A 272,943-nucleotide genomic window follows, 5' to 3' on the forward strand; every position below is an offset into this window, starting at 1 on the left:
GGATCCTTGGCTCCCACAGTCTCTGTGAAGACGGCACCAAGGCCACTGCCAAGCTACTGGGTATGACTGTTACGTAACAGGCATTGATGGTGGCATGGAAAGGTCTTGAGTGAAGTGAGCCACATATGTAATTTTGAGTCTTATTAAAAGGCAGTTGCACTTATGATCCAAGAAGTCTCTGCCTCAGGAATTCATCTGTGGGATCTTATCCTACAAAAATCCCTGACAAACAAGAAAGGTGTTTGCACATAGGTTTATGTGCCACACCTATGCTGGAGGTCTGCCTTTCACCCCCCACCCACAGATCTACGCTCCATCCTTCAGCCTGCATTTACCTTGTGAGACCAGTACTGTAGACTGCACCCACAGGTGGCCGCCCCCCCTCAAACCACTGGGTTTTTGCCCAAAGAAACACCCCAAGCGAGGACAGGGATGGGTCCTGCCTTCCATGAGCTGACCCAGTGGCCTTGCTCTCAAGGTCCAGCCTTTTGCTGATTGGATTTTCGGGTTTGACTTCCCTTCTGCTTCCCTCCAGGCCTGTGGTGGAAATGGTCTCCGGATGTTGGCCTCAGAGTCCTGCACTCTCCTTGTGGTGAGTGTCCCTTCTATACATGGCCCACACTTTGTAAACTACCCTCCCGGAATTTCCCTAATTTGCAGAAGCCATCTGTTTCCCCACAGGACCTTGCCTGACACAAGGACTTGACAGCATCAGGAATAATGTTGAAAACTGGAAGTGCCTGAGTCAGAGGGCTGGGTGCCAGCGGGGTGGGGGGCGTTCTGCCCTGCCGCCAGGTGGGGGGTGAGAACGTTAGGAAAAACCCGAATAACAGCGGGAGTGGGGCGGGATGGTCGGATGCTTGGTGAAAAACCAAAGAGGGGAGACCAAACTGTGTGCACGACACATCAGAAGAAAGCTCCGTGTGTGCAGGAACTGAGACTAACGTCCTTGGGCCGCACGGAGGACACAGAGAGGTCAGGAATGAATGAATGGATGGCGTGCCCTGGCCCAGCACAGAACTCCTTCCTCCCCACAGCTCCAGACAGATCCCGGAGAAGGGAAGAATGCGGTTTAGATCCCAGAGGCCCTGGGCCGGGTGCGCGCACGAGGCACCCAAGGAACCCTCTCGAGAAGGGAGCCCCCCAGGGAGCCCCTCACCCCGCCCAAGCCCGCCGGGAGGAGCCTGCGGAGCGGGCAGTCCCTGGAGGCGGCGCGGGGCCGCCAGGCGGAGGCCGCGGGTCCGCGCGCCAGCAGGTCTCCGCCCGGTGGCTCTGGGACAGTGGAGAAACCTCTCCGGGCGTCAGAGAACACCAGCCTCCCAGAGTCCTTGCAGGGATGAGATGAGGCTCCGGCGGGCAAGGGGATCCCCTCCTGGTCCGGGCACCCCGCGACCGCCACAGAGGCCTGTTGTAGGAATGAGACCCCACCCCACCACGAGGCCTAAGACTCCTGGTGGGTGAACTGACGGGATCGCCCTACTCCGCGGCCCGGCGGGTTGCAGCTGGGTCTCCTTTGGGGGAGGCAGCAGCGCAGTGCGCCCTTCACATTGATGAGGCGCCTCTCTGCGCTGGGCGCCGGGGATCCCGAGGGGGATACACCAGCACAGCCCGCGAGCCGCGCACGACCTGCCCTGGAGGCGAGGAGAGCAGGTCGCCGAGCGCCGGTGCCGAGGGCTGCTCTAACCCAGATAACAGTAAAACAGTAAATTAATGCCCCAGAGGAGCGAGAGGAACCACGACTGGAACCACGACTGGTTCGGGGCCAACAGCTATCGGGCCACCCTAGCCTGCGTCCCCACTGTCCCACCGTGCCCGCAGTGAGGGCTGCCAGTGGCTGAGTGGGCGCATGGGGCCGTCAGCAGAGCGGTGGGCGTGAGCTGGAGAGCAGGAGACCTCGCTCACCACCCCTGGGGGCTCAGGAAGGCTCTTTGGGGTCCAGCGGAGAGCGCCAGCTCTGACGTCTGCTCTGACGTCCTCTCCGGCTGGGAGGAGAGTTGAGAGTGGCTCATAGGGGCCGACCAGAGACAGTAAGGGGTGACGACCTGATAACCTGGGGCCTCCCTACCGGACTCCTGCCAAGGCCAGCCAGCCTCCCCCTTCATGCTGGTCACTGGACATTGAGCTTGCAAACTCGCAAGAACACAAACCAGACTCTCCTTGTCCACCAACCCATGCCTGACCTCCGGCCCCGCTGCTCCTGCCCCAGAGCTGAGCCCAGAACAGCACCTTGTGCTCACCCTCACCTAGGGCACTTCCCCTCCCCCCATACTGCCTGCTCCATATTCAGGTCCCAGCTCAAATGTCACATTTTCCTGGCAAAAGCAGCTGTCTCTAACCCATTACCTGTCTTTATAACATTTTTTAATGCACCCCCCCAGGGCCTCTCCTGACCAGAATACAATCTCTGTAAGAGTAGGGACCTCTTCTGTTTTGCTGGAGGATATGACATCAGGGCCTGCACTTGGGAAAAACCTGTTATCCAAGCCAACTTGCTGGCCTCTGGGGGAGACAGGTACACCACAGTTCTAAGGTGGCAGATTGTGACCAGTGACTGGGCGGTTAGCAATCTGGGAGAAGGTGGTAAGATGAACAGGAACAGGTCACATTTCTTGGGGTACACAGCACAGGGCTTTCTCTTCCTTGGGGAGGTGGCTGAACAAGGACATGGAGGAAGGGTGGGCCGAGGTTCAGAGTGACTAGGGAACAGGGGAGACAAACTTGAAAAGGTAGAATGGAGCCATGCTATGAATATAAATTGTCCCCCCCACATTTGTATGTTGCAATCCTAACCCCAGTACACCGCAGAATGCAACTGTATTTGGAGATAGGGTCTTTAGAGAAGTAATTGGGTTTAAATGACATCCTATGGCCACGTGTGGTGCCTCACGCCTGTAATCCTAGCACTTGGGAGGCTGAGGTGGGTAGAATACCTGAGCTCAGAGGTTCGAGACCAGCCTGAGCAAGAGCAAGACCCTATCTCCAAAAAAAAAAAAAAAAAGCTGGGTATTGTGGCAGGTGCCTATAGTACTACCCAGCTATTGCAGAGGCTGAGGCAAGAGAATCCCCTGAGCCCAAGAGTTTGAGGTTGCTGTGAGCTATGACATGACAGTACTCTACCAAAGGCGACAAAGTGAGACTCTGTTTAAATAAATTTTTTTGTTTATTTTTTTAAATAAATAAATAAATAAACAACATCGTAAGATTGAGCCCTAATCCAATAGGACTGTGCCCTATAGAAAGAAAGCGCCCCCAGGGATCTGTGTATACACAGAAAAAAAGACCAGGCGAAGAGCCAGCTAGGGGGCAGTCACCAGCAAGCCAAGGAGAGAGGCTTCAGAAGAACCCAGTCCCACCAGCACCTTCATCTTGGACTTCCAGCCTCCAGATCTGTGAGAAAATAAGTTTCTGTTGTTTAAGCCACCCAGGCTCAATGCCTGTAGCTCAGTGCCTCGGGGGCCAGGGCTGGAGGTTTCAAACCCAGCCCAGGACTGTCAAACAACGACAACTGCAATAAAAAAAATAACCAGGCATTGTGGCAGTTGCCTGTAGTCCCAGCTATCTGGGAAGCTGAGGTGAGAGAACGCTTAAGCCCAAAGAGTTTGAGGTTGCTGTGAGCTGTGACGCCACAGCACTCTACTGAGGATGACATAGTGAGACTGTCTCAGGAAAAAAAAAAAAAGCCACACAGTCTGTGGTATTTTGTTATGGCAGGCCTAGCTAACTAATAAGAGACCTTACCTTTTTAAAAAAAAAATTAATTTAGGGCAGCCCCTGTGGCTCAGTGGGTAGGGCACCAGCCCCATACACCAAGGGTAGCGGGTTGCAGCCTGGCCCCGGCCAAACTGCAACAAAAAAAAATAGCCAGGCATTGTGGCGCCTATAGTTCCAGCTGCTTGGGAGGCTGAGGCAAGAGAATGGCCTAAGCCCAGGAGTTGAAAGTTGCTATGAACTGTGATGCCACAGCACTTTACTGATGCAATAAAGTGAGACTCCGTCTCTAATAAATAAATAAATTAATTAATTAAATAAAAACTTTAATTTAGTAATAAAATATATTCTGATTAAAATATCAAACATGAAATGTAATAGTGGCCAGATGATAAAGATCAACATTAACAGCGACATGGTGTTGATCATACATACCCTTGATATGATGTGATGAGAACGGTGCTTCACCACTGCGGTCTCCCTCCCTCAAAACCTACCACTTTAGTCTCCTCATGAGAAAACATCACATACGTTTCAACTGAGAAGCATTCTACCAAATATCTGACCAACCAGTACTCCTCAAAGCCATGAAAAACAAGGAAAGTGACTGGGCTCCCGTAGCTCAGTGGTTAGGGCGCCGGTCATATGCTCCAGTGCTGGGGGTTTCAAACCTGGCCCGGGCCTGCTAAACAAACAAAAACAAGGAAAGTCTGACAAACTATCACAGCTCCAACAGGAGCCCAAGGAGATGGGAAGCTAAATGTAATGTGTCCTACAGTGAAGGACAATAGGTAAAAACTAAGGAAATCTGAAAAAAAAGCATGGACTTCAGTTAATAATAACATATTGATACTGGTTCACTAGTTGTAACAGATGTAAAGGCAACTGAAGGTGTTGGGGGTGGGAGTCATAACAGATATGCTATGCAAACGTAAGGGAGACCTGGCCAGGCACTGTGGCAGGTGCTTATAGTCCTCGCTATTTGGGAGACTCAGGTGGAAGGGTTGCTTGAGCCTAGGAATCTGAAGCCATGTAGTAGAGTGTGTCTGTAAATAGGCAGTGCACTCCAGCTTAAGCAACACAGAAAGATCTTGCCCCTAAAATAAATAAAATATATAAGTAATAAAAAAAATGGGGGGAGAACTAGATGGGGGAAGGAGAATCTGGGAACACTGTATTTCAAACTCTATGATTTTCTGTAAACTGTTCTGAAATTGAAGTTTATTTTTTACACAAGTAATGTTGAAAAGTCTCACTCTGAGTTTTGTTTCTTATCTACCTAGTTCCCATTCCACCTGCAGTCATTTGCTTTCATAGTGTTTGGTGGATCCTTCCAGAATTTCTTTATGCAAATATGAATATATACTGATTTTCTCCAAAGGGCTTTCTTATTTGCTTTAGGCAGTATTTTATCATTCTTTTTTTTGAGACAGAGTCTCACTTTGTTGCCCTCAGTAGAGTGCTGTGGCATCACAGCTCACAGCAACCTTCAACTCTTGGGCTTAAGCGAATGTCTTGCCTCAGCCTCCCAAGTAGCTGGGACTACAGACGCCTGCCACAATGCCTGGCTATTTTTTGTTGCTGCTGTTTTAGCTGGCTGGGGTGGGTTTGAAGCCGCCACCCTTGGTATATGAGGCCAGCCACCTACCCACTGAGCCACAGGCACCGCCCTCTTTTTTTTTTGAGACAGACTTACTCTCTCACCCAAGCTAGAGTGCCATGTGTCAACCTAGTTAACAGCAACCTCAATCTCTTGGGCTCAAGCGATCCTCCTGCCTCAACCTCCTAAGTAGCTAGGACTACAGGTGCCTGCCACAACACCTGGCTAGTTTTTCTATTTTTAGTAGAGACAGGGACTCAATCATACTCAAGCTGGTCTCAAACTCCTGAGCTCAAGGGATCTTCCTGACTCGGTTTCCTAGACTGCTGGGATTACAGGTGTGAGCCACCACATCAGGCCCAATCATTCTTAATATAAACTGTTTCAAACATATAAAGAGAAAAGTACACCCCCATATGTCTACCTCCCAGACTCAACCATTATCTATTTTTTTGTTTGTTTGTTTTTTGAGATAGAGCCTCAAGCTGTCACCCTGGGTAGAGTGCCATGGCATCACAGCTCACAACCTTCAACTCCTGGGCTCAAGCGATTCTCCAGCCTCTGCCTCCCAAGTAGCTGGGACTACTGGTGCCCGCCATAATGCCCGGCTATTTATTTTTTGGTTGCAGCCATCATTGTTGTTTGGCGGGCTGGGCTGGATTCGAACCCGCCAGCTCAGGTATATGTGGCTGGCGCTTTAGCTGCTTGAGCCACAGGTGCCGAGCTGACTCAACCATTATCAAGAATTTTCCATGTATGCATCAGCTGTTCCTAACTCTCTCACTCTCTTTTCCTCTTACCGAATTGTTTGTAAGCACAACTCAAACCTCTTCTGTATGCTAGGACACTTCCTGAGCAACATGGTCATCTTCTTACACAACTCAGCATTAGCTTGTCTCTCCCTCCTGTGGACTTTCGTCTGGATGATGGGGAGACACAGGGGACTTTACAGGGAGGGTGTGTGCCAGAATTGTGTCTGTTCTCTGAGAAGTCAGAAGGCAGATGACTGGGTGTGGAGGTTAAAGCGGGGAGCTAATTATAAATACCTTTAGTCAAGTTGTGAGGTGATGGGGACTGATGCCTGATGGTAGCAGGCAGGGTGGAGAGGAGGAGGAGGACCAGCTGAAGAGCCCCTGGCATGGGGGGCACTGACCAGCCTGCCTCAAAGGGATGCCTCCCTAAAGGACACAGGAGGCCTTGGTGTGACAGCAGAGTAGCTGTCACTGTCTATGCCCACAGATCTTACAGACAAGAGTGGAGTCCTTCTGGACAAGGTTCCCTTTCTGGGGGCAGTGGGCTCATTTTGATCACCTTATTCCAGATGGCACCTTTCTGCAGGGCTCTAGCAAGGTCTGTCGTTGGTCCGGCTTTCTAGGCCTGCACCTACTCCTGCACGACTCATGGACATTAGGATGTCAGAACTGGGGGGGAACATCGGAGATTACAAAATCTAACCTAAACTGAGGCCCAGAGAAGGAGTGCACGTTGCTAAAGCCCCAGAGGAAATCAGAGCAGAGACAAAATTAGAACTCAAGAAGGACCACAACTATGGAGCACATTGCAAGTACAAGTTGGATCATGTGTAGAACACAAATGTCCTAATGTTATAATTGGGTAAATGAGGTGAAAGCTATATTGATTAGTATGATGTAAGCACTCCAATTTGTACAAATAATCAACACACTGAAATTGGCATAAATGTATTTATGATCTATGTACAAAAGACTTAATAAAAAAAAAAAAAAGAACTCAAGTAGGTCTGACTTCCAACCTAGGATCACCCACTGAAATTCCTCTTTTCTCAAAACCCTGCTCCCCAAAAGAAGTGTCATTAGCCATTTATGCCCCAGTGAGAATAAGTTTAAAAGTCTCAGGGACATTTGTACACTAAGCTTCCTTACTAATGATGACATAACTGCAGGATAGTATTTACAGAGTAATGAAGCAGCGACTATTTGCATGGATGGTGCTAGGTGTTTTTCATACATGTCTGACCTTCCCCCACCTACCACCATCCAGGCAGGAGGCCAGCCTTATCCCTACAACCTCCCATTACAGAGAAGAGCACACTGAAAGGCAGAGAGATGTGGCTTGTCCAAGATCACACAGCAAGGGCGTGACAGAAGTGCTGATACAAGTCTGTCTAACTGGAAAGTCCACACTCTCAAACACTAACCCCTGTGGCCTCTGAAGGACAGGGGTGGCTCTCAGGAATGGGGCTGGTGGCGACTCCCTGCTCTCCTCCCCCTTTCTGCCCCCACTTGGCAGTACCCTGGAGCCTCTCAGGGGATCAGACAGGCTACCCACCCACCTGACCAACACTTGCTGCCTTCTCCAAGGAGCTGGGTACTTCCCACGGTGGTTTAGGCCTTGGATGTTTGGGACCCACAGACCTTCATGTTCTGGACGCTCGAGTAAATTTAAGTGCTGCCAAGGGGAGCAAGTCAGTCACTCAGTCTCATCACTGTCAGGGTTCCAGCGAATGGCACGATGTGGAGGGCACAGAAAGGGTGCCTGCCTGCGTGGCAGCCTTTACTGAGGTTCTGTCCCAGGCCCTGCTCTGGTCGCTGTCACTCAGGCACTCAGGCTGGAGGGGTATATGCCACCGGAGTCAGGGCTGTAAGGACAGAGCCTAGAGATGGGGACTGGACCTTGCCCTGGGACGCTGGAGCTGAACCTCGAAGGATGCTGGCACAGGTGGGCACAGGCCTTCTAGGCGGGAGGTTCGTCGTGTTGAGAGCCGGTGTGCAGCAGGAAGGCCAGGGAGGGACAAGGCCCAAGGGACACGGCAGGGCAGCGGGGAGCTGCGGAAGACGCAGCGCGGGGAACCAGGTGTCAGCGGCCGAGGGCGCCAGTCCGGTTGGTGCGTTCATCCCGGCGACGAGGCCAGGCTACCTGGACGCTCTGCGGGTGTACCCCGAGTCCGGCCCCACCAGGCCTCTAGCCTGCAGCGCGGCGCAGCGCCGGCGACCCTGGGGTCAGACTGCGGTCGCGCGCCGTCCCTGCGAGGATGCGCACCTCCCACCCGCCGGCCTCAGACGCCCTGGGTTCGAGTCTTCGCTCTGACATGACTCCCTGCGTGACCCGGGCTTTCCCTTCCCTCTTTGGGACTCCGTTCTCCCATCCAAGGTCTCTGGGAGCTGGGGCTCAAGGTCCCCGCGTGGCCCCAATCCTATAGGGCCGCGGCGCGCGGGAGCGGGTAGCGGCCCACCCATTCCCCGCCGCCCGGAGCGCGGACGCGCACGGGCGCGCTCGCACCTGGCTGCTGCCGAGAGCGAGGTTGGGAGGGCGGCTGCAGGAGGTCCCGCCCATTCCCCGCCCCCTCTCTGCCAAGCCAATCGGAGGGGGCGACAGGCTAAGTGTAGGGCGTCGCGCTGGGGGCGTGGCCTGCGGGGGCAGAGGAGCGAGCCTGGCGGGCGGGCGGGAGGCGGTCGGGCTTCGACGGAGGCGGTGGCGGCTGGGTCTCCCGGACAGCGACGCAGCGTGCGGGCGGCCGCGACAGAACCGGCGAAAGCTCCGCAGCCCGCTCGCAGCCGCCGCCTGGCCGCAGCCAGGCCGAAGAGCGCCGCGGCGGGCGCGCGGCCTGTGAGGGCGGCCGGAGCGGCGGGCGCGGCGCGGCACCGAGCGTCCTGTCAGGCGGTCGAGGGCGCCGCGGACCTGCGCCGCGATGATGCCGGTGGGTGCAGGCGGGCGGCGGTGGGCGGCGGCGGCGGCGGCTTCCTCAACGGGCCGCGGGCCAAGCCTCCTTCCTCCCGCGCTCCCCGCCCCCGCGGGCCCGTGAGAGCCGAGCGGGCGGGCGGGGAAGGAAGTGGCTGGGCGGGCGCGCCGGGCCGGCGCCCCCAGGGCGGGCAGGTGGGGGCGGCGCCGCTGTCAGCGCGGGCCGGGCATGGGGCTGCGGAGGCTGCGGGGCTGCAGGTGAGAGCGCGCAGGTTGACGTGGAGCCGTCGCCCTTCCCCTGCGTCCGGCGGTGGTCAGCTAGGGGCTGGTCCGCGACGCAGCGGAGACCCGCGCCTGAAATTTCCCGGGGTCGTGTCGGGAGCCGGCAGTGCTGGCGCCTCGCGTGCGTCCTCGCGCCCGCAGCCCGCCGCCCGGGGCTCTGGGCCGGCGTTGCGGGCGGGTTCGGCGCTCCGAGAGCCATCTTAGGCGGTTTCGGGCCGGTGCGCACCGGGGTCCGGTTCGCGCCCACCAGGTTCGGAAGGTTGACCAGGGCTCGTGGGTCCGAGCGGTGCCTTTGTCCTGCCCGTAGGATGCTTTTGGCTGGAAGGACACTGGGCGTGCGATTTGCTGTCCTCCCACCGACCTTTGATTTATAATCTAAATGGCAGTGGGTGCCGAATGCTGATACATAAATATATATATATATATTTTTTTTTAATCGGGTTTTGTGGGGTAAACGTCATGATTTATGAAAAATTGTGGGACTGGCCGTACCCGGTTGAGTGCGTTGGTGTGGAGTGCTCGTACACTAAGTAAAATTCTCGAACACGTTTGTAGTAAAGTCACAGTTATTTTTTTAACCTACAATTACTACATTGAAAATCACGTTTCTCAGAGACAGTGGAGTCTGCATTTTCTGCTTGAATGCCGTTATTCTGCTATCCTGAACCCAAGGACATTTAGATTAGGTTTTTCCCCCTTGATCTTTCAAGTCATTTCCTGTCTCTTCATAATCTCTTCTCCTCTTTTGAACTGATTCCAACACGTCTTGTTTTCAGACTCTTCTAAGGTTTGACCTAGTTGATCCTTAGATCTTTCTTTAGCTTTAGGCTTGTTGGGTTTCCAAACATTGGGTTTTAAATAAGTGATTGTGTCACAATGGAAAGAGAATTGGATGGGCATCAGAAGATCTGGGATCAAATATTGGTTCTGCCACGTTTTAGCTATGTGACCTTGAACAAGTCAAGGTCTTTGAACCTAGAATTACCTTCTAAAGTGGGGATAAAAACATACCAGTATCTGGCTTTCCTGAGGATCAAATGATGTGTCCAAAAGAGTGTGTCAAATAGAATGCCATGCAAACATTCATTATTGTTAACGTGCCTTTGAATTTTCAATTTCTGATTTTAACCTCTGTAAGATAAAACATTTGAAAACATTCCTTCCTTCATTCTCACTGGCTAAATTTTGAAAGGCATTATGGCGTTGAGGAATTTTGAAAGCAGTTTTTTTAATCCTGTAAAGATGATTAATGCATTCATACCATAGTAACATTGAAAGATATCTGTACAGATTTTGACTGGTTTCATCATTGTATGTTTAATTATAAATACCTTGCCAACAATCCTTGGATTAAAATTTACATATGGTTCACTCAGACATTTTACCTCCATTCCACGTTATTACATGTTATTAGAGTTTGGAGTCTCTACCTTAACAGGTGTCCTTTTCAAGAAGTGTGTTTAGCTGGCAGTTGAGAAATTACTCAGAAAATTCCCAAATCTTTAAATTACTCAAAACAATGAAATACTGTTTTTAAGAAACAAGTCTGTTAACTATTTAAAACACACTACTTTTGTTTTAAAATGGCTTTTGGAAACATGATATTCTTAGTCCCTCTTTTGTGACTTTTTACTTTCCTATTTCCTTCTTGATCCCTAAAACTACTATTTGTGGGATTGAGTCCTTTATTAACACAGTTGAAATTGGATGTAAAATTTAATAGAAATTTTAAGAACATGCTATTCTTACTTGATAGGATCTTAAATGTAAATAAAGATCTAAATAAAGGCATCTAAAATGTAAATAAGAGGCTGGCTGCGTGTCTTAACTTCTGTAATCCTAGCACTCTGGGAGGCCAGAGTGGGTGGATTGCCTGAGTTCACAGGTTTGAGACCAGCCTGAGCAAGAGCTAGACTCTGCCTCTTAAAAATAACTGGGCTTTGTGGCAGGCATCTGTTGCCCCAGCAACTGGGGAGGCTGAGGCAGTAGAATCGCTTGAGCCCAAGAGTTTACAGTTGCTGTGAGCTATGATTTCATGGTACTCTACTGAGGGTTACAAAGTGAGACTGTCTCAAAAAATAAATAAAAATAAAAAATAAATGTAAATAAGATTTTTCTTGGTTTATTGTATATTTGCTGTTTATCATCATGATGAATCATCAAAGGAAGATTGGTTATATTTTGCTTAGTTTAGCATAGCACTGTCCAATAGAAGTGTAATGTGAGCCACAAATACGATTTTAAATTTTCTACATGAAACTACATAAAAAAGCAAAAAGTATTAATTTTAGTAATATATTTTTAACTGAGTATATCTAAAATATAGTAAACGTCTGTAAGTGGTCACCCATGGGACTGGTCAACATTCAGAAGTGGTCAACATAGGAACTAGGCCTATTGTACTTACTTATACATGTCGTTCGTGTGTGTGTGTGTGTGTGTGTGTGTGTGTGTGTGTCCGGTCTATGGAAAATTAGGTCAACTAAAGGAGGTGGTCAATCTAGGGAGGTAGTCAACTATGAAGATTGTACTGTATTATTATTTTAACATGTAATGTGGAAAAAATCACATATTTACTTTTTTTTGGTACTAAATCTTTGAAATTCTGAGCGAATCCAGTGAAATTCACATTTATAGCAAACCTAGGTTCAGACTAGCACATTGCAAGTGCTCAATAGGTACATATGATTAGTGGCTGCCATTCTGGGCAACACAGCTGTAGAGTATATTTTATTTATTTAAAAATTGGCAAACAGGGCGCCAGCCCCATATACCGAGGGTGGCGGGTTCAAATCTGGCTCTGGCCAAACTGCAACAAAAAAAAATAACCGGGCATTGTGGTGGGCACCTGTAGTCCCAGCTACTTGGGAGGCTGAGGCAAGAGAATCGCCTAAGCCCAGGAGTTGGAGGTTGCTGTGAGCTGTGATGACACAGGTCTCTACTGAGGGTGATAAAGTGAGACGCTGTCTCTAAAAAAAAGAAAAATTGGCAATTAGTGTGTAGTGTTTTGTGGTAACTTTTAATTGATCACATGGTTTAGTACAGCAATCTCTCAGGTATTGGGAATAAATGAGAATATCTGGCCAAATTCTAATCTGAGATAAAGTCATCGTAGAAGTCTTGTATTAGCTTTTTATACAAAGCTCCATGATTTTCTAATTTTAAACAAAGTTATATTTTGGAATTTTCCCTTAAGAAAATAATACTGCTTTGTGGTATTTCTAGTCACTCATCTTTTTGTTGATGATTGATTTTTTTTTTTTTTTTTTTTTTTTGTAGAGACAGAGTCTCACTTTATGGCCCTTGGTAGAGTGCCGTGGCCTCACACAGCTCACAGCAATCTCCAACTCCTGGGCCTAAGCGATTCTCTTGCCTCAGCCTCCCGAGCAGCTGGGACCACAGGCGCCCGCCACAAGGCCCGGCCACTTTTTGGTTGCAGTTTGGCCGGGGCCGGGTTCGAACCCGTCACCCTCGGCATATGGGGCCGGCGCCCTACCTACTGAGCCACAGGCGCCGCCCTGTTGATGGTTGATTTTTAAAAAAATATTTTCCCACAAAAAAGGGGACCATTTAAAGAATACTCTTTGGTTATTCAGTCCCTAAGATCTGGGCCTGAAAGTATTTAGGCCATGCCCATACAACTTCGATAGAAATAAGAATTTTAATTAAAATGGAAAGCCTAATTCAGAATATAAAAAGGGTGAAAACCACCTTGATTCAGCATCCTTGTTTTTTTTTGGGGGGGGCGGTCTTCTAGCACTTACTATGTAAGCATCATTCTTTTTTTTTTTTTGAGACTGAGTTTTCCTATGTCACCCTCGGTAGAGTGCTATGGCATCATGGCTCACAGCAACCTCAAACTCTTTGGGCTTAAGTGATTCTCTTGCCTCAGCCTCCCAAGCAGCTGGGACTACAGGCGCCCGCCACAACGCCCGGCTATTTTTTTTTTAGAGACAGGGTCTCACTCTCACTCAGGCTGGTCTCAAATTTGTAAGCTTTGGCAATCTATCTGCCACAGCCTCCCAAGTGCTGGTATTACAGGTGTGCGCCACTGCTCCCAGCTTTAGCTAGTAAAACTCTGTACATAGATGAGACATTCACAAGTGTGGGGAATAGGGCTAAGGATACATTTTTTTCTCTTGCAGAAGAATGTCAACAAGTGCTGCTTGAGTCAAGTACTCTGTAGCTATGAAGTATGTTTTATTCATCAGGAAGGCACTCTGGTGGTAGTGTTTTGGTGTTAGCAGTGTGACACCTCCATTAGGTACTATGAGGTGTGAGGAGCTGATTCTGTTCATTTCTATCCTAGGAACTCTTTCAGCATATTCATTGCAGTGTATGAGTTATATTTTTTGCTTATTATTTAGCTTTCATTAAACAAATATTCACTTATTTTTAGGTATTCCTTTTCTTACCACTATGTAGAAACATTTTGAGGTACTTTCTTTCTTTTTTAACCATCAGGTGTCAGTTAATTGACAAAACATTGAACTGAAATAGGGACCTGTTAGTAACTCTGTGACCTTTGGAATTAATTACTTTGGGTCTCAGTTTTTATTTATTTATTTATTTATTTATTTTTTTGGGTAGAGACAGAGTCTCACTTTATGGCCCTAGGTAGAGTGCCATGGCCTCACACAGCTCACAGCAACCTCCAACTCCTGGGCTTAAGCGATTCTCTTGCCTCAGCCTCCCGAGTAGCTGGGACTACAGGCGCCCACCACAACGCCCGGCTATTTTTTGGTTGCAGTTTGGCCGGGGCCGGCATGCTCGGTATATGGGGCCGGCGCCTTACCGACTGAGCCACAGGCACCGCCCTGGGTCTCAGTTTTTCATTTGTAAAAGGGGTTGGATGTGATGATTTTCAAGTGTTGTAGTTGGTCTGGTAATTTATAGCAGATACTTTCATGAAGGCCTGTAGTACTCATATATCAAAGGTTGAGGCAACTTGACACTTGTTTTGGCAGCTTTTTAATTAAACTCTTTCATTGCCCAAGTATCTTTGTATGATAGGGTAGATAATAAGAGCTCAGTAAATGTTTGCTAGTACTGTTAATAATTAAATTACTTGATAAGCTTGAATTTACGGCCAAATTCAGTAAATAAAACACCAAAAACTGGGCAAGATTTTTTACAATTTTTAATTGTTACATATTTGTACATATTTATGGGGTATGTGCGATATTTTGTTACGTTCATAGAGGGGTATTGAGGATAACCATCACCTCCAGCATTTAACATTTTTACATGTTAGGAATATTTTAAAACCTCTCTTCCAGCTATTTTGAAATACACAATGCATTGTTGTAACTGCTATACCTTTGAACATTAGAATTTATTCCTATGGAATAAGATTTTTTTAAAAACTTATTTCTTTAAAAGAAAAATTAAATATATAGTAATGCCACTTAAGGTTTCCTGTAGTGTTTTGGAACTACCCAAAATTAAAAGGAAAAGCAAAACCTTGATGATACAAAGATGTGGATATAAAAGCTGTTATTATTTTGTCGAACTTAAAAATAGTCCAAATGGGAAAAAAATTAAAATGGTCTAGATGGATAACTCGGCTAAAGGCTACAATACGTCAATAAGGTTTTGCAGCTATTTAACGTCCTACAATTCAATCTGGTAATAGTGAGCACTCAACAAATGGTATTTGTTATTGCTAAGGCACTGATCATAGGCTTTGTCTCATTTTATGGAGATGAGGTTTAAAGAAACTTGACCAAGGTCTCCCAAGTAGTAAGTGGTAAAACAAATGGACTCAAAAGCCTTTCTCCCAGCCTTCATGCCAGTCAGTCACTTAGTGGAGTTTTCTGTAGTCAAGGCATTTTGCTAGAAATGCTAGTAAATTAGATTTGACTAAAAATGTTTCCCTTTCTAAGCTTGTCTCAAGTGGACCTTAATATCTAAAAGAATCCCAGGGTGAACATAAATTTTTTTTTTTTTTTTTTGAGACAGAGCCTCAAGCTGTCCCCTGGATAGAGTGCTGTGGCATCACAGCTCACAGCAACCTCCAACTCCTGTATTCAAGCGATTCTCCTGCCTCTGCCTCCCAAGTAGCTGGGACTACAGGCGCCCGCCACAATGCCCAGCTATTTTTTGGTTGCAGCTGTCGTTGTTTGGCGGACCCAGGCTGGACTCGATCCCACCAGCTCAGGTGTATGTGGCTGGTGCCTTAGCCGCTTGAGCCACAGGCACCGAGCCTGAACATAAATCTTTTTGATAAATAGTGATAGTTTTTTCCACCTTGAGTTTGGGAACAACTTGGTTTTAAATGTAAAGGTGTTAAATGTATCTTCTTCATTCCTTTCTCTCTGTACTACTTTGAACATTCTATGCCAGTGTATATGCTTAATAGTTACTTAAGATTTTTAGCAAGATAGGAACTTAAAATATCACTGACTTATTGTATTGAAGTTATATAACTGTTGTCAGCATGCATTTGTGTGTCTATTTGCACAGATGGAGAATAATTTCTTAGCAAAAGTATGGTGGGATTTTGGTGCCTTAAAAGTACTGTTGTCATAGTTATTTCACAAAGTATGGTTCTAGGGCTAAATGGAGAAAGGGTGGTAATCAAGTTCTATTGTGACGCTTTCTTGGCTTGATTACTTTGCTTTATTTCACTACAAAGATAGCTGTATGACTGTTGTTCATACTGATTGGTAAGTAAAAGCTATTACTGGCTTTTGTGAAATACAAGTCTTTGGTGACTTCATCTAGAACAATAAAAGACTGGAAAAATGAAGTCGTTTTCATTTAAATTAATAAATGGCATTGAAATATTAGTGTACAGTCCAGTACAGGATCTTGTTAGTGGCATTGTTGGTGTGTTTAGTGAAAATGTTAACTACAGTTTTGACAGAATCATGATTTATGCCACCATATGTGGTGATTATTGTTATCATAATGCAAGCCCATGCAAAGGCCCTGTGGCAGGAGGGTATCCAGTGTGCTGGGAAAACAAAAGAAGACCTGTGTGGCTGGAGCAGAAATGAGGGGTAAGATTAGAGAAGATGAAATTAGAACGGGGGTAGGGTAGAGGGATGGTGTAGGATTAACCTCATAGGACCTTATAGGCTATTATAAAGACAAAGGAGATGGAAGGAGATCTCTTATCAGAAATGAGGCACAGTGGCCTATTTATTCCATCCTTAAGTAGTTCTGAGTAACAGGCATTGCCTAGATGACTTTACTGTAGCAGATTAGAGTGTGGATCCTGGCATCACCATTTTTGGCTCTCTGACCTTAGTTAATGTTACTTGACCTTTCGCTTCCTTTTCTCTAAAGGAGTAATAATATAATACTAGTATAATATTATTATAGTAGGAATATAATAATAATAATACTAGTAACTTACTTTCTTTTTTTTTTTTTTGAGACAGAGTCTCACTTTATCACCCTCGGCAGAGTGCCGTGGTGTCACAACTCACAGCAACCTCCAACTCCTGGGCTTAAGGCGATTCTCTTGCCTCAGCCTCCCGAGTAGCTGGGAATACAGGCGCCCGCCACAACACCCGGCTTTTTTTTGTTGTTGTTGTTGTTGCAGTTTGGTGGGGGCTGGATTTGAACCCACCACCCTTGGTATATGGGGCCGACTCCCTACTCACTGAGCTACAGGCGCCGCCCTAGTAACTTTCTTTTTTTTTTTTTTTTTTTTTTTTTTTTGTAACTTTCTTTATAAGGTTGGTGGGATGATCAGATGGAATATTACAGTGAAAGATGCATGCGGTAAATGTACTGGCATATAGTAAATGCTTGTTATTTGTAATAAATATTTATAAAGCTTTCCTCTGGAAAGCTTTTACCATCTCTGTCTTGACCAAAATATACCATTAGAGATGCTTAGCCTGCTGTATCTTTTTTGAGGGATTTGTAATTCATATATCACAAAATTAACCTCTTAATGTATATATTTCAGTGTTTTTTTAGTGTATACAGAAGTTGAGCAACCATTGCCACTATCTAATTTCAGAATATTTTACTCGTTGTATCTTTGCAGTACTTATCCTAGCTTCAGTCTTTTCTTTTTTTTTTTGAGACAGTGTCTCACTCTGTTGCCTGTGTAGAGTGCTATGGTGTCATAGCTCATAGCAACCTCAAACTCTTGGGCTCAAGCAGTCCTCTTGCCTCAGCCTCCCAAGTAGCTGAGTCTACAGGTGCCTGCCACAATGCCTGGCTATTTTTTTAGAGACAAGGTCTCACTCTTGCTCAGGCTGGTCTCGAACTTGTGAATGCAAGTGATCCACTCATCTTGGCCTCCTAGAGTACTGTGTGTTAATAGTTACTTAAGATTTTTAGCAAGATAGGAACTTAAAATATCAACTGGATCTTTCTCTTAAGCATTTGTTTATACGTCTGGTTAATTTCCTTTTTTTAGAGATGGAGTTTCACTTTGTCGCCCTCGGTAGAGTGCCGTGGCACAGCTCACAGCAACTTCCAGCTCTTGGGCTTAGGTGATTCTCTTGCCTCAGCCTCCCAAGTGACTGGGACTATAGGCTCCCTGCACAACGCCTGGCTATTTTTTTGAGACAGAGTCTCACTTTGTTGCCCTCGGTAGAGTGCTGTGGCATCACAGCTCACAGCAACCTCCAGCTCTTGGGCTTAGGTGATTCTCTTACCTTAGCCTCCCGAGTAGCTGGGATTACAGATTCCCTCCACAACACCCGGCTATTTTTTTGTGGTTGTTGCAGTTTGGCTGGGGCCGGGTTTGAACCTGCTACCCTCGGTATATGGGGCCAGCGCCCTACTCACTGAGCCACAGGCGCCGCCCATACCTGGCTATTTTTTTGTTGCAGTTTGGCCGTGGCCGGATTTGAACCTGCCATCTTTGGTATATGGTGCTGGTGCCCTACTCACTGAGCCACAGGCACTACCCCCGACTGTTTAATTTCTAATTCTTATCCCATCCCTCTTATCCTTTGTAAGTTTCACAAGAATGGAAGCTTTCTCTATTCATTAGTCATTATTACACTGCCACCTTGCTCAATGAGTAGCACGTAGTTAGTGCTTAGTATTTGTTGAATGAAAGAAGGTGTGATTTAGAAAATAGTATTGGACCCCATCATGAAGAGTTGTGTATGTGTGAGCTGTAACGGGGTTTGAACTTGATCCTGTGGGTGATCAGAAACCAAATGTTTTTTAAAATATGGAGCAATAGGGTCAGATTTATGATAGATAACTCTGGAGCCAGTGAGGGATAGGTGGTAAGGGAGATTAAAAGAAAATAGGAAGAGCAGTAAGAGGCTAGTTGGTGTAGGCCTGCTTTGAGGACCTGAAGGAGGAGAAGAGAAAGATCCAGTTGATAGATGGTAAAATAGAACTGATGGAGTCTATGTACACATGTGTATGCACGAGAGAGCGAGAGAGAGAAGGTAGGTCAGTTGGTAGGAAGGAAGGTAGGACTGCCCAGCTGTGCTGGAGTTGAACAGATTTATTGTTTCAGTGGCTGGGCTTGTCTTTAACTAAAATAGAGGATACTGCTTGAGAAAGAGTAGGTTTAGAGTGCTGTGAGGAAAATAATGAAGCTTTTTTTGGGTCAGTGGAGGCTGTGTTGACCTTGGGATGCCTGCTTTATCCGGAAAGATGTTACTCTTAAATCTTAAACATATCAAGTAAAAAAAATATTTTGCTATGTTTGATGGTACTTAGTGTTGTGTTTTTGGCATCTGCAGCATATCACACACATCATCCGTTGTACTTGCCAATTTGCCTGATCTTCCTCTCCCTGAGCCCACTGGACCAAGCTTCCCAGGGTGGTGACTGGACTGGGCCTCCTCCATCTTTGTGCTCCAAGCAACTGGAGAGTTTATATGTATGTTTTTTTGGGGATAGTTTGCATTCTGCTTTTTACCCAATTGCTTATTTATATTTCTATCTAATGACATTCTGGTCAAAATATAAAGAACGATGAAGTAAAATTTGACACCTTTAGGATTAGAGGAAAAAATAACAATATTAGGAACCAAAGAGTATTTTGTGATGAGAAATGTAAATGTGAAACTGTATAACATAGTGGTTATCAGCACAGATCATGGCGCCAAGATTGTCTGGTCACTTACTAGCTCTGTGACATTGGAAAAATTGTTTAACTTCTTTGTGCCTTATTTTCCTTTTCATTAGAATGGACTTAATAGCAGCATATTTCATAAGGTTGTGAGGACTGTCAAGTGTTTAGAGCACTGTCCGTTAATATACATGGTAAATAGACTCAGGCCCCGTGTGCAGCTTCGAGCTGCCCATGCCTCCAGAGGGAGAGGGTGTACCTGAGGTGCACCGGTGGCGAAGTGGGTGCCACATCTGCCCTGACCCCCAAGATCGGCCCCCTGGGTTTGTCTCCAAAAAAGGTTGGTGATGACATCGCCAAGGCAACTGGTGAGTGGAAGGGTCTGAGGATTACAGTGAAACTGACTATCCAGAACGGACAGGCCCAGATGGAAGTGGTACCTTCTGCCTCTGCCCTCATCATCAAAGCCCTCAAGGAACCACCGAGAGACAGAAAGAAACAGAAAAACATGAAACACAACGGAAATATCACTTTCGATGAGATTGTCAACATTGCCAGACAGATGCGGCACCGATCTTTAGCCAGAGAACTCTCTGGCACCATTAAAGAGATCCTGGGGACGGCCCAGTCTGTGGGCTGCAATGTTGATGGCCGCCACCCTCATTACATCATAGATGACATCAATAGTGGTGCTGTGGAATGCCCAGCGAGTTAAAAAGTACAAAGGAAAATGTTTTAATAAAGGATCATTTGCTACCCAAAAAAAAAAATATATATATATACATGGTAAATATTCTGTAAACATTTCCTCTTTTCTCCAGCAATCAGAAGCCTCATAGCAGACAGGGTATCGTTAGTATAGGATTGTAGGTGTGCTTTGTTAAACTGAGGCAGCATGCTTATGTTCTTCAGGCTGAAAGAAGTTAGGTAGTAATCGCAAAATCTGTCAAACTGATAGGACAGAAAGGGAATGGTTTGCTTAAAGAGACAGGGTCTCGCTCTCTTGCCCAAACTGGAGTATGGTGGCTTGATCATAGATCACTTTAACCTTGAACTTCTGGGCTCAAGCAATCCTTCTGCCTCAGCCTCCCAAATAGCTGGGACACACATAGGTGCCACCATGCCTGGCTTCTTTTAAATGTTTTGTGTTGAGACAAGGTCTTTTTATGTTGCCCAGGCTGGTTATGAACTCCTGGCCTTAAGCATTCTTCATGCCTTAGCCTCCAAAAATGCTGGAATTACATGGGTTGGTTTTGTTTTTGTTGATTGTTTTTAGAAATTATAGCATACATTTTCTGTCTAGTACTTTATATTATCTAGACCCAGCTCAGAACAAGAATAAGAATTACTTTATCAGTGAACTGGAAAACTCACTCTGTTTTTTAGCTCTCTACCTAGATGTACCTTCCAGGTTACCTTGTATGAAATGACCTCCTCTTCCTGTGCTTTATTGCTCTTTGTAGTACTAATGTCCACTTGGCACTTATTTGTGGAAGCTTCATGAAGCAAGGTTTTGTTTTCTTTTTCAACTGCAGCATCCTCAGTGCTTGGGGCATTGCATGCCTCCAGTAGGCATTTAATAAGTATATATTTACTGAATGGCCTCAATAAGCATTTAGGATGCATCAGTTACATGCTGGGTCTGTCTCTACTTTCAGTGAGCTCAGTGTCAGGAACAATTATGTTTAAAAAAAAAAAAAGCCACTCCGGTGGCACCTGTGGCTCAAAGGAGTAGGGCACTGGACCCATATGCCAGAGGTGGTGTGTTCAAGCCCAGCTCTGACCAAAAACTGCAAAAAAAGAAAGAAAGCCATTCCAAACAATAGTGGCAGGGGAAGGACAAGATACAGTAGATCACAGGAGCAAGGAGGGTCTTCTGAATCTCGGATATAGGGGAAGCTTCACAGAGAAGGTAACAATTGAATGGTTTTTGTTTTGTTTTTGAGACTCAGTCTCACAGTATCTCCCTGGCTAGAGTGCTGTGGCATCATAGCTCACAGCAACCTCAAACTCTTGGGCTAAAGAGATCCTTTGGCCTCATCCTCCCAAGTAGCTTGGGACTCCCATCACAATGCTCGGCTAGTTTTTCTGTTTTTAGTAGAGATGGGGTCTTGCCCTTGCTCAGGGCTGGTCTCAAACTCCTGAGCTCAGGCAGTCCATCTGCCTCAGCCTCTCAGAGTACTAGGATTACAGGTGTGAGCCACTGCCCCTGGCCTTGAGTGGGGTTTGGAAAGATGGAGAAAGAGGGCATGGAGGTGATGAGGAAGGGCTTGTAGGTAGAAAGGGTTAACTTGTGCACAACTTTGAGGTCTGAATCAGCGTGGTATGTTTTAAGTTAGTACTTAGTTGTCTGGAATTGAGAGAGGTTCCTTATAATAGTTGAGGCATGGAAGAATCTCTGAGCAATCAAAATAGTTGTCAGAGAACCTGGAAATTGAAGTCAAAGTCAACTTGTAGGAGGTCCTCTAAAGCTCTAACATCTTTATTCTTATGCGTGTCACATAATTCTAATTTATCCTGCTTCTGAATCATTAGAAGCTTCGTCTGAGGTTGCTGGGGGGATATAGGAGGCAGACAGACTGGCTGGAGAGTGTGGTGGAAGGCTGGAAATCATACAAGCATACAGTTTCCAGTACCAGTTGAAGCTACCATCTGAGGGTTGGCAGCCTGACCTCAGTCGGCACCAAAGATATCAAAATTACAGGTTACAGATTGCACACAGAGTGGTAGTTAAAGTTCCTCATAGTGACTGAGTCATCAAGAAAAGAGTAAAAAGTATCAGTGATGTAGACAGATGCTGGATACATTTTAGAGGATCTGTGTGCAATAGAAACATAACTTTAACCACAATGCAATTTTTTTTTTTTTTTTTGTAGAGACAGAGTCTCACTTTATCACCCTTGGTAGGGTGCTGTGGCGTCACACAGCTCACAGCAACCTCCAACTCCTGGGCTTAGGCGATTCTCTTGCCTCCGCTTCTCGAGTAGCTAGGACTACAGGTGCCTGCCACAACACCCAGCTATTTTTTTGTTGCAGTTTGGCCATGGCCAGGTTTGAACCTGCCACCTTCGGTATTTGGGGCCAGTGCCCTACCCACTGAGCCACAGGTGCCGCCCAAATTTTTTTTTTTTTTTGCAGAGACAGAGTTTTATTTTATTGCCCTCGGTAGAGTGCCATGGCGTCACACAGCTCACAGCAACCTCCAACTCCTGGGCTTACGGGATTCTCTTGCCTCAGCCTCCCAAGCAGCTGGGACTACAGGCGCCCGCCACAATGCCCAGCTATTTTTTTGTTGCAGTTTGGCCGGGGCTGGGTTTGAACCCGCCACCCTCGCCATATGGGGCCGGCACCCTGCTCACTGAGCCACAGGCGCCGCCCTTTTTTTTTTTTTTTTTTTTTTTTGAGACAGAATTTCACTCTGTTGCCTAGGCTAAGATGCCATGGGCTCAGCCTAGTTCACAGCAACCTCAAATTCTTGGGTTCAAGCAGTCTTCCTGCTTCAGCCTTCTCAGTAGCTGGTACTACAAGTGCGGAGTCTCACTCTTGTTCAGTCTGGTTTCAAAGTCCTATGCTCAAGGAATCTGCCTGCCTTGGCCTCCCAGAGTGCTGGGATTAAGATGTGAGCCACGTAAATGTAAAAAGATACAGGTAAAATTAATTTTAATGTATTTTATTTAACCCATTATACCCAAGTTATTATTTAATAGTTAATATTAAAAGATTATCAGTGAAGTATTTTCCATTTCTTTTTTCATACTAAGTCTCTCAAATTCCAGAACATAATTTACAATACAATACATCTCAGTTTGTATTAACCACACTTCAAGTTATCAACAGCCATGTGTGCCATTGGCGATAATGTGGACAGTGCAGTTTCAGATTTTGCCTCTGACAAAAGGGTTAAACCCCCAGCTATTCAGAGAATGCTGTCATTTATGAGAATTAAGTCCTGAAGGATTATGGTTGACTGGGGTTTTGTTATAGTAATTTTAAGTTACTGATATTTGTTTGAAAAACTATGGAGAGGTAGTGTAGTGCAGTAGTAAAAGAGCATGTATTTGGAGGCAGACTATCTGGGTTGATCCTAACTCTTTCATTTCTTACCTCTGTAATCTGGGGTGAGTTGTTTAATTTCCCTGTGTCTCATGTTCCTCATCTGTAAAATCTAGATCATAGTAGTACCTTTCTCATTGGGTTTTGTGAGGATTAAATGTTGTTAATAGGTAAAGAACTGGGGCTGGGTGTGGTGGTAATCCTAACGATCTGGGAGGCTGAGGTGGGTGGATTGCCTGAGTTTACAGGTTCAAGACCAGCCTGAGCAAGTGCGAGACCCCATCTCTAAAAATAGCCAGGCGTTGTGGTGGGCACCTATAGTCCCAGCTACTTGGGAGGCTGAGGCAAGAGAATCTCTTAAGCCCAAGAGTTTGAGGTTGCTGCGAGCTGTGACGCCACGGTACTCTACTGAGGGCTACATAGTGAGACTGTCTCAAAAAAAAAAAAAATAGCTAGGCATTGTGGTGGGCACCTGTAGTCTCAGCTACTGGGGAGGCTGAGGCAAGAGAAGAGCTTGAGCCCAAGAATTTGAGGTTGCTGTGAGCTATGACACCACCGCGCTCTACCGAGGGCAAAAAAGTGAGACTCTGTCTCAAAAAAATATATATATGTAAAGAACCTATAATAGTGTCTGATGTTTAGTAAGCACTATAGATGGATGCTATTATCCTCAAAATTTATTATCTCCAAAATGTTAAATGATTTTAATTCAGTGTATTTCAAAGACGTTCTTGCTTTAAAGATTGCTAACTTTCAGATAGACTTTTAACAAGTTTTCACAGGTAAAAAACATGTTAAATTGTCATTTTGTGAGGATTCTTTCTAATTGGTATTTTGGGGTAACTAATTTTCTTGTTTGCTGCAACATTTAACAGCCACAGAAATAGTGTGATTAATGATTAAAAGATTCAGTGTTGTAATTAAAATTCAAAAAATTGTGACAGGATGATCAGGATTTAATTGCTAATACTGTTATAATTAAACTACTCTTTCTCTCTAAAATACTTTACGGTACTGGGTTATGAATGAAATAGTTTCATTTTTTTCTTAAGTTGAATTTATATGTAAGTGGGACCTATAATACCCTCCATTTGTTAACTCCAAGTTGTATGTCAGTCAGATGTTTGTAACCCATGGACTTACTATAATAGCCTCTGTTCATTAGCACAAATTGTGTATAAGTTGGATGTTTTTAACTCAGGGACTGCCTCTATTAGTCCTACTATGTCTGGGGAAAATTCTTAGTACTAACTTTTTTTTTTTTTTTTTGCAATTAACATATTTTAACACACTGGGTTATTTTGAGGGTTTTAGCTTCTATTCTTTGCAAGTAGAGTAGAAATATGAGTAGCAAAAGTAAAATATAAAAGGATTATTATTTAGCACCTGGAAGACAGTTGTGAGGAGAGTCACCTTATAGAATGAAGCATAACCAAACATACTGGAAATATAACCAAATCATGGTATAGTTATTAAAATGTCAAAGTTTTGGCACAGAAGAAAGCAGCTCCTAATGGGGGGTTAGTTAATCCCCACTGTTTTCATCTGTCATTGATTAGCATCTCAGCCCTGCTGTCTTTTCTGTCTACTTAGAACATAATCTCCCCACTCTCATCCCTATCTAGGGCTAACTCTTCTCCATGTCAGCCTGTTTGTTGCTTCCTTTGGGAAGTCTTTTCATGAGTCTCAATCAGGCACCTCTTCTGTGGGATCTCATGGCACTCTGCAGTTCTACACCGTAGTATGCCTGCCTGCCTGCCTGTCTTCCCTCCCTCCTTTCTTTCCTTCTTTCTTTCAACAGAGTCTCCCTCTGTCACCCTGGTAGAGTGCTGTGGCATCATAGCTCATAGCAACCTCAAACTCCTGGGCTCAAGCAATCCTCTTGCCTCAGCCTCCCGGGTAGCTGGAACTACAGGCACCTGGCACAATGCCCAGCCATTTTTTTTTTTTTTTGTAGAGACAGAGTCTCACTTTATGGCCCTCGGTAGAGTGCTGTGGCCTCACACAGCTCACAGCAACCTCCAACTCCTGGGCTTAAGCGATTCTCTTGCCTCAGCCTCCCGAGTAGCTGGGACTACAGGCACCCCCCACAACACCCGGCTATTTTTTGGTTGCAGTTTGGCCGGGGCCGGGTTTGAACCCACTACCCTCGGTATATGGGGCCGGCGCCTTACCGACTGAGCCACAGGTGCCGCCCAATGCCCAGCCATTTTTAGAGACGGGGTCTCGCTCTGGCTCAGACTGGTCTCAAACCTGGGAGCTCCGGTGGTCCACCCACCTAGGCCTCCCGGAGTGCTAGGATTATAGGCATGTGCCATACACTATAGTTTTCTGATGTCTCTTCTTTGTGTCTGCTACAATTTTAGTGAAAGCAGAGGTTGGGCCAGTCTTGTTGACTTGTGTGTACCCAGGGCCAGGTTGGGCTCAGTAAATTTTCCTAAATGAATGAATGAATGAGTGAGCCTGCAGAAGTATCCAGTCATCATATAAGGCAACACTTTACTTTACACTATGGGTTTTGGCTTCTTGTGTTTACTATCCTGCAGTAATATTGGATAAGTTACATAGTTTGCCTGTGTCCCTAGCCATACCAAAAACAACAACAAAACTTATATATAAGAAATACCCCTAGAGGGTGGCACCTGTGGCTCAAAGAAGTAGGGCACTGGCCCCATATACCGGAGGTGGTGGGTTCAAGCCTGGCCCCGGCCAAAAAAAAAAAAAAGAAAAACTGAAAAAGAAAGAAATACCCCTAGAGCCTAATTTTAATCTATGTGATTATTTCCCTCTAGAATTGAATATACGCTTAAATATTACTGTTAATAGAGAATATTTTGTGGTGAAATTTGTTTCTTGTCCTTTTTGAAAGTTGCTAGTAATTAGATACCAAGGCTTATGTGGGGTAACTACGAGGGGGAAATGGGATATTCATTTCTTTTTGTTTGTTTTTTGAGACAGAGTCTCACTATGTTGCCCTGGACAGGGTGCCATGGCGTCGCACTTATAGCAACCTCAAACTCTTGGGCTTAAGCGATTCTCTTGCCTCAGCCTCCCAAGTAGCTGGGACTACAGGTGCCCACCACAATGCCTAGCTATTTTTTGGTTGTTGTCGTTGTTTGGCAGATCCAGGCTGGATCAAACCTGCCAGCTCCGATGTATGTGGCTGGTGCCCTAGCCACTGAGCGGGGATATTCTTATAATAGCAATGGTAGCTGCTCATGCCTTTAGTAGTAAAGTTTCATGACTAAACTTAATGGAAAAATGGACTTTTGTGTTATGCCAGCTTTTTGTATGACAGGACAAGTAATTGATATTTTTTGTTTGTTTGTTTTGAGACAGAGTCTCAAGTCTTTTGCCCTGGGTAAAGTGCTGTGGTATCATAGCTTATAGCAACTTCAAACTCCTGGATTCCAGCGATCCTCTTGCCTCAGCCTCCTGAGGAGCTTAGACTACTCACTGGTACCTGCAACAGGCCCGGATAATTTTTCTTTTTCTTCTCTTTTTTTGAGACAGACTCTCAAGCTGTCGCCCTTGGGCAGAGTGCCTTGGTGTCATAGCTCACAGCAACATCCAACTCTTGGGCTCAAGTGATCCTCTTGCCTCAGTTTTTCTATTTTTAGTAGAGACAGGGTCTTACTCTTGCTCAGGCTGGTCTCAACCTGTGAGCTCAAGCAATCCACCTGCCTCAGTCTCCTGAAGTACTAGGATTATAGGCGTGAGTCACCAGCCCAGCCTAGTTTTTCTATTTTTTTTTTTTTTTTGTGTGTGTGTGTGTTTTTGGCTGGGGCTGGGTTTGAACCCACCACCTCCGGCATATGGGACCGGCGCTCTACTCCTTGAGCCACAGGCGCCACCCTTAGTTTTTCTATTTTTAGTAGGGTCTCACTCTTGCTCAGGCTGGTCTTGAACTCCTGAGCTTGATCCACCTGCCTCAGCCTCCCAAAGTGCTAGGATTACAGGTTTGAGCCACCACGCCCAGCCCATGACAGGCAGTTGTTACTGAAGTCTCTTAATTTGAAGCTTTGTGGTTAATTATACTATATAAGAACCTGTTTTTAGCAATCTATGTGGTATTGGCTAATATTCAGAGATGAACTAGAAATTACCAAAACCAAAATTCTGCACTACCACAGAGCCAGGCAGGACAGGAATACAGACCAAAGGCTCTTAGTTTTTAGAGGCTTTAATAGACGTTTTAGATCTTTGCGAAATCTTGCTACCTTCATATTCTTCTCCCACCTCACGTGGTACCTAGCATAATCTAAATTTATGTGCTTTATGTTTTGCCTTGCAATTTTCAATGTATTGTGTTTTGAAATTAGTTTATCATGAAACCATAATTTGTGGTCTCTCTTACTACAAAGTGAAAGAATATCCAAACTAATAGCTGCTAAGATCTTTCATCATGGTAGCTTCTTACGCTACATAAGAGCTGGAGTACAGGTCTCCCCATTCAAAAGCCTTCTGTTAGGGAAGCTTCTGTTGAAACAGGTGAGTTCTGAGTTTGAGTTCAATATAGATCCAAAGATCCAGGAAAGCCTGGCATAGGTTGAGTAGGGGGCAGTTGTATGTTGGATGTTATGTCTGTGCAGGGCTAGACATACTGCAAATTCAATTCCAGACCACTGCAATAAAAGTGAGTCACCCAAGTTTTTTGGTTTCCAACTGCATATAAAAGGTATGTTTATACTGTTCTGTGGTGTATTAAGAGTGCAGTAACAGGGCGGCACCTGTGGCTCAGTGAGTAGGGCACCGGCCCCATATGCCAAGGGTGGCGGGTTCAAACCCAGCCCCGGCCAAACTGCAACAAAAAAAAAATAGCCGGGTGTTGTGGCTGACGCCTGTAGTCCCAGCTGCTCGGGAGGCTGAGGCAAGAGAATCACGTAAGCCCAAGAGTTAGAGGTTGCTGTGAGCCGTGTGACGCCAAAGCACTCTACTCGAGGGCGGTACAGTGAGACCCTGTCTCTACAAAAAAAAAAGAGTGCAATAACATTATGTCTAAAAAATGTACATACCTTAAGGAAAGAATACTTTATTACTAGATAGTGCTGAAGGTCATATGAGCCTTCAGTGGAAGGCCTTGTCTCAATGTTGATGGCTTTTGACTGACTAGGTTGGTAGTTGCTGATGGTGGGATTGACTGTGGCAATTTCTTAAAATAAAAAAAATGAAGTTTGCCATATCAATTGACTCTTCCTCTCATGAAAAGTTTCTTTATGTGCATGTGATGCTGTTTGATAGCATTTTATTCATAGTGGAACTTCTTTCAAAATAGGACTCAATCAAGTCATCAACTTCTTCCACACTCCTGTTCATGTTGGTATTTTAACCTCTTCCCATGAACTGCAAATGTTCTTAATGGCATCTAGAATGGTGAATCCTTGCCAGAAGGTTTTCAGTTGACTGCCCAGATCCATCAGCATAATCACTGTCTATGGTAGCTAGAGCCTTTGTAAATAGTAAGACTTGAAAGTTGAACTTGCTCTTTAATCTGTGCTCTGTAGAATGGATGCTGCATCAGCAGGCGTGAAAACAGCATTCCCCTCCTTGTGCCTCTCCACCAGGTGACCAGGGGCATTGTCAGTGAGCAGCAAGATTTTGAAAGGAATCCTTTTTTCTGAGCAGTGGGTCTCAACAGTGGGCTTAGAATACTCAGTAAACTATGCAATAAACAGATGTGCTGACATCCAGGCTTTGTGCTCCATTCACAGAGCAGAGGCAGAGTAGATCGGTATAACTCTTCAGGGCTTTAAGGCTCTAAGATTTTCAGAATGGCTGAAAACTTAAAAGGTTTAATTGGGGGCGGCGTCTGTGGCTCAGTGAGTAGGGAGCTGGCCCCATATGCCGAGGGTGGCGGGTTCCCAGCCCTGGCCAAACTGCAACAAAAAAATAGCTGGGCATTGTGGCGGGCGCCTGTAGTCCCAGCTGCTCGGGAGGCTGAGGCAGGAGAATCGCGTAAGCCCAAGAGTTAGAGGTTGCTGTGAGCCCTGTGACGCCACGGCAGTCTACCCGAGAGCGGTACAGTGAGACTCTGTCTCTACAAAAAAAAAAAAAAAAAAAAGGCTTAATTGGCTTCAGCTTAAAAGTCACCATCTGCATTAGCTCCTGCCAAAAGAGCCAGCCTTTCCACTGAGGCTCTGAAGCTGGGCACTGACTTCTCTGTAGCTATGAAAGTCCCAGATGGCATCTTCTTCCAATACAAAGCTGTCCCATCCACACTGAAAGTCTGCTGTCTGCAGCCCCCTTCATCACTGATCTCAAATCCAGGACCTCCTGGATCACTCGCTGCAGCTGCTCCATCAGCACCTGCTGCCTCACTCTGCACTTTGATGTTACACAAACATCAGTGATCTCAGATCCAGGACCTCCTGGATCACTCGCTGCAGCTGCTCCATCAGCACCTGCTGCCTTACTCTGCACTTTGATGTTACAGAGATGGCTTCTCCTTAAACCTCATTAACCAACCTCTGCTGGCTTCCAACGTTTCTCTGCAGCTTCCTCCCCCATCTCAGCCTTCACAGGATTGAAGGGAGTCAGGGTCTTGCTCTGGATCAGGCTTTGGCTTTAAGGGAATGTTGTGGCTGGTCTGATCTTCTATCCAGACAGCTCAACTTTCTTCCTATCAGCAGTAAAGGAGGTTTTGCTTTCTTATCATCTGTGTGCTCACTGGAGTGGCACTTATAATTCGTCTCAGGAGCTTTTTCTTTGCATTCACAGCTTAGCTACCTGTTTGGTCCAGACATCTGTGTCTCAGCCTGTCGTGGCTTTCACACGTCTTCCGCACGAAGCCTCATCATTTCTAGCTTTTGGGTTAAGTGAGAGACAAGTGACTCTTCCTTCCTTTTTTTTTTTTTTTTTTTTTTTGTAGAGACAGAGTCTTACTGTACCGCCCTTGGTAGAGTGCCCTGGCGTCACACGGCTCACAGCAACCTCTAAGTCTTGGGCTTACGCGATTCTCTTGCCTCAGCTTCCCGAGCAGCTGGGACTACAGGCGCCCGCCACAACGCCCGGCTATTTTTTTGTTGCAGTTTGGCCGGGGCTGGGTTTGAACCCGCCACCCTCGGTATATGGGGCTGGCGCCCTACTCACTGAGCCGCAGGCGCCGCCATGACTCTTCCTTTCACTCGAACACTTAGAGGCCATTGGAAGGTTATTAATTGGCCTGATTTCAATATTGCTGTGTCTCAGGGAATGGGGGGCTCAAGGAGAGGTAGACAGGCAGTGAAGTGGTCACAACACAAACATTTATGAATTAAATTTGCTGTTTGTCAGTTACACCTCAAAACAATTACAATAGTAGCATCACAGATCATCATAATAGATATAGTAATAGTGAAGAAGGCTGAAATTACTGTGAGAATTACTAAAATGTGACACAGAGATGTGAAGTGAACACATGCCATTGGGAAATGGTCCTGTTAGGCATGCTAATGCAGGGTTGCAAAAACTTTCAATTTGTAAAAAATGGAATGTCTGAGAAGCTTAGTAAACTGAAGCACAATAAATGAAGGTGTGCCTGTACTTTCAACAAATATGTTTGTGCCCTGACTATATGCCAGGACATCTTAAGAGATATAAATGGCCCCATAGGGAAGATAAATGTAATACCAAAAAAGGGACATGCAAAAAATACTTATTAACTTTTATTTATTTTTTTTATTAAATAGCTGCTGTGTACATTAATGTGATCATGGGGCTTTATTACCTTTTATTATATGCCCACACAAATATTGTCTTCAAGGGTTTATAGTCTGGTTCACAGAAACTTGTGAAACAACAGGTACCCTGTTGGGTGGGATGTGGGAATGCAGACTTCAGAATCAGTCTGGTTGTAGGCCTGGCTCTGCTACTTCATAGCTGTGTGACCTTAGGAAGTTATAATATATGATTTTTTGGAACTTACTTCCTTATTTGTAAAATGAAAGTAATAATGCCTGCCTCTAAATAAATTATGGTATAGTCATAATAGGTAATAAAATGTAGCATTAAAAAAAAAGTAGTAGAACTGTGTGTATGCTCGTGATAAAATGCCCAAAATACATTATTGGGTGAAAAACTAATGTTCTACCAAGTGTGAACTCCCATAAAACGAACAGAAGTATTCTGTGGTATAGAAAATGTCTGAAAGGATTTGTATCAGCTATTTAAAGTGAATGTCATTAGAAGAGTACTTTTTATTTCCTCTATTGTTTGGCTTTTTAACAATCAAATGTGTTAGTTTGTCACGTAAAAATAGCTTCCCAGATTTCTGACAGGTTTGAAAGATGCAGTGCATGGAGAGCGCTCAGGCACTGGGCCTGGCACATAGTGTCAGTAAATGGCTATGTGACTGTTATTACTGGGGGTAGCAGCTAAAGAGAAGAACACAGCTGCTAGACTGCACAGTTCTTGAATGGTTGAAATTGGGGTCTGGGGTTTTGAATCTCCAAGAATAGTTGATTCCCTAGGTGTAGGATCTTGATTGTCAAGTGAGCTACAGGTGCTGCTGCCACACCTAGCTAATTTTCAAAATTTTTTTTGTGGAGATGGGAGTCTCCAGATACTGCCCAGTCTGATCTCAAACTCTTGGCCTCAAGCAATCTTTTTACCTCAGCCTCCAAAGCTCTGGGTTTATAGGTGTGAGGTGCTGCATGCAGCCCAACTGATGTTTTTGATAATTTAAATTTTTAATTCTCAGCATTGAATTCAAGTCTTTCAATTCTCTTAATTGAATATCTTTTTTTTTTTTTTTTGGCCGGGGCTGGGCTTGAACCCGCCACCTCCAGCATATGGGACTGGCGCTATACTCACTGAGCCACAAGCGCCACCCTTAATTGAATATCTTTGAAAAGATTAAGAAACAAGTGGTCGGGCAGCACCTGTGGCTCAAAGGAGTAGGGCGCTGGCCCCATATGCCAGAGGTGGCAGGTTCAAACCCAGCCCCAGCCAAAAACTGCAAAAAAAAAAAAGTGGTCACTTGCTTGCTAACCCATATTTGTGTATTTTTTTTTTTTTTTTTTTTGAGACAGAGTCTGACTATGTTGCCCTTGGTAGAGTGCCGTGGCATCACAGCTCACAGTAACCTCTAACTCTTGGGCTTAAGCGATTCTCTTGCCTCAGCTTCCCAAGTAGCTGGGACTACAGGCGCCTGCTACAGCACCTGGCTATTTCTTTGTTGTAGCTGTCATTGTTGTTTAGCAGGCCTGGGCCAGTTTCAAACCCGCATGCATCAGTGTATGTGGCCCGCACCCTAACCACTGAGATACAGGTGCCGAGCTACTAATCCATATTATTGATACAAAAAGATTTCTTTTTTTCCCCCAAACAACTTTAGTGGCTATTAAAAAAAAATTGAGGTATGTGTATAAGGTAGTCTCAAACATTCAGTTGAAAATGTATGTTTTCTTTGTGTGTGTGTGTGTGTGTGTTTTCTTTTAATAGGACTAATGTGACTGTTACCTTAGAGTACAAAATATTTTATTTTTGTATCAAAATATGGATCCTTGTGGGAACATCCTGAGTACTGAACCGATAATAACACATTAACTATTTTTTTGAGACCAAAGAGAGAGAAACTATTTTGTGGCAGTGTAGCAAGATGATAAGACAAAAGGAAAGATGATCAGATAACCTCAGCCCCATTTTCTCTTTTCTTCTCTGTGGAAACAGCAAGAGCTTTCAGCTGGTTGGAGCTGTGACTTCCCTGTTTGCTGAACAGAGGAGCTGAGGCTCTTGACCTGATTGTGGGCAGGGGTGGTGGTGGGGGTGTGTGTGGGACATGGTTCCTTCTTCTCATGCCTACCTCCTGAAATTGCTGGGAACAAAGCCATGATTCTTGCTGGCCTTTTCTCACTGCCTCTACCCACTTATTTTGTTTTAAGCTCTCTGTACCTGTTGGCAGGTAGAGGACTACTGAGGCAGCATGAATTAATGGAACAAGGGCAGGCTTAGGAGCCACTCAGACTTGTGTTCATCTCAGAATTCTGCTACATCTATAACTGATGCCTGGGATGAGTGCTGAGCCTTTTGAACACCTCAATTTCTCTTTGCGAAATGATAGTGCTTGTAGTCATTAAGTTCATTCTGGTTGCAAGTAGCAGAAACCAACTTTTGTTTTCTAACCTCTTAAAAAAGGGGATTTATTGTATGGACACTGGAGGGACAGCTAAACAACTTTATCTCTAGTTGAGGAAAGAACAGGGCCACATACTCCGGGGACCTTGACACAGGCATGGTAGTCCTCCTCCCTAGGGCATGACCTCATTCTCTTACAGACTATATCTCTTTCTACTCCATCAGCAGGTCTTTTCAGAGCTACCTTCATGGTAGACTCTGCTTTTATTTATTTCATTTCATATATATATATATATTTATTTATTTATTTATTTTTAGAGACAGAGTCTCACTTTATCACCCTCAGTAGAATGCCGTGGAGTCACAGCTCGCAGCAACCTCCAACTCCTGGGCTTAGCCAGCGGTTCTTCTGTCACGACCCACAGGACCTGTATTTAAGGGTAGCAGCATTAGGAAGGTTGAGAACCATTGGCTTACGTGATTCTCTTGCCTCAGCTTCCCAAGTGTCTGGGACTACAGGTACCCGCCACAATGCCCGGCTTTTTTTTTTTGTTGTTGTTGCAGTTTAGCCAGGGCCAGGTTCAAACCTGCCACCCTTGGTATATGGGGCTGGCGCCCTACCCACTGAGCCACAGGCGCCACCTGTTTTTCATATATATTTTTTTGAGACAGAGTCTCTGTTGCCCCAAGTTAAAATGCATTGGAATCAGCCTAGCTCACAGCAACCTCAAACTCCTGGGTTTAAATGACCCTCCTGTCTCAGCCTCCTGAATTGCTACAGGCACCTGCCACTGCACCCAGCTAATTTCTACATTTACTAGAGACATGATCACTCTTGTTCAGACGGGTCTTAAGCTCCTGAGCTCAAGGGATCACTTGCCTTGGCCTCCCTGAGCACTAGGATTACAGGTGTTAGCCACTGTGCCTAGCCTATCCAGCTTTTATTTTGTGTTCTCTGTAGGATTCTCACTCTGTCCTGGATTTGTTAGCTTATTGAGAGGTCTTCTTATTTCTGTGTTTGTTCCCCCTCAGTCTGTCTCTCTGCTCCCCTGCCCACACAGTAGCAGACTAGATAGTCTGTTCTTTACAATAGTCTGTTCTTTACAAAGCAGCCAGAATGAGCCTGTAAATTGTTATGGCAAATATGCCTCTTCTTAGCTTAAAATCCTTTAAGAGCTTCCAATATCCCACTGAGAAAAAGCCTTATCACTCATTTCCTATTCTTCTCCCCTTGTTTTCTCTGCTCAGTTCAACTGGACTCCTTATTGATTCTCAGCCTTGCCAGGCATTCAGTCTGCCTCAGGACCTTTGCACTTGTTCCCTTTGTCTGAGTGTTCTTCCTTCAAGCCATCCTCCCAGCTCACTCTTTCTCCTTCAGTGAGGCTCTTTCTAATCACCTTTTTAAAAACTAAAATTGTGGGGCGGTGCCTGTGGCTCATATGCCAGAGGTGGCAGGTTCAAACCCAACCCCAGCCAAATAATAAAATAAAATAAATAAAAATTTAAAAAAAAACTAAAATTGTATTGTCCCCAGTCTCTTTGCTTGTTTTATTTTTTTCTGTAGTATATGTCACCATCCGATGTACTATATGTTTTACCTATTTATTTCGTCTCTTTCCCAAACTAGAATAAAAACTCCACAAGAGCAGGAAACCTGTCAGTTTTGTCGACATTGAACCTCCAGTGCCTGGCTCTTATTAGGCACTCAATGAATACTTGTGGAGTGAAGAACAACATTCTTCATCAAGTATCTTCTTTAGTTGAGTTAGCAGTGTTGAGTTGAGTTAGCCATGTTATTATGAATAAGCATAAACCTTGGAAACTTGCCCAAGCACGCATTGTAAGCAAATTCAGATAGGAGGGGAAAGAATTGTCATTTGAAGGCTATCCCAGTTGATGTCTCTGAGGTTGCCATTCAGACTAAGTCAATAGATACAAGATTATTGGGTGGCGCCTGTGGCTCAGTGGGTAGAGCTCCGGCCCCATATACCAAGGGTGGCAGGTTCAAACCCGGCCCTGGCCAAACTGCAACAAAAAATAGCCAGGCGTGGTGGTGGGTGCCTGTAGTCCCAGCTACTCAGGAGGCTGAGGCAGGAGAATCACCTAAGCCCAGGAGTTGGAGGTTGCTGTGAGCTGTGACACCACAGCACTCTATTGAGTCAATACTGTCTCTCTAAAAAAAAAAAGAAAGAAAGAAAGATAGATATATGATTATCTAGTGGAAAATCATATACCTGTTTATTTCTAAAAGTAGAAAATGTTCATTTTCTCCTTTTGTGAAAGCACCTAGTCAATACTAGAAATGTAAGCAAATTCAGATAGGAGGGGAAAGAATTGTCAATACTAGACAACACTAGAAATTCAGTCATTCTCTATAATATAAAATTATTGTTTGGAAGTGTAGAAATTATGGTCATACAGTAATACGAAGACTCATGCAGCCTAATGTTGTTTTTTTTTTTGTAGAGACAGAGTTTCACTTTATTGCCCTTGGTAGAGTGCCGTGGTGTCACACAGCTCACAGCAACCTCCAACTCCTGGGCTTAGGCGATTTTCCTGCCTCAGCCTCCCGAGTAGCTGGGACTACAGGCGCCTGCCACAACGCTTGGCTACTTTTTTGTTGCAGTTTGGCCGGGGCTGGGTTTGAACCCGCCACCCTCGATATATGGGGCCGGCACCCTGCTCACTGAGCCACAGGCGCCGCCCTGAATAGTTGGGTTTTTTTTAAGTATCTGTAAATCTTAGCACTGTTCCTGAACAATTCAAGCAGAAACTTAATCTTTGAAGTCTCAGACTTTTCTTAGAGTCTCATGTATGGCACTTTGTAGTCATGTGACCTTGGATAGTCCTATCTGTCTGCAACAAGAGAATCATCCTGGCACCTAGCTCCCTCCATAGGCCTTTCAGAAGTAAAAAAAGGGGAGGTTGGGGGGAAAGGTTCCTCTCCGTAAATCAATAGCTATTTTATTATTAATAAATGGTAAACATCTTTTGATGTTAAGTATCTTGTTATAATTTTCATTCTGATTTTAAGTAGCTAAAATATGCAATACTAGCAGAATTTAAAAAAAATTGGTACCTAGGTATGTATCCTACTTTGAATAAGTACATTTTATAAACATAAAATATGAATATGAATAAGGCATTTGTTAAAACTTATTTTAAAGCTTTTAGGTTTCACTTTTTTAAGTTGCTAATCAAACTTAAGTTTTTTTTTTTTTAATAAGCTTTATGTGGAGCTTAGTAAATTTATGTTTAGTCTTCATTTTGGGGGAGGGGGGTTTGAGACAGTCTCACTTTAATGCCTTCCATAGAGTGTAGTGGTGTCATAGCACACAGCAACCTCAAATTCTTGGGCTCAAAGGATTCTTTTGCCTCAGCCTCCCCAGTAGCTGGGACGACAGGCGCCTGTCACAGTGCCCAACTATTTTTAGAGATGAAGTCTCCTTCTGGCTCTGACTGGTCTCAGGCCTGTGGACTCAGGCAATCCACCCACTTTGGCCTCCCAGATGCTAGGATTACAGGCATGAGCCACCGAGCCTGGCCTTTAGTTTTCATTTTGATAGTGACTTCTAGATCCCAGTTACTATTGAGCAGTGCTAACACTGAACTTTTTCTTCCATGGAACTCACCTAATCAAGTGAAATTTCATCCACCATATCACTCTGCTGTAACAACGGTGGTCTGTCTTATTTCCTTAGGACCTCTTATCATAGGTTCATGTCATTAGTGCCTGGATTTAGATGCCACAAAGCCTAAGGGACTTCTATTTAAGTATTTGCCTTTTGTAAATGACATAGATAATCTCCAGGCACTGGCACTTTTGTTTTCCACACTTCACTTTTGCTTAATTTTCTAAAGATGAATAATATGTTGAGAACAATAACTTAGAGCATTATAAGCAAATTCAGAGTAGTAGTATGGGTTTCTCATGGCTCAAATCTGAAATAGAAAATGGACAGAATTATTTATAAAAAAAAGGTGCAATTGGATTTACTTTTCTTTTGTAAATAATATTTTAATTTTTTATCAGATGAATAGTATTTACTATGGTGTATTATATACATGATTATATAAAGTATTCTTAGGAACACTGTTTTGCTAATTATCATTGCATTTTTTTTTTTAAGAGACAGAGTCTCACTTTGTGTTGCCCCCTCTATAAAGTGCAGTAATGTCACAGCTCACAGCAACCTCTGGCTCTTGGGCTTAGGCAGTTCTCCTGAGTAGCTGGGACTACAGGCACCCACCACAACGCCCAGCTATTTTTTTGTTGCAGTTTGGCCGGGGCTCAGTATATGGGGCTGGCGCCCTATTCACTGAGCCACAGGCACCACCCCAGCATTACATTCTTAAGCCCCAGTTGCTCCTGGCACAAGGATTAATACTGAATATTTGATATTTACAAACATGAAAAATAGGAATTGTACAACTGTGTTTATTGCCCAAAGAAAAAAAATGTATGTACAAGGAAATAATGTTTTATTTGAAGTTGTTTCCATTGAGAAAAATATTTTGCTCTTTACATAGGTTGAATAATTATCATAGCTAGATATATTTTAAAAAATAACAGCCTGTTGGTACATAATTCATAAACCATAAAATTCACCCTTTCAGAGTTTCCAATTCAGTGGTTTTTAATGTATTCACAGAGTTTTAGAATTACCACCACTAATTTTAGAATATTTTCATCACCCCAGAAATAAACCCTGTAACCACTTTCATTCACTCCCTCTCTCTCTTTCCCTCCAACAACTGGCAATCACTTACTGTTTCTGTGCATTTGCCTAGAAAGACAAATCCATAGACATTTTATACAGATGGAATCATATAAAAGGTCACCTTTCATTTGGCGTAATATTTCCAGAGTTCATCCACCTAGCTTTTGCTTTGTTCTTTTTTATGGTCAAGTAATATTTCCTTGCATGGATATAGTTGTTCGTCAATTTGGGTTGTTCCCACTTTTTGGCTATTACAAATGATGTTTCTATAAACATTTGTGTATATGTTTTGTGTAAACATGTTTTTAATTCTTTTGGGTATATAACTAGTAGTGGATAGGCATATTTTAAAAAATAGGAAAATATTTTCTTAAATTTTGCAATGCATTATGTAGAAAGAGGAACTGTTATTCTTTTTTGTTTGTTTGTTTGGGTTTTTTTGCAGTTTTTTTTTTTTTGGCTGGGGCTGGGTTTGAACCCACCACCTCTGGCATATGGGGCCAGCGCCCTACTCCTTTGAGCCACAGGCACCGCCCAGGAGCTGTTATTCTTAGAATTGTTGGTATACCTAATTTAAATTTTTGGAAGGTCAAGAAAAATTGCTTAGATCATTTATGGTCAAATAATCTTTATAGTTGATTAATTAGGAAGAAAATGCCATGATTCTTTGTTCAGATTCCCCTGTATAATGATTAGTAAAAGGTCAAAGAGTTTTTCTTTTTTTTTTTTGTGGAGACAGAGTCTCACTTTATGGTCCTCGGTAGAGTGCCGTGGCCTTACAGCAACCTCCAACTCCTGGGCCTAAGCGATTCTCTTGCCTCAGCCTCCCGAGTAGCTGGGACTACAGGCGCCCGCCACAACGCCTGGCCATTTTTTGGTTGCAGTTTGGCCGGGGCCGGGTTTGAACCCACCACCCTCGGTATATGGGGCCGGCGCCCCACCAACTGAGCCACAGGCGCCGCCCGGTGAAAGAGTTTTTCATTCTCAACAGAATAGAGCAATCCTGTACAATGCTTAGAAGAAAAAGTTCTCCCTTGTCATTTTATAGATTTTTTTTTTTGAGATAAAGTCTTACTTTGTCACCTCTGATAGACTGCTCTGGCGTCACAGCTGATGGCAACCTGAGACTCTTGGGCTTAAGTGATCCTCTTGCCTCGGCCTCTCTAGTAGCTGGGACTAAAGGCTCCCACCATGATGCCCAGCTACTTTTTCTATTTTTAGTAGAGAGGGGAGTGGGGGGATCTCACTCTTGCTCAGGCTGGTCTCCAATTCCTGAGCTCAGGCAACCCATCCACCTTGGCCTCCCAGAGTGCTAGGATTATGTGTGTGAGCCACCTTGCCCTGCTTTGTAGTTTTAAATATTAACACCGGATAAAACTTGGTAATTGGAAAAAGTTATATAATATACATGAGACAGTATATTATAATTAGAGAGGTATATATTAAAACTTGCTGCTTATTTTATTTTATTTTGAGACAGTCTCAAGCTGTTGCCCTGGGTAGAGTGCCGTGGTGTCACGGCTCACAGCAACCTCAGACTCTTGGGCTTAAGCAATTCTCTTGCATCAGCCTCCCAAGTAGCTGGGACTACAGGCGTTTGCCACATCTGACTATTTTGTTGTTGTTGCTGCCGTTGTCATTGTTGTTTTTGCAGGCCCAGGCTGGGTTCAAACCCACCAGCCTTGGTGTATTGGCTGGCACCCAAACCACTGAGCTACGGGCACCACCCTTTTGCTGCCTTTTTTATTTTGAAGTAGTTTAGAGTAGTGGTTCTGAGCATAAGCTTTGGGTTCAGACAAGGGTTAAATCCTGGGTGTAGTATTTATTAGCTCAATGACCTTGGACAAGTTGTTAAATTCTCTGACCCTTTTTTCCCTAATCTGTAAATGAAGAGTGGTACCTATCTGGGAAAGATGGCCTGACAATCAGAGATGTGTGGAGTGCATACCCGGGACCTAAGAATCTGCACTGACAAATGGTGGTGGGGATGGGTTTTCTTTGGTGATGACTATGTTTTTTGTCTTTTATTTATTTTTTTGAGATAGTCTCACTTTGTCGCCCTCGGTAGAGTGCCATGGCATCACAGCTCACAGCAACCTCAATCTCTTGGGCTTAAGGGATTCTCTTGCCTCTGCCTCCCAAATAGCTGGGACTATAGGCATTTGCCACAACACCTAGCTATTTTTGGTTGTAGTTGTCGTTGTTGTTTGGCAGGCCCGGGCTGGATTAGAACCTGCCAGCTCATGTGTATGTGGCTGGCATGTTAGCCACAGGTGCCGAGCCTTATTATTGAGTTTTAAGAGTTCTTAGTATCTATGTTAACCAGTGTGATGAAAATGTGTCAAATGGTCTATAAAACCAGTGTATTGTGCCCCATGATCGCATTAATGTACACAGCTATGATTTAATAATTAAAGAAAAAAAGAGTTCTTAGTATATTTAGGATATAAATCCTTTATCAAATATATATTTTAGAAATATTTTCTTCCTGACTTTGGCTTATGCCATTCTCTAATACCATTTTATATTGTTCTGTTCTGTTTAATTAAAAAACAAAATTGGTCGTGAGGCACTAATTGATTTTACAGCCCAATAGTAGGTCATAGCCTGTGTTTTGAAATTCAGTGATTGTTCTACTTCATTAATATTCATATTCATAGGTGGTGCCTGTGGCTAAAGGAGCAGGGCACTGGCCCCATATATTGGAGGTGGGGGGTTCAAACCCACCCCCCGGCCAAAAACTACAAAAGAAAAAAAATTCATATTCACAATATCAGGAAAGCAGCCATCATTTCAGGCAGTGATTCCCGACATTCATGGATGGTGGTGTCTTGTTGATACAGCCTTTTTATATATTCTAGAGCATTCTTTAAGTTTCAGTAGCAAGATTAAATTTGGGCAGCTTTATCACCTCCATTTCCTATAGACACTTCTAGGCATTATGAAAAGCTTCATGAGTTTTGTGTTTCTTTCTTTCTTTTTCTTTTCTTCTCTCTTTTTTTTTTTGAGACAGAGTCCCAATCTGTTAACCCAGGCTAGAGTGCTGTGGCATCACAGCAAGCCCCTGCTCCAGGGCTCAAGTAATAATACTCATGCTTTAGCCTCCCAAGTTGCTGGGACTACAGGTGCCTGCCACAAGACCTGCCTAATTTTTCTATTTTTAGTAGAGATGGGGTCTCACTCTTGCTCAGATTGGATGAATTTAGCACTTCTATAGGTTCTCTCAAAATGCATTCTGAATTCATTTCTTGTATGAGAAACTAGAGAGATGTGATTTCTCCCAAATATCCCAAAATAGGTTAGGCTGAGCCTTGGGAATAATTTGGCAAGTTTAACATGCGCAGGCTAGCTTGACATGGTGGAGAAAAGCAGACGGAATGAGACACATTTGTTTGTTTGTTTTAGAGACATTAGAGTCTCACTTTATCGCCCTCGGCAGAGTGCCATGGTGTCACAGCTCATAACAACCTCCAAATCCTGAGCCTAGGCAGTTCTCTTACCTTGGCCTCTCAAGTAGCTAGGACTACAGGCGCCTGCCACAACGCTCAGCTATTTTTCGTTGCAGTTTGGCCGAGACCAGGTTCAAACCCCGCCACCCTCGGTATATGGGGCTGGTGCCCTACCCACTGAGCACAGGCACCGCCCACAAATGCATGTGCTTTTAAATACTGAAAATACCGAAGGGTCTAAGTAAATAAAGTGAAGTTGAGGTATATGTTTTATATTCCCAGGAATAATGCATAACCAGATTCTGCCAATTCAAACAGCTGAGAAGGATTTTTATATGATAGAATTTATTTATTTATTTTCTAGGATCTTAGAATCAGAATCAATTATATATATATATATATATATGTATGTATGTATATATTTAACTCTATTTACAGGTCAGTACATAGAAATTGAGAGGCTAAATGACTTGACCAAGCTTATATATCAGTTCTGCTGAGACTGAGTGGAACTTGAACCAAATGCCTTGATTCCTAAACTAGTGCTCTTTCCACCATCCCATGAAACTTTCAAAAGCAACATGCTAAAAGAGAGAAGGTGCTCATTTTCTATGAATAATTTTTATCAATCCTTACATCATTTGAGAGCCAGGGCAAACTGTAAGAAATACTAAGTAAAGAAAGTTAAGTGGGCATTGTAATTTTAGAGAAGCTTTCTTTTTGAGGATTCTCCAAACCTGCCATAATGGAAACCTGAAGCAATAGCAGCCCAGGGACAAAACACTTAGCACAGAAAATGTGTCTCATTCGGTCTGCTTTTCCCCACTATGTCAGGTTAGCCTGCGCATGTTAAACTTGCCAAATTATTCCCTAACCAATTTGGGGACATTTGGGAGAAATCACATCTCTCTAGTTTCTCACACAAGAAAATGAGTTTGTAGCTAATTTATCCAATCCTAGTCTTTCCTATTCTGGGCCCCTCCCTGGACTACAGTAAGGGTGCAGAAGTCTAAATTTAGCCGAAGAAATGAATTCAGAGCCCCTTTTCAATCTGCATTACCTTCTCAGCAATCCCCAGAAAAATCACTACCCCTTCTGGCTGACAAGTTGAGAAGGTCTGACTAGGTGCTCGTTCCCTCCCTGCCTATGATACATGAAAGTCTAGTGGATAAGGAAGTGGGGGGAGGCAAGGTTACCCCATGAGCTTGCTGGTGATGAGCGAGGACTTTCTCTGGGGCAGATCCTGTGGGGTGAGGATGTGGGCACCAGTCATGAGGTTCTTGTCTGGTCCTGCACTTGGCAGCTGCTTATTCTTCATCTTGGCATTGGCCATGTTGTAGTCTCCCGAGTCAAGTATTTTTGCCCTTTCTGGAGTCTCTTCATGAGCAAGTTCGACCCTCTAGGCTTTTGTCCTGGGCTTGGATGTTTGGCCTTTAGCTTTGCCTCTTCAGCTCTTTAGGGAGAACACCTCTTTTTTCTCCTGTATGTCCTGCTTCTCCTCAACAGTTTCCTCTACATGGCTCTCTTCTTCTTCTTGTTGCTGAGACGTGGTGGGACCAGGACTGTGGACGTGAGAAATCAACTAGAGAAGGGAAGGGAGAGGGGAAAATGGGGACAACCTGTGCTGCTGCTTTGGCTTCTGTCACTAGGGTCACTCAGTCAAAATGGCCAATAGAATTTATCTTTTAAAAATGTTAAATTATTAAAGCAGGTAAAACAGTGATTTAAGCTAAACCAAGTTGATCTGGTTATTGAGAATCAAATCCAATGGCTATTTAATAACTTTGAGTAGATGCTACTCAAATATTTACATGTATCTGTCTACTCGAATATTAATTAATGTATCTCTACAGTCTTAAACTTCTCATTTTTTTTTAGAAAAAAATTTTTCATCGCTCTTCTAAGATCAATTCTATACCTTTTCCAAAATGATACAAATTCCAGTTTGAATTGTGTTTGAACTTTATATGATCTAACTTTATATGATCTAACTAAAGTATACATTTATTTTCTTTGTAATTCTTTTTCCTCAAAATTTGCACCCTAGGTCGGGGTGGGCCTTACCCCCTTACACTGTAGTGATACCATATGGAAACAGGGAAGATTTTAGTAAAGACATCTGTTGCTAAATTATGCATGATCAAGGGTCCTGATTTTCACACTAACAATTCTTCAAGATTATTTTTCTAGGTGGTGCCCATAGCTCAGTGAGTAGAGCGCTGGCCACATACACTGAGGCTGGCAGGTCAATTTCAGCCCAGGCCAGGCCTGCTAAACAACAATGCAACTGCAACCAAAAAATAGCCAGGGGTTGTGGTGGGCTCCTGTAGTCCCAGCTACTTGGAAGGCTGAGACAAGAGAATTGGTAAGCCCAAGAGTTTGAGGTTGCTGTGAGCTGTGACGCCACAGCACTCTATTGAGAGCGACATAGTGAGAGTCTGTCTCAAAAAAAAAAAAAAATTATTTTTCTTCTCTCTGATGTGGACTTCCTCAGTGATTAGAGGGGTAATAAAGTGTTGGCTGTCTTTCTCTCTAGACAGCTTGAAAATGAAAAGACAGGCAAGCACCTACCCATCATGACTCAAAAAAACCCACTATAAAAAGACATTTTGTGTATAATTGGGGGAGTAGTACATATAATTTTGAGTGTCTCCTATTTGCTGGGAATTTCAGATGTTACTGATAATGCAGTGAACTAACAAAAACTATTCTCAGGGAACTTACGTTCTAGTGGTAACAGACAGAGGATAAGCAAGTAAGTGTGTAACATAGATCAGATGGTGGTGAGTGGGTGTTAAACAGAAACAGAATAGGAGGGAAGACAGTGATAGAACAGTGCTATTTTAGATAGCTTGCTTAGGGAAAGCGTCCCTGATAGTTGCCATTTGAGCAGAGGTCTGAAAGAAGAGGGCAATACAGTCATGTTAGCAGTCAAGTGGGGTGTTCTAGGCAGGGATAACAAGTGCATAAGTCCCTGAAGCAGGAATTGGCTTGCTCTGTTGGAGGAGGAGTGAAAAGGCCATTGTGCCTGGAACAGGGGCCTGAGGAGTGCAGTAAGGAGTAAGATGAGACGGTGTCAGGGGTCCTCAAACTACGGCCCGCGGACCACATGAGGTGGTGTGATTGTATTTGTTCCCGTTTTGTTTTTTTTACTTCAAAATAAGATATGTGCAGTGCGCATAGGAATTTGTTCATAGTTTCTTTTTTTAACTATAGTCCGGCCCTGCAATGGTCTGAGGGACAGTGAACTGGCCCCCTGTTTAAAAAGTTTGAGGACTCCTGGCTAGGGCTTATAGATAGCTGTCGGGCTTTGAAATTTATTCTTAGAGAAAGAGAAAACCACCAAAGAGTTTTTTTGTTTGTTTGTTTTTTAGATAAGGGGTCTTGCTATGTTGCCCTGGTTGGATTAATCCTTCTACTGCATCCTTCCAAGTAGCTGGGACCGTAGGTACATGCACACTACTACATTTGGCTAGGGGTTGCTGAAACGAAACATGTATATCTGAAAGGCAAAAATGGAAACAGACTAATTAGTTTCTCTGCAGACATCCCATCTGAGAGTTGGTGGCTTGAGCTAGGGTAGTAGCAGTGGAGACAAGTCACTAGCTTCTTGCTTGGGCTGGTCTTTAGCTCAAGTGTTCCACCCGCCTCCACCTCCCAGAGTGCTAGGATTAAAGGCATGAGCCATCGTGCCTGGCCAGCTCTAACATTTCTGGGATTTTCAGTTGATGAACAGAGTTGCAGCATGTCAGGCCCAGAAGGGACTTAGCTTTGATTCTCCCATTGGGGTGTGTAGCACACTGAGAAGCTAAAGGAGTCTTCCTAGTGTCCTCCATCCCTACCCCAGCAAGTCCTTTGTGTGGATTTTATGAAAGTATTTACCTAACAAGAGTTATTACATGTTTCTCAAATTTGGTACACTTTTATTATCTTACTTCTCTTCAACTATTTTTTGTTACGTCTGAGTTTCTTTCCTACTGGAAAGTAGATGGTATAAGTCAGCTGGGGGATCTGAGAGCCAGTGTCCTAAAAAATGTCATTTGTGAGTGCGATGGCTCATGACTGTTACCCCAGCACTCTGGGAGGCAGAGGCAGGTGGATTGCTTGAGCTTAGGAGTTTAAGACTAGCCTGAGCAAGAATGAGACCCCAGGGCGGCGCCTGTGGCTCAAGGAGTAGGGCGCTGGCCCCACATACCAGAGGTTGTGGGTTTAAACCCGGCCCCAGCCAAAAAAAAAAACTGCAAAAAAAAAAGAATGAGACCCCCATCTCTAAAAATAGCCAGGAGTTGTGGCAGGAGCCTGTAGTTCTAGCTACTCAGGAAACTGAGACAAGAGGATGGCTTGATCCCAAAAGTTTGAGGTTGCTGTGAGCTATGCTGCCACAGTACTCTACCCAGGGCAATAAAGTGAGACTGTCTCAAAAGAAAAAACAAAAAAATGTCATTCATATTACCTACTGAGCTCCTTTTGAGGCACCAAGACCCAGAGATTAATAGGGAGCAGCCAGTTGAGGTAAAATCAGTGGCATAGTTAAGGATAGAACTTAAATTTCTTATTCCAGAGTTAGTTGTACCACATTAAATAGAGTTATTTCCTTTTCTAGAAGTTTTACAGATCTTTTAAAAAACAGCTTCACTGAGGTATAATTTAAATGTTATAAGATTTACCTGTTTTAAGTGAGCAATTCAGTGCTCTTTAGTAAATTTATAGAGCAATGCTGCCATCACCACAATCTAATTTTAGAACATTTCTGTCCTCCCTTCTATTCCCTCACAAAATAGGGAATTTTGTGCCTGTTTGCAGTCACTCCCCATTCCCATCCCTACATCCAGGCAACCACTAACATTTCCATCTCTACGGATTTGACTGTTATGGACATTTTGTATACATGGAATCCTTGTCAGGACTTGTTATTGTTTTGTTTTTTTGATTATAGGATAGTTCCTATTTTTTAATGGCTTATACATCCTTTTTTTTTTTTTTTTTTAATTTTTTTATGTAGAGACAGAGTCTCACTTTATGGCCCTCGGTAGAGTGCCATGGCATCACACAGCTCACAGCAACCTCCAACTCCTGGGCTTAAGCGATTCTCTTGCCTCAGCCTCCCGAGTAGCTGGGACTACAGGCGCCCGCCACAATGCCCGGCTATTTTTTGGTTGCAGTTCAGCCGGGATCGGGTTTGAACCCGCAGCCCTCGGTATATGGGGCCGGCGCCTTACCGACTGAGCCATAGGCGCCGCCCATGGCTTATACATCCTTAATCAGTGTTTTGCTATGATTTCCTTGGATCAAGAAAATCATTTAAATACCAAGTTTGTAAAAAATTTTAAAAGGTCTCAGGATCACTTAAATTAGTGATTATTTGATTCCAACTGATTTTCTTTACGTAGCTCAAATGTTTCTGAAAGCAAGAATAAGATAAATTTCTGTTAGTCATTATGGCTAATAGTCCACCTGCCTGCCTCCTTCCTTCATTTCTTGAGCACCACTGTGTATCCAGCATGGCCCAGGCACTGAGTTAGAGAACACACATCTTGCCCTTGGTGGTCTTGTGGTCTGTCTCTAGGTTTTTTGTTTTTTTTTTGTAGAGACAGAGTCTCACGGTACCACCCTTGGGTAGAGTTCCATGGTGTCACATGGTTCACAGCAACCTCTAACTCTTGGGCTTACGCGATTCTCTTGCCTCAGCCTCCCGAGCAGCTGGGACTACAGGCGCCCGCCACAACATCCGGCTATTTTTTTTTTTTGTTGCAGTTTGGCGGGGGCTGGGTTTGAACCCGCCACCCTCGGCACATGGGGCCGGCGCCCTACTCACTGAGCCACAGGCGCCGCCCTGTCTCTAGGTTTTTTAATATTTTTTTTTTCCTTCGGAAACAGGGTCTTACTCTTGCTCTTGCTCAGGGTGGTCTCCAACTCCTGAGCTCAAGCAATCCATTTGCCTCAGCCTCCCAAAGTGCTAGGATTATAAGTGTGAACCATTGCTCCTGGGCCTTAAATTTTTTTGAATTAAGAAAAAGAAAGGTTGGGCGGGGTGGCTCACGCCTATAATCCTAGAACTCTTGAGAGGCTGAGGTGGGTGGATCACCTGAGCTCAGGAGTTCAAGACCAGCCTGAGCAAGAGACAGACCTTGTCTCTGCCAAAAATAGAAAAAAACAAGTCAGGCACAGTAGCTAATGCCTGTAGTCCCAGCTGCTAAGGTGGTTGAGGCAAGAGATTGCTCAAGCCTAAGAGTTTGAGGTTGTATGAGCTATGATGCCACGCCATTCTACCCAGGGTGACAGAGTGAGACTCTGTCTCCAAAAAAAAAAAAAAAAAAAAATGTACTAGTTGAGATATACTTAGATGATTTTAGGACCAGGTAATTGGTCACAACCTTTCTTGTGAGTCTCAGGTACTGTTTGAGTAGAGGAGGTAGTCAAGAAAACTATTGATAATTTAATGTAAAAAAGTTATGCTACAAATAGCCACAGTCTGTTACAGGAGGGAAGGGGAGGAGGCCTGTCTGAGTTTGGGTCAGCATGGATGGATAGTGGTGTCAGTGAGGCAGGGGCCACCAGGATTTGTTAGTGTGATTTTCCCGACAGAGAAGCAGTTTGAGGAAAGGCATAAACAGAGCATCTTGTCATCGCATGCTGGATTTGTTACAGCACGTTGTACAAATCTTTGTTTTCCTAACTATGGCTAACCACATCTTTTATTTTCAGTATATTAATCATTTAGGAAGGATAAATTTGACTAATTTCTTTTTTTACTTTAGGTCTCTTAATCCTATTCAGTTTCATCTGCTTTATACATACCATTAAAAAATAACACTACCCATTAAATTGTGACATGCCATCAATTGTGATATATATATTTTTTTTTTTTTTTTGAGACAGTCTCACTATGTCGCCCTCAGTAGAGTGTCATGGCGTCACAGCTCACAGCAACCTCAAACTCTTGGGCTTAAGCGATTCTCTTGTCTCAGCCTCCCAAGTAGCTGGGACTACAGGAACCCGCCACAATGCCCAGCTATTTTTTTTGTTGCAGTTGTCATTGTTAGCCGGCCTGGGCTGGATTCGAACCAGCTAGCCTCAGTGTATGTGGCTGGCACCCTACCCACTGAGCTACGGGCACCACCATCTATGTGTGTATATATATATATATATATGTATATATATATGTATATTTCTTTTTTTGAGACAGAGTCTCATACGTCTCCCTTGGTAGAGTGCTGTGGCATCACAACTGACAGCAACCTCAAACTGTTGGGCTTAACAGTTCTCTTGTCTCAGTCCCTTCCAAGTAGCTGGGACTACAGGCACCCACCACAATGCCTATTTTTTTTATTGCAGTTGTTGTTTACAATGCTTGAGACAGGTTCAAACCCGCCAGCCCCAGTGTATGTGGCTGGCGCCCTAACCGCTGAGCTATGGGTGCCGAGCCCAATTGTGAGATATATTTTTATTTTAAATGTTAAAATATAAACAAAAAGTACATCTAGAATTAGTAAAACATGATACTTGTGCTGCCGCTTTAGGTTTTTTTTTTGTTTGTTTTGTTTTTAATTGTTGCAGTTTGGCTGGGGCCAGGTTTGAACTCAGTACCCTCAGTATATGGGGCCGGCACCCTACTCACTGAGCCACAGGCACCACCCTAGGTTGTTTTTTTTTTTAAGCTAAAGTATTGCTAGAATCATAGCAGTCATGTGCTTTCTCGCCTTTTATTTTAGGTGATGCTTTGGGAAAGTGGTTGCCATGGAGGTAAATACCAGCTTAATTTATCTAGAAAGCTTTCAAATCTGTCATGACTATAATGAAATTAGCTTTGAATAATAGCAAGTAGGAGAAATGAATTTTGCTAAAATTAGGAAATATGGGTATTAAGGACCATAGAATGGAATGTAAAACCTTGAAGTAATGTTTAGTGACTTTTGGATAAGTTATATGGGAGTTCATAGCTTTTGAAAATAAATGTTCAGACTTAACAACCCTGTCATTCTGCACCCTCCCCTTCCTTCTTCCTACTGAACTTATTCATGAGCTGAAGGGTAGTAGTAATTCAAAAAGTGTCCCCAAATAGTGTCAAAGCCCATCCTTTATTTTGCTCGTAAGAGCTCTGCTTTTCTTTCTTTTGAGATAGAGTCTCACTTTGTTACCCTCGGTAGAGTGCTGTGATGTCACAGCTCACAGCAACCTCCAGCTCTTGGGCTTAGGCAATTCTTTTGCTTCAGCCTCCCGAGTAGCTGGGACTACAGGCACCCGCCACAGCGCCTGGCTAGAGCTCTGCTTTTAAGAGCAAGTGAGCACAAGCTGTGCCCATAGTGTAAAAGGCCTGCCTGTGCCATGCTGTGCTTGGGAGCCCCTGTCTTCCAGAGGCAGATGGCTGTGTGAACATGTCACTCGCATACAGCATGGGGAACACGTGAGGTGCCTTAGTAGGCACAGGAGTAAGGGATAAGGAACAAAAGACTTTTGAAGAACCGAGGGGAACAGGGCACTCTAACCGTTATTAGTGAACTGTAGAAATAGCACGTAAGAGGAGGTAGTAAAAAATAAAAATTTGTTTTACTAGTTTGAAACTTTGATTTAGAAAGCATGATTTGGGAAAATATATTATGAGTTCTTGGAAAGCATAGGCTATGAAATCATACTGGAAAATATTTAACATTACAACTATAAAACAAATCCATAAATAATAAAAATATATTCCAGTTATTTCTGGTGAAACTGTTGTAGCATTAGTTTTGGACTTATTTGAACTGTATCCAGGAATTAATTATTTTAGTACAAATTTTATACATTCCAGGCTATTTTAATATACAAAAGCTCCCAGTTTTTTATAAATCCTTTTTATGGCAGAGATGACTATTTAAATTCTTTGAAAAAAATTTCTTACAGATATTTAAGGAAGAGGCTTATTTTATTTGTATTTTTTAGAAATGGAGTTCTGCAGCAGTGCCCATAGCTTGGTGGGTAGGGCATCAGCCACATACACTGAGGCTGGTAGGTTCAAACCCAGCCCTGGCCAGCTAAAACAACAATGATAACTGCAAAAAAAAAAAGATACTTAACATTACAACTATAAATAGGTGTCATTGTGGCAGGCACCTATAGCTAGTTGGGAGGCTGAGGCAGGATAATAGCTTAAGCCTAAGAGTTAGATTACTGTGAGCTGTGACGCCACGGCACTCTACCCAGGGCAACAGCTACTCTGTCTCAAAATAAAATAAAAAAAAAAAGAAAGAAAGAAATTGGGGTTTTGCTATGTTGCCCAGGCTGGTTTGAAATTCCTGGCCTCAGGCAGTCCTCCTGCCTGTTTCCCAGGTGGTTGGGACTACAGGTGTGTATCTTACTTAGATTATGTGTGTGTGTTTCTCAATTTTAGGATGTGATAGGGGTTCTATATTTTGTGTATCATTCCTGGAGTCAACCAGTTTTTAGTGTGCTGGTCATGTGTCAGGTACTACTAGGCAATGGAAAGTTAAAGATTCAACACTGAATTACTTGGAGGATCATAGAGTCTAGTGAGAGAGAGAGATGTGGTAATGCTCATTGAAGTGATGTAATAAAGATATGTGTGAGGAGTTCCTGGATCACAAAGGAAGGAGCATGTACCCTCCCTGGTAAGAGGATATGACAAAGGGTGGTTTGCAGAGGTGGTAGTTATAAGCTAAGCTCTGAAGGGTGAATAGGAGTTCTCAGACAAACTGTGAAGGGTACTTGGGGAGAAAGACAGCTGCCAGAGAGAATACCATTGGAGCTCAGGGAGTGAAGGGACTATGAACTGGAAGGCTAGAAGTTTGTAGTTTATACTGTTTCTTACAGTGAATTAATTCTGTGGTGGTCTAAGTCCCGTAAGATTCTCTGGGGGAAAAAAGGAAGTAGAGATTTTACATGGACATTATGACAATAGATTCTAAGAAGTGTTTGGTAAAGAATCCTGTTTCCTGTTTATCTATCAAGGAAAATGTTCTGGGAAGGGCCTCTGTTAGGCAGCGGGGAGCTTCTGAATATTTTAAGCTAGGGAAGGACGTCCCTTGATTTATGGGTTTTGTTTTTAGAATCTTACTCTGTCTCCTTCAGTAGAGTGTCATGGCATTATAGCTCACAGCAACCTCAAACTCTTGCACTCAAGCAATCCTCTTGCCTCAGCCTCCTGAGTAGCTGGGACTACAGACACTAGCCACAGCACACAGCTATTTTTAGAGATAGAGTCTCACTCTATCTCAGGCTGTTCTCAAATTCTTAAACTCAGGCAATCCACCTGCCTTTTGGCCTCCCAGAGTGCTAGGATTACAGGCGTGAGGCACTCATTGCTGCATGTCCTTTTGATTTATTTTTAGAAAATAAAATGACAGCAGTGGAAGAGCAGGTTGGAGGGAGGAAGAAATTAGTGGCAACGGAGACAGTTAAAAACTGTTATCACTTTTGGTTACATATAATACAACCATTAATATAATAATGTTTAACCTCAAAATGTAGGAATTTAGGGCACTTCTAAGAAAACAAATTTTTTTAACAATAAACTAAAATTAGAAGGCCAGGCATGTTAATCCTAGCGCTCTGGGAGGCTGAGGTGGATGGATTGCTTGAGCTTGGGAGTTGGAGACCAGCCTGAACAAGAGGTAGCTATCCACCTCTAAAAAACAGGCAGATGTGCTGGGCATCTTTAAGCAGATGTACTGAGGCAGGAGAATAGCTTTAGCCCAAGAGTTTGAGGTTGCTGTGAGCTATGATGCCACAGCACTCTACCCAGGGCAACAGGGTAAGACTCTGCCTCAAAAAATAAATGAATAAATAAAACAGTAAAATATATAGTTGACAGGAAAGATTTTAAGTGAGAGGAGAGTTTTGGGAAAAATTCAGGTTTTGTTTCTGACCTTTAATAAAGGTTAAACATTTTATAATACTTTGTGATTAGGGAAAACCTTTGAAGTTGTACTTCAGGGGTATTTTCAAAAAATCCTTTCAAATATAATGTTTTAAGATCTTAAAGTGGTGGGTTTTTTTGGGTTGTTTGTTTTGAGACAGAGTCTCACTTTGTCACCCTCAGTAGAGTGCCATGGCGTCACAGGTCATAGCAACCTTAGACTCTTGGGCTCAAGTGATTCTCTTGCCTCAGCCTCATGAGTAGCTGGAACTACAGATGCCCCCCACAGTGCCCGACTATTTTGAGAGAGGGGTCTGGCTCTGACTCATGCTGGTCTTAAACTCCTGAGCTCAAGCGGTCCACCTGCCTCAGCCTCCCAGATTGCTTGGATTACAGACGTGAGCCACTCTGTCAGCCTTGATTTTTTTTTTTTTTTCTTTTTTTAATTTGGCAGGGGCTGGGTTTGAACCCGCCACCTCCGGCATATGGGACCGGCGCCCTACCCGCTGAGCCACAGGCGCCGCCCTGATTTTTTTTTTTTTTTAATTTTTTTTTTTTTAGAAAATAAATCCAAATAATTTTAACTTTTACCTTTTTAACACCCTATAATTTATTTTCATATTTAAGGGCCATTTGTTCTTCTTATATTGTAATATATTAATTCATTTTCTTTTTTTGCAGTTTTTTTTTTTTTTTTTTTGCCCAGGGCTGAGTTTGAACCCACCACCTTTGGTATATGGGGCCGGTGCCCTACTCCTTGAGCCACAGACGCCGCCCCATTTTCTTGACCAATTTCTTTTTCTTTTCTTTTCTTTCTTTCTTTTTTTTTTTTTGTAGAGACAGAGTCTCACTGTACCGCCCTCTGGTAGAGTGCCAGACGTCACACAGCTCACACCTCTTGGGCTTACACGATTCTCTTGCCTCAGCCTCTGGAGCAGCTGGGACTACAGTCGCCCGCCACAATGCCCGGCTATTTTTTGGTTGTAGTTTGGCCAGGGCTGGGTTTGAACCCGCCACACTCGGCATATGGGGCTGGCGCCCTACTCACTGAGCCACAGGCGCCGCCGCCTTTTCTTATTTTTTTTAAAGACAGAGCCTTGGGGCGGCGCCTGTGGCTCAAAGGAGTAGGGCACTGGCCCCATATGGTGGAGGTGGCGGGTTCAAACCCAGCCCTGGCCAAAAACTGCAAAAAAAAAAAAAAAGACAGAGCCTCAAGCTGTTGCCGTGGGTAGTAGAGTGCTGTGCCATCACAGCTTACAGTAACCTCCAACTCCTGGGCCCAAGCAATTCTCTTGCCAGCCTCCCTAGTAACTAGGACTACAGGCACCTGCCACAACGCCCGGCCATTTTTTGGTTGTAGTTGTCAGTGCTGTTTGGCAGGCCTGGGCTGGACTCAAACCTGCAAAGTCTGGTATATGTGGCTGGTGCTTTAGCCGCTTGAGCTACAGATGCCAAACCTTGACCAATTTCTTTTAATGAATTGTCTTTTTTTAGACAGAGTCTCACTATGTCACCCTTGGTAGAGTGCTATGGCATCACAGCTCACAGCAACCTCAAACTCTTGGGCTTACATGATTCTCTTGCCTCAGCCTCCCAAGTAGTTAGGACTCCAGGTGCCTACCACAACACCCGGCTATTTTTTGGTTGCAGTTGTCATTGTTATTTAGCAGGACTGGGCAGGGCTCGAAACCGCCAGGTTCGATGTATGTGGCTGGCACTCTACTCACTGAGCTATGGGCGCTGAGCCTAATGAATTAGATTTTTGTTCTCTTTGTTAGTATTTTTTAGTAGCTTTTTCTATAGTATATTGATGAGCTTAGTCATTTATTCATATCGAAAATATTTTCCTCCAGTCTATCTTTTTTGTTTAGCAAGATATGTAATGTCTTTAAATATATCAGTTTTGTGTGTGTGTATATATATAGTGTCTGGTTTAGTTAGAAAGGGCTTTCGTACTCCAAGGTTATAAAAAGGAATTTATTCAGGTTTTATTTTAGAATTTTCATAGTTTTTATGACATATCTAAATATTGATCTATTAGGAACTTACGCTGTGTGAGTATGACTGTACAGTATGACTCCAGGTTTTTTGCAGATGGATAATTGCTCAAATGTCATTCATTGTGTATAGTCTTTCTCTCTTTGATTTTGAGATATTTCCTTCATAACGTGTCATTTTTCTATATGTAATGGAGTCTGTTTCTGGGACAGGAATTTGTCCCATTGGTCTATATATATTCTATATTGTTTTGGGACTTCGTAATTATCTGGTAGTGCTAGCTCTTTTCTAATACTCTCCTCATTTGGAATTTCTTGGCTTGCCTTTTTTATTTTTCTACCAGAACTTTAAAATCCGTTCATCTATTTCCCGAAACTAATCCTGTAGGCATCTCAGGGTGAGGGGGGTTGGAAAGATCACTTTAAATTTATAGATTAGTCTCTTTATGAAAAGGAATCTAACATGTAGCTTTAATCTGTTCTCTTACAGATGATATTAACCGTTTTCTTGAGCAACAATGAACAGATTTTAACAGAAGTTCCTGTAACACCCGAAACAACCTGTCGAGATGTTGTAGAATTTTGCAAGGAACCTGGAGAAGGAAGTTGCCATTTAGCTGAAGTGTGGAGGGGAAATGGTATGTATTAGGTTCTGTAAGATTTCAAAGTACATGCAATTTAGTATTTATCAAATGGGAAGTATGGTTTTGGGGTCTTAGTTATCTGTGGTAGTATGGAATTGATTAATTAAAATAAAAGCAATTATAGTACATGGGGATAGGATTTTACAAAGTGCTATTTGCAAAACAGTCTTATGGGATTTGACTCTTTTGAGATAAGCAGTAAGGTAGATCCAGCTTTTCTCTAAGAGGCTTTCTTCCTGTGGTTCCTAACCAATTGTGTAGAGTATTGGTCCTTTGTCCTGTGAGACCTTACAATATTTAGTCTAAGACATGTTGACGTCGTTGTCTACTCTTCTGTTCCCTTCTGATAACTTCATGAAGGGAAAACATTATTGTGTTCCCCTGTGTATTAAGTCCTATAAGTGGTAGGTCTATCATTAAATTGAGAAGAGTAAAATGCATTTGAAAGAATTTGTCACCTAGCTGAACAGAGATCAGTAGAGGTAATATTGAATACAGAAAATTCTGCAAAATAATTTGGATTTTAAGTAAGAGGTTGAATTTTGACGGGACGGGTTTCCTAAATGAAGGAAAATAGAAGATAAAAAACATGGTATATTACTAAGACTGCATACTGTGAGAGAAAGTAGAGAGCAAGCAGAGCCTAGACCAGCCCACACATGGCCTTCAGCACTGGTAGAGGGTGTAGCCTTTACTTGACATGCAGAAAGAAGGAGTTTGTATAGATTTTTAAATATGGAATAGGATTCTGAAAATAATGCTTAGCGGAAATCCATCTAGTAACTGTGTGGTATCTGTGGGTCATAGAATAAAAGAAGTATGTCGAGTTTGAGGGAAAATGAGTATCCAAAGGGAAGTGCGTAAAGGCCCCTAGGTATGATCGAGTACTAGAGGTTTTTTTAACAGCCTTATTGAGATATAATTCACATACCATACAATTCATACATTGAAAGTGTGCAATTCAGTGGTTTTAGTGTACTCAAGAAAGTTGTGCCACCATCACTACAAGCCATTCTAAGACATTTTTGTCACCCCCAAAAGAAACTCTGTATCCATTAGTAGTGACTCTTCATTTCCCTTTGCTGCCTCCTGTCATCCCTAGGTAATTACTAATTTACTTTCTGTCTCTATAGATTTGCCTATTCTGGACATTTTGTGTAAATGGATTCATGCAATATGTAGCTTTTTTTTTTTTTTTTTTGAGACAGAGTCTCATTATGTTGCCCTCAGTAGAGTGCTGTGGCATCACAGCTGACAGCAACCTCCAACTCCTGGGCTTAAGCAATTCTCTTGCCTCAGCCTCCCGAGTAGCTGGGACTACAGGCGCCTGCCACAACGCCTGGCTATTTTTTTGTTGCAGTTTGGCCAGGGCCAGGTTTGAACCCGCCACCCTCGGTATATGGGGCCAGTGCCCTACCCACTGAGCCACAGGTGCCACCCTATTTTCGTTGTTGTTGTTGTTTGGCAGGCCTGGGCTGGTTCTATCTCTTTGTTATAAACCTAAGAATTTCTGGGTAATATGGTTATTCTAAGTTTAACCTTTTTTTTTTAGATAGAGTCTCCTTTTGTCGCCCTGAATAGAGTGCCATGGCATCAAAGCTCACAGCAATCTCAAACTCTAGGGCTCAAGTGACTCTCTTGCCTCAGCCTCCCTAGTAGCTGGAACTATAGGTGCCTGCCACAATGCCTGGCTATTTTTAGAGATGGGGTCCTGCCCTTGCTCAGGCTGGTCTCAAACCCATGAACTCAGGCCATCCACCTGCTTTGCCCTCCCAGAATGTTAAGATTATAGGCTTGAGCCACCACCCCCAAACCTCTAAGTTTAACCTTTTGAAGAACTACCGAACTGCTTTTAAAGCAGTTGCTCCATTTTATATTCCTAGCAACAGTATAGGAGGGTTTTAGTATCTCTACATTCTCATCGACACTTAATACTGTTTGATTTTAGCCATCATAGTGGATATAAAGAGATATATCATATGGTCTTAATTTATATTTCCCTGATGACTAATAATGTTGAGCATCTTTTCACGTGCCATTTGTATATCTTCTTACTGAAATATTTATTCAGATCCTTTGATCATTTTCTTTTCTTTCCTTTCTTTTTTTTTTTGAGACAGAGTCTCACTACGTTGTCCTTGGTAAAGTGCTGTGGCATCACAGCTCACAGCAACCTCAAACTCTTGGGCTTAAGTGATTCTCTTGCCTCAGCTTCCCAAGTAGCTGGACTACAGGCACCCACCACAAAGCCTGGCTATTTACTATAGCTCTAGGCTGGGCACCATGACTCTTGCCTTTAATCCCAGCACTCTGGTAGATTGGGAGGATCACTTGATATCAGGAGTTGGAGACCAGCCGGAGTATAGCAAGACCCCATCTCTACTAAAAAACTTAGCCAGGAGCAGAGGCCAGTGCCTGTATTCCCAGCTACTTGGGAGCCTGAGGCAGGAAGACCTCTTCAGCCCAGGTCTTTGAGGTTACTGTGAGCTAGATTAAGGCCATAGCACTCTAGCCCAGGTGACAGAGTGAGACTTTGTCTCAAGAAAAAAAAAAAAAAATGAAGTTTAGCTTACTTATCCTGAAATTAACCTTTCCTTCTCTAACAAATTCACAAAGAGAAATAATAAATTTCTTTTAAATGATTAGCTTAAGACAAAATAAGATTTAATTTTATTATTATGTTCAGACCTGGTAGATTTAAATGAAGTTTGCAAATAGATTTTTGATTAATGTAAAAAATTTGTAGATTGATTTTAATTAATGTAAAAAACCTGAAAATTTATTGACAACGTTGATCAGTAAAGCAACTAAAAATAAAGCTACCAAAACCATAAGCCAAAGCAATATGCTAAAAACTGTGGCTTAATACACAATTTAATGCAAAACTGAGGGACACAATACAAGGTCTCCATAAAGTTAATGTATAATTTAAGTTGTATTAAATATACAACTATTTTAGTTGTATATTTGATAGTTGGATATTATAAATTGCATGTGAATGTTATGGACACCCTTATAAACTAAATATAATCCTTGCTGTTAAAAAAGGCCAATACAGGCTGGGCACCATTGTTCACGCCTATAATCCTAGCACTTTGGGAGGCCAAGGCAGGTGGATTGCTTGAGCTCACGAGTTCAAGACCAGCCTGAGCCAAAGTGAGACCCCAGTCTCTACTCAAAATAGAAAAATTGAAGCGGGGCGGCGCCTGTGGCTCAAGGAGTAGGGCGCCGGTCCCATATGCCGGAGGTGGTGGGTTCAAACCCAGCTCTGGCCCAAAAAAAAAAAAGAAAAATTGAAGCAAGAGGATCTCTTGAGCTCAAGAGTTGGAGGTTGCTGTGAGCTACAACACCATAGCACTCTACCCAGGGCGACACGTTGAGACTCTGTCTCAAAAAAAAAAAAAAAAGGGCCAATACATATTTTTATTTTTATTTATTTATTTTTTTTGAGACAGAGTCTACTTTGTCTCCATGGGTAGAGTGTCATGGCATCGTAGCTTACAGCAACCTCAAACTCCTGGGCTCAAGTGATTGATCCTCTTGTCTCAGCCTCCCAAATAGCTGGAACTACAGGCACCTGCCACAACGCTTGGCTTTCTTTTAGAGATGAGGTCTCACTTTTGCTCAGGCTGGTCTTGAACTCCTGAGCTCAAGCAATCCACCTGCCTTGGCCTTCCAGAGTGCTAGGATTATAGGTGTGAGCCTCTGAACCCGGCCTCAATACAGATTTTTAAAAATCTTTCTATACGCCTACATATATTAAAAAAGTGTTACTTTTGAAACCTGAAGTAGGGAATTAAATTTATTTCTTTAATGTTCAAATTGTGCTTGATTTTTGCTCCATAGATACTTAGTTCTGAGTTGAACATGAGCAAAGCACACACAGATTTCAATTTAAACTAAGATGAGATCATTTCTGTCCTTGCCCTTGATGTGTATTAAATGAGACACAGCTTGCCTGTGCTTATAAGAAGGTAAAAAAGCAGCACAGTGTGCATTGCATTTCTATAAATGGTGGGATTTTCTTTATGGAAATGGAGGCTTACCTAGGAGCACTTTGAATGTGTGATCAGATTGCAACTCACAGAGTTTGTTCTCTTACACAATATCAAATTCTCAGAGCAGAAGATTTAGAGAAATCTCACCCAGCCATAAACTTGGCATGAAAGGAGAGAAGAATTGCTCTGGTTTGATCTGGGGTGTTCCTTTCCAGAAGACTTGTCCTTCTTTACTTTGAAGTGTAACCAGCAGCAGTGGGAACATTTCAAGAATTCTCTTTTATTTCTTTAAATTGAGAGAGAATTCATTTAACATAAAAATCACCACTTTAAAGTATACAATTTAGCGATTTTAGTGTATCCACAATGTTGTACAACCATGACCAAAGTCTGTACCTCCCCAGTCTCTGCATCCAGCCCTAGCTCCCATCAGCCACTGTACTACTTTCTGGTTCTATTCTAGGTACCTCATATAAGTGGGATCACACAGTATGTGGCCTTTTTTTGGTCTTGCTGTTTTCAAGGCTCATATTGTAACATGTATCATTGCTTCATTCTTTTTTATGGCTGAATAATGTTCCATTGTATGATAATTATATTGTGTTTATTCATTAGTTGCTGGAAATTTGGGTTGTATCTTAGTCCATTCAGGTTGCTATCACAAAATACAATAGATGAGTAATTTATAAACAACAGAAATTTATTGCAAACAGTTCTGGAGGCTGAGAAGTCCAAGATCAAGGTGGCAGCTGATTCATTTTCTGCCTTTGTCCTCACATGGCAGAAGGGATGAACGAGCTCTCTCAGCCTCTTTTATAAGAGTCCTAGTCCCTTCGTGAGAGCAAAGACCTTGTGCCCTAATCACTCTTCGAAACCTCACTCCTGGTACTATCTATCACTTTGGGGATTAGGTTTCAACACAAGTGGAGGGGAAGGGCAGAAACTTTTAGACCATAGCAAGTTGTTTCCCATTTGGCTCTTACTATTACTGGTGTTATAAACTTCCATGTACAAGGGTGTTTGTGCATATATATTTTCATTTCTCTTGCGTGTGGGATAGGTCTAGAATTCTTTTTTTTTTTTTTTTAGACAGAGCCTCAAGCAATCGCCCTGGGTAGAGTGCCATGGCATCACGACTCAGCAACCTCCAACTCCTGGGCTTAAGCGATTCTCTTGCCTCAGCCTCCTAAGTAACTGGGACTACAGGCATCTGCCACAGTGCCCGGCTAATTTTTGGTTGTAGTTGTCATTGTTTGGTGGGCCTGGGCCGGTTTCGAACCCGCCAGCTCTGGTGTATGTGTGGCACCTTAGCCTCTTGCGCTACAGGCACTGAGCCTAGAATTCTTATACTTTATCTTCAAAAATTGCCACATTGGATTGCCAGACATGTTTATAAAATACAAACAGTAAAGAAAGGCATAATTAATAACAAAGAGTTAAGAAAATATGAAAATTTTTGTAGTACAGTTCACTTTTAACTTACACAGGCCACATTTGTTAATATTAACAATAGCAAAGAGCCAGGGAGTCAGTTCAGGAAGTATAAATATTCTTTCATTAGAATGAAAAATTCCGGCTCAGCCTGTAGCTCAAGCGGCTAAGGTGCCAGCCACATACACCTGAGCTGGTGGTTTTGAATCCAGCCCCAGCCCACCAAACAACAATGATGGTTGCAACCAAAAAATAGCCAGGCGTTGTGGCAGGTGCCTGTAGTCCCAGCTACTTGGGAGGCAGAGGCAGGAGAATTGCTTGAGTCCGAAGTTGGAGGTTGTTGTGAGCTGTGAAGCCACGGCGCTCTACCCAGGGCGACAGCTTGAGGCTCTGTCTCAAAGAAAAAAAGAATGAAAACTTCCTTCCAGTTTTCTGTTGTAGGGATAGAGCTTGTTTGCTCCTGTAAAGTCAGTCACCAACACATAAGGAGGTTTTGGGGAATGTTTCTGGAGGGAGGAGCTAGTGTGTGTCATCAGTCCACTATCCTCTCCTCCAGGTAAGACTGCTCTTATCGATTGACTCTTTTTCTCAGAAAGAATAATGACACCACAAGAAAGCAGTAAATGTACTGATTTTGTGTGGTACTGAATGTGTTATTATTTTACTGTTTTGATTATATATGATTTTATATGATATTCTCTAATAAAGCCACATGGCCTAGTTCCTTATATTAAAAAAAAAAAAGACTGCCCTTATCAACGTTATGAGCTAGCTGGCTCATAGAGAAGGGACTTGTGCACTGCCATACAGCTCTGAGAGACTGCTGTGACAGTGCTAGCGGGGCTGCTTGGCCATTGTCACTGAAAGTGCTAGTGATGCACATTGCATACCATGTGAAGTTCAAATGCTAATTTTTTTCAATTATACCTCTTGGAACCCTTATTGACATCTGATAGAACTCTAAGGTTTTATAGAATCCCAGTGGGAAAACTGTTTTGTAGAATAGGAACATGATAAATTTCTAATTAAATATGACAGATAAAATGTATGTGTGTACATATCAATCTTTATCCCCTCCTGAAATTACACTGGAATGACGATAAAGGGGTAAAACAGTTTGAAGCTACAGGGTTAGTATGATAGCATATAATGATTGGGAATATTCTACACATAAATTTAAGTGATTAGTGACTTAGCAGACCCTCAAAAGCTAAAATACCAGTAAGAGGTTTATGGCAAAGAAGCTAGGAAAGTTTGGAAGCTAGGAAATTGCAGGTTTTACTGCCTTTGAAACCAGTCAGGCTAAAAACAGAATTGGTTGAAATCTGTTAACCAGTTTATCCCCCAAATCATGCCAGAATTTTTTATATGCCTCCTTTATAAACTATTTCTTCATTGTTTCTTTTCTTTTCTTTTTTTTTTTTTTTTTTTTTGACATAGTCTCACTATGTTGCCCTTGGTAGAGTGCTGTAACGTTATAGCTCACAGCAACCTCAGACTCCTGGGATCAAGTGATTCTCTTGCCTCAGGCTCCTGAGTAGCTGGGATGACAGGTGCCCATCACAGGCCTGGCTATTTTTAGAGACAAGGTCTTGCTCTTGCTTAGGCTGGTCTTGAACCCGGGAGCTCAGGCCATCCACCCACCTCAGCCTCCCAAGTGCTGGGATTATAGGCGTGAGCCACTGCACCCAGCCTTCTTCATTGTTTCTTGATAAAACATGTAAGCTGATATAAACACCTTGATTATCTAAAAAATTAGTTACAATTTAAGCTGGGAAAAAATTAAAGCAGTCCTGTTTCATATAATACATTCAACTGTATCTGGATTGGTTGATCTGCCTGCTTTTGGTAATAGTTCTTTGGATTTAGTGGGAAAGTCTCTGTCTTTGCAGGATTTATGAGCTAAAAAGAGCACCACCAAAATGCCCCTATAAGTGAGGATGCAAGAAGAAGTTATGATACCGGTTTGTAGGCCAGGTGTTATAGCTCACACCTATAGTCCTAACAATCTGGGAGACTGAGGTGGGTGGATTGTCTGAGCTCAGGAGTTTGAGACCAGCCTCAGCAAGAGTGAGACCCCATCTCTACTAAAAATAGAGAAACTAGCCAGGCATTAGGGGGGTGCCTGTAGTCCCAGCTGCTTGGGAGGCTGAGGCAAGAGGATCACTGGAGCCCAAGACTTTAAGGTTGCTGCGAGTTATGATGCCACAGTACTCTATTAAGTGTGACAAAATGAGACTCTGTCTCTAAAAAAAAAATAAATAAATAAAAGAAAAAATAAATTGATAGATGAAGCAGATAAAAATAAGAATTTGGAAGATTTTGAACGCTGTTAACAAGTTTCATATATTCAGAACCGTTGAACCTTGAACAATGCAGGTTTAGGGGCCCTGACACCCTGAACAGTTGAAAATTCATGTGTCACTTTTGGCTCCCCTGAAACTTAACTACTAATAGGCTACCGTTGACCAGAAGCTACTATAAGATGAGCAATCAAGTAACACATCTTGTATGTGTTACATGTATTATATACGTATTCTTAACAATAAAATAAGCTAGACAAAAGAATATTCTTAAGAAAATGAGAAAATGTGTGTGAGTGGTGCAGTGCAAGTACATCACAATAAAGGCCTTCATCCTTGTCATCCTTTCTTCTCCTCAGCCTATTCCCATTAAATAGGCTAAGGAGGAGAAGAAAGCGCAGTGGTTGGTCTTGTTGTCTTGGGTGACAGAGTGGAAGGAAATCTGTATAAGTTGACCCATGTAGTTGAAACCCCATTTGAGATCATGTATATTCAGGACACCAGCCATAGTTACATAACATGGTAACATTAGGGAAGTGTGGGTGAAGTTTTTATAGGAACTCTTTGTACTGTCTTGGCAACTTGTATAAATTTAAAAGTATTCCAAAATAAAACACCTTTTTTATTTTTTATGGTAAGACACAGTCTCAATTCGTCACCCTCAGTAGAGTGCTATGGCATCATAGCTCACAGCAACCTCAAACTCTTGGGCTCACAGGATTCTTTTACCTCAGCCTTCCAAAGCTGGAACAACAGGTGCCTACCACAATGCCCCGCTATTTTTTTTTTTTTTTTTTTTTTTGGTTTTTGGCCGGGGCTGGGTTTGAACCCACCACCTCCAGCATATGGGACCAGCGCCCTACTCTTTGAGCCACAGGCACCGCCCAATGCCCCGCTATTTTTAGAGACAGATTCTCGCTCTGGCTCAGGCTGGTCTCAAACCCGTGAACCCAGACAGTCCACCCGCCTCAGCCTCCCAGAGTGCTAGGATTACAGGCATGAGTCACACTGCACCTGGCCCTAAAATACTTATTTCTTAAAAGATAATGTGCACATGTAAAACAAAAAATCAGTTCAGAGAAATAAAATATGCAAGACCTACATAGTGAGACTTTATAAAACATTGAAGAACACAGGGTACACAAAATGAAGACACATAATCATGTTTGTGGACTGGGAAACTCAGTATCACAAAGATAATGGTCTCCCCAAATTTATTAATAAATAAATTACTGTGATTTCAGTCAAAATTCTGCATTTAAAAAAAGATAAACCTTGACACACTGTTTTTAAAATATTAAACATATGTGAACCCAAAGAGCCAAGAAATAATAAGACAATTTTGAAACTAAAGCAGTAAAGGAAATTGGGTTACCAGGTAGCAAGACTTATTATAAAATCATAGTAATTAAGACTGTGGTATACAGCTTGGCACCGTAGCACAGTGGCTACAGCACCAGCCACATACACCAAGGCTGGAGGGTTCGAACCTGGCCTGGGCCAGCTAAGACCTTGGAGTAGAGAAGGTCTTTTTGTTGCACGAAAAGCTCAAACTAAAGTTTGAAAAGATTTGTAACTGCCTACATTTAAAATTTTTTAATGTACCAGAAAGAAATGATACTAACAAAAAAAGACAAGTCTATTTTTAATATGTGGTGTAACCAACTCAAGGTTAATATTCAGAATATAAGTATTCCTTCATCATAGCTAAGGAAGAGACAACTCAGAGTTTTTATTATAATGGGCCTAGTACCTTAGTTCAGAGAAGGAAAATGGAATGGAATGTATTATAAACATGAAAGTGGCACATTTAAATTTAGCAACTGTGTTAATGCTCTTCTCAGGTATCACTAAAGAGATATTGTTAGTGAACTTTGCTTTTTAAAAAAATATTTAAAATATATTTAATCCTATAGGATTTAATTTTGATTATTAACTACAAACTGGCCAACATTCACCATAATGTTGCCTGAGTTACCAGGAAGCACCCTGTCTAGATTTTGTACATCTGGTTGCCATGGCATGGGTAACATTTCAAAGAATAACTTGGCTTGATCAGTTTGTTATGTTTCTTTGAAGAATGACAGATACACAGCTTTGAGATAAATATCATAAAGGACAAGTTTTCACTGTTCCCTACTTAATGTTGGAAAATCACTTTTATGGATACTTCCTGTGTTTATATGTTGACTAAATGATTTCTCATTCATATTCATGCTTTTATTTATTAAAGATAAAATTTAGTACTTAATAATATGTTTGAATTCTAATATTTAGATATGTATGTTTATATGTGTACATTTATTAAATTTTTTTTAACTTTTGTTGGAATGACTTTTTTTAGTGTCATAAGATGTGGTCTTTTTCCTAGAGCGCCCCATACCCTTTGATCACATGATGTATGAACATCTGCAGAAGTGGGGGCCACGCAGGGAAGAAGTGAAATTTTTTCTTCGACATGAGGACTCACCAACAGAGAGCAATGAGCAAGGTAGATAAATGCTTACTTCCGTATTTGTTTTTGCCATAAACGTTAATTTAGGAAAAATAGGAAAATTATTCAAATAAATTATTCCCACTTTCATGTCCCTTCATTCACATGTAGTAAGAGGGAGAGTTAGTATCTCATGTTTCTTTGACTTCTGTTTCTGCAGTTTATAGTTGTTACACTAATTAGGCACCAGGCCTTGCTTCCTTCTTAAGACCCTCAGGCAATCAGATAATGTATACACACATACAAAGGGACTTTCTGTTTAAAGGGATTATTTTTCATAAACACCCAATGTGTCAAGTATCTAAATTTTTTAAATATATAAAACTGAAGAAGGATTAGAAAAAAGTTTTAGGGGCCGGATGTAGTGAGTCACACCTGTAATCCTGTCCAAGGTGGGAGGATTACTTGAGGTCAGAAGTTTAAGACCAGGCTGAGCAAGAGCAAGACCCTATCTTTACTAAAAATAGAAAACTTAGCCAGGTTGTGTGGTGGACTCCTATTATCCCAGCTACTTGGAATACTGAGGCAGGAGGATCACTTGAGCCCAGGAGGTAGAGGTTGCTGTGAGTGGGCTGAGGCCATGGCACTCTAGCCTGGGCAAAAAGTAAAAAAAAAAAAAAGGACTTCTATGATATATGTTTTTATATTTAGAGTGGACAGGCCTTTCTAAGTGTAACACTAAACCATAAAAGACAAGACAGATAAATGAATTATTTATTTATCTATTTATTTCTCGAGACAGAGTCTCACTCCAACACTCTGGGTAGAGTGCTGTAGCGTCATCATAGCTCACAGCAACCTCAAAATTTGGGGCTTAAGAGATCCTCTTGCCTCAGACTCCTGGGACTACAGGTGTGCACCACCACATCTGGCTAATGTTTCTATTTTTAGTATGGATGAGGTATCACATTGCTCAGGCTGGTCTTGAACTACTGACCTTAAGCAGTCCACCCACCTTGGCCTCCCAGAATGCAAGGATTACAGGCACCTGGCCAATAAATGAATTATTTAAAATGAAAACAAAAAAGATTGCATGGCAATAAGTGTTTTAAGCAAAGTCAAAAAGCAAATTATAATCTTGGAAACAGTTTTTGTAGCTTATATTGCAGAAGGCTTATGTGTACATGTATAAAGAGTTTCTAAAAATTGATAGGGGAAAAAAAAACTTTGTAGAATAATGAGAAAATTTATACATGCTCAGTTCACAGGAAATATCCATGGCCCTAGGATATTTGAAAAGATGTTTAGCCTTCTCATAAAAGAAATGCAGGGAGATAATACTGAAATACTATATTTTACCTGTCATCTTGGCAAAGATTAGAACATTTAATAGCACAGTGTTGACAAGGATGTTGAAAAACAGGCACTCTTCTGCATTGCCGTGGGAGTCAGTTGGCAACTTCTACAGCTGCAGTTTGGCAATAGCTGTTAAACTAACAAAAATATAAAACCTTTCACCCAGTAATTTCACTACTGAGAATTTATTCCAAAGCTGCTCTTTGACATATACAAAATGATATATACATAATTTTGTTCATTGAGCATTACTGGTAGGAACAGCCTAAATACCCACCAAGCAAGTCAGGCTAAGTACATTCTGGTCCATCTACACGATGGAACGCTCTCTAGCCATAAATAATGGAGAAACTCTGTGCCCTTACATAAACCATCTCCTAGACACATTAGGTAGGAAAGAACATGCTCTCTGCACTGTCTTTTGGGTAACAGTGACCAAAGAGTAATTAGGTAAGTATTTCTTCTTGTATATGTATAATGTGTCTTTGGAAGGATATATAAGAAACTATTAATAGTGATTTTTGTTAGCCTGAGGAAAAGGAGGACTGGCTGCAGAACGGGAGGGAGGGTTGTCAGTTGTGTACTGTTTTGTTCCTTTTGAATTTTGAACCATGGGAATATACTACCTATTTTTTAATTAAAATTTAAAGACAATAGGGAGCCGATTTTTCTGAACACATATAGGCTGTAGATTTAAGAGACCTTTAACTTGTTATTTAACTGATTATATATTACTTCTATTTAAAAACATTTCAAACAAAAGGATATCCTTTTCCTTTTGTAAAAAGTATATCCTCTTCTTCTTCTTTTTTTTTTTTTATAGTTTTGGCCAGGGCCGGGCTGGAACCCACCACCCCTGGTATATGGTGCTGGCGCCCTACTCCTCGAGCCACAGGTGCCACCCATAAAGTATATTTCTTTATTGCAAATTATCTCCCTTTATTTGTATTTTGTAAAGGAAATTTTGCCTCTTAAATGAACTAGTTTCTGCTTTAGAATCATAGCTGTAAATATAGTTATAATGCTGTCTCTTAGAACACCATTACATCTTGGTTTTATTCCACTGGTCCTGGTCGTCTGAAGCCTGAACACCAAGGATCTGGGCTCAGATCTTCATCCACTTTTACCTTAGAGAAGCACCTTTTCTCGGGGAAAATCTCCCTGAGAAGGAGGGTTAGACTAGCTGACCTTTTTTTTTTTTTTTTTGAGATAGAGTCTCAAGGTGTTGCCTTGGGTAGAGTGCTGTGGCATCACAGCTCACAGCAACTTCCAACTCTTGGGCTTAAGTGATTCTCTTGCGTCAGCTTCCCAAGTAGCTGGGAGTACAGGTGCCTTCCACAACGCCCGGCTATTTTTTGTTGCAGTTGTCATTGTTATTTAGCAGGCCCGGGCTGGATTTGAACCCGTCAGCCCCAATGTATGTGGCCGGGGCCATAACCAGTGAACTACAGGTGCCAAGCCTAGACTGGCTGACGTTTAAGTGCTGTTCTCATGCTAAGGATTTATTTTAACTCTACCTAAGCTCTCCAAATAACTGTGCCCTCCTTCACCTACTTATACTTAAATGCAAAGTCTTACTTTTGTGGATGTAGTATGTATACATAAGCCTTAATGTCCTGGAGAGAGGGGTTATTTTTTTCTCACTTGATGAAGTTTAGGAATATATTAGGGATCCTTACAGAAGTTTAGTCATAAGGAAGGTGACAGCACTGGCTATTTGATTGATACAGGAGCACTTGTGGTGGTATAGAGGAGGTCAGAGCACAGCACAATGCTGGGAAGAACCCTAGATGAGAAGGGGCTTGGAGTGGAGCTTGAGGAAGAGTAGGGTTGGGAGCAGAGGACACAGTACTATTGCATTCCAAGAGGGGATTAGAATGTGAAGGACACTCCAAGGGGACTAAGTGGAGTATGGAGTGACAGAAGGTTTGGTCAGGATTGGAAGAACCAAATTCATCACACAACTAACTTTCTTTTCTTTTTTTATTGAGACAGAGTCTCACTTTTTCACCCTTGGTAGAGTGCTGTGGCGTCATAGCTTACAGCAATCTCAAACTCTTGGGCTCAAGTGATTCAATTGCCTCAACCTCCTGAGTAGCTGGGACTGCCCGCCACAATGCCCACTATCTTTTTTAGTTTAGCAGGCCCGGGCGGGGTTCAAACCCACCAGTCCCAGAGCATGTGGCTGGCACCCTAACCACTGAGCTACAGGCGCCCCATCATACAACTTTCATTACTATTCAGAATTTTCGTCAGAGGTTCTGCTTCACTGTGCAGCAGTCCCAGATTAGCTTTAAAGGCACTAGTAATGTGACTCCATCTCTTCAATCTCATTGTCCCCCTCTCTATTCCAGCCAGCCACATTCTTTCTGGCACATTTATTCTCTTTCTAATGCTCCAACTGTCATGCTCTACCCCTCTGTCCCTTTTCCTTGTCTGTGTCTTTCAGAGCAAAGAAAAAGGTGGCATAAAGAACCATGCACAGGGCGGTGCCTGTGGCTCAGTGGATAGGGCATTGGCCCCGTATACCGAGGGAGGCAGGTTCAAACCTGGCCCCGGCCAAACTGCAAGAAAAAAATAGCTGAGCGTTGTTGCAGGCGCCTGTAGTCCCAGCTAATTGGGAGACTGAGGCAAGAGAATCGCCTAAGCCCAGGAGTTGGAGGTTGCTGTGAGCTGTGTGACGCCACGGCACTCTACTGAGGGCAACAAAGTAAGACTATCTCAAAAAATAATAATAATAATAAAATAAGAAAGAAAGAAAGAACCACGCACATGGGTACTCTGCCGCCCTTTTGTTTTGCTTTTGCTCACTGAATTCTTCTCTTTAGCTTATTTATATTCTGAGAAGCCAGAGTTTAGAGCCCAAGACTTGTTTCTTGCTCAGAGCAATGCATTTGTGACCAATTGATATTATTTAAAGGGGATCACACTGTTATTTGTGTACAGGGCATTACAGGGTGAAGTAAAAGGCATCCTTCAACTGAAAGTGTGAGAGTTCTCTGTTTGGCAGCTGAAAGGGAGTAGAGGACATTGCTTCAGTCCCCCTTTGGCACTCAGGGAAGCAGATGCTTATAGCAGCAAAGAAACTCAGGGAAGATCAAGTAACCAGCACCTGGAAGTAGTGTGATGGAGTTGTGAGTTGGACCTGCTGTGGACTTAGAGTGGCGCTCCAAAGGTGACGTCACTCCCTGCGCTGCTTTCCTCAGCTGCAGTGTTAATGGGATGGAAGTGCTTAGAGGGGCTTGGCACATAGTACATGCTCACTAAATGTTAGTTTATTATTTATTATTTTTTGACTCTGAAATGCCAGATTATCTTTTTTTTTTAACCATCAAAAATTAGGTGGCATTTGGTATAATTTTATATAGACAGCCCCATAGCTCTCTACACATAGCAGTGTGGGGAGTGAGGGAAATGTGAAAACAAATGACTCAGCCCATAGGTATGTAACTGTTAATGTTTGTGTTTAGACTATTCTAATTTCGAATGGTCTGTTGTTTGGAAGAGGTAGCAGTTGAAGAATATTAAATTAACCTGAGTACTCCTTAAAAATGCTAAGAGTAACCAAGAATTTACCCTGTAAACTGATAGACACTGTAAGTTTCATCAGCCCTTTTGTCATCACCCCCTTAGGGGGACTTTGTGGGACATTTTATTATTCGTGTCTCATTCTCTCTGCATCCGATATACTGCATATCTTTATATATATGTATATCTTTGCTTTATACATAAAAGAGTAATTTTTTTACCCCCTAAAAATCAATTTTTGTCCCCATGGAGGCAGCAGTGTCTATATATCTATATATCTTTGCTTTATACATAAAAGTAATTTTTTTTACCCCCTAAAAATCAATTTTTGTCCCCGTGGAGGCAGCAGTGTCAACCTCCTATAGAATGCATGGTTTAAGGTGAAGCAACACTTTCATAATATAATTTTTTTTTCAAATTTTTAACGTAGTAGGAAAGAAATACAAAAAACATACTTTTATCTTATTTTTATTTTTTTAAAACCCATTAGGTTCACAACCCTTTGAAGTCATGTATTCTGGCAGAGTAAAGTAAGCTCTGAGGTGGGATAATTCCCAAAACAGCATCAAGTGAGAGCAGGCAGGGGCTGAAGCAGAAGCAGGCACACAGCACCTTGCAGAGTTGTGTAACCTGCTACAGAGTTCATCTCACTATATTTTATTTAGAAATTATGACAGGACATAGGATTTCTCCAGTTTAAATGTGATGCTCTTTTAACATTATAATTTTTACAAAATACAGGAATGGATGCTGCCAATTTTGAGGTGGTGTCACATCTTAGTTTTAACCTTGTTAGTAAAGATTGATTGGGGGGGCGGTGCCTGTGGCTCAGTGAGGAGGGCACTGGCCCCATATACCAAGGGTGGCGGGTTCAAACCCAGCCAAACTGCAACAAAAAAGAGCTGAGCATTGTAGCGGGTACCTATACTCCCAGCTACTGGGGAGGCTGAGGCAAGAGAATTGTCTAGCCCAAGAGCTGGAGGTTGCTGTGAGCTGTGACACCACAGCTCTCTACCAAGGGTGATAAAGTGAGACTCTGTCTCCAAAAATAATATTAATAATAAAATAAAGATTGATTTTTTTTTTTTTGCATCACATTTTTTCAATACTGGGTAATCAGTTCTAACTTGTCTCTTCTAAAATGTGAAAGCCTTTTTAAAAACAATTTTCTCGGGCGGCGCCTGTGGCTCAGTGAGCAGGGCGCTGGCCCCATATACCAAGGGTGGCGGGTTCATACCCGCCCCGGCCAAACTGCAACAAAAAAATAGCCGGGCGTTGTGGCGGGTGCCTGTGGTCCCAGCTACTCGGGAGGCTGAGGCAGGAGAATCGCCTAAACCCAGGAGTTGGAGGTTGCTGTGAGCTGTGTGATGCCACAGCACTCTACCGAGGGCAATAAAGTGAAACTCTGTCTCTACAAAAATATATATATAAAAAAAAATAAAAACAAAAACAATTTTCTCTTTGTGTTAAAATATACAGGGTGATTATAAATCTTATCATATCTACCTTTTTTTAAGTGTTAAAAGCCTTTGGACAGGCGCAGCACCCATAGCTCAGTGGGTAGGGCACCAGCCACATACACCGAGGCTGGCGGGTTCGAACCCGGCCCAGGCCAGCTAAAACAACAACGACAACTGCAACAAAAAAATAGCCAGGTGTTGTGGCAGGTGCCTATAGTCCCAATTACTTGGGAGGCTGAGGCAAGAGAATCGCTTAAGCCCAAAAGTTTGAGGTTGCTGCTAGCTGTGATGCCATAGCACTCTATACAGGGCAATAGCTTGAGACTCTGTCTCAAAATAAATAAAATAAAAAGCCTTTGGATAGCAAGTCAGTTTCACAGTTCTGAGGCAGAATGTGAAAAGAAAATATTTCATTCAAATATCTTTGCATTTAACTACAAGAGGGACTCTACTTAACAAAATCAAATACTTTGACCTGGTTGTTTGTACCCTCAGTTAAAAAATCTTTGCATACAAAAGATTGGTTGTAAACCTTTTTTTCAATAGTACCAGGTCTTAGATTTCTCAGTGTGGTATTTTACATTTGTTTTCAATAAATACTTGAATAAATGAATAAATGGGTATGATTTCTGCTAAGTTTGCTTGTTTTGTTTCTTTAGTTGGCCGTCAAACCCAAGAGCAACGAACTCAGAGAAATATTATAAATGTACCTGGAGAAAAACGCACTGAAAATGGGGTAAGTGGGAATCAAATGGAATGTTGTTTTTTTTTTTTTCTTTTGGCCAGGGCTGGGTTTGAACCTGCCACCTCTGGCATATGGGACTGGTGCCCTACTCCTTGAGCCACAGGCGCCGCCCTAAATGGAATGTTTTTAACTTTTTCTAGAAACTCATGAGTTTGGGTTAGAATTTTTGTTTTTTTGAGACAGAGTTTCACTTTATCCCCCTGGGTTGAGTGCTGTGGTATTGTAGTTCGCAGCAACCTCAAACTCCTGGGCTCAAGGGGTCCTCCTGTCTCAGCCTCCCAAGTAGCTGGGACTACAAATTTGTGCCACATGCCTGGCTAATTTTTTTATTCTTAGTAGAGATAGGGTCTCACTCTTGTTCAGGCTGGTCTTAAACTCCTGAGCTCAAGCAGTCCTCCCGCCTCAGCTCCCAAAGTGCTGGGATTATAGGCGTGAGCCCCTGCACCTAAAGATCATTCCACAAATCCCCCCCTCTCTTTCAATCTCTCTTTTTTTTTTTTTTTTTTTTTTTGGTTGCAGTTCAGCCAGGGTCAGGTTTGAACCCACCACCCTCGGTATATGGGGCCGGCGCCCTACCGACTGAGCCACAGGCGCCGCCCTCAATCTCTCTTTTTTTAAGGGACAGAGTCTTGCTCTGTCATCTTACTCACTACAGCCTCAAAACTCCTGGACTCAAGTGATCCTCTTGCCTCAGCCTCCCAAGTATCTGGGACTATAGGTGCCCACCACCCTGCCTGGCTAATTTTTCCATTTTTAGTAGAGACAAGGTCTCACTCTGCATTCCTCCTGCCTTGCCTCCCAAAGTGCTAGAATTACAGGCAGAAGCCACTTCACCCGATCACAGATCCTCTCCTTACTCTTGCCTCTGACATACTTGTCCACTCTAAATCTAGAGCTTCAAGAGAATTCTCCCAGGCATACCTGCTTCAGGAAGTCTTAAGAAATAGAGGCACATGGGTGGCGCCTGTGGCTCACTGAGTAGGGTGCCAGCCCCATATACCAAGGGTGGCGGGTTCAAACCCAGCCCCTGACAAACTGCAACCAAAAAATAGCCGGGCGTTGTGGCGGGCGCCTGTAGTCCCAGCTTCTCGGGAGGCTGAGGCAAGAGAATCACCTAAGCCCAGGAGCTGGAGGTTGCTGTGAGCTGTGATGGCACAGCACGCTACTGAGGGCGACAAAGTGAGACTGTCTCTAAAAAAAAAAAAGAAAGAAAGAAATAGAGGCACTGGGTGGTACCTGTGGCTCAGTGAGTAGGGCGCCAGCCCCGTATACCAAAGGTGGCAGGTTTGAACCCGGCCCCAGCCAAACTGCAATAAAACAATAGCTGGGCATTGTGGCGGGCGCCTGTAGTCCCAGCTTCTCGGGAGGCTGAGGCAAGAGAATCACCTAAGCCCAAGAGTTGAAGGTTACTGTGAGTTGTGATGCCACAGCACTCTACTGAGGGTGACAAAGTGAGACTCTGTCTCTAAAAAGAAAGAAAAGAAAGAAATAGAGGCACAAACCCCATTAGTAGAAATTTTGATTTAGTAAATCTGAGGTGAGGCCTAGAGAACTCTGCATATAATTATGTCACCCTGCCAGGTGAGGGAACCTCTAGATCACAGGCACACACTATAGCAAGCATTTATACCTTACTTGTACAACAGAATATTGAAGATCTTCTTGAGTTATAAACTTCAGGGAAAATGAAATAAATATACTGAGTAGTCAGTATATAGAAGTGGAGTTTGTGTGTATACATGAGGTACAGAAGGGACTCAAAGAAAGGATTCCAACAGTGTAGACCCATGAAGTGGACAGACACATTTTCAATATGTTGAGTCCGTGATCTTTTCCTTGATGAGGTTGTTAACACAGAGATAATGTATACATTTTAAGATCAACAAAACTGAAACCTGAAACCAAAATTAAAAATGTGTTTACATCCTGTCTCTGAGTTTGTAATTAGAGAAAGGTCCGAGACCTACTTTAGAGAAATAGCTTTGTGCTGGAAGCAATCTATCAAAGATGTTACTGTATTTTATGGCATACGTGCCTGCCTTTTAAGCCTACTAATCTATAACCTTGTAAAGCACTTTATTGTCTACAAAGCAATTTTACATGCATTTGTAAGTTACTGAAATGTTAAAAACATCTTTTCCCTTGGTACAACATTCTCACAAGTGACACACAAACCCCCCAAAAAAACATCTTCCTGAAAAACATTCCTGTGTGTGTTTTGGTTATAGGATAATGGCATACTAAAACTTGTGCCTTGTGGGCTGCGACAACTAAGAACAGATGAAACAGCAGCTATGAGGGAAGGGCAGGATACTGAGTTGGTATGATTCATGCCTATTAGCAGCTGCTGAGATAAGAGGCTGGGGAAGTTCTCCCTGAAAATTGCAGGTCAATGAGTCAGGTTAATCTGTGTGCTGGTTTGATTTTGTGCTATAAAGGCAAATTGGTGTATTCTCATTATATATGCTGGTTTTAAGGTTCCCAAGACCACTCCCACGTTCCATGATTTGCTAGAAGGACTTGAAGAATTCAGCCTATAGTCATTTTCATGGCTATTATTTACTCTAATGAAGGGATTAAGAGCCAAATCAGCAAAAGGAAAAGGCACATCCCACTTAGTCCTAGTACTTTCCTGTTTTCTTAGCCAACCGGGCTTAAACTCTGAGTCAGTTTCTGCTTTTAGTCTCATGTATCCAGTAAATTGTTAAGGTCAATTGATCTTGCTTCCTGTGTTTTCTTCTAAGAACTTTATAGTTGTAGCTCTTACATTTAGTTCAGTTATCCTTTTGGAGTTAATTTTTGTGTATGGTATGAAGTAGGGATTAAAATTCATTCTTTTACATGTGGATATCCAGTTATCCCAGCAACCATCTGGTTAAAAACCTGTTCTTTCCCTCTCTTAATTGCCATTGCACCTTGTCAATTCAATCGACCTTAAACATGAGGGTTTCTTTTTGGAAGCAGGCTTTATTTATATAGCCACTCAGTCCTCCTGTTTTCCCCCATATTAAGACTCAACTGTACCTAATATCTTTAACTCAATCTGCCCTTTTTTTAGTGCTCTACATATTTTCCTGTTTCCAATGATACATGGGATTGCCAGTTCCTGAAAGTTTGAAGATTCTGTGATGTAACTGTATCCAGTTTCATCTCTCTGACTTGAGGTTTGTCTCAGATATACTAGGTCAGCTACTTCTCATTCATTCTCTTGACAGCTTCCAAACTTCTTTTTGTTTTCAGACAGTCTTGCTCTGTCATCCTGGCTAGGGTGCAATGGCATCATAGTTCACAACAACCTCAAATTCCTGGGCACAAGCGATCCTGCTGTCTAAGCCTCTGGAGTAGCTGGGACTTATAGGCATCTACCACCACGTCCAGCTAATTTTTTCTATTTTTGGTAGAGACAGGGTCTTGCTCTTGCTCAGGCTGGCCTCTAACTCCTGATCTCAAGGGATATGCCCCTGCTTCGGCCTTCCAGAGTGCTAGGATTACAAGTATGAGCTACTGTGCCCATGCCAAAACATTTTTATTGTCTCTGCTCTTATTAGTCCTGCTTTTGTGATTTTATTTTATTTTATTTTTTCAGACAGTTTCACTATGTCGCCTTCGGTAGAGCACTGTTGGCATCACAGCTCACAGCAACCTCCAACTCCTGGGCTTAAGCGATTCTCTTGTCTTAGCCTCCCAAGTAGCTGGGGCTATAGGTACCACCACAACCTTGGGCTGTTTTTTGTTGCAGTTCTTATTATTATTTTAGCTGGTCTGGACCATGTTCAAACCCACTAGCCTCGGTGTATGTGACTGGCACTGTAACCACTGTGCTACGGGCGCCAAGCCGCCAATTTTATATTTCTATTTCTTTTTTTTTTTGTAGAGACAGTCTCACTTTATGGCCCTCGGTAGAGTGCCGTGGCCTCACACAGCTCACAGCAACCTCCAACTCCTGGGCTTAAGCGATTCTCTTGCCTCAGCCTCCCGAGTAGCTGGGACTACAGGCACCTGCCACAACGCCTGGCTATTTTTTTGTATTTGGCCCGGGGCCAGGTTTGAACCCGTCACCCTTGGTATATGGGGCCGCCGCCTTACCGACTGAGCCACAGGCGCCGCCCAATTTTATATTTCTTGATGGTGAAAATTCCTTTACTGTCATTTAGTGGGGTTTTCGGATTTAATGAGATTAGAATTAAGTAATCCTCCACTTTGGGCAGAAACAGGTATGAATTTTTTTAAAGATTGGGTTTTTCTATGTTTTCCTGGCTGGTCTCAAACTCCCACCCTGAAATGATCCTCCTTCATTCTCCCAAAGTTCTGGGATTATAGATGTGAGCCACTGTGCCTGACCTGTATACTTTAGGTATGTGCAGCTTATTATATGTCAATTATACTTCAATAAAGCTATTTTAAAATGCATTAGAATTTAAGTTCTGTAAGTTTTAGTTCTTTATCAAATCTTTATTGATCTTTGCAGATATTTTAGACACACTAAACATAGTCATTTTATATTCTAAAACTAATAATTTCTCTATCTGTGAACATATTGCTTCTGCTGGATTTTAATCCTAGTGTCTTGATTATTATCGTATGTTTTGCTTTTTGAATAAACTGTGTGTTTTCCTTGGAGCTCTACTTAGGAGCATTCTTTGAGGCATGGATAAAGGCAGGATTTTTCTGAGAACTTTGCATTTGCTTTAGTCAGTAACTGGGTAAAAGAAACCCACTCTCCACTGTCCTTTGTTGATCGTGAAGCTTGTGTGAGGGCTGTCTAGTGGTTATGCAATCTTAGGGGTCCCTTCTGTTCAGCACCGTGACAAGGAAAGGTAGGTTTCCCTACTGTGCTCTCCTGTGTGTATGTGTGGGGGTGTATTTTTTATTCATTTGTACACTGAGATAGGTAGGATCTTTGGGGTACTGGAAGAATATGGGCATCTCCTTTTGAACTGTCTGCATTAGGATGGGCCTGAGTCTTTCCATCCTAATTCCAGACTTCAGCAGCTGCGGAAGCAAGCAACCAAGTGGGCAAAAGCATTCAGGGCAAAAACCAGCTTTGTTGTTCCTGTATAGCCCAAGGTTTGTGCTTTCTCTTTATTTGTGGTCCCTGTAGATTACTTTCTGTGGTACTAGCTCAGCAGTGCTTTTAAAAACATGTTGTTGTGTTTTATCTTGCTTTTTAGATGTTATCAGGAGTGTAGTTCCTGGTGTCTGCTGTTGAAAATTAGAGCAGTTCCCACAGTGTTTGCTTGTAGTTCTCATGTAGCATGGAATGAATTTTCTGTTAGTGTTACTTGTGCACCTGGATAGCCCTGTTTTCTTGCTGGTCTTTCTAGACCTAATTTTTCTGTCATTTTTCCTTAGATGTAAATGTGTGCTGAATTGAACTGAATTGACACGGCTAAATTTTAATCATAAGAATAATTCACATTTCTAGACTAAAATAGCATAGTGGGATGTTATTGCAGAGGGTAGGGAGCTGGAATATATTTTAGGTATCTAATTGGATCTTATTAATTTGTGAGACTTAGTAATTGTTGGAATATGAAATATTCTGACTCCAGAAAATAATGAGATATTAGACAAGCTTGATTTTACTGAAAAAAAATTTTTTTTTTTGGCCTGGGCTGGGTTTGAACCCACCACCTCCGGCATATGGGGCTGGCGCCCTACCCCTTTGAGCCACAGGTGTGGCCTTTACTGAAAATTTTTTGTGATAAAAATAAGCATACGTGTTTATAATGTATCTTAATATAATCATTGCCTATTTTTGTTTGCTAAATAGGAAAGTAAAACTACTCACCAAATTTGAAAATTTATAACCTTGAAAAGATAGAAGAAAAGGGCGGCGCCTGTGGCTCAAGGAGTAGGGCGCCAGTCTCATATGCCGGAGGTGGTGGGTTCAAACCCAGCCCCAGCCAAAAACCACAAAAAAAAATAAATAAATATTTAAAAAAAAAAAAAAAAAAGAAAAGATAGAAGAAAAGAGGAATTATTTCCTATTGTAGAATTTTATGTGACCACAAATAGGCTTTATCTTAATTATTTTGCCAGAGTTTTGTTTTAGGGATGTTTGTCATTTTTCTTTTCTTTTATTTATTTATTTATTTATTCATTTATTTGAGACAGAGTCTCACTTTGTCACCCTCTGTAGAGTGCTGTGACATCACAGCTCACAGCAACCTCCAGCTCTTGGGCTTAGGTGATTCTCTTGCCTCAGTCTCCCAAGTAGCTGGGACTACAGGCACCTGCCACAATGCCTGGCTATTTTTTTTTGTTGCAGTTTGGCCAAGGTTGGGTTCGAACCCGCCACCCTCAGTATATGGGTCCATCACCCTACTCACTGAGCCACAGGCGCCACCTGATGTTTGTCATTTTTAAAGTGACATTACAGCTGGGCACAGTGGCTCATGCTTGTAATCCTACCGGTCTGGGAGGCCAAGGCAGGAGGATCCTTTGAGCTCAGGAGTTCAAAATAAGCCTGATCAAGAACAAAACCCTGTCTCTACTAAAAGAGAAAAATTAGCCAGGCACGGTGGTTCATGCCTGTAATCTTAGCACCTTCTGGAAGGCTGAGGCAAGTGGATTACCCTGAGCTCACAGGTTAGAGACTAGCCTGGACAAGATTGAGACCCCATCTCTAAAAATAGCTGGGCATTGTGGGTGCTTGTAGTGCTAGCTAGTTAGAAGGCTGAGGGAAGAGGATTGCTTGAGCCCAAGAGTTGGAGGTTGCTGTGAGCTGTGATGCCACAGCACTCTACCGAGGGTGACAAAGTGAGACTCTGTCTCAAAAACAAAAAAAGAAAAGAAAAATTAGCCAGTTGTGGCAGGCATCTATAGTCCCAGCTATTTGGGAGGCTAAGGCAAGAGGATCACTGGAGTTTGAGGTTGCTGTAAGCTGTAATAGTGCCACAGCACTCTAGTTGGGGCAACAGAGTGATACTTTGTCTCAAAAAAAAATGTTATTGTTATTATTAAATTACAAGATAGGGTACTAGACTTTTGGTCTAATTATTTCTTTTTTAATTTGAAATATATATACAGATGAACGTATAAAACCATACAGTTTAATAAATTATTGAGGGAGCATTCAAATGACTACCACCCAAGCTTAGAATTCCTCTGTATTATTTTTAAAACAATTCTATCTCATTATTTTAATTGCAGACAGACCAAAAATAATAAAAGTTTGGTGGAAGCTATGTGAAGTCTTCTTACAGATTCCATAGAGAATGAAAGGGTGTGTTCAGAGATAGGTGTATAAACCAGTAAGTCACTATTGTGTAAAAAGTGTAGTGAAATTAGAACAAGGCACAAAAATAAAGAGGCTTGCTCCAGGTTAGATAAATAGAATAGGGGTTTCAGTTAAGACTGTTGAACAAGTTCTAATTTTCAAGAGTCAAGAATATACTTGAACACCATAAAATTTGGCAGAGAGAGAAACTGACTATTGAAAGTTACAAGAGGCAGCACCTGTAGCTCAGTGGCTAGGACGCTGACCACATACACCTAGGCTGGAGGGTTCAAACTGGCCCGGGCCAGCTAAACAACGATGACAACTGCAACAACAAAAAAAGCGAGGCGTAAAAAAAAAAAAGCCAGGCGTTGTGGCGGACACCTGTAGTCCCAGCTGCTTGGGAGGCTGAGGCAAGAGAATCGCTTAAGCCCAAGAGTTAGGTTGCTATGAGCTGTGATGCCATGGCAATCTACTGAGGGTGACATAGTGAGACTCTGTCTCAAACAAAAAGGTTACAAGAGGTGTTAAGGGTGGTGGACAGTAACAAACAGGTCCTGCAGGTGTGTAGCTTTAGAAAGAGTGTGGAGGTCTGAGGGAGACTGTGCAGCTTCCGTGGAGAGGATGGAGAGGTCTGGAGCTCTGCTCCCCTAGCTCCTCCCATTAAGTGGGGTGCCTCTTCCAACAGGGCAGACTTGTTCTGGAGAGCGGAAGCACAGTGCGCATGATCCTGCGTGTGCAGCGTGGGTTGCCCAAAATGACCAAGAACATAGACTCTGTCTCTGCCTCACACAAGCTGTCTGCCCTAGACTTGCTTTCTTGTTTGTAAAGTGGGAATAGAGTAGTAACTACCTTATTGATCATTCTCAGGCTTTAAATGGTTCATACATGTAAAGTACTTAGTTTTAGGGCATCATTGACAGGGAAGGGGGCACAGCCAGTTGCACTCCTTGAGGCATTCCCTTTTGGTATCTATTTCACACGATTCTGTCATATGATGGGTCAGGTCTTCACAGAGGCTACACGTAAGGAATTTTTAATGAAGTATTTGTATTTTAGAATCATTACGTATTTCAGTTTCTTCAGACCATGTGACAATGAGATGATATTTGTCCTTAGGTGTCATTTGCACATTTTTTGTTGTGTATCATAAAGCATTTGACAGCTCCATTTACTCAGCTGCACCTACTAAATTGCCATTCCAAAAGGAGGATTGTGATAATGCATATTCGCAAAGGTTTGGTTTTTGGGGTTTTTTTCATTTAATCCTTTACTAAATCATAACTATACATTTATGAGGTACAGTGTGATGATTTGTTATACAATGTGGAATGCTTAAATCAAACTGATTAACATAACCATCACCTCAGTTATTTTTGGGGGTCGACATAATTTTCTCTTAGTTATTTTGAAGTGTACCCTTGCGTTGTACATGTTAGGCAAGATCCCACCATATGCCCTCTCTCCTCCCACCAAAGGTTTGTTTAAAGTTGAATCTCTTCTAAATATAGTATCAGGTGTTTATACATTAGAAAAACTGTTATTTATAGTTAATAAAACATTAAACAATTAATAAAAACATTAACAGGAAAAGTTCTTATCAGAAGATAAACTAATTTGTATTCTCCTAATCTCTAGGTAATCTATCTAAAATCTTAATGTATATGAGTTTTAACGCTAGAGAAAGACAATTATGTGGGTGAACATACATTCCAATGTGAGTGTTTCTGCTCTCTGTAGGTTGGGAATCCACGTGTTGAACTCACCCTGTCAGAACTCCAAGATATGGCAGCGAGGCAGCAACAACAAATTGAAAATCAGCAACAGATGTTGGTTGCCAAGGTAAGCTCTCAAAGGAGAGGTCGAGAAACATTGTTCAAAAGGTATCTTCTTCAACCATCATTTTAGATTGGTGTTACCACATTCACAGGTGACGCCTGTAAAATAGGACCATGCCATGGGAGTGCTAAACACATTGTTCTCTCTTTATTAAATACCTGTGCATACTCTCACTTCTGGAAAGTGGTATCAGAGTGAGATGGTTGCTCTGAGGTGGTATCAGAGCAAGAACATCTGACTCCTGACAAGCACAACAAGTGCCCCAAAAAAGGAAATGGCTGACATTATCCAAATCATAGGCAAAATTTGGAAAGAGAGGATACTTTCTGTTACCTCCTTTTCCCTCTGATGTGTTCTTAGCTGTGTAGTTGGTAATAGCGTTTCTCAACGTGTGGGTTGTGACCCATAGGAACTGTATTAATGGGCCGCGACATTAGGAAGGTTGAGAACCACTGGTTTAGATGAAACCAGCAATCCATCATGAAAATGTTGGTCAGGGGCCCTGAGGGCAATGACGGCTGGGTAACAGGGCTTCCTGATGTGCCCTCCATGCTGAACTTAGTTGGTGTATTACAGTGCAGGGCATAGATAGTGCTCATTATATACACTGTTTGACATTTGCTGTTGAAACTCTGGGGATTTTTCTAAATAATGGTGTAGTCACATTTGATTGAAAAATCAGACCTATTAACCATGCCTGCTGGAAATGATTCATGTGGTAAATCATCTTAAGATGTTCTGAAACTGCTTTAAAGAGAATCTTTAAACATTACCAGCTAGGTTCTTATTGGTTTCTTTTGTAGAGATATTTCCTTAATAATCAAATGTCTAATCCAATTTTTTTATTTATTGAATGACTATATAGTTCATTGTACTATCTGCTGTCACATAAATAATAATATAAATCGGATTTATAAAAAGTTTATTGGATTTACAAAACTAAAAATTATGAAAAGTTAAATAAATGAGGAAGCATTTATACCATTAATAAGATTTCTAAGATGAAATATCCATAATATTATATAATTGTAAAATTTTCTGATACTGCTTTTTTCCCAAATATTAATCCAATAGTATTATTGTTAAAAACATTTTGATAGATATTTTCAGCAATGTAAGTCACAAGTTAATGCTAAATTTTAATTATTTAAGGACATATTTCCTTACATTAGAATGTAGTATGTAATGCCTGCATAATCATACCTTAAACCTCTCCTTATTTAGGTATATTTTATGCATACATATGGGACCATGAATATTTAATGTTGACTGTTATCCTTAAGGTATGTTATTACATTATAGGAAAAAAAAATGTTGAAGAGTTTTGCATATATTCTTATTTTTGAATTGTTTGAATTATTTATTGTTGACCATAAAATGTTTCATTATTTTTGAAGAAACTAATCCTGAAGAAAGGAAACACTTTTAGTTGTTCCTGTCCCTTAGCAAATGGAGGTTTATCTCCTTACTGACCACTTTGTCTCTTTTCAGTGTAAAATCCTCTGCTGGTCATTTCTTATTTCCTTTAGGAAGTTAAATAAGAGATTCTTAGAAGCCACTTTGTAGCAGCAGGAAACGTGTTACTGACAGCAGGAACCTCAGGCTAGCAGGGACTCCACAGCTGTGAGAGTGAAGACGGGGTTGTGTCAGTGCACGTCCTCATACTGTAAGGCTTTCTGCAGAAGCTCTTATGTTAACCGAATGGTATAGACCAGTGTGCATAGTAAAATCCTCTTTTGAAAATCTCCCGACTTTACCGTCTCATATATGTCCAGTAATTTCAATTTTGTGTGGTCTGATGTGTGCGAGATTCCTCTAGTGTTTCTTTAGTATTTGTTAAGATTGATGATACTATGGAATACATTCAGATTTTTCTTTTTAGTGTGCAAAAGTAATCATAAGTTTTGATTTTTCAGTGTTTGGTTTTTCCTTCTTTTGTCAGGAACAGCGTTTACATTTTCTAAAGCAACAGGAGCGCCGTCAACAGCAATGTATTTCTGAAAATGAAAAGCTTCAGAAATTGAAAGAACGAGTTGAAGCCCAGGAAAACAAGCTGAAGAAAATCCGTGCCATGAGAGGACAAGTTGACTACAGCAAAATCATGAATGGCAATCTGTGTACGTGTCCGTGGCCTCCGGCACCCACTCTGACCAGACCCAGAGCAAGTGAAACATAGTCCAGTTTCTTCTTTATATAGCAGCTATGCTAAATAAAGCTTTGCTTTGTTATCTGCAACTGAAAGAAAGAGTTTGTTAGGTTAAGCAGTTTGGAAAGGTCTCTTGTAGCCCTCTGCAGTGGGGGCAGGTGCTCCGAAGCTCACTCATTAGAAGGGTCTGCTTTCCTAAACTACTTAAATGGTATCTGTGCATTAAGATGAGCCATACATAAAAGCCATCCTTTTATTTCTGCATGTACTCCAACTTTATTTGTGAGTTCAGGCTGCGTCACAGTGAGGTACGTAGGTCATTACAAAAGTTTTGAGATTCACAAAAATCAAGAAATACAAAATCCTGCAGATGGAAGCAAATGAAGTCCTTAGCAACCCTGTTAAACTGAGCAAGTTGAAACTTGCAGGGGTAAATCAGAAAGGACACTGTCGACTCTGTTTCTTAGAAATGAAATAACAGACCATAACACAGTCTGTCTCAAAACACTTGTAGTAACCCACTACAAGACCAGTGTGGCTGACTCACTCGTCACAAAGCCTTTGTTCTGTGGGTGTATTAGGTTCTGAAGTGGCTTGACCAAGCTGGTTTTCAGACTCATTGCTCTAAGGAATGTTCAGTATTAACGCAAATATGGTCATTGGCTGTGTGCAGTCAGTCGTGGGTTTTGGGTTATGTGTATCATAATTTTATTCAAGGTCTGGCACTAGACGATACTAGAGTTGAGTTCAGGGTATAGAAGTGAAAACAAATATCAACTAAATGATGTTTTTCTGTTTTGATGCATAATTACAGCTGCTGAAATAGAGCGGTTCAGTGCCATGTTCCAGGAGAAGAAGCAGGAAGTGCAGACTGCAATTTTAAGAGTGGATCAGCTGAGTCAGCAGTTGGAAGATTTAAAGAAAGGAAAACTGAATGGGTTCCAGTCTTACAATGGCAAGTTGACAGGACCAGCAGCCGTGGAGCTAAAAAGACTATACCAAGAACTACAGGTAATTCATTTGCATCTGGGGAGTGGTTATATTAAAACATCCTCATCTTTTGGGATTTCACCTTAGTAAAATTTCAAAATCTCAGAAACTAGAAACAAATTAATGGATTCTAATTCAATAGCAAATGATTCTTCCACCTCAAAATATATTCAGTGTATTTAAAAATAAGAATTTTTTTTTTTTGAGAGACAGAGTCTCACTTTATCACCCTTGGTAGAGTGCCATGGCGTCACACAGCTCACAGCAACCTCCAACTCCTGGGCTTAAGCGAGTCTCCTGCCTCCGCCTCCCAAGTAGCTGGGACTACAGGCACCCACCACAGCACCCGGCTATTTTTTGGTTGCAGCTGTCGTCGTTTGTTGGGCCTAGGCTGGACTCGAACCCGCTAGCTCAGGTGTATGTGGCTGGCACCCTAGCAGCTTGAGCCACAGGCACCAAGCCTAAAAATAAGAATTTTTTAATGGCTTTACTGAGATACGCATATATCATGTAATTCATTGACATGAAGTATATAGTCTAGTGGCGGTTAGTATCTTCAGAGCTGTGTGGCCACCACCACAATCAATTTCAGACATTTTCATTTCAGACGTTTTCTTCCATAAAGAAGCTCTTCACTTCTTACCCATCACCCCCACAGTTCCCTTTTGTCCCCCAGAGTCTACATGAATCCCCTTTCAGATATGGAATTGCCTATTCTCGACATTTCATGTAAATAGAATCATATAGTACAGGTTGAGCATCCTTAATTTTTGAAAATCCAAAATCTTTCAGACTCTGAAATTTACTGAGTGCCAACATGTTGCTCAAAGGAAACGCTCATTGGAGCATTCTGGATTGCAGATTTCTGGATTAGGCAGGATGCTTAACCAGTAGGTATGATATAAATACTCCCAAAATCCAAATCACTTCTGATCCCACACATTTCAGAAGAACTGCTCAACTTGTATATGGTCCTCTGACTAGCTGTTTTTACTGCGCACGTTTTTAGTATGGAAGAATTTAAGTGGCACAGTGATAAACCAGTAAAGAATTAATCTTTATATGATGTTTAAGTCCTCTATATAAACTGTACTCCCAAAATCCAAAATCCTAACATGCTGGGAGGCTGAAGTGAGTAGATTGCCTGAGCTCAGGAGTTCAAAAACAGCCTAAGCAAGAGTAAGATCCCATCTCTACTAAAAATAGAAAACTAGCCAAGTGTTGCAGGCACCTATAGTCCTAACTACTCAGGGGGCTGAGACAAGAGGATCACTTGAGCCTAGGAGTTCGAGGTTGCTGTGAGCTATGATGCCTCAGCACCCTACCCAGAAGTGACAGAATGAGACTCTGTCTCAAAAAAAAAACAAAAACACATTAGCCCCATTATGGGAGCAGGGCCCCCACCCTCATGCCCTCATCTTATCCTCTTAATAATTATCTTTGAAGGGCCCCTCCTCCAAATATTATCACCTGGAGTTAGGGCTTCAACATACGGATTTTGAGGGTATACAAACGTTCCATAACAATTCACAAGATTTCCATTTGTGAGAAGTTGTTTTGTTTTTTTGAGGGAGAATCTCACTTTGTTACCCAGGGTAGAGTGGTCTGGAGTTACAGCTCTCAGCAACCTCTGTCTCTTGGGCTCAAGTGATCCTCTTGCCACAGCCTCCCAAGTAGCTGGAACTACAAGCGCCTAATACAATGCCCAGCTATTTTTAGAGATAGGATTTCATTCTTGTTTAGGCTAGTCTTGAATTCCTGAGCTCAAGCAATCCATCCACCTCAATCTCCCAAAGTGCTAGGACTACAGGCATGAGCCACCAGGCCCATCCCTCGCAGAAGTTTTCTTTAAATAAATAATTCTTCAAACCAGAAACAAGTTTTGCAATTTAATTTTTTTTTTTTTATGGCCGGGGCTGGGTTTGAACCCCCCACTTCCAGCATATGGGGCTGGCGCCCTACTCTGTTGAGCCACAGGTGCTGCCCCTAATTTAATTTTTTATTTTTATTTTTTTTAGAGACAGAGTCTCACTTTGTCGCCCTTGGTAGAGTGCCGGGGCTTCACAGCTCACAGCAACCTCCAGCTCTTGGGCTTAGGCGATTCTCTTGCCTCAGCCTCCTGAATGGCTGGGACTACAGACACCCACCACAATGCCTAGCTATTTTTTTTTATTGCAATTTGGCCGAGTTCGAACCCGCCACCCTCAGTATATGGGGCCAGCATCCTACTCGCTGAGCCACAGGCGCCGCCCTATTTTATTTTAATTTTTTTAAATTAAATCATAGCTATGTACATTAATGCAATCGTGGGGTACAATGTGCTGGTTTTATATACAATTTGAAATATTTTCATCAAACTGGTTAACATAGCCTTCGTGGGATTTTCTTAGTTATTACGTTAAGACATTTATGTTCTACATTTACTAAGTTTCATATGTACCCTTGTAAAATGCACAGTAGGTGTGGTCCCACCAATTACCCTCCCCCACTCCCTTTTCCTTTTCCCCATATTCTTGGGCTATAACTGGCTTCATATTATAGCTTCATACGAAAGCTATAAATTGGTTTCATAGTAGGGCTGAGTACATTGGATACTTTTTCTTCCATTCTTGAGATACCTTGCTAAGAAGAATATGTTCCAGCTCCATTCATGTAAACATGAAAAAGGTAAAGTCTCCATCTTTCTTTAAGGCTGCATAATATCCCATGGTATACATATACCACAATTTATTAATCCATTCATGGGTTGATGAGCACTTGGGCTTCTTCCATGACTTAGCAATTATGAATTGGGCTGCAATAAACATTCTGGTACAAATATCTTTGTTATAATGTGATTTTTGGTCTTTTAGATATATACCTAGTAGAGGAATTGTAGGATTGAATGGCAGGTCTATTTTTAGATCTCTAAGTGTTCTCCAAACATCTTTCCAAAAGGAACATATTAGTTTGCATTTCCACCAGCAGTGTAGAAGTGTTCCCTTTTCTCCACATCCACACCAACATCTCTGGTCTTGGGATTTTGTGATGTGGGCTAATCTTACTGGAGTTAGATGATATCTCAAAGTAGTTTTGATTTGCATTTCTCTGATGATTAAGGATGATGAGCATTTTTTCATATGTCTGTAGGCCGTGCGCCTCTCTTCTTCAGAGAAGTTTCTCTTCAGTCCCTTGCCCAGCCTGCGATGGGATCACTTATTCTTTTCTTGCTAATACGTTTGAGTTCTCTGTGGATTCTGGTTATTAAACCTTTGTTGGAGACATAACCTGCAACTATCTTCTCCCATTCTGAGGGCTGTCTGCTTGCTTTACTTACTGTGTTCTTGGCTATGCAAAAGCTTTTTAGTTTGATCAGGTCCCAGTAGTGTATTTTTGACGGTTTCAATTGCCTGGGGGTGGGGGGAGGTCCTCCTCATAAAATATTCACCCGGGCTGATTTCTTCAAGAATTTTCCATGTACTTTCTTCTAGTATTTTTATAGTTTCATGTCTTAAGTTTAAATCTTTAATCCAGTGAGAGTCTGTCTTAGTTAATGGTGAAAGGTGTGGGTCCAGTTTCAGTCTTCTACAGGTTGCCAGCCAGTTCACCCAGCACCGTTTGTTAAATAGAGAATCTTTTTCCCCACTGAATGTTTTTAATTGGCTTGTCAAAGATCAAATAATGGTAAGTAGCTATTTTAATTTTTTTTTTTTTTTAGAGACAGAGTCTCACTGTGTCGCCCTCGGTAGAGTGTCGTGGGATCACAGATCATAGCAACCTCAAATTCTTGGGCTTAAGCGATTCTCCTGCCTCAGCCTCCCAAGTAGCTGGGAGCTACAGGCGCTCCCCACAGGCTATTTTGTTGTTGTTATTGTTGTTGTTGTTGTTTTTGCAGCTTGGCCAGGGCCGGGTTTGAACCTGCCACCCTTGCTTTATGGGGCCGGCGCCTTACTCACTGAGCCACAGGCGCCGCCCACTATTTTAATTTTTTAAGAGACAGGATCTCTCTGTCACCCAGTGCAGTGATATGATCATAGGTCACTATAATCTCTAATTCCTGGGCTCAAGCAATCTTCCTGCCTTAGCCTCCCAGGTAGCTAGGCACCACCATACCTAACTAATTTTTTTGTTTTTTGTAGAGATGGGATCTTGCTATGTTGCTTAGGTTGTTCTCAAACTCGTGGCCTCAGCTCGGTGCCTGTTGCACAGTGGTTATGGCGCCAGCCACATACAGTGAGGGTGGCAGGTTTGAATTCGGCCTGAGCCAGCTAAACAATGACAACTGCAACAACAACAACAAAAATAGCCTGGCATTGTGGCAGGCACCTTTAGTCCCAGCTACTTGGGAGGCTGAGGCAGGAGAATCGCTTAAGCCCAAGAATTTGAGGTTGCTATGATCTGTGATCCCAGGACACTCTACCGAGGGCGACACAGTGAGACTCTTATCTTAAAAAAAAAAACTCTTGGCCTCAATTGATCCTCCCATCTCAGCCTCCCAAAGTTCTGGGATTACAGGTGTGGGCCACCATGTCCAGCCCATGTTTTGGAATTTTATTTGTATTTGCTAGAAAAAGCATATCGTTTTGTGAAATGCATAGAGATGATAAAACATTATAGGAATTTATGTTTTTTTTTATATTTTAAGAGATCATTAAAAGTGCCAAATTTTAGGGATATTTGGTGAGGTGTGATGAATGTAATGTAAGGATGCCATTTATTTCCAGTGTTTTTAGACTGCAATCCAGATTTTTTGTTTGCTTGTTTTAATAAACAGGGTCTTGCTCTGTTACCCAGACTGGGGTCCAGTCATAGCTCACTGCAACCTTGAACTACTGGCCTCAAGCAGTCCTCCTACCCTGACCTTCCAAAGTGGTAGAATTACAAGGTCTGAGCTTGTTTTTTGTTTTGTTTGGTTTTGTTTGGTTTTTTTCTTTTTTGAGACAGTCTCAAACTGTCACCCTGGGTAGAGTGCCATGGCATCTCAGCTCACAACAACCTCAAACTCTTGGGCTCAAGTGATTCTCTTGTCTCAGCCTCCCAAGTAACTGGAACTACAGGCGCCCGCCACAACGCCCAGCTATTTTGTCGTTGTTGTTGTTATAGTTGTCATTGTTGCTTTACCTGGCCTGGGCCCAAGTTCGAACCTACCAGCCTCGGTGTATGTGGTTGGCGCCCTACCCACTGAGCTAAGGGCACCACCTGTAATCTAGTTTTTTGGGGTTTTTATGCAGTTTTTGGCCGGTCCTGGGTTTGAACCTGCCACATCCAGCATATGGGGCCAGCGCCCTACTCCTTTGAGCCACAGGCACCACCCTTGTAATCTAGTTTTTAAAAGTACTTCTTACTGGGCGGTGCCTGGGGCTTAGTGGGTAGGGCGCCGGCCCCATTTACCGAGGGTGGTGGGTTCGAACTCCGCCCCCAGCCAAATTGCAATAAAAAATAGCCAGGCAGTGTGGCCGGTGTCTGTAGTCCCAGCTACTCAGGAGGCTGAGGCAGGAGAATCGCCTAAGCCCAGGAGTTGGAGGTTGCTGTGAGCTGTGATGCCACAGCCCTCTACCAAGGGTGATAAAGTGAGACTCTGTCTCCAAAAAAACGTACTTCTTACTGGGCCAGGCACAATGGCTCACTGTAATCCCAGCACTTTGGGAGGCCGAGATAGGCAGATCGCCTGAACTCACGAGTTTGAGACCAGCCTGAGCAAGAGCAAGACCCCAACTCTAAAAATAGCCGAGCATGGTGGCAGGTGCCTGTAGTCCGAGCTACTCAGGAGGCTGAGGCAAGAGAATTGCTTGAGTCCAAGAAGTTAGAGGTTTCTGTGAGCTGTGACACCAGGGAACTCTACCAGGGGCAACAAAGTGAGACTCTGTCTCAAAAGAAAAAAAAAGTACTTCTTACCTCCTATCCAGTACACATAAGAAAATATGAAAATGTGTACATAAAAGTGCAGTGGGCGGCTGAAATTGTTTAACAACATAGTCCTTAACTTCCTATGGAAAATGCACTGTGATGTTTTCTGTTTTATTTCCTATCTTAAAAGTGCTGGTTGCAACCCACTAACATGACTTAAGAGTGCTTTTTTTGGTGATTCAGTTCATCCTTTGTGAATTTCCTTCTGCCTCCATGGTAAGGTGCTCCTTTGGTGGACTTGGGTGTGAAGCAGCTGCATGGTGTGGAACAGACTCCTCTTCTTAGGTCCTCAGAGCTCAGAGGACTGTAGTTGTAGTCCCTTGCTATCAGTATTGGTACTGGTCCTTCCATGTGCTTTGAAGAAAGTGCCTGGCAGATATTTACTTTTCTTTGTTTCGTAAGAACTCTATTCTGGCTTCATCAATACTATACCTAGAAAGTATTTATGATACAGGGCAATGCATGAATGTAAATAGACATCCGAACTTAATGCTCCTTTTCCTTTTATTTTAAAAATCTCCCTGGCAATGAGAATTTGACTTTTTAATTCCTATAAATCATAAAAGTTATGTTTTGTATTTTACAGATTCGTAACCAGCTTAACCAAGAACAGAATTCAAAACTCCAGCAGCAGAAGGAACTCCTAAATAAACGGAACATGGAAGTGGCTATGATGGACAAGCGAATCAGTGAGCTCCGTGAACGTCTTTATGGGAAAAAGATCCAGGCATGTGACTGAGAGTTTCTGTGAGATAATTTGGTTTTCTGATATAAAAATGGTTCATCCATAAGTTACTCATTGTCATAAAGTGGTATTATGCTCCCCCCATCTGCCGTAGCTGATAAAACAAATTGGCCATGATCAAAAATGACAAGAGAAGGGGCAGCGCCTGTGGCTCAAAGGAGTAGGGCACCAGCCCCATATGCTGGAGGTGGCGGGTTCAAACTCAGCCCTGGCCATAAACTGCAAAAAAAAAATGACAAAAGAAGAAAGTTTACTTTCCCAAAGACTCATTTGTTTCCTAGTGCAAGGAATCACCTATTTCAGCCTATAGCCTTGGCTCTGTCCTCTCCCTCTGCCCTCCCTGTGTGTTTTTATATTTTCTTCACTGGATTCTGGAGTTAAAGCACCAGCTTGGGCCACACCCTGCTCTTTTTCTTTAAAGATGGGGTCTCAGTTGCCCAGGGTGCAGTTTAGTGGTGCAGTCATACCTCACTGTAGCCTCCAACTCCTAGGCTTAAGTGGGCCTTCTGCCTCAGCCTCCTGAGTAGCTGGGACTACAGGCACCTGGCACAATGCCTGGCTAGTTTTTCTGTTTTTAGAGACGGGGTGTAGCTCTTGCTCAGGCTGGTCCAGAATTCCTGAGGCTCAAGCAGTCCACTCACCTTGACCTCCCAGAGTCCTGGGATTACAGGTATAAAAAGGTATAAAAAGACTGTTCCCAGCCTGATGGTTTCAGTGTTTTCACCGGATAATATATACAGTAGTATAGAACTTTAATTGAAAATGGGATTATAGGGATTATATTAGTCCCATTGTCTTACCGTCTACCTTCTCACCTATTTGTTTGTTTAAGCTGCAACACGAGTATCTTTCCAGGTCATTACCTTATTCTTGTTATACTATCTGAATACTGTTCTGTGGTCCCAGGGCCTGTTACACTTTTACCACACCCTGTAGTCAGGGAGGGTGTCCCGAGTCTTGTTGTCACTTGAAACTCATCAATGAACACTTGTATCATCGAACATCTATGCAGAGGAGGGGCTGCTGCGTTGTGTGTTTTTGACTGGATGTGGCACTTGACTTTTGGTGCTCAGGGATTAGGAAAACAGTGCCTAAGTGCAGAGCTGACTACACTCTGCTCTCAGGTGGGAGAGTGGAGTAAGCAACCAGCTAGCAAGACATGCTCCCCAAAATTCCTTTGTCTGTCCTCAGTGATTTCACAGGACGGAAGAGGGTCCTTTTGCCAGCCTCTGCTGCCCTGAAGGATGCTCTCAGGAAGCGGGCTCAGGCTTCAGGAGTTTTGCCCAGGTGGGATGTATTTGGAGGATGATAGAGGATAAAGGGAGCTGCCACTTCCTTGGGCATTAAAATCAGCCACTTGGGCAGCGCCTGTGGCTCAAGGGGTAGGGCGCCGGCCCCATATACCGGAAGTGGCAGGTTCAAACCCGGCCCTGGCCAAAAACTGCAAAAACAAACAATGACAAAAACAAAAATCAGCCACTTATTTAAAAATCTCCCCCTCCCTTTTTTTAATTTGAGACAGAGTTTCAAACTGTCTCTCTGGGTAGAGTGCTGCGGCATCATGGCTCATAGCAACCTCAAACACTTCTGATTAAGCATTTCTCTTGCCTCAGCCTCCCAAGAAGGTGGAACTACAGGTGCTTGCCATAATGTCCAACTTTTTTGTTGTAGTTGTCATTGTTGTTTTTAGCTGGCCTGGGCTGGATTTGAACCTGCCAGCCTCGGTGTATGTGGCCGGCACCCTACCCACTGAGCAATAGGCACCACCAACATCTACCCCTTTTTTAGCCAGAAAGTCTGATGGTCAGTAAATTTGTATAATTAGGATTTTAGATGTTGCCTTTCCTTTTTCTCTTGAAATTAACAAAACAGAGGCTGCAGGCACCTTCCACATGCTCGCTTTCCTTGTGTTCTTTAGTAATGGTGTAGTAGTCAGGGCACTCCAGAAGACAGGAACCAATAGCATGTACATGTGTATATATGGAGAGAATGAAAAAGACTTATGTGAGAAATTAGCTCCTGTGATTGTGGATGCCAGCAAGTTTGCAGGCCTGCAAGCTAAAGCCCCAGGGAGGCAGAATTCTCTCTTGCTCAGGGTGTGCAATCTTTTTCTCTTATGCCTTCCCCTGATTGGACAGGCCCACCCAATGTAGGGAAGGGAATCTGCTTTATTCAAAATCTTCAGTTGAAAAGATAATCTCATATACAAAATACCTTCACAGCAATGTCTCATCTGGTGTTTGACCAAATACTTTATCTAGGTACTGTGGCCTGGCCATGTTGACACATAAGTTAACCATCACAAATGGCTACATCCAGGCTTGGCTCCTACAGCACACTGGTTACAGCACCAGCCACATACACTGAGGCTGGCGGGTTCAAACCTGGACAGGGCCAGCTAAATGACAATGACTACTGCAACAAAAAACAGCCAGGCATTGTGGCGGGTGCCTGTAGTCCCAGCTACATGGAAGACTGAGGCAAGAGAATTAGTTAAGCCCTAGAGTTTGAGGCACACTCTACCAAGGGTGACATAGTGAGACTCTTGTCTCAAAAAAACAAACAAAAAAAAAGGCTATATGCATTCCACCTAATAATTCAAGGGACATCCTTACAGGTACTTCTGCAGAGATGTGTCTCCACCTGGAGGTACTAAGTACCTCTGAGCAGTTAGGAGTCTTGAGCTCTCGCCGTGGAATGAGATGTACTCATGCATATAGAACTTGTGAACAATCGTAGGGGTGATGGATCCATGCTTAGAGCCTCTGTAGGGATCCTCAGGAGCCAATGATTTTGTAGTTGGAATCTCTGTAATGGGCCCTTTTATTCTTGGGCAGCATTAGGTGACCACTGTCCTTCAATCTGTGGCTCCCTGTACTTGCCGAGAAAGGCAGAGTTGCCATCAGGAACCTAGGCTGGTTGCTGGGAGTCAGAGCCTTGTCTGGTCACCATGCCCTACATTGCTCAAACTATCCTTGTAATAGCACTTATCTTGATTTTACAGATGAGTACACAGAGGCTCAGAGAGGTTAAGTCACTTGTTCAAGGCAATACAGCAAATATGGCAGATTTGAAGGATTTGAAGTGGCAGGATTTGAAGCTAGGCCTAGAATCCAGGCTTTGACCAATACCTCTGTACCCACCCAGGGGAGGCAGAGCATCCCCCAAGTAAGGGAGGCTGTACCTGGGTAACAGAATTTGTTCTGTTATCCCATCAGCTCCTTACTTTTATGGCTCACAAATGGGTTGGTGTTACCAAAGAAAGAATCACTCATACAGGCTGTGGGTCTTGTCCTTTCTCTCATGTTTCCCACTTTCTAGTTGGTGATCTTTCAGGGTGACAGGCTAAGCACACATTATTGAGCGAGTGGCTTGTATCTGAGCTGCCTGTCTCTCCCACTAGGCTTGAGATATCCTTTAATTTAGAACAATCTTAACTTTTACCTCTCCCCAATTTGTAGCTGAACCGTGTGAATGGCACGTCGTCACCACAGTCACCCCTGAGCACATCTGGCAGGGTCGCTGCTGTGGGGCCTTACATGCAGGTTCCTAGTGCCGGAAACTATCCTGTCCCAGGAGACCCCATAAAGCCCCAGTCTCTCACTATTGCTTCAAATGCCACCCATGGAAGATCCAAATCCGGTAAGCAGCCCTGGCCCTCTTCCTAGGGGAGAATTCATTACAGAGAAGTGGGGTACAGCAGGCAGGGGCACCAGGGCTCCTGCGCTATGTCATACTCCAGCCTGAGCTCCCCCAATGTGTGTGGTCTTTCTGCACAGCCTGTGGGGAACCGTGTGCTATCTCAGTTACAACCCTAAAATGAGAACAAATTCTCATTATTGAGCTCAAGTCTCTACTGTGTGGCTTTTCAAAACATGATTAATTAAAACTCTGGCCCTCCATGTTCTCTTATACTTCAGGTTTGCTTACCCCTGAGGGTACTGAGAGGCCAGCAGTGTGCAGCTCACTGTGACTCGGATCTGGTGCCCCTCCTGAAATAGCAGTGGCCAGGCAGAAGGGCTGTCCCTGTAAAGAGCACTGTCACTGATCTTTACTTCCCCCATTCAGCACCATCTTCACTGATGATAGTCTATAAACCATTACTTTGATCTTTGGCTATACAATTGATTGTGCTGTGTGAGGGACTTGGGCATCGAGCTCCATACTCAAGGATGGCTCACGTGTGGTGTGCCAGCCAATCACGGAGTGAGCTCGCCAATCGGATTGGTCTTTAAATCAATACATTAAGAAAATCAGGATTTCTTTGTAATAAACCTTTCTTTATGACTGGGTTGACACATTTCTTGATAACACACAACATCACAAATGCATGTCCTGACATACAAAACATCCCTTTGTTTATGAGAACAGTGCTGCTACTCATGACTGTCAGACCTATATCTTGAATCTCTGTTTTCAGGCTTGGTGGTCAATTCATGTTGCTGTTTGTTTGTGCCATTTTCTCTTGCCTGGTGCCTAATAGAAACAGCAGCGTATCTGTTGTTCTGAACCTAGTAAGAGGGAGGCATTACCAGCTCTTACGGCCACATCTCAGCAGCCAGCAAGAGCCTGGTTGGCATGAATCCCTAACTGCAGCTTTCTTTGATAAGCTGTTCTTTATTCTTTGCACCATCCCACATAGTAATAGGTATTTGTTTATTTCCAATGGCAGATAGTTAGCACAGCCAGCTACTTCTCTGCTAACTTCATTTGAAAAATTTGTCACACTGAGAATGAGATCCTCCTTCCCCTTCCTCTGTCAGTGTGCCCCACGCTGCCTCACAGGGTTTGCAAGAAGACAACCTTATGGAGCCCTAACCTTGGTCCTTCCATGGGACCGTAAAGTGACTGGACACAGGAAACCTGTGTAAACCCCAAACTGGGGCAGAATCTCAGCCCAGATGTGGAAGTAGGATGTGAAATCTCCCCAGTGGGGACTCTTAACCCCTTGCTGTTGGCTGTCCTGGTTCTGTGTCAAACAGATGGCCACAATAAGCCTAGAGTGACCAGCTCCTGGACAGTGTCAGACCTCGACGTTGGGCCTGACTGCGGCTCCTCACAGCATTCTGCAAGCCCATGTGTAAACCGTATGTTGGCTGTCAGTCTTGGTGGGATGCTTTAGTATGTACAAAATCAACAATCATTTGTTTTTTCCAAACTGAAAAAGGTCTGCTTGTCACATCTAGCCTTGAAAAAGGTGCCACACAAACATCACTTGTCTCTTCCTTAAGTAACTATGAAGTTTGGGCAGAGCCACACACTGATCATTCTCAGCCTTTCCCTCCAAAGGACAGCAAAAGTTTTGTTTTGTTTTGCATTTTGAATATTAAGCTGATTTTTAGAGTTCTTTCACAAGGCTTTTACTTTTGTCATTATACTTGAAAGTAATTGTTCCTTTATGATAAAAATAAGTGACCTTCCTTCACTGCCTGCCTTGTTGTGAAGAAAGGAGAAAATTGCCTTTTAGTCTCCCCATGGCTGGTTTCCATAAAACTTCCATTGCTAGGGGATTTCAGAAGCAACTGGACAGCCACATTTCCCTGTGACTCTGTGAGAGGGCACAGAAGTGCAGCTCCCTTGTTGCTGGCCCCACCCTCCCTCTGAGGCCCCAGTCAGCCCTGCTTCCCCCAATGGCCCTGAATGTTCCTCTCGCTGCACCATTGGTGGGCCTGTGGGTTTCTGGCCTGCGTCCTCCCCATCCAGCATGGAACTGAGAAAAGATGAAAGCACATGCACCCCTGGCCTGGAAGGACTACATGAAGGAAGGTGACAGTTTGTGCTAGGGCCCATGTGACTTGGCTAGAACTGTCTTAGGACCCTGGATTGACATTTGGCAGTGTAGTCACTGAGCAGCACAGCAATGAGTGCGACTGGGGTTGGTGTGCTGCTACATCAGGCATGTGGCTTAGGGGCAGGCCACATGGGACTGCTGTCGATGTCCCAGTCTCACTGCCTTATGGGGCCTGCTCAGAGCACAGTAGAGAGGCTTATTCTTTGTGTTCTTTGGGCCAAAGGTTTGGGCTTAAGCATTGTTGTGAGGACCAGTGATTTCTCTGCTACTGTTTTTTTTTTTTTATAAGACGGAGTCTCAAGCTGTGGCCCTAGGTAGAGTGCTATGGCATCATAGCTCACAGCAACCTCCAACTTGGGCTCAAGTGATCCTCTGGCCTCAGTTTTTCTATTTTTAGTGGAGATGGGGGTCTCGGTTTTGCTCAGGCTGGTCTTGAACTCGTGAGCTCAAGCTACCTACCTGCCTCAGCCTCCCAGAGTGCTAGGATTACAGGTGTGAGCCACCACGCCTGGCCTCTCTGCCGCTTCTTATCCCCTCCTGCCTATGCTGGCAAACGGGACAAGGGAAGGGGATATGCTTTTCTTGCTAGGAAGGCCCCAGACAGTCCCATATTGCTGATGGGACTAGAAGTACTGACCCCTTCGATTCAGCTCAGCATCTGTGCCTGTTAAAGAGGAAGAACAGGTGCCCGAGTCATGGGCTAGTAACCTGACCCTACAGACTCAGGTCACTGCAAGGGACCCCGTATTGCCAGCGAATGCCTCTGCATCCTTTTTCAGTTTGGAAAGTGCTCTGTAAAGGACACGTCATTCAGTGGCTTTCCTGAAAACTTTGGGTTATGACTAGCTTCCAAATCACTGTGACAGATGATAGTCTGCTCCTCCTGCCCCTAATCAATGGGAACTTGCACTGGCCTCCTGTGATCATAAATTATTTTAGAGGAATCCAACAGATTAATGTAGAACTTGTAATAATGAAAATAGTATAGGTCAAACCTATTATGAAGTCAAAAGGTGAGGTGATTCTTTTGCTTGTTGTATATAATTTGTCAATAGTGCTTAAAAAGTGCAATGCTTTGTCAGTGGGGTTATTGTAATGGATTTGACCTATATTCAAATGAGGCCCTGCCCCAGACTGTACTATCTCAGCTTTCGTTTGGTCCTTGAATCTGTGGGTAGCACTTGGAAGCAATTTGGGCACAATCCTTTGGTCTCGTGCACAGGTCTGTGGGTGTCAGAGGGAATGCACAGCTTAGCACACGGGTGGTTTGTGGAGCTCCATTAGCATGGGAATCTCAGTGCTATTTTTGTTTCCGGCAAAGTATTAGTCCAAGGTTGGTTCAACTATTTTAAGAAAAATTCTACTCAAATTCTTTGTTCCCTTCAAGCTAATGATGGAAACTGGCCAACATTAAAACAGAATTCTAGCTCTTCAGTGAAACCAACGCAGATGGCCAGTGCAGACTGGAAGGACCCGAGTGTGGAGGGATCTCTCAGGCAAGGCACCATCTCAAGCCAGCCTTTGCCCTTCTCAGCATTAGGAGCCACGGAGAAGCCGGTAGGCCATTTGTCTTCATCACTAAACACAAACGCTTTACAACATCACTCCTCTGCCTTCATCTTAAATAAGGGGTATGTGTTGTCCTGAGCAAATTAATCCTGTTAGTGTCCAAATCACACCCAAAATCTTGAACAGGTTCCTGGACTTCAGAGCCTGAGCAGTGCACAGGAGTACAGGTGCCTTCTGGTCAGAACTTGGGCATCACTTTAGCAGACAAGTGAGGGGCCCAACAGTTTGTGTCCTGGTCATAAACTGATTTGAGGGAATACAAATCCTACTGTGTATTCTCTTGGGACTGTGGGTGGAAATTTGCTTACCTTTTTAAAGAGTAACTTTGTTTTTCTTCTTAACACCTAAATTTAGGGCATTGAGATTGGTAAAGTACCACCTCCCATCCCTGGTGGGGGCAAGCAGCTGCCCCCAAGCTATGGGACATATCCAAGTCCTACGCCTCTGGGTCCAGGGTCAACAAGTTCCCTAGAGCGGAAGAAAGAAGGAAGCTTGCCCAGATCTGGTGCAGGCCTGCCAACTCGCCAGAAGCCCACTCCACTGCCCTCGGCAGCCAGTGCACCCCAGCCAGGCTCCTCACAACAGATTCAGCAGAGGATTTCTGTGCCGCCAAGTCCCACCTATCCGCCAGTGGGGCCGCCTGCATTTCCAGCTGGAGACAGCAAACCTGAACTCCCACTGACAGTGGCCATTAGGCCCTTTCTGGCTGATAAAGGGTCAAGGCCACAGTCTCCCAGGAAAGGCCCTCAGACAGTAAATTCAAGCTCCATATACTCTGTGTACCTCCAACAGGCCACACCACCTAAGAATTACCAGCCACCGGTGCATAGCACCTTGAATAAGTCAGTTAAAGCAGGTATGGTGCGTATATATGCCTTCTCTTGGTGCTAGGAAATTATACTTTTAATGAAGTTACCAGTCCATATTCTTACATTTGGGCTGCATGCTATTCAGGATTAAACTTAATTCTTACATTAAAGTACAGCCTTGGGTGTTGGTGAGAGATGGGACTAGGAGGAGGATGTGTGTATAAGTAAGTGGCTTGTAGATGGCTCACAGCTCTTGGGCTTCCTGCCCTAGCATCCTCCTCCCCACACTATCTGGGAAATCCAACTCAGGGTAGGGCAACACTTCAGGAATTTCCTCTTTTTTCCTCTTGCTTCATGGTAACTTTTGTGAGCTGTCCAGTGAGTAGGGGTGGCCTTAACTACTGCTTCAGAACCTCCCCCCAGGAGAAAGCCTTGGTTTTAGTGTTATAGGGAGGCAGATGAAAGGATGTGGCTTAGTCCACACTTTCCACAGAGGCTGGTGGTGTTTCTGACCGTCACAGGAGAATTCTGTGGGTTAAGTCTAGGCTTCTGAGACGGGGCATTGACTGCAGCTTCCAGATTCACAGTTCAGGGACTCCTGGGTATGGCCGGTCTCCCTTGCCCAGGGACCTCCCTAGTGATGGTGCAGTGTTAACCTGTGGGCAGGTTGGTAAGAGCTCCTGGCCCCACAGGTAAACCCTTCCTGCTCGGAAGAAGTACGTTTTTGAGTTAGTCCAAGGGTTTAGTGGTTTTATCTTTTTCCTGGACCAGAAAACAAGGGAGGCTTCTTTGAGGCAGGGAGAGTCAGGTTAACAGCCTTTTTTTCTCATTTGGAAACTCCCCAATTCTGAAAACCAAGTTATAAAAACGAATATGTTAGAGAGACACTGCACTTTTACAAGAAGTCAGTGGAAGTTCTGGGAACAGAACTTTCGACACAGCTGCAGGTTTGCGTGTCTCTGGGAGCTCACCTCTGCCTAGTGACTAGACCCCAGCAGCGTTGTGGAAATTGCTCCTGTCTTTTGTGTGTCTTTCAGTATATGGTAAACCCGTTTTACCGTCGGGTTCAACATCTCCATCACCATTACCGTTTCTTCATGGGTCCCTGTCCACAAGCACATCGCAGCCTCAGTCGTCTTTAGAATGTGCTGACAAAGAGGCAGAGCAGGATGGCCATGCCCCACCTACAGATGGCAGCACTGTGGAGAGCCTGCCACGGCCGCTCAGCCCCACCAAGCTCACGCCCATCGTGCACTCTCCATTGCGCTACCAGAGCGACGCTGACCTGGAGGCCCTCCGCAGGAAGCTGGCCAATGCACCCCGGCCCCTGAAGAAGCGCAGCTCCATCACAGAGCCTGAGGGCCCTGGTGGGCCTAACATCCAGAAGCTGCTGTACCAGCGCTTCAATACCCTGGCTGGTGGCATGGAGGGCACCCCTTTCTATCAGCCCAGCCCCTCACAGGACTTCATAGGCACCTTGGCCGATGTGGACAATGGAAATACCAATGCCAACGGAAACCTGGAAGAGCCCACCCCTCCGCAGCCCACTGCCCCACTCTCTGTTGAGCCTGCCCCTTCATCAGATGCCAATGACAATGAGTTACCTTCCCCTGAGCCAGAGGAGCTCATCTGTCCCCAGACCACTCACCAAACTGCTGAGCCTACAGAGGATAATAACAACAACGTGGCCACAGTCCCTTCCACAGAACAGGTCTCAAGTCCTGTGGCTGAGGCACCATCGCCAGGGGAAGAGCACGTTCCTCCACCATCTCTTCCCCTTGTACACCCTCCTGCAGCCTCCACAGTGGGTGTCCTTGCTAGGCCAAAGCGGCCTTCCTGGTCAATCATGTAGCCAGGACTTTGGGGGCCCTACCCTTGAGTTGGGCTGTGGTGGGAGCAGTAGGATTCAGACAGGTCCCTGCCATCCTGAGTTGGGCCCAGTGGGGAGGACAGTCATGGGGTCACACAGATGGCTGCAGCATGAGCTGCAACTAGTCAGGGGGCTTTCCTGAGGAAGGGGAGATAGACAGGAAGGAAGAACCATCTAGATGGAGGTTCTTAGTGGGAGATTATTGTTGATGGAGCAGAGTGCAAGTCTTCAATGGGGTGTTCCCTGCTGGCGTCTGGTGCCTTGGCAGGAAGGGGCCCTGCTGAATGTTGGTGGGAAGGAGTGGCTGTCCCCTGGGGCTGGTGTCATGTTCAGCAGCTTGGCAATCACATCCCACACTCCTTCCTATGGGAGTGGCTGGCAGCCCAAACATAGCCTTGCCCTTCTGTATGAGCCAGAGCAAGCTTTGGGCAATGGGTGGCACAGTAGCCAGGCTCTCATTTAGGATGGCTGCCTGGATGCTGCTGCTGCTGCTCCAGGGGCTGCTATTATAGAGCCACCTTAGGCTTTTGCTCCTGCCACTTCTGCCTACCCAGGTATTACTTCTTGGGCTCGCCTCATTTTGGGAGATCACCTTTCAATTGAAAGCTTGCTTTATCTTCATTTCTAATAGAGCAAACGGACCAACCTGAAGAAGCCCAACTCTGAGCGAACAGGGCATGGCCTCAGGGTCCGGTTTAACCCCCTGGCGCTGCTCCTAGATGCTTCTCTGGAGGGAGAGTTTGACCTGGTACAAAGGGTCATCTATGAGGTGAGAGCTGGAGCCATTGCCCACTGTGTGTGCTGCAAGGGAGCTGGGGTGGGCTCTCATGTGCCATGTGTCCTAGGTGGAGGATCCCAGCAAGCCCAACGATGAAGGGATCACCCCCTTGCACAATGCCGTCTGTGCTGGCCACCATCACATCGTGAAGTTCCTGCTAGACTTCGGAGTCAACGTGAATGCTGCTGACAGTGATGGATGGTGAGGCCCCCACGCAGGTGTGGGTCGAGAGGTCACTTTTCCCTACTTTCCAGATGGAAGACATGCAAGACCTAGGTGGCTGGGAAGCCCGAGAGAGAGAGCAATAACACCATCATTTTGTCCCTGAGACACAGCTGCTGTCATGGAAAGACGTGTCCCTGGCATGTCTTTCCAGGCTCTGTTCTTTCTGTGCCTGGCCATTAACGTGGTAGCCTGAACATTCTGCTAGTTGTTGGTCTTCCTCTTTTCACACATTCTATATGAATGTATGAATTCTGTGTTCCAAGTGAAAGTAACCTCAGCAATTCCCCTTTTGTCAGACACCAAGGCTGTGTTTTTTCTTTTCCACTTGCGTTTAAGAACAGGGCTCACTTGTCCTCTTTAGGGGTTATTCTGAACTTCCAGACAGCGGTCATTCTGCTGTATCTGAGTTGTGGTAAAATTTACTCTCATAGTCGTGATTAAATGTACGTTTCAGCATATCGTATGTGCACATTGCTATACGATGAAGTGTACTTATAGGCCATTTCTTAACCCCTTCCCTACCCTACTTTTTCCAAAACTTTTATGTGGTCCAAAACAATTCGTTAGTAGAAATTATGCTGTTAAAACAACACAGAAGGCTGGGTGCAGTGGCTCACGCCTGTAATCCCAGCACTTGGAAGGCTGAGGTGGGTGGATTGCCTGACCTCACAAGTTCGAGACCAGCCTGAGCAAGAGCAAGACCCCATCTCTAAAAAATAGCCGGGCATTTTTTGTGTTCTGCAGGTGCCCGCAGACACAGCTATTTGGGAGGCTGAGTCAAGAGAATCGCTTAAGCCCAATTGATTGAGGTTGCCGTGAGCTGTGACTGCCACACCACTCTACTGAGGGCAACCAGGTGAAACTCTGTCTCAAAAAAAAAAAAAAAACCACAAAAGTGGCCTGGCACAGTGGCTTTATGCCTGTAATCCCAACAGTTTGGGAGGCTGAGGCAGGAGGATTACTTGAGCTTAGGAATTTGAGATCTGCCTGAGCAAGAGTGAGACCCATCTCTACTAAAAGTAGAAAAATTAGCCAGGCATGGTGGCAGGTACCCGTAGTCCCAGTTGCTGGGGTGGCTGAGGGAGAGAATCAGTTGAGCTCAGGAATTTGAAGTGTCAGTGAGCTATGGTGACACCACTGCACTCCAGACTAGCAGACAGCAAAACTGGTGTCCTCTGCCCCTCCCCCCCCCCAAAAAAAAAACAACAACCCACAGAAGCTTGCTTGACACAAAAGCACAGCACCTTCTGTGAGAATTCATTAAGGGGGTTGCTTCACACAGGAGCCAGACAGCCTTGGGACAGTGCCAGACCCACACCATCATACCCATTCTGATTCCAGGACACCGCTGCATTGTGCTGCTTCCTGTAACAGTGTTCACCTCTGCAAACAGCTGGTAGAGAGTGGCGCTGCCATTTTTGCCTCAACCATCAGTGACATTGAAACTGCTGCAGACAAGTGTGAAGAGATGGAGGAAGGCTATATTCAGTGCTCACAGTTTCTGTATGGTATGTAGGGGAGGCCTGCAGCATGCCTGTGGTGCTTTCCTCAGGGCTGCAGTGATGCTAGGCACCATGGCGCAGCCACAGTAGTGGCCACATGAGGGGAGTCCTCGAGTTTGACTTCAGCAGAGCATTCTTGAGCAGCTCCCCCCTTTTTAAGGGATGGCCCAAAAGTCTCATTTGAATGGAGGTTGCACTGCCATTGTTCTTATTCCTGAAAACATGTTCAAAAACCCATATTATTAGGACTCTGTGCTAAGGAAACAAAGATGACTTGCTGTGCTTTGCATAGATATTGCCCCTTGGGACAGAGAAGCTGGGGAGTGTGGTGGCAGGGCGGCATTCTGCCTGTGCACTTGATGCTGGGAAGCAGGGCCAGCCCCACCCCCGTGGTAGCCTGGAGGCTTGGCCACTGGTCCTCATAACCATCTGATAAGTTTGTGTCCTAATTAAGCCGCTTGTCCACGGTCAGGTTTTTCCAGAGTTGGAACATCTTCTCTGTTCTGAGGGTTAAACAGTCGCAAGGCATTTCATCCTGCAGGTAATATGAGGACCTTCTGTGTTCCTCGCCTTATATTAGATCCTAGGGATAAAATGAGAAAACAGCCAGCTGCTGCCCTCTTCACCCAAGTTCCCACAACAGAGCTTTAGGGGCTGTGGAGCAGGGTGGGGATGGGTGGGGAGGCACACAAGCCCCAGGGTGTCCAGCCACTGTAGGGAGCAGACTGAAGTCACCTTGACACTTGGAAAGAAGGGAGACTCCCCTGTACTCAGCACAGTGGCCTCCAAAGGAGGCATGTCTTGTAGAAGAGGCTGTCTTTGGGACTCACCGAGTAGCTGTGGGCTCAGGAGTCACAGCTCAGCTGTGTGGTTGGCTCCCTGCCTTCCAGAAGCAGGTGGAGCTCCTTCAGTTACTGATTGTTAGAAGTTTGTTCCTAGTATAAATTGTAGGATTCACGGTAAGAAATGACTTAGAACAATACACCTGGCTGGGCATTGTGCTCACGCCTATAATCCTAGCACTCTGGGAAGCTGAGATTGGTGGATTGCTTGATCTCAGGAGTTTGAGGCCAGCCTGGGTAAGAGCCAAGACCCCATCTCTTAAAAAAAAAAGAAAAAAAAAGGCATAGCACCTGTGGCTCAAGTGGCTAAGGCACTTTGTCCCTGGGCTCAGGAGCTCAGTTGTGCTGTCTTGTGGGATAGGAGGAGTGAGCACATTAAGACAAGGAGCTCATGGGTTTGGGGAGGTGTTGGGAGGTGAGGCCTGGTCCCTAATGGTCACCTTGGCTGCTGGCCTCCCCCAGGCCTACTGAGAGCAGCACATCCATCCTGTTCCTTGAGTTGCTCCTCTCTGCATTCTCCACTGAAGCCTGACCATTGTTTTCTGGTCCCAGGAGTGCAAGAGAAGTTGGGTGTGATGAACAAAGGCGTGGTGTATGCTTTGTGGGACTATGAGCCCCAGAATAGTGACGAGCTGTCCTTCCATGAAGGGGATGCCCTCACCATCCTGAGGCGCAAGGATGAAAGTGAGACCGACTGGTGGTGGGCTCGCCTCGGTGACCGGGAGGGCTACGTGCCCAAAAACCTGCTGGGGGTAAGCCCATTGAGCTGTCCTCATCTACAGCATGGGGTCCTAACCTTCTAGGGGACCAGGGCAGGAGCCTGCCTTTCTCCAAGCCTCAGTAGCCCCCTCTGAACATGGGCAAGTACCTGCTTTGCAGAGTTGGCAGGAGGCTCATGAGAACCTCTGAAGGTGTCCGAGACCAGGCCCATTGCGGGGCTAGCTGTTGGGCATTGGCTTTTACCAGGGGGCTGCTCGGTGTTCTCTGTTCCTGGTGAACTTCAGCCAGTAGCTAGTCTTACCTCCTAGAATATCCTCAATGTAGCCTAGACATTTATTCAATAAGTGGGGAGGCAGGAGCTTGTGGGTTGCTAGCTGTACTCTGTCTATAATTACATCAGCCCTTGGCAGAGGAGCCGGGTGTGCTTGCTTCTCCTGCATGCCTCAGTAGGGCTGGCAGATGACGCTCCTTAGTCATTCAGCCTTTCCCTGGACCGCTTGCATCTGCCAGCGGTATACACAGCAGTGAGCCCTACAGAGACATCTGCTAGCAAGGGCCTTATGTCCTCGGGGACCTACAGACAGAGCTAAGTTTTTAGGTGGTAGAGTGCTGTGAGATTCTGGAGTGGGGGCATCCTTTAAAAGGAGACTTGGGGAGGTCCTGAGTGAAGAGTCACAGCTGAGTTTAGGCCTGAAGGAAGCATGAGCCTCACAGGGCAGTGTGAGCTGAGGAGGTTAGAAGCCCAGGCTGACTGGCACCTGGGAGCCAACTCTGGCTTGGTGCCATCTCTTCATCTTGTTTGTCTTGTTGCTTCCTAGTTGTATCCACGGATCAAACCCCGACAGCGAACACTCGCCTGAGCTTCCCTTTGAGCACTGCAATGTCTTGCCAGCCACTAGGAACCACTGAAGAGATTATTTGGAGTCCCCAGGAAAGCCGAAGCTAGAAACGGTTTTAATGGTGCTCACTTTAGCAGATGGCATCCACAATGTGAATCCCTGCAGTTCTGGGTGAGGCCCTTTTTCCAGTTTGCCTATAACTGGGAGAGGTTACCTCCAAGAGGACTGAACTTTGCCAATTACTGGAAACCCAAATAAATACCCAGCTTTCAAAACACTCACCCCTGTTGCCAATAAGGAGCCCTATAATTATCCCCTGGTTGGTTGTCAGTGAAGACAAAAGCTCTTACTGACTTGGCCCCAAGGCTGTCACTCATTTTAGACATCACCCCAGCAGTGAATACCTACAGCTGTTGGGCCTGCCCCCAGCTACAGCCTTGCCCCATTCCTAGGCTGGCTGCCACCATCCCTCATCCCTCTTTATGCCCCATCCTCCAACATGAGTCTCTTCCTTTTGTCACCAGAGGAGGCCCTGTAGGGGACTTCTGTCTAGTACTGCCCAATGTCTATGTCCTTCAGTGACTGACCACCCTCCAAGGCCACTTGGGGTGTTCTGCTTCCTGTTCTGGTATTGGTCTAGCTCACCCAAAGGCAAATGTTGCCCGCTTGGTGCTGCACCGGGGCTTCTATGCCAGGGGCCCCTGGACCCTTAAGACTAAATGACCCAGTCCAGAGCACCTCAGCACGCACTCCCTCCTTCTCCAAGCTCACTGCTACCGTGCTGCAGGGTGTGGGTCTACTCCCCTTACCGCTGCTGGAGTTCTCTGAGTACAGCCACATGCTGGAATCCAGGGCACCAACGGGCTAAGAGTGGTGGGAGGTGTGGGCCTGTGTGAGCCACAGAGTGGGGTCCAATCCAGGTTCCTGAAGGACGCATAGTGTCAGGAGGGCCCGCTGAGAGACAGCAGCAAGCGCAGGAAAGCTGGAGGCAGGGGCCCCCCCAGCTGTGTCACAATCATCTATGCCCTCATTCCAGCCTCAGGGCAAGGCAGGCTCATCCCTGAAGTATGAATTATACAGACAGCCTTTTTATATACCCAAAGTATTTTTTTGACTTAGACCATTCAAAACTACCAGAACTACGTTGGAAATGTCTTTCTCCTCATTAAAATATAGGCCCTTAGCCTTTATTTTTCATGTATGAGTCTCGTGTATAATTTATGTACAAATGTGTGTATAGACTCATTGATACAGTATTACAATGCTGTAGTCAGTCACCTGACATTGTGAATAGTGTGGTGAGAAGTGACGCCCTTATGGAGCAGCCTTGCTACAGGAACGTGGCCACTGCCATCCCCAACACTGCTGATGTTGTGTAAATGTGCACAATAAACTGCTGTCTCACCCAGAGGCTCCGAGTCTTGTGTTCTAGAGCCAGACTGAGCCACGGCACGAAGCACAGGTAGGCTGGACACAGCAGGGCGGGGCCGCATCTGTATGTTCAAAATAGGTTTTAATCATAAGCTTTATGTACAAACTGCTGTACAATCATTTAATAAAGTGAAAGAGTGAAAAGTACAAAACACAAAACCAGCAAGGCCTTCCCCATAGTGAAATAGCAAAGGATTGTTCCTAGCCCAAAATTAGTGACAAGATCAACAGTCTGTGAAACAAGCCAAGGCAAGTCCTGTGAACTGGCTGCTATAGACAGTAGGCTCCACTCCTGCTGGGGCCTGAGTTACCACTACCCATATCGCTTCTGTGGAAGAACCAATGAAATGAACATTGATGCACCAGAACCTTGTAGAAAGCCTAGGAACTCAAAAACATAGACTATGCTAAAAATAGTGTAGTAGTAGTGCAGTCTCTCCCACTCCTGATTAAGTATCAGCAAGATAATATACAAATTCTAAAATGTAAAGCTGGCTCCTAGCAGCACAGCCTAGTTTCCCACACCTGAGCTGTGGAGTCCCTGTTCCTCAGCCAGTTGCTATAGCTGGCTGTCTTTGCTAGCCTACACAATCGAGCTCAGCGTCCTGTGTGCACATTTGGGCAGCGCAGAGCCTGTTACCATGAAGCCAGTGAGAGCTAAACCACTGGGGGAAACCGCCAATGAAAAAAGGATCACAAATGAACCTTAAAGACCCAGTTGGGGTATACTGTAGGGCATGCTTTCACAGAAGGGCGTAGCTTCATGCTCCTGAGTACAGACTCAACCCCAATGGAGATGATAAGGGGACTATTCTTTTAAGCAAGTATTTGGCACTCACACTACCCAGAAGGAGCTCTTGGATGTTGTGGCTAATCCTTGGTAGGCGACCTCATACATGACAAAAATGGTTTTGTTACCCCCACCCCCAAGACAGAGCAACCTCCAATTCTTGGGCTTAAGTGATTCTCTTGCCTCAACCTCCAAGGTAGCTGGGACTACAGGCATCTGCCACAATGCCAGGCTACTTTTTGGTTGCAGTTGTCACTGCCATTTTAGCTGACTGGGGCCGGGTTCAAACCTGCCACCCTCGGTATACGAGGCCGGCACCCTACCCACTGAGCCACAGGCGCCGCTTCAAAATTGGTTTTGTTTTTATATATCATGTGATGGGAAGTGGAAAAACACAATGATCAGTTCTCCAGGGAAAGAAGGCTGCTTCCTCACTGGACATGATCTTTAACAGTACAGAGTCATTCCAAGCTAAGTGGTATCATTTTAAATCTAATGGTAGGAACACTATGGATGTCCAGCACAAAGCTGGTGCATCACTAGAATGGCAGGAAAGGGAAGCTCTGTCCATTTAGTAAACAAGTAGATCCAGAATTTGCAGATAGGACAACAGCACAAGAATTCTATATAGCAGAAGAGGTTGATGAAGACAGTGTCTATGGTGTAGTTATTTCTTACATTGAAATTAAGAGAGAGAGGCACTTCTAAGTGTGTAATTATGTGTATGATCCACTGGAAGAAGTGCCTTTTGATCCCCATAAAACCCCAACCTCCACTGTGCTATATGAAGAACAGAACCATAACGTGTATGTTGCAGGATGTACTGAAGTAGAACTGGAATCTACTGAGGAGTCTTGAAGTTATCCAGAAAGGCCAGGTAAAGAGATGTATTGCTAACACCTGTTTGAATCGTGAGTCCAGCCATTCCCAGAGCGTGTTCAACTGTGAATCAGTGCAGGTTCCCTAGACACAGATGGAGACGTGTCTTACAGGAAAAAGAACAAATCACTATAAGCCAGTTGTCCTTGGTAGATAACGCTGGAAGTAAAGAACTAACAGGACCAGAGCAGAGGGAATGGATTTTGTGAAGCTGGTGACAGTCACTGAGAACACTAAGAACATGTATGTCTGCATGTCCTGAGAGAAAACCAACGTATGGCGTAACAAGATGGCTCCCTACGGAGATGCCAAGCTAGCCCCTCTGACTGTGCAAATCCCAAGGCTAAAGATGATGAAGAAAGCTTGCAAGTCATGGCATTGAGAAGTACCCCCAAGAAGCTGAAGTGGCAAGAGCAGTGGACAAGGCAATTTGTGGTTTAACACTGGGAGGGGATGTAGAACCCAGGCTCGAGAGCCAGTTAGAAATGAACCTCTGGTTACCGAGATGCTTTTACAGTTTTCCACTTTTGCCATCATGTGAAATTTTGGATGTCATCGATGAGCAGACACTTCCAAAGCCAACTGAAGTCTTAGAAAAAGTCTTCATCTCCAACAAATGACTAATGGATTTAGCTAATACTTTTTTTTAGCCTTTATTACAAGGATTTGACACTGCTGTTTTAAGAAAACTATTCAAGAAAAACTAAATGAAAAAGAACAGAAATTGGAAATAGAGGAACTGGAAAAGAAAAGCCTTTAGAATACAAGATCAAGATTTTAGAGAAAAACACCACTAACTATGAAGAAAAATGCAGTCTGCAACAGGAACTTGAAACCCAGCATCAGAAATTTCAGTGACAATTTTCTGACAAGTGCAGATTAGAAGCCAGATTGAAAGGTGTAGCAACAGCTACAACGATGAAGTGGGAAGCAGAGGGCCGTAACCAAACGACTGGAGACGCAGAATGAACAGCTGAAGGTTATTGCTACTGATCCCCAGAAACTAAAAAGCCAGAGACCCTCGTGGGAGCAGGATGAGGAAAAAGTTACTCAAAAATCTGTTTCTCCATCACCAGTGCCTGGTGATGTTTATGAAACAAGGGGTGGTGGACAATCTGCTCAGTTTACTGACACTGAGACTTTTAAGAACCATCAAGTGGTAGTTGAAAATGATCTTCCATGGCAGCATCTGCCCAGCCAGACGGCAGAGTCTGGACCAATGCAGAGGCTTTCGTGGCTATGGAGGTGAAAGTAGGCTCTCACCTGGGGCCTGGACATAGGCCACTGGATGCACAGCCCAAGTGCAAAAGCCACCAACAGACAGTCCCAGTAGCGAAAGTGTTTAAAGTGTTAATAAACTGTGTACATATTGCACTAGTAAGTGAATACTTCTGTTTCTCCAGATATGACGTAAGCTGCATTTCCTAGTACGAGCGAGGTTAATCCCTATGGTTGGCAGGGAGCAGGCTCTGCTGTTCCAGTCGGTCCCGGTGCCCAGATGTGCCCAGGCTCAGCTGACATGTGGAATCACTGGTCCCGAGATTCATAGAGGAGCTTGGCAGCCTGCAGGGTGACCAAAAATAAACATAGCAAAATGTGACTGGTCCTATGCCTGGTCAGAGCTGACCCTGAGTGCAGCCCAGCTGGGTGGGGTGGGGAGGGTGCAGCAGGAGGTACATCTTCCTCTGGGAAGTGTAGGCTTTGCTGTGTGAAATGCCCCACCCACAGTACCTTGTGCATGGCCACCAGCCACGCAGCTGCCTGTCTCCTGTTGGCATTTGCATCTTCCCCAGCTGTCAGCTTCAGGTGGGTCACACCCTCTGTCCCTGGCACCACGTACTGTAGCAACATGCCTGTGGCCCGTGCGTTGCCTCCTAGAGGAAAGAGACAAAGTAAGAAGGCCTAAAGGAGACCCCAAGTTCCCAGGATACATGGGGGCCGGGATGCCTCCCTAGCTGTGTGCTGCTCTAGGGATCCTGGCAGGGAGGGCCATGCTAAGGAGCACCTGCTGAACTCGGTCTCCTCGTGCCTCTCTGACAGGCGACCCCAGGTTCACAACGGGACCAAACACCCGAAAGTGCCCACCATAGGGATTAACCTTGCTCGTACTAGGAAATGCAGCTTTTCGTCGTATCTGGAACTGGGCCTCTGAAACTTGGGACAAACAAGTTGAACCACATCACTGAGAGCTGTGGGAGAGACCTTGTTCTCAGCTAATCCAGAAACTACTGAGTTCCCCTGGCCACAGGGGGATTCCTGTCTTCAGAGAAACAACCCCCCCCCCTGCAAACAAGGCCGGCATCCAGGGCTGGCAGGAGTGCACAGGCCAGTTCAAGAGTGCCCTGGCCAGGCAAGCCAAGGAAATGCTTGAGTCACAGCTGGCCTCTCACCTAGAGGTCAGAGGTCACTTGTCCCACTACTGAGCACCTGGGCCAACATGGAGATTGTCAGTACAGACAAGGGCCTCACACCAGGAAAATGCTGTTCTCCCAGACCTGACAGGGTGGCCCACAAACACCCTGTGTTTAGGCCATGACCAGCTGCTCCGGTGACAACTAAATTCCAGCACCTGCTCCAATAAGAAACACTCTAGGAACAGAATAGCTCTTCAGAGTCAAGGTTGTAGGGAAAGACCTATGGGGCCAACCACTGTGGTGAACTTGACCTACAGCTTTGTAAAGTTCCTCTTTTAGAGAAAAAGGGGTCTTACTGTGTCACCCAGGCTGGAGTACAGTGGCATCATCACAGCTCATGCAGCCTTATACTCCTGGGCTTAAGCTATCCTCCTGCCTTGGCCTCCCAAGTAGCTGGGACTGCAGGAACCTGCCCTGGCTACAGCTTTTCTACAGCTTTGGGAGGAAAAATCCCTTTTGAGAAATCATATACCCCTCAGAGACTTCGTTAGTCAGACATATTTCTTGATGAAAACCACGGGCCAACCCTCCCGCTTGTTGGTGGAGTGGGCACATCAGCCACTCTCACTACCATTATCTATCAAGTGCTGTGCCCTGCGAGCCCACCTCAGGCATGCTTTCATGAGCATGTTCTATTTTGAAAGCCCAGACTCTCCTGGAAACTCAGCCTGTCAGTCTGACATCTACGGGAGCTCCCACTTGTGTCTGGAGCAGGCCAACCTGAGCTTCACCCACCACCTGCTTTTGTGAATCAAGTTTTACTGGACCATTGCTGTGGTCATCTGTTGCCCTGTGGTCTGTGGCTACCTCTGAGCTTTGTGATAGTATATGGCCCACAAAAATTTACTACCTGGCCCTCAAAGAACAAGTGTGCGCTACTCTAGAGGGGTGGGGTACCAGGGAGTCTAGAAAACACAGGGCAGAGTGGGGCACACTGCACTCCCAAAACTGACACCAGGGGGCACGTGGTACCAGCATCTTGGGGCTGCCAAGGAGCCCAGCCCAGGGGAGACCACGTGTGTGCATGAGGTTCCGCCAGTGGCCACCACTGTACGATGGGCCTTGGGCGTACTGTGGTGAGTGGTGAGTTGTGTTCCTGAGCCTCGGGCCTTGGGCTCCCTGGGAGGACCAAACGGAGGGGTCAGCTTCTTTAGTCCCTGTCCTCGTCCTCTGAGGCCTCGTCCTCTCGCAGCTTGCCAAAGGCTAGCATGATGGCTCCACACCCGCCCCACACCACACACACACCTATGCTCCAGGGGCACTGGTGTTGCCTCTTGCCACCTCATTCAGAAGCGCTGAGAGGGCCCAAGGGTCCCAAGAGGCCCCAGGGCAGCACTGGGAGAGTTTTTTCAGGGTGGCAGGTGCTGATGGGAGGCTGACAACTAGGGAGCCACACTCCCTGCCCCCACACACCCATAAAGGAAATGAGCAATAATCCTTTCTCTTGCGAGGATATTTTCTTTTTTTTTTTGTGGTTTTTGGCTGGGGCTAGGTTTGAACCCGCCACCTCCGGCATAAGGGACCGGCAACCCTACTCCTTGAGCCACAGGCGCGGCCCAGGATATTTTCATTTAGGCTCGACAGACCCATGTAGTAGACCCAACATCTCAAATCAACTAAAGCAGAACATGAGTTTCACAAAGGATCTTGGCATGAACACCCCACGGGCAGCAAGAGGAGGGCAGAGCCCACCACATGGGGGAAGCCAGGGAAGAGGGTGAGGCTGACCTTCAAAGGCAGGCTGGCTCCCCCGGAGGCTGGTATAAGTGTGAATGTCTTTTTCTACATCAAGAAGGTGACAGGCAGCAGAGAGAAAGGACAGTGAGAGAGCGGAAGGTAAGACCATCAGGTCACAGCACACTGCAGTTTATAGAGGAGGAGCGAGACTCTGCGGTGGAGGTGGCTCCCGAGGCATGCAGGGTCAGTGGGTAAGCTCCAGCTTGGAGTCAGTGCTCCAGAAGCTCACAGGGGCGCGCGCGCAGAACTCAGTCTGCACAGGTGCCTGGCAGGCAGAGAGAGTGACAGTAGGCCTGAAGTGCTGGTTCCTGAATAGCCACCACTCCAGATCTTTCTGGGACTCCAGGTTATAGCGTGTAGAGCTTTGTCCTTGGTTTGAGTCCAGCAGTAAATGGGACGATAGCTCAGAGCACTTTAGACAAAGGGAAGGCCTCACGACATGCTCAGGCAAGCCTACCTTCCCCATCCCAGTGTAAGCCCTATCACCGACCAGCTCCAAAGTCCCAGTCTAAACACAAGCCCCACATGAGAGGAAAAGCAGGCCACCTTGGAGCCATGCTCTGTATCACCCACGTGTAGCACCGAACCCCAAAGACACCCGGCATTTACCTGCAGGAGAGAGGCCCTCCGTGAGGATCTGCACAGTTGAGATGTGTGCAATCTCAACCTCATGGTGGCTGTCTCCATCCAGAAACAAGTACCTGTCAGACAGAAATGTCCAAGTCATGTTACCTTCAAGCTTCGTGTGACTGAAGTCCACAGCCTGTGACAATGTTGTCTAATGCCAAGTAGGATTCTGGCTCTTACCTCTGGTTGTTGGAAAGACGACAAACCATAGTTTCAGATTTCTCTAAGTTCCCAAAAGTTACGAGGAAGGTGGCTCCTTAGAATACAGAGACAAATGTGAGACCAGGACCTGCGGCTTTTCCACGTCTCCCTCACCAGCTGAGTTCAGCACATAGAGATGGGCACACAAAGGACCAGAGGAAAACAAGCAAGAGACGCAGCTTTGTTCTAAGGTCCCCTTCAGCTGAGCAGGAAAGGCAGCACTGGAGGGGGGCCGAGCAGGTAGACAAAGGGCACTGCCTGCCTGCACAGCTCCTAGAATGCTTACGTCTTCCAAAGAGTGAGCGGGAGATGCATCCCAAAGGCCCAGATCAAAGAACAATAACCCTCCACCCTCACGTTCTAGGAGCAGACGAGGGAGGACCCAAACAGTAGACTCCAACGACCACCTAACAGGAAGCCATGGAACGGGAAGGCCAGGGTGCCCCCGGCCCCACAATGGAAGCTGGGAACTGGGGACAGCCTGCCCAGGGGTGGAGGCTCGGGAACAAACACTGCCCCTCTGGAGGGCCCCTTTCTCCCATACTCTAACCCCTGGAGAAGACAGAACCACAGTTTGTATCATGCTACTAGCTGGTCCCCGGACCTCTTCTCTGGGGCCACGGTCACAAAGACTTGACCGCCGGGGCAGCACTCCACCTGGGCTCCCCTCCTGCCTGATGGACACGCCCAGCAGAGTGAGGAGCAGCACTTCAGATGGCATTTCCGTCTCTGAAGAGCAGCCTCTAAAACTGCTCCTGCATGAACCCAGAAGAGAACGGAGGACGAGACTGCAGCCCTGGGCATGGCCAGCCACAGAGGGTTGTGAGTCACCACGGGAGACATCGAAGACACCTTACCACCCAGGAGCACTTTGAGCTGCTTGTCGTAGAACTCAGCCTCCTTGTGGGACAGCAGGGCGCACTCTGCGCACTGCCGCACAGGGTCCACGAAGCACATGCGGCGCAGCAACACCTTCTGGCTGCAGCACCTGTCGCAGAAGCACTTCCCGCAGCGGCGACAGTGGTGCTGGGCGGATGGCCAGAGGACAGGCAGTGAGCAGGGGCCAGGAGACAAGTGCCCCCCAGATGACCCCTAGGTGCACAGAGACCAACATGCTGGGCCACTCCTGTGCAAGTCCACTGACACCAAGCTGAGCTGCTTTCTCCAAGTGGCCCAGAGAGGGTGCTTGCGTGCGGCTGCTTCTCATCCCTCAGCTACCCACACCTGCTGACCAGGACACCCTGCCTCCATGCAGCTGTGAGCACAGCACATTTAAGGGCAGGACTCTGAGGGCAAGATCTGTCTGGGGAGTACCCGGCAGGTACGACAGTACGAACACTGTTCCCTTTCCACTGATTCTCTAAGTCCCCGGAAATAGCAAGCCCTACAATATCCATCCCATCCCAGGGGAACTGGACTCTCCCCAGAAAGGGGCCAACTGGCCCACTACGGCCCCACCCAGTCAATCCTCCCCCTACCCCCATTCATGGGCCTCACCTCACCTTTCTGGTGATAAAGTCAAATTTGGCATCACACTGCATACATCTTGGACACTGGGAGAGAAGAGGGTAAAGTGTTAAAATCCAGCTCCGTCACTTGGTTGAATTGCCAAGGCAGGGCCATCCGGAACACCGGCCTCACTCCCCACGTCTCCCCAGCTCGCCCACCACCCACACGCTGAGGTGGCCTGCAGCAGACAGGTTTCTGGTATAGCCAGACCCCCCAGCCTTGGAAGCCCCAGCCAAAGGTGAGGGGGCTGCTCTGAAGCCTGCAGACCTGCCCAGGGCAATGATGGGGCATGGACCCCAGGTTCCACCAGGACAGGGTGCACACCCCTGCGCTGTACACCCTCCTGAGCAACTCTTTCTTCACCCTAGTCCTGTCACTGGGACCAAGGGTCAGCACCATGAAATTCCACAGAAGGAACTAATTAACCTGGGAAAGGACATATCATTGCTCCACTCTGCAAGTAAAGAAAGTATAGTAAATCTGCTAAGTGAGGCAGAAGGCTACACCTGACAAAAGCCCCTACGTTTGAGACAAAGTTTATTATGGCATTTACTTTGAGCTTTGAGTGCATGCACCTGCTGTGGCCTGTGAAGGAGTATTTGGAAGAGGCTGGAGCAGAACATAGGGGTGATGAGGGGCTTCTTGTGGGCAGACGCCAGGCCTGGAAATGCTCTGCAGATGCTTCTTCAGATTGAGGAACTAGTGGGTAAAGATTCCAAGACTGGACTCTGCTGGCAAAGAAAACTCTGTGCATACAGAACATGCTCCTGCAGGGAGAGGAATGAGGTGGCCAGACCCAGGACAGACCAGGAATTCTGACCCACACAGTATGGGGACTGGGCAGAGGGCTGCTGGAGCTCCCTTTCCCCAGGTGGTCATGAAACAGACCAGGAGCCCTGTGGTGAGTGCCCCTGCCCTAGGCACTGGGGACAAGTGGTGAACAGGAGAGAGATGAATCTGGCCCTCCAGAGGTCGCCTTCATGCCCCTGCTGAGCTCCCTCACACGGAGGCCTGAGGTGGCTGTTCTGAGGACAGAGCTGTTTGTGCTGACTTGGAATCACACATGAAGTTTCTTCATCTGCCTCAGATCAAAGCTCAGAATTATACTGAGGATTATCTAAGGGACGTTCACAGGGCATCATTTCACAATAATGCCCAGAGCAGAAAACACTCCACTCTGGATGTGGTACACTGCCACCGACACCTACGAGACAAGTACAATGTCCCTAAATGCCCCAGGACCTCAAACCCTGTGGCCACCTGCTAGGTGCCATTAGAGCCACTGTGGCCCTAAAAAAGCACATTCTCTTCAAAAACCTATGAGAATCAAGCCCAGAGTCGCTACCACCGGTGGAGGAGAGGCAGGTGCTGTGCCTGGGTGGAGGGGCCTGACGCCCACTCCACCCTAGCAGTGCTTCATCAAAGCTGGTCAAGGACAGGCCCCTTCTTTATGAATTCATTGTTTAAAGTAAACTCACACTGCCTGGACATGGAGCACATAACCCCTGCTGGAGCAGAAGAGACTTGTAGTGGCCAGCTGCAGGCTAGCAGGGAAGATCTGGACCTAGGTATGGCATCAGCCATTCAGACACAGACGGGCCTGACGCCTTTGCACAAGGGAGCAGCCCCACAGAGAGGGCGCCCTCCACATGACCACACACGTCAGGTGGTCCAATCTCCAGGCAAAGGTGGAAATGAAGTCAATCGAGTTAGAAATAAAGCAAAATTAAAATGCACCCCACAGTCACGCACATGTGGTGGCCTGTGACTGCATCCTTATGGGATTGAGGTCACCCATGCCCCACCGTCAGAGCCACCCCCTCCACCCTGGGCTCTCAGCCCTCACCAGCAGGCCCCACTGAAGATGTGGAATCCCGCTGTCATGCCTCACTGTGAGCAACCTGGCCCCTCAACAACTTCTTGGAAGAACCAGCCCAGCTGCCAAGCCCTCCTTGGGGGCTACAGAGACTAGCCCACCTTCTCGAGTCACTCCCCAGGTGAGAGCACTGCCCAGTGAGTTTTCTGCTCATGAATGTCCATGTCAGGCCTGCTTCTGGAAATGACCTGCAGGGGCCAGGACGCCAGAGACCCTACTCTGTCTGCCAGTTCCACTCAGAAGAAGCTGGATGTGCTCACCAATAGGCAAGGGCTTCCTAGCACAGTCTCTGTGTCCACAGGTGCAGGACCTTGCTCACTCCCAGCACGAAGGCCACATTGCTCCCGAGCTTGACTGGGAAGGCCTCATCCTGAACTGGCCTCCTCCTGCTCCCTCTGTTTGGCAGAAGGGGCCCCGAGTGAACTTGGAGCACAGTGTTAAGATGACACCACCATCAACACACCCTCCGCCATCTACGGCTCCCTTCCAATGGGTATTAGGAGTTGCTTCTCACTTAAATCCAAATTGAAGACACCGAGATGCTGGCTCTGAAGAAATTCATGTGTTCTTTTTTTTTTTTTTTTGAGACAGAGTCTCACTCTGTTGATGTTGTCCTTAGTAGAGTGACATCACAGCTCACAGCAACCTCAGACTCTTGGGCTTAAGCGATTCTCTTGCCTCAGTCTCCCAAGTAGCTGGGAGTACAGGTGCCTGCCACAACATCCGGCTATTTTTGTTGTTGTTGTCCTCATTGTTGTTTGGTAGGCCCAGGCCGGATTTGAACCCGCCAGCCCTGGTGCAGGTGACTGGCACCCTAGCCACTGAGCTACAGGCACCGAGCCACCATGTGTTCTTTTAATAAAGTGAAAGATACCTTTGCCATGAAAATGGTGACCCCTGACTCCGAAGAGCAGTGACAACCTTTTCCTAAACCACAGGAATGTGTCACACCACCCCCCAACCTCCAGGGCCTCTAGCAGCACACAGTGGTTGTGAGACCCAGGGACACCACACCTCCTCAACTTCTGGGTCCCCACCTCTGGACTGAAGGGACACCAGACCCAGGGACACCACACCTCCTCAACTTCTGGGTCCCCACCTCTGGACTGAAGGGACACCAGACCCAGGGACACCACACCTCCTCAACTTCTGGTCTCCACCTCTGGACTGAAGGGACACCAGACCCAGGGACACCACACCTCCTCAACTTCTGGGTCCCCACCTCTGGACTGAAGGGACACCAGACCCAGGGACACCACACCTCCTCAACTTCTGGTCTCCACCTCTGGACTGAAGGGACACCAGACCCAGGGACACCACACCTCCTCAACTTCTGGGTCCCCACCTCTGGACTGAAGGGACACCAGACTCAGGGACACCACATCTCCTCAACTTCTGGTCCCCACCTCTGGACTGAAGGGACACCAGACCCAGGGACACCATACCTCCTCAACTTCTGGTCTCCACCTCTGGACTGAAGGGACACCAGACCCAGGGACACCATACCTCCTCAACTTCTGGGTCCCCACCTCTGGACTGAAGGGACACCAGACCCAGGAACACCACCCCTCCTCAACTTCTGGTCCCCACCTCTGGACTGAAGAGAAAAAGACCCTCCTCTTCTGGGGCCCTTTGTAAGAACTAAACAAGAAGGTGCCACTAAGGCTGGCAGTGGCATCGTGGGGCTGCCACTCGGCATAATGGCACATCCCACTGAGGTCATGGCTGCATTAGACTCCTGGGTCAGTGTGGCAGGTGGTGCCCTGGGAACACGTGTGGGTGGAATGAACTGCTAAGTGGCTAGACAGGGTAGCCCCTCAAGGGCTGCTCAGGAGACAGGTGGGGCCTTCCTGCTTTTGAGGACTCAGGACTCAGCTGAGTATTTACTAAGAGTCCTTCAACCACTTTTAAGGCACAAAAAGCCTGAAAGGAAATAGAGGAGATTTTACCTCCACAAAGAGTTTCCTTTCCCTTCCAGTGGGAGGGCAGGGGACCCAGACAAGAAGAGAAATTACTTCAGGACCATAAATGGAGGGCCTAATGTCTCAAAAAGGAGATGGGACTAGAACGGCCGCAGTGTTATTACCAAACAAAGCACTCAGATGCTGACCTGATGCAGTCACTTCAGATTTCAACCCCAAGGACAGCCCGCTATGCCAGTGTTGACACAGCACTGGCAGACCTCAGTGCTCAGTGTCTCGTGGTGGGACAGCTGTTTCTGGACACAGACGGAACTGTTCTACCACCGACTGTGACAACAAACGCTGCTGGGGCTGATTCCCATGACTGACACGCCCAGCCACGCCCCAGCAGTTTGTCATTCCGTCTTGGCCAACGGGGCCAGGCCAGGAATGTGGGAGTGCCATCACCAGGTACCTTCTGGTTCAAAAGCCGTTGTGTCCAACTAGGAGCAGAGATAGCACAGAGCAATGACTGATCCCCTCATGTCTCTGGTCAGCCAGCACACACTTGTTCCCAGCAGGGAAACTCGGCCACCTCCCACCTTCAGGAGGCAGGAGCCTCTACAAGGTTCTCCTCACTGCCTGCCAGCCTTTCCTGAGACACCGCTCACGTGAACTCTCCCGGCTCTGGATCCCTCCTCAGGGAAGCCCGACCCTGCTCTGACCCGGCAGATGCTGGTATGGAGGAGCTTCTTGGGATGTGAAGCTGCCATCACTGGCCTCCGCAAGCCGGTGGGCTCCTGAGGAGAGTGTGCCTGGCACCAGGTTGGCGCTTGTGGCTCCACAAAAGTCCTGCAGATGAATGTGTTCCTTTGAGGAAAGTCACATCATGTGCCAAGTGCCTGCTCTTCATACTGACGAAATAGTCTGGTAGTACCAAGACTGTGCAGATGCTTCTGGAAGGAGTCCTGGGATCCACAGCTACAGCGTGGCCCTCACCGTGGAAGGACAGACGTGCAGGGTGTGGTTCACCTCAGAGGCCTCTTTGGACACCATCATGTAGCAAGGACAGGCACATGCGGGCTGCTCTCTGCTGAGTGCCACATGGCCACCGCTCACGCACTGGGCACACGTTCTAAGCTTTTTGAGATCCCATGACTAACACTTTCTCGTTTCCTCTGTGCTCTTAAGCTGCTTTTTGGACTTTGAAATCAGGCCCAGCCCCTCCCAGCCTTCTGGAACTGTCTACAGAGTCCAGCTGCCAGCTCTGTCAGGCTCCAGCCCAGCATAATCACCAGAGGAACAGAGACCTGTGAGAGCAGCCCCAGGAATATAGGCCTAAAAAGTTTAGTGAGGGCCACTAGGCATGCGGCAGGGTTGTGACAATTCACACACAAGGAGGGAGGACGAGGCAGTCAACTGGGGTGGTAGCCATGTGAGATCCATCTGCTTCCTAATCCTCTGGCTAGGGCTGGACAGACACTGCCCACCTAGATGGACAGCAGGACCCAAGTGCTCTCCCGGAGTGTGGTTCCACATGAAGCGGATCACCAAGGACCCTGCGCTCACATCCCAGGGTTCTTCCATGTCAGCTGCCGAGGCACAGCCCACATGGAAGGAAGCTGAAAGAGCATGCAGGGAACTACTTGGAGGGGACCCTGGGCGGTCACCACAGGACAGAGGGAGCACAGAGGTGGGGCAGGCGCATGCATGGTCCCTGTGAAAACACAGGGACCTGCCCTGGCTGCCCAGCCCCGACAGTCAGAGTCCTGGGCATGCGTCCACTCATCACTGGCTCAGAAAAGCTGACTCCCACCCACCCCCAGCAGAGGAAATGTTCAGGGAAGGTTGGGGTTGATGTTGTAACAGCCTCCAGATGGGTAGGTAGGTGGCTACACACAGTAAGAGAAGACCCGAGAAGGGCCACAGGCACACCTAGGCCTGGACAGATCATGCACAAGTGATTCCCGAAGTCACAAACACCACCTTCATTCCACAGCCAAAGCAGACACCCAGCACAGGCTGTTTGGAGACCTGTAATTGGGGCCCACTGACCTACGGGACCAGCCCCAACGCTCAGGACATCTGACAGTACAGAGAAATTCAAACCTCTCCACCTTCAAGATTAATATAATCTGAAAATAAAGTTTGAAGAGTGTAAATGGATATTCAGAAAAAGTTACTATAAAAAGAACAAAGTTGGGCGGCGCCTGTGGCTCAGTGAGTAGGGCGCCGGCCCCATAGGCCGAGGGTGGCGGGTTCAAACCCAGCCCCGGCCAAACTGCAACAAAAAAATAGCCAGGCATTGTGGCGGGCGCCTGTAGTCCCAGCTGCTCGGGAGGCTGAGGCAAGAGAATCACGGAAGCCCAAGAGTAAAAAAAAAAAAAGAACAAAGTTTCAGGACACACACCTGCCCTCCCTTTGAAGATAGCCGGGCCCTACCACACTGCCTCCCTGTCAGTGCTGCTGGGAGAGACACTGCTGGCCAGCTGGCGTGCTGGCTCTCACAGCCAACTATTTGTCAGGTTCCTCAAAGGGTAACAGCATAACTCCTACAGATATAAATGAGCCTGTGTCACAGATTTAACTCATTAATTAATGAGGGAACCAATAAGATATTAAAAATGCACTTCAAAGGAGAATTCACAGAACAGACACATACATAAGCCAGGAAAAATGAAGAAATGAATTTGGTAAGGAGCATAAAGTCGGAGTCTCTCACAACGCCCATGTGGTGGTGTGTGCGACAGGCAGGATGGGGCCGAGGGTGTGGGGAGAGATCAGCTGCACCTCCAAAGGACAAACCATCTGCCTCTGCAGGACTGGAATCTTGTGCATTACCATGGGTGTTCTATAATTTATAGAGTCGTCCAGTGGCTCAGTGAGCAGTGCAGGCGCTGTAGATGATCACACCCCAGGAGGATCCCACAAGACCCCTGGAATCCCTTTTTGTGGTGGTTGTTCCAAAGTCACAATTTTTCCTAGCATCAGGAAAAGCTCTTAGCCAGCCATGGGGACTCTTGAGTAGCTCTCCTGTGACCCTGGCAATGTCCTATAAAGGTCTGCTGGCTCCCCAGACACCTGGGCAGGCCCTGGCAGCCCTTGGCTACCTCATGAGGGCAAACTTTGCCTTGAGATCCGGGGAACAATTATGAAGTCCCCGCCCACTGGTGCTCTGAGAAGTGTTCTGCCAAGAACCACCCTACCCCGCATGACCTAGATTAAGAGATCACAGATTCCCCAGTACCCACGACAGAGCCCTCCAAAGCCCCATTCTTTGCCTCATCAAACACTGCCTGAACAATCTGTCCCCACTGATCAACTGGAACACAGTGGAACATAATGCCCTAAGCCTGACACTCCCTCAGGCCCCTGAACTGACCACCGCCTCCAGGCTGACCTCAGCATTCTCTGCCCTGGCCCATCTCCACTGGCCCATCCCACCTGCCCAGAGTTGGTTCTTTCTAGCCTTGGTCACACTCCAAACAAGAGAAAAGCCCCTTCCTGCGGGGCTCCTGCCAGGCCTGTGAGCTGCTCCAGTTCACAGGGATTCAGCAGCCCCTGCCCCTCTGCTGAAGCCCCTTCACGCATGATCCCTCCCCTGCTAATCCAACTTGTTTTTCATGTGTATTTCACACCCTCCTGCTCTCTCCTCCCTGGCTCTGCATCTGGAGTGTTCAAGCATCAAAATTAAAGCACAGATACACAACGACTGGTGTGCTCACTGGTTATACCCAGAGCCACAGACAAGAAGGGGGAGATGAAAGACTGTGTGAGTTTCAAGAATAAAACTCAAAATCTCAGGCTGTTTGTGACAAGCTCTTAGGGTTTCATGCCCAGACCACCCACCCCCAAACCCTCTTCCTTGCTGTTGGGTACTGCGATGGCAGTGAGACAAACCCCAGAGATCATCTGAGGTTTCCTTGGCACTCCAAGCACCTACTCCAAACTGGTGAGGAATGAAGCTTCACAGGTCCGCCTCTGCCTCCTGCCCGACAAGCTCCAGACTCATCATCCTCTCCATGTCTACAGCAGAATCCATTCCCAGGTAGCTCCAGTCCTGTGCTTCTTGGGTGTCCAAGAGTTACCAACCACCTCTTTGGAGAAAGGTGTATCTGTGCTCACACCCCCTACTGTTGTCATAACATCTTAAAAGAATAACCTTCACCTGGGCCAAAATGACATCTGCACAGAGCCAGGCACCTGGTAGGTATTCACATGCGTGATGAGTCAGTGACACTAGTCAACACAGCCACCAAGGGAGGCTGAGGACCACAGTTACCTAGTTCTCCCCCACTCCAAACACCATACACAGACCCATTTCTGCACCACTGGCATCTCTAAGGCTGAATCTCCTCCCACCATGATGACCTTAGCAGCTCCTGTGCACACAGCCAACAGGGCACAGCACAGCCTAATGCCAGGTGACTATTTCAGCGAGTGTCCCCAGAGCTATGGCAACCACTCTCCCAGCCCAAACTTCCTCCAGGACACTCTCCTAGATGCCAGGACCAAGTTTCAATAAGACTCAAAATACAAAACTCAAGACAAGAAAGTCAGGCCTCAATTGTGTCCTCCCCAGCAAGGCCACCTGATTCTAGGGCTTTCTTCAGCTGCTCGGATAAGTCAATCCTAATTCAGACAGGGGTGTTGTGGAGGGCACCTGCCAGCATGGGAATGACGTTCTCATACTCAAGGCTGCTACACTGATCCATCACTTCAACCAACTCTGTGGGAAGCTCCTGCAGGTTCCCCAGATGGCCTCACCAGCCTAGCAGGGCTCAGGACCCTCATGCTTAGGCCCCCACGGGCCACAGAGAAAGGCAGGGAAAATGTGAAACAATCACCAGCTAATACCCAGGGACTCTGAGGGAGGGAAGAGAAAAGGGGAGCCCAGTGTTAGCTAAAGTCAGAGTTGGGAGAACCATGCCCATGTGCGGGAGGGGAACCCGTGCCTTGGAGGATATGGCTATACTGTCAAGAGGTCACGGGGGTACACCATAAAAACATACAATTTTCACTTGCCAAAAATAAATTTTTAAAGATTTCATTGGAGGACAATCAGGAAAAAAAATGTCTAAAAAGGCTCCTGAGGGGGCAATAATGGAAAAGGTGAGAAACTCGGGTCTCGACCCTGGAGCTGCCTGTTGGAAGCTGGGCCTCACGGCAGGGTAAGCAGCTTCATCTGTGTTCACAGCTGCTCGCTCTCAGCACCACCTCCCAAGCTTTGCCTCCTGTCAGATCAGGGGTGGCTTAGATTCTTACAGGGTGAACCCGACTATAACTGCACATTCCAGATGTCTATGCTCCTCCTCATGAGAATACAATTCTCCTCTACCCCTTCCATGGGAAAAATTGTCTTCTATGAAACTGGTCCCTGGCGCCAAAAACCTTGGGGACCACGGGTGTGGAGGACACCCTCCAGGTGGGGCTCCACCCACCTTGGGTGCTGAGGGGAGTACTTCCACAGACCCACAAATTCAAGTCATCTGGTCCCGCAGAGGCTCTGCCCGCCTCCAGTCACCCTCTATCAGCTCCTGCCACTCCAAGCTCTCCCTGAGCCAGTTCTAACACCTGCTGAGTCCTTCACAGAGTGAATGAGGTGAATACATCTAAATGTACATGAGTCTTGCTACTACCTTTCTAAAATCACTTTCTACTCTAATTTTTTATTATGGTAAAATACACATAACAAAATTTACCATCTTAACTATTTTAAGCATCCAGTTTAGTGGTGCTGAATATACTTATGCTTAATTATCTTTCATAGCACTAACCAAGGAGGTAAAGGAAAGACACGTGAGTTCAGAGAGAACACGTGCCCAGAGTATGACTATGGGGAGGAAGTCTCCACCTCTTACACCTGGGCCCGTGCAGGACACCATCCTCACTCCCCCATATGGAAAGCCCTGCTCAAATCCAAGACTCCCACACACATCACTTTCCCCACTAGGGCGGAAGGGCCAGAGGAAGCAATCAGGACAACCCTGGGGGTGACCAGAAAGGGCCAGACCAGGTCTGGCTGGGGAAGAGATCTTGGGGAGACTGTAGGGATGGGGCACACGGGGATACTGGTGGGAATGGGACACAGAAGGGGCGGGGGAAGGTGCTGGCCAGGCCTACATGTGGGTGACCTCACCTCACAGCCCCACCCTTCTCCAGGAGTGCCCTAGGCCTCCCAGAAACAAGGGTGGATCTGCACGGTCTCCTTCAAACCATCAGGTGTGACTGTCATCTCAACTCAGAAGTGGAGGGTGGACAGCAGTGGGAAGGGCAGACTGGCTGGCAGGGTGGGTCCTGACCCACCTTCCCCATCTTCTATGCAGCCAGGTGGCTTCTCAACCTGCCACCTGCCAGCTTCTCTCAAAACACCGAATTTCCTTCCTTTGCTGAAAACTTGCAAGGGACACACTGCCTGGCAGGGATCTCAAGGGAAGTTTTGAAAAGTAGTTTATCAGAATGCAGCGTGGAGGGCTGTAATTTAAAGCATTTTTGAAAAATCTTCAGGACTTGGATGCCTTTTAGAAATGATGTCTGATTTACTCTGAAATAAGATTACAAAGAATGCTTGAAGTGCGTTTGTTTTCTTAGAAGTGACTTGTCTTTGCGGGTGGAGTCCAAACTCGCTGGCGCAGCACAGACCGCCTGGAGCATGTGCCGCACCCACCCAGCCCGGGGACAGCCCCGCATTCTCGCACCTCTCGCACCCCTCACACCTGGGCAGGTGCAGGACTCGCTCCTCACTCTCCACGCGGGAAGTCCAGCTCTAACCCGAGACTCCCGCACACATCATTCTCCCCACTCGGGCGGAGGGGTCCGCGGAAGCGATTCGGGGCAATCTGGAGCAAGCCTGGGGGTGTTCGGGAAGCGACAGACCAGGTCAGCAGCTCGGGGGCCTCGGGAGGGAGGAAGGGGACGCCGGCGGGACTGGGGAAGCCCCTGAGCGGACCGAAGCCCGGGCAGGCGGGTTAGGCGGGAGCGAGCGGCCCGAGGAGTCGGGAACCGGGCCGGCGGGGGCGGGAGGCCGAGGGCCGGGCCTGTGGGCAGGGCAGGTCCGACGCGCAGCGCGCGCGGGCGGCCACGTACCTCCTTGTCCGGGACCCACTGCGGTTCCTCCAAGCCGAACGGGCTCCCGAAGGCGCGGTGCTCGGGAACCATGCGCAGGCCACTGGGCGAGCGCACCAGCTTCTTGGCGTCGCGGCGCGCGGCCACCTCCGAGGACATGACGGCCCTTCAGCCTCTCAGCCCACAGCCCCGCACCCGGGCCCCTCACCCAGCTGTGTGGCACCGCCCGCCCCACCCGCGCGCGGCTCACGGCGCAGGCGTCCAATCCGCAAGCCCGCCCCGGGCTAACGACCAATCGGAGCTTAGATCCCGCCCCGTTACGGCCCTCTCCAATCCGCGCAAGGGCACCGCCCCCGCCGCCCTGGGATCCGTCACCAATCGGCCGTGAGGGCCGGCCTAGGATCGCTCCGCCCCTCGATGCGCATTGAGACTTTGGATTGGTCAGTTAGTTAGCCATGTAGACTCCTCTTCATCTCTGAGTGGTGTATTCCGGTCAGGGTGCCCGGCGCTCATTGGAGGAGGAGTCGAGAGGGGCGGGACGGCGCCAAGAGCTGTGCGGATCCTGTGGGAGGTGAGAGCGCTGGTCTGGCGGCCCGTGGGTAATCGAACCGGCTGGGGGCCGCCGCGGGTGGAGTGGGGGCCTGGTGAGGTAGCAAGGGGTAGGGGTCTTTACTTCCTGCCCCCAACCCTAGAGGGAACGAAAGGACGCCGGAGCGAGGGTCCTGACGGAGCGGGAGTTCGGAGGGAGCCTGGGGGCTGCAGGGGCCTCGCTGGGTGGGTTATGGCGACAGTCCTGGGCGAGGGTGACAGCTCGGCCAGGACGGGTGAAGCTGGGAGCGCGGGCTGGAGTCCTGGTGTCTCCGCTCGGGCGGTGGGTGGAGGTCACAGACCGGCCCCACGGAAGAGCCGGTGTGTGTGGAGGGCAGAGCGCGGGAGCAGGTGGCGGCGGAGCTGAGAAGGGAGCGGTCCTCAGCGGAGGGGGGGCCGAGAAGGGCGGGAGTCTGTGCCTGGCAGTCGGGGCAGTTCTGGAGGAACCACAGCCGTGCCCGGGCCCGGGAGGAACCAGCGCGGGCCCCAGGTGGTGGTGACGACAGCTCCCTCCCGGCAGCTCTAGCTGGCAGGAGCAGTCAGGAGATGGCTGAAGTGCGGCGGGGATCTTGGAAGGCACCGCGCCTTTCCGGACAAGAGGATGGGGACGGGTGGCAATTGTGGAGACTGGGCTGCTCCCGAGGGCCCTGGAAGCCGCCAGGCAGGGGCCTTGGGTGACTGAGTAGGGCCCAGAGACCAAGCAAGCCCTGTGGGGCTTTGCTAACAGGTGAGCTCAGACTCGCAGTGATGTGGGTCAGGGCTTAGGGCAGTCCCTAGAGCTTGCCGCCTGCCCCCATCCCCTGGTGGTGGGACCCTGGCTTGTTCCTTAACCACCGCGCTCCCATTTCCTCTTAGGCAAAATGGAGATAATGACATTGTTGTCAAGTTTGGATGTTAATAATGTCAAATGTTTAGAGTAGTCCCTGGAACTTACTAAGTGTTTATGACTAGCATTTGCCCCCTTATGACCTTTGGTGACTGAGGACATGTCAGGCACTTAGCTTACTGTACCCGAATTTAGCTGTGAACTTGGCAAGAGAAAGGAAAATAATAGTTCCAATCAAGTAGGTGCTTTAGCCAATTATCTCCTTAAGTGGGGAGGCCCCCAGTATGAGAGACATGGTGGAGGCACCCATCGGTACCCTTTGGTTTATTTGGATCACTGGCTGGTGCCACCTGTGGCATTGAAGTGGGAGAGATCTGAGCACATTTTTTTCAATGCCCTGGTTTTGGGAGAAGGCCTTTGTTCATCCTGCTTTTAACTCCTTATTTATTTATTTTTTTTTTTTTGTAGAGACAGAGTTTCACTTTATTACCCTCAGTAGAGTGCCATGGCATCACACAGCTCACAGCAACCTCCAACTCCTGGGCTTAGGCGATTCTCCTGCCTCGGCCTGCCGAGTAGCTGGGACTACAGGCGCCCGCCACAACACCTGGCTATTTTTTTGTTGCAGTTTGGCCGGGGCTGGGTTTGAACCCGCCACCCTCGGTATATGAGGCCGGCACCCTGCTCACTGAGCCACAGGCGCCGCCCTTAACTCCTTCTTATAAAGAGTAATTTAAGGCAGCGTTTGAAGCCTGGACCTGCTGCTCAGAGTGGCTGGGCCTGTCTGGCCCTGCCCCCTCTAGCCAAGTGGGTATTGGCAACATGAGGTCCCCATTTCCTGGTCTCATGTGGAAATAAGGAGATGACCAAAGTTCTCAAGACACACGGTTTATTATCAGAGAATCTTTGCAGGTCCACAGTGCTTAAGGAGGGGTGAATAACATGAGCAAACCTCACAACAGTTGGTACACCCCTTAACCACACAGTTGAGTGAGTTCCGAAATTATCAAAGTCCAGTTGCTCCGTTAGGACGGAGGCAGCCTCTGCAGACAGTTTGGAGTGCACCTTTATAGGAGTGGTTGTCAGACAGACATCAGGTACCTAAGAGCTATCTGACTAAACTCCAACTGGATGTCACAAGGCCGTACACGGATGGGCCTGGGAGAAAGTGCAGGATCCTGACTTGGACAGGCAGAGACTCCCTGGTCAGTCAGCAGTCCCTCTGCTTCTAGCAGCCAGGCACACAGGCTAGAGGTTTGGCAGCTGTGTGCTGGCTTCCTGGTATCCCTGCCCACTTGGCCAGCTGTTTGGCAGAATTTAGCCCCACTCCTGCTGTTGGCTGGCAGAGCTGGCCTGCAGGACCTCTCCTGACCCAGCCCACTCCCTGCTCTGGAATCTAAAACCTGCAGATTTCTCTGTTGCCCAGAGGCTGTTTTGGGTGGTGCCTCTGAGTTCTGCAAACGCCCCTGCTCAGTCAGGTGGGGCCTGCCGTGTCTCCCTTGACCACCTAGTACTTTTCCTGGAGATGACACTCTCGTTTGCTCCCTGTCCTGGAGAATGTCACTTCCTCACACCGCCAGCACTGCCAGCACCTTTTGAGCTCGTTAAAATTACCCCACCCTTTGGCCTATGCCCAGCCCAATAGTGTAGCTCCTCTCCTGCCTGGGCTATACCCCTGTCACCCCTGTCCCTGCTCCAGGACAAACATGGGACCAGCTCCTGGCTGGGAAAGCCCATGGGCTGTGGGGTTGGGCAGCCCTGGGAGCAGCTTCCCTGCCCTTCCCTCCTGCCTGTACCCTGCCTGGTCCTGGAGCCCTGTGATCCCTGCTCCACATCCCAGATCTGCTGGTGTCAGGCCTGACTGTGAGAATGGAGGATGCAAGTGACCTGGTTCCTGAAGCTGCAAAACTGATACATCGTCCAGTCACAGCCTAATGCACCACGCAGGGGCCTTCAGCTGAGCAGTGGGTGAGAGTACTGGGCCTCCCTGAGACACTGACCCTGAACTTGCCCCTTGTGGCTGCTGGCCTGGCTGATGGGGGAACACAGCCCAGAACCCTGGGCTGAGTCCTACATGGCCAGACAAAGCTGGAGAGTAGAAAGGGCAAATTCTAGAGGCTGAGTTGGGTGCATGCTGCGAAGGGGCCATACCACCTGCCTCCAGCCCAGCAGGACACAGCGTCCTGTGTTGTCTGCTGAGACAGCTTGGTGACCTCTGAGCCTCAGGCATCTGAGCACTCTGTGAGGCTCACTTCTCTCACTTTCCGGAATTCTCTTGGAAGCACTTTTAAGGGAAGCTAAGCTGGAAAACACAAAGCTGTTTCAGTGCAGTGAGCCCTGCATGAGCAGAGCTGGGCCAGGCAACTGTCCCCACCCCACAGGGGTTGAAGGTGGTTCAAATGTTTTTGTTGTGTGGATGGCTTTTGTGATGCTTAAGTAGCGCCTAAAGTGTGCCCCTCACCAGGATATCTGTAGTGGTTCCTGCCCCTCTTCTCCCCCCCTTGATTTCCAGTAACTTTTACTTCTCTCTACTAGTTCCAGATTTCTAGAGAGTATGGAGATGGTCTCCAGTTCCTCCCAATTGTTGCAAAAGACATTAATTCACTTCTTTTTATGGCTGAGCAAATACCTTCTGAGTCTTGACCTTCAGAACACTTAGTTGGGGCATTTCCTTCCTCCCTCCCTCCTTTCCTTCCATCCCTTCCTTTTGCTTTTTGAGACGGAGTCTCAGTCTGTGCCCTGGGTGGAGTGCTATGGTGTCATAACTCACAGCAGCCTCACTCCTGGGCCTAAGAGATCCACTTGCCTCAGCCATCTGAGTAAATGGGACTATAGGCACCTGCCACAATGCTCGGCTAGTTTTTCTGTTATTAATAGAGACAAGGTCTCGATCTTGCTCTGGCTGGTGTCGAACTGCTGAGCTCAGGTGTGAGCCACCCTACCCAGCCTGGGAGCATTTCTTAAAATTGTTTTTTATTAAATCATAACTTTGTACATTGATGCATTTATGGGGTTCAGGGTACCTCGGATTATTTTTTCAAATTCATCAGTGTCTAGAATGAATTCAGGGTTTCTGAAGTACCAAATAATCCTCGGAGGTAAATTACTCTAACAGAAATATTGCCTCAGACTTGGCCCCCAGCGACCAGTGCAGTGAGGTAACAGCCCTACCGGGAGTGGTGACAGCAGTGAGGACGTTGTCTGTCCCGGGGAAGTTACTCATCCTGCTGGTCAACCCATTGCAGAAATGGATTTGGATCTACTGGACCTGAATCCCAGAATTATTGCTGCAATTAAGAAAGGTATATTTCTTTATATTATGAAATGGGTATGTGATGTAACACTTGTGGATGGGAAACACACTTTGTGTGACACAAGTTGACAACACATTGGTAGTCCACGCCCAGCTTCAGCCTTGCCCCCTGTGGTGTCTCAGGCTCTCACAAAGTGGTTAGTGTCATCATTTTCCTGCCATTTATCTGTAATTTCAGCCAAACTGAAGTCAGTAAAGGAGGTCTTGCATTTTTCTGGACCAGATCTGCAGAGAGCAACCGCCCTCTCCAGCCTGGAGGTCCAGCATGTGCTGAGAACAGCCTCCTTGCACCTACGGGGGGACAGCATCCTCACAGGTGGGCATGAGAACACAGTGCTGGCTGGCAGTCTGGGAAGTGCCCTGGGGGTCCAGAGTCGAGTCCATGTGATCTAGGTAGCTGTGTTTGCAGAGCCCACCTGAGGGGTGATCTCACACGGCCGCTCCAGGCACAGGAGGCCTGGTCTCACTTCTGCCCATGAGCTACAGTCACAGTGTCACAGCAGAGGACACATGGGGTAGACATGGAAGGACTGCAGGGCCCAGGGGACCCTTGCTCCCTGGGGCACTTTTCCAAGGAGAAGGGATGAGATGGAATGCAGGAAGCAGGGGGTTGGCAGTCAGCGCTCCGTGACACCCAGGGTACAGCAGGGAAAGAGAGACTAGGGCAGGGAGCGACTTGGCCAGGGCCTCACCAGGTGCCCTGATCAAGAACTGTGTGGCGCTGGTTCCAGCCAGCCCCTCGTTGCCTATGTGGGAGCAGGCCCTGGCAGCGAACATGGCAAGCAGCCCAGGGTCCCTAGGGCCCTGTGGATCACCTTGAACCTCGGACCGCCATGGTTGGCCGAGCACATAAGCTTAGCTGGCACTGCAGGTCCCACCTTGAGCCTTGCCCCAGGGCACCTGGTGTCACAGAGGAGGTGATGGTAGGTGTCTTGCCCAAGGCCCTGATGCCAAGCGTCTGTGACCAGGATCCCTCGGAAGCAGCTCTGTCATAGACTGTGGATGGGCATGGCTCCACCCACGTAAGGCCTAGCACCTCTTGAACTGCGTGGGTGCCCAGGCAGGCACCCCAGGAGGTGGCCGTGCCGTGCAGACTTCTGCGTGGATTTTTTTTTTTTTTTTTTTTGAGACAGAGTCTCACTTTGGTGCCCTCAGTAGAGTGCCATGGCATAACTCACAGCAACCTCAAACTCTTGGGCTCAAGTAATTCTCTTGCCTCAGCTTCCCAAGTAGCTGGGACTACAGGCACCCGCCACAACACCCGGCTATTTTTAGAGACAGGGTCTTGCTCTGGCTCAGGCAATCCCCTGCCTTGGCCTCCCAAGTGCTGGGGTTACAGGTGTGAGCCATCATGCCCGGCCCATTCCTCGTGGATTTTGTTTCACTTAAGTGATGTCTGAGCCAATTTAAAGCCTGCTCAGCCCTGTTAACTGGCCCTGGGACCATCACAGTTTGAGACTATTCTCTTGAGACTATAGGAGCCCCAGGACAGTTGCTGAGAAGTCTGAGCCTCCTCCCTGCCCTGCCTGTCCCATGCAACCATGATTGCCTGTCTGCAGTCCTGATGCTACCCCTGCCCTGCAGCACTGCACCTGCACCAGCAGAGGAAGCAGTTCCCCACGCAGCACCAGCGCCTGAGCCTCGGCTGCCCTGTCCTGGATGGGCTCCTCTGTGGCGGCCTGCCCCTGGAGGGCATCACCGAGCTGGCTGGCCGCAGCTCGGCAGGAAAGACGCAGCTGGCGCTACAGCTCTGCCTGGCTGTTCAGTTCCCGCAGCAGCATGGAGGCCTGGAGGCAGGTGAGTGGCTACCCTCCCAGGGGCTGGGGAGTCAGACCACATGTTCTGGGGCCCACACTCTGTCTCAGCAAACTCCTGTTAAGGAAGTTAGTGGCCATCTCTGGTGCCTGCCACTGTCTCATCCTCCTGCCACACTGCCATAGGGCAGAGTGAGGCTGGCCGCAGGCGGGCTCCCAGGTAACTGTGAGCCCAGTGGCCCTGTTCTCACAGGAGGAATACCTAGTATGTGTCCTTGTGGGGAGAAGCTCGTGGTCTGCAGCCTAGGGATAGTGGGGCTGGCCAGGTCCCCTGCACTTGTGGACTAGGACCGTGTGAGGTCAGTAGGAGGTTTCCAGAGCTCACCCACTCAGTTTCTCAAGGCTTCACTCAAGCAGTTCTTCCAAGTATGAGCCCCCAGCAAGTGGACATGCTTCTTAGGAGCCCTTAGCTTTTTTACATAGCTTGGCTCCACTGTGGGGCTGTGCCATGCTAGATTTTCCTGAGTGTGTCCCCTATGAGGCCTCTAGATAAACTTGTTCACTCAGCCCCACACAGGTAGAGCTCAGACCCTCGGGTGGCCTGGCCTCGGCTCACACTGGGATCTGCTCCAGGGCCAGGAGGGCCGGGCTATGTTATGTCCTCACCAGCCCCCTCAGTTCAGTACACCCAGGCAGCTGTTATGTGGGCATCAATGGGGGAGGGGGTCTCCCAACCACGTGTGGGATGCTCCCACCTATGGGTCTACTCATACCACAGCCAGGTTTTTCTATCCCTGAGGCCTGGGGAGGGGCAGGTCCTCCTGGAAGGTGCCTGGTGGTCTGATCTGTGGCTGGGGGTGGGGGGAGTCAAGCCTGAGGACCACCCAAAACTGTCCTTGTGCCTGGGAGAATGAGGTGAGACTTGAGTGTGCTCAGAGAGGATGAGCAGGCTCTTACCTTGCTCTGCATTTAATGCCCCATCCCCTCCTGAGTGGGCCAGCGTCAGTGAGGAAGTGTCAGCCGGTGTCTCTGAGGTCACATGCTGCATGCATCTCCCCTGGACCCCAGATAGTCCCAGCCCAGCAGGGCTCTCAGGGGCCCTGTCCACTGCGGGGCCAGCCCGTCTATACCAGGTATGAGTCAGGTACACAGTCGGCGCCATCCTGCCTCTGTGCCATGACGGGGGATGCACTGGGCTAATGTTTAGCCCACTGGACGGGCCTTCATTGGATCCCAGCCCTGGGTCTTGGAGACTGTGGGGTAGGATGTGGGCAGAGCACGAGGAGCCTGTGGGGGGCCTAAGGTCCATCCTCTAAGCCTGCTGCTCAGTGTGCGTTTGTCTGGTGGGGAGGTGGGGATGTGAGGCTGGGGCCAGGGCTGGCAGATTCCTGGGTGGGCAGTGGGACTATGGTGAGACCCACTGGATTCAGGATGAGTGAGTAGGGCAGGAGCTGCTGGTAGACTCAGCAGGTGGCATCAGAGTGACTGAAGCATCCATTTCCAGGGATGTCTCCTTTGGGATGATGGGAGATGCAGGTGTGTCCCTCATGGCCCCTGTTCAGTGTTGGGCCTAAGCTGAGGAAATGACTTCTTTTCCCAGATTCAGTCTGAAGGCCCTAATTTTGAACAAAAAGATGGCACACAGCAGGCACCTCTGGCCTCCCCTTTCTCAGCTGTGCTGTGTGGGGGACAACAGGACCCTGCAGGGGCTGGGCCAGGCTGGTGTTCTTCACAGCACAGTCAGTGCTGGGAGAGCTCACCAGCCATTGGTTTTCTTAAACTGAGGTGTGAGTCACACACTGTGAAATTCACTCTTGGGTAGCACCTGTGACCCAGTGGGTAGGGCACTGGCCCCATATACCGAGGGTGGCAGGTTTGAACCCGAACCCGGCCCCGGCCAAACTGCAACAAAAAATAGCCAGGCATTGTGGTGGGCACCTGTAGTCCCAGCTACTCAGGAGGCTGAGTCAACAGAATCACTTGAGCCCAAGAGTTAGAGGTTACTGTGAGTTGTGACACCACAGCACTCTATTGAGGGCAATGAAGTGAGACTCTGTTGCTAAAAAAAAAAAAATTTACTCTTGGAGCAGAGTCCTGTGATTCAAATAGTTGTGCACCCATCACCACTATCCAATTCCAGAACATTTGAGGGGTCCAGTTTCTCCGCATCCCCACTCCACCTGTGTCACAGCCACCCTGGCGGGCGTGACGTGAAGTTTTGCTGTAGTTTAGATTTGCATTTCCCTGACCATTAATGATGTTGAGCATCTTTTCTTTGGCATCTTGGTCACTTATGTATCTTCTGTGGAGAAAAGTCTATTAGATCTTTTGCCCATTTTTAAATATTTTTTATTAGTGAGCTATAAAAATTCTTCATACATCCTGGATACAAATCCCTCGCCATGATTAGCGAGCATTCTCTCTCTCTTCAGGTTGTCTTCTCATTTTCTTGATAGCATTTTCTTGAAGCACAAACATTTTTCATTTTCATAAAATCCAACTTATTTTTCTCTGGTGGCTCATCCTTTGGGTGCCCTGTCTCAGCCATTGGGTAACCTACAGTCATGGAGATTTGCCTGTGTTTTCTTCTACGTGTTTACAGCGTCAGTAAACTTGTATGTAGTCCAGTGTCTTCTTTGTTTGCCGGGTACTCAGTTGTCCCAACATGTTTTTTTTTTGTAGAGACAGAGTCTCACTTTATGGCCCTTGGTAGAGTGCCGTGGCCTCACATAGCTCATAGCAACCTCCAACTCCTGGGCTTAGGCGATTCTCTTGCCTCAGCCTCCCGAGTAGCTGGGACTACAGGCGCCCGCCACAACGCCCAGCTATTTTTTGGTTGCAGTTTGGCCGGGGCCGGGTTTGAACCCACCACCCTCAGTGTATGGGGCCTGCGCCCTACCGACTGAGCCACAGGCGCCGCCTGTCCCAACATGTTTTAAGAGGGTTCCTGCCTCAATGAAATGTTCCTGGTATCTGTCCAAGACTGTTGCCCACAGACTAAGAGTCTGTTCCAAGTGGCCCCTGGCTCTTTTTGGCCAAGGGACTCTGCAATTCTGTGGTACAGGGTCCGGCCAGGCCCATGTGTTATTGCAGGGCCTGTGGAGGCTCCAGTGACTGAGTTGGTCGTTATCACCTTTCAAAGTGCAGCAGACACAGTTATCACCGTGCAGCCTGGGTGTGGGGGAGCCTTGAAGTAGAACAGAAGAAACACCTGACATGAAGCCTTTTGAGGGTGTCCCTGTGTAGGACGTGGTGTACTTGCAGGCCACAGGGAACAGGGAAGGGAGAAAGAAGAGGGTGGCAGGAGGAGAGGTGGTCCAGGGTCTGAGGGGCTGCCTGGCAGGCAGGGTGGCTCAGGGGACAGACCTTCTCGGCTTGGAGGTGAAGCACCATGAGGCACAGCAGCAGAATGGCGGGCAGATGTGCGTTAGTTTGCATGACACCCACAGGCTGATGCCGGCCCCTTTGGGCACACGGGCTCTCTGCCTCGCAGGGGCTGTGTATGTCTGCACGGAGGACGTGTTCCCCACCAGGCGGCTACAGCAGCTCATGACCCTCCAGCCTCAGTTACGCACAGACGTCCCAGGCAATGTGGTTGAGAAGATAAGATTTGGTGACCAGATCTTCGTGGAGCACGCGGCTGACGTGGTGAGTGTCCCGCAGTGAAGGGAGGTGCCACAGGGCCACAGGAAGGCACACCAGGGTATGGCCCTCACCAGGACCAGTTGGGTCAGGTCGAGATGGATCTGGGAATCAGGCCCATGGCCCTGGTAGATGGAGTCTGCCTGCCAGGCTCCCAGCAGGAAGGCAGCAGGGGTCAGGCTGTGGCTGAGCCACCTACCAGGGTTCTGGCTGCTGGCAGCTGTGGGCTTGCCCAAGGGTGGAGACCAGTTAGGCTCTGACTTGGGTTTGGCTGGAGCAGACTCAGGACCAGCAGAAACTCAAGGCTGTGGCCAAAAAAGCCTGTGCCAGGCCGGGGACTACAGGAGGGAACGAGGGCTCATGTTGAGTCTGAACGTCAGCCCCTGGTGAGGGTGCCCTGTGTCCAGCTGAATTTCATGACCTGAAACTCACAGTTAACCAAGCACCACATGCTACCTATAGCTCTCCCCAAGGACAATGTGGAAACAGATGCCTCATAGCAGGTGGAGGCCCAAGGTTGTCACTGGCCATAGGATAGGTCCACTCCTAGGCCACTGCCCTGGGGAAGGGCAGTGCATGGGCTGAGTGCCCCCCACCTCAAAGGGACATTTGCCCTCACTGGGCCAGAACTCCACACACAGATGGGACTGTCCCCCAACCCTGGGCTGCCGGCTCCCCAAATATGCTGCCTAGACTTGGAGGACAAGCCAGTGGCAGGGCCTCTTGAGGGTGGGGACCAAGTCAGTCTGTAGCTAGTGAACAGGGAAGGAGGGGCAGGCCAGCTCGGCCACCTGAAGAGCCCACTCCAGGTCATGAGTGAGAAGGACTGGGAAGGAGAGGGGTAAAGTCTGGGGGAAACCTGCACACCAGAGGAACGTGGAGCGTGCCTGGCACACTGGCCATGGCTGACGCCACTGGTGGCTGGCAAAAGAGCCCCCAGCTCCTGGGTGGGTCTACCCCCATCTTTAAAGAGTTGTTCGACTTTCAAGTAAAGCACGAGGCATATAAACTTTTAATTTAAAAAAACATTTACAGTAAAATACATTATCACACACAGTGCTGGGGACGAATACTGGGAGTGGCCCTCGGAGGCCCAGCAGGTCTGGGAGGGGCGCAGCCTGTGCTCCCTGGGGAGTGCGGCACCCATGAGCACAGGCGTGAGTGCAAGAGCAGCCAAGTCGGAGCTGCAGGCTCCACCGGAGGCCCTCCCAGCCTCGCCGTGGCTGTCCCTGGGCGGCTCCGAGGCCTGCACACAGCAGCTTCATTCTGGAGCAGGCCAGGCCAGGGTCACTGCAAGAGAAGCCCAGAGGTCAGGATGGGAGCCAAGAACGCAGGTGGCGCTTCTAAGTTTTGTTCTGAAAACAGCTCTCTGGGGGAAGAGTCTGTCTAGGAAGGGGGGATTGTTGGGTATGAGCTTCCTTGAAGCCAAGATGCAGGGACCCATCGGTCCTCAATGTCTATTCCTTGGAGCGCCAGGAGCCTGCATCTGAAAGTGGGAGGCCCAGGTGTGGACACAGTGCCCCCCCTTTCTGTGTCAATGGAACCCTGGGCCATTTCTCCCCCTGCCACCTCCTCTGGCCCTCAGCCTCACTGCAGGGTGGGGTCTCTGGGGATCTAGAAGGCGTGGGTCTGTAGCACATGGACGTGACCACTACCACCACTGCCTGTCCCCCAGGTACCCACAAATCCCTCTCCATCCAGAGTCCCCTCTGCACAGGGCTGGGGTTAGCCCAGGAGTGAGGGGCGGGGCTCACGTTAGCGGATGCATCTTCTAGGCTGCTGCTGTCGTTCTCCACAGAGGGAGGCTCTGCTGGGGATGCCCTGGGGAGGAAGCACAGACGTGCATCACTCAGGGCAGGGATCTCACCTGCCACTGTCCAGCTGCAGACCCTGCCATTGAGGGACAGCATGGGAGCCTTTCATTCAAACTGTCCCCAGGCTTGCCCAGCCCCATCTGAGCCACTGGCAAGGCCCCAGAGGCCTGAATCCTGCCCAGTTTGGTGCCCAAGGGCAGCTATCCTACCTCCTCCCTCCACAGACAAAGCCAGTCCAGCCAAGGCCATGGCCCCCAGCCCCGGCCAAAAGTGCACAGAGCTCCCAAAGGGAGGCCTGAGGATACCTCCCTTCCCAGGGAGCATTTCTACCCCTCAGCCACACCAGGGCTGCAGCCTGGGGAAAGAGAGGGGCTGGCCCAGGGGGTCTCTGTTGCAGTCCCACCCTGACCCCATGGGGTCTCCCTATGCTCTGGAGGTGATGCTCCCTGGCAGAAGCAGACCTGTTGTGATTGGTCTGGTTGACAGTCTGAAGGGCATTTGGCCCTCTAACTCACAGAGTGGCCTGGCAAGGACACCCTCTAGACCCACCTGGCAAGGGCACTGGCCAGCTCACCAAGGGGCACACAGGTTGGCCTTAGAGGTGCAGCTGAGCCTAAGTGGCCTCAGAACTAGCCACTGTGCTGACTCAAGGAATGGACAAGGGGTGAGACCACAGTGTAATGGGGGAGGGACCAGACCCCCAAAGATGCAAGGTGGCCTGTTGTAGGGTGTGAGGGGGACAGGAGTCTTGGGTGTCAGCGTGGTCCAGGGTGGCTGCTTGGGAGGGCGAGAGGGACCACAATGCCAAGGGATGGGCTATGTGCAGTGGGAGCTTGTGATGGAGCTTTCAAAGGAGCAGCAGACATGGCAGTGCTGGACGGCAGCCGACAGGTGGGATGATTATGTCCCCTCATGCCTCAGGACACCTTGCTGGAGTGTGTGACACAGAAGGTCCCCGTCCTACTGTCTCGGGGCATGGCCCGCCTGGTGATCATAGACTCAGTGGCAGCCCCATTTCGGTGTGAATTTCATGGCCAGGCCTCTGCCCCCAGGGCCAGGCGCCTGCAGTCATTGGGGTCTGCGCTGCGCCGACTGAGCTGGGCCTTCCAGACCCCTGTGCTGTGCATCAACCAGGTAGGCTGAGAGGGCCTCAGGGCCACAGAGGGACCTGGGGGTGGAGCAGGTGGCAGCTGGGCCTACATCATTAACGACTTGGAAATTCGGGAAACCCTCAGCAGCTATAGCTGACTCAGCTTTGGATCCCACAGGTGACAGAGGTAGTGCAGGAGCCGACCACAGCCCCTAGACCCCCAGGGTGAGTGCGGTTGGAGTGCACAGGTGAGGGCTCAGGTGTGGAGCTGCCAGGCATCACCCACATCAGGGGTCTGTTCTCTTCCTCAGCTCTGTGGACGGGCACATCTGTCCAGCCCTGGGCATCACCTGGGCCAACCAGCTCCTCGTGAGACTGATGGCAGACCGGCTCCGTGAAGAGGAGGCCACCCTTGATCCTCCTGGCTGCCCAACTCGGACCCTGCGGGTGATCTTTGCCCCCCACCTGCCACCCTCTTCCTGTTCCTACACGGTCAATGCAGAAGGGGTGCGAGGAACTCATGGAACAGAGTCCTGCTGACTCAGTGGTGGCTGCAGACAGCCTGGCCAGGCCTGAGACTCCAGGTGATAGAGCCTGCCCGGGCCCCATCTCAGGCTCTCCCAGGTGTCACTCCACCTTCTGCCCCAGGCATGGGGGCTGCTTTCCCCTCTGGCCCACCTGCCAGGCCTCAGCACTGTTCCCACAGGCCCCGGTTGGCCCTGGGGCTGGGGACTCGACTCTAGTGTGTCCATAGTCGAGGACTGCTGGGGAGCCCCTCCTTCCCTAGCTCTGCTTCACATATTATCACCCCCAGGAATTGGGCCACCCCTGGCCTGGGCCTGGGGTCCTGCCCAGAAGGGGCCTCCTCTCCTACAGGCAGTGTAGTCTGCCCAGAGTCCCCCGTAATGCTCAGGCCATGGTGTGCTGCAGTCAGCCAAGTCCCCCCCAGCCCACATCCAACCTAAGACCTGAGTCTGGTGTGGGGTAGAGGAGAAGCCCCAGGCTGCCCTCTGGCCACCATCCAGAGGGCCTGGGAGGTGGGACTGGACCTGCACCACCTTCATGGGTGCACGAGCAGCCTCAGGGCTCTTCTGAGAAACTGGAAAAAGAAAAAGCTTGTGGTGCTTTCCCAGTATGCCCCCATGCCTGGCCTCTGGGGTCTGGACGTCCAGTGCAGCCCTGGCCTGGTGCACTGTCCATCCTGCTGGGGACATAGCAGGACTCCTGGCTGTGGAGTCATGTGGTCAGGCCCTACTCGAGCTAGAAAGTGGGGCCTCCAGGCAGCACATCTGGCTGCAGACTGGAATCTGACCATCCGGTCATAGAGACACGAGGCCCAGATGTCACCAAGGGGCCTGGCCTGCGTGGGGAGGGCTGTGACCCGCTCCTCATAGGGCACCTGGTGCAGAGTAGGCCTCTGACAAAGGTGCTGTGTGTGGGGAGGCGCAGACTGCTCTCCAGGAGTTATGCCCCATCTCAGTCCCCATCCTGGACATGGGTCACTTCTCTGCCCTGCTGTAGGGTGGGGAAACTGAAGCCTAAGAGCTTGACCATTCTCCCACAGCCCTGGGGCTACACGGATTGCACTGTGGTACTCCTGCCCGTGCAGTTTCCAGGGCATTAAATGTCTTCAGGTTATCAAGGCCCTGTAATCCCAGAAAAGTTAAGAATTGCTAGCAGGCGGCACCTGTGGCTCAGTGGGTAGGGCAATGGCCCCATATACCAAGGGTGGCGGTTTCAAACCTGGCCCTGGCCAAACTGCAACCAAAAATAGCTGGACGTTGTGGCAGGCGCCTGTAGTCCCAGCTACTCGGGAAGCTAAGTCAAGAGAATCACCTAAGCCCAAGAGTTGAAGGTTGCTGTGAGCTGAGACGCCATAGCACTCTACCAAGGGCGATAAAGTGAGACTCTGTCTCTACAAAAAAAAAAAAGAATTGCTGGCAAAGTTATTTTGGGGTTAGGTTTTTACAAAACAGCTTTTTTGCAAAAGTGCAAGGACTTTACACCAGAAAATGTTATTTTATTTTTGTAATTAAATATAAACAATTCCAAATATTTTTCTAGGCATGTTGTACTAACAATCAGAAAATGAAACTCCAGGCACTTCATAGGAGACACCTGGTCCTGCCCTAGGAGAGGGTGCAGAGATGCACCTCCCACAGTGCCACTAGCTCAGAGCCAACCGTATCTGGAAGGGTTGAGCTCAGGTGGTCCCAGGAGCACCAACCATCCCTGAGGGAGGCAGAGCAGATGCCCACCGTGGTCATAAACCCCCGCTGGGGGGGTCCCCCATCTGCTGGCCTGGCAGGGGGCCCACAAAGTTGGGGAGCTAACTCTGAACTGAACACGTGTCCCTCACTAGTGCCAGGACTGCTGACCCAGTCTCAAGCACAATGTTACCAACCTCAGAAAGTCACGGCCACTAACTGTAACCCTGGTTTTGGTCAGTGCCACTAAGGGCCACTTTACAGTTTTCAGAAACCTGAGCAGAAGGTACACACTGCTCAAAAATAAGTGCAAATACAAACAGATACTAGTTTCATGTATGTAATGTGCCTTCCAAAACATCCCACAAAGTTATGATATTGGAAAAAATCTGTTCTACAAATTGTAAACACAGGTCCTTAGCAATATGCAACGTTATCTTAAATACTGAACTTCTCATTACACAATATTCCCAAGCAGCTTTCTGACCAAGCCCATTATTTTTAATCCCAAAAAAGCACCATATGAGCTCCTCTAACAGAACACGAGGGCAGGCTGCTATAAGCACCCACGCCACCTGCCTATGGCCTCCCCAGGCCGTGTGCCCACACAGGTTTCCCTCTGGGACAGCCTCTGGAGCTGGCACAGTGCAGTGGGCACTGTGGCCACAAAGGCCATGATGATTCGGCCCACTGCCACTGGTCACTTGCACATTTACATGACAAAAATTGAAAACGGGCTGGCTCTCCACTGGGGTGCCTCACCAAAAGGAAACGTGGAGATAGGGGGCTGGCCCCACTTCTGTGGAGTATTAAGGTTCAGACCACCAGACTGAAAACAGCTCACACCCTGCCTCCTTTATAGTCACCAAGCTCAAACACCAGCAACTGCAGGTCCCCACACCTCCCTCTGAACACAGGCTGCTCTTCTCTCCTCCACCCTGAGCACTGTTTGTTCCACAAAGGCTACTGGGCAACAGTGCAGCCTGGGGAGCTCAGAATTAACCGTGTACCAGCTGTGCTTACTCTTTCTGTAAACCCTTTGTCTCTCTTGAGACTATCACTCAGGAAATGCCAGGTTTCAAGCCAGCCTCAACTATCTATCCTGGAGAAGAAACTTCCTGGGGGCTGGGGAAGGGAGCCCCTCGACCCCTCCCGGCTGTCCCAAGCCACGACCCCCATGCTCCTACAGTGCCATCTTCAATGAGAGGATACAGTGCTACCCTCTTTCCTCGTTTCTGATGGCTTTTCACAATCCATCAAATTTTTCTAAACACCTCCAAAAAACACTTAGAAAATAAATTTCTGATCCATGCCTCAGAAAAGGAGCCATGGTCACTAGGGGACAGTGTCAGCTCCATGGAGCAGCCTCAACTCCAGGAAATCCTTAGCCACACACAATCTTAATGGAAACAAATATCTTTTCACAAACTAAAATTATAAGGAACTTACATAAGGATATTTTAAAGTCCAGCCTTACAACAAAATTGCAGGCTACTGGTCTCCAGCGTCAGCCCCATGTCCACTTGGCCAGGGTCATGCAGAGGCAGCTCTGGGCCTCCAGCCCCACTGGGGCTCCCAGCCCTCCTTGCCTAACTCAACTTGTGAGGAAAAGCTAGGAGCAAACAAGTGCCCTTGCTGTGCCGCCCTTGAGCCTTAGAGATGAACACCTGGCCCCTCACAAGAGGCTCAGGCTTTATAGACTAGTCCATAGCTGGGACTGCAGAGCCCTCTTCAAGCCCAAAGTACGTGTATTAGTGTCCCAGCTCACAGGCACATCCGTGTCTGGAACTACTATTCACCTGGCCAGCTATCTTAACTCACAGGCTGGTCTTAAGAGACCTAATGAAATGATGCCTTTGGGTGGAATTTCATGTTCCTGTCAAAATCCACCCTGTGTATTAACTACAAAGAAAAGGCTTTAGGCTGGCGTGGAGGCTCACGCCTGTAATTGTAGCTTCATGCTAAGGTAGGTGATCACCTAAGCTCAGGAGTTCAAGACCAGCCTGAGCAAAGCAAGACCCCATCTCTACTAAAAACAGCCGGCATTGTGGCAGGTGCCTGTAGTCCCTGCTCTGAGAGCTGAGACAGGAGGATCACTTGAGCCCCAGAGCTTGAGGTTGCTGTTAGGTATTATGCCACAGAACTCTACGGAGGAGACAGAGGGAGACCCTGCCTCAAAAAAGAAAGAAAAAGAAAAAAGCTTTTCAAAAATAAAACATGGGCGGTGCCCATAGCTCAGAGGGTAGGGCGCCAGCCACCCAGCCCAGCCCAGCCCAGCTAAAACAACAATGACAACTGCAACAATAAAAAAAAAATAGCCAGGCGGGTGGCACCTGTGGCTCAGTGAATAGGGCGCCGGCCCCATATATGGAGGGTGGCGGGTTCTGAACCCAGCCCTGGCCAAAATGCAAAAAAAAAAATACCCGGTATTGTGGCAGGCGCCTGTAGTCCTAGCTACTCGGGAGGCTGAGGCAAGAGAATTGCCTAAGCCCAAGAGTTGGAGGTCACTGTGAGTTGTGATGCCACAGCACTCTACCAAGGGCGACAAAGTGAGACTCTGTATCTAAAAGGAAAATAGCCGGGCATTGTGGGGGGCGCCTGTTGTCCCAGCTACTTGGGAGACTGAGGCAAGAGAATTGCTTGAGCCCAAGAGTTGGAGGTTGCTGTGAGTTGTGATGCCACAGCATTCTACCAAGGGTGACAAAGTGAGACTCTTGTCTCAAAAAACAAACCAACCAACATGTCTCTATGTGCTTAGTGCAAAGGGGCCACCAGGAGAGAGGAAACTCACTCAAAAGGGGTGAAGCGGAGCCCCAGATGCTCCTAGCACAGCCATACACCCAGAAGGTATCCCAGGCCACAGATGCTGGGACTCTGGAAAGAGAGACCTAAAGTGAAGCCTCTGGGAGAGCGACCCACTTCCTCCTTTCTTATGACCACTGCCCTCTCAGCTTCAGGCTTTGCTGTTGAAGATCAGCTCATTAATGCTGATCATTTGAAAAAGATGCAGTTTAAGTTTCCAGATTCTTAATGTACAGCCTTATTGCAATATTCAAATTTAGAAGCGTTTACTGTCAAGGCAGTTTGGTGACAGGCAGAAGACACAACAGTACCCATGAGCAGTGGCTGATTCCAAATGTGCTGAAGCTGATGCCAGCGCCGCCACTGCCTCCCTGGGCCTCACCCTGGGGGTCACACTGGTCTCAGCAACTGTCCGTCACTAATGGAATCCTGGGGCCCAGGTGCCCTGGGTCTTTTTACAAGGAACGCTCCAGGGAATGTACAGCCTGGCCCTCCAGGCAGAGCAGGAGGGGCACACCAGCGCTGGGAGGAGCTCAGCACTCCGTTCAACTTGGGGTTACCTACTCTGCCCAGCCCTCACTGGGCCAGGTCAGTGTGGCTGCCACTCAGAGCCCTCGAGTCAGACAATTATTTCGTTCCTGCATGAAAAAACAAATAGAAAAATTATACTTAACCAGCACTTCAAATGATGCAGATTCAAGTGATCTTAGGTCTAGCAACCCTAGCTGTCTAGGTCTAAGTCAACACATGAGGATCCCAGTGGTCAAACATGCATGTGGAAATGCCAGGAAATCAGATGTCAAAATATGGTGTCAATGACAGGTTTTTATAAAACAAAAGGCCCTTCTTTCGGGGAGTGCCTATGGCTCAGTGAATAGGGCGCCAGCCCCATCTACCGAGGGTGGCGGGTTCAAACACAGCTCCGGCCAAACTGCAACAAAAAAATAGCTGGGCGTTGTGATGGGTGCCTGTAGTCCCAGCTACTCGGGAGGCTGAGGCAAGAGAATCGCCTAAGCCCAGGAACTGGAGGTTGCTGTGGCACTCTACTGAGGACGACAAAGTGAGACTGTCTCTGGAAAAAAAAAAAAAAAAAAAAGCCCTTCTTTCCTCTCATCACTGAGGCTGCTCTAAGCAAACTGCCGGCTGCATCCTACAAGCTCTTTAGCTGCCCCTAGAGCCTGGTAAGCAGCCTAGGGTGCTGGGAGGTTGGGGGCAGCCCGTCTGGGAGGCCTGGGACTGCCAATAATCAGCACCATCTTTTTTTTTTTAATTTCAGCTTGCTTGTTCATTCTTCGTTTGAAGTACTTTTTTTTTTTTTGTTCATTTTCTTTCTTCTTTTTTTAGATGTTCTTTCTCTGGCGATGCTCTGTCCCCTTGCCTCCCCAGTAGTAGGGATTACAGACACCTACCACAACGTCTGGCTATTTTTGATGTTAGTAGAGATGGGGTCTTACTCTGGCTCACTGCTGTTCATACAGGTCTCGAACCTCTGAGCTCAGGCAATCCACCCACCTCGGCCTCCCACAGCGCTGGGACTACAGGCGTGAGCCACCACGCCCGGCCTATCAGCACCATCTTAGTAACTGGACTGGGCGACTGGCAGGAGGCTGGGAAGCCACCCAAGTACTAGTGCCAGGGCGGGGACTGGTGGTCCCAGTGCTGCAACCCGCTGTGGGCTCCCAAGAACAGAGAGTGCTCTGATGCCAGGGCCCCGCCCTGCCCCTCAGCCACAGCAGACGTGACAGGAACGAAAAGGCCTCTGTGCTGGCAAAGGAAAGGGGAGACACAGAGAGCAGGACGTGTCCATGTGAGGCCTGGGCAGTGTGACCGAGAGCAAAGACTTCAGCCTCACAGGGACAATACGTTAGCCACCCACCGTGCTGGGCAAGTTTTGAATAGTTTAAAACACTCAGGAGAAGCTTAACTAGACAATGAATTATTAGTTATAAACTTATTAGAGGCTAAAATCATATAAGTCAATAACTGGCCTAGCTTTGAATTACTTTAACAGAATAAATTAATTAGGTCAAACTACTTTTAAAGATCAATTGTTAATATACCTAGAACGCTCAACACCCATGACCGATAGTCACAGAGAAATGCTGAGATACTATTATCATGATTACGTGTCTCAGAACAGAAACACCAAAATGCCCGCAGGGCTCTGTCAGGACAGCAGTGGTGGCCACATAGGGTCCCCGGGACATGACCAGGGGAGGCTCCTTACTTGGAAGCAGTCCTTGGCGGCCCCGCCACCCACGTTAAGGGCATTCAGAGACCTGGCACGCTTCATGCTGCGATGGACACGGACATGCAAGGACAAACGGGTCAGCACATGGTCAGCCACTGCAGTGACTCCAATAAAGCAACCCTCACAGGCCTCTGCCGCTCCTGGGGGCTCCTCAGGACCGTCCCTGGGGGAAGTGGGCCCTTCTCCCTCGGACTGGGATCACCACCCATCCTGAGCATGCACGCACGGCCTCGGTGCCACTCTGTAGCATCCAGGGCAGCTTCTCTGCGTCTTTCACAGAAAAATGTGTGTTTTAAAGGATCACACAGAACCTCAGCATGTCATTATACTTGCACTTTTTAAAACTGGCTCCCCTGGCGGTGCCCATAGCTCAGTGGGTAGGGCGCCAGCCACACACATCCAGGCTGGTGGGTTCCAACTGGGCCTAGGCAGCTAAACAATGACAACTGCAATAAAAAAATAGCTGGGTGTTGTGGCGGGCACCTGTAGTCCCAGCTACTCAGGCGGCTGAGGCAAGAGAATCTCTGTGAGCTGTGATGCCACGACACTCTACCAAGGGAGACACAGTGAGAAACTGTCTCAAATAAAATAAATAAATAAAAAACTGGTTCCCTGAGGAGCTGCTGAGTTCCAGGAAGGAGGCCCAGGGGCTTATGTAAAACCCACCACCATAAGGGACTACTGTAAAGAGAAGACTCACAGCTCTGTCCAGAGGAGACGCGTAAGTGTACTCTCTAACGTATATATCTTTCTTTTTTTTTTTTTTTTGTAGAGACAAAGTCTCACTATACTGCCCTTGGTAGAGTGCCGTGGCGTCACACGGCTCACAGCTACCTCTAACTCTTGGGCTTAGAGCGATTCTCTTGCCTCAGCCTCCCAAGCAGCTGGGACTACAGGCGCCCGCCACAATGCCCAGCTATTTTTTTGTTGCAGTTTGCCTGGGGCTGGGTTTGAACCCACCACCCTCAGCATATGGGGCCGGTGCCCTACTCACTGAGCCACAGGTGCCGCCCACATATATATCTTTCTATGTTAAAAGCATGACAACTAACTTGATCATTAGAAGCATAAGCCAGTATTTTTCTTTCTTTTTTTTTTTTTGTAGAGACAGAGTCTCACTTTATGGCCCTCAGTAGAGTGCGGTGGCATCACACAGCTCACAGCAACCTCCAACTCCTGGGCTTAAGCGATTCTCTTGCCTCGGCCTCCCGAGTAGCTGGGACTACAGGCGCCCGCCACAATGCCCAGCTATTTTTTGGTTGCAGTTCAGCTGAGGCCGGGTTTGAACCCGCCGCCCTCGGTATATGGGGCCGGCGCCTTACCGACTAAGCCACAGGCGCCGCCCCAGTATTTTTCTTAAAAACCTAAATTTAAAACAAATTTCATGGTTCTACTTTTAAAGAAATATAGGAATTTATACATATATTTACTTTTTCCTCCCATTTGCTATCTTTAAAATACTTGATAAGGCAGCCTACAAATTACTATAACCTAATTTGAAATTAGTAATTAGTGTTCACCATCACCGTGGTTATCTTTGAACATAATCTCACTTTAGGTTTTAAAGCTAAAATAAGTGATACTAAGGATCGTACAGTCTAAACAGGAGCTGTCTATAGCACCGACAGTGAGCACGGACACAGTATTTCCAGGTGAGCGCCCTGTGGCCATGAGGCTGAAGCACAGGCCCGTGGATCAGGGACAGACTCACATGGGACACTCTGGATGGGGACACAAAGCCCAGGTGCCTGCCCAGTGTCAACAGCCCGGATCACAGCACCTGGCAAATGGCAGACACACAGTTCTCCTTGGATAAACTATACCAAAAGTAAAGACCTTAATTCACTCATCCACAAGCCAATCTCACCCAAAAATATATAAACCACAACAAAACAAAAATGTCCCAATGAAACCCAGACAAACGTTGCTAGAGTCTTAAACAGGTTTTTGTCTACCTGGAGCTACTCAACAACAAATCAAAAGAAGCCACAGAAGTGAATCACATTCGGACACACTCAATTCTTCTTGCTATTACTTAAATAGCCAGAAAACTTTCTAAGCTTTTCCTCAAACTCTCTTTTCTTCATAAAACCAAAGTACAGTTTGATGCAATAGTTCTTCAGTCCTTTTGAGCTGCATCATTTAAATATGGTCAGCCAGGCTCAGGGACTCACACCTATCCAGCACTTTGGGAGGTCCAAGTGGGAGGATTGCTTGAGCCTAGGAGTTTGAGGCCAGCCTGGGCAACATAGCAAGACCCCCATATCTATTTATTTATTTATTTTTTGAGACAGTATCACTATGTCACCCTTGGTAGAGTGCTGTGGCATCACAGCTCACAGCAACCTCAAACTCTTGGGCTTAAGCAATTCTCTTGCCTCAGCCTCTGGAGTAGCTGGGACTATAGGCGCCTGCCACAACACCTGGCTATCATTTTTGTTGTTGTAGTTGTCATTGTTTTTTAGCTGGTCCAGGCTGTGTTCGAATCCACCATCCTCAGTGTACGTGGCTGGCTCCCTGCCAACTGAGCTACAGGCCCTGTCCCTATCTCTATTTAAAAATAGAAAAACTAGCTGGGTATGGTGGTATGCACCTGTAGCCCAGCCCTGTGGGACGATCACTTATGCCCAGGAATTCAAGGCTATGGTGAGCTATGATCATGCCATTGCAGTCCAGCCTGGGCAAGAGAATGAGACTCTGTCTCAAATAAATAAACAAATAAAAGCACAGCCGGGCGTTGTGGGAGGTACCTGTAGTCCCAGCTACTTGGGAAGCTGAGGCAAGAGAATCACTTGAGCCCAAGAGTTTGAGGTTGCTATGAGCTGTTATGCCACTCAACTGAGTGTATGCACTCTACTGAGGGAAACATAGTGAGACTCTGTCTTAAAAAAATAGAGTGGCGCCTGTAGCTCAAAGGGGTAGGGCGCCGGCCCCATGTGCTGGACGTGGCGGGTTCAAACCCAGCCCCAGCCAAAAACTGCAAAATAAATAAATAAATAAAAGCAAAAACCACAATGGCATTCAGAACCCTTGGTGCACCAACTGTTGAAGAGTCAGGCTGGCCGGTCACAGTGGCTCATGCCCATAATCCCAGCACTCTGGAAGGCCGAGGCGGGTGGATTGCCTGAGCTCACAGGTTCAAGACCAGCCTGAGCCAGAGTGAGACACCGTCTCTAAAAAATAGCCGGGCACAATGGTGGGCACCTATAGTCCCAGCTACTTGGGAGGCTGAAGCAAGAGAATTGCTTAAGCCCGAGAGTTTGAGGTTGTCGTAGGCTGCAACACCACAGCACTCTACTGAGGGTGACATACTAAGACTCTGTCTTAAGAAAAAAAAGAAAAGAAAAAGAAAAAAAAAGGAGGCTGAACAGCAAGCTGCAAACACCTGCCCTGGTATGTCTAGTTCAGCACAAGTTCTCCGGGGCCAGCAGCCCTACACTATGGAAACACTTGAATAATGCAAATTATAGGGCCCCACCCAGACCCACTGGATTGGACAGTTGAGAGGGGCCCAGCAGTTTATGTTTGAACAAACCCTTCAAAAGATGTTTGAGAACTACTGGCCCAATTAATGAATGCTGTTACTGCTACTTGGAGAGATGCTTCAGTTTTATGCATTTTATGGGATAAAATTTCCAAGGCACTTAAAAGCGCTCATCCCTGCCAGGGGGTCTACTTTCCCTCAGTGAGGAGCTGCAGTGCCGCGGGGCTGAGCATACTGAACACACCTCTACAACTGAGGAGGAGCCACACACTGCGACATCCTTTATCACAGTAAAGACAGAAAAGAACATGGAAACACAGGAAAGTTCTGAGCTCTCTCACATGGGAAGCAAGGTCCATGTGTCACCACTTGCCACTGTAACTGGACTTCACACCTAAAAATCTTCAAAGCATCCAGAACCGCAAATAACCAATGTGTTTTCCTTCAAAGAATTAAATAATAGCCTACACAGAGCATTCTGACATAAAGACCTCTTCTGCTCATCAAGTTGTGCAAAGGAAGGGAAATTCTGCAGTCAGGCATACTCTTCAGATCTGCTATCAAAAGTTTTACATAATCTTTCAAAATCCATAAAGAGGCAGACAGTAACCTATCATTTTAGTTCTAATAAGATGTAAACATTTTAAAATAAGGGCACTATTCCAAAGGCAATTTGTAACCTATTCTCCTCAGTAAGAATTCATTTGTCTCATCACAGACAAATTGCTGCTAAGTTTTCACAAGCTTCTAGAAGCCCAGATGGGCTTTAAAGACTTGAGCTCCCAGGTGGTTTTCATCACAACCGACATTCATGGAGCTCTAAACACTCCCTCTCCAGAAACAAGTTGGTGAACACTTGTGGAAGGGGGTGATAGGTGACAATTCCCAACAAAGGACAAACCACTGCTCTTGCCTCAGAACCACACGTCTCTCACAAACCACCAGAAACTTCCATCTACCAGCAGAGAGACTCCTAGGGCACACACAGTGGAGCCGGGAGGCCCAAGCCTCACTGCAAGGCAGGCTGGGCCAACTTGCAGCCCACGGGCTGGCCGTGTGGCAGCGGGTCTCAGAGCTCCCCCAGAGACACTGAGAGGGAGCACAGTGGACATATCTTTCTTTTTTTACTTTAGACAAGAGTCTCACTCTGTCGCCCTGGGTAGAGTGCTGTGATGTCACAACTCACAGCAACCTCAAACTCTTGGGTTTGAGCTCTCTTCTTGCCTCCCCCGAGTACCGGGGACTACAGGTATGAACCACTACGCCTGGCTAATTTTTCTGTTTTTAGTAAAGACAGGGTCTCACTCTTGCTGGTCTCAAACTGGTGAGCTCAAGGAATCCACCCTCCTCAGCCTCCCAGAGTGCTATAGGATTAGAGGCATGAGCCACTGAGCCCAGCCCAGTTGTTCTAAAATGACAAAGTAACAAACAAAACAATAAACAAAACAACTGAAAAGAATGTAACCTTATTATTTCCACTGTGTTCTCCAAAGGAACTCAGTGCCACAGTCCTGAGATGATTAGAATTCTTTCCCGCCGAACTTAAAGGGGATCACTTGTAAAATACAGTTTTACAAAATAAAAAAAAAAAACCCAATCTTTAAAAAGTAGGTACCATTTAGGACGTTTGACCTACACAGAAGAGCAGAGGAAAGAGAGCTCCTGTGAGAAGTGCACCCAGCACCATCTGGGAGTGAGCCAGACACAGGGCACAGGAGGACACAGCAGCAAAGAAGGCTGCCTATAACGCACCTTGGCAGGTGCAAGACTATCTTTCTGGGGGGTGGGGGAGACAGTCTCACTTTGTCCCCCTGGGTAGAGTAAGGTAGCATCATAGCTCAATAGCAACCTCAAACTCCTGGGCTCAAGTGATTCTCTTGCCTCAGCCTCCCGAGTAGCTGGGACTACACACACCTGCCACTGTACCCGGCTGGTTATTTTATGTTTAGTAGAAACAGGGTCTCTCTCTTGCTCAGTCTGGTTTTGAACTCCTGAGCTCAAGCAATCCACCCAACTCTGCCTCCCAGAGTGCTAGATTATAGGTGTGAGCCACCACACAGGCCTTGCAAAGACTATTCTTAAGAATCAAACTCCTGGGCGGCGCCTGTGGCTCAAGGAGTAGGGCGCCGGTCCCATATGCCAGAGGTGGTAGGTTCAAACCTAGCCCCGGCCAAAAAAAAAAGAATCAAACTCCTTTTACAACGTAAATGTTATTGTTCAAAAGACTCTAAGGCCCATGACTTAAACCTTTTCTTAAACTTAAGGTTTTGAAAATCTCCCAAGAAACTCTTTGGTTTTGCTATGTTGCTCAAGCTGGTCTTGAACTCTTGGGCTCAATCCCATACCCCCACTGCCTTGGCCTCCGACAGTGCTCTGATTATAGGCATGAGCCACCATACCCGGCCTGATCCATCTATTTAAAACCATTTTTCTCCCTATATACCTTATGAGATTTAATACAGCTATAGCTTACATCTGATTTTTAAAGATTTAAACTAATGCTAATCTCAAAAATAATGCATATCTAGAGTAAACATTTTTTAGAATAAACAAATTTGAAACCCTTAATATTTTAACATTAAATTTTCCCATGTTTCACTGCTACAAAGAACATGTAACAAAATAAAAGAATTCCATAAATAAATTTTAAAGGTATCAGCCCTTTTAGCTACTAACAAGAAGTCTCACAATTATTTCTCACCTTATCCTGGGAAAAATTAGACAGAAACTATTAAGCTTTCCCATTACTAAAATATAGAAACCAAACTGGAATGTGTTTTCTGAAGCCTGTGGGTGAGAAATCTGTACCAGGCAGAGAAATAACCCAGCCACAGCTTGGCATGTGAGGTGTGTCAGGATAGCTGGAAGAGATAGTTACCCAGGGTTCCTCGGCTCACTCTCCCGTGAACTTCCTCCCTTCAGCTTCCTAACCAGCTTCTCACTGCTGCGTCTAATGGAAGCCCGGAGTTTGCTAAAGGAACCACTGCGTTTTAAAGATCCAGTGCCATCCTGAAAAAAACGTGAACAAAAGTGAAGCTGCAGGTGGTTCTCCCTCCCACCCTGCAGGAGGTACAGCTGGATGCAAACAGGCGTTTGCACCAAGGCTGACCTGCTCATTGGGACTCACTAGCGATACGAGTCCTACAGAAACCACCAATTTGCCAGGTACAAAAATATACTTAAACAGAAATTATCCTTTTCAAGTGCATTAAAGATAATCCAACGATTATGGAAACATTTGAACATGAGAAAGCTCATTCAAACAAAATAATCATATCCCAAATGGAAAATGAATTATATTGCTATTTTGAGACAAAAGATAGCACACAAAGTCTCAAGAAAATTAAAGCAGCTTCTAGGATATCACCAAAGTCAAACCCCCATTTAATAAACAGGTAAGTATCTGATCCAGGTTATTACAGGACCCAAAACATTTACACAGGACAGAGGCTGCTTCCTTGTTACAATTCCATCTAAATGTAATACTTGGATATAACGTTTCCTTCTGTCAATCTTACAGAGCAGTGGCATTAAATGTTTATTATAAATGTGGTTGGAAAATTAAACGTTCATTCTATACAAGTAATTGCAATTGCTCAGACACCCTGTAGGAAGCAAGTCAGAGTTATCCAGCTTTCATCTTAATTGATTCAGACATTAATATGTAAAATACTTGACAATATCTGGACATGAAAATCAAAAACACAGAGTGAAGAAAATGTGTATTCAGCAATGTTTATTCTCAGAATGAATCACTTAGTGAGATTAATTAACATTGTCCCCGTTACTTTTAGAAGCTACGCCATGCTGCATTTCGTGGGACAGGTGAGAAGTTCTACTGAGCAGACAGACACCAAGGTACAGGTCAGTTGGAGTAAGTTTATTAGAAGTTAGAAAGACACAAATACACAACTCACCAAGCACTGAGAGATTAGTAGAGAAAGCAGAATGCCTGAATCCCACACAGACTACCTAGCAAATGCTACTGGGGTGTACCTAGGAAGGCCCAGGTCCAGGCAGGGCTCCCTGGGCTCTGGGTACCTCGGAGCATGTGCAGCACATCCCCGACGCTGGGGGCTCAGCTACGCCCAGAGGCCACCATCATGCCATTGTAGTGACACCTTGTGTGACACTATTAACTACTGCTATCAGAGTGAACAGCTAATCGCTCTTAACTTCTAAACTCATGTATTACACAGTAAATGGATTTTATTAATACAGTTTATACTACTAAGTACATATCTGGCAAAGCTACATGTATACAGAAACCAAGATCCCCCCCCCCCCCAAAAAAAGGACAGCAGCACCAACAGACAGGAATGGCCAGTCACAGAGAGGTGCAGCTCGGACAGGTCCTAGGGGACTGCTAGACACAGCGGGCAGCACTGGAGAGAGAAGAGAAGCTGGAGGGGGCGCCGCCCGTCATGCAGGAGACAGTGTGAGAGTCACACGGGCGGCTAGGCCTGTCAGACAGAAAGGAGAGAGAAAACCCACGTGAAACCTCGGCAAGGAAGGGCAGCAGGCTCCATCTAGCACAGTGTGGTTCACAGTATTTCTAGGTCACATAGCTTAGCTGCTTCGTGCATGGCTGAGTTCTGGGGACTACCGTCTTATGCCCCTGCGGCCCTGCGCAGCACAGGTGCTGGGCCACAGGGTGTATCACAGAATCTAGATGGGCTCACTCACTCCTCACAGTCACCAAAGTAAAACTCAATCTTTAAGAGTACATAGGATTAACAATTTGTTAGAAATCTCCTTGATAACTCGCATAAACAGTTTCAAAAGTAACTGTACACAGAAGAAATTCTGAAATGAAAAACATCTATGGGGCCACTGTAAAGAGGTGACTTCCATTCTCTTAAAAACATTTGAGACATTTCAGAAACTTTAAGAAATCATGGACTTTAAAAATCTACAGCACATTTTAAACATGCAGTTGATAAACCAAAATAAAGTAAATTTCCACAGGCAGCAACACATCCTGGGTCCTGCCAGCAAGGAAAGCCAACAGTCTCAACAGAAGGGCCAGACGGTGGCCTACACCCCCGCTCGGACTCACCATGGGACGCTGAGCAAGTCATTTAACCAGCCCGAGCTTCATTTTTCTCATCTTTAAAATGGAAAAATAAAACTTGTTACCAACACCTTAAGAATGTTGGGAGAACAAGAAAACATAACTTCTTGTAGCACTTCAGAAAAAGGATGTTAAAATGCTCACATACTTCCACAAATAGGGCAGCTCCCACTGTTCATTGCAAATTCAGTGCTATACATTACAGTAATGTTACGTGTAACAAACTAACTAGACACTGGGTGGATGCCAAGAGTACTTCAGGTTTTTCTTTCTCTCTTCCTCCAGTTCCCAGTGGCCAGCTCCTCCCCAACCCCTAGCAGGCAGTGGAGTGGGTCTGCCCACCTCAGGCCAGTCTGCTGACCACCCTACCTGGCCACCCAAGCACCTCCCTGAGCCCATGAGAGGCATAGGAAGGCTGGCAGGCCGACCCTGCCCAGGCTAATTCCTATTCACATGGGCTCGAGGGCCTGGGCGGTTCACTGCATTCTAACACTTTCAAAGCCAGCTACCTCCTTATATTGCTATGGAAGAATATTTACATTAGGAAGGTGGGCTTCTAATTAGAATGAATAAAGTACTGGTTAAAAAACATCCAGCAGCGGCTCAGTGCCTGTGGCTCAAGTGGCTAAGGTGCCAGCCACATACACCTGAGCTAGCAGGTTTGAATCCAGCCAGGGCCCGCCAAACAACAATGACGGCTGCAACCAAAAAATAGCCGGGCATTGTGGTGGGCGCCTGTAGTCCCAGCTACTTGGGAGACAGAGGCAGAAGAATCGCTTGAGCCCAGGAGTTGGAGGTTGTGAGAGGTGTGATGCCAGAGCACTCCACCCAGGACGACAGCTTGAGGCTCTGTCTAAAAAAAAAAAATCCAGCAGTAATTTAAAGGAAGCGAAATTTTGATCAGAAAAGGATTTGTATACAAAGTATCTGCATTTTCAGAAGCAAGAGTGTAAAAGAGAACTCACTAGACTCATGAGACTCACACTTTATACAAAACCGAGGTCAAGGAAGTGGCCTGCAGTGAATCACGATGTTCACAATGCACACTTCCCTAAACAGATCATCTACCACATCCAGAGTTTAACTCAAACACTCCCTATGAATAACTAACATCTGCCACTGACCTTCCATTTATTTCTTATAAAATTTTATTTTGGAATATCACGGGGACACTTCTCTGTGTGACACCACACCAAGTCGACAGGAGGCAGCTAATGACGCCTCATTCGCCTTTCCTTCAACACCGTTACCCTTTGTTTTAAACGTTATTTCTGTATAGTGAGAAAAATTAAGCCCTATACCGAGGATAGGTGGTGAACATAAATAACGCAATCGAAGGCTGCCGTGTTTATGCTGTGCTAGGCCAGACTGTCCGGCAGAGCGAGCGACAGCGGTTTCCCCATGACAGCAACTGTCAATGTTTTACAAAAGTATTAAGGCCTTTTTTAAAATTAAAATCTTACTCAGAATCCCAATATAAAATAAAATCTAAAAGTCACTTTCTCACTATAAACATAGAACAAGTTATTCTAATAGAGTAAGTCAATGGAATAATGAAGCTTTCTTTAAGAGACCCAAAAAAATCTGACTTACAGGTGACGGGTATATTCTTTTTATTTATTTATTTATTTTTTTTTAAGAGACTCTCAAGCTGTTCCCCTGGGTAGGGTGCCATGGCATCACAGCTCACAGCAACCTCCAACTTGGGCTCAAACAATCTTCTTGCCTCAGTTTTTCTATTTTTAGTAGAGACAGGGTCTTGCTTTTTTGCTCAGACTGGTCTCAAACTTGTGAGCTCAAGCAATTCACCAGCCTTGGCCTCCCAGAGTACTAGGATTACAGGCATGAGCCACCACGCCCGGCCCGTGACGGGTATATTCTTAACATCTGTCTCAACACCCCATCTATTATTTTATCTTAATTATGTAATACCAAAGAAAACCCTGATGCACACAAAGAAGTGGCTGCAAAGTAACAGCTTTTAGATCATTTGCAATCTCAGGGAAATCTTCACTTAAACAGGACGTCGTGAGGAACTTTATTCTAACACCTCTACAAAAGCAGACGGGCGTGCTGACCGCACTGCGTCTATGTGGAAGTCAGACCTGACACTGGAGACGGCTGCTCCTACTGCGGGTGGTTGACCTCAATCACATTCATGACCAAGAAGCACCTAAGTATACAGACTCCATCACTGACTATTTTTAAATAATAAAACTATACTTTGAAAATGAAATTCAAATCAAGTTGGTTGAGCTCAGCACTGCCTGTCAGTCTGGGCCAAGGGCTTCCTGCGAAGGATGGGAGGCCCTGGGCAGCCTCAGTGAAGCGCTCACTTCACCCAAGGCTTCACCCAAGGCTCCGCTGCTCACAGGGAGCTGGGGACCCTACACTGGGTGACTTAAGAGTCACCGATTGTTCAGTCAATCAACCCCACGGCCAACACACTCTGGGATGACTCTCTGGTCAAATGTACAAAACTACCGATGTCTAAAGTCAAGTATGCTGCTCAGGAGATACCCAGTCACAGTGCACGTGTGTCCCCCACTAACATATCCAAATGAGGGGGAGACAGGGAGGAGGGGCTGTGTGCACTCAGAAGCAGCTGCTCTTACCCCTGCGGGCAGGCCTGATGAGGAAGCCCACCCATGTGCCCTGCACGGAGACGGAGCAGCTCTCCACAGCCTGAGTGCGCCTGAAAACTGTAACAGAACTTTGAGCTGCTGGGCAATTTCATCATCATTTGCCTTTATATAAATATGGACCTAGAAATACTGTCTCCAGAGAAAGTTCCTCCAAAACTTCATTTGGGCTATCAAAATCTGCATCCTGCCTTCTGGAAGCTAGAGAAGGGACCTGCCCTTCTGTACAAAGCATGCAGGGGCAGCAGCAGCCGAGAGGAGAGTACAGTACACAGTTCTGATGGACCGCGGGCAAGAGGAGGACCGCCCAGGCATCATTTCAGCTCTGGACTACCGCCCAGCTGGGTCAGTGAGCAGAGCAGATGCTGATTGGTTGTCTTGGCACAGAAAAAAACAAAGCAAGAGAGCTGCCAGATAAAGACAGTCGAGAGAATCTTTCCCCCCAAATTTTGGCTACGAACATTTTTTACAAAATGTTTATTTAGAATGCTACCTCTTACAAAATTGCTACAGTTATGGAAAGTCCTAAAGAATAAATAGATTCAGAAAATAAAATAGATTGTAAGAAAGGCCAAAACTATAATTTGGCAAAACCTCTGTACAATACAACTCATCAAATTGCACTGCTAAATCTTAAAAATCAATACTCCCCGAGAGAGGCTGCATTCTGCATTCAACAACCCTTCCTGATAAAGCAAAATTCCAAAGACACCAGCTCAATGTACAAAAAAATTATTCCTGTTATAAAAATTCATTACAGAGAAAATGTCCAAAAGGCCACTTGCTCTTTGGCAACCACTGGATAAACAGTAGTGGCAGGAAATCCCAGAGGCAGAGCCCATGCAGCTCTGGTCTGCCCAACAGCCTCCCCAGCAGTTGTGAGAGCCCCACTCCTGGGCCTCGAGTGGAGACACACGGCACTCAGGACCAAGGGGCATCAGGCAGAGCGGCCGCCCCACCAATTTTGTTTTTGAGCTGTTGCTTTCTAAAACCCAATTCCATTTAAACAGCATTTTAATTAACTCTAACAAAATCTAGTGCAACCTGGTCAGTGACGTTAGAAACACAAGTTAGCAATGAAATGTGTGAGTTAAAGGAGCAAGTTAGTTATCTGCCACTGTAGCACTGATCCCAATATTAAGATGAAACCAGATTATGGATTATGCTTTAAATAGCCAGGACACTCAATCAGCATGTAAGTGCTCCAAGCCAAACAGCTTTCATGGGTTCCTAAGAAGAAAATTACCACTTCAAACAAACAACAGACTTCAGCTTTAGCAGACAGGGAGAACTCAGAAGCTTAATGGGCACTGAATTTGAGAGGACAGTGTCAACAGGTGAGAGACGAGGGCCTGGAGGGTGCAGCCGTGCCCCAGACGGCCTCCCGGGCGTGCCAGCTGTGTACTGTACTTACCCCGTTCCACTCTACGCTCATACTCACTTCCTCCCCTCCGTCAGGGCCACTCTCGTACTTGACCACGTCCACGTTGAGGCTCTCCCTGCTCCTCCGCTTCTCCATGTTCTCAGGGTCATTCAGCACTTCAGCCACTCTCTGTTTGTGAACATTGTCAAGACCCTGCCAGCGGAGGGGAGGGCAGTGAGACCCAACAGCAATTACACGTTCTTACGTATTTCTGAGGTATTTAAACTTCACTAGGAAAAAAATAATGGTTCTGAATCAGGGGAGGGAAAAACTCAGAGCAGTGGTTCTTCTAGCAGATAAAGTGGAAGGTGAGGAGGGGCTGGTGGCAGGTGGGGTGGGGTGCACCCACCAGCCTTCAGTCTCCTGAGTACACATCCAGAGTGGTACCGCTGGGCCACTCGGTGAGTCTAAGTTTAACTTTTAGACAAACATCACTCTCCCACAGGGGCTACATTATACATTCCACCAGCAGTGAATGATGAGGGTTTTTGAACTTTGATAAATCTGGTTTTTCTTTTGCCGTTCAGGCTTTTGGTGTAGTATCAAAGGCCTTTTAAATGATGTAACTTTATTTATACAAACTACAATAGTCAAGATTTTATATTGCTAAATCAGCCTTTCAATAAAAAGAAAGAGAATGGTATGAAAGAGAATTCATAAATTCAAAGTTCTGAACAAAGACAAAAGCTGTGACTTGCCTGTTTGCGTGACCTCATGGCAGCTTCTTCTAACGTTTCTGCGGCTTCGAATTTGCCCTGCCGTCTGTAAAGTGCCCCGAGATTTTTGAGAGTAGTTGTAACAGTTGGACTACAAGGAAGCACATGACAAACACAGCATGAAACCCGAGCTCTGGCAGAGCGGCTGCCAGCAGCGCACATGCTGAAGGGCTGGCTGACCTAACATTTTGGTTAGAGTGCATTTTAACTTTTTCTTTTTTTTGAGACAGAGGCTCACTATATCGCCCTCAGTAGAGTGCTGTGTGTCACAGCTCACAGCTCTTGGGCTTAAGCGATTCTCTTGCCTCAGCCTCCCAAGTAGCTGGGACTACAGGCACCCACCACAATGTGCAGCTAATTTTTTTTTGTTGTTACAGTTGTCTTTGTTGTTTAGCTGGTCCAGGATAGACTCGAACCCGCCAGCCTGGGTGCATGTGGCTGTCACTGTAACCACTGAGCTATGGGCGCTGAGCCTCTCTGCACTTTTTTTTTTTTTTTTTCCGTAGAGACAGAGTTTCTCTTTATGGCCCTAGGTAGAGTGCCGGGGCATCACACAGCTCACAGCAACCTCCAACTCTTGGGCTTAAGCGATTCTCTTGCCTCAGCCTCCCAAGTAGCTGGGACTACAGGTGCCCGCCACAACTCTCTGCACTTTTTAAAACTGTAAACTGCAGACCTGCCATCGCGCCCAGTGGCCCTACCTCCCAGAAGGGTGCTGATCCCACACTTCCCAGAGACAGCCCCAAGGGCCAGGCACACCTGCATCCACCCAGGCTGGGGTGGTTCTCACAGCCCACTGGCCACTCCGTTAACAGAAATGTCTGTCTGGTGTGACCAGCACACTTTGCCCTGGAAACAGAGTTTAGTCTGTGTCTGGCAGTAATGAGGTCAGTGTTTTAAACGTTGCCATTTACATACTCCCTCTGTCCACAAACAGAGGTGAGGGCAGAGCAAACCAGAACTTCTGTCAACAGGGTCTGATGGCACAGGTCAGACACCTCATGCGCAACGGAGCAGTGAGCAGGCGGGCGGGGTGTGGGTGGGTAGGACACTGACATCTCTGCACTCCTGACAGCACAGTCTTGCTAGAAAATTAGATGTAAACCTAGATTGACTTTTGTACATGTAGGTACTTGGAGAGATTGTTTCTCTCTTACTGATGGGCACTTCAGGTACAGAAGTCAGGAAGCTATCCACTGTTTCTCTGATGCAAATACACAACAGGGGAACAAGGAAAGACGGGGATTTAATATCTTATGGTGAGCGCTACAGGGGACTCAGTTAATTACAAACTAGGGCTCACTGAGTTTTCCTGAAATACATGAACAGTAAGTTGAGTCTCAAAGAATGAGGAAAGTTAAGACTGGAAAAAGACAGGCAGGGAGGGTGTGCCACTCAGGCTCAGGGACAGCGGCTGTGGCAGGGCCACATGTGGGGTGGAGCACACAGATGCCAGGCTCTGGGGGCTGTGCTCAGAGGGCCTCCCCTCCCCTCCCCTCTGCAGAGCATGGAGCCCCACGCACTGTAAGAAAAAGACGGGTGTGTGAGTGTCTCCCTGTGTTGCAAAGGGCTGTTTTCCCAGGCCCCTGGACATACTATCTTTCCCCTTCAGTTACTTTGGACAAAGCAGTGCTAATGGACTGAACCATTATATATATATATATATTTTTTTTTTTTGCAGTTTTTGGCCGGGGCCAGGTTTGAACCTGCCCTGGTCCCTGGTATATGGGGCCGGTGCTCTACTTCTTGAGCCACAGGCGCCACCCCCAGAACCATTATATTAAGGTGGGTTTCATATGTGCATGATCTCATTTGCAATGTTAGTGGGATAAAGCTTCAACTGGAATTTGGGAAACCAGGGGAATGAGCTACCACAACGTCTTTAAGAGTTTTCTGCATTGGGTCATTTACTTGTTGCCCTAGAGAATACTACTACTTTGCCCTGGTTGTTTTTGTTTGGTTGTTTTTTCCAACTAAAAAGACATACCTATCAACTTTGCAGGCTTTGTACCAGCCACCATACTCTCCAAAAGATGTTCCGTCCTTTTGCTTTCCCTAAATTGTAACAAATAATTTCAAATGAATAATTATCTTGAATATAGTATATTCAATTTAGAAAATCTCAAAATGGTATATTCTTACTTTGCATTCTTCTCTTTCTTCAGCATGCATCCAAATGGGTTTATTTTCATCTAGGGAAGAAAAAAATTGCACACAGACTGAATGAGCATCCCAAATCCGAAAATCTGAAATCCGAAACACTATGATGAGTAACAAGTCTATGCACAAAAAGTTTCAAATTTTGGAGCATTTCGGACAAGAGATACTCAACTATACTGTAAATTGAAACACAATATGTGTAGAGCCCACAAAATAGAAGTTGTTAAGCCTCAGTGATAATGAGCTTTTTGTTTTGTCTTTTTTTTAGAGACTGAGTCTCACTTAATTGCCCTTGATAGAGTGCCATGGCGTCACGGCTCACAGCAACCTCCAACTCCTGGGCTTAGGCAATTGTCCTGCTTCAACCTCCCAAGTAGCTGGGACTACAGGTGCCCCCCACACTGCTGGCTATTTTTTGTTGCAATTTGGCCAGGGGCCAGGTTCAAACCCGCCACCCTTGGTATATGAGGCCAGTGCCCTGCCCACTGAGCCACAGGTGCTGCCCTGTTTTGTCTTTCGATATGTGGTTAAGAGCTCAGTAAACATTATCCATGTCATAAGACATTAGTAAAACTACAAGAGTTTTAAATATTGAGGGCTTTTCAGATTAATATGGGGGTACATATGACTAGGTTACATAGTTTGCTTTTGTTCTGTTTAGTTTTCTAAGCCAGTCAAATTTAGCAGCGAGAGGCTGAATACCCACTGTAACGACGCTGGTGTTAAAGCCTCTGATGACCCACTACCGTGGGGCCAGCCCACAGTCTGCTTCTGTGAGGCTGAAGTCGGGGCTGCAGTTGTGTCCTTTACACCCAGGACGTGTGCACGCAGTCAGCACACCCTCAGGGGGGTACCCAGTCCCTGTTCCCCTCCTTGAATGTAATGGAGTTTTTCTCTCACTTAGCGTGTAGTTGCTAATCTACTGGTTCTAATTAAGTACTAGGGACATGTGATACGTCACGCAGGAGAATATTCTCCATATCCACAGTTTGTTACAAAAGATAGCAAATCACCATCTTTTTGCGGCTGAATGGTATTCCATGGTGTGCATATACCAGTTTATTAACCATTCATGGGCTATTTCTAAATTTTTGCAATTCTGAATTGTGCCTCTATGAACACTTGAGTGCAAATGTCCTTAAAGTATCTTTTTTTTTGAGTAGACACCTAGTAATGGGACTGCAGGATCAATGGAAGGTCTACTTTTAGCTCTTTGAGGATTGTCTATGCTTCTTTCTGTGCAGGCTGCACTAGTTTGCAGTCCCACCCACAGCGCATGAGTGTTCCCTTCCCTGCACACCCAGGCCAGCATCTGCAGCTTGGGGACCTTGTGATGTGGGCCTTTCTCACTGGAGTTAGGTGGTATCTCAAAGTGGTTTGGATTTGCATTTCTCTGAAAATAAAGGATGATGAGCATTTTTTCAGGTGTTTCTTGGTCATTCATCTGTCCTCATGAGAAATATTTCTATTCATGAGGACAGGCGCAGTGACTCACACCTGTAATCCCAGCACTCTGGGAGGCCGAGGCGGATGGATTGCCTGTACTCATAGGTTCAAGACCAACCTGAGCAAGTGTGAGAGCCCATCTCTAAAAATAGCCGGGTGTTGTGGCGGGCACCTATAGTCCCAGATACTCGGGAAGCTGAGGCAAGAGAATCACTTGAGCCCAAGAGCTTGAGGTTGCTGTGAGCTACAATGCCACAGCACTCTTCCCAGGGCGACAAAGACTCTGTCTTAAAAAAAATATTCTGTTCATATCTTTTGCCTAATTCTTAATTGGGTTGATCTGTTCTTCTTGATTTGCTTGAGTTCTCTGTAGATTCGGGTTATTAGCCCTTTGTCAAATTCATAGCAGGCAAATATCTTCTCCCATTCTGTAAGCTGTCTCTGTGCTTTGCAGATTGTATCCTTAGCTGTACAGAAATTTTTTAATTTGATCAGGTCCCATTTATTTATTTTTTTCTTTTCTTTTTTTTTTTTTCTTGAGACAGAGTTTCACTATGTTGCCCTGGGTAGAGTGCCATGGCTCACAGCAACTTCAAACTCTTTTATTCCCACCCCCCCACCACCACCAGTTTTTGGCTGGGGCCAGGCTTGAACCCGCCACCTCTGGTATATGGGGCCAGCGCCCTTCTTCTTGAGACACAGGCACCGCCCAACCTCAAACTCTTGGGCTTAAGCGATCCTCTTGCTTCAGACTCCCAACTAGCTGGGACTACAGGCGCTCACCACAACACCTGGCTATTTTTTTGTTGTAGTTGTCATTGTTGTTTTAGCAGGCCCGGGCCAGGTTGGAACCCAACAGCACCAGTATATGTCGCTGGAGCCCTGGCCACTAAGCTTTAAGCACTGAGCCATTTTTGTCTTTTTCTTTTTTTTTTTTTTTTTGCAGTTTTTGGCCGGGGCTGGGTTTGAACCTGCCACCTCTGGCATATGGGGCCAGTGCCCTATTCCTTTGAGCCACAGGCACCGCCCCATTTTTGTCTTTTTCATAAATTCTTTCCCTAGGCCAATTCTGTCAAGAGTTTTTGGCTAGGCGAGGTGGCCCACACCAGTAATCCTAGCACTCTGGGAGGCCAAGATGAGTGGATTGCCTGAGCTCAGGAGTTCAAGACCCCCCCCACTGAAAATAGATGAGCGTTGTGGTGGGCACCTCTAGTCCCAGCTACTTGGGACGCTGAGGCAAGAGAATCACTTGAGCCCAAGAGTTAAAGGTTGCTGTGAGCTGTGACACTACAGACTCTACTCAGGGCAACAAAGTGAGACTATGGCTCAAAGAAAAAGTTTTTTCCACACTTTCTTCTAGGGTTTTTTAGTTTCTTATCTTAGATTTAAATCTTTTATCCAGAATGTCATTTTGTCAGTCTTCCACATGTGACTCACCAGTTCTCCCAGCACCTGTGTGGACTGGGGATTCTTTTCTCCGGTGTGTACTTGCTGGCTTTGTCAGCAGGGGCCTGGTTCAGCTCTGGAGTCTCTGTTCTGCTCCATCTCTATTTCTATGCCAATGCCCTGGTGTTCTGATCACTCTAGACTTATGGTATAACCTCAAGTCTGACAGATTTGTTATTTTATAGGTCATTTGGGGTTTTTTCTGGTTCCATCCGAAACAAAGAACTATTTTTTCAAGATCTTTAAAGAATGATGTTGGTGTTTTAATGGAGATTGCATCAAATCTGTAGATTTCTTTGAGTAGTACAGACATTTTAACAATGTTGATTCTTCCCAGCCATGAGCATGAAATGTTCTTCCATTTATTAACATCCTCTGTAATTTCTTTTCCCAGTGTTTCATAGCTCTCTCTCTAGAGATCCTTCACATCCTTTGGTAAATATATTCTGAAGTATTTCATTTTCTTTGATGCTACTGTGAAGGCTATTGTGTCTTTGATTTGATTCTCAGTTTGCCTGTCTTTGGTGTATATGAAGGCTACTAATTTGTGTATTCTGATTTATAACCTCAGACACTGCTCTACTTCTTTATCAATTCTTACGGTTGAGTCCTTGGGATTTTCTAGGTATAAAATCAAATAATCAGCAAAGAGCAACAGCTGGACCTCCTCGGTCTCCATCTGGGAATCCCTGCTATCCTTCTCCTGCTTGACGCCCTGGCCAGGACGCCCAGCACCATGTTGAGGAGTAGTGGCGACAGAGGACGCCTTGTCTGGTTCCAGTTCTGAGGAGGAGTGCTTTCAGTTTTTCTCTGTTCAGTGTGACGTTGGCTGTGAGTCTGTCACAGATGCCTTCTATCAGTTTAAGGAACGTCTTATCTCAGCAATTTCTTAAAGTGTTCTTATCAGAAAAGGATGCTGAATTTTGTCCAATGCTTTTTCTGCATCTATTAAAAGGATCATATGGTCTTTGTTTTTATTTGTTTATGTGGTGAATTACATGTGAGTATGTTGAATCAGCCCCTGCATCCCTAGGATGAAGCACACTTAGTTGTGATGAATTTTTTTTTTTTTTTTTTTTTTTGTAGAGACAGAGTTTCACTTTATTGTCCTCAGTAGAGTGCCGTGGCGTCACACAGCTCGCAGCAACCTCCAACTCCTGGGCTTAGGTGATTCTCCTGCCTCAGCCTCAGGAGTAGCTGGGACTACAGGCGCCCGCCACAACGCCCGGCTATTTTTTTTGTTGCAGTTTGGCGGGGGCTGGGTTTGAACCTGCCACCCTCGGTATATGGGGCCGGCACCCTGCTCACTGAGCCACAGGAGCCACCCTGTTGTTTTTTTTTTTTTTAAGTGTAGCTGAATTATGTTTGCTAAGATTTCACTGAGTATTTTTTCATCAATGTTCATTAATAATATGCAGATTGGGCGGCGCCTATGGCTCAGTCGGTAAGGCGCCGGCCCCATATACCGAGGGTGGCGGGTTCAAACCCGGCCCTGGCCAAACTGCAACCAAAAAATAGCCGGGCGTTGTGGCGGGCGCCTGTAGTCCCAGCAACTCGGGAGGCTGAGGCAGGAGAATCGCTTAAGCCCAGGAGTTGGAGGTTGCTATGAGCTGTGTGAGGCCACGGCACTCTACTGAGGGCCATAAAGTGAGACTCTGTCTCTACAAAAAAAAAATAAAATAAAAATAATATGCAGATTGGTCTGTAGTTTCCTTTTTTGTTGTGACCTTTCCTGGTTTTGGTATCAGGGTGATATTTGCTTAGTAGGAGTTGAGGTAAATATTGACTTTTTCCCCCCCGAGACAGTCTCACTTTGTCACCCTCAGTAGATTGCCTTGGCATCACAGCTCACAGCAACCTCAAACTCTTGGGCTTAAGTGATTCTCTCGTCTCAACCTCTCAAGTAGCTGGGACTACAGGAGCCCACTACAATGACTGGCTATTTTTTAGAGACAGGGTCTCGCTCTTGCTGAGGCTAGTCTTGAACTCCTGAGTTCAAACAATACACGTGCTTCAGTCCCCTGCAGTGCTAGGATTACAGGCGAGAGCCATAAGTATTTTTTTGTTGTTGTTTCTTTGTTTTGGAGACAAGTCTCACTTTGTCCCTCGGTAGAATGCCATGGCGTCATAGCTCACAGCAACCTCAAACTCTTGGGCTTAAGCAATTCTCTTGCCCAAGCCTCAGAGTAGCTGAGACTACAGGTGCCTGCCACAAAGCCTGGCTATTTTTAGAGACAAGGTCTCGCTCTGGCGCAGGCTGCGTTCAATCCACCTGCTTTGGCCTTCCAGAGTACTGGGATTACAGGCGAGCCACCATATCCAGCCCTATAAATAACATTGATTTTAAAAGGGTGAACAGTGTTTAGGGCAGGTGAGATGTCTCACATCTGTAATCCCACCACTTTGGGACTGAGGCCAGAGGATCCCTCAAGGCTACAAGTTGGAGACCAGCCCAGGTAACATAGTGAGACCCTTTCTCTACAAAATTAACCAGGCATAGTGGCAATTGCCTATAGGCCTAACTACTCAGAAGGCTAAGGCATGAAGATCACTTGAGCCCAGGACTTTGAGTTGCAGTGAGCTGTGATTGTCCCACTGCATTCAGCTTAGGTGACAAAGCGAGATCCTGTCTCTAAAAACATAAACAAACAGATTAATAGGTGAATAATATTTAAAACTTATTGGCCCTGTTATTTGGCGCAGCTTTGATTATGTCCACTAAACAGAATCTGGTACAAGTCAACATAGCTTGGTGTCTTAATAACAAGGTAGGCCACTGATTCAATTTATACACCAGGGGCAATAGAAAACCAGTATGATGCTGTTATGAACTGACACAATGGGACACATCTGCAGCTGACCTAAGGGAAAAAATGCCTTTCTGCTCTGTTTCAGGGAACAAAAATGTGAGTATAAAAAAAATGCTTTTAACTAGGAACCAATTAATGAACTTCGTGCCACTATATTTAGCAAAAAGCCAGCCAATCAGAAGAAGTCTATCCCAACAGTAGAATTTTTATAAAGCAGCATTAAGGTGATGGCCTGGAATCACTACCGAGCAGAGCAGCCTCTGCAGCCAGGTCGGGAAAGGAAAGCATTCTGCCAGGGTAAGACTCTAGGTGAACTGCCACACGACTGCAAGCAGGATCTGTTTTCTGAAAACAATATAAGGCACTGAGGCACTACTATAATCTTATAGCAAAAGGTATATTTACTGCTCCGTTTATTTATTTTTTTTTTTTGGCTGGGGCTGGGTTTGAACCCACCACCTCCGGCATATGGGACCGGCGCCCTACTCCTTGAGCCACAAGCGCCGCCCAACTGCCCCGTTTATTAAGAGAGAAACCCTCCATTATGGAAAAAAAAAAATCAACCCTCTTTCCAGGGAGAGGAATCATCTGCTCCTGGCCTGTTGGTTTCACTCTCCTGACCACCTCAGCTGGCATCAGGGACCACCAAGAGTCACATAGGAGGGATGCTGGGATTCTATGTTACTCCAGCTGGTCTCAAATTCCTGGGCTTGAGCGATCCTTCCACTCAAACCCTCCAAATGCTGAGATTACAGGCATGAGCTGCCGAGCCTAGCCCTGGGATTATTTTCTAGGAATACAATATATTCATGCTGATAAAATACCTTGATGGACAAAAATACGTATGCATGTGTATGTATGTATATACCTGTGTGTGTGCATACGTACATGTATACATATATAAATTAACCAAAACACCTCTTTCCCTCTACCTTCTGAAGTTTCCTACACATTAGTACAAATGTCCTCATTCTGAATGCCTTATGTAATAACTGATGGAGAAAAATTAACACATAATTATTTTTGATCAAACAATTTAAATTATTTAAAGTAATCAGCCATTCTATAAGTGTGTATTAATCACTTATAACACACAGCCATGGCTCCATGTGGCAGCAGAATAATCCGGCATGCAGGGGTAGCGGGCATGAGGATGTGCACGTCTGCCGTGTCCCCAGGTGCTCAGGGCTGGACTCCAGCCACACTGAGAGAACCACTGATTGCAGAGCAACCCTAGTAAGCATGAGTGACTCCACAGATGTTTCTGGGGTGAATGGATTTAGGCTGTGCCTGAAGCAAGCATGGACTCTGGAAAAGGGCAGCAGGGAGGACAATGAGGTGAGGGCCGACAGGTGCTCCCGAGTCACAGCACAGAGCCATGAAATTGCATTTACTGAATAATCAGCAGATGAGCAAACAAGGGAGCGAATGCTCAGACTATGCTGTGTCCACTCTTCTGTTTCTAAAATTCAAACAAAAGTCCATACTGAATGGCCAGGTGCACAGCTCACACTTGCAATCCAGCACTTCTGGAGGCTGAGGCGGGAAGACTGCTTGAGGCCAGGTACTCAAGACTGCCCTGGGCAACAGAGTAAGACCTCGTCTCCACAAAAACTTAAAAATAAAAGAATAAATACATTTTAAAAATATGTTGCAATAACCTGAGTATTACCAAATCCAAGTTGGAAATAACCATTTTGAACATATTTACAACGACATCTGCTTAGGAGCAGGAACATATTTCTTACCGTCTACAGAACCAAACTCCCTTTCATGTGCACGGGTGAGAATCTCCTTATACAGTGTTTCTGCTTGCTTGAACTTTCCTTGTTTTAGATAGCAAGATGCCTTAAAATAAAATAAGATACAATATTGAGTAGCCTTCCCGTGTAGATAAAGCATACATTTTAATCTCCAGGTTAAACTATGAAACATTCGGATTTTGGGAAGCAGCACTCTCGCCCACACCCCTTGAACCATGCCTCTGCCAACGTACCAGGTTATTTTTTGTCTTGGCTACATTGGGGTCATCAGGTCCCAGTTTTGTCTGGTAGATCTCAAGGGCTCTTTGATAATAATACTCCACCTCTTCGTATTTGCCCTGGTTCTGGCACAGTAAGGCCAAATTATTCAACTGCTTAGCGACATCAGGGTGATCCTTGCCCAAAACCTGGAAATAAAACACTAGATCAGAACAGCTGCTTCATGCTCCACCCTACTGTACGAAGAAGCTTTCTGCAACAAACAAAACTGTGCAACACTTTCAGACTTAAATTCCTTAAAGGGCTCCCCAAACGATGTAATAAAAATAACCAGAATTTATCAAATTCTCATTCTTTTTTTGAGAGACAGTCTCAAGCTGTTGCCCTGGGTAGAGTGCTATGACATCACAGCTCACAGCAATCTCCAACTCCTGGGCCCAAGCGATTCTCTTGCCTCAGCCTTCCAAGTAGCTGGGACTACAGGTGCCCACCACAAGGCCTGGCTATTTTTTTTTCTGCAGTTTTTTTTTTTTTTTTGCCAAGGCCAGGTTTGAACCCACCACCTCCAGTATATGGAGCCAGCGCCCTACTCCTTTGAGCCACAGGCACCACCCCTGGCTATTTTTTTTTTTTTTTTTAATTGCAGCTGTCATTGTTGGTGGGCCCGTTCTGGATGCAAACCTGCCAGTTCAGGTGTATGTGATTGGCGCCTTAGCCACTTGAGCCACAGGCGCTGAGCCCAAATTCTCATTCACATCTGTGCTCATGTTCTTCAGCTGCTTTAAGTTGTTCAATTCTCACCGTAATCCTTCATGGTAGGAAGGTACCATTATTATACAAGGTGAAGATAAGGAAACTGGTTCATAAAGGCTGTGTTAGTCTAACTACCAGGTTCTGGAAGGGCCAAACTCCCTCTCAGACACTCTTCTCCTGGCCCTCTCAGCTACCAGCCACTCACCGTCACGGCCTCTCTACAGTCCTCTTAGAGGTCTGACCTCCCTACCTCCAGGTTAAGGAGTCCTCACCACACCCAGTTAACTCAGGCTATCACCTGGTTGTTCATTCCATCTTTACAAGAATCACTACCCAAACTACCTTGACTCTCCTTTACTGCCTGATTCACAGTCTTCTTCGCCAACACAATCTCAGCCTCTAGAAAGTAGCCTGGCACACAAACGGTGAGTCAAACCCTGCCTACTCCCTCAGGACCTCTTCTTTCTTTATCTTTTTTTAATTATTGTTAAATTGTAGCTATGTACATTAGTGCAATCAAGAGATACAACGTGCTGGTTTCATATACAATCTGAAATATTCTCATCAAACTTTTCAACATAGCCTTCATGGCATTTTCTTAGTTATTATATGTAGACATTTGTATTCTGCATTTAGTAAGTTTCTAGCCGGGCGTTGTGGTGGGCGCCTGTAGTCTCAGCTGCTCGGGAGGCTGAGGCAAGAGAATCGCGTAAGCCCAAGAGTTAGAGGTTGCTGTGAGCCGTGTGATGCCACGGCACTCTACCGAGGGCGGTACAGTGAGATTCTGTCTCTACAAAAAAAAAAAAAAATTATGCATTTAGTAAGTTTCACCTGTACCCATTCTAAGATGCACGGTAGTACAGCCCCACCCATTACCCTCCCTCTTCTTTATTTTTCTAAGACACAAGGTTTTGCTCTGCCCAGGCTGGAGTTCAGTGACCCAATTACAGACTAGTATAACCTCAAACTCCTGGGCTCACTCAATCCTCCTGCTGCTTCAGCCTCTCACCTAGTTAGGACTATAGGTGAATGCCACCATGCCTGGCTAATTTTATAACACTTATTTGTAGAGACAGGTGCACGGGCTGTTGCCCAGGCTGATCTCAAACTCTTAGTCTCAAGCAATCTTACCCACCTTAGCCTCCCAAAGTGCTGGGATTACAGGTATGAGCCACCGTGCCTAGACCACTTAGGACCCTGAACAAGTGATCTGTTCTCTCCACTTTGTGCCTTTACATATGTGGTCCCAGAGAGGCCAGCTGCCCCTCCACCTCTTTCTGCATTCCCTACCTCTGCCTGCCTAGGAAACTTTTAACTCAGTTATTCAAGATGCAGTTCAAACACTGGGCTTCTCTGGGAAGCTCTCCCCAATACCCCCCCAGCCCTGGGCCTGGAGAAGCCCCACTCCCTCCTCTCCCAAGGCTCTGTCCTAAGGCTGAAGCAGCCCGGGTCTGCCCAGTGCCCTGTGCTCCTAGTGGGAGGGATAGCATCTGATTAGTCAATCACTGACACTACTAAGCAAGGGCTCTGAAGGCATCAAAGAGTAAACACACAAATGGATTTGGCAGATACACTCACACCCGTTAAACTGCTGTCCCTGGTACAGTCTGACCCTTGTATTCAGAACCACCATGCAGTGGACAGCATGATAACATACCACCCGCGCAATCTGACGGTGAACCTCCTTCCACTTTCTCTCCCCTAGTTCCTTATCATAAGGCTCAAAATTAAGTGATTAGCCTCCTAGTAACACTGATAAATAATTACGAAAAATACCAAGAAAGAAGATTACCCCTGGCCTTTCATGGGCCACACCTGACACATGAATCTCTGTAACATCTGAATACACCATCACACAGAGAGCTGCTGAAATGGGCAAGTTACATTTTTCCAATACCTGATTACCATAAACTCCAAGAGCTGGTATGAAACAGCCATGCCACTGACTTAATCTATAGCTAAGAGTTAATCTTTGGATCGGAAAATAATTATTTCATTTTTTAAGCTTCAAAAAGCATATTTGATGATTTTTTTTTTCTTTTTTTTGAGATGGGCTATGGCTGTGTTGCCTGGATGGTGTCAGCCTACTTCACAGCAGCCCCAAACAATCCTCCTGCTTTATATAGCCTCTCGAGTAGCTGAGACTACAGGTTCCTGCCACTATACTTGGCTAGTTTTTCTATTTTTAGTAGAGACAGGGTCTTGCTCTTGCTCAGGCTGGTCTCGAACTCCTGAGCTCAAGGGATCCTCCCACCTTGGCTTCCCAGAGTGCTGGGATGACAGACGTGAACCGCTGTGCTTGACTTTATAAATTTATTTTTAAACTCTAGTGTTTTTTTCACTGATAAGCACATGTTCTCCTGTCAGATGTGATGCCCCAGGCTTCTACCTCTAATCCTCAGAAACTCCTCAGGAAGCGTCATTTCTAGGCCACACTGGGCTTGGCAGGGCAGACTCTGCCTGCACCTTTCCGAAAGCTCACTTCTCAGGACTGGGTCCTGAACGTGGGGCTGTATGGTCCAGTCTGGCTTTGCTTTAAGGGCTGTGTGTCTTAGTAAATAAGTTATTTTCAGTAAACTATCAGTAGTAACACATCACAGTGCTTATTTCTCAAAATGTAAAACTGAAATATTTTTTTAAAAGCACACAAAAAGAGGCGGTGCCTATGGGTCGATGAGTAGGGCAGCAGCCCCAAATACCGAGCATGGCGGGTTGGAACCCGGCTCGGCCAAACCACAACAAAAAAATAGCTGGGCACTGTGGCGGGCGCCTGTAGTCCCAGCTACTCAGGAGGCTGAGGCAGGAGAATCACCTAAGCCCAAGAGCCGGAGGTTGCTGTGAGCCATGATGCCACGGCACTCTACTGAGGGTGACAAAGTGAGACTCTGTCTTAAAAACACACACACACAACTACATCTCAGAGAGCAAGAATCCTTTGTTACCTTTTCTCTGATCTCCAAAGCTCGTTTACACAACGGCTCAGCTTCTTTGTACTTTCCTCTTTTACCATAAAGGACCGCAAGGTTGTTCAAAGTTGCTGCCACCTACCAACACATAGAGGACAACTGAGAATGGTAAAGAGTAACAAAAGAAAGCACATTTATACAGCACACGTTCACCTCCCTCACTCTGCAGAGTAAAGCACTCTGAACTAGGTAAAGAGTGTGACTTCAGTTAAGAGGGAAAAAGCAATTCACTATGCTACAGATCACACAAAGTCACACTACAGAACCCTAAAATTAAACAAATCAACATGACATGATCTTAATTTCTTCTTATTTTCCTGGAAGCCACAAAGCCACCAACACAGATTGGTATACAAATTTAAACAGACTGTAATAAGACAAAATAATTCTTCAGGAAAAAATTTCTGAAAGTACATGCAATTTGATTAAGGACCAAAAAATATAGTAGTCGATCCATTTGAGGTGATGTTTACCAACAAGGTAAGTACACTGGCGACGCTTAGCAGCAGAGCCGTCGACAGGAAGCTGCAGAGGGTGCGCAGTAAGGGAAGACCTACCTGCGCCAGGGAAAGGCAGCTCGTGAGCTTTCCCTGTTGAGTTTAATATTGCAATGAGTTGGATAAAATAAATAGATTGGGGAAAATAAGATATAAAAAGAATAAAAGAACCAGATGTACAAACCGCAGGATGATCTTTGCCCAAAGTCTTTTCGCGAATAGCCAAGGCATCATTCAGTAGATTAGCTGCATCTTTGTATTTATTTTGATCCCTAAATTAAAAAACACACATTAAGATATAAATTGATACATCTTCTTAAAATATAATTTTGAAACTACAGAAATAAAAGTTAAGTTTCTACTATTTTAAAAAAAAATGCGCAAGAGGAAAACATTGGAAGAAAATTCATCAACACATGTGCTGGGCTGGGTCAGGCTGCTCACACCTGGAACCCAGTACTGTGGGAGGCCCATGTGGGTGAACTGGCTGAACTCAGGAGCAAGAACAAGACCTCGTCTCTAAACATAGCCAGGCATTGTAGTGGGCGCCTGTAGTCCCAGCTACTTGGGAGGATAAGGCAAGAGGATCACCTGAGCCAAAGAGTTTGAGGTTGCTGTGAGCTGTGACACAACAACACTCAACCCAGGTCGACAAAGTGAGACTCTGTCTCAAAAAAAAAAAAAAAAAAATCAGGCGGCACCTATGGCTCAACGGAGTAGGGCACTGGCCTCGTATGCCGGAGGTGGCAGGTTCAAACCCAGGCCCAGCCAAAAAAAACATTTACTGGTAAAGTGAGTTCTGGAATCAGGCTCAATGAGCTTGGGAGCTTGTCCCTCCCACCAACACTGGACAATGCTGTTCCCTCACTGCAGCACTGTGCCAGCAGCCTGCAAAGCAACTAAAACAACGGGCAAAGCCCACACTTGGTGTCGGGGGAACTGACCCAGTGTCCAAGCCCCAGTCTCCCAGTGAAGGGCAGTATGGCTCTTAGGTCACGTAACCTCAGAAGTACTAGCCTTCCCCTCTGTGCAGCAAGCCTACAATTACCTAACTCACACTGTCACTGTAAGAATAAGGTAACAATACACTACATATACACTGAAAAAGCCTTTTTTTTTTTTTTGTGGTTTTTTGGCCGGGGCTGGGTTTGAACCCGCCACCTCCAGCATATGGGACCAGCACCCTACTCCTTGAGCCACAGGCGCCGCCCGAAAAAGCCTTTTTAAAAAAGTGAATAGCTCAGCACTTGTGGCTCAAGCAGCTAAGGCACCAGCCACATACACCTGAGCTGGCAGGTTCGAATCCAGCCCGGGCCCGCCAAACAACAATGATGGCTGCAACCACGAAATACCTGGGCATTGTGGCAGGTGCCTGTGGTCCCAGATACTTGGGAGGTGGAGGCAAGAGAATTGCTTGAGCCTAGGAGTTGGAGGTTGCTGTGAGCTGTGATGCTACAGAACTCTACCCAGGGCGACAGCCTGAGGCTCTGTCTCAAAAAAAAAGTGAACAAAAGTGAATACATTATAGTGTCTTAATTGGCTGCCACTATGAGTAAAGAAGAATAAAGGATTTTTTTTTTTTTTTTTTAGACAGTCTCACTTTGTCATCCTTGGTAGAGTGCCATGGTGTCACAGCTTACAGCAACCTCAAACTCTTGGGCTTAAGCAATTCTCTTGCCTCTTCAACCTCACAAGTAGCTGGGACTACAGGCTCCCACCACAATGCCCAGCTATTAAAGGATCTTTTTTGATAGCAGTAGAACAGCAACACCCTAGACCCTCTCGGTTTAAATGTGCCACTCACTACTGATGTGACTACCAACAATACTTCCTTTTGAGACTTGGTTCGTGTATTTCTCAACTGAGCAATGACAGCTTCCCAGCAAGCATTTGCCCTGCAGAACACGAGAAGGGTTCAATTCACGAGACTTCCAGAACCCTAGAGACACACTATTCTGGCCAAGTATACTGCTGGGTTTTTAGAGCCAATCATCCTATTACACACTGGAAGTTGCCTCAAACTTTGTGAAAGACAGCAAGTACTAACTAAAGTTTCAAAGACTGATAAATGCAATTAAAAAAAAAAAAAACCTACCTAAGAGTGTTGTGAGAACTAAATGAGACAAGGTGTCCTAAGCACTTGTGTAAACTACAACGTGTCATAAAATGTCTGGAACCGTTAATTATCAGCAGTTCTCTGGTGTGGCCTTAACCGACAGCAATCAACTTCAACTGGAACTTGCAAAAAAACCCAGACCTCCCCAAGACCTGCTCAGTCAGGAACTCTGGGAATGGGGCACAGAACACTGTGTTTTTACAAGCCCACCAGAAAATTCAAAGTCAAAATGAAAACAAAAATATAACATTATAAGCATTAAAATTCCTATAGAAAATGGGTATGGGCGGAGCCTGTGGATCAGCGGGTAGGGCGCCGGTCCCATATGCCAAGGGTGGTGGGTTCAAACCCAGCCCCGGCCAAACTGCAACAAAAAAATAGCCGGGCGTTGTGGTGGGCACCTGTAGTCCCAGATACTCAGGAGGCTGAGTCAAGAGAATCGCCTAAGCCCAGGAGTTGGAGGTTGCTGTGAGCTGTGTGATGCCTCAGCACTCTACCAAGGGCGATAAAGTGAGACTCTGTCTCTACAAAAAAAAAAAAAAAAAAAGAAAAATGGGTACAATAATAGAAAATTTATAGGATGCAAATTATTAATAACAAATAATCAGGCTTGGCGCCTGTAGCTCAATGGTTACGGCGCCAGCCACATACACTGGGGCTGGCGGGTTCAAACCCGGCACAGGCCAACTAAACAATGACAACAGTAACAAAAAAATAGCTGGGCGTTGTGGTGGGTGCCTGTAGTCCCAGCTACTTGGGAGGCTGAGACAAGAGAATCACTTAAGTCCAAGAGTTGGAAGTTGCTGTGAGCTATGATGCCACTGCACTCTACCCAAGGTGACAGCTTGAGACTCTGTCTCAAAAAAATAAAAAATAAAAAACAAAATCATATTCTGGGAGGCAGAGATGGGTGGATTGCTTGAGCTCAGGAATTCAAGACCAACCTGAAAGATTGAGACCCCTATCTCTACTAAAAATAGAAAAAGCTGGGCATGGTGGCTCATGCCTATAACCCCAGCACTATGGGAGGCCGAGGCAGGTGGATTGCCTGAGTTCACAGGTTGGAGACAAGCCTGAGCCGGAGGAAGACTTTGTCTCTAAAAATAGCTGGGTGTCATAGTGGGCGCCTGTAGTCCCAACTACCTGGGAGGCTGAGGCAAAAAAATTGCTTGAGCCCAAAAGTTTGCAAATGCTATGAGCTATGATGCCACAGCACTCTAACAAGGGTGACATTCTGTCTGAAAGAAAAAAAAAAAGAAAAGAAAAGGAAAACTGCCAAATGTGGTGGCAGGTGCCTGTAGTCCCAGCTACTCAGGAGGCTGAGGCAAGATGACTACTCAAACCCAAGAATTTGAGGTTGCTATGAGCTATAAAGATGCCACGACACTCTACCCAGGGCAATAGAGTAAAACTGTCTCAAACAAATAAATATGGAGGGTTCAAACCCAGCCCGGGGGCTTGGTGCTATGGCTCATGCCTGTAATCCTAGCTCTCTGGGAGGCCAAGTTGGGTAGACTGCCTGAGCTTAGGAGTTTGAGACTACCCTGAGCCAGAGCAAAACCACATCTCTAAAAATAGCCGGGCGCTGTGGCAGGTGCCTGTATTCCCAGCTACATGGGAGACTGAGGCAGGAGACTTGCTTGAGCCCAAGAGATTGAAGTCGCTGTGAGCGGTGACACCTCAGCACTCTACCAAGAGCAACGTAATGAAACTCTATCTCAAAAAAAAAGAAGAAGAAATGCAAATTAAAACACAATGCTGTCCAGGCATGGTGGCTCATGCCTATAATCCCAACACTTTGGGAGGCTAAGATAAGAGGACTGGTCGAGGCCAAGAGTTCATGACAGAAGGCTGAGGAGGGAGGATCACTTAAGTCCAGTAGTTGGAGATTACAGTGAGCTGTGACAATGCCACATCACTCCAGCCTGGGTGACACCCCATCCCTAAAAACAAAGCAAAGCAATGGTCCATGAATGCCCTACTCCTCCACTGATAAAGAGTGAGGGACCTCCTGGCTGGGAACAGTGCAGCAGGGAGGGGCTGGCACCACCTTTCTGAAAAATAGTTCGACACAGCTACCAAGAACTATAAATGTGGGCGGCGCCTGTGGCTCAGTAGGTAAGGCGCTGGCCCCATACACCGAACGGGGCGGGTTCAAACCCGGCCCCGGCTGAACTGCAACCAAAAAATAGCTGGGCGTTGTGGCAGGCGCCTGTAGTCCCAGCTACTCAGGAGGCTGAGGCAGGAGAATCGCTTCAGCCCAGGAGTTGGAGGTTGCTATGAGCTGTGTGATGCCACGGCACTCTACCCGAGTGCCATAAAGTGAGACTCTGTCTCTACAAAAAAAAAAAAAAAGGAACTATAAATGTTTACATTCTAACCAGCCTTAGGAATTCATCCTAAAAAAAAAAGAAATCGGGCGGCGCCTGTGGCTCAACGGGTAGGGCGCCGGTCCCATATGCCAGAGGTGGCGGGTTCAAGCCCAGCCCCGGCCAAAAAAAAAAAAAAAAAAGAAAAAAAAAGAAATCTAGGGCGGTGCCTGTGGCTCAGTGAGCAGGGCGCCGGCCCCATATACTGAGGGTGGTGGGTTCAAACCCAGCCCCGGCCAAACTGCAACCAAAAAAATAGCCGGGCGTTGTGGCGGGCGCCTGTAGTCCCAGCTACTCGGGAGGCTGAGGCAGGAGGTTGCTATGAGCTGTGTGATGCCACGGCACTGTACCCGAGTGCCATGAAGTGAGACTCTGTCTCTACAAAAAAAAAAAAAAAAAAAGAACTATAAATGTTTACATTCTAACCAGCCTTAGGAATTCATCCTAAAAAAAAAAGAAATCTAGGGCGGTGCCTGTGGCTCAGTGAGTAGGGCACCGGCCCCATATGCTGAGGGTGGCAGGTTCGAACCCAGCCCCAGCCAAACTGCAACAAAAAATAGTCGGGCGTTGTGGCGGGCGCTTGTAGTCCCAGCTGCTTGGGAGGCTGAGGCAAGAGAATCACGTAAGCCCAAGAGTTAGAGGTTGCTGTGAGCTGTGTGACGCCACGGCACTCTACCCGAGGGTGGTACAGTGAGACTCCATCTCTACAAAAAAAAAATAAAAATAAAAATAAAAAAAAAAGAAATCTAAAGTCTTGGACAAAATTTATAAAAATGTTCCTCAGTACAATATTAAGGGCCTAAAAAAAACCTTGAATATCCTTTAATACAAGAGTGATAATAATGAGCAGTGGTCCAGAGGGAGGATGGAACCCTGGACATGTGAGGAGGGTGGTCCAGAAGGAGGATGGACTCTGAACATGGACATGCGAGGAGGGTGGTCCAGAGGGAGGATGGACATGGACATACAAGGAGGGTCATCCAGATGTACTATTTGTAGCACTCAATTTTCTTCCAGACTTTTACTGACCTAGGTAAATTCTCATAATATAATGTCAGGGGAAATTATGGGACTGAAGCCAGGCCAGCAAATCCCCACCACCCATCACAGTGAGGTGTGACTGTGTATGCTGACATGTGACAACAAAACCCAATTATGGTCGGTGCCTGTGGCTCAGTGAGTAGGGTGCCGGCCCCATATACCAAGGGTGGTGGGTTTGAACCCAGTCCCACCAAACTGCAACAAAAAAATAGCCGGGTGTTGTGGTGGGCGCCTGTGGTCCCAGCTACTCGGGAGGCTGAGACAAGAGAATTGCCTGAGTCCAGGAGTTGGAGGTTACAGCACTCTACTGAGGGCAATAAAGTGAGACTCTGTCTCTAAAAAAAAAAAAAAAGAAAAAAACTCTTCTTAAAGACAAGCCTGAACACGTAGGCGTGAAAGTCAGTGTCCGAACCAGAGGGTGTAATGGCCTTTCTTACACTCTAGAATATACAAAAAAAAAAAGGAGATTCTGATGAAGAAGTTGTTCAAGACGGAGTGAGAGTATTCATTGAAAAGAAAGCACAGCTAACACTTCTAGGAACAGAAATGGACTATGTGGAAGACAAATTATCCAGTGAGTTTGTATTTAATAACCCAAACATCAAAAGAACTTGTGGCTGTGGGGAAAGCTTTAATATCTGAAACCTCAGGACTCCTTTGGCTATGAGCTCCAGCAACACTCATGGATGCGTTGGGGCTTACCGAAGAAATCATGCAACTATCACCTGCTTAATGTGTGGCTCCCTTGTAAGGAAAATAAAGTGATGCATTTTGAAAATGAAAAAAAACATCTAGTTTCAGCCAGCACCTTCATATGCTATTAACATGCACACAAACTATTTCTAGAGCTCCTTTAGTGTCATCTATTGAGACGCTACCTGCAAGTATCTGTGACTAAGAATTCCTACAGTAAAAATCTGAGAATGATCTTGATGTTCACCAACAGGAAAATGCCTAGGATAAGCACAAAACAGCATCCTATGCAGTTATGGAAAAGACCCGCTGCTAACAAGCAAGGGCTGCAGAGCACGAGCTCATTTTATAAGTGTCTTAATTTCAAGTTGTCAAGAAAGGCCCTGTGCCGCCCACCTTACCCTCCTGCTCCGTGGATTCCTTTGTGAGGGGTCCACTAGGCAGGATAATAAGGAGTTTTGACGTCAAAAAAAAAAAAAGAAGTGTCTTAAGAATGTCTCTGTTGTCTGTTTTTCTTTAAAAAACTGACTTTCAAAAATTCTCTGTAAAGAAATCATTAGGCCAGGCACAGTGGCTCACATCCATAATCCTAGCACTCAGGAAAAGTCAAGGCAAGAGGGTGGCTTCCACTCAGGGTAGGGAGACCCATCTCCACAAAAATTTTTTTTAATTAGCCAAGGATGATGGTGCACACCTGTAGTTCCAGCTACTGAGGAGGCTAAGGCAGGAAGATTGCTTGAGCCCTTAAGTTTGAGGATGCAGTGAGCTATGACACACCACTACACTCCAGCCTGGGTGAGTGACAAAAAAAAAAAGAAAGAAAAGAAAAAAAAACACCTCTCCATTCAGACAGCTGTATTCCTGCATTTCTCAGGCACCTCTTCTCCACCCCACCCCACCCTTACTCAGGTGCCATCTCCACACCCCCATGACCACACACAAACGCCAACAGGTGACTGTGCCTCCAAACCCCAGCCCCATTCTGTCTTAGGTCCCCAAAGTCCCTTCCCCACCCACACTCTCAGCAGAGATGAACAGTAAAGGGGCAAAGGTCAGGTGAAATCCTGACTTCCAGAAGGAGACAAAGTTAACCAGGCCCTTGGAAGGATACAGACAAATATCTTTTGTCAACATGGATATCCCTAGAAGGATACTGGTAAAGTGGGAAGGCTAGTCTAGACAAAAGCAGCCAGTGCAGCCAGGCACAGTGGCTCACGGCTGTAACCCCAGCACTCTGGGACGCCGGGACAGGTGCATCGCTTGAGCTCATAGGTTTGAGACCAGCCTGAGCCAGAGTGGGACCCCATCTCTAAAAATAGCCGAGCATTGTAGCAGGAGCCCATAGTCCCAGATACTTGGGAGGCTGAGGCAAGACACTCGCTTGAGCCCAAGAGCTGTGATGCCATGGCATTCTACCCAGGGTGACCAAGTGAGACTCTGTCTCAAAAAAAAAAAAAAAAGAAGCAGCAGCAGCAGCCCAGTGCACAGAGTTGTGAGGGTAAAAGTAAAAATAGCTTGGTCTGGCCAGAGTGCGTGTGGGCTATTACAGAAAGGCAGCATCTGCTCTGACTCGGTGACACCCTTGCCACACAGCTTGCTACATATTTTGAATTTAACCCAGGGCTATTTTAAAGAAAAGTAGATACGGTTAAAAAATAGTTTATACAAATTTATTAAAAATATATTTTTAAGGGGTAAGTTGGTTAAAAAAATTGTTGACAGGTAAAATCCAATAGATAAATGAAAATGACTAGCCTGTACACCAAGGCCAGGATGTTGAGCATGGTGGCCACGTCGGGGTGGTCGTGTCCTGAAGTCTTCTCCAGATCCTCCAATGCCTGCTTGCAGAGGGGCACCGCCACCTCGTAGCGGCCCTGGGAGGCGTACTGGATCACCAGGTTGTGGAGCGTGCGCAGCCGTGCGGGGATCTCGTAGCCGCCCTGCTGGGCAGCTGCAGCAGCGCTGCTGTGCTGCTGCTGGACTGCACAGAGAATCTCGTGTCAGAGGGCGAGTCAGTGCCCATCTTCACTAGCTTTAACCCTGATGCTATTTCAATCTTTTCCTAGTACTGCCTGGACAGGCAAGGTAACAGCAGTAACTTGTGAGGGATGGTACCACGCCCACTGAGGGCACCAGGAGACTTCTCTGGGCACCATGAAAGTAGCAGAATGAAGTGACTCTGCTTCTTTACTCGGAACCCACAGATCACCCCAGACTGTGCATGACACCCTGTACCTGAGAATCTGCTCTAACATATTCCCTACAAACAAAATCAGTTTTAAATTCTGTTGCAAAACACAAATCAATCCTGCTGTGCACATGCGTCTGTAAGGCGGGCTGCATGTCCTAAGGCCCCCACCAGTCCCCACCTCCCACACGTGTGGCCACATGCCCACATGGCTCATCACTCACTGCCTTGTCCTGGGTCATCTTCATCGTTGGGGAAAAGGTCATCCAGAGGCTCTTTGGTGGAATCCGTGTCCTTGTCCTCCTATAAAACAAACCCAGAACAGCCTTCATCTTACAAGTACTATACATCCTGTCCTGGAAATTTTTAATATCAAATTCATTTTAATTAAAAACCTTAGAAAAGATTATCAGTTTTTAGTATCAATGCAGGACCATCCACTATTTGGCTTATAAGGATTGATAAAAAGTCTGCTTGACATTAACACTTAAATGCAGGCCAGGGTTTGACAAAATAGGCCATGACCGCATGTCTCCGCCTTAGATTCTTTGCCTATAGTCTGAGGAAGGTCCAGGAGAGCAAGTAAACCCTGATTTGAAATAAAACCTATTTGGAAACCAAACATGTAGAAAAAGATTAAGATGGGCATCTCTGACCAGCACAGAAATGGACAGCTGGGTTCCCCACCTAGCACAACAGACTCCTGGGTAGGACCCCCAAGGGGACTGAGCCCAAGAGTTTGAGATTGCTGTGAGCTGTGATGTTACAGCACTCTACCGAGGATGACGTAGTGACACTGTCTGAAAAAAAAAAAGACAAAGTCTTGCTCTGTTGCCCTAGTTAGGGCACACTGACATCATCATAGCTCACAGCAAGCTCAAACTCCTGGTCTCAAGTGACCCTCCTGCCTCCACATCCTAGCTGGAACTATAGGGACTATAGCTGGGACCACCATAACCAGCTAATTTTTCTATTTTTTTTTTTTTTTTTTTTTGTAGAGACAGGGTCTCACTTTATGGCCCTCGGTAGAGTGCCGTGGCCTCACACAGCTCACAGCAACCTCCAACTCCTGGGCTTAAGTGATTCTCTTGCCTCAGCCTCCCGAGTAGCTGGGACTACAGGCGCCCGCCACAGCGCCCAGCTATTTTTTGGTTGCAGTTTGGCCGGGGTCGGGTTTGAACCCATCACCCGCGGTATATGGGGCCGGCGCCCTACCAACTGAGCCACAGGCGCTGCCCTAATTTTTCTATTTTTAGTAGAAATGGGGTCTCACTCTTGCTTAGGCTGGTCTTGAACCCGTAACCTCAAGCAATCTCCCAGCACGGCCTCCCAGAGTGCTAGGATTACACGTGTGAGCCACTGTGCCCATCCTCAAAACATCAAATTTTTAAAAGTCTGATCCTATGAAACCAACATTCCCCTTCCGGATGTTCTCCAGTGTTCCAGGCTCATCAGTGGCTGGTGTCAACACCTCCAAGCACTCTGATTCCCATAGCCGTCTACAGCAGCACATCTCTGAAGTCAAAACATCTAGTCCCCTAATCACAAGGAGACATGAGGGTGAAGTGCAGTGCACTTATTAAGAGGGTGCTACCAACTGAACTGTGTTCTTCCAAAACTCATGTTAAAGCCCTACGCCAAAATGCTGGTACTTGGAGATGGAACCTTTGGGAGATAATATGGGTCAGGTGAGGTCACAAGGGTGGGGTGCTCAGGATAAGATCAATGTCTTTATAGGCGACTTCAGAGAGCTTACTCCGGGCGGCGCCTGTGGCTCAAGGAGTAGGGCGCCGGTCCCATATGCCGGAGGTGGCGGGTTCAAACCCAGCCGCGGCCAAAAAAAAAAGACAGAGAGCTTACTCCCTCTCTGCTCTCTACCACCAGAGGACACAGAGAAGGTGTCCATCTGCAAGCCAAGAAGAGAGAGCCCTCACTACCTCCAGACCCTGCTAGCGCCCTAACCTTGGGCTTCCAGACTCCAAAACTAAGAAAACAAATGCCATTTAAGCCACCCAGCCTGTGGTGTTTTGTTAGGTCTGCCCAAGTAAGTGCAGGTTTGCTGGTGCTGTACACAGACTATTCTAATAGTCTCGAATGGGGGGCTGGACAAGAGACACAATGTGCAACTCTGCCACGCAATGACCATGTACGTGAACACGCATGGCACTATGTAAGCATTGAAAAACCCATTGGCTCTAAATTGAACATGGAATCCTGGATTGGATCTTGCCACGGGAAGGCGTGGACAGCCCAGCTGAGCCTGTGGTTAACGATAAAATGATGTTCGTGTCTTAGTTCTGACCAGCATTCTCCCCAGTTACGTAGGATGTTAAGAGGGGGAAACAGGACAAAGGGTATAAGGGAATTCACTTTTCAACTTTTCTGTCAACCTACAATTATTCAAAAATTTAAAAGTGTTCTTAAAAAAGGAGTCAACTGAATTAGAAGAAAATGGTGAATAAAAAATAACTGAGACTAGGATAAACATCCAAACAGAGCAGTGAAGATCACAGGCAGAGCCATAGCATCTGGCTTTTTTTCCTAGCACTCAGGGAGACCAAGGCAGGAGGTTCCCTTGAGCTCAGGAGTCTGGGGCCATGGTGAGCTGTGATGATGCCATTGCACTCCAGCCTGGGTGACAGAGCGAGACTCTGTGTCAAAGATAAGCTGGCAAGGAAGGGCCAACTGGAGGCATGAGAGAGGCAGCAGAAGAGCAGGGACCAAGGGAGGAAGAGTTTCAAAGAGAAAGGCAAGGCCAAGAGAGCTGAAAGCTGCAGTCAGTCCACAGCCAGGGTCACAGAGGGGTGGGTGGGGCCAGCGCTGCCCAGCAGCTGTAAGGTGTGGAAACCAGACTGCAGAGGGGCAGGGAAGTTCAGGGGCTCTCACACGCTAGGGTAGACCTCGTTGAATGTCATGGTGCCTCTTTGCATTCATCTTGCCTTACGTTCACACAACATTTTTACATTTTCTGACTACTATTCTAAAAAACACATATAAAAAGAATATGGCAAACAGAACTTCTATGACTTCCCAGGAACCCACAAGTATTAGCCCTGCTCAACACAGTTACAAGAGAGGACAGCTGGAGAGCCACATTCTGCTGACTACAGCGCAGCAGACGTCAGCCACACACTCACTGCAGAGCCACTCACAGATGGGGAAATGTCGTCATCGTATTTTTTCAGCTGATTCATAAATTCCAGATGCTTCTTTTCCTCCTCCAGTTGTGCCACAGACTGCTCACTCTTCTGTAATTTCTGCTGCGTGTTGGCCAGCTCGTCCCGCAGCCACTGATTCTCCTGGCACAGACGGCGGACCTGCGCACGCAGCTTCTGTTTTTCTGACTCAACAGCATTCAGGTGATTTGACAAAGCCATCATGACCTGGGCAGACAGAGACATGAAAAGAGCTGAAGCTCACTGTCTAATGAGCGTACCAATCTGTGTGAGCGTCCTGCAGGGGCAGCTTTAGCTTACACACAGACATTTTCTCCAGAGTAAGAAAGTATAATCTGCCATTTATTTCTCTTTTCTCCTTCAGCCACACACTATGTAACGGGGTGTAATAAGGAATATCACATACTCAAAACATCCAAAAAACCAACCTAGGGCCAGGTGTGGTGGCTCACACCCATAACCCTACCACTCTGGGAAGCCAAGAAGGGTGGATGGCCTGAGCAAGAGCGAGACCCCGTCTCTAAAAATAGCCGGGCACTATGGTGAGCCCCTGTAGTCCCAGCTACTCAGAAGGCTGAGGCAAGAGAATCACTTGAGCCCAAGAGTATGAGGTTGCTGTGAGCTATGACGCCACAGCACTCTACCCAAGGACACAAAGTGAAACTCCGTCTCAAAAATAAAAAAAAAATAATAAAATCAGGTGTGGACAGTCACTTCCTCTATGAGAGCAGAAGCTGGTAAGCAGTGGCTCCTCTTCTGCTCCATTCAGCCCCTGGACTAAAGTTAAGAAAGAAGGCAGGTTTCAGTGTACTTAATTTTACATTAAGTATACTGGCCAAGCCAGAAGTTATCAGGGAGAGAAAAAGCCTAGATGCTTTCATGTCTATGTTGAGCATGTCAGAAACACAGATTTAGTCAAATACGTGAGCAATCTGGCCCTGGGGTACCATACAGACTACTAGTTGCAGCCCAGCATCCTGTCTCCCTTTCCTCCTTAGGCCTCAGGACTGGAACTACTGAAGTGGGAAGATATTTCCCAGCCTACCTCCGGCCTGCCTAGGTGCGTGGCCCTGGAAGGAAAGCTCATAGCGCTGTGCCCAGCTTTCAGGAAGTAGCCCTGAAGGGACAAGGCACGCCCTTCCTGACCCTTCCCCAGCCTAAAACAGTCACGTGGCTGTAGCTGGAGCACCCTCTTAGTCCCTGAGACGGACTGCCAGGGCATGGTGCAGACCAGGGCAGGAGCCAGGCAGCCAGGAGCCACCCCGGACGGCCTACCAAGGTATTTGTCTTACATGTATCTGTGCCGTTAAAGCCACTATTCCTGTTTTTCAATACAGGCAGCCAAATCGAATCCTGCCCAAATGACCTGGGTACCTCTACTTTGCCTCTGCTTTTTAAAGGTCAGATAAACCCAAATCAACAGCCATTTATACGACATACACGGCCCATGTGTGAGTGGGTTTCTGTTATACTATACGCATCTTCCCTCCACTTCAGTGAAGCTGCACCATTTCACACAAAGCCTCCATTTTCCAGCCATCATGTTCATGCTCGCATCCGAGCCCTCTTCACTCATACCTGTGCCTCGCTCAGGCCCAGCTCCAGCATCTCTAGCGACTTCCGGATCATGTTTGATTTCTCCTCCACCAGGTTGCTCTCGTCATCTTTCTTCAGACACTTCAGTGTCTCCAGTAAACTCTGTAGAATAGAGTTGTGCTCATTCTTCAGAGCTTCCAGGCCCTGGATCACCTGCTTTGTCTTAGAAATGATTTCGTCCTGTGTAAGCTTCTCCAACTTATCTTCCTTTATGTACACCATCGTGGACATGTTGTCATGCATTCTAGAAAGGAAAAAGAAAAGGGAATGAGACATCGCATCACAAGGTTCCTTTCTGTTACATCTTGAATAAAGCAAACATTTGTGAAAACTTTAAAATAAGCATTATATAGGAAGATAATATGTGCATTTGTACTTTATGATCTTGAAATACCATATTCTGCACGGTTTCTGTTTTTCCTTTGCAGAACCATTTAACTACTTTTCTGGTTTATTTCTGAATTCCTTTATTATGGACAACAGCAAGTGAAATTAACACCAAAGATTACAAGCAGCAAAACATCCAAATAGCATTTCTGAAACACATAGCCTCAGTGAACAAAATCTTCTCTGAATGTTTGCAAACTTTTTTTCTCTCAATTAAATGCAGAAGGAACTCTAAGCCCCTGGTAACACACCAGACATAACCTTGAGAAGTTGTCACACAGGTGGCAGAAGAAAGAAAAATCAGCCACAGAACATGCAACAGTAACAGGGGCAGGAAAAAGCAAACCTGGAGGACAGTGGGGCCAGGGGTGGGGCCAGGGGTGGGGCAGGGTGGTTCTGTGCGGGCTCTCAGATGAGAGGCAGAACAGGGCCCAGGAAGACAGGACGCTGTGTCTTGGACAGCCTTTGAAACACCACCGAGAGGAGAGAAGAAGGGGAAGAGCCACATGGGTGGACCAGCTGTCAGTCAGAGAACTGCTGCCTGTGTGTGCTGCTCCCTCCACGCCTCTCTAGCTCTGCGCCTGTCTTAAATCCCAGTGGTAAGTTTAAACAAGAAAGTCACAAGTGATCAAGAAGTCTCCAGCAGAGTGCGGGATGGAGGCCACATTACCTGTCACTACTCCCTAACAGCACTGTCACTGTCTGAAACCTCATGGTCTCAGAGTCTCCTGAACGTAAGCTCTGCTAGAAAGGCGAGGACATCACCTTGTGGAACTTCACTGAGTCCAAACCCCCAGGACAGCTCTTGGCCAGGCAGCCCACCTAGAAACTGCCAGGCTGGAAAGAAAGACCAAAGCGTCAGCTAACTGCACGCTAGAAAAATGATTTATTTAGGCTCGGCGCCTGCAGCTCAGTGGCTAGGATGCCAGCCACGTAAACCGGAAGTGGCAGGTTTGAACCCAGCCCAGGTCTGCCAAACAACAAAGACAACAACAACAACAAAAAAGCCAGGCGTTGTGGTGGGCACCTATAGTCCCAGCTACTTGGGAGGCTGAGGCAAGAGAATCACTTAAGCCCAAGAGTTTGAGGTTGCTGTGAACTGTGATGCTACAGCACTACCCAGGGCGACATAGTGAGAGACTCTGTCTAAAAAAAAAAAAAAGACTTTTCATGCATAAACATGAAGACTAAAATTTTTTTGAAATTTGGAAGTCCACAGGACAACTTTTTTTGTGTGTGTGTGTGTGTGTGTGTGGTCCTGGGTAGAGTGCCATGGCGTCCCAGCACACAGCAATCTCAAACTCTTGGGCTAAAGTGATTCTCTTGCATCAGCCTCCCAAGCAGCTGGGACCACAGGGGCCCACTACAATGCCTGGCTATTTTGAGAGAGGAGGTCTCGCTCTGGCTTAGGCTGTTCTCAAACTCCTGAGCAATCCACCCGCCTCAGGCTCCCAGAGTGCTAGGATTATAGGTGTGAGCCACCGCACCTGGCCATCCACAGGAACTTTTTCAAAACTCCATACTACTAACAGAGAGCCCAGAAAACAAAGGAACAAAGGCCACCCCTCTGCCTGACCACGTGTTATTCAGTGTCCCAATCACTGTGTGCATATTAAACGCACAGCTCTGCAACTCCACGGTAGCACGTCCTCGCGAAGGCCAGGACGCACTGCTGAGCCACACTTGTGCCAGAGGCCTCCTCTGTCCTGCTCAGCAACATGCTCCCAGTCTGGGACACAATATGCATCTGCTAAATGAGTGGATGAGACATTTTAGAAACAGTTTTTAGCAAACAAGATTAAAGTGCTGATCTCAGAATTTCTGGGGCTCCAGGAATGAAGGGGCATGGTCCCCAGGATTGGTGTCACTAGAGCAGGAAGAAGATAAAACGTAAGGCCTCCTTTCCCACCCCTGGCAGCAAAGCATTTACTTATTATGTCTAAATGATGCAACAGGTATTCTTTTTTTTTTCTTGTAGAGACAGAGTCTCACTTTATGGCCCTCGGTAGAGTGCCGTGGCCTCACACAGCTCACAGCAACCTCCAACTCCTGGGCTTAAGCGATTCTCTTGCCTCAGCCTCCCGAGTAGCTGGGACTACGGCGCCCGCCACAATGCCCGGCTATTTTTTTTTTTTTTTTTGGTTGCAGTTTGGCCGGGGCCGGGTTTGAACCCGCCACCCCCGGCATATGGGGCCGGCGCCTTGTAACAACTGAGCCACAGGCGCCGCCCGCAACAGGTATTCTTTTACCTTCCCCAAACTAGCAGATGCAAGCATTTTACTAAAACTTACTCTAAGCTAAGTGGAGATAAGAGCCTCCCCCCAGCGACATGCAGGCTAGCAGAGGTCATGCTACACAAACAAGCACACCAGCGATGAAGACTGCAGACAGGGGACGCCGGGTCAGAGCACCAGGAAGGGCGCAGCGACATCCCAGGCTAGCCAGTCTTACAGACTAGCTCTCGGCAGGCTCCAGGCACTGCCAGCAGAAGGGCAACAGAGCAGAGACGCAACAGTGCCGTCAAGCCGCTGCCTGCTGTTTGGGGTGGACGTGGTACCAAGCTAGAGGAGCAGACAGGCATGACAGCACGAGACACCTGCCCTGCCTGCCATCATGTAATCACGAGCCTCTCCTGGGAGGGGACAGACGGGGCTATGTGTATGCTGCCTGATGTCTTTCCACTTGTGGGCTAAACCAGGGTGGCCGAAGGTGGGGGGGATTACCACACGGTGCTAAGGCATGCAGCTATTTATAATCTGGAATTTACTAACATAAATTCCAGATTATATAATTAATTTTTTTTAAACAGGACTCACTCTGTTGCCCAGGCTCCTGGGCTCAAGCAATCCTTCTACCTCAGCCTCCCGAGTACCTAGGTCCACACTTCACTTCCACGTCTAGAAACACAGATGCTCACCACTGCATGACAACTGCCTCCAGTATCCAGCACAGTAACATGCTGCGCAGTCTGGGCTGAGGCCACACAACCGGCCCCAGTGTGCAGTGGGCTGGTCCCTGGGTTTGGCTCAGCAAACCCCATGGTGTGCGCACGATGATCAAACCAGCTAGCAACACATGTCTCAGAACATTCCCACCATTAAGGATGACAGACACATGACAGTATCAGGTTGATACTCTGAACTCAGATGTGTGGCCGCTCTGTCCCCTGCAAGCACAGGACCGAGCAAGGCAGCACGAGGGAACCTGGAAGACCCTCAACCCTCAATTACCACTTGGTTTGCAGAAAAATGGCAACCAAGTCTTTGTCTCCAGAAAGGAGATGGGTGGATTCTCCTCTGAGAAATCTGAGCAGTCCCAAATAGTAACATCCATCCATCAACTCAGCAAATGTTTACTGAGCTGCTACCACAGGCCAGACACTGCTTCAGGCACTGGGGTAGGAATTTACCAAAAAACATTTAAGAAAAGGGCCAGGTTCAGTGGCTTACACCTGGAATTCCAGCACTCTGGGAGGCTGATGGGGGTGGATCACCTGAGCTCACAAGTTTGAGACCAGCCTGTGCCAGAGCAAGACCCTGTCTGTAAAACTAGCTGAGTGTTTTGATGGGCACCTGTAGCCCCAGCTACTTGGGAAGCAGAGGCAAGAGAATCACTTGAGCCGAAGAGTTTAAGGTTGCTGAGCTGTGATGCCAAGGCGCTCCCCCGAGGGCAACAGACTCTGTCTCAAAAAAAAAAAAAAGTGTGTATGTGTGTGTGTGTGTATATAATAATGTTTTTAAAAAATAATTTAGGGTGGCACCTGTGGCTCAGTGAGTAGGGCACCAGCCCCATATACTGAGGGTGGTGGGTTCAAACCCAGCCCCGGCCAAACTGCAACAAAAAAATAGCCGGTGTTGTAGCGGGCGCCTGTAGTCCCAGCTGCTCGGGAGGCTGAGGCAAGAGAATCGTGTAGGCCCAAGAGCTGGAGGTTGCTGTGAGCCATGTGACGCCACAGCACTCTACCAAGGGCTGTAAAGTGAGACTCTGTCTCTACAAAAAAAAAAAATAATAATAATAATTTAAGGGCTTGGCACCCGTAGCACAGTGGTTATGGCACCAGCCATATGCACCAAGACTGGCAGGTTCGAACCCGGCCCAGGCCAGCTAAAACAACAATGACAACTGCAACAAAAAAATAGCTGGGTGTTGTGGCAGGTGCCTGTAGTCCCAGCTGAGGGACTGGGAGCCTGAGGGAAGAGAACTACTTAAGCCCAAGAGTTTGAAGTTGCTATGAGCTGTGACACCACGGCACTCTACCGAGGGCAACATAATGAGACTCTGTCTTAAAAAATAATAATAATAGGGGGGCGGTGCCTGTGGCTCAGTGAGTAGGGCGCCGGCCCCATATGCTGAGGGTGGCGGGTTCAAACCCAGCCCTGGCCAAACTGCAACAAAAAAATAGCCGGGCGTTGTGGCGGGCGCCTGTAGTCCCAGCTGCTCCGGAGGCTGAGGCAAGAGAATTGCGTAAGCCCAAGAGTTAGAGGTTGCTGTGGGCCGTGTGACGCCACAGCACTCTACCTGAGGGCAGTACAGTGAGACTCTGTCTCTAAAAAAAAAATAATAATAAATAATAATAACAATAATAGGGCAGCGCCTGTGGCTCAAGGAGTAGGGCGCCGGTCCCATATGCCGGAGGTGGCGGGTTCAAACCCAGCCCTGGCCAAAAACCACAAAAAAAAAAAAATAATAATAATTAATTAAAAATAAAAATAGGTGTCCCCTATAACCACAGCTGCCACCGCTGTTCCCACCAGCAGGGGGGAACAATTGCCCCTGGACATACTGCTCCTGAAAGGCAGCCTGGAGACTGAAGGTGAGCTGGAAGAGGCTGGCAGGCTGGCTGCCACCCTGAGAGAGGCTGTGGGTCTGACGGAGATGCTCCAAGAGAGGCTCCGTAGGCAGCTCCACTTTCCATCTCTCCCTCTTTGTGGCTCAGAAAACGTATGGGTTTTGCAGGGCGGCCTCATGGCCTGGGACCATGTCCTCTAGGTAGGGCCTTGCCCTTCCCGTTGTTTTTGGGCCTCAGAAGCTGCAAATGGAGCAGCAGCAGCAGCACAGGCACTTCCAGGGCCTGACAGGGGCTGTCCCTTCACTTCCTGGGAAGATCTGGATTGTCTGAGCTGCCTTGATGGGGGGAATTTAAAATTCCACTTTCTAAACTGCTGATTCTTTGCATTTTTTTTTTTTTTTTTGTAGAGACAGAGTCTCACCTTATCGCCCTCGGTAGAGTGCCGTGGTGTCACACAGCTCACAGCAACCTCCAAATCCTTGGGCTTAGGTGATTCTCTTGACTCAGCCTCCCAAGTAGCTGGGACTACAGGCGCCGGCCACAACGCCCGGCTATTTTTTGGTTGCAGTTTGGCTGGGGCTGGGTTTGAACGCACTACCCTTGGCATATAGGGCCGGCGCCCTACTCACTGAGCCACAGGCGCCGCCCTATTTTTAATTTTTTTTAAAGTCAATTTATCCAGGTTAATATGAAGGTACAAACAAGCAAGCCAAAATACTTGATTTTGTTATGTAGAGTCCCTCTTGTTATGTCCTGCACACAAAAGGTAGACACCCACACTCCATGCCCATTCAGTGAGAGTACCCCATCTCCCTTCTCGTCCTAATTATTCCTCCCCCCCACTTGAATTGAAATGAGTGTTTCTCCTATGTGGACATGCATTAGATCACCTGCTGGCTTCATATTAGTACTAAGTACATTGGATAATTGCTTTTCCATTCTTTTTTTTTTTTTTGAGACAATCTCACTTTGTCACCCCCAGTAGAGTGCATGGCACCATAGCTCACAGCAACCTCAGACTCCTGGGCTCAAGCAATTCTCTTGTCTCAGCCGCCCAAGTTCAAGACAGTGTCTTATTTTAAGGTGTGCTCCCAAAGATGCACTAGGTGTTATTTTCAGGGGACGTCTTAGCTTTCCTGTAAGTAGGTCTTATTTTCAGAGAATATCTTATTTTCGGGGAAACAGGGTAGCTGAGACTACAGGACCAGCCACAATGCCCAGATATTTTTAGTCGGGGTCTCACTCTAGCTCAGGCTGGTCTCGATCTCCCACAGTGCTGACGGCTTTTCCATTCTTGTGATAATTTACTAAGTAGAATGTGTTTCAACTCCATCTTATAAAAGATGTGAAGTCACCATCTTTTTATGGCTGATTAGTATTCCATGGTGTGGTATGTTAATCCATTCCTAAATTGATGGGTGTTTAGGTTGTTTCCATGTCTTGACAATTGTAAATTGAGCTGCAATTAACAATCTAGTGCAAATGTCCTTATGATGAAAAGATTTATTTTCTTCCGGGTAGATGCCTACTCGTGGGATTTCGGGGTCAAATGGGAGATCTAATTTGAGATCTTTGAGGATTCTCCAGACTTATTTCCAAAGAGGCTGTCTTACTGAATTTTTTTTTTAAAGACTGGTTATGTCTGTGAGGGACATGCACCCCATATCAAACAGGCAGAACATGTCACAACTGGCGTGTGGAGTGGCCACGGTGAGTCCCTGTGTAACATGTGGAGAAGAGGAAGGCCAGCTGCAGCGCCACCCGCAGGGCGGGGTCTGTGCAGGACAGAATGGGAGCACATTTCTTCTGCATATTTTGGCTATTAACACCAGTTTGAGTTAAAAAAAAAAAAGTGCTCAAATTTTTGTATTTAAACAATAAAAATTATTCAAATGGAAAAAAAGAAAATGAAAATAAAAATATTGAGGTAACAAAAGGATATTCTCTATACTCCTAGAGAGGGGGGAAAAAACATCACATAGGAAGAAGTGAGAAAGACTTCAGGCCAGGTGCAGGGCCTCACACCTGCAATCCCAGCACTTTGGGAGGCCAGCCATGGTGGCAGCATGGCTTGAGGCCACAAGTTCAAAACCAGCCTGAAGAACACAGTGAGACACCATCTTATTTAAAAGAAGAGGAGGAAGAATGGTTTCAAGCTTCCCAAAAGCAATGTCCAAAGCAAAAAGCAATTAACCATTGCCTTCAAAATTCTGAGGGAAAACTGTTCCCAACCTACAATTCCATATCCAGCCAAACTTTCAATCAACTGTGAAAGTAGCTATGTAGGCAGGGCAAGGTGGCTCACACCTGTAATCCCAGCACTCTGGGAGGCCGAGGAGGGTGGATTGCCTGAGCTCAGAGTTCAAGACCAGCCTGAGCAAGAGTGAGAACCCACCCCCAGCCCCCAACCCCAAAAAAACTAGCCAGGCATTGTGGTGGTGCCTGTAGTCCCAGCTACTCAGGAGGAAGAGGCAAAAGAATCACTTGAGCCCAAAAGAGTTTGAGGTTGCTGTTAGCTGTGATGCTACAGCACTCTACCAGGGGGAACAAAGTGAAATTCTGTCTCAAAATAAAATATTACTTAGCTTGTTGCTCAAATTGTTCCAATTTGGGAGAGGGAGTACTCTCTCAGTTGGCTCCAGTGACCCTTTGTTTTTTGGATATGTCCTTACTTTCTGGCACCACAAGAAGGTCCAGGCTCAACTTGTATTTTCCCTGTCCCAGCCCTACAACTGGCCATTTCTCCATCAAGCCCTGGTTTGCTCAGCAGTAGAATATAACTGAATCCAAATGTGGGGGCTGGGAAGGGTGCTGCCCGGCTACAGGAGGGTCACTTGAACCCAGGAGCTGTGTGTGTGTGCTATGACAGCACCTGTGAGCATCTGCTGTACTCCAGTCTAGGTGGCCAGTGAGACCTTATCACTAATTAAAAAAAAAAAAAAAAAAAGATTCCAAAACTGGGCCCAGTGGTCTTCCTCCTAAAAACCCATAACCGTAGCCTAACCATGGGAAAAATACCAGACAAATCTAAATGAAGTGCATTCTACAAAATAGCTGACAAGCACTTACCACTCAAAGCCATTTCAGTGGACTTTTGTGTGCCTCCCCCAGCCCTGCTGAGTTCCATGGGCCGCAGTAATGTGGATGTTAACAGACAGGTGCAAGGAATGCAGGAAGTCTGCACCTTCTCTACAACTTTTCTGTAAATCTATAATTATTCTAAAAGAAAAAGTTTATTTATTTATTTATTTTTTTTTTATGAGACAGAGTCTCACTATGTCCCCCTCGGCAGAGTGCTGTAGCATAGCAGCTCACAGCAACCTCAAAATCTTGGGCTTAAGCAATTCTCCTGCCTCAGCCTCCCAAGCAGCTGGGACTACAGGTGCCTGCCACAGCGCCCAGCTATTTTTTGGTTGCAGTTGTCACTGCTGTTTAGCTGGCCCAGGGCTGGGTTTGAATCCACCTGCCTTGGTGGATATGGCTGGCACCCTACTCACTGAGCTATAGGGGCCAAGCCAAAAAGTTTATTTTTTAAATCTATACAAAGATCATTAACTTGATATAAACAAAACCAAAAATGTACACATGCAATATTTATTAATATATTAAGAATTTATTCACATCTGCCCAGCAGTTTAGTTTTTGGAGAATTTTCATATGTGTGATGTTTTCTTGAAACAACAAAATCCGTAGGTCGTTTAATCAAGTACCATCAACTGGAACAGAACCCAAGCTCTCTGCGCCTTGGTCAAGCACTCCTCCCCTCAAGGAGCACACGTGTGTGCACACCCACAGACGCTCGCACACATACATGTGCGCACACACACACACACACCCCGTGTGCCATCACAAACGCACACACACCACTGTGCTCCTACATACAGACCCCACACGTATCTGCCCTCCTCTGGAGTACGAGCCGTGGGCCTGCCATCTTGTTCACTCTCAGGGGCCCTTGGACTTCCACACATGAGCTACATGCAAGATCCTCAGGTACCCAGACAGCAGCCCTGGAACAAGGTCAGTTCCATGCCTGTCCCCTGCCAGTTCCACTGCAGCAATGGTCTACCATCTTCTAATTCTGAGCCAGAACCTGTACTTAAAGACAGCTAGAACCTGGATTCTCATCTCTATGAGACAAAAAAAAGCACAATCGAGACACTGGTGATGGCTGCTTCCTCCCCCAACCCAATGCAAAGAGAATAAAATGCGAAATAAATAACTGTGACCTCAAAAATAATAATGATGGAAAGAAAGCAAAGGCCATGGCTCGGTGCCTGCAGCTCAAAAGGCTAAGGCACCAGCTACATACCCCTGAGCTGGCAGGTTCGAATCCAGCCCGGGCCTGCCAAACAACAATGACAGCTGCAACCAAAAAATAGCCACAACCAAAAAATAGCCGGGCGTTGGGGTGGGCGCCTGTAATCCCAGCTATTTGGGAGGCGGAGGCAGGAGAATCATTTAAGCCCAGGAGTTGGAGGTTGCTGTGAGCTGTGATGCCACAGCACTCTACCCAGAGCAACAGCTCGAGGCTCTGTCTCAAAAATAAAAAGCGAAGGCCAGAGAAGAAAAAGTGCGTTATCTTTGGTCACTTTGCTTTTCCCTGGTCTTAGCATATGAAACTCAGCCAAGAGGGCTCATAGTGGAAAAGTTTAAAAACTAAGCACTCAAAGGGAATGTGCAGAGTTAGATGGTAGTTGGTAGCTGCACAACATAACAATACTTTTTAAAAAATCACAGAATTAAGGCCAGGCACGGTGGCTCGCGCCTATAATCCTAGCACTCTGGGAGGCCGAGGCAGGTGGACTGCCTGAGCTCACTGGTTCAAGACCAGCCTGAGCAAGAGCAAGATCCCGTCTCTAAAAATAGTCAGGTGTTGGGCAGTGCCTGTGGCTCAAGGAGTAGGGTGCCGGTCCCATATGCCGGAGGTGGCGGGTTCAAACCCAGCCTTGGCCAAAAACCAAAAAAAAAAAAAAAAAAAAAATAGGTGTTGTGTCAGGCACCTGTACTCCCAGCTACTCAGGAGACCGAGACAAGAGGATCCATCACTTGAGCCCAAGTTTGAGGTTGCTGTGAGCTATGATGCCACAGCACTCTATGGGGGGTGGGGAAGGACAAAGTGAGGCTCTATCTCCAAAAGAAAAAAAAAAAAAAAATCACAGAATTAGGCCAGGCACAGTGGCTCACACCCATAATCCCAGCACTCTGGGAGGCCAACATAGGAGGATCCCTTGAGCTCAGGAGTTCAAAACCAGCCTGAGCAACAGCAAGACCCCCGTCTCTACTAAAGACAGAAAAACTAGCTAGGCGTTGCAGTAGGTACCTATAGTCTGGGCTACTCAAGAGGCTAAGGCAGGAGGATGGCTTGAGCCCAGAAATCTAAGGTTGCTGTGGGTTAGGCTGACACCATAGCTCTCAACAGAGTGGGAGAGCTGGACAACAGAGTGGGACTCTGCCTCAAAGAGAAAAAAAAAAAACCACTGAATTATATATTCTTTAAAATACTGAGTTTTATGTTATGTGACATACATCTCAGTTTTTTTTAAATGATGTAGAAAAAGCAACAGATCAGGTGCACAGAGTAAAGAAACTGAGTTATTCTGACAATTCATGTTGAATAAACTTCGTCAACACAGCAAAGGGTAGTATAGTAATCTAAGGAAAAATAAGATGGACGATAGAGGGAAGAACATGAGGTCTTCCCCTTGTTAAGAATGGCAGGGGTGGCGGTGGCGTCAGTAGCTCAGTCAGCAGGGCACCAGCCACATATATCAAGGGTGACGGGTTCGAGCCCAGCCTGGACTTGCTAAACAACGACAACTGCAACCAAAAAACAGCCAGGCATTGTGGTGGGCACCTGTAGTCCCAGCTACTTGGGAGGCTGAGGCAAGGAGTTTGAGGTTGCTGTGAGCTGACACCAGGGCTCTCTACCCAGGGTGACAGCTTGAGACTCCGTCTTAAATAAATAAATAAACATAGCCAGGTGTCATGGCGGCATCTGTAGTCCCAGCTACTTGGGAGGCTGAGGCAAAAGAACAGCTTGGGCCGCAGAGTTTGAGGTTGCTGTGAGCTATGATGCCGTGGCATTCTTAGGAGAGCGACAAAAGTGAGACACTGTCTCAATACACACACAAAAAAAAGTGGCTCGGCATCTGTAGCTCAGCGGCTAGGGCACCAGCCACATACTCCTGAGCTGGCAGGTTTAAATACAGCCCGGGCCTGCCAAACAACAACGACAACTGCAATAAAAAAATAGCCGGGCATTGTGGCAGGTGCCTGTAGTCCCACCTACTTGGGAGGCTGAGGCAAGAGAATCACTTAAGCCCAAGTTAGGACTACTGTGAGCTGTGATGCCAAGGGCGACATAGTGAGACTCTGTCTTAAAACAATAAAAAAGGCTCAGTGCCCATAGCACAGTGGTTATGGTGCCAGCCATATACACGGAAGTTGGCAGGTTCGAACCCAGCCCAGGCCAGATTAAAAAACAACAACCGTAACAAAAAATAGCCAGGTGTTGTGGCAGGTGCCTGTAGTCCCAGCTACTTGGGAGGCTGAGGTAAGAGAATAGTTTAAGCCCAAGAGTTTGAGGTTGCTGTGAACTGTGATGCCCCAGCACTCTACTGAGGGCGACATAGTGGGACTATCTCAAAAAAAAAAAAAAAAAAAGTGACTGTATCATGTGTTTAAAATCTTAGAATTTGGGTGGCGCCTGTGGCTCAAGGAGTAGAGCGCTGGTCCCATATGCCGGAGGTGGCGGGTTCAAACCTAGCCCCAGCCAAAAACCACAAAAAAAATAATAATAATAAAATAAATAAAATCTTAGCATTTTACTGAATGTAAATTATATCTCAATTTAAAAACATTTCTTATTTAATGCTACATATATTCAGAAATTATAAGTCTGATGTTAACTGAAAGAGTGTTAGAAATGGTCGTCTTCTGAGAATTTTGATATCCTGGCAGGCAAATTAAGGATTCCCCTTCCCCTGACATTACTGGTATATATATGTACACCTTCTCCCAGCTATTCTATCTAGCAGTCAGGTAGGCAGGTGTGATTTTGCAGATGTACGTAAGGTCCCAAATAAACTGACCTTAAAATAGGGAGATTATCCCGTGGGCCTGACCTAATCTCACACCCTTTCAATCTAGATCTAGCATCCTGACACAGGAGCTCAGGATGAGGAAGATTTCCACAGGAGCTTTGAAAACTGGAGGCGGCCACAGGCCAGGAATCCGGGCAACTCCAAAACCTAAGAGTAGCCCCCTGCCAACAGCCAGCAAGGAAAGGACCCCTGTCCTACCACAAAAAGAACCAAATTCAGTCACAACCACAAGAGCGTGAAAGAGCACTCCAAGCTCCACAAGAGAACTGGTGGCTGATACAGGACTATATATAGCCAGGCAAGACCTGAGCAGAGAACCCAGCTCAACCTGCAGGACTCCTCCCCACAGAAACTGTAAGATAGGCCACCATGGGAAGATTACCTGAACACAGGAGTTGGAGACCAGCCTGAGCAGGAGTGAGACCCCCGTCTCCACTAAAAATAAAAAAACACAGCCAGGCTTTGCGGCCAGCACCTATAGTCCCAGCCACTTAGGAGGCTGAGGCAGGATGGCTCGAGTCCAGCAGTGTGAGGTTGCTGTGACCCAGGATGATGCCATGGTACTCTACCCAGGGTAATAGACTGAAACACTGCCTCCAAAAAATAAAAAAGAAGAAGAAAACTAATACAAATATTATACTAAAATAGTTTTCACACCTCATGATTTTTTAGTTAAAAAGAACAGAAATTGGCCAGGCACAGTGGCTCAGTACTCTGGAAGGTGGAGGCAGGTGGCTCATTTGATTGAACTCAGGAGTTCCATACCAGCCTGAGCAAGAGTGAGACCCATAGGGCGGCACCTGTGGCTCAATGGGTAGGGCACTGGTCCCATATACTGAGGATGGTAGGTTTGAACCCAGCTCTGGCCAAATTGCAACAAAAATAGCCAGATGTTGTGGCCGGCACCTATAGTCCCAACACTCAGGAGGCTGACGCAAGAAAATCACCTAAGCCCAGGAATTGGAGGTTGCCGCGAGCTGTGACACCACAGCACTCTACCGAGGGCAAGAAAGTAAGACTCTGTCTCTAAAAAAAAAAGAGTGAGACCCATAGGGGGGAAAAAAAAATAAACTAGCCAGGCATTGTGGCAGGCACCTGTAGTCCCAGTTACTCAGGAAGTTGAGGCAAGATCTCTTGAGCCCAAGAGTTTGAGGTTGCTGTGACCCCATAGCATGCTACCCAGGTGATAGAGTAAGACTGTCTCAAAAAAAAAAAAAAAAAAAAAAAAAAATGAATGGCCTGGTGCCTGTAGCACAGTGGTTACAGCACGGGCCAACATGCACCAAGGGTGGCAGGTTCGAAACCGGCCCAGGCCAGCTAAATAACAATGACAACTGCAACAAAAAAATAGCCAGACATTGTGGTGGGCACCTGCAGTTCCAGCTACCTGGGAGGCTGAGGCAAGAGAATCGCTTGAAACCAAGAGTTTGGGTGAGCTAAGATGCCACAGCACTATACTGGGGGCAACCAAGTAAGACTGTCTCAAAAAAATTAATTAATTAATTAATTAAGATAACTGGGGTATTTTATCTACGCTACATATACATATACTCACTCAGCTTAAAATGTCTACTCTATTGATACTCACTTATCTGCTTTATTTTTTAAGTTGATAATATGACAAACATATTCAAAAAGCATAGAGCCTCATTGTTTTCAGCTGCCTCAAAAAAATTAATTAAAACTAAAAATAATTCATTTTTAATCCATGAGTATATTAACTAGAAGGCTACAAGGTAGAAAGACAAGGATGCCTTGGGAGAAACAACACAGGTTAGTGGGGAATTAGCCCTGCCCTAGGAGGTAACATTCTCAAGAAAAATGCGAAGTCAGGAGTAACTTTCTAGCAGCCAAATTCAATGGAGATGTTCAGTCCAATTCCGCCCTGGCCTCTTACAGACCTGCTCCTCTCCTCCTGGTTCCCAAGGCACATGCCTCTCAGGGCCACTCCGCAGTCTCTCCCAAGGGGACATCATGGACGACCCCAGGGTTTTCATGCTCTACCGCAGACTCAGATCATTCAACTTTTTTTTTTATTAAATCATAGCTGTGTACACTAATGCAATCATGGGGCACCATGCACTTGTTTTATATACAATTTGAAATATTTTCATCAAACTGGTTGACATAGCCTTCCTGGCATTTCTTAGTTACTGTGTTAAGACATTTATATCCTACATTTAGTAAGTTTCACATGTACCCTTGTAAGAAGCAGTAGGTGTGGTCCCACCAATTACCCATTTCATTCAAATTTTAACTTGTCTAGTTTTTTTACATAAATATTTTAAAGATAGCTTATAGCCCTATACAGAAAGTAACATGACTTTTCTTTCTTTTCCAGTATTGTGAAATATGCTTAAGAATGTATAATTTTTTGGGGGCAGCACCTGTGGCTCAAAGGAGTAGGGCGCTGGCCCCATATACCGGAGGTGGCGGGTTCAAACCCAGCCCTGGCCAAAAATTGCAAAAAAAAAAAAAGAATGTACAATTTTTTTAAATGTATAAATTTAAACTGCAGTTTTTACTTATTATGAAATATTTAAGATACTATGTGCCTCTTCCCAGTGGTATTCCCTTCCTTCTTGGGGGAGGGAAACACCATCCTGTACTGTTTATCTGGCTGTTGTAAGTAAGGCCCTGCCAACCAAGGTGAAGGAGCTGAGCTGCAAGGAGACTACCCCAGGTCCTCCACACACCCAGTGCCACCACAGACCTGCCAGGCTGCACTGCAACAGGGCGCTGCCTTCTTCCATCACTTGGAGAAAGCAGCTCTGCAGAGTGCCTTCCCTCCCACACATATTCCACACAATCTTTATTTTTTTATGTTTGGCATCATTGTATTTTTACAAATACTTAGGAAACAAAACAGTGAGTCAAACTTCCCACCATACAGAGGTGTGTATGGTAGGAAGTTGTCTCTGGAAGAAGTAAATCTGTAACTACGATATGATTAAGAGGACTTAAGGAGGTTGCTCCTATTTCCGAAAGGGTTTTTAACTGAACCATTCCAATGTTTCCAGAACTGATTCTCATCAATGGCTCAGACATGCAGTACGGAAAAAGAAAAAAAAAAAAAAACCTTGGAATTTTACTCATGCAAAGATCCAACTTCCCTTTCACATAGCACTTTAAATGGCATATCTCAAATGTTTTATTCTCATACTTTTTTAAAAACATCATTTTTGCAAACACTCCTTATCAAGCACTTAATATGCAAATTCTGCGTTGAAATAATAAAACAGTAACAGAAAGCAAATTCTAACACAAACACAACCTGCACAAACACCGCAAATCCCAGTTAAAAAACCATCCACTCCGCCACGCAAAAATTTGACTTTTTAACGCTTTATTTTAATTTTTTAAGTTAAGGGTCCACCAAATTTTTACAATGAAAAAGCTATTCAGGACGGGTACTGCTGCAAGTTTAGTTGCAGCAACGCCAGCTTAGGTGAACAGGGTCGCCTGAACATTTCACATCTGCCTACTGAAAGAAGGGGATCGCCCAGGAGGCGAGGTGCAGCCGGCCTCCCGGCGCCCGCGAGGATGACAGGCGCGTCCGCTCAGGGCGGTGCCGCGAGAGAGGGCGGAGGCCGGACCGAAGAGAAGGAATCGGACAAAGCGAGCCCGCCCGGCCACCGGCTCCCCGCCCGGCCACCGGCTCCCCGCCCGCCGCGTTCCCGGGGGCGGCCACATCCCCTGTCGCGCGGCTCCCCGGGTCCGCAGCTGTTCCCGGGAACTGCCGCCCCCGCCCGCAGCAGCGCGGAGCCGAGGAGGAGGGGCCGGGGCGGGGACAGGATGGGGGACACGGATGGGAAGGAAGCTTCAGGCCTCCCGGCCGGGGACAGCGACCTGAACCTAGAGTGGGTACACAGATGAGACGGGAGCCTCGGACCGGGAACAAGGACCTGGACCCCGGGTGGGGACACGGATGAAGCAGCAGCCCAGGGCAGGGGACCCAAGGATCTGGGACAGGGATCTCAATCTGCAGGGAGACGCGGAACGGGACAGGGCCATGAACTGGGGCGGGTACAGGGACAGAGCTGTGTCCTGGGGCGGGACTGCACCGGGCCTGGAACCGGACTGGACCTCCGAGGAAGGAAGGGGCCGGGGCCGGGGCCGGGGACTCACCGTCCTGCTGCTGCGGGCCGCGCTCTCTCGCGCTGTCAGCACCGGGAGGCGCCGCCGTGCGCGTGCGCGGAGCAGAGACCGCGCCGGGCCCGCCGCCTCGGCCGCCTGAGGCGCGGCGCTACAGTCACGAGCGAGTGGCGCTGGCGCGGCTGCCCCGCAGCATGCTCGGCCGCCCGCGCAATGTCCGCTCCGCGCTGCCTCGCAGCCGCAGCCCCTCCGCCCCGGCTCCGCCGCCCGTGCTGCTCTCGCGACCGAAAATGGCGTCTCGGCGCCGCTCCCCACCGCCCCGCCCCGGCCCACAATGCCGCGCGCCTGTGTGACGTCATCGTCCCCTCGCCCCGCCGTGGCCGGGAGCCGGGGAAACTGAGGCCAGGTGGCTGGCTCCCCGCAAACGCCGGGCGAGGTGGGGCCAGATGGGCAGGGGCGACCGTTTGGATATCGAGTGGGCGGTCACGGGCAGAGGGGCGGTGGGCGCAGGGCTCGCGGTCCTCGCGACCGGTGGGCGGGGCGCTGGCCGGGGCGGGGTGCCGGCCCGGGACTGCAGTCCTGGGGTGGCCCGCCCCGGGGTCGCGGCCCCGACTGCAGCAATGACCAAGCGCTTAGGCGGCTGCCCGGCCCATCCTCCTCCCCATCTTTTATGCTTTTCATGCTCACTTAAATCTTTACAGAACCCCGCAAGGAGGGCTGTCATAAGCCCCCCAGGAAGGAAGGACCCTAGCCAGACCAGGCTCAGCCTGTTACCGGGTTGGTCAAGACGTTGGCCCCCAAAGCCCCACACCCTCCCCATCTCATTATTCCCTCTCCTCCAGAATGGGACAGCAAGGGTACTTTCCAGGCGCTCTCTCCCAGACACAAGCTGCACTTCAAGGGGGGAACAAGGAGATGCTCACCTATTGCATGGCACCCCCTTGCACCCACCACCAGCCCTAACCCCTGGCTACAGGGCCTTGACCTCCAGCCAGGGCCTTAAGGGCAGTACTTCCAGGTCAGAGAGGCTGCTGTGTCCTGCTGGAGCCAGCTCTGCAGACCTGACTCAGCAGCCAGCCAGGAGGCTGACTCAGTGCAAGGCCAGCTTTCTTTGCCAGCTACCAGCTTGGGAAACCCTCTAGGTGTGTGCAAACTATTCAAGTACAGGGCTCCCCTAGCCCTCTGGGATGGTGCCCCACCCCGTCTTGTGAACTACTTGCTGTCCTCTTCCATCCTTTGAACCCTGCAGTTGCAGGGAAACAAGTGCTCATCATCACCCACAGGTCCAGTTACTTTGACTTCATTTCTAAGTACAAAGATGGGCCAACAAGGGGGTGCTCCTGCGAATGACAAGGCAGTTAGAATTGGCCCCAGGGAGAGGTAGGGAGTAAGAGCCAGACAAATGCCCTCCACACCACCATAAATGATTTCAGCCAAACTGCTGCTTAGAGTCACTGGCTCCTCACCAACCACCCCTGGGCTGGGCATTCACCAGCTCACTGCCAGGTGCTGTAGCAAGGGCTCAGTTCTTTCTGTGCCTCTAGGCTCAGTAATTGTCTCCTGTGCTCACCCATCATCCCAGCAAGAAATCTGGGATGCCTGGGCCCCTTCCCTTTATAACTTCTTAGGGATGGCCATGAGTCAGCTTCTTCAGTAGTCCTCCAATCCAGCTCACTGCCACCACTTTTTGAGGCTTATTTTATTCCCTCAAGAAACATGTGCAGAGCTCTATGAAGATAAGAATTAAGGAAGGATACATTGGTGAACTGGAAAGATAAGATCCCTGTGCTCTAGTTTACTTACCAGTGAGGAGAGAAGACCATAAATACACAAGGAAATACATGCTCTTGCAGAGACTTAAAGTGAGATGATGTAACAGGCAGAGGCTAGGAGGTCAGGGTGAACACCAGGGATTTGGGGCACAAAGTCACAGGAGTGCTCCATGGCCAAGTCCTCTGGCAAAGTGAGCCTGAAAGAGAAGAGGCCGGTTCCCCTACCACTCCCACCAAACCTGCCATGCATCATTCTTGGGGCAACTCCAAACTCAGCTTGGTCTACCAGGCCTATAGGACCTGGTGCTACTGACCTCCAGGTTCTCCTGTCTCCTGAACACCCTGAGCCATCCCTGAGTTCACCGTGATCTCACATCCCCTTACCTCTGCCTAGAATGGTCTCCCTCCCCCGCCCCCACTCTGGACTCAGGGGACAGCCCCCTCAGTGAATGCCGAATAAGGGGGAGAGATTAAGAGGCAGAGAAGACCAGGAAGGGTGCAAGTGGCCTGAAGCCTGTCCTGGACTGGGCAGCAGTCCTGGTGCCTGTCCTCAGGCCTGGAGGGGGCTGGGAAGTGGGAAGGCTGAGGGCAGGGCAGACTGGCTTCCTCTGAGGCCCGGGCAGAAGTCACCAGGGAGGGGTGGCCTGGCATCTGGACTGGCTCATCAGGGCTGGGTCCTGCCTTCCTCTGCCCACAGGTTACACCCTCTCTGGTCTCAGGCTTCTATTCTGGAAATGGAATTCCTCTGATTTCCAGCTCTTTTTATTAAAGAGCTGGAATTTCCTGACACCACTAGAGTGAGGCTGTGGCTGGTGACCACACTGGAGAGGCCCAGTCAGCCAGTGACCTGAAGCCCCACTTCCCAGGGACGTGCCAGGCATGAGGGACCTGCTGGGAGGAGCTGTGGGCAGGTCGGGGAGACAGGATCTAACCACATAGGGCTGGGCTGGCCATGGGCACCTTTGTACATTCATCACATACTCCCTCAGCCCACATGTGTCCCTGGACATGAGCCAGGGACAGCAGTATTTTGGGTGACCAAGGTATCACAGGATGTCTTGAGAATCCCCACAGCACAGGGCATGGAGATTTGGCCCATTTTATGTGGTTACAGAGGGCCACACGGAAACCATGTACTAGGAGGACACCTATGCCATCCACCCTGCTTCACTGTGGTGCGATGAGCAGTGGGGCCTGGGGGCAGGAACGTGTCACAGAAAACTGAGATTCCACACTGGGAATTTGCTCCCCAAATTTTATTGGAAATATTCACATTTACAGTAAACACCCTCATGCCTTCCTACAAGATTCTACCACTAACATTCTCTTCCACTCTCTTTGCCCCATCCCTCCACCCCCCTGTTCCTAATGCAAAGGACAGCAGACACAGCACACTTACCCATAATGTCTCAGCATTCACAGCATTAACAGAATTTGGTATTTGTCTTAGGAAACATTTATATATGGTGAAATGCATAACTCGTTTTACACCTTACAGGGTATCCCAAAGGTCACCCATAAAGTCACCATATATAGGGAAAATGGGAAATGTTGCTAAATATACCTTTATTTACAAAACATTCATTATAGGGCGGCGCCTGTGGCTCAGTGAGTAGGGCGCCGGCCCCATGTGTCGAGGGTGGTGGGTTCAAACCCAGCCCCGGCCAAACTGCAACAAAAAAATAGCCGGGCGTTATGGCAGGCGCCTGTAGTCCCGGCTACTCGGGAGGCTGAGGCAAGAGAATCGCGTAAGCCCAAGAGTTAGAGGTTGCTGTGAGCCGTGTGAAGCCACGGCACTCTACCGAGGGCTGTACAGTGAGACTCTGTCTCTACAAAAAAAAAAAAAAAAAATCATTCATTATAGGCTCGGTGCCTGTAGCTCAGTGGTAAGGTGCCCCCCACATACACCCGGGCTAGTGGGTTCAAACCCAGTCCAGGCCTGCCAAACAACGATGACAACTACAACAAAAAATAGCCAGGCATTGTGGCAGGTGCCTGTAGTACCAACTACTTGGGAGGCTGAAGCAAAAGAATCACTTAAGCTTGCTGTGAGCTGTGACACCACGGCACTCTACCCAAGGCAACATAGTGAGACTTTGTCTCAAAAAAAAGGGGGGAGGGCGGTGGCCCCATATACTGAGGGTGGTGGGTTCGAAACTGGCCCCGGCCAAACTGCAACAAAAAAATGGCCAGGCGTTGTGGCGAGTGCCTATAGACCCAGCTACTCACAAGGCTGAGGCAAGAAAATCACCTAAGCCCAGGAGTTGGAGGTTGCTGTGAGCTATGATGTCACAGCACTCTACTGAGGGCAATAAAGTGAGACTCTGTCTCTAAAAAAAAATTATTATAAAATTTTATAAAGAGGTGGCCAACAAGTAGAGATTATCTTGTAAAATTTTCTAGCAAATATCTTGTCTATCATCTTTCTCAGCTTTGCCTCCCCAGGGGTATATGACTGGGCGTTAGCCCGGCTGCCTGTGTGGGAGCAGGAACGGTTCAGACACCAGGTCTTCATACCTCCTGTCCGTCAGGAGAGAGTGCACCCACCTCCCTGCCATCAATAAACGCCCCAGGCTTCACTTGGATTCCTTGGGCCACCGGCCTAATGTGGACCCACCTCTGAGCCACACGCGAACCCCCCTCATATGTGAGCAGCTGCAGGATGGGGACCTTTGTGGCTTGTGGAATTTTAACTCCAGGCAAGTTAGCTCCGCGCGTGCCTCGGGGGGCCCAGGTCCCTTAAGCCTCTGAAAGAATAGCAAGCCATTTTAAACTCACACTGAGTTCACTTTGTGTGCTTGATGTAGGATATGTTTATTTCTAAATATTATCCTACAGACCTTGGAAGCTGCTTTCTTTGACGTCACAAACTCTATTCCAGGAGGGCACTGCCAATCCCAGAACCCAGGCAGGTGTCTATGGGGATCCTCCATGCCCCTGGCCTCCTCTCATATTGGTAAGGCTCCCTGGGTGAGTTCTCCAGGGACCCACCTTCCTGCCCATCCTGGAAGCCCCACCAGAGGCTGAGATGCCTGTGAAGCGCTCCTGTAACCTGCTTATCCTGGGCTCTGCACTCTCAGCAGATCTCTCGGGCCCCTACAATCTGATGTATTCACAATTGGGTCTGGGAGGAGAGGGTCGTTCATCTCCTCTCCACTGCATTGGTCCAACTGGGGCCATGCACTGTGGGCAACTCCCAGGAGAAGGTGATGGGGGTGGGAGATGGGGCTGGAGGATCCTCAGAACCTGCAGACTCAACAGTCACTGCCTGTCACCATGCAGAAGGGACGTCTAGATCTGCAGAAACTCGAGGAGGGCAGCACTGGCTCCTGCCTGTTCAACTCTGCAGGACAGATAGACGCCGAGTAAGAAAATGTGCAGATGGAGGCCCTGTCACCCACATAGGCTGAGACCTGCTTAGGAGAGCCCGAGTGAGCCTGCCCAGCCGACTGGTATAGGGGTCTGGTGCGTTCTGCCCGGTGCTTCCCCGGCTGCACAGAACCTCAGTAAGCACAGGTATGTTGGCACAGGTCCAGGAGCACCGTCCCACTCTAGAAACAGATGGGGGAACGGACTGCAAGGCGTCAGCTGAGACCCCATTATTGTGCCTGAGCAGATAGCCAGGCCACTGCCGTAACAATAACTAAAGCTTTTACCTGCGTTCCAGCTCTGGGGCCTGGCCAGGGGCAGGACCTCTGGCAACTCCCAGCTGTCCATCCATTCTAGAAGCTGCTGAACACACAGGCTCTGTCCACCCTTCAGAAATAAATCTCCTCCTTTTCCAGGACTGCACAGCAACCCAACCTTGTTCCCAAGGGCTGCTGAGAACCTGTCACCTGCTGCACTCCTTGTCCTTACCTCTAATTCTGAAAAGTGCGCGTCTCTTGCAGCTGCCATTACAAATTACCACAAACAGAGCAACAGAAGTTATCAGAACAAACAGGAATGTGCTCCTGAAGTCCTGGAAGCCAGAGTCTGGAACCAGGTGTCGGCACAGTTGACTCCCAGTCCCCTGTGTCTGTGGTCCCACATGGTCCCAGATGATCCCTGGTCTGTAGCTATGTCAGCGTCCGAGACGTGACCTCTGTGCAGCAGAGCCATACCCAGCACAGTGCAGGTCTTTGTAAGGCCCCTGTTGCCCATTGAGACACAAGAGGTGCCACCAGGCCATTTAAGATTGCCTGGGAGCCATAGTAAGCAAAGCAGAAGAAGTAGTTGAGAGTAACTTTAATTTTGTACACACACACACACAAAGCCTGACAATTAAGTTTCAAATACCCTAGAAAAAGTGCTACCTCCCTCATTGCTGAATATCACTGTGGTCAACCTTCAAAAGACTCCCCTTGGGAAGCTGTGCACCAACACCAGCACCCAGTTCACCCTTCAAAGCAATGTTGGAACTCTTTCTGAAGTGACCATCAAAGCCGTTGATGTGGCTGGGTGCAGGGGCTCACACCTGTAATCCTAGCACTCTGGGAGGCTGAGGCGGGTGGATTGCTTGAGCTTACGAGTAGGAAACCAAAATGAGCAAAAGCGAGACCCCATCTCTACTAAAAATAAGAAGATTGAGGCAAGAGGATCACTTGAGCCCAAGAATTGGAGTTTGCTGTGAGGTACAATGCCACGGTGCTGTACCCAGGGCAACAGCTTGCGACTCTCTCTCAAAAAAAAAGCTGTAGACTATTACTTTTGATGTCCTGAACGTCATCAAAATGTCTTCCTTTCACTATTTCCTTTATTTCTAGGTAAAGAAAAAAAGTCATGGGCGGCGCCTGTGGCTCAGTCGGTAAGGCGCCGGCCCCATATACTGAGGGTGGCGGGTTCAAACCCGGCCCCGGCCAAACTGCAACCAAAAAATAGCCGGGCATTGTGGCGGGTGCCTGTAGTCCCAGCTACTCGGGAGGCTGAGGAAGAGAATCACTTAAGCCCAGGAGTTGGAGGTTGCTGTGAGCTGTGTGAGGCCACGGCGCTCTACCAAGGGCCATAAAGTGAGACTCTGTCTCTACAAAAAAAAAAAAAAAAAAATGAAAAAAGTCATTGGGTGAACCGGGAAGGTGTTCCAATACAGTTATTTGTTTACTGGCTAAAAACCCCCTCACAGACAGTGCTGTGTGAGCTGGTGCATTGTCGTGATGCAAAAACCATGAGTTGTTGGCCAAGATTTTTCAGTTAAGATTTTCCTGTTTTGGCTCTACGCCCCTAGCACAGTGGTTATGGTACCAGCCACATACACTGAGGCTGGTGGGTTGGAACCTGGCCCAGCCCAGCCAAACAACAATGACAACTGCAACAAAAAATAGCCAGGCATTGTGGTGGGCATCTGTAATCACAGCTACCTGGGAGGCTAAAGCAAGAGAATCACTTAAGCCCAAGAGTTGGAGGTTGCTGTGAGCTGTGACACCACAGCACTCTACTGAAGGCAACACAGTGAGACTCTTGTCTCAAAAAAAAAAAAAAACAAGGGCGGCGCCTGTGGCTCAGTGAGCAGGGCGCCGGCCCCATATACCGAGGGTCGCGGGTTCAAACCCGGCCCCGGCCAAACTGCAACAACAAAAAAAAAAAAGCCGGGCATTGTGGCGGGCGCCTGTAGTCCCAGCTACTTGGGAGGCTGAGGCAGGAGAATCGCCTAGGCCCAGGAGTTGGAGGTTGCTGTGAGCTGTGTGACGCCACAGCACTCTACTGAGGGCGATAAAGGGAAACTCTGTCTCTACAAAAAAAAAAAAAGGCTCGGTGCCTGTGGCTCAAGCCGCTAAGGCACCAGACACATACATCTGAGCTAGTGGGTTCAAATTCAGCTCGGGCCTGCCAAACAACAATGACCGCTACAACCAAAAAATAGCCGGGCGTTGTGGCGGGCGCCTGTAATCCCAGCTACTTGGGAGGCGGAGGCAGAATTGCTTGAGCCCAGGAGGTGGAGGTTACTGTGAGCTATGATGCTATGGCACTCTATCCAGGGTGACAGCTTGAGTCTGTATCTCTAAAAAATAAAAATAAAAAGATTTTCCTATTTCCCTGTCAATGTTTACTTGGTCTGCTCTGCTTCTCAAAGACAACTGACAATTTTGACACAAGACTTGATGATTTCTTTCAATGTTTTCAATAGTTTTGCTCATTAATGACCTCTCTCTTTTTTTTTTTTTTAGCGACAGAGCCTCAAGCTGTGGCCCTGGGCAAAGTGCTGTGGCATCATAGCTCACAGCAACCTCCAACGTTCAAACGATTCTCTTGCCTCCGCCTTCCAAGTAGCTGGGACTACAGGCGCCTGCCACAATGCCTGGCTATTTTTTTTTTTTTTTTTGCGGTTTTTGGCCGGGGCTAACCTGCCACGTCCGGCGTATGGGGCCGGCGCCTTACTCCTTTGAGCCACAGGTGCCGCCCTCAGCTATTTTTTGGTTGCAGCTATCATTGTTGTTTGGCAGGCCCAGGCTGGATTCGAACCTGCCAGCTCAGGTGTATGTGGCAGGTGCCCTAGCCACTTGAGCCACAGGTGCCAAGCCTAATGACCTCTCTTCATTAGTGATGCTTTCTCTTCCCTCAGAAAAATGTTTAATCCATGTGTACCCTGCTGTAGCCTTCATGGCATTAACCTCAACACTCGGACTAACATGTCCCTGATTTCACTTCCACTCTTGCCAAGTTTAACAAGAAATTTAATGTTTGTGTGTCGCTCTAAAATCAAGCTCCAACATTCTCGAGATAGTACACAAAAACATGCAACAATAATAACGAACACCACTCAGCAAGACACCACCACACATCAACATGAACACAGCTGTGAGTCACTGACATGCCAAGGTTATGAAACCTTACCTGTTGTTTGTATAGCACAACCAACAAGAGCACAGGATGACAAGTTTGCAAACCTAATTGTCAGACCACTGTGTTTGTGTAGAGAGGATTTGTTTCTTGAGCAAATTTGATAAAAAAAAAAAAAATTTTTTTTTTTTAGAGAGTCTGAAGCTGTGGCCCTGGGTAGAGTGCTGTTGTGTCATAGCTCACAGCAACCTCCAACACAGGCTCAAACAATCCTCTTGCCTCAGTTTTTCTATTTTTAGTAGAAATGGGCTCTTCCTTTTGCTCATGCTGATCTCGAACTCATGAGCTCAAGCAATCCACGTACCTCACCCTCCCAGAGTGCTAGGATTACAGGTGTGAGCCACTGCACCCACCCTATGAAAATTATTAGATTTCATTTGTGGAAAAATATAACATAAAATGTATAGGGTTGGGTGACGCTTGTGGCTCAGTGAGTAGGGCGCCGGCCGCATATACGAAGGGTGGCGGGTTCAAACCCAGCCCCAGCCAAACTGCAACAAAAAAATAGCTGGGCATGGGCGGCGCCTGTGGCTCAGTGAGTGGGGCGCCGGCCCCATATGCTGAGGGTGGCAACCCAGCCCCAGCCAAACTGCAACCAAAAAATAGCCGGGCGTTGTGGCGGGGCCTGTAGTCCCAGCTGCTCGGGAGGCTGAGGCAGGAGAATCACGTAAGCCCAAGAGTTAGAGGTTGCCGTGAGCCATGTGACGCCACAGCACTCTATCTGAGGGCGGTACAGTGAGACACTGTCTCTACAAAAAAAAAAAAAAATAGCTGGGCATTGTGGCAGGCGCCTGTAGCCCCAGCTGCTCGGGAGGCTGAGGCAAGAGAATCGCTTAAGCCCAGGAGCTGGAGATTGCTGTGAGCTGTGATGCCACGGCACTCTACCAAGGGTGACAAAGTGAGACTCTGTCTCTACCAAAAAAAAATTTTAAAAAAAGGGGCAGCGCCTGTGGCTCAAAGGAGTAGGGTGCTGTCCTCATATGCTGGAGGTGGTGGGTTCAAACCCAGCACTGGCCAAAAACTGCAAAAAAAAAAAAAAAAACGTATAGGGTTAAGCACTTCAAGTGAGCATTGCACTGACATTAAGTCCTGCTGTTCTCCCATCACCACAGAACTTTTTCACCCTGCAAAACTAAAACTCTGTCCCCATTGGACAGCCCCCCATTGCCCTTGACCCACCCCGGCAGCAGCCAGTCAGCTTTCTGTCTGAGTCTGCCTTCTCTGCCAGACTGGAGTCCTCTGACACCCTGCTCATCCCCGAGCCTGGCACATTCACTCACCCAGCACAGTGTCCTCAAGGTTCCTCCATGCTGTGGCCGGTGTCAGTATCCCCTTCCTTTTTTAAAGGAAAAGATATAGTTTACTGAACCAAACATGTGCAAAATATTACCATTACAACAAATAATCAGTATAGGAAATCAGAAATGAGCTTGCCCATGTCCCAGCTCTCCTACAAGGTCTTCAGAGTCTGCCATGGAATTTTTTTTTTTTTTTTCAGTTTTTGACCGGGGCTGGGTTTGAACCCGCCACCTCTGGCATATGTGCCCGGCACCCTACTCCTTTGAGCCATAGGCACCACCCAAATTATTATTTTTTTTTTTTGAGACAAAGTCTCAAGCTATTGCCCTGGGTAGAGTGCTGTGGCGTCATAGCTCACAGCAACCTCAAACTCTTGGGCCCAAGAGATTCTCTTGCCTCAGCCTCCCAAGTAGCTGGGACTACAGGCGCCCGCTACAATGCCCAGCTATTTTTTGGTTGTAGTTGTCATTGTCGCTTGGCGGCCCGGGCTGCTTATAAACCCACCAGCTCCTGTGTGTGTGGCTGGCACTGTAGCTGCTTGAGCTACAGGTGTCAAGCCTCTGCCATGGAATTTAACCTGCATGCTTCCCAGCTAAGACATTTCAAAGGCTTACTTGCCTATGTGGCCCATGGCCACAGTATGGATGACAGTGTCCATCTCACCAGATGTCCTGGGAGAAGCTGAGCCTGGCTCAGGAACATCTGACTCCTGTCCCTTTTCTGTCGGGTACTGGTCTGCCCTGCTGGACTGACCCTCACCTGGACACAGCCTCTCATATCCCCTCTGGGCCTCCTGCTCCAACCTGCCCCCAGCTGCTCAGCCCACCCCAGGCTCTGTTCCCAGCCTGAGTCTAGCACCTGTGTCACCTGTACCCATTGGGGGCCTTTCCCAGGACAGAGGTGTTGGCCAGATAAAGGAGGAGCAACATGCCTCTAGCACCTCCTAGGCCAGTGCTGCCCAAAAGAACTCTGTGACAGTAGAAATGCCCTGATGTCCACGTACAGCTTGTGAGCACCTGAGAGGTGGCTTGTGTGACTGAGGGACTGACTTTGTAATTTCCCCTAGGTACCACTGTCCCCACCCACCCTGGTCGGAGCCACCAAGTCTCAGCTGCAGTCTCTATGGGCTCTGGCCTCTGTCCTTTCTCACTCTGCTGCACCTCCTCTGTCGCTGGAGGGCAGGGGCAAGCCATGCCCTCCCTCCAAAGCCCAGGTCCAACCATCTGCCCACCCTCCCTGGCTCCTGCTGCCCCCACCCGGCCACCCTGCTGCACGTGGACCTGCCTTGGTGGAGCTGCCCAGCTGCCTGCTCTCTGGATGTTCCTGTCCCAATCCACTCCTGCCTCCTATTGCCCCCAAACCCACAGCACTTAGTATCTTTTAACAAGTTGTATAGGGCAGCGCCTGTGGCTCAAGGAGTAGGGCGCCGGTCCCATATGCTGGAGGTGGCGGGTTCAAACCCAGCCCCGGTCAAAAAAAAACAAGTTGTATAATTTACATCTTCAATGCATAGCTGGCCACCCCCAGGCTTTCTGCCCATTTAGTTCACTGATGAGCCCCCAGCACCTGCCGTGGTGACACAGTGCCCATCCTCCCCACTGGTTCCTGGCAGCAGCACCTCCTTGGCCTGGCTGGGCAGGCGTCTGTTGGGGGGCTTTGGTGGGAGGGGCTGCAAGGCTGTGGGAGGAGCCCCAGGACTCTTCCAGGGGCTGCTCTGAGGATGCCACAGTCCACTAAACAAATCTCTGAGATGCTGATGTGGTGGCTTATGCCTATAATCCCAGCACTTGGGAGGCTGAGGCGTGTAGATTGTCTGAGTTCACAGGTTTGAGACCAGCCTGAGCCAGAGCAAGACCCCGTCTCTAAAAATAGCCAGGTGTTGGGGCAGGTACCTGTAGTCCCAGCTACTTGGGAGGCTGAGGCAAGAGAGTCGCTTGAGCCTAAGAGTTGGAGGTTGCTGTGAGCTATGATACCACAGCACTCTACCGAGGGCGACATAGTAAAACTCTGTCTCAAAAACAAACAAACAAACATAAAAAGCTCTGAGAACCTCTTCTGGCAGATTTTAACACTTGTTCCCTATTGTTATTATTATTATTTGCTCACAGTTACTGTCTATTATTTGATAAGTGAGTGCAGTTATGTGACATGGCCCTTCGTTGCACTCACTTAACACCTTTTTCAGAGGCTTATTCTGAGCCAGGCACCAGATGAGGAGTGGGTCACAGCCCTGCCCACACGGGCCAGGCCCCTTGGTGACATCTGGGCCTCCTGTCTCTATGACCAGATGGTGCTGCCTGGAGGCCCCACTTTCTAGCTCGAGTAGGATCTGGTCACATGACTCCACAGCCAGGAATCCTGCTACATCCCCAGCAGGATGGACAGTGCACCAGGCCAGTGTTGCACTGGATGTCGAGACCCCGGGGGCCAGGCATGGGGTGGGGTGCAGACACTGACACCAGGACACTGACTCCTCTTAAAAATCAGATCCTCTTTACCCAGAACAGTTTCCAGTCGAACGACCGTCTTTTACCCACAGCTGTGGGTGCCTGTTAGCCCCAGTGTTACTGGTGGGGGATGGGGCACAAGGCGGGCAGGATGCTCTTCTCCAGGGCTCTATTCGAGGACCTCTGCCCCCTGCTCTGGCTTTCTCTGCTTGTCGTTCCAGCTCCGAGCTGTGCATCTGTGCTGATGTGAAGTTTAAGTCTCTGGGTGCCAGGGGGGTATGGAGGAGCAAATGGCCCCCAGATACCTGGACAGAAGTCCCTTCTGGCCCCCTCCTCCAGCAGCCATTCCTGGGCCTTCCCACAAAGGGCTGACTCAGGACAGAGTGAGGACAGTCATCCTGCCCATCCACTGATTGCTAAGCAGCTGGAAGCAGCCTGGATGCCTCTAGGACATTGATCAACTCATAAAAGGAAGGAGATGATTTTCCTGGCAGCCGATGAGGTGAGTAGAGTGTCTGAGCAGGGGCATCATGCAGTGGGGGCAGATGGCCCTCTAGGTCACAGCTCTCCCCAGGCCCTGGTGCACCGCAAGTGCTCATGAGTACCACTGCGTAAGGACGCTGCTGTCCTGCAAGGACCCTGGATGGACCCTCACATGCCCTTTGCTCCGAGGTCCCTTACCAGTCTGTAGCAGCATCTGCAGCCCAGACCTAGTTTATCTGTCTGCAGACAAGCACAGGCAGATCTTGATGACATGATGCCAAGGTGCTAAAAGAATACACCCATCACGGAAGGACTAGTACTGACCAACTCCACTCACATGAGGTCCCTGGGGAGATGGTATGCAGCATGGTGGCTGCCAGGTCAGGAGTGTTTAAGGGGGACAGTTTCCATTTGGGAAGATGAGAAGCTGTGAAGGTGGGTACTGGTGAGTGTGCTGCCCAGCACTGGAGGACGGTTAGAAGGGTCATGTGAGAAGCTGTGAAGGTGGGTACTGGTGAGGCTGTGACGTGCATGTTCGGAGTGTGCCGCCCAGCACTGGAGGATGGTTAGAAGGGTCATGTGAGAAGCTGCGAAGGTGGGTACTGGTGAGGCTGTGACGTGCATGTTCGGAGTGTGCCGCCCTGCTCTGGATGACAGTTAGAAGGGTCATGTGTATTTTCACACACACATCCCCACATTGATTCTGTTTGTCCCCTGAATCTCACTATGTCTCTGAGGTGAGGCAGGGGACATGAAGTGCCAGGCGGGGCAGAGAGGCCCAGGAGGCGGAGACACCTTCACAAGAGACCAGGGTTTGCTTCCCCAGAGGGCTCCCAGCAGGGCGCGGAGGCTGGCCCCTGCTGCCCACGGCACTCCCCTCCTCCTCCAAAGCCTTGCATTTGGGCACAGGCCCCACTGCCTGGCCTGCCGGCCTGGCCTCTGAGCCCTTTGCCGTTCCTCCAGGCGTGCCCCTCCCACTGTCTGGGCCAACCTAGCCCCCTGATCAGCCATGTGTATGGTGCAGGTGAAGCTCCTAGAGCTCTGCAGTCTTCAGGCCCAAACTGCCTGGGGTCCCAGGGAGGAGGGCACTCTGCAGGGCAGTGTGGAATGGGAGAGGACCTCAGGAAGGTGCAGCACAGAGGAGGGTGCCATAGCTGCTCTGAGCAGCTGTAAACGCCAAGCTTGGCACCTTGAATTGGCTCAGGGTGAGAAGGAGGCTGCAAAAAGGCCTCAGGGCTGGGGCCCCCTCCTGGGCATGAGCTGCCGTGAGCTGCAAACCCCAGCCTCGTCCTCACGTACTCTACCACGGATGAGAGTACACACTGTTCAGCGGACACCTGGCATGTGCCAGAGGCTTAACTCACGGCTCTTAAGGAAAAGAAAACTTCATTTGCAATCTGCAGCAACAGCAGAAAGAAGAGGGTGAGAGGAAGTGACCTGGCTAGCCAGGGACTGTCTGGGCTGTGGGACCAGTGTAGACAGTGGCCACACAAAGATGGAGCCCTGCAGACATGCCTGCAAGTGGAACAGGGCGTGGCAGAGGCTCGGGTGCCGCTCATAAGTACAGGGGGCAAGAAGGCCACTCAGCAAGGGCTTTGCCATAATCGGAGACTGTCCAGGGAACCAGTCACCAGTGGCAGCGCAATCTGCTTCCAAGATGAGAATGAAGTTTGGTGGGAGAAGCCAGAGGACACCCAATCCAGGAAAGGAATTTTGTCATAGGTTTGCATCAGGGAGGTGAAGAGGAACTGAAGACCCAGAAGAAAAAGGGCAGACTGATGCTCCTCCAGCCTGGGAGCAGAGCTCAGGAAAAGTCTGGTCGTCCTAGAACCTTGGCAGAGGACATGCTTTTGCCTACAGTGCAGGTGGTTGGGAGGGAGGCCACCCATTTTTGGTTTTTGTTTTTTTGAGACGGAGTTTCACTTTGTCACACTCAGTAGAGTGCTCTGGAGTCATAGCTCACAACAACCTCAAACTTTTGGGCTCAAGTGATCCTCCTGCCTTGGCCTCCCAAGTAGCTGGGACTACAGGCATCTGCCACAACGCCCGGCTACTTTTAGAGGTGGGGTCTTGCTCTTGCTCAGGCTGGTCTCAAATTTATGAGGTGAAACAATCCACTGGCCTCAGCCTCCCAGAATGCTAGGATTACATGCATGAGCCACCACACCTGGCCCCCATTTTTGTTTTTTAAATACACTTTTTTATCTATCTATCTATCTATCTATCTATCTATCTATCTATCTATCTATCTATCTATCTTTTTATCGACAGAGTCTCTGTCACCTTGGGTAGAGTGCCTTGGCATCATAGCTCATAGCAACCTCAAACTCCTGAGCTCAAATGATCCTCCTGTCTCAACCCCTGAGTAGCTGGGACTATAGGCGCCTGACACAACGTCCAGCTAGTTTTTTTATTTTTAGTAGAGATGGGGGTCTTGTTCTTGCTCAGGCTGGTCTTGAAATCCTGAGATCAAGCAATCCACCCGTCTCGGCCTCCCAGAATGCTCGGATTACAGACGTGAGCCACCGCACCCAGTCTCAGACTTTATGTTAGAGCCATTTTAGGTACACAGCAAAATTGAGAAAGTACTTTAATCTCCTACATACTTCCTGCTGCCCTGGCAGCCTCCCCCATCCACATTCTTCTGTCAGCTTCACCACTTGCAGGAGGGTCCACTCTTGGTGTTGTGCGTTGTGTTCTGACAAATGCATGATGACATGTGTCCACCATTGTGGCTTCACACGGAGCAGTTTCACTGCTCCGAAAGTCTTGTGCTCCCTGTTCATCCCTCCCTCCCCTATCCCCTGCAACCTCCGATCCTCTTACTGCCTCCATAGTTGTGCCTTTTCCAGACATCACACAGTTGGAGCCACACAGTAGCAGCCTGTCCCTTCCGGGCATGACAGCTCATGAGTATTTAGTGCTGAATAACATCCCATGTTGATACACCACAGCTGACGTCGGTCCACTCACTGACTGAAAGACCGCTTGTTACTTCTGCATCTGCCAATTCTGAACTAAGCCACTGTAAACATCTGGATGATACAGGCTTTTGTGAGAACACAACTTTTCAGTTCCATTGCATAAATACCAAGGAGCACCATTGCTTAAACGTGTGGTTAAGAATATGTTTGGTTTTGTAAGAAACTGACAGTTTCCAAGGTAGTGGTACTGGTTCCCACGGCAAGGCACAGCAGTGGAGGGGCACTCCTGCCAGCTGCATCCTCGCCGCCACTTGCATTGTCAGGGTTTTGACAGTGGCCATTCTCACAGGTGTGCAGTGTGCAGTGATATTTCCTTGTTTTAATTTTCATTTCCCTAAAGACAAGCCAGGGAGATCTCTCCATGTGCTACTTCACATCTGTATTCCTTCTTGGCGAGGTGTCTATTCAGATCATTTGCTGACTTTTTACTTGTCTTTCTATTGAGTTTTAGGAATTCTTTGTATCGTTTGGATAATGGTGGCATGTTCACTTTCCCTTTTTTTTGGTTTGTTTATTGTTTGCTTTTTTGAGACAGCATTTCACTGTGTCACTGGGCTAGAGTGCAGTGGTGTCATCACAGCTCACTGCAGCCTCATACTCCTGAGCTCAGGTGGTCCTCCTGCCTCAGCCTCTGAAGCAGCTGGGACTACAGGTACTATGCCTGGCTAATTTTTCTAATTTTGGCAGAGACAGGGTGTGTGTTTCAAGTGGAAAGGTCAGTCGGCCGAGTAGGAATCTGCTGGAGACTCCCCTGTATGAGATCACCTCACTCCTGGATCCTGGCACCAGCACTCGCCCCCCAAAGGGTCACTCAGTCTGTTTGAAGCCTGCTGGAGATGCCTCTGGTGGTCAGGGCCAGAGACAGACAGGGCTCTGCCAGGCTGTCTTGGATGACAGTGGACCCTAGGACTCAGAGCCAGCTGGATGTGGGCCAAAGTGCACCTGGACCACCTGAACCCCCTCAGCCCCTGAACCCGCAAGGACTGAGCCTCTGATGCTGCTTTGGATATGTGTATGTGAGGAGACAATAGGGCCACGTGGCTTCTTCCCAGGTGCAAAGAAAACTCACTTGAGTCACACTTACCCAGAAGACATCCACCTGAAAGCTGGAGGCTGGTCTGGGGCCTCAGGCATGGCTGGATCTGAGCACCCGCAACATTCCTATCTGTAACCTTCCCCTCTATTTCTCACACCTGCTCTGCTAAGTTTTTTGTCCACAGGGCGCACCAGGCCCACATCAATGGCTTCACAGCCCTTTCTCCTGGCTGCTCCAGGAAGGCCCTGCCCTGGCTCTGGCTAGCTGGGCACTTATGCATCCACTCTGTAGAGGTGGCAATAGATTACTGCCATGGCCCCTGTCCCCGTGCTTTATCTCTACTGGGTAACTGAATGTGGCAGGTTTTAACTATGCCCACGTCCTCCTCCCTAGAAATGCTGGGAGCATGTAGTCAAGGCAGAAGCGGGTTACAGGCAGGAAGGATTGGAGCAGGAGGGCTGGTCCCTAGAAGAACAAGTCCATTGGAGCCGGGGCTGCCCTGGTCATCACGAAGCACCCAGCATACGGTGTGAAGACTCCGGGAAGACATGGCAGCACCATGGCACATACAGGACATATTTTAAAAGGCAATCATCTTAAAATGAAGAGATGCTGCAGGTTTGAGAGTCGGAAAGGGGAATCCACCAAGACTTTAGCAATCCCACGTGGTGGGGTGCAAAGAAGCAAAAAGACATCAGGGCATCCAGACAACGAACTCTGTGCCCACCCCTGCAGCTCACTGACCAAGAACTCCCAGCTTTCCCTTTGGGAAAATTAATTCTCTATTGAAAAGGAAGGCTGTTCCTTTGTAGTCTCCTCCTTCCTTTGCTCTTTTGATTTTCTCACCAGAGGCATTGTTCAATTTTTCACTTAAGAAATGCCAGAATATGGCTATTTTTAAGTTTCTGTTTTTAAAAAACTGAAAAAAAGCAATGCTGGTAGCAAAAAAGAAAAAAGAATCAGCAAACAGAAGATTTTGTCATAAAATGTCCCACATAATCAGACATCTAAAATATTCATTGCAAATTTACAGAACAAAGGACGCTCTGTGACTCTCTACTCTCCTGGGGGTGGAAGCTTCAGAGAATGTCCGGGGCACAAAGGACCCAGCCATTTCCCAGGCGGAAACAGCCAGAAGAGAGAGCCCGCCCAGCTCTGCCCTCACTCCCAGCTGAGCACAGGCTTCTCTGCAGCCTGAGCTGCAATTCAGTTTTTTGTAAGAGGATGTGAGTGTGGCACACAGGGACCATCTGGCCCCCACAGATAACTCCAGAAGATTCTCCCCATGCCTACAGCCATGGCTGGCTTCTGGATCACAACAGGGCAGCTGGGGGCCAGCCTCCCATTGCAGAGGGCTTTTTAGAAGATGTCACTAATTGTGGAGAGCCTGACACCATCACACCAGATGTGCCACTTCCAACCCTGCCAGGGCTCTGCAAAGGGAGCATTGACCCACAAGTCCTGGAGGCAGATCAGGCCTCCTGCAAATAGCATTCACGTCCCTGCTGTCACTGACCTGGGCCAGCTCGGGTGGGTCCCCTGCACTTCTGAGGACCACATATCATCTGGTTCCTTTTGAGGGGTGCACATGACCAGTTAAAAAATCAGTATCAGGAGAATAATGTGTGATAAAAACTTACCTCTTGAGCTGGGCGACGTGGCTCACGCCTGTAATCTTAGCACACTGGGAGGCCAGGGCGGGTGGATTGCCTAAGCTCACAGTTTTGAGACCAGCCTGAGCAAGAGTGAGACCCTGTTTCTAAAAATAGCCGGGCATTGTGACAGGCATCTATAGTTCCAGCTACTCTGGAGACTGAGGTGGGAGGATCACTTGAGCCCAGTTTAAGGTTGCTATGAGCTGTAATGCCATTGCACTCTACTGAGGGAACATAATGAGACTATTTTTTATTTTTTATTTATTTTTTTTTGTGTGTGTGTTTTTGGCCGGGGCTGGGTTTGAACCCGCCACCTCCGGCATATGGGACCGGTGCCCTACTCCTTGAGCCACAGGCGCCGCCCTAATGAGACTGTCTAAAGAAAAACATACCACACTTACCTACTGGGTACAATGAATGCTATTCTAGTGATAGGCACACCCAAAGCCCTTATTTAAGCATTGTATAAAAGATATCCTTGGGCGGCGCCTGTGGCTCAAGGAGTAGGGCGCCGGTCCCATATCCCGGAGGTGGCGGGTTCATACCCAGCCCCAGCCAAAAACCACAAAAAAAATAAAAAATAAAAAAATAAAATAAAAGATATCCTTATAACAAAAATACATGCCCTAAATCAGTATTTTGAAATTAAAAAAATATAAATGTTCACTAGGTGTGGTAGCTCAAACTAAGTCCTTTAGAAGGCAGGAAGATTGTTGGAGGACAGGAGTTTGAGACCAGCCTGAGCAACACAGTGAGACCCCCATCTCTACAAAAAATAAAAAAAGTTGATTGGTTGTGGTGGCACGTCTATAGTCCCAGCTAGTCAGAGCCCAGGAGTTCAAGGATGCTGTGAGCTATGATCACACCACTACGGCCCATCTTGGATGACAGAGCACCCTGTCTCCAAAAAAAGAAAAAACTATTATCTACAAATAACACCCAACACAGAATGGGGAAGAGACTCAATTTTATTTTGTTTTTTAATTCAGAAAACAGAAGCATTAAAAATAGGTAGAATTTAATCAAATATGCATTTTGTAGGTAAAGTGGTGTAAAATTCATCACTGGATACACTTTGTTTTATGAAAATTTAAAGTTCTGGCCAGGTGTGGTGGCTCACGCCGGTAGTCCCAGCGCCATGGGAGGCCGAGGCAGGTGGATTGTCTGAGCTCAGAGGTTCAAGACCAATATGAGCAGCAGTGAGCCAGAGTAAGACCCAGTCTCTATTAACATCAAAAACAGCCAGCACCGCCAGAGGAAGAAGAAAATCAACAAAAAAGGAGTACTTCAAACAAAGAAGAATGAACAAGCAAACTGAAATTAAAAATAAAAATAAAGGAAAAAAAATAAAAAAAAAAAAAAAGAAAATTTAAAGTTCCACAGAAGCTTTATTTGAATATGGCTGAGAAAGATAGTCATCTTAACCTAATTTTTTTTTTTTTTTGAGACAGAGCCTCAAGCTGTCACCCTGGGTAGAGTGCGGTGACATCACAGCTCACAGCAACCTCCAACTCCCAGGCTCAAGCGATTCTCTTGCCTCTGCCTCCCAAGTAGCTGGGATTACAGGCGCCTGCCACAATGCCCAGCTATTGTTTGGTTGCAGCCATCATTGTTGTTTGGCAGGCCTGGGCTGGATTTGAACCCACCAGCTCAGGTGTATGTGGCTGGCGCCTTAGCCGCTTGAGCCATAGGCACTGAGCCTTAACCTAATTTTTCAAAAACTGAGCATATAAATTTGAGGGTCAGAATAAACTTCATTACAATTTATTTATAGTATTTGTTTTTTTTTTTTTTTTGAGACAGAGTCTCATTATGTCACCCTGGGTAGAGTGCTGTGGTGTCACAGCTCACAGCAACCTCCAACTCCACAATAACCGGCTATTTTTTTTTTTTTTTTCAGTTTTTGGCTGGGACCGGGTTTGAACCCACCACCTCTTGTATGTGGGGCCGGCACCCTACTCCTTTGAGCCAAGGCTCCACCCTATTTTTTTGGTTGTAGTTGTCATTGTTGTTTTAGCTGGCCAGGGGCTGGGTTGGAACCCTCCAGCCTCAGTGTATGTGGCCAGTGCCCTAACCACTGAGCAACAGGTGCCAAGCCTATTTGTAGTATTTGTGACAAAAAAGTAACATTTACCATAATCATTTAATCTTAGATGTTGAAGAATCCAAAATAGGAAAACAGTGCTAACGTTTCTGGCTAATTTGCTTATTAGCATTTAAGAACCAAGAATGGTTAAGACCAAGAATCAAGTTAAAATTGTTCAAAAGGACTACATATACGTTACTGAGATTTCAACTCCATTTAGGTCTTTCTTTTTTTTTTTTTTTGTAGAGACAGAGTCTCACTTTACCGCCTTCGGTAGAGTGCCATGATATCACAGGACTCACAGCAACCTCTAGCTCTTGGGCTTCAGCGATTCTCCTGCCTCAGCCTCCCAAGCAGCTGGGACTACAGGTGCCCGCCACAACGCCCGGCTATTTTTTGGTTGCAGTTCAGCCGGGTGTGGGTTTGAACCCGTCCATTTAGGTCTTCAAATGATAAAAATATGCTGCCAGTTCCTAGTACCACCTTCCCACAGAAGTGAGGTCAGGTGAATAATTCTGGGAGCAGTCAGGGCTGAAACAGCGGGGGTGTGAGTGCTGTCTGTTACCCTTGAGCACTGAACAGGTCAAGATACCCACCACTCCACCTCCCAGCCCAGGGCACTGCCACTGTGGGTCACTGCTCCAGCATTACCTTTCATGGCAACTTCTGCTTTGTGAAGTCAAGGGACCACATGCACTCCCCTCAAGGTGTATATGCTCATTCCCGCTCACCTGTGGGTTACTTTTCCAAGACAGCGTCCTTGGCCTCAGGTCTGGGGCTTCATTCTGTTGTGGAGACTTTCGGGACGGGGTGGAGAGTGAGACTCAAGTCTGCTCAGTTCCATGTCACTCTGCCTGCCCTGGCCTTGGCTCGCAGCTGCTGTCCACTGGATAGGAACCTGCCCAAGGCCCAGCACTCCCCACCCCGTCGGAAGGCTGACAGCTTCAGTCTGCAAGTGGACAGAGGCCCTTGACAGACACCTGGGTATCGTGATCCCTTCCAAGTTTCAGAGCCCTGGATGGCCTGATTCCAGGGACCGCTGGCTTCTAACCACCACTTGCCCCGCCCCAACCCCCTTGCCTGGCTAGCTTGAGTAAGCTTCTCTTCATTGAAACTCCAGAAGCTTGACTCTGGGAGCCCTGAGGACCTCAAGGAGGTCAATTATGCAATGTGGTGAGAACAGCAGTGGTCAGCGGTTTTTGTACAACGTACACACACTTGTATGATTGCAAAGCAGAAGCCATTTACTTGGGCCAAAATGCCTTTGCCATCTTTGAGTGTGACCAAGACATGCCTATGTCAGAAGCCCTTTAACGGTCCTGCAGGCCACCATTCCACACGGGGCCTGTGCCTGCGTAGGTAGGGGCGGCCAGGGCAGGACGTGCAGGCACGCATCTTTAGCAAGCAACTGGCGCTCACTTCCTGAATACCAAGTTTCTTTTTAGACAATCTACTTGTCTTTCTCTGGTGAAAAGTCAATGTCAAAATCCCTAAGAACTGATGTGCAAAGAGAGTCAGAGCCTGTATTACAGGATGATGCTAAGTATTCCACTGTTACACCACCTGAGAGAAGTGGATCTTTACTTGGTAAGTCTGATGGGACGAGAGAAGGAATTGAATGCTAGGAGACAGTTCACGCCTCTGCGTCGCCAGCACCGAACCTGCTCACTGCTTCTCCCTGCTTCTTTGCCAGCCCTGAAGTCACACAGCTTGGTGATAGGCTGACAGGGGCACTGAGCAGAGGGGCTGTGTGGAGGGCTCGGGGCAGTGCCACTTCTGTGAAGCCCACAGTGAGTACTGTTTGGTGCACTGTTTCCCATTCTGTTGTGGAGACTCTCCGGAACTTATCAGACACACAGGGAGACGAGGCTTTGTGCCTCTGCCCACCCACACAGGCCAAGAAAGGGCTTGGATATCATCTTTGATGGCAACAGTTTATAGGCCACAGAAGAAATTTAGTCTTATGACTTTTTTATGCCCCATTTTGGAATAAAAACTGTTTGCAAAGTAGCTTTTGGCTAATCCCAAACACCTGTCTCCTCAGAGGACACGCTTCCTAGGGTGCCTGGCTCAGAGGCCATTTCCGTTGGTGGAGTCAGGCGTGCCTCTGCAGACTGTGACCACCCATGCTAAACGGCTAGGATGCAGGACAAGACAGCCTCATCACTTATAACCACACAGCCCAGTCTCAAATGACACTGACTTTGAAAGCCTTTAAAATGAAGAGGGCCCTGATCCGGGGAGCAAGTTGCTTGGGGAAACTTTGGAAGTGGAAGCTGGCCTTCCTGTGATAAGAGGAGAGCTCTCGACAGTGGCTGGAGAGCCCCTGACAGGGACCTGCCTCGCTCAAGGTGCACAACCTCATTTCATTCAGGGCACAGCCTGTGAGGACCCTAATAACCCACGGCCAACTCCTAGTGAGGGCAGTGCTGATGGCGGGGCCAGTTACTAAACTGCTCGTCAGTGGATGAAAACTTTTTCCAAGTGAAACTTTATTAATAGTTTTATATTCTGTTTTGAACTGGTATAATCCAAAACAGAGAAAATGGGCACACAGTGCTTGGGCTTTATTTAACACCATGTCTGTGACAAGGTGCCAGCTTGGGATCCACAATCAGGAGGGGGTCCCACCCATCCAGAAAGAAACACAGGCCCAGGCCCTGGTGAGAAGCAGTGGGACTTCCTGGGATCACGTGCAGTTTTCTAGAGCCTTGTAAAATGAGCAGCTGCACCCACTTGCTCCTCTGGAAACCCAGACTCTGAAGGTCAGCGTAAGCGTGGACTCCTAATTGCGCATCTTCTTTTGTTTCAGGCTAAGCTTACTCCAGATCCTCTCCAGAGCCACCTTTCCCATGAAGAAGGTGATGGCAAAGTTCCGTTTGTACCACTCTCTGCAGAGAAATGGGAGCAGAACAGGTGACATAGCCCCAGGGCCTGATGCCCCCATCACAGGCGACACCCAGCCGTGGGGTAAGCTGCTCAGACGTGAGCAGCCCTCGCCCTGCCCACCGCCCTCCCTTTGCTGCCCTCACTAAAGCCAGGCTGAAAAGAAGGCTTATCCATTCCTGGAGGCCCAGCAATCAACTGTAGTCCTTTTTTTGTTTGTTTGTTTGTTTTTGAGACAGAGTCTCGCTTTGTCACTCTCTGTAGAGTGCTCTAGAGCAGGCGTCCTCAAACTTTTTAAACAGGGGGCCAATTCACTGTCCCTCAGACCGTTGGAGGGCTGGACTATAGTTTAAAAAAAAAAAAAAAAAGCCGGGCGTTGTGGCTGCGCCTATAGTCCCAGCTGCTCGGGAGGCTGAGGCAAGAGAATCACGTAAGCCCAAGAGCTGGAGGTTGCTGTGAGCCATGTGACGCCACGGCACTCTACCAAGGGTGATAAAGTGAGACTCTGTCTCTAAAAAAAAAAAAAAAAAAACTATGAACAAATTCCTATGCACACTGCACATATCTTATTTTGAAGTAAAAAAACAAAACAGGAACAAATACAATTACACAGCCTCATGTGGCCAGCAGGCCACAGTTTGAGGACCTCTGCTCTAGAGTCACAGCTCACAGCAACCTCAAACTCTTGGGCTCAAGCAATTCTCTTGTCTCAGCCTCCTGAGTAGCTGGGACTACAAGCTCCTGCCACAACACGCGGCTATTTTTAGAGATGGGGTCTTATTCTTGCGCAGGCTGGTCTTGAAGCTGTGAGTTCAGGCAATCCACCTGCCTTGGCCTCCCAGAGTCCTAGGATTACAGACGTGAGCCATGGAGCTGGCCCCTCCTTTGGTTTTTGCTAAAAGATTTCAAAAAAGCCCCAGGAAAACCCTGATGAGTCCAGCAGCATTCTGGAGCAGGGGAAACTGGAGGGGCCTTTGACACCTTATTTGCATAAAAGTGCATGACAAAAGCTCTCCACTGTGAGGAGCTAATTTATTCTAAGCTCCAACATCATAAAGGCCCATATCTTTCTCTAGAGATCTGAGGTATTGTGTAATTTGTGCCCCTGAAGAGATAATTCCAGAAGTTCCTACATAAATATCTGAATGGAGCTCACACATAGCCATGGCAGGACAGGGGGAAACTTGCAAATCCACCCCATTGTGAGAATTTCAAATTGAACAGGCAAAGCTGGGAATGTTTCCACAAGGGACTGTACACATCCCTGATTCCAGTGCTCAGCCCTTAGAAGCCGAAATGTCAGCAAGTGCCAGTGACCACTTTCCAGCCAGATGAGCTAGTGAGCATGGACTTCCATCCCCCTGGGTTCATGTGGCTTACGGAACCTCAGTACAGAAGGAAGGGAACACCAAGGGCTCAACAGCAATGGCGACAAGACACATGGCTGGCCAGGTACAGTGGCTCACGCCTGTAATCCCAGCACTTGGGAGGCTGAGGCAGGCGGATTGCCTGAGCTCATGAGTTCAAGACCAGCCTGAGCAAGAGCGAGAAAATATCTCTAAAAATAGCCAGGCATTATGGCGCTGTAGTCTCAGCTACTTGGGAGGCTGAAGCAAGAGGATCACTTGAGTCCTAGAGTTTTAGGCTTCTGTGAGCTGTGACTCTATAGAACTCTACCAAGGGCAGCACAGTGAGACTCTGTCTCAAAAAAAAAAAAAAATACATACATAAAATAAATAAAACATGTGGCTGGATAAAGAGTGGTCTTTATGTTTCTGAGCAGAGTGCTATGAGAATGAGAAACAGTGCTCCATACACAGAAGCAGGGCTGCCAGGGAACGAACTGGCATCTGCTGGGACAGGATTCCTCCTGTTGTTATGGAGAAGCCAGATTCACAAGTACAGATGACCTGACACCCTTGACAGTGTGGGTAAAAAGGCAGACTAAGCACTTCCTGTTTCCACAGGGACAGCAGGCGGGTGGGCGGGGGTAGGGGTGTGGGGGTGTGGGAACCTGGGGGCGGAAGGGTGGAAAGGCGGCCTTGGGCTCCTCTATGGCCTCCCTTGGCTCAGGCTGGCCCTCTTCACCCTGCATGCCAGACCGTGAGCATCGAGCCCACTGGAGACCTGCCCTGTGCAGACAAGCTGTGTGTCCTGAGGTCCAAGAAGCCTCGTCAACACTCCCTTGGCTGAGTGACTCAAGCAGTCAGAGTAGACATGTCAGCCTCAGGTGTGTCAAGGCTGGTCTTGAGGTTAGACTGTCACCCAGCCTCGCCCACGCTACTGACACCGGCAAGCTCTTGCCTTACCTGCCTATTCAACTCTGTCGCTGTTACATTTTAAAATAAATCTCAGACACCACCTCCTATCATTTCATCTGTAAATATAGATCACTATGAATCTATAACCACTTAAAGCCTTTTTTAAAAACACATAACCACACGGGGCGGCGCCTGTGGCTCAGTCGGTAAGGCGCCGGCCTCACATACCGAGGGTGGCGGGTTCAAACCCGGCCCCGGCTGAACTGCAACCAAAAAATAGCTGGGCATGGTGGCGGGCTCCTGTCGTCCCAGCTACTCGGGAGGCTGAGGCAAGAGAATCGCTTAAGCCCAGGAGTTGGAAGTTGCTGTGAGCTGTGTGATGCCATGGCACTCTACCCGAAGGGCATAAAGTGACACTCTGTCTCTACAAAAAAAAAAAAAAAAAACAAAAAACAAAAAACACATAACCACAATCCCATCGTGTCCTATAAAATATAATTTATTGATACAAACTAATCTACTGTAATCATTTAATTTCCTTTCTCTGTCCAAAATATCTTTTTTCAGATGGTTTGTCTGAATTGAGATCAAACAAAGTCTCTCTCAGTCTATAAGTATCCCCTCCCTACTTTTTTTTTGGAGACAGAGCCTCAAGCTGTCACCCTGGGTAGAGTGCTGTGACATCACAGCTCACAGCAACCTCCAACTCCTGGGCTTAGGCGATTCTCCTGCCTCAGTCTCCCAAGTAGCTGTGACTACAGGCACCCACCACAGCGCCCGGCTATTTTTTGGTTGTAGTTGTCACTGTTGTTTGGCAGGCCCAGGCTGGATTTGAACCCGCCAGCTCTGGTGTATGTGGCTGATGCCTTAGCCGCTTGAGCTATAGGTGCGGAGGCCCCTTCCCTACTTATTAATTTTTGGTTATCCTAGTTACTTCTTGAAGAAAAGTGTAATATAGGGCGGCGCCTGTGGCTCAGTCGGTAGGGCGCCGGCCCCATATACCGAGGGTGACACGGGTTCAAATCTGGCCCCGGCCAAACTGCAACCAAAAAATAGCCGGGTGCTGTGGCAGGCGCCTGTGGTCCCGGCTACTTGGGAGGCTGAGGCAAGAGAATCGCTGAAGCCCAGGAGTTGGAGGTTGCTGTGAGCTGTGTGAGGCCAAGGCACTCTACCGAGGGCCATAAAGTGAGACTCTGTCTCTACGAAAAAAAAAAGTGTAATATTATTTTGAACTAACTCAAATTTGTAAAATTTCCAGAATTTTGAGTTTGGTTGTATCTTCAGGCCCACATTTCTAACATGGTCTTGTCTGACCCCCCACACCCTTTACCCTTTCCTGACAATTTCCATCCCTCTTCTGTAGGCACACTTCACAGGTAATATCTCACTTCCTCCCTCATCACACAGAAGCGGCCCACTCTGTGCAGTGTGGAGAGGCACCAGCTCAGGGTGCCAGCCTGCCCATCAGGAAGCCCCCTCAGCCTGCTTGCCCTGTGGTGTCAGCAGGGAAGGATGACTGCCCTTTAGACCCTTTATCTCATTAGGAAAATGCTAGTTTGCTAACTCCATCACTCTGTTAGCTGTGTTGCTTCTACAAAGACAAACCCTCCTTCATTTGGATACGTTGATACAGAAGGCATGAAAGCTGCATGTGCTTTGGATTCTTTCATTTACCAGTTCTCAGAATAATGAGCTGATGGCCTAGCCTTATCCAGAGGTAATCGGTAAGCTTTTGTCAGGATCACTCTGATTGCAAAGATGTTTGTATTGCAGATACCGTCTTCAATCTGAAATCTGTTTGGCTGGGCCTAATAGATCATACCCATAATTCTGGCACTTTGGGAGGCCTAGGCAGCAGGATCACTAAGGCTAGGAGTTGGAGACACCTTGGGTAACAAAGTAAGGCTTCATTTCTACAAATATAAAAATCAAAAGCCAGGTGCAGTTTACATGCCTGTAATACTAGCACTCTGGAAGGATGAAGCAAGTGGATGCCTGGAGCTCAGGATTTTGAGACTGAGCAAGAGTGAGACCCTGTCTCTACTAAAATAGAAAAAATAGCCGAGTGTTGTGGCAGGTGCCTGTAGTCCCAGCTATTAGGAAGCTGAGGTACGAGGATCACTTGAGTCCAGGAGTTCAAGGCTGCTATAAGCTATGATGATGCCACTGTACTCTACCCAGGGCAACAAAGTGATACTCTGTCTGAAAAAAAAAATAAATAAGTATTAAAATTTAAAAAAATAGCCATACACCTATAGTCCCAGTAACTTGGAGGCTGAGGCAGGAGGATGGCTTCAGTCCAGACATTCAAGGCTGCAGTAAGCTATGACTACACCACTGTAGTCCCAGAATGGGAGAAAGAGCAAAACCTTAACTCTAAAAATAAAAATCTCCATTTTTTCGCCTATAATCCTAGCACTCTGGGAGGCCAAGGAGGGTGAACTGCATGAGCTCACACGTTCAAGACCAGCCTGAACCAGAGTGAGATCTCATCTCTAAAAGAAAGAAAAATAGCCGGGCGCTGTGGCAGGCACCTATAGTTCCAGCTACTAGTGAGGCTAAGGCAGGACAACTGCTAGAGCCTAAGAGTATGAGGTTGCTGTGAGCTGTGATGCCATAGCACTCTACTGAGGCCAACAATGTGAGACTCTGTCTCAAAATAAAAAAAAACGAAACGAAAAGGATAGCACCTGTGGCTCAGTGAGTAGGGCGCCGCCCCATATACCGAGGGTGGCGGGTTCAAACCCAGCCCTGGCCAAACTGCAACAACAACAAAAAATAGCCGGGCGTTGTGGCAGGCGCCTGTAGTCCCAGCTGCTCAGGAGGCTGAGGCAGGAGAATTGCGTAGGCCCAAGATCTGGAGGGTGCTGTGAGTCCTGTGACATCATGGCACTCTATGGAGGGCGGTAAAGTGAGATTCTGTCTCTACAAAAAAAAAAAAAAAAAAAAAATCTCCATTTTTTTTTTGAGACAGAGCCTCAAGCTGTCGCCCTAGGTAGAGTGCTGTGACATCACAGCTCACAGCAACCTCCAACTCCTAGGCTCAAGCGGTCTCCTGTCTCTGCCTCCCAAGTACCTAGGACTACAGGCGCCCGCCACCAGGCTTGGCTATTTTTTGGTCACAGCCATCATTGTTGTTTGGCAGGCCCAGGCTGGATTCAAACCGGCCAGCTCAGGTGTATGTGGCTGGCGCCTTAGCTGCTTGAGCCACAGGCGCCAAGCCAAATCTCCATGTTTTAATCCACGATGGTAACTCTTCTTTGTGAGACCACTGACCAGTGGGTGTCCCCTGCGTGGGTCCCTGTGCTCCCCCCCAAGGTGTCTGTTCCCTGCTGGCCTCCTTTGTCCTCTTTGCTTTCCATCAGAAGACGTCTCAACTCAACCTGTGCTTCTTCTGGCCCAGACCCAGGCTCCTCAGAGGAAGACCCCTAACCAGAAGTGTTCAGAACCCATTCTCCAAGCACTGGGGGTGAGAACTGCTGTGAAGTTGTCATGCAAACAGGTGCAAAAACAAAGTTAACAAAGTCCTGCAACTTCTACCTCTGATATAAACATGAATATCATGAAATTCAGGTAAGAAAATAACTGGATGTAACATTCGCATTTTAGGGGAAAAGTAAGCACTTACCTGTTATAACACATGTGCTTCTGAAAATTTTTACTTAAGAACCCCTCGTAGAAGGTGGCCATTTCTTCAGCATTCAGCGTTGCTCTCTGACCTGAAAGTTAATTTCAACGTAGACATTCAGATTTACGGAGAAGAGCCAGGCGCAGTGCTCACACCTGCAATCCCAGCACTCTGGGAGGCCAAGGTGGTGGATTGCCTGAGCCCACGAGTTCAAGACCAGCCTGAGCAAGAGTGAGAGGTCTCTAAAAATTGCCAGGTGCTGGGGTGGCGCCTGTGGCTCAGTGAGTAGGGCGCCGGCCCCATATGCCGAGGGTGATGAGTTCAAGCCCAGCCCCTGCCAAACTGCAACAAAAAAATAGCCGGGCATTGTGGCGGGCGCCTGTAGTCCCAGCTGCTCAGGAGGCTGAGGCGAGAGAATTGCGTAAGCCCAAGAGTTAGAGGTTGCTGTGAGCCGTGTGACGCCACAGCACTCTACCCTGGGGCGGTACAGTGAGACTCTGTCTCTACAAAAAAAAAAAAAAAAATTGCCAGGTGCTGTGGCGGGAGCCTGTAGGACCAGCTACTTGGAAGACTGAGTCAAGAGGATCACTTGAGGCCAAGAGTTTGAGGTTGCTGTGAGCTATGAGGCCATAGCACTATATCAGGATTAACAAAGTAAGACTCTGTCTCAAAAAAAAAAAAAAAAAAGGCTTAAGGAGTGCTCTATTAACTATGAAAGAATTTGGCAAGCTTGCAGGATATAAGATTAATACACAAATATCAGTTCATTTCTATATACTAGCAATAACCAGTCTGAAAATAAAATTAAGAAAACAGTTCCGGCCAGGCACAGTAGCTCATGCCTGTAATCCTAGCACTCTGGGAAGCTGAGGCGGGTGGATTGCTTTGAGCTCACGAGTTCAAGACCAGCCTAAGCAAAAAGCGAGACTCCTGTCTCTACTAAAAATCGAAAAACTTGAGGCAAGAGGACCACTGGAGCCCGAATTGGAGGTTGTTAAGAGCTATGACGCCATGGCACTCTACCCGGGGGACAGCTTACGACTCTGTCTCAAAAAAAAAGAAAAGAAAAGAGACAACATATAAGACTTGTAGGCTGAAAGGGTAGCGCCTGTGGCTCAGTGAGTAGGTGCCAGCCCCATATACCAGTGGTGGCAGGTTCAAACCTGGCCCCGGCCAAACTGCAACAAAAAATATAGCTGGGCATTGTGGCGGGCACCTGTAGTCCCAGCTACTCAGAAGGCTGAAGCAAAAGAATTGCCTAAGCCCAGGAGTTGGAGGTTGTTGTGAGCTGTGTGATGCCCTAGCACTCTACCCAGGGCGATAAAGTGAGACTGCCTCTACAAAAAATAAAAATAAATAAAAATAAAAAAATAATTAAAAAAAGACTTGTAGGCTGAAGACTACAAGACACAGTGCAGGCCAGGCATGCTGGCTCGTGCCTGTAATCCCAGCACTTTGGAAGTTCAAGACAGGACGACTGCTTGAGCCCTAGAGCTGGCAACCAGCATGGGCAACAGAGCAAGATCCTGTCTCTATAAAAAAAACAGGGTCTCACTCTGTTGCCCCAGCTGGAGTACAGTGTCATCATCAGAGCTCACTGCAACCTCAAGCTCCTGGGCTCAAGTGATTCTCCTAACTCAGCCTCCCAAAGCGCTAAGGTTACAGGCATCAGGCATGAACCACTGTACCAGCCTCTACTAAAAAATTTTTGAAACTTAGCAGAGTCTGGCAGTGTGGTGGTGTGTACCTTGTAGCCCCAGCTCCTTGGGAGACTGAGGTGGGAGGATAACCTCAGGTATTTGAGGCTGCAGTGAGCTATGATTATACCACTTTTTTTTTTGCAGTTTTTGGCTGGGGCTGGGTTTGAACCCACTACCTCTGGCATATGGGGCCGGCATCCAATTCCTTTGAGCCACAGGCACCGCCCCAAAACTCTTTTATTATTACTAGTATTATTATTATTTTTTTTTTTTTTTTGCAGCTTTTGGCCAGGGCTGGATTTGAACCCGCCACCTCCGGCATACGGGGCTGGCGCCCTACTCCTTTGAGCCACAGGCACCGCCCTTGATTATACCACTTTTTTTTTTTTTTTTTTTGTAGAGACAGAGTCTCACTTTATGGCCCTTGGTAGAGTGCCGTGGCCTCACACAGCTCACAGCAACCTCCAACTCCTGGGCTTAAGTGACTCTCTTGCCTCAGCCTCCCGAGTAGCTGGGACTACAGGCGCCCGCCACAACGCCCGGCTATTTTTTTGGTTGCAGTTTGGCCAGGGCCAGGTTTGAACCCGCCACCCTCGGTATATGGGGCAGGCGCCCTACCGACTGAGCCACAGGCGCCGCCCAATTATACCACTTTTTAAAGAGATTCCATCTCTTGGCTTGGCGCCCATGGCTCAGTGGTTAGAGCACTGGCCACACGCACCAAGGGTAGCAGGTTCAAACCTGGCCTGGACCTGTTAAACAATGACAACTACAACAAAAAATTAGCCAGGCATTGTGGTGGGCACCTGTAGTCCCAGCTACTCAGGAGGCTGAGGCAAGAGAATCAGCTAAGCCCAAGAGTTTGAGGTTGCTGTGAGCTCTAAAGAGGGTGACACAGTAAGATTCTATCTCAAAAAACAAAACAAACAAACAAACAAACAAAAAACTCTGTCTCTTAAAAAGGAAAAGAGAAGCATAAACATACTGGGAAGAAATGGAAGAAGACATCAGTAAATGGAAAGACATTCCATGCTCATGGTTTGGAATACTTAATACTGTTAAGATGAAAACCCTTCAGAAATTAACACACACATTCAAGATAATCCTTATTAAAACCTCAGCTGGCATTTTCTGCCCCAGAAACTGACAAACTTGTCTTAAAATTCAAATGGAAATGCAAAGAACCCCAATAGCCAGAACAAGCCTGACAAAGAAGAACAAAGTTGGAAGATTCTCATGTCTCAGTTTCAAAACTTACCACATAGACACGGTAATGAAGATGGTTTGGTGCTGGCATAAGGACCGGAAGACAGATGGATGGAATGGAACACGGAGTCCAGAAAAACTCCAAACGTTTGTGGTAAGTGATTTTTAATGAGGGTGCCAAGACAATTCAAAGGGAAAGAATAGTACTTTTTTTTGAGACAGAGTCTCAAGCTTTTGCCCTGGGTAGAGTGCTGGGGCATCACAGCTCACAGCAACCTCCAACTCCTGGGCTCAAGCGATTCTCTTGCCTCTGCCTCCCAAGTAGCTGGGACTACAGGTGCTTGCCAAAATGCCCGGCTATTTTTTGGTTGTCGCTGTCCTTGTTGTTTGGCAGGCCTGGACTGGATTTGAACCTGTCAGTTCAGATGTATGTGGCTGGCGCCTTAGCCACTTGAGCCACAGGTGCCGAGCTGAGAATAGTACCTTTTTTTTTTTTTTTTTGAGACAGAGTCTCACTTTGTTGTTTTTAGTAGCATGCTGTGGCATCACAGCTCACAGCAACCTCCACCTCTTGGGCTTAGGCGATTCTCTTGCCTCAGCCTCCCAAGTAGCTGGGATTACAGGTGCCCGACACAACACCTGGCTATTTTTTTTGTTGTTGTTGCAGTTTGGCCCGGGCTGGGTTTGAACCTGCCACCCTCGGTATATGGGGCCAGTGCCCAACTCACTGAGCCACAGGCGCCGCCCAAGAAAAGTATTTTTAATAAATGTTTGTTGGGGCAAAAGAATAAGTTGAACTTCCACCTCACACCATAGAGAAAATTAACTCAAAATGTATAAAACTCTTAAATAAAACAGGTACAAATCTTCATCACCTTAAATTAGGTAATATTTATAGATAAACGCCTGAAACACAAGCAAAGAAAAAATAAACTTTGGGTACAACGAATACTATTTGGGTGATGGGTACAGTTTGAGTGACCGAAGCATTACAAAAGCAATCCATGTAACAAAAAGCATTTGTGCCCCCTGAATATTTTGAAATTTAAAGAAAGAAAAAGAGAAAACGCGGCTGGCCCCATATACGGAAGGCGAGGGTGGCGGGTTCAAACCCGGCCCCAGCCAAACTGCAACAAAAAAATAGCCGGGCATTGTGGCAGGCGCCTGTAGTCCCAGCTACTCGGGAGGCTGAGGCAAGAGAATCGCTTAAGCCCAAGAGTTTGAGGTTGCTATGAGCTGTGACACCACGGCATTCTACCAAGGGCAACAAAGTGAGACTCTGTCACAAAAGAAAAAAAAAAGAAAAAGAAAAGAAAAAAAGGGAAAACAGACTGGATTTCATCAAAATTAAAAACTTAGGCTGGGTTGCAGTGGCCTACACCTGTCATCCTAGCACTCTGGGAGGCCAAGGCAAGAGGATCACTTGAGGTCAAGAGTTTGAAACCAGCCTGAGCAAAAGTAAGGCCCTGGCTCTACTAAAAATAGAAACATTCCAGTGGATAAGATGAAGGGTGTGGAGAGGCACAGGTGTGGCTGAGGAAGGCTGGCAGGCCAGGCCAGGCCGGCCCAGACCATGAGGGAGCCGGACCCACGCCTCCACTGTAGGCAGGCAAAGCAAATATAGCCCTGAGAGCAGAATCCCCTTTCAGGTGAGGAATGGGGTCTCCAGACAGCCCTCAGGTGGGCTTCCCCCTCCTTCGCTCCCTTGCCACCAGAGGAAGTGCCGAGGCAGAAAGGGTGTCTCCAGCAGCAGCCAGAGCTGCTCCTCCCCAGGCCAAGCCCATCCTTCCTTGGCTGTGCGGCCCTAGAACCGTGACTTCTCTCTCTGCCTCAGTTTCCTCACCTCCAGCAGGTGATCACGACAGTAGGACCTCATAAGCCTGCTTGGAGACTGAGTTCTAGTCAGTGTAGCAGGAGGGGTGGGGTCTGGCACAGAAGCGCTCACATGTCATTACTGCTGCCGGTACAGCCCCAGGAAACCTGGGGGCCAGGGGCAGGGCCAGCTTGGTGGTACCCAACTCCCTTGCTGTGGGGTTCTCAGGACAGGTCGGCGTGCCACCTTGCCAAACACGCCCAGCCCTATGGGCACCATGAATGGTGTGCCTGCTAGGCAGTGAGTGCCCCACACCTGCTGGTGCTGCAGCCCACCGCTGGATGCGACCTCAGTCTAGAGGAGGGGTTCTCAACCCATGGGTCAAGGCACACTGTGTGCCACCAGAGGGTCTTAGGTGGGCTTTGAAAAAAAAATTTTTTTTTTTTTTTTTTTTTTTGAGATAGAGTCGGCTCTTTAGGAAAAAGTCTTTTGCCCTCTGATTAGAGATTAGAGCCCAGAGAACCAATTAGGAACTTACTATAACCCACAGAGAATTAGCAAGGGCCTGAAGCAATGCCATGTGTAAAGGACAGGGAGCGGCAAAAGTGTTGAGAAATGTTACAGATAAACTAGGAGATGAAGGGACGGTAGAGAAGCTTGGAGGTGACTCTGGTTTCTGGCCCATGTGGGACCATGAACTGAGACCCCGAATCAGGGAGAGAAGCTGGTGCACAGGGGGGAGAGGTTTCAGAGGCTGGACTGCAGGACAGAAGGTAAAGGTCACAGGCTGGTCATCCATCAGAGCCACATAAAATGCTTGGGAACACAAAGCAAAGGAAGAGAAGACCCTGGAGGCAAATGAGCAAAATGAGAGCGCCCGAGAGAGGAGGCTTCCGACACAGGCCGAGTTCTGCAGTGTGTCCAGGCCAAGAAGCCCCCTGAACTCTCTCTTCATTCACTATCCCTTTTTGTTACCTTCTCATGTACTTGCTCAAACCAAAACAACATTAGCAAAAACAAAAAAACAAACAAACAAGGGTACTAACCAGACTCAGTTCTCAGTCCCAGGCCTTTAGCTTTTAGTGTTGAGTGAATAAATTCTTCTTTTTCCTTAAAAAAAAAAAAAAAAGACTATCAGAGCTCCCTTTCTCCATCTTTCCATTTTCCTTCAGCTGGACCACAGCTTACAGGGTTCTGGAGAAATCTGGATGTGGATTCCCTGAGAAATGGCCCATCTCAAAGCCCATCTTAGACCATCCGGATGTGGTTAAAAGCTTCATACTTGAAACAGGATTTTAAAACGAGATGTTCAATAACATCCTTTGGGAGGCACTATTTATAAAGTTTCAGAATAAGAAAAATATACTCCATTTGAGGTAGCCCACCCACATGGATAAACAAAGTTAAATGTTTTTCTTCTGGATTAGAATATTTGTACCTCTCTCTCATGTAGTTTACTCATGAGTATGCTGTTTAGAATTCTGAATTCTCAGGAAGAATTACAATACATCTGAGAAACTTCACACTTTGAAAAACACGAACACCCAAACAGAAAGCAAAGAAAATACCAAAGATTTAGCACTCCCAAGTGGCTAACTGTATTATTTCTCACTCTGACTTAAAACCTAAACTTACCTTACTAAATGTCAAATTCTGGTTTGCCCAGAATTGTTGATTCCATTCTTGTGTGTCTTGTCTCAGTTCTCTAAGCTTTTGTTCCAATGGTGATTCATTTTCAGGGATGTAAAAGTGAACAGGTCGAAGATTTGAATATTTATCTGGGGGTCCTATCCAATCACAGCAGGATTTTCTTGGAGGGCAGAATCTTGTGACCTTTAACAAAATTTATGGGATTAATATATAACTAAACAAATGTGTAGTATTATAAAATTAACAATCTGGGCCAAATTGGTGGCTCATGCCTGTAATCCCAGCACTTTGGGAAGTGAAGGTGGGAGGATTGCTTGAGGACAAAAGTTTGGGACCAGTCTGGGCAACATAGCAAGACCCCTATCTCTTAAAAATAGTAGCTGGGGGGCAGCGCCTGTGGCTCAAAGGAGTATGGCGCCGGCCCTATATGGCGGAGGTGTCAGGTTCAAACCCAGCCCCAGCCAAAAACTGCAAAAAAGAAAAAAAATGTAGCTGGGCATGATGGCATGAGTGACGCCACGGCACTCTACCAAGGGCGACAAACTGAGACTCTTTCTCTTAAAAAAAAAAAAAAAGGGGCAGCACCTGTGGCTCAGTGAGTAGGGCGCCGGCCCCATATACCGAGGGTGGAGGGTTCAAACCCAGCCCCGGCCAAACTGCAACAAAAAAATAGCCAGGCATTGTGGCGAGTGCCTGTAGTCCCAGCTGCTCAGGAGGCTGAGGCAAGAGAATCACATAAGCCCAAGAGCTGGAAGTTGCTGTGAGCTGTGTGACGCCACAGCACTCTACCGAGGGCAGTAAAGTGAGACTCCATCTCTACCAAAAAAAAAAAAAAAAAAAGAAGATGATGACAACTTCAATGTTGGCATCTCCAACTTAAAAGAAGTGTAACAGGGCAGCGCCTGTGGCTCAAAGGAGTAGGGTGCCAGCCCCATATGCCAGAGGTGGCAAGTTCAAATTCAGCCCCAGCCATAAACTGCAAAAAAAAACAAAAAACAAGGATTCTGTAACAACTTCAGTTTTGTTTTTTTTTTTGTAGAGACAGAGTCTTACTTTATGGCCCTCGGTAGAGTGCTGTGGCATCACACAGCTCACAGCAACCTCCAACTCCTGGGCTTAAGCAATTCTCTTGCCTCAGCCTCCTGAGTAGCTGGGACTACAGGCGCCCGCCACAACGCCCAGCTATTTTTTGGTTGCAGTTTGGTCCGGGCCGGGTTTGAACCCGCCACCCTCGGCATATGGGGCCGGTGCCCTACGGACTGAGCCACAGGCGCCGCCCCAACTTCAGTTTTTTAAAAGATATTTTTAAAGAAACATTTTGTTTTTGTCTTGTTTTATGCAACAAGGTAGTGTATTGACAGGGAGAAAGATTGATAAGCGTGATAAACAAAAGATAACTGAAGCAGGGGACAGAACTTCTGGCAGTGGAGGGGGAGAATCCAAATGAGAAGCCCCTAAAGAAACATTTTCTAAACTTGAAGAAATCATATTTCCTCAATATTTTCTACTTTTTCACTTACTACAAACCTTCCTAATGCTGTGACCCTTTAATACAGTTCCTGTGGGTCATGACCCACAGCTTGAGCTGCTCTAGACTCAAATAGTTGTCTTGATGGTGATAGCATCTAGTGCTGAGTGAAGACATCACAGATTTTTTTTTGGTAGAGACAGAGTCTCACTGTACCGCCCTCGGGTAGAGTGCTGTGGCATCACACGGCTCACAGCAACCTCCAACTCCTGGGCGTAGGCGATTCTCTTGACTCAGCCTCCCAAGTAGCTGGGACTACAGGCACCCACCACAACGCCCGGCTATTTTTTTGTTGCAGTTTGGCTGGGGCTGGGGCTGGGTTTGAACCTGCCACCCTTGGTATATGGGGCCGGCGCCCTGCTCACTGAGCCACAGGTGCCGCCCGACATCACAGATTTTTAATAAAATACTGCAAGTGCCAGTGCTTCAGCATGCTCAATGATGCTTTTGTCACCATACTGACCCCTGCCCAGCCAGATGCTATGCAGAGCTTTAGTCTTTCGTCCGACGGCTTTCCCCCAAGTACGACCACCATTTGCAACCACCTCCACCACGAGGCTCTGCTTCTCCCCAGGGTGTCTGTGTAAGCAAAGACCAGAAGAACACTGACAGCTTCTTCCGGGTTTTCTGTGGATCCCACACAGCTCTCGGGTGTGTTAGATGAGTGCTCTGTCGGTGGGACTCTTCACAAGCTATTTTCCCAGTTTCTGCTTTCTGCAAGAATTTTATTGTTTTGTTTTTTTTTTTTTTTGTAGAGACAGAGTCTCACTGTACCGCCCTCGGTAGAGTGCCGTGGCGTCACACAGCTCACAGCAACCTCCAGCTCTTGGGCTTACGCGATTCTCCTGCCTCAGCCTCCCGAGTAGCTGGGACTACAGGCGCCCGCCACAACGTCCGGCTATTTTTTTGTTGCAGTTTGGCCGGGGCTGGGCTTGAACCCACCACCCTCGGCACATGGGGCCGGCGCCCTACTCACTGAGCCACAGGCGCCGCCCTCTGCAAGAATTTTAATTCTGCCTTCAGTTCACTCACAGCTTTGTGCCACTTTCTGTGCCACCTCTCCTGGATCTAGAAAGCCCTCTGGATCAGTTCCTTGGCTATGGCAATTCGCTCACAGAGCATGGCGTGTGCAGACATGCTGACAGCATTATTCCTTTCTGAAGCTGAGTCTATGAACCTGTGCTTCTATATGTCTGATTTTGGAATGACTGCTCCTCTGATAGCTAAGGAAAGGATGGCAGCGATACTTTTGAACTCTTCTTTAAGTATACTGGATCTGACAAACCTTCATTTCTTCAGCCTGATAGCTTTGGAGTATATACCATGTCCGGCAGCACCCAGGATCCCGAGCGTGAGCAGGCAGGCGCCAGCAAACAGAGGCCAGGACCCGCCGGGAGACCTCCCCGGGCAGCACCCTCCTGCACCACGCTTTGTGACCAGCTTCACCACCAAACCCCACGCTTGCCGACTGTGTTTCCAATTCTTCCTATTTTTAGAATGCTTGGGAATTTAGAAGATCAGGTAGGTAATGGAAGCCAAGACTCATTAGAATGCTTGGAAAAAGTGGTTCACACCTGTAATCCTAACACTCTTGAGAGGCAGAGGCAGGAAGATCTCTTGAATTTAGGAGTTAGAGACCTGTCTGAGCAAGAGCAAGACCCCATCTCTACTAAAAACAGAAAACCCACAGTTGGGTGTTGTGGCAGGTAGTCCCACTGGTAGTCCCAGCTACTTGGGAGGCTGAGGCAAGAGAATCACTTAAGTCCAAGAGTTTGAGGTTGCTGTGAGCTGTGACACCACAGCACTCTACCCAGGGCTATGTAGTAAGACACACATACACACAAAACAAACGAGGCGTGTGGCAGGCAGCTGTAGTCCCAGCTACTGAGGAGGCTAAGGCAGGAGGATTGCTAGAGCCCAAGACTTTGAGCTTGCTGTGAGCTACGATGACACTATGGCACTCAACTCCAGAACAACAGAGTGAAATTCTGTCTCAAAAAAATAAATAAATAAAAATAAAATTTTTTTTTGTTCTTATAAAGTATACAATGTAGTGGTTTTTATATGTTCACAGCAGTGTAACCATCACCACCCCCAGAAGAAACTCCCTATTCTATCAGTCACTCCCTGTCCCCCTTCCCCATATCCTGGCAGCCACTAATCTCCAGATTTGCCTTTTCTGGACATTTCACATAACTGGAATCATACTGTTAGGTCTTTTGTGACTGGCTTCTTTTATTTAGCATTTTTTCTTTTCTTTTTTTTTTTTTTGAGACAGTGTCTCGGGTGTTGTAGCAGGCACCTGTAGTCCCAGCTACTTGGGAAGCTGAGGCAAGAGAATTGCTTAAGCTCAAGAGTTTGAGGTTGCTGTGAGCTGTGATGCCACAGCACTCTACCGAGGGCGACACAGTAAGACTCTGTCAAAAAAACAAAACAAAAACAAGCTCAGGCCTGTAATCCCAGCACTTTGGAAGGTCAGGGTAGGAGGACTGCTTGAGGCCTGGAGGAGTGACGTTGAACCTGTGGTCTGTGAAGGGTGAAATGAGAGTGGGCTTTGGAGAGGATGTGAGCAAAGTCCCTAAGGTGGAGAGGGCAGTCTGTTGTGTTAGATGGTCTGGCAGGTACAAGAGGAGGGCAGCCTGCAGGCCACAAGACTGGACGTTAGACTCAGGAAAGTCTCTGAAGTTCCTGAAGGTTGTTATTTTTTTTTGTTTTTTAGAGACAGTGTCACTATGTCACCCTTGGTAAGGTGCCATGGTGTCACAGCTCACAGCAACCTCAAACTCTTAGGTTTAAGCAATTCTCTTGCCTTAGTCTCCCAAGTAGCTGGGACTACAGGCACCCACCACAACACTCAGCTACTTTTTTGTTGTAGTTGTCATTGTTGTTTAGCAGGCCCCGGCTGGGTTTGAACCTGCCAGCTCTGGTGTATGTGGCTAGTGCCCTAGCTGCTGAGCTATGGGCGCCGAGCTAACTTAGCATTTTCAAGATTCATTCACGTTGTAGCCTAGATTGGTCTTCTTTTCATGGCTGAATGCTATTCCATTGTGTGGGTACGATGCATTTTGTCCCTCCATCAGTTGAGACATTTGGGCTATTTCCACCATTTGGCTTTTATGAATAATGTTGCTATGAACATTCATGTACAGATTTGGGGTGGACACGTGTTCTTAATTCTCTTGGGCCTATGAATGGAAGTGCTGGGTCACATGATGACTACACATAAACGTTTTGGGAACTGCCAGACTGTTTGCCTCCCAGCGGAGTAAGAGAGCTCTAATGCCTCCATATTCCCACTGTGTTCATCTCTGTCCAATGTTTGTTTTTTTTTTGTAGAGACAGAGTCTCACTTTATCACCCTCAATAGAGTGCCGTGGCGTCACACAGCTCACAGCAACCTCCAAATCCTTGGGCTTAGGCGATTCTCTTGCCTCAGTCTCCCAAGTAGCTGGGACTACAGGCGCCTGCCACAACGCCCGGCTATTTTTTTGTTGTTGTTGTTGCAGTTTGGCCAGGGCTGGGTTTGAACCCGCCACCCCGCTGAGCCACAGGCGCCGCCCTCTGTCCAATGTTTTATTACAGCCATCATAGTGGATATGAAGTGGTGGCTGAGGATTTTTCACTCATTTTTGGCAAATTCTTGTATTACTAGCCAACCCATGTCTGCAAATGCTAACCAGTATAGCTCAGACACAAATGTTATTTGATATTAAGGAGTAGGATGAAGGTGAAAAAACACCTATGTTGGGCCTTCACGATTTGTCAATGACATGATTTCTGTGCTGAATACGCAGGGAAAGACAGAGGCATGTTGACCCCTCTCGGCCATCTAAGAATGGACGCTGGGCCTGGAGCGCTTCCTTCCCACAGGATGGAGGTCCCACGGCCGGGACAAGCGTGTCACTGTGTGTGGGAAGGCCGTTCCATCTCAGACTCGGAGGGTCCTCCTTTGTCCTGGGAGAGCATGTGTCACAGGGCACTTGGCCAACCTCACCACTACAGGGTGGGGACAGGGTCCTGCCTTGGCTTGGGGTGCGGGGGGGAAGCCACTGGCCATGGGGACGGATAGTCACCACTGAAGCTGGTCTTGCTCTGTCCCTTCTCTCTGTGATCCCTTCTCTGTCCCTTCTCTCTGTGATCCCTTCTCTGTCCCTTCTCTCTTGCTCTGTCCCTCCTTCCAGGCAGTGCTCCAATACCAGGATGCAGGGACAGGGTGCTCAGACTTCTATTGATGAGCCAGCAGATGCCACTTGCTCGACAGAATTGGATAACAAGGTGGCACCTGTGGCTCAGGGAATAGGGCACCGGCCCCATATACTGAGGGTGGTGGGTTCAAACCCAGCCCCAGCCAAACTGCAACAAAAAAATAGCTGGGCACTGTAGTGGGTGCCTGCTACTTGGGAGGCTGAGGCAAGAGAATCAGCTAAGCCCAAGAGCTGGAGGTTGCTGTGAGCTGTGACGCCACAGCACTCTACCGAGGGCGACAAAGTGAAACTCTGTCTCCAAAAAAAAAGAAAGCAAGAATTGGATAACAGCTTTGAATACTGGAGTTATATTTTCTCCAGCCTCAGCTTTTTTGAGCTTTTCATAGTGTAATGACAAGAACACACTCATAATTTAATCTGCATTATTACCATTTTCTCCTTTACTATATAAATTGTCTAGACTACTTCACTATACTGTATATACTATTACTGCATTTTCTAAACAATCAACAGAATAGTAACTCAAGCCATGATTAGGGGCATTTGTTAATTTCCACGGTTCGAGTACTTCAGCCGTGGACAACCCAGCCAGCAACGTTCAGTCACTGAGCAAGGGGCAGGCAGCTGTGCAGTGGTCATCTCCACACATAGGCACAGCAGCTGACGGGCTCAGAAGTGCCAGTAACTATAAAATGGAATAAAGTGAACAGGAAGTGCTGAGTATTAACTTTGTTTTTAAGATAATTTATTTATATAGTTATAAATATATAAATTATTTATATTCACATTTATTATATATTTATATATAATGTTATTTATATAATTATATTTATATAATTTAATATAACTTTTTTTTTTTTGAGACAGACTTTCACTTTGTTGCCCTCAGTAAAGTGCCTCAGCCTCCCAAGTAGCTGAGACTACAGGTGCCTGCCACAACTCCCAGATACTTTTTAGAGAGAGGGGTCTCACTCTTGCTCAGGCTAGTGTCGAACTCATGAGCTTAAGCACCAAATTTAGGTGCTAGGACTACAGGCGTGAGCCATTGTGCCCAGCTATATAACTTAAATTTTTAATAATGGCAACTTATCAGCTAAATTCCTAAAAATGTCATGAACATCCCCACTGCAGGGTGGGGGCTCCCTTGCAGGTTTCTATTAATAGTACCCGTTCCCCTGTCTGGGTCTGACTGAGAATGGCATCGCTGCAGTCACCTCAGTACCCTTCTGCCTTTTTCTGTAAAAAGTGCCTAACAACACTTTCCACACCACAGCAGCCAAGTCACTAGAGATGTTTTCTGGAAGAATAGTAGTCAAAAGTAAGTAGTTTAGCTGGGTGCAATCCCTCACACCCATAATCCTAGCACTCTGGGAGGCCAAGGCAGGTGGATTGATTGAGCTCACGAGTTCAAGACCAGCCTCAGCCATAGGAAGACCCCGTCTCTAAAAATAGCCAGGTATTATTACCTGTGGCAGGAGCCTGCAGTCCCAGCTAGTTGGGAGGCTGAGGCAAGAGAATCGATTGAGCCCAAGAGTTTGAGGTTACCGTGAGCTATGATGCCACAGCACAGTACCAGGGGTGACAAAGTGAGCCTCCGTCTCAAAAAAAAAAAAAAAAAAAAAAAAAATAGGCCTGGTACCTGTGGCTCAAGCGGCTAAAGTGCCAGCCACATACACCTGAGCTGGCGGGTTCAAATCCAGTCCAGGCCCACCAAACAACAATGACGGCTGCAACCAAAAAAAAAAAATAGCCGGGGGCGGCGCCTGTGGCTCAGTGAGTAGGGCGCCAGCCCCATATGCCGAGGGTGGCGGGTTCAAACCCAGCCCCGGCCAAACTGCAACAAAAAAATAGCCGGGCGTTGTGGCGGGCGCCTGTAGTCCCAGCTGCTCGGGAGGCTGAGGCAAGAGAATCACGTAAGCCCAAGAGTTAAGAGGTTGCTGTGAGCCGTGTGACGCCACGGCACTCTACCCGAGGGCGGTACAGTGAGACTCTGTCTCTACAAAAAAAAAAAAAAAAATAGCCGGGCATTGGGGCGGGCGCCTATAGTCCCAGCTACTTGGGAGGTGGAGGCAGGAGAATTGCTTGAGCCCAGGAGTTGGAGGGTGTGAGTTGTGATGCCACAGCACTCTACCCAGGGCAACAGCTTGAGGCTCTATTTCCAAAAAAAAAAAAAAAAATAGCCAGGCCTTGTGTAGTCCCAGCGGCTCGGGAGGCTGAGGCAAGAGGATGGCTTAAGCCCAAGAGTTTCAGGTTGCTGGCTTGGCACTAGCCACATACACTGGAGCTGGTGGGTTTGAATCCAGCTTGGGCCAGCCAAACAACGACAACTACAACAAAAAAACAGCCGGGCTTTGTGGCGGGCACCTATAGTCCCAGCTACTTGGGAGGCTGAGGCAAGAGAATTGGTTAAGCCCAAGAGTTTGAGGTTGCTGTGAGCTATAACGCCATGGCACTCTACCCAGGGCGACAGCTTGGTTGTCTCAAAAAAAAGAAAAAAAAGTTTGAGATTGCTGTAAGCTTTGACACTACACATTTTTGTATTTTTGTACTCTTTAGAAAACTAAAACATCATTTAGTACTTAAAAATGTTTTAATTTTCCTAAATCATGAGGAAATAATGAATTTTAGCAGAACATTCAAAATTATCAAAATAATAGAGTTTAATTATATTTCCTACACTTAGGTCTTCTAGAAGCAAGCACATATGTATTTATTAGAAAAAAGAAAACCTATCTAAAACCAAACTCTAATTAGCTTCATTTTCTGAGTGAGAATTAGTAGGTTCTAATGTTTCTGATACTTTTTTTTTTTTTTTTTTTTTTGTAGAGACAGAGTCTCACTTTATCGCCCTCGGTAGAGTGCCATGGCATCACACAGCTCACAGCAACCTCCAACTCCTGGGCTGAAGCGATTCTCTTGCCTCAGCCTCCCGAGTAGCTGGGACTACAGGCGCCCGCCACAACGCCCAGCTATTTTTTGGTTGCAGTTCAGCCGGGGCTGGGTTTGAACCCGCCACCCTCGGTATATGGGGCCGGCGCCTTACCGACTGAGCCACAGGCGCCGCCTGTTTCTGATACTTTTTATTTTTACCATCTTGTGACTGCTGAAGGATGAAGCTGGACTTGAAACTTCCTAGTTTGTGTGAACTCATTTCATGATTGCTGTGGATACTTTCATTCAGACAGATTTCTCTTACAGCTACAGGAGACACGTGAGGCTGAGCAGGTGGGAATCTGGGCCCTGCAGCCCTGCGGAAAGCAGCCTGCCCATCAGCTGCAGTGGTCAGCTCTGCAGAGCTCCTGCTTGGGTTCTACCCAGGCACTACTCACCTTGGCTTCCTCACTCCATACCTCAGCAGCTCAGCTATTTGAGGGGAGGGGAGGGGATGGCTGCCCCAAGAGTCCTGGCACATGGCCAGCTCCCCACTACCCTCCTGTGTGGGGCCTACCCTGTTCTGCGCCCATCAGGGCTCTATACTGTAACCAAAGCCTGTCTGACATTGCTGCTCCTTCCCTTAGAAACCTGCAGGGTAGCCGGGCGTTGTGGCGGGCACCTGTAGTCCCAGCTACTCGGGAGGCTGAGGCAAGAGAATCGCTTAAGCCCAGGAATAGGAGGTTGCTGTGAGCTGTGTGAGGCCACAGCACTCTACTGAGGGCCATAAAGTGAGACTCTGTCTCTACCAAAAAAAAAAAAAAAAAAAACACCCTGCAGGGACTTTGCGGTGCCCACAGTGGTTAGGGTGCCGGCCATATACACCAAGGCTGGCAGGTTTGAACCTGGCTCTGGCCAGCTGGACAATGACAACTGCAACAAAAAAAATAGCTGGGCGTTGTGGTGGGCACCTGTAGTCCCAGCTACTTGGGAGGCTGAAGCAAAAGAATTGCTTAAGCCCAAGAGTTTGAGGTTGCTGTGAGCTGTGACGCCATAGCATTCTACCAAGGGCAACATAGTAAGACTCTGTCTCAAAAAAACAAACAAAAAAAATCTTCAGGGACTTTCTTGAGTGTAAGGTCCAGTCTGCGGCCTGCAGGATCCCCTCCTCTTGTACCTACCAGACCATCTACCACAACAGGCTGCCGTCTTCCTCCTTGGGGACTTTGCTCACATGCTCTCCAGGCCCACTCTCATCTATCTCATCCTTCACAGACCTCAGGTTCAACGTCACTTCTTCAGGTCCTCCCAGAGACCCTGGTGAGGTGTGCCCTCACAGCACTTGCTCAACGCCGCTTTCCCCCATGGGGGACACTAACTGCGTTGTCCCTTCTCTGGTGGTACAAGCACTTGCTGGAGGAATGGAGACATGGTTTTTCCCAGTCCTATGGACTTTCTTTGTGTTTGTGCACAGAAACACATTTCATCTTCAAAAACCTCAATTTACACAACCGTTTGGTGGTGACATCTGAGTTTAGCTTGATACAGAAATTACGGATGAATCAGCATGAGAATGTCCAGACAGGCTTAGGGGCCACGGAGTTACTGCCATCAAAAGTACCCTTACCCTGTGGGTACCTGGACACCCTAAACTCCTAGTTCAGATTGCATAATCGTGAAGCAGAGCCACGCCAGGGGCAGCCTCTCACGCCAGGAGCTGGGAGGGACAGGACGGCAAAGGGAGCTGGGGGCATCCAGACACCTAATGATCCACGGCCACACCCCAGGATAACTGTTTCAGCCACATTCTTCTCTTCCTCATGTTTAACACTTTCATAGTTAATCATTCTCACTTTCATCTAGTCATCTAGTACCTCTGGAGCATTTATCTCAGTGTTACTGGGAAGCAAAGTTCCAAATGAAGGGAAAGCGACAGGCCCCGTTGGCAGGAAAGCCTGAAACCGCACTATCATCAGAGTTAAGATATGCTGATTCCATACCAAACTGACTGGGAATCTTTTTTAGAAAGTAAAGGCAAGCATAGTACAGATCTTTAACATTTTATTTATCCACCTAAAACAATCACAGAATTTTCCACTTTAACAAACAAGCCTTACATTTCCACAGATGCTTATGGACTTCTCAAGCCTTGGGGTCTGTGATACTTAGACACCAGTAGAAACTGAAGGCAAGTCCCACACAGGATCCAGGGTGGGAACAGAGCCAGGGCTGGGCCTTGGGACTGTGACCCAGGGTGGCAGCTTGTCTCCTTCCCCCAGACGGGGGGGTGGGGAGAAGACAGGTTCCACCCTGACTGTGGGCTCTGCTTGCACCTCCTTCCAGAGCCAACTCCTTTTCTTTTAATAGCCTCGGCATCAGGAAATGTTACAGGAGCCACCCTAATAATTAGTGCCTTTTTCTAGCCACCCACACATGACAAAGGAAGCTCCAGTAAGTGCCAGGCATATTCAGTTACTTGTTCACATTCATCTCTTAGTTATGGCTTCTAGAACCTGCTCTACGGTAAATGCCATTATAGTTTGAAATCTAACTTCAGTTGTGATAGCATTGATTCCTCTGCTGTCCCCTACACACACACACACACACACACACACACACACACACACACACACACACACACACGCACGCACTTCTGTTCGGTATGAAGCTGTTATTTAAAAGGGAGGAGAAAAGGCTTGGGGGAGGAAAATGTCTTTTCCTGAAAGGAAGAATCCCTTTGTAGTGTGAGTAATCGCCATAATTGATGTTCTTTCAGCACTAGCACATGACTCATGGTGTCCCGTGGATGTGTTGGGATGTGCAGAGGCGGGAGAGCCTCCTCTCTCTGGCCCCTGGAGGTCTGGGGAACATGCTAGAACCTCAGTTTCTGGAAAGGCAGCCTAACAGATTGCCCTCTTCACGGAGGGAGGAGCATGCACGTTCTTGTCAGACTGCCTTTCCATTACTGGGTCTAAGAAGGCAGCTGACCTTCCAGGTGTTGTCAAAAACTTTTCTCTTGGGCTGGGTGTGAGCTCAAGCCTGTAATCCCAGCACTCGGGGAGGCTGAGGCAGGTGGGTAGCTTGTGCTCACGAGTTTAAGACCAGCCTGGGCAAAAGTGACACCCTATCTCTACTAAAAATAGAAAAATGAGCCTGTAGTCCCAGCTATTTGGGAGGCTGAAGCAAGAGAATTGCTTGAACCCAAGAGTTCGAAGTTGCTGTGAGCTATAACGCCACAGCAATCTACAGAGGGCGACATAATGAGACTGTTTCAAAAAAAATAAAATAAAAAACAGAAAATGAGAGGGCAGCGCCTATGGCTCAGTCGGTAAGGCACCGGCCCCATATACGGAGGGTGGCGGGTTCAAACCCGGCCCCGGCTGAACTGCAACCAAAAAATAGCCGGGCGTTGTGGTGAGCGCCTGTAGTCCCAGCTGCTCAGGAGGCTGAGGCAAAAGAATCGCTTAAGCCCAGGAGTTGGAGGTTGCTGTGAGCTGTGTGAGGCCACAGCACTCTACCAAGGGCCATAAAGTGAAACTCTGTCTCTACAAAAAAAAAAACAAACAAACAAACAGAAAATGAGGCAAGAGGATCACTTCAGCCTAAGAGCTGGAGGTTGCTGTGAGCTACCACAGCACTCTACCCAGAGTGCTTGAGACTCTGACTCAAAAAACAAAAACAAAAAAACTCCAAACTTTTGGGCGGCGCCTGTGGCTCAGTCGGTGGGGCGCTGGCCCCATATACCGAGGGTGGCGGGTTCAAACCCGGCCCCGGCCAAACTGCAACTAAAAAATAGCTGGGCGTTGTGGCAGGCGCCTGTAGTCCCAGCTACTCGGGAGGCTGAGGCAAGAGAATCGCTTAAGCCCAGGAGTTGGAGGTTGCTGTGAGCTGTGTGAGGCCACGGCACTCTACCGAGGGCCATAAAGTGAGACTCTGTCTCTACAAAAAAAAAAAAACTCCAAACTTTTCTCTTTCTCCCGGTGACTTGATAGGCTGGGCAGCCCCAGCAGGGCTTCTCCCTGGCTCCCCTCCCTCGGGCCACAGCAGTGGCCTGACTCTCCTGCCACACCACAGGGGCTTTCCTTCCAGCAGCCAGGATTCGCAGCAGGACAAATTAAGACTTGAAACATTTCCTCAGCACCCTTCTCCTGGAAGTGCCTTATGTAGCACAAAGCCAACAAGGGGAAACCAAAAGAAGAGTGAAAAGAGAAAACATTAGCAAATTTTCGAGTTCTTGTCTGCTGGTCCAGAGGCCTCGTGCTTCCTGACTTCCTCTGAGATGTGTCACCCAAACGACCACCAGGACAGCTAGATGGTCCAGTGCCTGTAGGAGAACTTTAGTGGCAATATCAGTTTGCAAACTGGGAAGAGAGTCTCCAGGTGGACCAAAGGCGCTCTCTCTGCACAAGGGTTGGTTTTTATGCCTCACAGGGCCAACATCATACATATTTAGCAGGTCTTTTTCTTTTTCTTTTTTAAGGAAGAGTGGAGGAATAGGGTAATCAAATACCAGGCTTGTTCACATGCCTGCCCTTCCAGATCACTCTATGTGGGCTTATCCCACTCCTCCTCTCACATCCTGCTAGCAACCCTTGGCAGGTCAGGAGTTCCAGATCAGCCCAAACCAGCTAGAGACCCCATCTCTACTGAAAATTGAAAACTTAGCTGGGCATTATGGTGGGTGCCTGGAGTCCCTGCTACTCGGGAGACTAAGGCAGGAGGATTAATTGAACCTAGAAATTTGAGGTTGCTGTGAGCTAAGCTGATACCATTACACTCCAGTCTGGGTGACAGAGCAAAACTCTAAAAAAAAGAGAGAGAGAGTGGAGTAGACATGTGAGATTGAAGTGTAATATCTACTTAGATAACGAAAACAACGTTTACAATCTATACTTTTAAGCTTTGATTGGGAGGGTGGCGCTTGTGGCTCAAAGGGGTAGGGTGCTGACTCCATATGCTGGAGATGGTGGGTTCAAACCCACAAAAACTGCAAAAAAAAAAAAAAAAAACATTCGATGGAGGGGATGGCTCATCATGCCTGTAATGGTAGCACTCTGGGAGGTCAAGACAGGTAGACTGCTTAAGCTCAGGAGTTTGAGGACAGCCTGAACAAGAAGAGCAATACCCCATCTCTACTAAAAATAGAAGGGCTCAGCCCCTGTAGCTCAGTGGCTAGGGTGCCATCCACATACACTTGAGGCTGGTGGGTTCGAACCCGGCCTGGGCCTGCCAAACAGTAACAGCTACAAAAAAAAAAAAAAAAATAGGGAGCACCTGTACTTCCAGCTACTTGGGAGACTGAGGCAAGAGAATTGCTTAAGCCCAAGAGTTTGGAGTTGTTGTGAGCTGTAATGTCACGGGACTCTACCAAGGGCAACATAGTGAGACTGTCTCAAAAAAAAAAAAAAAAAATAGAAAAAACTGGCCAGGCGTTGTGGTGGGTGCCTGTAGTTCTAGCTACCTGGGAGGCTGAGACAGGAGGATCACTTTTGAGCCCAGGAGTTTGAAGTTGTTGGGAACTATGATGCCACAGCACTTTACCCTGTTACTTACATCAAAGTAAGACTGTCTCAAAAAAAAAAAAAAAAAAAAAATCCAATATTTACATTTTATGTTCAAAGTCCAAAAGACAACAATCTCTCCGTGCCACAAAAATATAATTACCTGGAGAACCAGCCATGCACTCAGGAAGCACAAGGATGGTACCAAACACATAGAAAATATAATTGTCCTGAGGTAAATACTGTTCTCTTATGTTCTATCCAATATTTAGCATAATAGGGCATTCGGATCCTAAAAACAAAAAACAAAACAATAAAACAACAATTGGGGCTGGGCTCCGTGGCTTATGCCTGTAATTCCAGCACTCTGGGAGGCTGAGGTGGGTGGGTTGCTTGAGCTCACAAGTTTGACACCAGTCTGAGCAAAATCGAGATCCCGTCTCTACTAAAAATACAAAAACTAAGGCAAAAAGATCGCTTGAGCCCAAGAGGTGGAGGTTGCTGTGAGGTATCATGCCACGTCACTCTACCCAGGGTGAAAGCTTGAGACTCTGTCTCTAAAAAATACAACAAATTGGGAGGCCAAAGTGGGAGGATTGCTTGAGCCCAGCAGTTCAAGACCAGCATGAGCAAGAACAAGACCCCATCTCTACTAAAAATAGAAAAATTAGCCAGCCATATATACATATGGTCCCAGCTACTGTGGGGCGGGGAGCCTGAGGCAGGAGGACCATTTGAGCCCAGAAGTCTGAGGTTACAGTGAGCTATGATGACACCACTGCACTCTAGCCTGGGTGACACAGGGAGACTGTGTCAAGTTGAAATGCCAGCACTGAGCAAGCTCTGACTCATGGCCCAGCCACTCCACCTTCCTGTATCATCGCGCTCACAATCACCCCCTTCAACAAGTGTGGGCAGTCAGACAGGTGCACAGCACAGGCTTACTTGTCACTCAGACTACAAAAGGGAGAGAGGCCACATCTTGAGGATCACATCCACGGTAAGATTTATTTTAACAAAAAGCCTGTATGACATTGGAGAAATCTTTGAGTGCTGGGTTTTGTTTTGTTTTGTTTTCCCAGCAGTAATTCACAAAATAAGCTAGGGAAAATTCTCACCCTGGAGAAAGTTCTTGGTTGATTTCCAGTTTGCCCTTCCGGAGGATTTTCAGATATGTTTTATTTTTCTGCCCAAAGCCTGAGATGCTGATTGAGTTTCTATGTTCCAGATAGAAGTCAGGGCTGTGGCCACTGCAACAGGGAACTGAGCCAGCAGCTGGAGTCTGGGCAAAAAGCTGTCCTGTTCTTCGTCTAAACTGTAAACTAGACAGAACTTCAAAGCCACATTTATAAGAGTGTCCAAGTAGCCACAGCCCAAAGGAAATGAAAAGTTATAGGCTGGCATATTTTGTAGTTCTTAATTGGCTCTTTTTTATCCTGCTTTTAATTATTGTTTAAGCTAAGCTTTCCAGCATCCCTCATCAGCCTGTTGGTAAATGAAGTATTAGTACTTGTGTGCTTTGTTTAAATACTTTATCTGCAGGCCATTCCATAGCATGGGCACCTGACACATGGAATCAAGGCCTAAGCCTTCCTTAAACAAACATCCTTCTCAAAGGAAGTGTAATTTTTTTTTTTTTTTTTTGACACAGAGTCTCACTTTGTCACCTTTGTGCTCTGTTGTCACAGCTCACAGCAACACTCTTGGGCTCAAGGCGCCCCCAGCATCGTCCGGCTATTTTTAGAGACAGGGTCTTGCTCTTGCTAAGGCTGGTCTGGAACCCGTGAGCTCAGGCAATCCACCTGCCTGGGCCTCCCAGAGTGCTGGGATTACAGGCGTGAGCCACTGCACCCGGTCGCAATTTTTTTTTTTTTAAAGAGAGGAATTCTGGCCCTGGAGTGTAGTGGCCGGATCATAGCTCACTGCAACCTCCGACGCCTAGGCTCTAGGACTCCTCAGCAACTTTTTGCCATTCTTTCTTTCTACAGACATTCTTTGAGGATCTTTGACCGGTAACATATGTACACGCGCACGGAGTTTGCAAACAAGAACGACTACTCTGAAGTCCTACAAGTCCCACAAATTTCTGGGTAGGATGATAAAGTTGGCCACCGACTAATAATCTTAACGAAGCCAAAACAGAAAACGAAAAAATACACTCTGTCCACGTGAAGAGCTCTTCAAATATAAGAAATACACGGAGCTAACCTCGAAAATAAATGAGGTACGTACGAACTTGCTACCTGACTCCGTTATAATTTAAAAAGTTGTTAACAGTTCCCAGCGCGGCGGCGGCACCCTCAGCTCCACCGGACCGAGGCTGCAGACGCGGGAACCTTGGGGGCTCCCGGGTCGGGATGGGAAGTCCGGGCGCCCCCAGCCCCGGGCACCTGGGTAAAGGCTGTAGCGGGTGTGCGGTCGCCCCTGCAGGCCCACCCTCCCCAGGCACCCCACTTACCTGGCTGGGCGCCGCATCCCTGCGCTTGGCACCGCGATCCGGTGCAAGGTGACAGCCGCGGCCAGCGAAGGAGCGGCGGAGAGGCGGGAGAAGGGTCCTCCTCCCGCGCCGCAGGCTTGCCATCACCCCACGCCCCTCGTTCCCGCCACGCACGGCAGCGTCGCGACAGCCGGAAGGGCTGCCTTACGGCAGAGTCGCAAAGCCCGAGCGAGCGGAGCGACGCGGCCGACCGTGCGGTTTCCCGGAGGCGTGACGGGCTGCGGGGGCGTTGCGGGAGGACCCCAGTGGCCACTCCCTGGTGGCGGCCATCTCAGGCTGCCTTACAGCACCGCTAGCGGCGGGCGCGGCGCGGTGGGCGGCGAGGCGCGAACGCCGGAGAAGGTTTTCCCGGGTTTTGCGTGTTCGGCCCGAGGGCGGAGCTGCCGGGCCCGGAGGACGCCTGGAGTTGCTGCTGTCGTGGAGGCGTCGGCAGCCGAGCGCGAGATGGCGCGGGCGGGACAGGTGAGCGCGGCGTGGCAGGAATGCGGGGTCTTCTCTCCTCGCGTGGGGGCCGGACGCAGGGCTCTGCTCCGTGGCGGGGCCCAGCCGGACTCGGGGCCGGACTGGGCGCCGTCCCCAGCTCTGGATCCGACGTGGTGAGGCTGCTGGGCCTCCTTCCCTTGGCCAGGACCCCTTCCCGGCCGGTCTCTTGCCCGGCTTCTTCTTCTCGCCGGGTCCCCCGCGCGACCCCCACCCTCGCGCGCCCATTGTGAAGTCAAGGCCCGCGGTAAGCGTCGGGGGATCGGGGCCGAGAAGCCCGGAGCGGCCGCTGCGGCCAGTAGCTGCCGCCGCCACCGCCGGCCCCTTCTCCGGCTGCCGCGTTCAGACCTAGCCGGGAGGGGCGAGAGGGATGCAGCTTGCGGCTCAGCTCGGGTGCCGCACCCCGTAAAGGGCTGATCTTCCACCTCGCCACCTCAATCACGGGGAGCCAAGACCGCCACCAGCTAAGACCGCTTTGGGTAAAACACTGAGAGGGGAGGGAGAGAAGGGGGCGGGCAGTGGGGCCGGTGGCCTCCGGAGGCGTTTTCTCGGTTCAGACAGCCCCAAGCCTTGGTTTCAGTCGATTATCCGCCTCGAGTGAGCCGCTTGGTAGAAACCCAAGAGCGTGAAAAGTGCGTCAAGCCATTTCAGACTCTTAGAGGGAGGCGAGTGTGAATCATTCGTAGTTGCCACGGTTTTGCGGGGGGCGTGGAGCATGGAAGGTGCTGCGGAGGTGCTAGTCCTGGGAAGCCCAAGATGGTGCCTTCGACGTAATTCCTGCTTCTCTTCCTTTCCCGTGGAATTTTGTGCTCCTGCAGGGAGACCTCTTCAGGGAAGATGTGCCAGGACCTACCGGGGTGGGGTGGAGAAGTACACTCAAGCTGCAGAGGATGAGAGCCTCGGAACCAGCCACTGGTTTCAGTGGCTCAGTTTCTTTTGTTTACAGTTAATTTTTCTGGAAACTAGGAGTGTCTGTTGTGTTTGGAAGGACCTTCCACAATGGTGCCTTGCTGGTTCCAACGTTAAGACTTATAGGTATTAGTATTTTTGCCGTTTCTAAGGTTCAACCTACTATAAAGCCATGTGCTGCTGTCTTATATACTTGGAGAAACTTGCAATTCCCAGGCCCAGAGCTCCAGCTCCTACTCACCATTACAGTAACTGCTGTTTCTTCTCATGTTTAGTTTACTTTCAGGAGGAGTTGACAAGTCATCCTTCATGTACTGGAGTATGACTGTCTATTGGATTGCAATAATAAGTAACCCTTTTGTAAAGTCTATCATTTTAAAATGAAAATTTTAGAATGAATTATTATATAATTAGTACTCTGCAGAGACTTGGTGCTGTAATAAGTTATCATTCTTGTCATCTTTCAGTGCTTGTGAAACTGAACACTACAAAAATATGGATATGGGAAACCAACATCCTTCTATTAGTAGGCTTCAGGAAATCCAAAAGGAAGTAAAAAGCATAGAACAGCAAGTAGTCGGCTTCAGTGGGCTGTCAGATGACAAGAATTACAAGAAACTGGAGAGGATTCTAACAAAGCAACTTTTTGAAATAGACTCTGTAGATACCGAAGGGAAAGGAGACATTCAGCAAGCTAGGAAGAGGGCAGCACAAGAGATAGAGCGTCTTCTCAAAGAGTTGGAACAGAATGCAAACCACCCACACCGGATTGAAATACAGAACATTTTTAAGGAAGCCCAGTCCCTCGTGAGAGAGAAAATTGTGCCGTTTTATAGTGGAGGCAATTGCGTAACTGATGAATTTGAAGAAGGTATCCAGGATATCATTCTGAGGCTGACACATGTTAAAACTGGAGGGAAGATCTCCTTGAGGAAGGCAAGATATCACACTTTAACCAAAATCTGTGCAGTGCAAGAGATTATTGAAGACTGCATGAAGAAGCAACCTTCCCTGCCGCTCTCTGAGGATGTGCATCCTTCTGTTGCCAAGATTAATGCCGTGATGTGTGAGGTGAACAAGGCCAGAGGCACTCTGATCGCACTTCTGATGGGAGTGAACAGTAATGAGACTTGCAGGCACTTATCTTGTGTGCTCTCAGGCTTGATTGCAGATCTGGATGCTTTAGATGTGTGTGGGCGTACAGAAATCAGAAATTATCGGAAGGAGGTAGTAGAAGATATCAACAAATTATTGAAGTATTTGGATTTGGAAGAGGAAGCAGACACTACCAAAGCATTTGACCTGGGACAGAATCATTCCATTTTAAAAATAGAAAAGGTCCTCAAGAGAATGAGAGAAATAAAAAATGAACTTCTCCAAGCTCAAAACCCTCCTGAGTTGTACCTGAGCTCCAAAACAGAATTGCAGGGTTTGATTGGACAGTTGGATGAGGTAAGTCTAGAAAAAAACCCCTGCATCCGGGAAGCCAGGAGAAGAGCCGTCATCGAAGTGCAGACGCTGATAACCTACATTGACTTAAAGGAGGCCCTAGAGAAAAGGAAGTTTTTTGCTTGTGAGGAGCACCCATCCCATAAAGCAGTCTGGGACGTCCTTGGAAACTTGTCAGAGATCCAAGGGGAAGTTCTTTCATTTGATGGCAATCGAACTGATAAGAACTACATCCGGCTGGAAGAGCTGCTCACCAAGCAGCTGCTGGCCCTGGACGCTGTGGATCCACAAGGAGAGGAGAAGTGCAAGGCTGCCAGGAAGCAGGCAGTGAAGCTTGCCCAGAATATTCTCAGCTATCTCGACTTGAAATCCGATGAATGGGAGTACTAAAATACCAGAGATCTCACGTTTGATATTGCTTGTTTTGCACTTTATATATACTTCTATGTATTTATAGAGAGCTTTCAGTTCATTGAGCCTAAATGTGATTTATACATGCATATTTCAATCTCAGTATTTATGATTTAAGCAAATTACAGTATCTGCTGCTTTTGATGTTGCAAAACAAATATCATTACAGCACATTAACTTTTCCATTTGGATCATTATCTGTATGATGTGGTGTGGTTTGTTTGGTTTGTCCTTTTTTTGCGTTTTTAATCAGAAAATGAAATAGAGGCAGCTTTTGTAACTAATTTTAAATGGGTTGTGCAAGATTAGAATGCAGATATTTCAGGATCTAAAAATAGATATAACCTTACATAATACTAGAAAAATTATGAAAGAGGGGAAATTTTTGGTGAAATAGGAGTAAGGTCCAAACACAGAAATAGTAAAATGGTGTGTTTTATTGTGCTGAATAAAGCAGAAGAATTTTTTTTTCCACTTACAAAGCCTGATTGGTCCCACCCAGTTTAATGGGGTGGGGTTCTTTTTATGTGTTTGGACCGTCTGTTCTTATATAAACATTTTTTGTTTGAAAAACAGTATTATTTCTCCCATGCTCTGCATTTTAAAGGGGGGAATCTTATTTTTGTGTGCAAGATAAGAAAATTATGAAAACAAATAGCCAAAAACCCTTGAGACTTCACTGAAGAGAAGGCATAAAGCACCAACTATTAATACCTTCAAATTGTCTTTGTTTGTAAAATCTGAGCTTAACAATTTTCCTTAGAGAGTAAATAGTAAGGATGGGAATATTTAAATTAAGTTAATGGACCATTTAAAAGGGAAAAAAAGAAACACCCATACTTGTAGTTGGAGAGTGAAAACTGGCTATGAGTTACCAATGTCAGGTTACACTAAAACTAAGCAGAAAGTCCGGATGTAGCATTAGTACTTTCCTTCTGTCATCCAAAGCTGCGTATTGGACAAACTTTTTACACATACCCAGTGCTACCTTACGACGTCTGAGAGCAGACACTGTCAGTAACCCTGAAGGACCAGGTCTTGATAGCTTTTCAGAGGAAGTTAGCTGTTGACTGCGCATCTTGAATATCACCTGCTGAAATGAAGGGCTTACCCTGGGCACTTGGGGAGCTCCTTAGCTCATGTTGCTGGCATGTGGATGTTTCTTTACTGCCTGAAAGAGCCATTAAAGACTATCGTGCATGAAGTTTTTTTATTCTGGTAAAGGGTATATGTATTTCTGTAAATGCTTTCTAAGGATGCAATTTTACAGTTGCCTGTCAATGTGAGCAAACTAATTTCCCAAAGTTCTGAAGTGCCTTGGTAATGTGTTGGTCCCAGCATTACAACTAACAGACTCTTCTACCTGTAGTGACCTTTCACAGAATAATACTGTTGGAGCACAGCTTTTGAAGTCCATGGTAATTTAATTCTCTTTCAGAGATATTTTGTAACTTTTTATAGGGAAATTGTCACTTTAAACAGCTAAAAGTATGATAAAGGAATATCTTTACTTAAGGGATGATAAAAGCATAGCCCTAGAAAAATCTTCACTTTGTCTCTGACTGTTGCCCAGTCATAAAAGTCCTTGATAGGTCTTTCCTACTAGAAATGTTCAAAAAATGTTGGGTAGTGAGTCAAGGGACAGATAGGGTCTTTGGGCATTGAGCCCCCCTCGCACCCCAGGTCCAGCACCTGGCAACTGTGGGCTATCACTGCAGGTTGCTGGGAGTCTCATTTGACCAAAGTATTTTTAAGATTGCTCCTCTATATCATAATTTTAAAGTGCTGATAAAATCTTGAAGACTTTTAAAATTGGAGCCCTATCTTAATCATAGCACTAGGAAATCAAGGTTATCCTATAATCACTTCAGACATATCCTTAACCAGGTTCTACTACTTAATTTTTAATACCATTTTTGAAAGTTAAATGTTAGCCTTCCCTTTAAAAGTGCCCGTTGTTTCTTGAAAGATTTCCTTGCCATTCTTTTCAAACTGAAAAGTATTTTGTGTGACTTTTGTAGAGACACCTCAACAGCTAAGCTCAGCATCTCCCATGGTCATTGTGGGTCTTTCACAGGTTATTTTGGTCACTGAAATGATCAAATTGGCCTCAAGTGGCTGTTAGGCATGGCTCTTTTTCCGTCTTCCATCTGTTCAAGTTCTTGGGCTGGATGGTTCTACTACCATAGAGAGCCCTGGTGGCACTGGGACACCGGATCCATCTGTTCTCCGGATCCAACTGTTCTCAGTCCTTGTTGGGAGCTGTGTGTGTTACTCAGTGAAGTACCTGTAAATCTGAGCCTGGGCTTACAGCATTGTGCTGTGTGTGTGTGTGTGTGTGTGTGTGGTCTTAGGTGAAGAGAATCTATACTGCAAGTAAAACCTACCCCCCAAACGTGTGGCCTTGGGTCTGCATTAAATGGTACAATCTGGTTTTGAATGTGACTGTTTTTACCTGACAGTCAGCATTGCTTTCAGATCATTCTTCACCCAGATTAAAGTCAGTCAACCCATAAAGAAGTCGCTGTTAAGCATAATGAGTGTGCCCACAAAGCACAGCCTCATGCTTGGTTTGCTAAAATGCGTACATATTTGATGTATGTATGTTTGAAAAGTGTGGCTAAAAATGGTTTCCCATTTGCTTTACTTTGCTAATTTTTATCTAGTTTTTGAGGTTCTAAACTTATTCTATATATGCAGGGTTTTTTTGAGCAAAGCTTTTAAGCTTTTAACTGGTCAGATATTTTTCTTTTAAGAATAATTGGAGAAATATTTGCCATTGATTTTAATGTGTAACAGGTGTGTTCTGTCTTCTCTATATTAACTGTATGACTGTTGTAATAGTGTCTCTTAAATAATTCAGTGTTATTTCGAGATATATATTAGTATACCCTTAATTATTCATGAAATAAAACAAATCTCATAGCTTCTCTTTGCCATGTGAAGACAGATGTGAGTCTGGCTGCGCATTCTGCACTGACTTGGGCAAGGGGCCCTTTGTTACAGAGCCGAGCGGGCCAGGCTTGAGCCAGGTGCAGCTTGGGAACTGTGTATGGAACGTGGGGGTGGGGGAAGGTTATGACACTGTGCTGCCCAAGAGGATGCCCAGGTCTCATAGGAACAAGACTCAACCTTATAGACAGGAGAAGCAGCTCTGGGGTGTGGTCTGGTTTGCGTTGAAGTGTGCTGTTGAACCCCATCCTCGCTGCCCCTTGGTAGACATGACAGCTGTATCTCTTGGCAATCAGACTTTCCATAGTTGGTGAGGTTTTCTGACTCTTCAGCCTGTGTCACCTCTCAGCCCTAACTCAGGTCAGGCCTGTGTACTTGGATTGCAGATGGGCCTGTTCCCTTCAGGCAGTTGTACGCCTGGCTGTTGTAAATCCATTACTTACTAGAATTAACCTTTCTTTAGCCTGTTCTTTTCTTTGTCTTCTCTTTGTCTCTGTGCCAAGGTGATACAGATAGTCACAGAGATGGCCTGTTGAGCTTCAAATGTATTACAGACCCAGAAGCAAAAGGAAACAAGTTGTAGAGGTTAAAAAGGACCAAACCCTTTGGGAGAAATTTAGGATTTTTTTTTATTTTTTTTTATTATTTTAATTTTTATTTATTTATTTATTTTTTTTTTGTAGAGACAGTTTCACTTTATCGCCCTCATTAGAGTGCTGTGGCGTCACACAGCTCACAGCAACCTCCAACTCCTGGGCCCAGGTGATTCTCCTGCCTCAGCCTCCCAAGTAGCTGGGACCACAGGTGCCTGCCACAATGCCCGGCTATTTTTTTTTTGTTGTTGCAGTTTGGCCAGGGCCGGGTTTGAACCCGCCACCCTCAGTATATGGGGCCGGCGCCCTGCTCACTGAGCCACAGGCGCCGCCCGAAATTTAGGATTTTTAATAAGTCCTCTGCCACACAGCCAACTATGCTATATTAGGATTCTTATTATTTATGGACATTAGAAACAGCATTAATCAAACTCCTAGTGTATGGTTAGTGTTGTGCTAAAAATTGAAAAATACTCATCATACCCCCTTTGTCCCCAAAGAAATTAGTCTAGTTACATAAAGGATGTAGGCTGGGCACCCATAGCTAAGTAGTTAGGGCGCCGACCACATGTACTAGGGCTGGGGGGTTTGAACTTGGCCCTGCTAAACAACAAAAAAACAGCCAGGCGCTGTGGCAGGTGCCTGTAGTCCCCGCTTCTTGGGAGGCTGAGACAAGAGAATCACTTGAGCCCAGAAGTTTGAGGTTGCTGTGAGCTATGACTCTACGGCACTCTACTGAGGAGCGACAAAGTAAGAATGTCTCAAAAAAAAAAAAAGATGTGATGAATTCTGCCTTGGGCATAAATGCCTGGTGTTGGAAGCATAGGCAGATACCCAGGGTGATTAGGGAGGGGACCCATGGAGACAGGAATGGGACAGGAGAGCCTTGAGGTGGAATGGAGTGGTGTGGTGGGGACTGAAGGACAATGCCCTGGCAAGCTTGGTCCTTCTGGAGTGCAAGCTGGGCCAGGTTGAGAACCCACCAGAGGCAGGTCTGAGATCACCCTTGCTAGTTACGATGTATCTGAGGCCATCTTAACATTTCCTGAGCTGTATTTATGCTTCATTTTTTTTTTTTTTTTTGTAGAGACAGTTTCACTGTACCGCCCTCGGGTAGAGTGCCGTGGCATCACACGGCTCACAGCAACCTCTAACTCTTGGGCTTACGTGATTCTCCTGCCTCAGCCTCCCGAGCAGCTGGGACTACAGGCGCCCGCCACAGCGCCCGGCTATTTTTTTGTTGCAGTTTGGCCGGGGCTGGGTTTGAACCCGCCACCCTCGGCATATGGGGCCGGTGCCCTACTCACTGAGCCACAGGCATTGCCCTATGCTTCATTTTTTAAGCTGTCATTGAGTGAAGCCTTCTACGTGCCAAGCCCTATGCAGAATGTTTTATGTGCATTTAAAATTCTCAGGACTATATGAGGCAGGTGACTGTGTCATCTCCATTTCATGGGTGATTCTGAGAATCAGCTGATCAGAGGGCCAATAGGAAAGGCACAGGAGTGTAGTAGACTTCACAGATTCAGCTGCACATTGGATTTACGTGGAGAGTTGAAGAAACCCGATTACATCACTGAGAGCTCCCACTTGTGAGAATGTTGGCCCCGTGCTGCAAACATGGACTGAAGCCCTGGCTCCTAGGTTCTCAAAGCTGGGGGAATTAGTTGGCCTCTCTGAGTTTATTGTCTTCTGAAAAGTGTGCAGTGCTTAGCACTTAAGTCTGAAGGATTCAGCTTCAGTATTTTATCCCATAGGCATCGCATCATCATACTATGTGTCCCTTTTATGGAAAAACCCATTGGGAATTGTAACTGTAAAAATTTATCTTTCTACATCAACATAAAAGTGAAGTGAAGGTGTTTTCCTCTCTCAGGATTCATAGGTCCTTCCAGAGTACCATGGATCCGTGACACCCCCCGCCCCCCCAGTTTGAGAAGCACTGTGTATGTAATCTTTAAATTCTTGAGCCATGTCCCTGGAGCTGCCTGGTCTTCCGTCCCACACTGTGTTTCCCCCACTCCAGTCCTCAGGGGACATGGAGCTGGGTGGTCCTGAGTGTTGAGCAGAGAGGAGGCCATCTGATGGTTTTCCTGTTCGCATCCCTGGGTCCTGTTGCTTTTGTCTCCATGCCCCCCCACCTGTCCCTCCAGGCCACAGAGCATGTCTGTGTACCTGTACCTTTGCTGTTAATAGTTTTGGACACACGGGATTTTCTCACACCAGTTATCTTCCAGGGCAGGAAAGTGTCTTCATCTGCGTAGTCTGGGGTCCTAACCATATGGGCACCCAAACACCATTGGGATAAACTAGTTTTTAGGGACTATGCTCCCAGCATATAATAGACATTCTTTTCTTTTTTTTTTTTTAATATTTATTTATTTATTTATTTGAGACAGAGCCTCAAGCTGTCGCCCTGGGTAGAGTGCTGTGGCATCACAGCTCACAGCAACCTCCGACTCCTGGGCTTAAGCAATTCTCTTGCCTCAGCCTCCCAAGTAGCTGAGACCACAGGTGCCTACCACAACACCCGGCTATTTTTTGGTTGCAGCCGTCATTGTTTGGCGGGCCCAGGCTGGATTTGAACCTGCCAGCTCAGGTGTATGTGGCTGGTGCCTTAGCCACTTGAGCCACAGGCACTGAGCCTAGACATTCAACAAATGCTTGCTGAATAAATGAGTTGAAAAATCTCAGATCTTTAGGTAGCTTCATAGGGTATTTAAAATCTGTTACCTCTTTGCTCATCAGGATCCAAAGAACCTTTTTCTGCCATACCATATGCCAGGGCGCTTGTCTAACACTGGCAGGGTCTTTTTGCCTTAGGCCCTTGTTGCCCCCTCAAGATCTCAGGTAGAATCTTAGATGTCCCACACTCTTAGAGACCCTGGGACCCCACATCAGTGGGTCACACCTGGTTTAGGCCATCTGCAGAGCCTTTGGCTGAGCTTTCCACCTGTCTGGGGAGGCAGTATTGGTTTCTGTCCCTGAAGCTCATCTAGCAGGATTTCAAAGCGCCCTCTTTGTGCCACAAAGCACAGAAGTGACCCCTGAAGAGCCCGTGTCCCCATGTCCTTGGTGCTGCTGAAAAGGGCTGAGAGGGGCTGTGTTGGGGTCAGATGTTTCTAAATGAAACCATTCAGGGTACTGGGTGGGGAAGTACCTGAAAGAAACCCACTGACAGATGAACGGTTGGGGTGGACTGTCTGTTTAAACACCACCTGCACCTTCCTGTTAGGTGCTGGGTGCAAAGAAGATTCAGACCATGCCCACCCCGGGTGGACACCCCCAGTGGGGCCACAGCACACACCACCACACAGGGATGCATGGCTTTCTGAGAACTTACAGAGCATTGGGGGAATCTGACTGGGTGGCTGAGAAGCCCACCAGTGGGGGGCTTCTGGGGGGCTTCCTGAAGGAGGTGGAGAGGGTAGCTGCTGGCTGACAAGTGGGAAGCGGTGCAGAGTGCCAGAGTCCGCACTGCCTACAGCGTGTTCCCTTGACGGGGGTCCCAACTAGCAAGCTGGAAACTTCTTCACAATCAGTGCCCACTTCCTGTGAAGTGGCAGCAGAAAGAACACAGTGACAGATAGCCATGGAGGGTCCAGGCAATCACACTGGCAGCAAGTCCTTAGGAGCCACCATGGGAGCTTGGGGGCCAAGCTGGACCAGGAGCCACTGGGGGGGAGGGCAGGTCGCCTTGCTGGGGAGAGCTATGGGGAGGTGGCCCAAGAGTCTGTGAGGACAGGGCAGATTTGGGATGGGCCCCCAGCAGAACATTGCACTGCCAGACCTGCACACTGGGAGGCCACCTTGTACCTGTGTGCATGTTTGGCTGAGCTTTCTGATACACCTGCTTGTCCCCAGCAGACCCTGACAAGCCCCTTCTGGCCTACTTTGTGCTGGTAGGTGTGTGCCCCATGGGAGGGTGTCCAGATTGGTCCCTCACCCACCCACCACTCTCCCAGACAGAAATAAGACCAGAGAAAGACAATCCCTCCCTACAAGGCCACCCATGGGCCCTGAAGAAGCAGCCCACTCACTGGCCCCATGGGCCAGCGGTGCAGCCTGAACCAGGGTGTGACATCTCCTGAATGAAACAGCTGGGGTGGACAGGACTTCTGTCCTTAGAAGTCCCAGCTTCAGCCATAGCTGAAGTTAGTAGCTATGTTAGTAGCTAACCATGGGGGAGGGAGTGTTAGTAGCACCCATGAGAGAGGCTGCAGGTGGCTGGCACTTGAGATACTGGAGCTTCCACTGGGAAGGCAAGCATCCAGTGACTCATCAGAACCTCCCTTAATGCGGGACAGAAAGCTGGCTTCTGGCAGTGGTAGCAGGGTTCCTGAGGACACAGTTACAGAGCTGAAGGGGCAGCCTCCAGGTGCGGTAGGCGTGGGTCAACCTGTTCCCTTCAGGGAGGCTGGAGGACTCCTGGCCTGAGGTCTGGTATCAGCCCTGTCTGCAGGCAGCTCCTACAGGCCCAGGACACCCTCAGTGGCCCTCGGCTCGTGTCCTCTGGGGACCACAGGCTCCATCCTCCCAGGAAAAGCCATCCTCCTGCCCTCAGCCATAAAACCCAACTGCTCAAGGGAGGAGCAGACATCCCAGGGCAGCCTGGCTGCCAGGGTGGCCCTGTGGATAGGGGCAGTGCAAGGCATGGAGCAGCCCATGGAAAGGCCCTGAGGCTGGAGCCCAGCAGGTAGTCAGCTGAAATCTTTAGGGCCAGATCCTGGGCCACCAGGCTGTGACGGGCCCCAAGAGGGGCAGGACTGCACCCAGGGGAGACACTCCTCATGGGGAACAGAGCACCAGGCACAGGCAGCCTCAGGCTCCATGTTCTTCAGGGAGGCTCCCCAGGTCCAGCATGGTGACTTTTGCTATGGACATCCACACAGGTACCAGGGCTGTGCCCGCTCAGTCCTGAGAGGATGCCCCAGGGGGACCTCTAAGACGGATTTTCAACCGGTGTACCGTGAGAGGATCTTAGGTGTGTTGAAAAAAAATTTTTTTTTCTTTTTTCTTTTTTTTTTTTTGTAGAGACAGAGTCTCACTTTATGGCCCTCGGTAGAGTGCCATGGCATCACACAGCTCACAGCAACCTCCAACTCCTGGGCTTAAGCGATTCTCTTGCCTCAGCCTCCGGAGTAGCTGGGACTACAGGCGCCCGCCACAACGCCCAGCTATATTTTGGTTGCAGTTTGGCCGGGGCCGGGTTTGAACCCGCCACCCTCGGTATATGGGGCCGGCACCTTACTGACTGAGCCAAAGGTGCCGCCCTGTGTTGAAAATTTTTAAAGATTAATTAAATTACTTTCAAAAGAAGTTCAAAGCACAGTTACTATCTTTCCTTTTTTCTTTTGGATCACCTTAATTTCAGTGTGCCCTGGAATTTTAACTATCGGTTCAAGTGTGCTGTGAGACAAAAAAGGGTGAAAAACATTGCACTAGGAGATGGTCCTCTGATCGGACTCCCTTTGTAGCCCAGGTGGAGAGGGAGACAGACCTGGCCTGCTCTGGTTTCTTGACTTTAGAGGTCCTTCAAACAGTGCACCTGCCTCGCCACGTTCTCCCAGATCTAGCCACCAGGAGGCGCTCAAGGTCAGGTTTTGCAGCGCCCAGGACACCGGAAGTGGGCTGGGGCCAGCCACCAGTGTGCCTGCCAGGGCCAGTCATGGGCAGGTAGCTACAATACCACCTGGGCTGCGGCTTCTGTGTCTGGTGGTGCCTGGTGCTTCCTGTGAGTTGGCATAACCCCCTACCAAAATTGGCCAGGGAGGGCCATCTCAGCCCCTTGCCCCACCAGCCCACCCTCCAGCAGCCCCACATTGTTCCAGTGCATCGAAGTGGGGCAGCTTGCATCCTGGTAGGCAAGGGTACATCCTTCCCTGCAGTGGGACCTATGGGTGAGGCCTGTGTGGCTACCCTGCATCTCTATGTGGGCTGGACCCTGGTCTTCCTCCCCCCCTCAGTAATTCATGCCCATCCTCCACTGCCCAAGCCAAATGTCACTTCCTGTAAGAAGCTTTTGGTGACCTCCTTGATCCTGCTTCTCCAGGCTATGTGAAAGACACCCCCAAAGGAGGCGATCCCATCCTATCCTGTGTCCTCAAGCGCCTTGGGGCTCTCCGTGTGTGTTGTGGGGTCTAGGGCAGAAGGGCTGAGAGAAGGAGGGATCCGGGGGATCTGGAGCACCTGGTGGGCCTGGGAGTAAGGTCTGCCCCTGGGGAGGGAGTCAGGAAAAACAAGCCTCCATTGACTTCCTGGGGCTCGAGGAGTCCTCCTGGAAGCCCTGTTTTCCACGCCTCAGTTTCCCCAGCAGAAGTGAAACAACCAGGTCTCAAAGGACCCATCACAGGCCAGTGGGGTCACTACCCCGTGTAGCAGGGTTGACAGCAACTGGGACAACTCAGCAACAGCTCATCAGACAGTGGTTGCTGCACAGCACACCTCTGGAGGCTGCTCCACGCTTTCCCAGGCAGCTAGCTGGGCTGGGTGTGAGGTAATGGCACCGGCCCCAGCAGCCTCAGTTACTCACCTGGGGCCTGGTGGGTGGCCCCAGGTGCAGCAGTGGGGGGCTCAGCTCCTGCCCGCAGCCTGGCCTTGGTGGCAGTGGCCTCTGCACAAGCCAGATCCTGTGCCTGTCACTGCAGCAAGCCAGCCCCCTCATCCTGGCCTCCACGTCACCCACCCCAGCTCCAGTAGGCCATCCTCTGCCACAAGTTCCCCTGGGCAGCTGCCTCTTGGTGGCGCCCCCTCTCCCTCTGTCCGCTCCTGCCCCACCCACACACAAGGAAGTCTTTGGGGTCCCTCAGCCCCTGCTTGCACCCTGCCCCGAGCTGGGCCCTGAGAAAGCAACCTTTGAGAGCACCTCTGAGAATCAGTTGGCCCACCTGTTGGGCACTGGCCTCCATGCCCCACACCTGTCCCGCTCTCATGCGGCTCCTCTTCAGGGCAGCATGCTCGGGGTGGGGGCCTCTCCAGCATGTGGGGAGCAGGAGAGACCCAGCCCCCCACCTTGCCCCCTTTCCTGGGCCTCCAGTGGAGGCTTTATCAGCAGGGATTCAGGGAGGCTGAGGACCCTCAGGCCACCTCCCTCTCCAGATACCCAGCTCTCCACCTTTTGATGTCAGCTGACAACCAGAGTCTGGCTGGGCCATCCAGGGCCTCTGTGCCTGGACTCCTAGCTGCTCCACCAGGCCCCAAGTGACTCCCACCCTCTCTGCCACACCCATGGAAGAGTACTGCCAACCCTGCTCGTCCTGTAAGTGGGACGGTGGTACCCCTGTTGTGGGGTTGTGAGGATCACCCTGGGCCAGGTGAGGCACAGAGCCGTATGGGGAGTTGCCCAGACTTGTCCTCCAGTGTCAGCAGATCCCCCTGCCAGCATAGGGTCTCTCCTATAGGCTCCACGGTCAGAGTGGATCTGTGCCAGCTTGTCAACTGAATCCTAGGCCAACTCCCCTTCTCTCAAAGTCAGCAGTGATCTCTTGAGTCTCAGCAAGCAGCTGAGGTGAGGCAGCCCCACCCGGCCAACACCTCTGAGGGGGCCCAGGTGTGCCTGGAGCTGCGGGAACCCCCACAGCCACTGTGAGTACCTACCCAACCTGGCACTGGGGTACCTGTGCTTTTGCACATGAGTGTATGTGGGTGCTCACTCATGTGTTGAGTGTGTAATGAGGTGAGACCTACATCTGTCCCTGGCAGCCTGTGGTAGACAAGGGCAGGGGCCAGCACAGCGCCCCAGGGATGGGTAGGGGCTGGGAGCCGCCTGGTTGGCCTGAGGCTCTTGGGAATAGCCCAGGAGGCTGCTGCGCAGGTAACAGCCAGCGGTGCCATGGCAACACTGCACAAAGCACTGGCCTACTTTCAGTGCCTGCCTGCCTGCCTACCAGGGGCCAAGGGCCTTTGGGGCTGGGGGGGTATGCGCCCCAGTCTCTAGGGTTGGTGCCTGGAAGCTTCAGGCCTCCTACTGTCCGGGGGCTCCCTCTCCACACCCACGAGTACGTGAAGGGGGGTGCAGGAAGGCCAGCACCCAGCAGGTGCCTTCTGCCCCTATCGGCTATGGTGGTTGTGAAAAGGAGTTGGCAGGTTCCCAGTCACTGCTGCTGGGGGGACTGCCGTCCCCAAGGCCTTTGTACTCCATCTGCAGGCCTCAGGCCAGGAGCTGCCCCATGCCCTCTCCCCAGTGACAGGGCCCTGTCATCAGTGTGGCCAGGATATCAGGGCCAGGCTGTCCTTGGTGGGTGGGGAGACCCTCTGAACCTGGCAGTGAGCCTGCTGACCAGCACACTTGTGCTTGCCTCCCAGAACTGGACTGACCTTCAGGGGCTGCTGCCTCCACCTATAGGCAGCACACCTGGCCTGGCCCAGAGGTGCTCAAAGCTTTGAGGATGGGGCAAGTGTCCAGTGTCTGGGGAGGCTGAGGAATAGGTCTTGGGATCCAGAGCCAGTGGGCCCACACTGAACACCAGTTAGATGAGAACTGGGTATTTAAGGCAGCCTGAGGGACTCTGGATGACCTGAGCTATCTGGGCCCTCTTGGGCCACCTGTGCCTGTCTCTGCACTGCTTTTGGCTGGACAGGAACTCTAGCAGGAATGTGGGGGTGGGGAGGCCGTTTCAAGCAGAGCTCCGTGGGGGGCTGAGGCCAAAGGCTGGCAAGGCTATAAGGAGGCTTTTTGAGCACCGGCTTTGGGGACAGGAAGCTCCTTGGCCCCACGTGGGAGGTGGGGGGTGTCACTTAACACCACAATTGAAAAACCAAATATTTTCCTGACCTCCCTTGGGGAGCCTGGAGAGGCCAATATGTGACCACTAGCTGGGCAGCTGTGGCTCCTGTGCTTGCTAGGGAGCCTGGAGGCAGCTGTGACTGTCCATCCAGGTTCTCCCTGAAGACTGGGAGCCCCTGCCTACCACCCAGCAGTCCCTCCTTCACTCCCCTGTCCCCAGGGCCCCCACAAGGCTTAACCATCTGTGGAATGAATGAGGGATGGGGCAATGAACTAGTAAGGCTTAAGGGGCTCACCCTCCTGTGGGGAATGGTCTGTTTGCACTAATGCGTATGCCCCCTCCCAGGTACCAGAGGCAGCTGCCCTCCCCTCCCTCTCTTCCCCCCTAATTTATGCCATGAGGGGGGCAGCCACTCACTGGTCCCCCGCCTGCCAGCGGCTTTGTCCCCAGGCGGATTCCCAACTGCCAGTCTTTGGGAAGAAAGGGCCCTTCTCTGGCCGGTGGTGAGGTCACCAGGAGGGGCAGAGCACACAAAGGCCGCAGCCCCCCCACCCCCCCTGCTGGCAGCTGCCTCTTTGTCCCCAGCTCCCTGCCTGGGAGAAGCTGAGGGGCCCCAGCTCAGCCTTGGCGGGGCCTGGGCTTCCTCCTTGGGTGGCTAGGGTTGGGGAGGGGACGGCAATCAACCCTCACCCCAGCTTTGCTCTAGATGAAGTGACAACACCTGCTGAGGGCAGACCCCACCCCAGATGCCATGCTGGGTCAGGGCCTGGTGAGCAGTCTGAGTCTAGCTGTCTGGGTCCCTAAGATAGGCAGGTAAGCTTTTGGGGGTGGGCAGAGGTTCAGCTGCTGAGGCCAGATTTCCCTTGACCCAGGGTGCATGTGTTCATGCATGTGTGTGTGCATGCATGTGTGTGCGTGTGTCCGTGTGTGCGCGTGCATCCGTGTGCGTGCGTCTGTGTGTGCATGCATGCGTGCGTGCATGCGTGTGTGTGTGTGCATGCATGTGTGTGTTCACACACGTGTGGTGGGGTGAGGAGCTGGCAAGCCTACAGCACCCAAGCCCAGTCAGGGGCTTCTGGGGGGACCCATTTGACAGGGCATAGGATTGAGGCTTAGAGTGACAAGGCCTCTGCCCAAAGCCCCAGTCCCAGGTGGGTGCGGCCTTCCCGTTTTGGCACACTCTGACAACCAGGGCCAGGTGCCTGCCTCCCCCAGGCTGCACTGGGCACTTCTGGGTGCAGAGCCAGGAGCCATCTTGGCAGGCTCAGGGAGGACCATGTGGCAGACACCAGAGCATGGCCAGGCAAACAGAGCCATGGGCATCTAAGCATGTGTGGGCTGGTGGCAATGCCTGGTAGGCTGCACTGCATACTA

General features: G+C 47.4%; 7 protein-coding genes and 1 pseudogene across 36 annotated transcripts; 4 read left to right on the forward strand and 4 right to left on the reverse strand.

Annotated features, from left to right (window-relative positions):
• The first annotated feature begins 8,704 nt into the window (after positions 1 to 8,704).
• On the forward strand, positions 8,705 to 107,464 carry PPP1R13B (protein phosphatase 1 regulatory subunit 13B). 4 transcript variants are annotated; one of them, XM_053593033.1, is made up of 18 exons: positions 8,705 to 8,984; positions 54,872 to 55,019; positions 65,129 to 65,248; positions 72,195 to 72,271; positions 81,243 to 81,344; positions 83,284 to 83,458; positions 84,302 to 84,498; positions 90,950 to 91,090; positions 94,570 to 94,750; positions 96,091 to 96,195; positions 98,287 to 98,456; positions 98,823 to 99,324; positions 100,315 to 101,081; positions 101,779 to 101,916; positions 101,993 to 102,126; positions 103,492 to 103,658; positions 105,047 to 105,246; positions 106,033 to 107,464. In XM_053593033.1, exons 1-18 carry the CDS (start codon positions 8,976 to 8,978, stop codon positions 106,072 to 106,074), a joined length of 3,375 nt encoding a protein of 1,124 aa, XP_053449008.1. In that variant the 5' UTR covers positions 8,705 to 8,975; the 3' UTR covers positions 106,075 to 107,464. The 4 variants fall into 4 exon arrangements, with proteins under 4 accessions (XP_053449008.1, XP_053449010.1, XP_053449011.1 ...); XM_053593035.1 differs by lacking the exon at positions 96,091 to 96,195; XM_053593036.1 differs by lacking the exon at positions 8,705 to 8,984 and having other exon boundaries at positions 54,919 to 55,019; positions 65,131 to 65,248.
• LOC128589255 (60S ribosomal protein L12-like) lies at positions 16,245 to 20,009 on the forward strand. The gene is made up of 2 exons (XM_053596224.1): positions 16,245 to 16,251; positions 19,478 to 20,009. Exons 1-2 carry the CDS (start codon positions 16,245 to 16,247, stop codon positions 19,969 to 19,971), a joined length of 501 nt encoding a protein of 166 aa, XP_053452199.1. The 3' UTR covers positions 19,972 to 20,009.
• LOC128587627 (alpha-endosulfine-like) lies at positions 42,725 to 44,455 on the reverse strand (annotated as a pseudogene).
• A 3,013-nt stretch (positions 107,465 to 110,477) lies between the features above and the next one.
• ZFYVE21 (zinc finger FYVE-type containing 21) lies at positions 110,478 to 126,746 on the reverse strand. Of its 7 annotated transcripts, none has more exons than XM_053593065.1 (9): positions 126,505 to 126,625; positions 126,135 to 126,268; positions 115,635 to 115,685; positions 114,990 to 115,158; positions 114,112 to 114,187; positions 113,914 to 114,005; positions 113,296 to 113,349; positions 110,885 to 111,027; positions 110,478 to 110,716 (listed from the first exon to the last, which is right to left on the reverse strand). In XM_053593065.1, the coding sequence occupies exons 3-9, from the start codon at positions 115,671 to 115,673 to the stop codon at positions 110,681 to 110,683; spliced, it is 609 nt and encodes a 202-aa protein (XP_053449040.1). In that variant the 5' UTR covers positions 115,674 to 115,685; positions 126,135 to 126,268; positions 126,505 to 126,625; the 3' UTR covers positions 110,478 to 110,680. The 7 variants fall into 7 exon arrangements, with proteins under 7 accessions (XP_053449040.1, XP_053449042.1, XP_053449036.1 ...); XM_053593067.1 differs by having other exon boundaries at positions 126,117 to 126,268; XM_053593061.1 differs by lacking the exon at positions 126,135 to 126,268 and having other exon boundaries at positions 126,505 to 126,746.
• Positions 126,747 to 127,047: 301 nt separating this feature from the next.
• Positions 127,048 to 141,340, forward strand: XRCC3 (X-ray repair cross complementing 3). Of its 2 annotated transcripts, none has more exons than XM_053593057.1 (8): positions 127,048 to 129,865; positions 131,027 to 131,199; positions 131,389 to 131,526; positions 132,795 to 133,007; positions 136,458 to 136,612; positions 139,342 to 139,554; positions 139,689 to 139,735; positions 139,822 to 141,340. In XM_053593057.1, exons 2-8 carry the CDS (start codon positions 131,145 to 131,147, stop codon positions 140,048 to 140,050), a joined length of 1,050 nt encoding a protein of 349 aa, XP_053449032.1. In that variant the 5' UTR covers positions 127,048 to 129,865; positions 131,027 to 131,144; the 3' UTR covers positions 140,051 to 141,340. The 2 variants fall into 2 exon arrangements, with proteins under 2 accessions (XP_053449032.1, XP_053449033.1); XM_053593058.1 differs by having other exon boundaries at positions 127,048 to 127,257.
• On the reverse strand, positions 137,596 to 203,898 carry KLC1 (kinesin light chain 1). 19 transcript variants are annotated; one of them, XR_008380537.1, is made up of 19 exons: positions 203,759 to 203,898; positions 187,331 to 187,592; positions 185,729 to 185,959; positions 182,801 to 182,879; positions 182,144 to 182,369; positions 174,354 to 174,441; positions 174,230 to 174,262; positions 173,649 to 173,750; positions 169,968 to 170,141; positions 169,720 to 169,819; positions 162,252 to 162,301; positions 162,097 to 162,164; positions 160,092 to 160,200; positions 159,385 to 159,546; positions 153,133 to 153,263; positions 145,084 to 145,157; positions 144,509 to 144,591; positions 138,361 to 138,427; positions 137,596 to 137,896 (listed from the first exon to the last, which is right to left on the reverse strand). XR_008380537.1 is itself a non-coding variant. In XM_053593039.1 (17 exons), exons 2-17 carry the CDS (start codon positions 187,589 to 187,591, stop codon positions 137,894 to 137,896), a joined length of 1,857 nt encoding a protein of 618 aa, XP_053449014.1. In that variant the 5' UTR covers position 187,592; positions 203,759 to 203,898; the 3' UTR covers positions 137,596 to 137,893. The 19 variants fall into 19 exon arrangements, 13 of the variants coding, with proteins under 13 accessions (XP_053449014.1, XP_053449013.1, XP_053449016.1 ...); XR_008380538.1 differs by having other exon boundaries at positions 145,080 to 145,157; XR_008380536.1 differs by having other exon boundaries at positions 144,902 to 145,157.
• Positions 203,899 to 226,763: 22,865 nt separating this feature from the next.
• Positions 226,764 to 256,188, reverse strand: LOC128587171 (cytochrome c oxidase assembly factor 8). Its single transcript, XM_053593072.1, has 5 exons — positions 256,011 to 256,188; positions 239,433 to 239,630; positions 238,844 to 238,907; positions 233,079 to 233,169; positions 226,764 to 227,194 (listed from the first exon to the last, which is right to left on the reverse strand). The coding sequence occupies exons 1-5, from the start codon at positions 256,131 to 256,133 to the stop codon at positions 227,089 to 227,091; spliced, it is 582 nt and encodes a 193-aa protein (XP_053449047.1). The 5' UTR covers positions 256,134 to 256,188; the 3' UTR covers positions 226,764 to 227,088.
• A 45-nt stretch (positions 256,189 to 256,233) lies between these two features.
• On the forward strand, positions 256,234 to 259,495 carry BAG5 (BAG cochaperone 5). 2 transcript variants are annotated; one of them, XM_053593053.1, is made up of 2 exons: positions 256,234 to 256,511; positions 257,906 to 259,495. In XM_053593053.1, exon 2 carries the CDS (start codon positions 257,934 to 257,936, stop codon positions 259,275 to 259,277), a length of 1,344 nt encoding a protein of 447 aa, XP_053449028.1. In that variant the 5' UTR covers positions 256,234 to 256,511; positions 257,906 to 257,933; the 3' UTR covers positions 259,278 to 259,495. The 2 variants fall into 2 exon arrangements, with proteins under 2 accessions (XP_053449028.1, XP_053449027.1); XM_053593052.1 differs by lacking the exon at positions 256,234 to 256,511 and adding an exon at positions 257,036 to 257,564.
• The last annotated feature ends 13,448 nt before the right edge of the window (positions 259,496 to 272,943 follow it).

The sequence above is a fragment of the Nycticebus coucang genome, chromosome 6 (assembly GCF_027406575.1).
Source record: "Nycticebus coucang isolate mNycCou1 chromosome 6, mNycCou1.pri, whole genome shotgun sequence".
Classification (NCBI taxonomy): Eukaryota; Metazoa; Chordata; class Mammalia; order Primates; family Lorisidae; genus Nycticebus; species Nycticebus coucang.

Coding starts and splice junctions, on each gene's coding strand:
- PPP1R13B (XM_053593033.1), top strand. Junction 101,082..101,778: donor ACCCTCCTGCAGCCTCCACA/GTGGGTGTCCTT, acceptor CATTTCTAATAG/AGCAAACGGACCAACCTGAA. Junction 103,659..105,046: donor GTGCTCACAGTTTCTGTATG/GTATGTAGGGGA, acceptor TTCTGGTCCCAG/GAGTGCAAGAGAAGTTGGGT.
- ZFYVE21 (XM_053593061.1), bottom strand. CDS start 126,642: ATGTCCTCGGAGGTGGCCGCGCGCCGCGACGCCAAGAAGCTGGTGCGC. Junction 113,350..113,913: donor GGAGGGCCTCTCTCCTGCAG/GTAAATGCCGGG, acceptor TTCTTGATGTAG/AAAAAGACATTCACACTTAT. Junction 111,028..113,295: donor GAGCCAGCCTGCCTTTGAAG/GTCAGCCTCACC, acceptor TCTTTCCTCTAG/GAGGCAACGCACGGGCCACA.
- XRCC3 (XM_053593057.1), top strand. CDS start 131,145: ATGGATTTGGATCTACTGGACCTGAATCCCAGAATTATTGCTGCAATT. Junction 131,527..132,794: donor GGGGGACAGCATCCTCACAG/GTGGGCATGAGA, acceptor CCTGCCCTGCAG/CACTGCACCTGCACCAGCAG. Junction 136,613..139,341: donor TGGAGCACGCGGCTGACGTG/GTGAGTGTCCCG, acceptor CTCATGCCTCAG/GACACCTTGCTGGAGTGTGT.
- KLC1 (XM_053593038.1), bottom strand. CDS start 187,591: ATGCATGACAACATGTCCACGATGGTGTACATAAAGGAAGATAAGTTG. Junction 162,302..169,719: donor GGAGTTTGGTTCTGTAGACG/GTAAGAAATATG, acceptor TTTCTTCCCTAG/ATGAAAATAAACCCATTTGG. Junction 160,201..162,096: donor AAAGCCTGCAAAGTTGATAG/GTATGTCTTTTT, acceptor GCTTCCTTGTAG/TCCAACTGTTACAACTACTC.
- LOC128587171 (XM_053593072.1), bottom strand. CDS start 256,133: ATGGCAAGCCTGCGGCGCGGGAGGAGGACCCTTCTCCCGCCTCTCCGC. Junction 239,631..256,010: donor GGGATGCGGCGCCCAGCCAG/GTAAGTGGGGTG, acceptor ATTTTGTTAAAG/GTCACAAGATTCTGCCCTCC. Junction 227,195..233,078: donor AAGCACATGTGTTATAACAG/GTAAGTGCTTAC, acceptor ATTTCTCTGCAG/AGAGTGGTACAAACGGAACT.
- BAG5 (XM_053593052.1), top strand. CDS start 257,245: ATGGAAGGTGCTGCGGAGGTGCTAGTCCTGGGAAGCCCAAGATGGTGC. Junction 257,565..257,905: donor TCCAACGTTAAGACTTATAG/GTATTAGTATTT, acceptor GTCATCTTTCAG/TGCTTGTGAAACTGAACACT.